The sequence below is a fragment of the Chlamydotis macqueenii genome, chromosome 5, assembly GCF_036417535.1.
Source record: "Chlamydotis macqueenii isolate bChlMac1 chromosome 5, bChlMac1.mat, whole genome shotgun sequence".
NCBI classification, from domain to species: domain Eukaryota; kingdom Metazoa; phylum Chordata; class Aves; order Otidiformes; family Otididae; genus Chlamydotis; species Chlamydotis macqueenii.
Genome location: NC_141560.1, coordinates 61584960 through 61790942, shown reverse-complemented (window position 1 = coordinate 61790942; position 205983 = coordinate 61584960). Strand labels below are relative to the sequence as shown.

General features: G+C 40.8%; 2 protein-coding genes across 5 annotated transcripts; both read right to left on the bottom strand.

Moving 5' to 3' along the window:
- Positions 1–16706: 16706 nt before the first annotated feature.
- On the bottom strand, positions 16707–83470 carry PARVA (parvin alpha). Of its 2 annotated transcripts, none has more exons than XM_086749029.1 (13): positions 83233–83470; positions 41434–41523; positions 41264–41334; positions 40269–40371; positions 38237–38377; positions 35999–36114; positions 30596–30654; positions 29898–29917; positions 28473–28534; positions 27738–27806; positions 26044–26145; positions 25198–25270; positions 16707–21779 (listed from the first exon to the last, which is right to left on the bottom strand). In XM_086749029.1, exons 1-13 carry the CDS (start codon positions 83366–83368, stop codon positions 21703–21705), a joined length of 1119 nt encoding a protein of 372 aa, XP_086605155.1. In that variant the 5' UTR covers positions 83369–83470; the 3' UTR covers positions 16707–21702. The 2 variants fall into 2 exon arrangements, with proteins under 2 accessions (XP_086605155.1, XP_086605156.1); XM_086749030.1 differs by lacking the exon at positions 83233–83470 and adding an exon at positions 72089–72171.
- Positions 83471–93523: 10053 nt separating this feature from the next.
- On the bottom strand, positions 93524–204411 carry MICAL2 (microtubule associated monooxygenase, calponin and LIM domain containing 2). 3 transcript variants are annotated; one of them, XM_086749090.1, is made up of 36 exons: positions 204148–204411; positions 181516–181723; positions 180740–180856; positions 179494–179595; positions 177495–177650; positions 176430–176530; positions 174634–174891; positions 173715–173830; positions 172406–172532; positions 172116–172206; positions 171873–172020; positions 169480–169679; positions 168854–168966; positions 164461–164532; positions 163754–163903; positions 162495–162596; positions 160755–160967; positions 160440–160541; positions 159677–159808; positions 151346–151453; positions 150829–150909; positions 149257–149443; positions 148085–148173; positions 147648–147747; positions 133369–133372; positions 127573–127761; positions 124083–124240; positions 121036–121110; positions 116718–116815; positions 113153–114482; positions 105221–105315; positions 103225–103317; positions 100474–100567; positions 95553–95652; positions 94578–94651; positions 93524–93708 (listed from the first exon to the last, which is right to left on the bottom strand). In XM_086749090.1, exons 1-36 carry the CDS (start codon positions 204409–204411, stop codon positions 93524–93526), a joined length of 5832 nt encoding a protein of 1943 aa, XP_086605216.1. The 3 variants fall into 3 exon arrangements, with proteins under 3 accessions (XP_086605216.1, XP_086605215.1, XP_086605217.1); XM_086749089.1 differs by lacking the exon at positions 133369–133372 and having other exon boundaries at positions 127573–127765; positions 150814–150909; XM_086749091.1 differs by lacking the exons at positions 93524–93708; positions 94578–94651; positions 95553–95652; ... (7 more) ...; positions 127573–127761; positions 133369–133372 and having other exon boundaries at positions 147361–147747; positions 150814–150909; positions 160755–160973.
- Positions 204412–205983: the final 1572 nt, after the last annotated feature.

Genomic DNA, 205983 nt, shown 5'->3' with positions numbered 1-205983 from the left:
TGAGCAAGGAGCTCCTGGACCAACTGGAAGTAAAAAAGGAAGCCTATAGAGAGTGGAAGCGGGGACAGGTAGCCTGAAAGGACTACAAAGAGGCCGTGCGAGTGGCCAGGGATCAGGTGAGGAAGGCTAAAGCCCTGACGGAATTGAACCTGGCCAGGGATATAAAAAGCAACAAGAAGAGCTTTTATAGGTACGTAGGGGACAAAAGAAAGTCCAAGGAGAATGTAGGCCCCCTCCGGAAGGAAACTGGTGTCTGGTTACCCGGGACATGGAGAAGGCTGAGGTACTCAATGACTTTTTTGCCTCGGTCTTCACCGATAAGGGCTCTTGTCTCACCACTCAAGCTGTGGAAGGCACAAGCAGGGATGAAGAACTGCCCATTGTACTGGAAGAGCAGGTTCGGGATCATCTGAGGAACCTAAAGGTGCACAAGTCCATGGGACCTGATGAGATCCATCCGCAGGTCCTGAGGGAACTGGTGGATGAAGTTGCCAAGCCACTGGCCGTTGTATTTGAGAAGTCGTGGCGGTCTGGTGAGGTCCCTGATGACTGGAAGAGAGGGAACATAACCCCCATTTTTAAAAAGGGGAACAAGGAGGACCCAGGCAACTACAGGGCGGTCAGCCTCACCTCTGTGCCTGGCAAGGTCATGGAGCAGATTCTCCTGGGAACCATGCTAAGGCACATGGAGAGCAAGGAGGTGGTTGGTGACAGCCAACATGGCTTCACCAAGGGCACATCATGCCTGACCAATTTGGTGGCCTTCTATGATGGGGTGACAGCATCGGTGGACAAGGGACGAGCAACAAAGATCATCTACCTGGACTTGTGCAAAGCTTTTGACACTGTCCCACACAACATCCTTCTCTCTAAACTAGAGAGGCATGGGTTTGATGGACGGACCACTCGGTGGATAAGGAGTTGGCTGGATGGCCAACTAAGAGAGTGGTGGTCAACAGCTCAATGTCCAAGTGGAGACCGGTCACGAGTGGTGTCCCTCAGGGGTCCGTGTTGGGCCCGGCCCTGTTCAACATCTTTGTCGGCGACATGGACAGTGGGATAGAGTGCACCCTCAGCAAGTTTGCCAATGACACCAAACTGTGTGGTGCTGTCAACACGCTGGAAAGGAGGGATGCCATCCAGAGGGACCTGGACAGGCTGGAGAGTTGGGCCCGTGCCAACCTCATGAAGTTCAACCAGGCCAAGTGCAAGGTCCTGTACCTGGGTCGTGGCAATCCAAGGCACAAATACAAGCTGGACAGAGAATGGATCGAGAGCAGCCCTGAGGAGAAGGACTTGGGAGTGCTGGTGGACCACCAAATTGGTCAAGCAATGTTGGAGAAGCTCAACATGAGCAGGCAATGCGCCCTTGCGGCCCAGAAGGCCAACCGCATCCTGGGCTGCATCAAGAGAAGCGTGGCCAGCAGGTCGAGGGAGGTGATTCTCCCCCTCTACTCTGCCCTGGTGAGACCCCACCTGGAGAACTGTGTCCAGTTCTGGAGCGCCCAACATAAGAAGGACATGGACCAACTGGAGAAGGTCCAGAGGAGGGCCACGAAGATGATAAGAGGGCTGGAGCACCTCTCCTATGAAGACAGGCTGAGAGAGTTGGGGCTGTTCAGCCTGGATAAGAGGAGGCTTCCAGTCTTCCAGACTTCCAGAAGAGGCGGTCTTCCGGTACCTCAAGGGGGCCTACAAGAAAGATGGGGAGAGGCTGTTCAGTAGGGACTGTTGTGACAGGACAAGGGGTAATGGTTTTAAAATAGAGGGGGGTAGATTTAGATTGGATATTAGGAAAAAGTTTTTTACAATGTGAGTTGTAGAACACTGGAACAGGTTGCCCAGAAAGGTGGTGGATGCCTCATCCCTGGAAACATTCAAGGCCAGGCTGGATGAGGCTCTGAGCAACCTGATCTAGTTGGGGATGTCCCTGCTCCTTGCAGGGGGTTTGGACTAGATGACCTTTGAAGGTCCCTTCCAACTCTAACCATTCTATGATTGTATGATGTCTGTTTCATGTCCTTCCTTCTCCGTGCTATGGAGAGACATAGCCAGTCTTTGGTGGGAATTAATCAGCTAAATATACCTCCAAAAGTCTGTAAATCTCGTTTCTTTTCTTAAACTCAATAAATTTGTAGATACATTTAGTAAAAAACCAGAACATGCCTGAATCATGCAAACATTGAAAGCTTACTTCCATAGTTTGTTCAGCTATGACGTTTTAGTGATAGTCCCTGTTTTCTTCTATGTGTGGCACTATGTTTTCACTGTGTATTATGCCAGCAATACACTTGAAACAATTTCCAGTAAGACGGAGACAAGACAAAATCAAACCCAAGGATCTGAATCTATAATCCTCGCTAAATCAAAAGAAGGCTTGTTGTTGACATATATATATATATATAAAAAATAAGGACTCAGACCTTAAAATCCATTATATTGAGTTACATTTGCGATTTACGTGGGTCCAAGAATATAGCCTGGCCATTGCATTGCCTACAATTGATTTGCTGGAGTGTTTTTGTTGTCTGGTACATAGAAGTGTCAGGGTGTGGTGCAGCTTATTTTCTGCTTTATGACAGAGCATGAGACCAAATTGAAATTAACTTCCCAGCAAAGGGAGAAAGGGTTTTTTCTTGTCCCTCAGCACCACTGCCCACTGGATGAGCTCAGCTGGAATGGCCGCACTGCAAACAACCACCTCAGATATTTGGTTGAGCCATGAGGCCACAAAAGGTCTCCTGACTTCCTTGGAAAGCTGTAGCTGTAAGCATCTCTCTCTGGCTCTCTGGGCAACTGTGGATGTCAGAGCAATGCTCAAAGCTGAGAGAACACAGATCCAGCAAGAAGTGTTCATCCTTTTTGCTGAGAGAGAAAAGTATTCTAGAATAAAAACCCCCACACTTTGGAGCACATCTTCCACTCCACAGTTACTGAAGAAAGGAAGACTTCTTCCTTAGCCTAAGTGTCCAGTCATTAGGAACACACTGAAAAGTGACCTTTTTTTTTTTTGTATAGAACCGTATGCACCAATCTAGGTAATGCCAGGGTGACATGGTGGGAATTACCATTTCCTCATGCCCAGTCAGCATCTTTCACTTGCTGTCACAAGTCAATAGATTAAAAAAAACACCAAACCCCAAGAACAAAAAGAATCCAACAACATCATTCTTAAAACACAGCCAGAGCTTCCACTTAGACAAGAGCAGTTGGGCCTGTTCCAGCAGGTAATGAAATCTACTTCTCTGTGACAAAATGGGACCTGATCATATGATTTTATTATTTGTTTATTTTTATTATTTGTTCTCTTTCCTGAAGAAGTTATGTCCTTAAAACTGCTCTCTGAGCTTGGCAATATTAATAATATTGATTCTGCTTGGCAATATTTCAGGACTTTTGCAAAGACCCCTCAACTAGAGCTAGGCTGTAAAAAAATCACTTTTTTTTTTCAAAAATGTAGCAGAATGTGATGTATTGCTATGTCCATCAACTGTGAACATGACTTTTCATCAGCTACAGGGATTGATTTAACACAGCTGTAACCATGAGGCTTCTGAAAAGCACAATAGGACCTCTGGGACTATGCAAGCTTCCTTGACACTTTGAGAGAGGCACTCTATGTCCAGATTTCTTTCTTTAGGACTAAAACAACCACACCAGGCAAAAAAAGTCTGTGACAGCTTCAGAGCAATTGTGTTCCTGAGTAGAAGTGCTGGCTCAGGGAAGGCGAGAGTGGAAACCACAGAGAAGAAGGGGCCAGGAGTTACTCCCGTTCTTCAACAGCGCACAGCAGTGACAGCATCTGCAGAGCGAGCACAGGGTGGAGTGCTGGGCATAGATGCTTTACATATCCCACACACCCAGTGGAAGAGTCACTTCACCTTCATCTTGCTTCACCAGTATTTTGGAATAGCGTGGGTAAAGAAAGATTGAGCCTATGGGAGAGGTGGCTTTAGGGATATTTCTGGGCAGGCCTTCAAAGCCCATGTTTTAGCCATATTTCCACAGGTGTCTATGAAGACTGCAATGAATAGTCAGTTATCTTGATCCCAAGTGAAGAGAATAGAGCCCAGGGAGAAGGGACTCAGTTACAGATTCTTTTTAGAGCTAATGGTTTAGAGCTTACAGCTGTTTCATTCCTCACACCCTGGCAGCATATGTTCGGGAAACATATGACACCGAGGGCCTCTCTCCCTCGCCATCTCATGACAAGCCTGAAGAGATCAAGAGTCCATCAATCTGGAGTGGGAGTCAGTAACAGTGATTCAGAGAGAATCAGACCTGTCGTCTTCTCCGTTTAGGGCATAAGGCAAGGAAGTAAGGACAACACACAAAGCCAACAGTCAATCATGAGGTGACTCTTCTGCTTCTAGTGGGCACAGTAGCTACCCATCTGTAGTTTGCCTAGACCAACAAAGTTATTCTGAACAAAGTAACTCCACCATCTGTGCTAGTTCCAGGTCTGAAAGATTCCAATGCAGCGTTTACCTTTCCCAAAAATATCAGAGCTAGTTTGAAGAGGCTGCTATGTAAACACTTTGCAACATACCTGCACAGAACAAAAGAACATCCATCAGGGACAATATTAGAAACACCATGTCACAGGACTATCCCTGGAAGTGCCAGCATTGGTGGAAACATGCCATGTTTTGCTCTGTTTGGTTGCACACTCACCACAGATTATGTGAATGGCTCCGAGTTAACTGCTACGGGAGCACAAGTGAAAATATGTGATCTAAGTAAGAATAACAACATGGTGAACTGATGGTACAAAATAAAGTTACAACAGCAATTAAACACAGAAATCTATTTAGTAATGCAGGTTTGGTTATTAGTCTTGCTGGCTTAACATTTTGGCTAGGAGGCAGTTAGACTTCTGTATTTTGAATTTGATCTTGTTTTGTCATGGAATGAATTTGAAAGTTTTGTAGATGGCATCTATCAAAAAAACCTTCCAATCATCTGAAGCATATGATTAGCATAAGACAAGTGTTCTAAGGTGTTGTGCATTTGTGATCACATTAAAGATTTTCCTTAAATTAAGACACTTTAATACCCACACATTATTTATCTAGCCACAGAGAAGCAGGTCCTGTACGGTCAGGTAGACCACTCTGGGCTATTTAATAGAAAAACAGTTAATCTGCATCCCAGCAGACTGTCATGCTTTACAAAAAAAAAAGCAGTTCTACCATGGTGTATTCTGAATTACACACAGGGCTCAAATGTTCTCCACAGATGCAAACTCACCAGTAGCCTAATTCAGATATCTCATCTGTCTGAACATCTATTGCATTTCTTCAGATCTTTGGGTACGTTTAACAAAGTATTTTTTGCTCCCTCCTCTCATCCAACATCACCTGCTCTAGGATGGAATGCCCTCAGACGGCTTTGGTGCAGCTTTTACAGAGAAGTCCCATTTTGGATGCTGTTCTGATCACCACAGAAACAGTAGTCCTCTCCCTTCCTTAAATAGTAGTATGCATTCTGAATTTTCTAATGCAAAAGCTCTGAACCAAATCCATCCCTAATATAACTCAACAGAAGTCAATGAAATTACTCCAAGAATTGGTTTGTCTCTTGGTTTTGATACCAGGAAAGTGCTTCATCCAGCATAAAAGTAGAAACTTAGTACACACGTCAGTGCGTCAGACAGCCCCATCACCACAACACTGCATTTGCTTTTGAATGGCCTTATTATCCATATCTGTGTTACTTCTAAATCTGGGTATTGCATGTACTAGGCAAAGAAACAAAATTAGTTTTACTACATGAGACAGGGACTGCTGAGAGAGCCGAGTTTCAGCATATGTTAATAGTATGACTGTCCTCTTTTATAGAGATATTCAAACCTTTAATAAAATTTTCATTTAAAAATATTTCCTCTACTAAAGTGCATGTAACTACCATGTACCATTGCCATCTAGTGGAAAGGTAAGTAAGAACACAGGTTTCCTTCACTTTAGTGGCTATCCATGATGATCATTGATGACTATTTTCGCTAATTTGGAAAACCTCTAGAAGGCATACTGCAAAGTCCATACATCTCTCAACGCCTGTCCGGGTCTCAGGGAAATCGATATCTTCCTGTTTAATTTATCTTTTGATATGGTAAAAAGACATGTTTGATTGCTGTTAGCAATCTTACTGATAAATAGTTTTTCTTCTGAAACAGAGGAAACTTAGCTTGTTTCCTTATCTTTGATTAAATATAACATTCACTAACTTAATTGAAATACAGCATGTTAGTGGATTTGCATGGTTGATAAGGATGTATTTCAGAGACAACTGCTGTGAAAGGGGAGGTGGTGGTACAGCAGAAATAGAAATAATGCTACAGTAATGCAGCTTCTCCTTGGCTTGTCTAAAAGAGTGAAATAACACAGCTTTTTGTAATTAAAAGCATACGCAAGATTCAGGCAGGCTGGCAGATTAAGCATCAAATTAAGGAGCTTCCACACAGAAACTCTGGTCAGGCTAAAAGATTTATTTCTTGTAGCCATTTGTTTAATGAGTTTACATCTGCTGTAACATTCAAGGAAGTGAGTAGAGCTCAAGTGTTTGACAGCTGCTCTTAAAAAACCCGGGGAGGATGCTCTTTGCTCATCTTCCTCACAGACTTTAGATAAGGATGAAAAATGTTAGAGTTCCACTGGAAAGCCTCAAAGGCAAAATACATGATATCTAGTTTTACTAGATTCTTGATCATTTACAGTTCACCCTAAAACTCCCACACATTTGTTTCTTAATGTCCCTCATGCTCCGTTAAACCTCACTGCAGCAATGTTCCCATAGGAATGTGGCCACTTGCCAGATTCTCTCATGAACATTTCATTAATCTTCTTGGCTCTCATACAAACTACAAAACATTATTTGTTAGCAATTTAACTGTTTTGCTCCCAAATGTGCCAGAAATGTGATCTTTGCTATGCTTCCATTCAAGAAAACATAAGGATAATTATATAGTAAATGAAATGAGGTTTGTTTTTTTTTTATGTTTAGCAAGATACAGTGCCAAGAAAGGTAAACTGATTATATCTTGTTTCTGGAATTAATTCTCATGCTCTTCTAAACACCCAAATAATTCTCAAATGTTAAGATCTAACTTATACTTAGCAAAATACATCTTTAGATACAGTTTTAATACAGTACATTACACAATTATCTCTGACTTCTTTAGCAATTCAGACCATACCAAATAATCTATCTTAACAGAAAATGCTGGCTATTTCTGTTTTCTGGAAGTCTGGCCTGACCCATGTGCAATGATGTTGAGAAAAGACTATCCCTGGCTTTGCAATAAATATGAAGAGTCTGTTAGCATGCAAAGCTTTGAAAACACACTACTTGCTAGAAAGGAGGAAAGTGATCTAGAGAAAAACAACTTTATCCTTTGTAGAGCAGGGAGGACTTCATTCTAGATATATAGATACACAACTTTTATTTCATAAAATGGGAAGGTTCAGAGGGGTATTAGTGGATAAAGCTCTCCTCAGATGCATAGAAGCAGATTTTATCACTCAATTTCATCTGGGCTTAAAAAACCAACAGTATCACATAGACAAACATGCAGATGCAACTCAGCTTCCTGTGAGAAGTGTAACCTTTGCATTTTCTAACTTTGCAGTATCGCAAGTAATAACCTTCATATGTGCCCACTCCATGGAGGTTTTTTTTTTTGTAACTAATCTATAAGATGTTCAGTTAATTCCTCAAATTCCATTTTTCACTTTGCAACAATGCAACTGTTTTCAACAATCTGCTTCCATGGCACTGGATGCAAAGTGGTATGCCTTTGCAACTGAGGGGTGAAATGAAGAGTAAAGAAGGAATAAAGACTGCAGCCATTTAAAAGGACAGGATCAGAGAATTAAAGGTTGAGGAATGAACAATAGCACATTTAGAGGTCTTCCTGTTTGCTCTTCTGACTTCTGTAAGTGCACGCAAGAAACCAAAACATTTGGGATGTATCTAAACTCAGGCACTTTGAGCTTTTCCCAGTACTGTTCTGGCTTACATTGTTCTGCAATGTAATGGACAGAGACATGCAGCCATACGCTTTGTATTGTGCAGTCACTAAATTGCAGTCTGTGTGAAAAGACACGTATTTAAGCAGTCATCAATGAAGCAATGGCCACAGGCTGTTTGCTGGGTCAGAATTTGAATTTTTTTCTCAGAATAATCCTTAGTGGAGAAGAAAAAGATCTTGCAAATTATGTTGCAGAATGTGCTGGATTGTAGCAAAAAGTGATCGATACATGCTCTTTCAATCCTGCCTTTTAAAATTACAGCATGGGGATGAGTGGGGAAGTGTTAGGAGTGTGTCTGTAGAACATGAGAGGCTGATGATAGAAATAAGCAGCCCTATCAGTTGTTGCATGCAGCAAGATAAAGAAACCATTCAAAGCTTTTAGTGTTGCTTGGACAAAAGGAACAGGAATGACATAGTGCTTAAGACCAGTTGGAAAAAAAAAAAAAATAGGCTTTCGGCAAGACAATGGCGCGATCAGCTGCATGATTTTGATTGTTTGGATGTTGGGTTGATCACCTACCTTAACGGGGGAGAAGGGACACCTAGAAGATGAGGTAGGTCATAAGGTATGATTAAATGAAGGGAGGTTTGGGAGCTGGGCATTTTTGAAGGGCTAAAGCAGGTAGGAAAAATTTGGTAGAAAAGCTCATACAAAATTTCAGGAGAGTCAGTCGAGGAGGAAACAACCAATGGAGAGGGCAAGGCACCCAGGAAAGTATCTTTTGCTCTTAGATGGTGATGGGAGAGCTGATCCAGCTCCTTTAGCACTGGATCGAGAGTACTCATCTGCAGTGCTGCAAGGGTTAAAATCAGTCCAGAGACAAGCACACATGTAATTCACCATTTGGAATGAGCATTCCCAATTTAGCTTTCAACTGGTGGCAAAGCCTAGTCATAGCAGTGAGATGCCAAATATTAATTTAGGCAAAGCTATGCTGTTATATACTCTTGGAAGCTGTATGATTGGAAGTCAATAGAGTATAAATGACCTAATTTCTTATTTTTATTTCATAACTAAAAGCAACTCAAGGGAACCCTGAGCAGAGAGACTTGCTCAACCCACACTATAATTGGACTGGCTGATTGAACTAGCTGGTTGGCTAAAATTGTATTCTGATTAAATTGTAAGACCTTTTTTCCAAATGGCAAAGCCCTCCTCCCTGCAATTCCTGAGAGCCCCATCCAAGGATTACAGCGTAAAGTGAAAGAGAGTGCACAGTATCAGACAGCCTCTGTTGTTCCCCCCAGCAAGTTATAAATAAATATAGGATACTTACAGAGCTCTGTACTAGAGAAAGCCAAGATCAAGGCCAAGTGTCACAGTCCTCACTGAAAATAATTGCAGCATGCAACATAATCCTACATACTCTAGCAATATGTAGTCTAAATAGAAATGAACAGGATAGCACTGGATTGTGGGTGGCAGAGTTGTACCAGATCCTGGGAATTTTATGTTAATTAAGAAAAGCTGATTAATAGAGAACAGTAAGTTTTAATAAGCCAGTAATAAAAGAGAAATTGCATTCCAATAACAGGCGTGTCTTGATTTCCTGGAACAAATCTTCTGATTTTTAATAGAGGGAATTCACCTAGTGGAAAATTTTGCCTGACTTAAGACAGCAGAAGTTTTCTGTTGATGTTAGTCACTGTGGTTTAACTCCCTATCCCAGAGATCTGCCTGGATAACTGAACCATTGGGAAAGAGGTCTCTTAGAAACAGGAGAAGTTACGATCTTGATACCAAAATTACTGGATGAGATTTTGTCATACTAGAGGATCACAAGACTTCTGGGGTTAAACTGTTACGGTACATGCAAAAGACACAGCAACACAAGATAGTTCAGCTTATTTCCTGAAAGCGCTCCAAATGCAAGTTACAGGTCTGCTAGGAAAGAGACTACTAAAGGTGCTGGGACTGTGCCACCCCAGCAAGATCCATCCTCTGTCTCACATCAGGGTACAACTGCTTCTTCCTCCTTCTAGTAGTATAACTACACATAACCTCCTTATCCACCAAGTGAAGGAGAGCTGTGGATCTTCTCCGTTACTGAGCACAGATGGTAACAGGGACATCATAGAATCATAGAATGGTTAGGGTTGGAAGGGACCTTCAAAGGTCATCTAGTCCAAACCCCCTGCAAGAAGCAGGGACATCCCCAACTAGATCAGGTTGCTCAGAGCCTCATCCAACCTGGCCTTGAACGTTTCCAGGGATGGGGCTTCCACCAACTTTCTGGGCAACCTGTTCCAGTGTTCTATTACTCGCATTGTAAAAGATTTTTTCCTAATTTCCAATCTAAATCTACCCCCCTCTATTTTAAAACCATTACCCCTTGTCCTATCGCAACAGGCCCTACTAAACAGCCTCTCCCCATCTTTCTTGTAGGCCCCCTTGAGGTACTGGAAGACCGCTATCAGGTCTCCCCGGAGCCTTCTCTCCTCCAGGCTGAACAGCCCCAACTCTCTCAGCCTGTCCTCATAAGAGAGGTGCTCCAGCCCTTTTATCATCGTTGTGGCCCTCCTCTGGACCTTCTCCAACTGGTCCGTGTCCTTCTTGTGTTGGGGGCTCCAGAACTGGACACAGTACTCCAGGTGATTTTAAGTTCCTCAGATGATCCTGAACCTGCTCTTCGAGTACAATGGGCAGTTCTTCATCCTCGCAGTCCCTGCTTGCACCTTCTACAGCTTGGGTGGTGGGACAAGAACTCTTGTCGGTGAAGACTGAGGCAAAAAAGTCATTGAGTACCTCAGCCTTCTCCATGTCCTGGGTAACCAGGACACCGGTTTCCTTCCAGAGGGGGCCTACATTTTCCCTGGACTTTCTTTTGTCCCCTGCGTACCTATAGAAGCTCTTCTTGTTGCATTTTATATCCCTGGCCAGATTCAGTTCTGCCAGGGCTTTGGCCTTCCTCACCTGATCCCCGGCCACTCGCGCAGCCTCTTTGTAGTCCTCCCAGGCTACCTGTCCCCGCTTCCACCCTCTATAGGCTTCCTTCTTTACTTTCAGTTGGTCCAGGAGCTCCTTGCTCACCCACGCCGGCCTCCTGGCCTTTTTGCCCAACTTGTTCTTCGTCGGGATGCATCTCTGCTGAGCTTGGAGGTTTGATGCAGGTTTCCTCATACATATATCCCAAAAGGAGACAGAGCTGACTCAGAGAAAAACTTGACCATTAGTATCCTGTTTTCACATCATGCTCTGCATCCTTGTGGATCATATAATACTTTGTAGATTATATAAAGGAACTCTGTTCAATGGAAGGATATTACTGTAAGCACAAAACAGGAATCCGGACACTTTTGGTAATCAACCTCTAACAATGTGGGCATAGAAAATCTACTGTGGCTATGAAAAACAAGAAGCAAAGTCTAATTACAGCAATGGAATTTAAAAAATTAACACCCAAAACTTTTAACTGAGGAATATGCATGTTCCTGAAAAGCAGTGCAACTGTTCAAAATATCAGTAGATAAATCTGTCCCCTAAATCTGCTTCCGAACAACTTGGTAACTTTCCACAGTGTTGTAGCAAATTCATTGCCAGCCTATCTTTCTTACATGGAAGGACAACATCCCTCCAAGACAGAAAACCTCTATCTGGACATGGAGCTCTGGTTAAATGAAGCTGACTCTGCTACGTGCCTCTAATTTCTTTGCTTTGATGGAAGTCCTAATGTCACCACTTAAGCAACGAGAAGGTGAGTTAGGACTTTATCAGGACTAACTGGTGTCTGGCAGAGTTGAAGGCAGATCTTGATTAAGTGCTCTAAGCAACTGGAATTAAACTGTAGGACTGCAGAGACTCAGAAGTAGTCGTCCGCATAGAAGTTTTCATTTCAGAGCCCCTCAGACTAAGCCCCTTTTAAAACCTGGCCTTTTTCCTCCAGCTCTCCTCTTCATGCTACAAGTAAACTCATGGAACCTGCCAAAGTAGAAAACTAACTTATTAGTCACAGGACAGTTGGTGGCACACAGCATACTCCTGATTTATTTATCAGTCTAGGTTATTTTACGGCCAGCTGGCCCACCCTCATTGTGTTATATGAGCATGTTGCAAACTATAAAGTGCTCACACAAAGATACATTTCTCTCTCTTCCCCTCACCCTCTGCTTTTATTCAGAGCTTATTTCTTTACAGAGAGTGGTGCTGTGGGAAGGCTCCACCAAGTATCTGTATGCCTACTTCTCATCTGCAGTAAGAGTCCCTAAGGTGCCTTGAAGAAAGTTTAGTGTTAAGTAAGATTCAGGCCTTGATTTCTGCAAGGGTCAGACAGGGGTGGATTTGTTTTCCTGTTTTTGTTTTAATTCTTTTAAAATTGTGCAAATACAGTTAGTATTGCTTCCGTTTTGACAGGCTGCACTCAGTAGGAGCTCAGATTACCCTCTATGCAATTCGTATTCCAGGACTTTATTTGATTTTGGTATTGCTTTATCAAGAGAAGGCACAGTGACATAATTAGAAATACTGACAGGGATCCCAAACAATTAGATCTTTACATTTTATCTTTAAAAAGCAAGCAAGAAATAAAAGAAAAGCTCCCAGATAGCAAAATTATGAAAATCACAAGGGGAACTGTCATCTAAGACTGCACATCTAACAAAAATGCAACCACTACAAATATGTTTTCCACTTATCTGAATCCAGACTGGGACTAATTTCCCAATGTGTTAGAATTGTGCATTTCTTCTTTTGTTCTGTTATAGTTCACAAGGTAAACAAACAAACAAAATTAATTACAATACCTTAACAGTCTGTCAAATAAAGCAGTTCTGTTTCTTACTTTTTAAGCTAGTGCCTTCAGGGGAATCTTATTTTTGTAGCATTATCTCATAAAAATACACAAGGAACTTTAGCGCAAACTATAAAAATGTATTGTAGACTTCAGCTAATCTAGTATCTTTCATTTGTAAGGAGGATTTGGGTGGAAGCCAAGTTAATTAAAACCAGAACAGAAATGTGTTCTATTCATGAGTCATATACCTCTGATTCACAATACAGTCTGTGCAGCTAATGGGTTAATTTGTCCCAAAACCACAGAAAAAACGAAGCTAGAGGTTATGACACTGTTTGAACTGAGTGCTGGTTTCAAACAGTAGATATACAAGGGTTTCATGCAATTAAGAATACAGATCTGCTCTAATGATGTCCTTCCTGTCTATTCAAGTGCCATTACAAACAGTTCAGAAAGATCTGGAGGTACAGAAGGCTTAGAAATCCAGGACTGACACCTTCAATACTCTATTATTGTAACAATATGCATATGAAAATGTTTAAGCTACTATCACATAGAGGAAAGTCTCAATCACACACATGTAACTTGCAATGCTGGCAACTTCCTCCTAGCCAATGGTCCTGCAGCACTTGAGGGGAAAAATTCCTCCCCAGGCAACGTAGCAAACCCACACACTTACCTGCCTCTTTACCACAAGAAGTGTAGCAATCTTTTAAGCTAACAGCCTTTGTAAATCATCTGGTCCCTTTTCCCCTAAGGAATGGCATTCCACACGAGCCTCACTGGTAACTTTCTAGTTCCTTGTTTTACACCACAACTTAAAAGACTCTGAGGAACCTGGCTCCTAATCCATACCTATCATGGTCTTCTGTTTAAAGTTAGAGAAGTTCACTTACAGCTTTCTTCCTCCCTCATTCCTGCAAGACTGTGAGCCTTTTAAGACAAGGACTGTATGACAGCATGCATTCATGGAACTGCTAGTGCAACAAACCCTGTAGACACGGATATAAAGAAAATAGCAACAATAAGCACACTTGAGTTATATCTGCCTAAAACATAGTGCCAAGGTTGCAAGCAGACAGCAGCATTCTGCCACTCTGCAGTTGATTTAGTTATCTGATCTCTAAGGGCCTCACAAGAGAAGACATAAATTATCCTGGTTTTTCAGCCCTCATGCAGGTGAAACTCTTAATGAATACGAGAGTGGACAAGAAGCATGTATCTTTTATGAGCTAATTTACAAAGCAGCTATAAGGGATCCTTTGAGGAAAGCAGGCCTTAAAAGTAATGGCTTTGTAGGTGTAATTATATAGGATTGTCCTAGGATGCGAAGACAATAAAACGCAGGCCTCAGTGTAAATGTGACTGAGGCTTCCCACGGTGATACGAATATTTATCCATTTTTAGGTAAAACAGACTCAAAGAAACCACAAGGACTTTTCTCACTTTTTTAAAGTGAATTCAGTATTTTGCTGAATTGAGGCTACAGTCCTCACCATCTTGCAAGTTTCAGACTGCACACAGGAATATATATATTCCCCTCTTACCTAAGTATTGCCAACCCCTCCCAAAAAAAACCCTCAAAAAAAAAAAACCAACCAAAAACAGAGAGGAAAATTATATTAAAAAAAAAGAACAACCAGAAAGTTCTGGTCACAGCGATTTCTCCCCGCCCCCCTGCATGTAATTTAATAGACCTCATCTGTTCATCTAATATAACAGTTATAAATTTGGCATGTGATCCAATGGACTAATCATTCAGAGACATGACTAACATGACTACAGTCAGCACCATTCATTCCTCCCAGCATCAAAAGCCCTCAGCAGTGGATGGGGCTGATTAGTCACGGCTGAAGACTTTGGAGCCTCAACATGCTAGTTCAGTATTAATTTTCACCTAACTGGAACAGTGCAAACATCCAGGAGAGGGAGGAATAGTTAAAGCATGTTTTCAGGCTTATTTCCAGTAAAATTAAACGGAGCCAAACAGGAAACAGTCTTTGCAGTCTGCCACAACACGGAGATCTCAGAAGAGAAGCAGAAGACGCTTTTCCGGTTTTCTGTCCCTAGCCCATTTGAGGGGCATGGCCCCAGGCAGGTTTTCTGCTCTTCACACCGAATATATAGGCACCAAGATTGCAATCCTGGAAAATCTGTTTAAGCAACAGCTCCCCCTGAAGCCATCTAAATTTCACCCTTGATGTTAAATTGAAAAATCCTTAGCATCTTATGCCTGCACATATTTGAAGCTGACCCAGTCTCAACTGGACTGAGTAGCTCTAGTTTTAACCTGGCTGGGATACAAAAATGAGATGTAGCACTCAATCCAGTACTTGTGCTTGGAGATGGCTAAAGAAAGCAAAACTGGCTTTACAGACAAAATGCAGTTGCGTCTGTCATTTTCCTAAAACACAGCCTGTAGATGATGTGGTGCTCACCTTCCCATCTGAGCTCACCTAATGGCTAGAGAACAGACAGGACATGGGTGATGAAACTATTATTTGCTTTGCCTGAGGAAATGCAAACCTAACTCAGGCTGCAGGCTGTGTGGGGTAGGAATACCTTCCGTTGGGGCTGTTTTGACAACAGAGTCCTGCAAACGAGGAGTGAGAGTGACCAAATCTCAGCAGGAACTTTGCATTGAAATGGAGATTATGCTAGTCCTGGTTCCTCTTCCAAATCTATTTTGGTATTTTAGCACCCTTTGATTGACTAAAATAAAGAAGCAGGACTTACAGGAGGCCCAGAAGACAGGTTCTTCCCCCAAATCCTTTTCCACCTTTCCAACAACCTAACCAGCAGTTATGCTCCCTCTTCTGTTTTCTTTCTCTCTCCATCAGTTAATGTGGAATTGCTTTATGCACAAAGCTGCAACTTCAGTTTATGAGTTGACAGTGTCCCTCCAACACCACTAAAAAAAAGTGCATCGCTTTAAATTCGTATGGCAGGTTACAGCACTCTTCTAAGAAGGAGGAGAAATAACTCCCACAGGTGCAGAAGGTTATTAAACCCAGATCTTTTACTTTCAGAGTGAATTGCAATGAAGAAGTTGAGGTAGCAAGACCATAACCTTTTTGTCATACTGCAAAGTTTGAAGAAAAGCAAGTCTACTTGCTCTTCAGGACAAAATCTGTAAAATTCAGGACAAAATCCCTAAGTGCATACGGTGGGGCTTAAGATTGTGGATCCTAAGCAGACAGAGACTTCTTTCCAGCCCTGAGTAATAGGCTAGGATTGAAGAATGGCATTAAAACTCACCCTGTCCTTCGTGTTTGCTGTTGATTAGGCAGCTCTGCTTGGTGGTTTCAGCTTCACAAGCAGACCTAAAGATCGAACACCTGCTTATGGATTCATTCCAGTAATTCAGTGGCTAAAAATGTTGATCTGTAGCACTTTAGATGCCTATATTTTTGACTGGTTTCAAGTTGTGCATCGAAGCCCCTGCATTAAAAGGTCACAACAAAAATAAGTTTATAAAAAAAATAGATCTCAAAATCTTCCCAAATGCAGTTATTTTCTGAAATGGACAGTTTGATTTTCAATCATTTTAACGTTTCACTACAATTTTGTTAAATTTCAAATTTACAAAATTACTCTGCAGAAAATTGCATTATACCCAGCTGCAATATCACCACTGAAGTGTTCAGTGTAGTAATATGGAATCAAAGGTATACTTTGCTATTTTGAGTCAAACACAGCATTTTCCTGACCTGCTGCTGTTAATCCTTTCAAGCATATATCTAACACGACTGTTTCTGCCAACCCACTTTCAGCTGCCACCAGCCCCCACAGAAAATAGTAATAAACACCGAGTACACCCACAAAGACATAACTGAGAATGGGCTAGATGCATAGAGAGGTCTGGAAGCTCCAACAACAGAAACCATACAGCCTTCCAAATATTTTGCCATGTATATCATACTTTGACCCAACAACATACAGTGTTGATTTTCAGGTGCAAATTTTATTGTGGATCATAACAAAGGTTTCAGAAAAAGCACAAGAAAAAGTCAGCAATAGAGTGTCTCTTACTTAGAGTACATAAAGTATATTCTGTGAAAGCTACTAACTCTGCAGTTGAAGGCCATGCAGCTTAATTGAAACTAACCATTATTTTTAGATACACACATTAAGAAGCACATTTTGCAAATATTATTTTTTCTCAATTAGTTCTATATGGAAATTGAAAACCAAATATTTCAATGACACTAACGCTGCTGCAGAGTATGTGGTATTAAACTGTTAGAAAATAAAATCTCATTGCAAAAAGAAACAATCACACTGAAAATATTGCCAAAATACATAAAATTAGCCCTAGTAAGTGTTAAATGATGCAAAAACTCTTTGGAAAATCTGAGGATTTTCCAAATGGATGCTGAGGTATGCATAATTTTGGAATTTTGGTGCTGCTATCTCAATTTCTCATGTGATACATCAAAACAAAATATCTCATTTTAATTATAACTTTCTACAAAGAATTTCTTCAGCCTTTAATTGTACTTTAACTGTAAAGAGAAAACTCACATTAATTTTTTTATCGTAAAATGACAAAAATCTGTTAGGTAACAGTGTAGAAAATCTTTTAAGAGGTCTTCAAGGCACTGTTCTCTCTTTGGGTGCTCAGCATATACAGGCTATTCATGAAGGCTGTTTTGATAAGAAGACAGGAATAACAAGAACTAGACCTAAAGCTAGTAACTAGTAAAGTAAATATCATATATATATCTTTCTTTAATGAAATAAAACCTATTACTTTTAAAAGCCATTCTGCTTTACAACACTGTGGCTCACAGTGAAAGGTGTCTGCTAAATTAATCTGAGACATTAATTTAAAAATGCACTTTAAGAAAGTAAGTATGAACAAGAGTCAACAAAGCAGCGTTTACCTCAATCAATATAGTCTGCCTGAAAGTAAACCCTTCCCAAATACTGTAACCCTCTGTAAAACAGAAAGCACTAAATGCTCTGTTGATTTAATGCCACTGGTTTACACGGAGATATGCCCATCAGCAACCCAGTCCACAGTCAATCAAAGTACATTAGGATCTTATCCAGCACTCGCTGGCCCGCTTGAATTCCTGAACTACCTAGCTGCAAGGGCTGCTGCCCACCTATGACAGCAAGGCATCTAGTGTCTAAGAAATATAAAGAACTAAATATTCTGCAGTCAGCTCATTTAATAAGAAACTTGGTGTGTCTGTACTCTATCGGAAATATAGAGCAATCCAATTCTGGATGTATGCGTGTCTCTCAGGTAAAATTATGCAAAGATTCCTTCAATCTCTTTTTTCTAGGGCCTGTTTTGATGGCAACTAAATGCCAGTTAGCTGGGAAAGAAATCTGAAAGGAGTTGACCTCAAGATATCGGTATTTTAGATAATTACTTTGGCAACATCTTTTTGACATACTACTAAAAATCTGTAGTTCCTCTTTGAAAAAAGTAACAGTTTTGTGTTGAAAGAGTATGCCAGGATCCATTAACAGGGAAAGGATGCCTATCTCCAACCATAAAACAAATCTGGACACCATATTGCTGGATGCAAGGGATGGACTGGAAGTCAGAGAAGCACAGAAAACTCTGCTCTTTCGGCAGTTTCATAATGCCCCAGCAGCAGAAACATTTACTGTCTGTTTGTTACTCAAGGCAGGCTAATAATCTGTGAGGTTTTGGGGGACTCAGGTACCTGTGGGCCTTCACGTGAAAGAGCATAACAGACGAACACATTGGCCTGGTGGATAAGATCCAAATATCACCATGAGATCTTAAGGCAGTGGCTTGGATTCATAGCACTTGGTTTTAGAAACTTAGCCAAAGCGCTGAGATAGCAGCCTCAAGACCAGAGGCTCCCTCTGGGACCAGCAGAGAAACTGGCCTCTCCAGGTGACTGCTCATATCTTACACGGGCTAAATCCATTGATTTGGATCTATTTAATAATTTGAAGTAATTATAAATAAACCCAGGATTGACTTAAACAACTTCTATCTTAATATAAACAGTGAAGAAAATTCTGCATTCAGCTGCACATCAATATACACGGCTGTATATCAAGAACAAAAGCATCGTAGGTGTCAGCAGAATTAGGCCCAGCAGTTAGGCCCAGCTAACTTAACATTTCACTACCCTGAAGGAAGGTGCTGGCCTACACTGATCGCTGAAGAGCAAACTGTCTACAGTAGTATTATATATTTCTATAATATTCTATATCAAAGCAATAAATATTAGATATAATCTGTATATTAGATTTCATAGTTATCTGATAGCTATTTAAATCTACACTGTCAAAAATATAATCAGTGACCCACTCCTACATGGCAGCATATACTGTTTGTGTGAATGTGCTAGAACTATCACATGGGTCTGTATTTACATAGGATACTCTTGTTTATATAGCCAATTTTAATTTAGATAAATTCTTACCATAGGATAGACAATTGCGTAAAGGTTGGATATTGTTTAAACATTTCTATGGTTTTGCATAGTTGCATTTCAGCATGAGGATTTCACCAGTCTATCTCAGTTTCATGTTTTTTAAGGATGGAAAATGGAGTCTGACAGACTTCAAAATCTCCAATAATGTTATACCAATATAGCAGAGGAATACTTATTTTCAAGTCCAGTCAAAAACCACTTTCACCGTTCCTGAACTTTTTCCTTTACATATAAATCTCCTCTTTAAAGAAAGTGCACTCCTGAAAACGAGGACAATCAAAACATTTTGGCATTGCTGAGATGTAGAAGAGTATTTCAGCTGAGCATGATCTGCAGAAAAACCACCATACATTTTTTAATTAACAATTACAGTTACTACAATTTAGGTGTGCAAATTAAAACCTTAACATGTGAAACGTTAAAATAAGCTGAAATTGCTGCTGATATATATATAAGTTCTGTCTCAGTTTGCTCGAAAAATGCTTTGTTAATTCCTATAATTTAGCTTCTCAAATATTAAAGATATAATGAAAACATGTTTCCTTTCACTGAGGTCAAAATGTCCAGTTATTTACCTGTGTTAAAGGCAAATAATTGTTACTTTCGGCACCTCTAATTTCAGAAACTCAGTTAAAAATATAGAGGTACAAAAATATTATAATAAAGATATTTAGAATGCTGATAATACTCAGATAACAATTTCTGAGTTCAGAGAACATCCAGGTATTGTCCTTTGAATTAAATATTGACTTGCCTTTGCAAAAGTTGATATTTACTTCTCAGAATAATTTCTGTGCCCCCCCCCCAGCAGAAGTCAGTATCATCTTGTTATTAAACATCAGTTAGAGTTCATCAAAGACAGAGCTGGTTGTCTTCCCTTTATGCTAATGTTGCACTGGAAAACTTTACATTAAAAAAAAAGCCTTGGAAAATTGAAAAATATGTAATGCTTTATACACTGACTGTTCTTGCCAGCACTCATTTCTTCAGATGAACAGACTCAAGAGCTGACAGATTGCATTCCCTTTCACCTATACCAGTTCTGCCATAATTGGATGACTATTAACGTCTCCTTCCTGCACTAAGGAGTCCGAAGATTTCTAAACAGTCATCCAGAAATTTCTGCCTAAGGATTTTTTTCCTTACTGTGTAACCCAGGATCCCAAGAATCTGTGGTTGCATTGAAACACTTCTTTTAGAAAGGTATCTAATACTAACATCAAGAATTCTAGAAAATTATTAATTTACTCTTCAACTTATGCTAGTGCAGTTTTTGATGACTAATACTCGTGTCAGACAGTTTCTATCAGCTTCTTTATGGAAACTTAGCTGGTGCTTGACACCAAGTCCAAGGGAAGAATCAACTCCCATTTCTCTTTTGTGTCTTTGTTAAAGCTAAAACCAAACAGGTAATAGCTTATGATTGGTTATGATTAGAAAAAGAAATACTCTTTATAGCCACATAAAATGACCAAAGAACCTTACACTGTAATGGAGTCTTTGCAGATGGGAGCAGTTTTGACCTAAAACCAGTGCTTTTGTATCTGAAAGGCTACAGGAATGTTTCTGGAAAATAAATCTTATTTTTTCTGTTGGACATCATGCAGCAAAATACATTCATCATAAAGTCAACCAAAGGGATAGATTCTAAATGCTATTTAGCAATAAATCTATACTTGCAACCTGGTAATCCTGTGTTTAAACTACTAAAAGAAAAACAAGCCATTCTTTTACTTTCTAGTACTACAAATAGTACTGCAAATATTATAGGGAAACTATGTTATACAGGTGCATTTTCCTGAAATGTGTACTTTGCAAAAAAGATCTCTTCTTTGAACAAAACCAAGTGACAAGTTGTAAAGTGTGCTTATGCGGAATGCTCAATAACACTTAATTTACAGCAGAGTATCACCTTATAATAAGCCTGAAGGAATAAGTAGCCACTTCAGTTTGTACCCATAAAATTCAAGCCTAACAGCACTGGAAATATAAATTAATCAGGTTAAATGCTCGAGAAAGTATCTTCTTTTTATCTGTGAACAAGAGTATTTAGCTGTTTCTCTCCATGCATATTTTTCATAATTCGAATGCAACCATCTTATCATGGATAGAAAATCTCCACATTAGAAAAGATATGTAAAAAATATTAAAATAGATACTCAGTGCTGAATCTTCCTATGATTGGCTTCAAAGACTGATTTGAATTAAAGTTACTAGATCTTTTTTTTCATTCTTGCTTCACCTACTATAAAACAGTGAAGATAGTCATAACTGAGACATCGGTTCTCCCAGAATATACCCAAATACCTTCCTCCAAAATTTTTTCTTCATAATTTATGTTAGTTTAAAATCTACTATGAAAATAGTAGTGCAAGAATAATCAATTAAAAATTCTTCAGATGAATGGTTTAGTTCCTTTCAGGATAAAGATGCAGAGGAATAACGACGAAAAATACGCTAGTTATGATGCCTTCTTTGTTAACACTCCTTGACGTCCCAAATCAATTCTTCACTCCACATTCCGGTATTTGGTAAACAAATTGTACAGTACTCTCAGTGTAGACTTCAAGTCACAATTTACAATATCTAGGAAAAAAAGACAAGGGAAAAAATACATTAGCAACTTCATTAGCTCAAAACATTTTCAGAAAAAGTGCCTATTCTTTACTCCCCTTCCTTGGTCTGATCCATATCCATGAACATTCAAATCACAAAGATAGTAAGAAAGAGTAGAAATATAAATAAAGCATGGTTTTTAAACTGGCAACTCAAAAATTGTTATTTCAACCACTTTTAGTTAGGGATACAAATGGTTAATGGTGCTGATGTAGAAATGCAGCCAAGGCTCAGATGCCCAAAAGATAAATTTTGCCTAGGATTACATATATTTATACGACTGAATCTTCAGTCAGTTGTGGCTGAAAACTAATGATTTTTAAAAAAATCATCAGGCTGGAACCAATGGAACTCCTCCCTTAGGTAAGAATTGCAGGACTTGTCCCATTCTGGGCTGCAACATCCTTTATTAGGCCTAATTTCAGCAAGGTAGTTAGAGGCAAGTTTAAATTTTCTAAAGAATCTAAAGAAGCCAGGTATACAAGTGCCCCTCAAAGACACTTCTGAAAATGCTTTGAATTAGCTGATGTACATGGCTGAATCAGTCCTTAGAAACTCAAAATCTGAAGTGAAGGATTTATATGAAAGAAAAAGCTAATGAATACCTGCTGTTTCCAAGAGAAGTTGTTGAGAAAGTCAGTAATATTTCACAAGAAATCTATAAAACAAACTGACAAGTACTACTGCTGCAGTCTACACTAGTAGGAACATTGAGTCTCAAATAGGGACTTAGAATTGCCTTCAGAAATAACAGAACAGAATAGAATGGAACAGAATAGAATTAGAATTGTCCTTTCTGCCAACTGTATAGGAACTCAATCTCCCAACTTTAGTTCTTGGAGTTGGCCATGAAGGGATAAAGCAGATGGTGTGAATACTCCCATTATCTTCAAAACCTCCAAGTAAGCCTAGTAAATTGTGTATGTAATCATCAGATAGTTACGCCATTACATTGATCTACACTGATCAAGGGGTTATACTCTGAAGAACGAATTAAATCAAACCTACATGCAGTGTCCCAGAGTACGCAAACTTTGAAGGGCTAAAGATGTTAGCTACATGGCAAACTGACATCCACAGACAAAGAGTGAAAACACTCAAACCTTGATTTTATGCTGAGCCTATGCATGGTCATGAAATCATGGTCACATGGGTTTGTGGCTCTTAATAGATCTGATCAAAAATGCTTGGTATAAAACGAAGAGAAAATGCCAAAAGCTACAAGAACAGCACATTGCTCCCACAACATCATGTTATACTCTGCAATACTGTTCATGTATAACTCAGGAAGTTTCCTCTTTCAGGCCAGCAGCAAGCTGCATAACACCTTTCTTTCCTAATACAGAATTTCAGATGAATAAAGAGATAAATTTGACAGGGCTTTGCGAAGTTGCCAGAAGACTCCACCACCACAACAGAACTCCACAGAAAGGTCCAAACTAAAGAGAAGCAGCCTACTAAGGAAAGATGAGTTATTTCCATTGCTACATGTGTTTGACCAAAATGTATAACATTTTATGAGTTGCAATTTACAAAAAGAGAAATTAGAGTCTGGATTTGATGTACACATTTCAAGAAGTAATCTGAAAAATCTGAAACTGCAAATGAATTTGTTATAGACTCAGTAGATTAATGTTCCTGCAATTTTTGAAGTAAAGAGTCATGGAAAGCTTTTTAATACCTTTTCAATTATATTGCAAATAACCCAAATAAACTGTTGACCCCATAAAAATAATTGGTTTTCATACTCATTTATTTAACTGCATTCTTTTTTCCACTAAATATGTTTTTCATATTCTAAAGCACTTTTCAGCATATTTTTTCCTCAAGAACCTCAAAGAAACAGTGTAGGAATTTAAAAAGTATTTAGTATACACATTTAGGGTAAGATCCTTTTCAATACTCTTTTGCTCACTGGAAATTTTAAGTACGGGCATTGTGCCCAATGTAACAACACATAAAACAGATGTGTTTTTCCATTCACATTGGGCAGGAAGTTTCATATTAAGCATTTCAATAATTGCACAAGAAATGTCTTATATATGCTGAAATATTCTTATGGCTTGATTTATACTGGAAAAATTAGCTGTCCCCTAGAGCAATAAATACCTGAAAAATTTAATGCCATAAGAATTTTAAACCTCCATGGGGAGTAAGGGATCACAGATACTCTCTGTTTTACTTGGATCCCTAGATTTCACTACTTTCCCCTTCTCTCTTTGACTATTTCAAACATAAAAGTTTGTGATACAGTCACCATTGGTTTAGTTAAGCATGATTGTGGATAAGAGTTCAAGCAATCAAAAGAAGTGAAAAAATAGGGTGGGTAAGTCCAGATTAAATAGGCAGCACAAGCTCAATCCTAAAACATATTTTTTGTGTGTCTGTGTATGTCTGCTGGTGTTACAGACTGGAAGTTGGGAGGGATGTAAAATTAACAGAATGGAGCAGAACTCGATCTAGTGATGTGTGCCTGAATCTCCAGAGAGTCCTTACTATTAGAAGTAAAACTCTGAGCATTAGCTTATATCAACTCCTCAGAGAATGACAATCCAACATTACAGCAGGACAAGACTGTGTGCACCATAGAATGTGAATCTGCAATGGGTCTTGAAAACACAGATATATTGATTATTATGGTAGATAACCAGCAGAAACCCAGCTACCACCCCTGTTGAGAAGAGTGGAGCAGAAGCTGCATGCCCAGCTGCATGGTAAGAAGGGGTAACTTCTCATGGGAGAGAACCACAAAAGTACTCTATAACATGGTGAATCAAGGGCCCTATATCCAGCCTGAAGAGTTGGAGTTAAACTCTGTATTGATATGAGTGAGGAGTAGAATCTTGGTCCTGCTAAAATCAGCAGCAAAACCTTCATCTTCCCTGAAGACACATGTTACTTTCAGTGTACAGCTATTAATCTAATTTAAATACGCATTATTAGGTCCTGTATTCAAAAACAGTTACGCAAATATTTGAAATTCTTCTTCCACAACATCTACCTCTGCTGTGAAAATCTTGTACATTAAACTGGAATACTTGAGTTTTAGTATGGACATGTGGGATGGTAGAAAATGGAGCAACTCATATCTGCAAGTGACACCATTCACAATTGTATTTTTCTTTCAGTGAATATCTAAGTATTACTGCATATGTTTGGTCATGCAAATCTTACCCTAGCCAATCAAGAACGGAAGCCTTGCAACATTTGAAAAAGCATATCGATCAGCCATTTAAAGTACAGAGTTACATGAGTACTTCAAAATGTATCTTGCCTTTCTCTCTTGGATTAACGTTTTAACCTTCGTTTATCTATACCATAATTCTATGAGATAAGATCTGGATTCAATGCAAACTCTTAAGAAGGTACAAAAAAGTAGAATAGATACCTTCTGGTCTTGGCTTTGGTTTTTCCAATCCACCGTCTTGCATTAGCTCAAACGCAAAGGATACATTGAGGACCTAGTAATATAATAAAGGTAGTTATTATTGTGAACTATATACAGTATAGTATAAATGGTCAAAACAAGATGTATTTAAAAATGCAGACCTAGATGCTTGGAAGGAAAAAGTAGTCAGGGCTCCATATATCAATGGAAGATCTGGTCAATGGAATACAGACAATCCATTGTTTTCGTTTTTCTGGGTGGTAATGGTGGTTTCAGAAATATAAAATTAATTGAAAAATAACATAGGAAATAAAATTACCCACAGAAAAATTACTTCCAAGTAAGAATAGCCCACCGCCCACAAGTTTAAAAATTGTCTTGAATAGACAGCTAAATTGTCTGGATACCAATAGACACTGGGGTAATGGTTGGTCTTAAAATGACGCATAGTATATATATGACTTCATGCTTCCAAAAAACATGAAACCTTTCAATATTAAATTCTTGGATTTTGGACACAAAAAATCAAATCCATCATCCACAGATGTGTATAATTCTGTATACACTTAATTAACAGTAAGTGCAGTTCAATGACAGCATCACACAACAGCTGCCAAAATCAGTTACTACTTACTAAACACCCCATCATTAACGTAATTTTCCCTTTTATTCCAGATAAGCATCAATACTGAGATCTTAAAAATGCTTGAAAGTGGTTACCAGTACAGTCATCTCTTGATTTCAGCTATTTACATCAAGCTTATGCGGAAAAGTTTGTGTCATCTTTGTACTACTAGACATGTTTTATGTTTATTTGTTTTTAAAAGAAAAACGAAATGTAATTACCTTTTGTTCAAAACTATCAGGAGTCAAGAAAAAGCTGTGCAGAGGAACAAAATAGCCTTCTAGGAGACCCATTAGCAGTACTAAGTACACACCATCTGCAAACTGTAAAAAAGACATTTCTCGGTACATTTTCTGAAGAATAACTCATTGCTTTGCTTAATGAACAAGATATATATTGTCTATGTAGAACTGTCAACAAACTACTAATACAAATATTTTAAATTGTGACTAAAAGATCTCATCTCACTTCTTTGATTCCTTTTATTTAGTTAGTGTGTTCTGTTATGTCTTCCCCAAAACTGACCTAATGGCAAAATATACATGCAGAATAAAGTTCCTGGAAAGAGAGGTGCTCAGTGGCTTTCATCTATGCTTTTGCTTTCTATTCTACTAGTTTTGGGGAATCAGAACAGCCATCTTTCAAGCTCTCAAATGGCGTGCAGTCCCTGAACAGAGAAAAGCAGAATCAAGGTGCAATCTCATGTCATACTGAATTTCAGTATATTGGAGGAAATAAGGGAACAAAGAAATATTTTGTCCATGTTCTGCAAGTTTGAGTCAATCTAATTTTAAGTGTATGCAATTACAGATGGAAGGTATCTAATTGCTATGGTATATGTTCATTTACATCTAAAAAAAATAGCAATATCCATAAGATTTTGTTAAAGGCCTCTTACTTCTACCCCTGTGGCATCAGGTCTATTAGCAGACTGAGATATCCTCACAATCAAAGCGAGTTATCTTAAGCAACCCATCACCTTCCTGAGGTAGATAATTTTCTTTCAGCTGCCAGATATACAATCTCTCATCTTAGGGGGAATACTGTTTTGGATAAATGCTTAAGGGATTTCTAGGCACACTTGAATAATACACTTTTTCCAAAAGTAAATGATGCAACAAGCAGACATAGGGAACACCCTTCTGAAAGTCCTTACACATTAATCTCCATCTAAATCTTAATTTTACCTTTGAAAAATCTCTATCAGATTGACAGATAAGACATAAAATAAAGCCTGTCCTGAAGACACCCGTTTGGTTTTTTTTGATAGTGTGGATACCATCCTTCCTGCCTGACCTTGTAATTTTCTTATGATAACTGCTGCAATTGTTCACACAGGGAGGTATTAATACAGTTTCTGTCCAGCCAATTTAGCAGCTGAAAACAAGAAAGAAGATCATCTACCACATAATTTCTGTGGTGCAATCAAGACTGCAGCCCAACTGTACAGCTGCCTATACACTTGAGTAGCCTTACTCTCAAGAACGTATTTCACTGAACAGAATAATTGTAATCCCATGTGATTGCGTGCTTGTGTAAAGGTAGGCAGGAAACAACTGTTCAGCTTGATGTTGGATCAAACGGAGCAGAGAGAGTTCTTTCCTGACCAAAACAAGCACAGATTCTGCTTACAGCATTTGGCAGCGTCCAAGAGGTAGCATCTGTTAATCAATTTTTCTGCTAACGGAAGTACAAAACTGTTTTCGAGAAATTCAGCTGCCCTTATGATTTCTCTGCTTAATTGATGATGATTTTCTTCATACAAACATATTCAGAATTGAAGGGCTTCCCGCTGAAATAACATCTTAGACCTCAATCAATAATAATTCCATGAAATTTCTGGATAAAGCAGGGAGCATAGTGCATAACATAGTGTAACTATCCCTCTCCTTTAAGAAAGGCTGTAAAACCCTACCTGGGTCTCCAGTTCAGTGACCTCCAAATTCAATTTATTCAGATGCTTGTTCACAAAGGTAATGAGAGTCTGAAACACGAAAACAGTGTAGTGAAGGCCTATTCAGTAGGACAGTAGTTCAACACATGCAGTTATGAACTCCACTCAGAAGAGAATCTGCATGACTGAAGAGACTGCAACACAATTTAAGTTTTAAAACTCAAATGTGACATTAAAAAACCTTTTTTTTTTCCCAGAATGAAGAACAGAAATAAAATGAACATGATGTATATAAATAAAATACACTGTTAAAACATAATAATTCTTTAAAAAAACCCTTGCAGCAGACTATAGAGAAGTGGGTAACTGGACTGCATTCAAATCTGACAGCAGCCAAAATACTCTAGGTCAAACCCCTGGCAGCTGTAAACTGGATACCTCTTTGGCATCAGTACACTCAATCTACCAGTTGGGTTCTACTCAACATACGCTTTGTGAGAACTTCTTTTTAATGGAAGCTTTGATAACTACATGTTCTGTGTTCCAAAGTTAAGTTCATGCTGCTAAATATGAATAAAAAGTAACACTATAATAATGAATTTGTATATTTGTTTAAGCAGAAAACGTAATCGTATTTAATGTATACAAACTATATCAATTATATATTATACACATACACGCTCACTACATATGTATGGATACACACGAGCATGCACATGCACACATTATGTATTTTAAAAATAAAAACCTTCCAACCTTTTTCACTACATTGAGCTTGTCTGGAGCATGGTCAAATAAAGTATCAAATGCGTCTCTTTCTGAAAAACATTCAGAGATGTGAATATACTGAGCAGCAGTCATCTAAATGCAGAATAAACACTTACTGAGGCATATACTCATTTAAGACAACACAGTCCGCAAAAGGTTTCAATACAGTCTCTTCATATTCCAAGTAGCATGTATTTTGCATACCACTCTCTTGCTACAAGCTGCTAGTAACTTATTGTCTATTATTTACAAAAGGCATAGTTTTCAAGCAGGATTTGGATTATCTAATAACTCTGTTTCTCAAAAATGAACAAAAAATGGTATCTTTATGCATAAAACCTTAAACAGACAGATACCATGAGCTAAGTAACCAAACCATTTTGTGCAGTAGAACCTAAGTTTACATTGAGAGTCACTACATCTACAGAGGATTTTCCCCATGGGCCACTGAGCGCATTGTGGTGCGCTATATTATTAACCACCTCAAGCAAGCTTATGATTACGGAACTGCAACACAATCCTTTGTATAGATGGGTTTGGGTCATTCTGATATGCAATTTAGGACATTATCAGCAGGACAGGCAACCTAGGGTAGCATGACTGGAGTGCTACTGTAGTCACCTTCTGAAGAAAACAGAAAAAAAATACATATAAAAAGGCACCAGAGCCTTTTCTGAGCAATTTCTATTTCGACAATCACCTGAATGACAGCGAACAACTCCACAAAAAGCTACATTCATATTCCTCAATAAAAAAATGCTAGAGTAGATCCAAAGGCGTTTGTAAAAGGCAGACTTTATACAATGTAAGACTGCTCAGGGATATCACAGGGAAAAGAGGTCATGCCTGTAGCCTTTTAAATTGGCTGTAAGGCAGTCATTGAAATAATACAAGAAGCAAATGCCAAATTCTTGGTGAGATTCCACCTAAGCTCCTCAGACGAGTGTTTTCTGTTGGCCAGGCATTTGGCCAATCTCAATACTAGCAGTAAGACATACTAAGCACAAGAACTTGCATGGTGTTTAGGCCTGCTGAATAATGACTCAAAATCACTGATGTGTAAGTGGGTAATGTATGCAAGAATGCCAACAAGTTCACCAGCTGGCTTATGATAAGACATCATTTAATATTATGCTGGGAACTTAAGACTATTAATATATTACAGTAATGTTCTGCAGGTTAAACCACAAAGCACCTGCAAATTAACATGTGCTGAAAAGCAATGAAGGGTCAGACTGATTTTAATGCTTTTTTCCCTTTGTTAACTGCCACAATAGCCTGTGGTACATAAACTTATACATTTGCCAGGGCAACTTGAAATCCTCGACCTCCCTGATCAAAGTGACCACCCATTGCAGAGCTAATGCATACTTTATCTGCCTCAAGAAGAATATAATAATCAAATGAACTTACCATGCCTTCCTGACAAGGCCCTATGAAAAACAAACAAAGAAACAAACAAAAAAGAACAAAACACTGTTATATATAAATTCACTTGCAGGCATCGTGTTGCAAAAGAAACCAGAATATGTGGCCAGATCTTCAGCCTGGTAAAAACTGGAGTAGATCCATGGAATTAAGAAAACCTTCATCAAGTTACTTGAACTGACAATCTGGATTACACTGGAGTCCATCAGTATAATATCTCCTGGCTTCACTGAAGTCTCACTAGAGGCCAGATCTCAGATTTCCTACTATCAACCAAATCAACACACCTTGCCTAAGTAAAGAAGGCTTTATCAAATAAATACCAACACAAAAGAATGGGACACATGTTTCTCATTTGTTGGAAGGACTTTTGAATAAAATAATATGAAATATAATAAATACAGAAATAAATTAATAGTAGATAAATATAAAATTTTGTCTATCTTCACTCTTTTATCCTGGTCTCCTGCTTGTAGTTCGCCAGCTCTGTATTTCCTCATGCCCTTTTTATTTTTAGATGTATTGTTTGCAACTCTTGAAAAGGCTAAAATACAGTCACTGGCTGATGCATCATCTTCCCTGGAACCCCAATACCGAAATCTAAATATCAGCAAATGTTTGAATTTCTGAGATGCATCTGTGTTCAATTACTGAACTGCTGGCAAAAAGTGGTGTTGACATACTCAGTGTTACCAGTTATTTCCTCTTGGATTTGTCGAGACTGGAGGATTCCTTCTCGTTTCTGGAAAAAATAAAAAAGTGACATTTTTCTCAGTGAAGTTTAATGCTTGGGGTACGGTAAAAATTTATTTGTGACCCACAAATATCATTAGATAAGAAACCTGAAAAAGAAGAACTTTTAAAAACAAACTTACAGTAATATTTTATTTCAGCTTGCAAGTGTTTCAGAAAACTCTTTTCTACATTAACAAGAAACTTGAAACTCCACCTGTAGAAGAAAGTATTTCTTTTTCTTTCTCCATTGTTCTTAATTAACTTTTCTTTTAAAGGCCCCAATTCAGCAAGGCATTTGAAACACCTAAGCACATATGTAAGTATTTTAGTAGAGGTATGTCTAGGTGAGCTGAATTAAACCTTGTATTTCAATGAATAGCTTGGCAGACGGTGCCCATGCTTCTCTTTTGTAAAAATCTTGTTCCCAGGCTATCTGTTCTTTCTGCCCTGTTCATATAATTTCTTTTTTTGCCTCAGTGTTTTCCTTTTCTGACTTCTTTCCACACAAAGAACTCTATTTGCTTGTGATGGAAAACCAAAATGGAGGATAATCCATTCATAGCCTGCTCCATACCCTAGTCATCTTGCTGTTAACATATGCATTGACTCCAATGTTCTTCAAATGCGAGAAGCCCTTCATACACGGTGGTGAGTGGCCTCCATCTAGAATCTGTACACAAAATGGCAGAAGCCGACTCAAATGGTTGCTATTTGAGTCAGTTGGAAATGGAGTTTAAAAATTTCTTTCCAGGATGCTGATCACAGTCATCTGTGGTGGTGTAAACACCGCACATATGTTTTGCCTTTCTTTGTGTTCTCTCTGCTAATGCTATTCACTAGAATTAGCACAATTTTGCAATATAGAAAGAAAAGTCAGGCAAATGCTGACGACTGCATGTAAAGTCTAGACATTAGGCAATTATTCATGATTCTTCACTCTCTGTCATACAAGGAAATGAGAAAAATAAATTTATGCTGGTCCTAGACTTGCCTTCTACGTGGACAAGAGAAAAGGAGAATAACCTTTTGGAAAAGTCCTTCATGGCATGTGAACTGGGGCTGCTGCTCTTCCCTGTCTTGGAGAAGATAGCACATTCCTAACTGAGGCAGTCCTTGGTGTATGATGTGCTGAAGATTTAGCCAGGCTTGAGTCTACTACTTCTATACTGCATTACTAAAATATGTTACTTACTTTCTGCAAGAAAGCCACACATGGCACACTCTCGGTCACTCCAGACTGGCACTTGGAGTAAACTGAACTGTACTTTTAGCTAGATGATAGTTTCAGGGGTTTTCTGTTATGTTTTTTAAAGCCCTGTTACTAAACATCTTGCATGTGATTAAAAATGCATTTAAGGAGGACCTCTGAACACTAAAAAGACAGAGTAGAGTCCAGTATGATACATGCTGAAAGAGGGGGCACAGAACAACTGCTAGCACATCTTCTGTCACATACCTTGAAAGGGCTATCTTCATTTCCACCTTGTGCAGACAGCAATAAGTACTTGCAAGAAGTTACAATCTAATTAATGCTAGCTCTAGTTAGAATTTCACTCTGGGATTTTCATTTATTTTTCCCTTTGCTGCAGGGTGAAGGGGAACCTTTATTTCCTCCCGACAATGACTCTAACACGCCAATGACGCCTTCTGGAGCAAAAGCCCTATCACTCTTGTCTCCTAAAGGAGCTGAGCATCATAGCAACGGCAACTGTACTTCTCGGTGCCCAGTTCAGTGGCAGAAGAAAAAGGCTTCTAATACTCCACTGTCCCTCTGCAAACATGTAAAAATAGCCTAAAACATACCCCAGTACCGATATAAAACATATTTCCCTTTGTAAAAAATTGCAGTTAATACAAACAGGAATTCTGCACCTTATTCCTATCGTTTAGTTTTGTGCCTGGCATCTCATTACTAATATTAATGGAATTTCCACACTGCCCAAATATGACACGCATTCACTGGACACTTATTTGACCAGCACCTGCCAAGACAGACTTTCTTATGCTTTTGATTTGTAAAGAGTGGTGAAAAAGTCCCAATGGCAACAATCAGAATGGACCTCAGAAACACTAGTCTAAGCACCTTCTCTGTGAAGGTTGCTTCCCATACATCTTTTGCACTTTAAAAATGTTCCACATCAAAATTGACATGAAGTTTCTCTGTTCCTAAAAAAAACCAAAATTCCTAAAAATAGAAAGAAGTGCTACTGAGGACTGAAAAACTGTCGAGCAATGTTCCTTAAATACAACACTGGCTATAACTGAAATAACAAATAATAAAAATTAACATCTACTGTTTGAAAGTCACTAAGAAATGAGGCATGAAATAAGATTCTCCATTACAAAGAAAAGCTGGACACCAGTGACCACGGAAGACTTTATTTGTATAGGCTTGGCATTTTCTTCCCTCACAGCTGAAAGCCTCCACCTAAGGCCATGAAAGATCTTCCTAATCACGCATAATTTTAAATTGGTGACTAACCTTGAAACAAAAAAATACACCTGAAATTTGGGTCATATGGCTGGAAATAGAAAGGGTCTCTTCCTCATCTGTCTTTATGAGGGCCAACTGTTTAATTTCCCATACAGAGTCCCACTCTGAAAACCTTCCCACAATTTGAATTGGTTTTGCCTACGTATTGTTGCTATCAATTTGATCTGGAGGATCATGTTTTACAATTGCCCCACCAAAATGAAATGCAGAACTATGCTAGAGCTTGAAAGAACAGATACATTTGTCACAAATTCAAAAAAAAAAAAAAAAAAAAAAAAGACTTACTGGGAACCTGGAGGCAATGCTGCTGAGAAACATTTCAGACCTTCCCAGGCAGTGGGACCAATGATCTCAGATGAAGCTTGTGATGTACACTTCATTCCAATCTCACTAATTTCCTAGCTTTGCTTAACAGTAGTTTATGGCCCCAAGAATTGCTGTCCAAGTGCTCAGAATATGTTGAAGCCATTCTGGCTGCTCTGCCAAAGCATTCTTATACTCTCTGACTTATATCTCTTGCACATAAACAATCAATCATTTAATCATTTGTGGATGGCATAAATGATTCATTTTTTAAAAGAGGCAAAATGATGACAAGATCCACCTCTCCACAAAAGCTCTCATTTCAGTAGAAATGATCAAACAAAGCCTGGGCTTTGTTCAAAGTTATTCATTCCATTAGTATGGAAGGAAAAGAAAATAATATAACAAAATAGCTACAAAAGGTTCAACTATCACATTTTTTTTCACCAAATCAGCTTATAACCTAGATTTCATATTACTCTCATTGCTAATAGCTTTTGTACAAAACAGCCAAAGGAAAGAAGCTTTCATAAGAACTGTGCTGACTACCTGTTGGGCATTAGCACGCTTCTTGTTTCAGAAATATCTTTGTTTCTATTTCAATGAACTACACCCAGCCAAGACAGCAACCTTCACATTTTATCTGTTTCTAAATCTAACAAAATAATGAAATGAATTAAGGTAGTCTTCCTTAAAGACTTCATAACAGTACTTTGTTCTTTTATTTCCATCTCTCTACTATTCCTTTTATCAAACTGTATAGAGCAGAATTTAAACCAAGAACCACATAGTCTGTTAAGCTTCCCTAGGCATGACCTTACTTTTACAGAATGTATGAGGGTTTAGAACATGACGCGTGCAAGTTTGAGCACTAAATTAGGCTTCAGAATCTGCTAACTGTTGATTAAAACTTTCATTGAGTTCAAAGAGTATGTGATGAATTACATAGGACCAATACCACAGGACATGAAAGACAGATTTAAGAAATAAAAATAAAAAACCCACCCACCATAAAATAAAAATAAAAAAATCTCAAACACAATTACAGTAAGAATACTGGCCCCCACCCTCTGTTAATCAGCATAGCCCTGGAGTTCCACTGATTGGCTTTCACCAAGGACTGGGTCTGCAGGATGAAATCTTCTCCAGCATTACTTGGATTTTATTCTGGCGCAACTGCTTTCTCTGCAATTCACTGGCGCCTGAGCTACAGCTGTGTAGCTGAGAGGCAAAGCAGTGGGCCAGATTCTCCCACTACTTACTGTTTTTAAATTGGTTTATCTGTACTGACTTCAGTGGATTTGCTGTTGAACTACATTAGCCTGTTAAACAAGAGGACAATTAATGTCCATTGATTCCAACAGGAAGTTTGTCTGGACATACGGAGTGACAGCAGAATGCAAGATCTGGTTCTTTATTTTAGGATCGTGTTCTTTTTCTTGTTTAGTTTCTCATCCCAAAGATGCCCTGACCACTGTACTCCCGATTTCTTAAGCTGGTTTTGGTATAACTTTGAGACAAACCAGTGTAATTAATATATTTCTAACAGACAAAGGAATGCGCTTGAAAATGATGTTCCTCTGAAGCCTTAGACACCTAAGTGCAGATTTGCTCTTTTCATCATCTGTAGAAAAACCCATGAACCAGAATCTGAGAGTCAATGAGTCATTATCAGGCGTCAGTGATACACCTACCAGAGACTCTCCTTCAGATTTCTCCCCAAATTACAAAATTTGTCTGATTTGAATGCTGGAAAAAGGAGTGGTTACTTTCTCAGATCTATCCCACAGATTTTCAGTCACATAAAACTTGAGCAATAGCTCTTTGCACCAGATACTTCAGGGTAACATCAGTTAAAATACATAAAGACAGTTACAGTGTGAAAAATAAAGGCAAAGTTAATTGGAGAGAAAGAAAAGCAGATTAAATGGGAAGAGGCCAAATAAGATAGAGCAAGCACAAGTCCAACTGAAAGAAAAGCAATTAACAGAATAACATGAAGAGTTTGAATGGAAGAGGCTCTTATAAGGAGACTGACACAAAAGGTTTAGTTGATGGCGGTTTTTTTGCACGCTTATGACAAAGCCAATACTGTAATCAGACTAAATTAGCATGCACAAGGCTGAAAAAGAATATGTAGTCACCTAACATGAATTTGAATGTAATAAACAGTGACAATTCATCATTCAGTGCCAAGAATGATTTGAATCTCTACACAAGTGAGAAGCCCATCAAAAATGGGAAAAATAATAATTCTAGAGATCATATTGGGTGATAAACACATTCCAACAATAATAATGCTTCATATATTTTTAATGTCAGAGTCTGGCCACTTCACAATCAAAATAAGATATTCTAAGCCACAGCTCAATCTGGGAAAACATTTCTGCCTTTTTCTGGTTGAAGCATTGTCAGCAGGGAAGACACACGCGTGTTTCTTGTCAGCCAGAGACACACGCATGCCCACCCAAACAGAAACTCCAGATGTATTTTTTCAAGAAACCCCTCAGTCAATTTCAAAACACTACCAAGAGCCATTTAACACCTCTCTTACCTGCACAACAACAACCTGAATGGACACATGATCTGGAAGTCTGATTGGTGCTCGAAAATACTGTGATAATGCAACCAGAAGATGAAGTATTGCTACCAGACTTTTAGCATGAACAGCTGAAATAGATATTAAAAGCACAAGTTAAAAACTGCAAAGTAACTACGGCACATATTTTTACTTTTTAGGATGTAAGGATTATGGGACTCTTTTCCTTGTGCCACCTGGAGCCAGGGGGCACTTTTAAAGCACCTCACCTTTACTGGTCTCCTCCTGCTCAACAGGTCATGCGAATGCAGCCTAGCCAGTAATACGTGTTAGCACCAAAGCGTTACTTTTTGCAGCATGTCTGGATGCCATAGGCTTGTGTAGATGGAAATCTAGAGCTAATCCAAAAGCCAGATTTCACGTATGGCAGTTTAAGTGCTGTCTTTGCATTCTCCTTGCCTTTCCTTTATTCCCTTTATTTCAATAAGGATTTATGGACTATCAGAAAGATATTTTTGTACTCGTAACATGCACTTATTCATTTTTAAGTGTCACAATGTCTGCAGGATGATAAACGAGCCTATTTTGGCAGAAGCCTTAAGCAATAACTTACTAAACTCAATGACTCAAACATTCCTCATGAAGTTGTTATAGTTCTTGTTATTGAAGCTTTTTCACAGCAGGTTTCATATGGGTAGTTAACACTAACATGACTTGCAAGATATCAAAAGCCATACTGTAGGAAATCCTTAGTCAAATATCAAACCATTGGCAGGAAAGTGAATAATTTCTAATTCTTATTATTGCCTTTCTTGTTCTATTTTGTTTTTGCATTTATAGTCTTTCCCAGCATAGTATTCCTGAATTGTCTTTGATAGCTACAGCACAGTGCACTTACACTGTTTGTAGTTGAACTAACCAGTAACTACTACCTTACTTCACTGGTAAAGTAGGATCAGATTCACTAAAATATCCTTCATTATCTTCCAATGCAAGTCTCAATTATGCTGTGGAGATGCCCATTCATATAAAATGCAGCACCGCTGTCAAATTTTGCTGGGGTGCCAGTGGTCACAGATGAGGTGCTTTAGCAGAACACTAAAAAGTCATCTGTCTGCCTAGCACTGGTGTGTGCTACAGCTGGCTCCAGCTGCTGCTGTCTATCTCTACTTCAGCTCTAAAACACATGTAAAACATTAAATTAAAACTAGAAGTTAATTTGTCAGGCCACTCAAAACACCCTGCCTCCAGCTGCATAACAGAATAGAAAAAAACCTAAGGGGAGTTTGAAGAGAGATGGGGACAGAAAACTCAGTGGGACCACACAAAGTGGTCAGAGATGCCTAATGATCACTCCCTCCCTTGAGATACTTAGAATCATAGAATAGTTAGGGTTGGAAGGGACCTTTAAAGGTCATCTAGTCCAACCCCCCTGCAAGGAGCAGGGACATCTTCAACTAGATCAGGTTGCTCAGAGCCCCATCCAACCTGTCCTCTCTATCTCTCACTAATTTCTTGTGAATGGACTGGGATACAAAACAGTTCAGTTCATGACAGGTATAGGAGACAGGGAAACTGCTATATACTGGTCAAGGTATTCACCAGTGTGAAACGATTCTGGATACCAAACTTAAAACAGATTAAGAGGCCTAATGTTCTAAAACTGATGATAAGGATGATAATCGGCTTTCATATGTGATGTGGTAACACGTGATAACATACACACTAAATTGCCTTGTGTTGGGCCACTGATGGAATTTCTACTAAGTATTTCTATATTCATTTTTAATACAATAAAACAGGAAGAGTGCAGTCCTAATCTTGATTAGAGTTTTGTAATCAAAATCAGTAGTTCAGATTTAGCCTTAATCGATCAGAGATATTATTCATATCTATGTTGCAGATTTTACACAGAGTCCTAGGACCTAACTCTCCCTTTATCTACTACATTTATGCAGCTACTTCCCCGTTTCAACAAACCAATTTACTAAGAGAAAACTTAAGCTGGTATGCATATGAACTTAAGAACAGAAATACCATACTTTGACAGACTCTGAAAAGACAGTTTATTTACATTGAAGATGGAGCACCAGTAAGAGTGCACCACATCTGGAAGTGGCCTGCAGAGCAAGTCCTACCAGAAACACCAGGTTTCAGCCTTCCCTTATCATTGGATATTTCAGAACTCCAGATAGCAGCTATAAACTCTTGGCTGTCAACAAATAAGAACAGCATAGAAAACACACAACTTACAGTCAACGTTCCATTTAATGCTTCTTGGAGGGAGTTTAAGGGTTTCGTTGATCTTTTCGAGCACTGTCTGTAGCTTCTGTTTCTGAGCAATTTCAGACTGAGTAACTTCAGCAACATTCAGCTTCTCACTTTCAAGTTTCTCTGAAGTGATAATAGAAGAAAAAACAGTAGAAAAATCATTGTCAACTCCATGAAGAACACAAAGACATTCCATGCACCCAGATGTACATTCAAGAGATATTAGACTTCCTAATTTTAAAATTATCTGGTTTTCCTTCCAGAGCCACTTTCCCCCACACTTCTGAGCTGCTAAAGATACAGTTCACATTTTCCCTTTTTTTACACATTGCCAAGTGGAAAGCCAAATATTAATGAAAACCACACTACTGGCTAACAAATATTTGCTGCAACTCCCTTTAGGGAACGCCAGACTTGAAGGTAAGGCCCATTACTTCTATTGCTACTGGGTAAAGAGCATTCTGTGCACAAGTGGCTTGTATAGCAGAGCATCAAACCTAGGAAACAGCTACCAACTTTAAGAAGATTTGTTTCAACAGTCTCAGCCTCCTGGCTTCTCCCTCAGACTCAGGAGATTTTAAGATTTTACTTGTCCCATTTCTTATAAAAGTGAAGTGACACCATATTCATAGAAATAGAAATTTATTTCTCTTAATCACCATATTCATAGAATAGAAATTTATTTCTATTTCTGCATCAAAATTTGCAGTAGATTTTAAAATATGAATTGGTTTGTTAATAATTAGTATAGATGGCTATGTATATACATACACAGCTTAGAGTTTACCATTAAATAGTAAGCAAAGAAAATTTAGCAGTAAAAGCTGATAAGAACACCAGAAACAAAATGCATGGCCATCTATCAATTTGCTTCTATGAAATAATACCTTATTAAGAGGTATCTTATTTGGCAAAAGCTGATCTTGTTCTCATCAAAGCCAACTGAGTAACTTCCCAAAGAGAGAGAGCCTGATCTACCAGCCTATGAATTGTGCCTAAGGGACTGCCATCTCCATGGGTTTGCTTCTGCCTCCACAGAAATCAGTCTGTGCATATTCTCACAACAAGATCAAAGTCTTTAGTTAGCACAGACCTGATCCACAAGGAATTAAGTGTAATAGAAAAGATTCCACTGAAATCAATAACAGCTGGATCAGTACACTAATATTTAGAGTCAGGCTGTATCTGATATGCAGTTTTTGGGTTTCGGGGTGAAGTCACTGAAGGTCTATGCATGAGAATCAAATTGCTCAGTCTGGGGCATATCCAGTCCATCACAATATACTCAATAGCTTAACCATTCATAGAAGGGAATAGTCTGTGCAGTCTTTATTAGAATTGCTCATATGATGTTTCAAGATTAATTTAAGATACTGAAAATAAATTTACTGGACACTTTATGAGCTGTAATAACTAAGAAAATGGCTTCCAAGCCAACAGTTAAAAAAGCACATGCCAGCTCTGCATTAGCAGTTTCTTTTCTCTATCTGTTTCTCAGCTGAAGCTCAGTTTGTGGTCCACTGGGTAACATTACCTCAGTAACATTAAAAGCCAGACATCAAATCAGAAAGAAATTCCAACTTTCCAGAGGAACTTAGCGATGTGAATAAACTATAGTATGGAACCAGCAGAGATTAAAAACATCCACCGTTGTACTGAAAATACCCTTGCCTTCAAACTTAACTTTCCACTTGTAGCACAGTTAAGTTTGTACAGCACATATGCAGATAATAAATTTAATTGGAGTGAACACTGTTGCCAAGACAAGAACCCTTCCTCTCTAGCACCCCAGGTACGCTTTATGGTGTTCTCATCAACTACAGAGCACCACACATTGCACTGTAGCTATAAGGATGGTGTGTATAGCCTATTGCTCAAGGGTCTCATAATACAATGCTATTTTTATATCACTTAGTGGCATAAGTGTAAGATGATACCAAGGCTCCTAAGTAGGAACAAGTGATCCACTTACTGAAAAAGTGCCCCAACAGCATGCACATATATTTTTTCTTACCAAATAATTTCTGCAATACTTGTCCATCATACAGGTCTTCAGCCAAGTCTTTCACAATAATCCTTTCTCCTACCAACACATCATTAATCCAGTCAATTAATACCTATATGGGAAACACAAATTTGGCAGTATTATACACTATTCATTTGCAATTTAAAACACATGTCATTCTGTACAATTATGAAAATATTTCACAGAAAGAACGCTGCAATGTCTCAAAATACAATCAGGCCGAAATACCATCAGAAGAAAACAGGAAGGACTTAGGAAGGACTCTTCTAAGGTGGCTGTGTCAATGCACCACAAGATCTAGACAAATATGAGACTGATGCAGTGCCTTCTGAAGTGAAACTGTAAAAACCCTCATTGTAAAAAAAAAATTCCTTATATCAAGCAGATTCAGACTTGATATAAGGAAAAATTTTTTTACAATGAGGGTGGTGGAACAGGTTGCCCAGAGAGGTGATGGCCCCATCCCTGGAAAGATTCAAGGCCAGGTTGGATGGGGCTCTGAGCAACCTGATCTGGTTGGAGATGTCCCTGCGTCTTGCAGGGGGGTTGGAGTAGATGACCTTTAAAGGTCCCTTCCAAGCCAAACTATTCTATGATTCTATGAAATCTGTCCTTTGCTTTCAGTAGTATTTTAACATGTTATTGTGAAGCAAAAAGTGTCGAAGTTGATTCTAATGAAGCTTCCTGATAAAGTTCTAACCCCAAGAATCACAAAGACTACGAGGGAAGTCAATATGATCTTAGATTGCGGGTGAAATAGGACTAAGAATCTGGACTTAAGATTTTAATCCAAATTCTTAAAGCCTCTCTGTGTCACATCTACATTGCAACAAATGACTTGCCCATTTCACTTGGATGTACGTAACATGTGATTTTATTTAATTAATATCTAAACAGTGCTTTGAAGTTTTCAAATGAAAGAGGCAGAGATAGCACTAAAAACAGTTTCACTTTCCTGAAAGTGTTTACATGCTTTCAATTACCTTCATTAGTTCTTGTAATTTTGGGTCATTTCTTGAATTTGGATCAACCATTGTTCGGACTTCATTTTCCTCTGGAAGGTTAAGAAGAAAGATATTAGAAACTGTTACAGGCATGACACTTTATTTTATATCAAGCTTTTATGTTGAGATGTAAAATTGTTGTGAATTACCTAGCATAGTGTCCTCAGGGTCTAGTTCGAATGGAATTGGACTGAGAGGTAAGTTAATGGCATTTATTCCTTCTTCCTGTAATTCGGATACTAGGAAATAAAAAAGAAGACCTTGGTCAAATTTCAATTCAATTTTACTTACTATAAGTAGCATTAATTGTCTTAATTTCTTTATAAGAACATGACTCTATTAAATAAGCCACTAGGTGTAATTACAGCAATAAAATATAGCTAACAAAAATGGGAGACCCAGCCAACAAACCTTTACTTGTATGTGAGTAGATTTTTCGTGGATAATGGTGCTGGAATCAATGCAATTTCCGCAAATCTCTTCCAGGACAAGGCTCATTGTCCTCAAATTTTAAAAGGCTCACTTGCATTTTAATGGTCCTGACATTTTAACACTAATGAATTTTAGCTGAGGGAAATGATTATTGCTTTCAGCTATGTCGCCCTGGCTCTGGAGATGCTTCAAGTTTAGCTACTTGAGAAGAGCTGGGTCTGGCTAGATATCCACACAGGAGCTGCCAGACTGATAAACTATTTAGGACTGAAGGTGCAGTCGCAGCACACAGCTACCTCCGCTGTTTAGGTCAGAGACCAGCTAAAGCAGACTGTGGGATGCTTCTGGCCTGTGTTCTTGGCCTTTCTTTAGCAGAAACCATGGCAGCAAGAAACAGGTGTAAGATGATGAATCCTTAAAAATACTGCCTTAGTGTGGAGTCCAGACATAGGATGGAGAAAGAACTTGGACACAGGAATGGGGATGTAATCCAAGATTCCACAGTTTGGAGATGCCCACAGTTGTCAGGAAATATGGATGAGTTCTTATGCAGCCAAAGTATCCTAATGCTGCAAAAAAACCGCAATGTTCTTGTAATGCATGCTCTGAGAACATAGAAACAGAAAGATCCAGAGAAGAAGGGTAAAAGCAGTCATGCCACTAGTTCTGTGCTGTACAGGTTCTGTGCCTGGTACAGTTCAGAGCAACTTCATTCATTTCTCCAGGTGACCCAAACTTTAATAGGTTGCAAAGACAACACCCTCCCTTCACTGCCCAAACATAGCTCCGTAACAGAAGAGAATAAATACAAAGAAGCCAATACACTAATGCGACCGCTATGGAAGAACACCTAGCACTGTGGTGTGGAGGGTACTCTGGTGATCAGACAAGTTTGTATCTTGCTTTGTAGCAGAACTGGTTCTTCGTACAACTGTTCCAGTCACAGTTTAAACTTAAATAACTTAATTCAACCATCCTACATGTGTCCTAAAGATTCAGGTAGCTGTATACACCTTCTGACATGAACTAAAATATATGATTTATGTGCAGATGCAGATTCACCATCTAACATTTCAGATTTACTACCTGAAGCTTTCCTCAGTTTATTTTGAAAATTACATTAACTATTTAGGTTTTGAGAAAACAGAAAAGTAGGAAGTGACAGTAGAGATCTTGTGTTTTGCTCCTGTCCCTGTTACTGCCTCGTAAGTTGGCTTTTGGAAAACCTTTCTGCCTTAAATTCCTGTGAGTAATAAGTACAGCTAAGTTTCACATCAACACTGTGATAATTAGTCAGTTGATGTGATAAGAGTACTTAAAACTTTCCAAGTATTTTCTACAATTTGTGAAATGTTTTGTGCTTTGCCAGATGAAATGTCTGTGCACGTTTCAAGACTCTGTGTAGCTATATTCAGGCATTTATGTAAGATTCATAGCAATAATGACTGCTAGAATACTTATTACTTTTAATTGTACAAAAACAACTTTAAAAAATCCACTACCTTAAATACTGAAACCCTAACTTCATTCCATACACTCACTCTGCTTGTTTATCTGTAAAATACAAATACTGAGCAGCTCTAAAGAATCATAAAATACTGTTGACAATAATTGTTCCCTCGATTGTTGTATATCCTCTAAAACTGATGGCTGAGAGCAATGGACCAAATTAATCCCTGATGTAACTCCATTGAGTTCTGAGGAGTTATAGCAAGGATGAATTTGGTCTAGCATGTACACTCTCAGGAACTGTTTACACTTAATGGCAATTTTTTTGAACTGCTAGCGCTTCTTAGAGAAAATAACTGTTGGTTTTACTAACTTCTTTTTTTTTTTTTTTTTTTGGTTCAAAATGGTTATGGGCATAAAAATGTCAGTGGATAGAAAACTTCCATGTGGAGGTCCTTCTGTTCTGAAATGTTTTGTTCATGAAGGACTTCTGCATAAAGGTTCCTAGGCAGAAAACTTTTTTTTTTTCACATCAGTCCCAAGAGGGAGCATAGTAAATAAAATCTGTTCAAGCCAACTTGCTCCACTGAGCTCTCCTATTATGAAGGGCTGGATGCTCTGCTTGGGCAAGACACGCTAGAGGAAGCACTGAGCTCATTTTCCTAGTAAAGGACAGCAGGGAAAGCTTTTGGCTCCTCTCTCCAAGGAGCAACCCACTGCTAGAGCTTGCTGACAGCTCTCCAGGGAGACCAAGTGGACCTTTCAAGGCTGAATGTTTTGTAAGGCATTCTTTACAAGGCCCACTGAACCTCCCCATATCTGTCCTCCAGCGTGCACAACTATTACATTCTACTTTTAATAACATGTCCTTCATCATCTTCATTATCAGAGTTTCTGAAAATAAGAGAAAGCAAACAAAATCCCCATCCCTGGAAACATTCAAGGCCAGGTTGGATGAGCAACCCGATTTAGTCAAAGATGTCCCTGCTCCTTGCAGGAGGGTTGGACTAGATGACCTTTAAAGGTCCCTTCCAACCCAAACCATTCTATGTTTCTATTATTCTAAAAAACTGCCATAGCTTTGCATGGAAAGGGAACATAAAATACAAATAAAATAATAATAAATATACATGAGAAACTAATATGTTGATCTGTTCTAGAATGCATTGCAAGTGTTGTATTTATTGTACAGCAGGGGCTATATCTTGTTTTGCTGTATGCAGGTATACAGAAGCGGTGGTCTTGTTCCCCCAGGCAGCTCACCCGAATCACATACATTTCTCACCCCTCCCCAAGCTATATGTAGAACCTACCCAACACACCTTCAGATGATCCAAATATCCCAGATGGATTGAGTTTGCCAGAGAAGACAGCTCCTCCTCAGCCACTGCATCCTGCAGTGCACAACCCATGCGCAAGGTTGATATTATTCCTGTAATAAAGACTCATCCTGCCCTCCTGTCCCCTCAAGCAGAAAATATAATGGAGAAACCTTGAGCCTGATAGTATCTTTTTAATTTATTTCCCAATACTGAAAAGATTTAACTACACATTAATAATACTACTAAAAGGAACAGGTAAGTTAACAGGCATTATATCAAGTTGTATGTGAAGGGAAAGAAAATGTATTATGTAGTATAGCCTCACTTTTTTCCATCAAATTTCCTCACTTTTTTCCATCAGAAAGCCTCACTTTTTTCCATCAGAATTTCCATCAAATAAGTTCCATGACAAATCATTGTTATACACTTAGGTGTTTACAGAGGAACCATAAAAATGTGATTGAGGTTAAGAGTTCGCATACCACAGTTTCAGCAGAGGAATCCATTTTTCAGCTGCTTTTCATTAATTTGTTTTAATTAATTTTCATGAAAATAACTCCAGCAATTTAGTATTTTAATAAAAACAAAGCACACAGGTATGGAACAATTTTTGCAGCAGCTGAAGTTAAAATAAAATAATCTAATTTCTTGAAACACTGTGAGGAATGACTTGGAGCATCAATAAGACCTCCACTCTGAGTCTTACAGTGCAAAGAGCCAAGAAGGGAGGAGGGACATAGCTGCAGTAGTTCATCTATACCACACCAGTTGCCAGGAGCTAGACCAGTGCATGGGGACCTGTGGGAGTTCCTCTGAAGGGCAGCATCCACAGAGTTGTCTGCTTGACATCAGGCACGCTTGGCCACTGGACAACCCCAGCAACTAGTACCTTTCTGTTCTCACTTTCTGCCGTGGTCCAGATAGGGCCCAATGGGTCAGCTACCATGGGGCTTGTTCTCGTTGTGCTTATCTTGGTATGATTAGGAACTTTATCCTTTTGGATGCAAGAGGAAAATCCAGTCCTTCATAGTTTTTTTTACAGTCACCATGCTGAGTGGAACTGGAGGTTGAATGTACTTTTAAAGCAAGACCATTAAAAGCAACAGTTACACACGGGCGAGACAAATCTCTGGACTGGCAATATGAAAGTCCTAGTTTTAATTCTGGATAAGGAACGGACACTTCTGCTCAGACTTCTGATCCAGCTCCACATGCCAGATTCGTTATGATGTAATCAAGTGCAACTCCACTTCTATCAGCTGTCAACAGACTTCCTCCCACCATGCCAGCACCAAATTTGGCCCCAGAGCTGGGGAGCCCACAAGCTTGTATCAACAGCAACTACAGCAGCTATTTTAAGCTTGACAGAGTTCTTACTGTTTCAGATGCTCTAGGATTACAAGGTCATAAACCTGTGGTATCAAATCCACGCAAGTGCTCTGAGCCAGACTCTGCCCTTTGATGCGAGCATCCAACTGCCATTGAAACCGCTGGACTCCAAGCACATCTGAAAGTGGGAGTACTGCCCATGGTTTAAATGGGCTTAATTCCTCTAGTACATGCAGCCTGTTGCTCCACATTGTATTTATTAGGCAGTTTCATTTGGGTTTTTGACTTGTTTATTTTGTGTGCTGAAGGCTTCTTGCTGCCCTGCTTAGTATTCAGGGTTTAATGTTATTCTGATTTGAATAAAACACATCTTATTATTTAACTGAGCTCAGACATGCCACATCACCCAATGCACTCTCTGTGGTTTAGACATATTTTAACATATCTATTCCAAGAATCATAAAATAAATACAGCAAGATGCAGTGTTAAATGGTCTCTCCTCTGAGTGCTTACAGCCATGTCTTTTCATATAATTGATTCCATACTTACAAAACTAAAATTACTCAAGTGCTACAACACTAACGGATTGATTCTGAAAGTTTGTGATTAACCAGAACCGAACCCTAATGTTGGAGGAGCACTGTGACACAATGCTTCCAACCTCAATCTTTCAAAACCAGGAGATTTAGATATATGCATATACACCTACATAAATACATACATAAACACTTCTGCAGTTCTTTAACTGCCTTTCTTTCTTTAATGTAAGGGGTTTCCATTCAGGGTCTTCTCTGCCATCTTTAAGGTTGCAAATACTTTGGTTTGGGTTGTTGGGGTTTTTTTTTTTTTTGTGGAAGCTGAGTTTTGTTGACATTCACACGAGTCCAGGGTTTAAGCTTTCTATAAAAAGTCAAAGGACAAACTACCCGATATTGTAAACTACTATGGTAGACAGTAGCTTTACGTGCTGTATCTCTATCTTAAACTACTCTTCCCAGGAACAAGCACAACTTGGAAGGCTAGCTGCAGACATCATACATCGTACTGCTGGAGTAACATCCGATATTTGTATCTATACCCCCATTCAAACATGCATACTTACACTACGTATGTTCATGTATGAAGCCAGAAATTACAGCCAGTTTAGAAAAATGCTGATTTTCAACAATAAATGTTTTTACTGGTCTTGTATAACACAGAGACAGTCACTCAATTACAGTTGAGCCAAATTTAGATGAATGGTTTTCAGTTTCATATTCTCTTTACTGGGTGCAAATTTCTGATAAATGCTCATGACCGTGATGGCTTGTTTTTGCAACCTCTTGTGCACATGAGCAGCTTTACTTCTTCTACTAACTTGATAGTCTGCAATGCAGACTTAAGCGTATATGACTGTATCTGCACAGATTTCAGTGGGTTTACGCTGATTTATACCAGCTTACTGGCTCGCTGTGATTTTTATTCCCTCTCATATACTCTAGTTTTATAACCTGATATCATTCCAGTGAAGCAATTCTGAATTTGTACTGGCAAATGTGAAAAGAGATTCAAACTACCCAAGACGGTCAAAGAACTGCAGAAAAAACAGCAAAAACATTTTCAAAAAGTCCTAGTTTAAGTTTTTACAGACTGATACTATTTAGTAAAGCAAACTTACGCAATTGTCTCTGGGCCATCCATCCAGAATGTTATTTTCTAATGCTTGTGTGTGTGTGTGTATCTTATAAGTCCACAAAGGGAAAAGAAAATATTAACCTAAAATGGTACTGCCTAATTTTCCTGAATACATAATTCATCCAATATGGATTCTAGCAGCTCAACTTTAACTCCAAAACAAAAGAAATCCACACAAAAGACAATAAATCTGCATTACACATGGTACTAAAATGATCCAATGGATTTATAGATGTTTACAAGTTTGCAGAGTGTGACACAGTGTCCACCAGAAATTCGATATTCACAGCACAAAACATCATAAACATATGTCTGCAACTACAAAGGGGTCTTTTTATGCGGGGATCATTGTTAAAATTGTCTTCAGAACATAAACCTTAAGTTGTAAATGCTACTCCCCATTTATTCTCCAAGACATAACAAATGAGGAAAGAAAAGCAGAGATATGTTTGTAATTGAAAATGTTTCTCAGGAAATGATCTGTACAGGAACATCATTCTCATTCCATTAACTGCTGACTCCAAGCCAACCATTTGTAAAAGTAAATAAATATGCAAACTGGCTGACAACAATGTGCCTGCCTTTAATGTTACTGCATTAGTATCCACTCTCCAAAAAAGAATCTATTTTCTTTTCTCATTTCTCCATTAAATCAAACATGGCATACACACAAAAAGAATGGGAGAAATGCTGTTCACAAAAAAGAATGGGAGAAATGCTATAATTTAACTTGTGTGTATGCAATACAAATTAAATGCTCATTGCCTTGAACTTTCTTTGAAGTCCAAAGCTACTCTGAAGTACCTCAGTGACTAGCTTGCTGTTCTTTTCTGTTTTGCAATTAGCAGGGGAAAAAAACTCTCCAGAGACTGACAGATCTCTAGTCTGAGCAGGTAATAAACAACAACGAAACAGGGAGCAAACTCAATCCTTTTGAAGAGTACATGTGATTTTCTTTGCAATACCACAAGTAGCTTCATTAAGCTTTACATGCTTTCACATTTCCTTTGGGATGAAGGTTCTTTCTCTGAATTTTCCTGCAGTTTCTAAGAGGTAACAAGTGGTGCAGCATCAAGCTAACAGAGATACCAGAAATTCAGTTGATTCCTTCAACACATCCTCTCAACGCGTCTTCTAAAATACATAAGCAGTATCTGCAGATGTTTTGAGAAGCCTGTCACCCTATAGGAGTGTTTAAAATATTACTTGAAAAAACTCAAGAGACAGCATTGGGAACAAATACAGAGAGGAGTTAAAATTACACTGATTTTTTTTTCTCACACTGAAGAACAAACCATGCATGTAAGAAATGCTCTGACTGTTCCAAGTCCTTATCAAAATGTGCTGCGCTCAATCTGATTCCAGCCTGAAAACTCCTCAAACAGCCTCAGATATGTTGATAGGGTCTTTGTGCAAAAGATACCTATAGGTTCTTAGCTGCTCTGCACATGGTATTCCTAAACGCAAAATATCTTATTGAAACAAATCCTTTGACAGTTAAGATTTCCAATTTTTATGAGGTATTTATTGAGATTTCAGAACTGATTTATTGAGATATCTCAGAACTATGTGGACTGCTTAGAGCTATATGGAGTCAGAAAAGAGAGCATTTTTATCCTCCTCACTGATTTTTCCACATTTCTCGAGTTATAACAAATCAGCAGGAAGCAACATCCAGAACACAGTCAGGTAGACGTCTTGGTGTAGTCCTAACCCACAGCAAGTGGAGGAAATTGTTCATCCTATATGCTTACCAGCTTGCTGCAACATTTTTTTTCCAAATATCGTGGAGTGAAGTTGATTTTATACGATTGACTTGCCTTGTTCTCTGAATCACCAATCAGCTAATAGTAGCTATTCCAACATCAACAAGAGGCGTTCATGCCGAAAAGACAAAACCAAAGATCTGTTCCAAGAAGTCTTTCCCAGCTCAACAAGTTCCAGCTATTCCTAAGAGAAAACCCAAAAATAGCTCTGAGGAATGTGAGGGCACACTAGTAGCAAGCTGAGGATTTCCTGAATTTCTCTCTCTTTTCTTCTGGTGTATATAAGCTTTGTTTTTGAAGGAGAAAAAATTAAGTGTCAGACCCACTGCATCTCAATAACCTAAGTGACTATTTCTTCTTGCAAAAATTAGAAAAATTACTATATTTACTGGAAAGTTAAAAGTTCCTTTTCAAGGACTGCAAATTGGTTTACATATCACAGACAGCCACTATTTTCAAACTGTAGCTCCTAGAGCTACTTATGTTTTAATGTAAACATCTGTTCATCTTCAAGGAATGACTTTCTGACAAAAGATCAAAAGATTTGTAGTAAGTGACCAAGTATTTCTACATCTCAGAGGAAAAACCAGGACCAAAACCACCTTAATATCCTCTGAGACCTCCTCATGCTTCAAGATCTTTTTTTGATATCAAAGTCAATCAAGACAAAGTTTGAGAGTGACACCAAGGCTGGACAAGTAGCAAACACAAGAAAGATGGGATAAGAGTGACCCCAAGAAATTAAAATAAAAATGGATACAAATATGCCCTTGTATTACTTATTTGCATAACTGGTAGCTTGCAGTCCATGCTTTGCTACCTTCTACATCAATCCTTAGCATCTAAGCACGGTTCTCAGATTCAGTACAGCAAAACAGAATTGACTTGCAACATCTAATTCTTTTTTTTTCCCTTCACTTTAAAGATTTTCAGTTTCTTGCTACCTCAAATATTTGTGCCCAACAGACAGATGGCTTCTAAAAGTCTCTGCAGTGTGTTCTACGGAACTGAAGTTTCTTGTCAAGGACAGAATCAGGACGTAATTTGGGAACTGAGATCTAAAGACAGGCCTTCAATACAGAAAAACTAGGCTGTGGCTTTGGCTGGATCAACAGAAACCCAGATACATTCTTAAAGAAAACGGGCTGGATTTGGTGAAAGGCAGAAAAATGAAACGTTAAAAAGGCAGAAATTTATCTTCCAGTGTACTGAAGAGTAAACTGCCCTTAGGGGTTCTCTTGACCAATGTGGAGGTTAGCATGCATTTGACAGCAGAAAAACTTCAGGCTTGGATTTGTTACAGAAAGAACTATAGGAAAGGTAAACTTGTTTCCCCATCCTTATTTCATATGAGTGTACATCATAAACATGCACATCTGATGTCTGGAAGCCCTCCTTTTCTTATCCAGCCCTACAGCATGAAGAGCCATTCCAGGGACAGAGAGGAATATATTAGGGCTGTGGCAATCCCTGACTAGAGGGAGGACTTCAGTCAGCTGGCATAAATCACAGTGTGGCATGATCAATGTGGCTGTGTTTTTTTCCTAAAACACATTTACACAAAAGTGTAAGATGATGATGCAAGACAGGACTTTGGTAGCACAAACTGGAAACTACGTTTGGCTTAGGAAAGCACAGTTAGTTCTCAATTTGCACAGGAAATAAATCAATACTTTCCAGTCTAGGTTCTCAAATCCCTTAATCAGAATTAATTAGTTCAACATCCCACCAAAAGAAGAAAATAGCATTATCCCCATTCTGCAGCACAGAAAGTGATGCACTTCTAGATTAAGGGATACATTTACATGTTTCCTTTCTGGAGACACAAATTGCGCTTGTAAAATGGAAGCTAGGCGCTTAAAAATATAGACTTAAAAACCTACAATGTTACACTTAGCCTGACATAGAATGGACAGGAATACCCGTACCTCTTGTTTCCCAAACCTATATGACACCAAAGAGAACACCCTTCTTTTCATATACCCAGTAGTCACGATTTTCACCCAGCCCTGTGCCTTGCCCTTCACAGACACTGCCTGGTACCCTCCTGTGCATTCCTCATCTTGCTCATTTCCTTATAAAACTCCAACAGCTGCTCCCACTTCCAAATACTCCACCTTCTCAAAAAAAAAAAAATCTTACTGAGCTGTTCATCTGATTATGGTGTTCACATGTTTCTTATCAGGAAACAAGGTGTAAGCAATGTAAGCACCAGCACTGTAAGGGTAAACCAACAGCCCTGAACTGCACATGCATGGCAATCATCTTCTCCAAGAGATCTCAAACAAGCTGTAAGTTCAGAGCAGCCCTTGCTACCACCTGTCAAGAGCTGTCAGACAAGGGAAACACCTCTGTGTAAACTCTTACCTGTTAAATGTCTTTCATGGGCTGCTGTCATTACCAATGTACCAATTTCAGCATGCAAAATGTTCACAGCAGTAGCTGTGGCTGTATTTCCTACTTCACAGGTGAACACACCAAATAATTTCAATTCAATGATCCAAGTAAATAACCTGAAATGGGTTTTACTTCTTAGCACTAACACATTCAGAGTTTCCCAGAAATAATACACAGTCTTCAGTTGTTGATGTCCTAAATGAGTTTGCGTTAATATTCCTACTAGTGTTTAGTACTACAAAATTCCATTTTAATAAGCATGAATATTAAAACTTATCTTCTGCATGACACACAACTCATTTGAAAAATGCTACCTCAAGCATGCATTTGACTACAAATGACAACTTTCCCTGACTGGAAATTTAGCTGATAAAAATCACTGTTTTCACACTGGATCCAGTATTACTTAAAGACTGAATCTGTACCAAAACGAAGTTAATAGAAACACATACTCTTGTGAAATGCCATGAGGATGAAACAGCTAATTCTATCTCACTCATATTGCAGAAATATTTTCATGGAATAGCATTCAAAATTAACAAACTACTGCATTTTCTTCCTCTTTTACCCAGGAAAAACGAAGTCTGACAAGGGTAAGAAGAAAATAAACACCCATTATCATCTTCAAAATATTACAAAATGGAATAACCGGCATTACAAAAACATAATGTCAGAAAACAATATTCTGAAAGTATTACAGAAACAAAGATGAAAAATAACTGAATGAGCTGGTCCAGTCTCCTACCTTTAGGGCAAAAAGCTCCACAGCCCATCATAGGGTCGCTGGGCCACCCTCATAGTGCATCACAGGGAGGACTGCTGTTTTTGAAGGTGTTAGAAGCCCCTTGCTCTGCAGGCCCCTTTGCTGCTGCTCTTCAGAGAAGCTGTATTAGCTTTAGTGTCTGTTTTCCAACAGAACCGTCCAAGCACATCACAACTCTCAGCTCAGAGCATCGCTTCAGAACAAGTGACTGCCTGCCTATATAATTTAATATGATGCCACATGAGACTCATAGACCATCTGCAAAAGAAACTAAATCTGCTTTTTGCAGCTCAGTAAGTTGCATTCTGAATGCTAGGATGCAGATCTGACTGTGTGCTTTTGTTATCAGTCATATAACTGAACAAGGCACTCAAATGGCAAGTGTAAAGCATGTTTTTACCAACGGCAGTCCGCTTCTGCTGTAGGTAACTTGTACCTTTTCCCCTTCCAGCTGAATAAAGTCAAAATTCCACTCAAAGCATAGGAAATGTCTAGGCACAGACATGGCAATAATGTAAGTTAAATTTCCTTTTTTTTTTAATGAAACAAAGGCCAGTCAACAAGAGCTACAGAATCCTTGAACCCTGCTGCCAGAACTGAGATGCACACATGCTATTACCAAATTCAGGTCCTGACCACTATACTCCTTTCTCTATAAATAGTTCCCTACTGAAATAATTAGCAAAACTCACATGGAAGAAGGATTAAGCTCTAAAACAGGCAAACGCATATATAAAGCTAAAAAGTAGAGGAAAGGAGAGGTATGAGCCGTCAAAAGAAACAAACTACTGGTAAGAAATGAACTAGTTTTGTGGGCTATAGGTCCTTCCAAAGAAGGACAGTAATGAAAAGATAATCTAAAGCAATTACTTACTTGGGCTAAAAAATTGTTATGAAGTTTTCTACAGACTAAAACTTTTCCGAAGCTGTAAAATGTCTAAGTGTATGTTTCAACTTGGAGCAGGTTGAGGGAAGTGACACATCCCTGGCTCATTTCTAAGTCATGGAAAGTGGTTACCTTTCTAGTTTCCAACTAAACTTCATTTAAAACATCAGTGCCAAAAGGCAAGTATGGAGAACTGAGAGGTATTTATTGTTTAGGGTTACTCAGCTGTGCCACACAACGTTCCTCCCCCCGGTTTTGTATCAGATGTGATTCCTTGCAGAAAAAAAACCACAGAGCTCTCATCAATGTTCTGAAACTGCATTCTTCATCAGTTCTAGAGACTCGCCGATACACATCGGTCTACAGCTACTGGGTCACTCCTAAAAGCAACTTTCCACCACCAATAGTCCTGTTTCATGCTGTACTCACAAGTAGTAATGGGGCTCCTTACTCTGACTCCTCGAGTCCCATTGCTTTCTGGCACTGGAAAACCAGATTGCTGAACCGTTGAATAACAGCATTCAAATACAGGGCAATACCGAGCTTGCGGTTCTTTACCAAGCTTTCCTTTTCTTAATTTCTGAATAGAATCCTAAGTGTTCCAGATACTTTATTACAGCAATCCCATTTGGGAGGTAAGTACAGCTAAAGGAAAACTACGCTCCACTTGAAACATCACGCAGGCTGCTGAAGACGATCACACGTTAAGAAAATTCCCAAAGTCTGAAGCCACAGCAACCTGCATCATCAATTCAACCTATTTTATAAGTAATTTTTTTTATATCTATTTATCTATTTTGCATGCACAAAAAGAGTAAATGAAAGCTGGGTTTTTTACAATGAGTTTTTCTACATACAGTAGCAGCCAAAAGATCATGTCCAGGTAAACTGTTCTAATAGCTGCAGTTACAGTAGAGTAAGAAAGCTGCAAATTAGCTAAAGCAGAGCTGCTTTCTCAAAGGGGTAACATGGCAAGAAGTAACAATAGCAGGTTTGAAGTGCATAGCTTGGGGACTGAACGGAGGAATTTCTAATCACACTCTCTAATCCATTTTCACTTGCCACAAACATAAAGACAAGCAGGACTTAATTTCTAATTCCTATAATCTAACAAACACAACATCACCATCATTCAAGAAGCCTATGCACTTCCCCCTTCCCTTAGCAGAGATCACTGCAGAGAAAAAACAGCATATTGGTAAGATGCTTTGGGCCTAGAGTTTCCCAAACTGTTCCTAAGGGTTCACTTCCAACCCCGCAATTTTCAGCTTTGTAAAAACAGAAGTATAGCCAAGGAGGACTAAAGTCTTTTTCAAGTGGTTTTGGCCATCAATACAGGAAACAATTCAAGGGCAACATGACACTGATAGCTTAATTTGTGAAAATGGATAAATACCATATCTGCCACATAGCACATTAACCCATGTAACAAATAAATACAGAAATAGCACGGCAATACTTGGTTAAAAGGTTTTGGTTCACAGAGGAGGAAATTTAATTAAAGCATGTAATGTCAATTACTGTCATTTGTAATTTTATTTTGCTTCTCTAGAAACAATACAGATGCAGCATTCTAAAGTTACCTGGATGTTTGATGCACATGGGATAAAATTATCTAGGTTGAGAAAATCCAGATAGTAGTAGGGAAAAAAAATTGCATTTTTACTTAACCTCATTCATGGATCTTCTTCAAAGTGTTGTTTATATGAGGACTGACATGCATCCAATTTAAATATATAAGCCAACAAGCCAGACCCGAAACAAGTCTTTTATGATTAAAAAACTGTGTTAAGTCATCAGAAAGGTTGGGAAGGGAGCAACAGCCTAATTCTCAGCTACTGCAAATGGGCACAGCCTTACTAAAGCCACCAGAAGAGCATTGATTGATATCAGAAGAGAATCTGGCTTACTGTTTATACTGATTGATTTCAGTTGGAAAATTACAGGACCAGGTCCTTAACACTTCTATTTCCTTCATTTTGCTGTGTGCAAAAGTGACAGAGACCTAGGCACCATGTAGAGGACTCCAAGTATCTTACCACCACTGTGATAAACATTGCGAAATCTTGTCAGTCCTTCTCCTTTACCACACGTAATGAACTACAGCATCAGCATCCCTTCCCTTCCTGCTTTCACACAAACTGCTTTTCAGCACTAGAGCTCAGTGCTGCACAGAAGCATCCTATCCATATTGTATCCTGTAGAAGTCAGGAAATAATATCAGAAATTGATTAATTAAGCCTACCATCAATGAAAGACATGTCAGATACATTTCTACCTTGCAAACCATGATCTGAGCTACCACTAGAATCAGCAGGAGAAAATCTGCTGCAAAGACCTCGGAGCCATTTTCCTTTAAGTACGACCACTTCTAAACATGGCAAGCATCCTGCCTTTGAAAAATCAGGCTTTCCTCAATAGTGTAATGCTACAGTAAAATGGTGATTAGAATTATAGGAAAGAGCTAACAAAAGAAAGACAAAACCAATCAGATGCTTTCTTATGTCTCTAAATGATACACATAAATCGTGCCTATCAGGTTGCCGTAGGCTATTTCAGGAGTATGCAGAACACAAAATGATGCAGATTCATTACAAAAAGTCTAAATCTAATCTACTTTAATTTAAAATGCCAGGAATCATGTAAATGGAAGATGAGAAGACAGAACTCATGTTATACATAAGCAGAAATGAGTCATACAAACTGGGAGTCACATAAAGTGCTCAGTTACCAAGAAATTACAGGTCAGATCTCCGGCAGTGCCAAAGTCTACTGGTGTATAACTGCAGTGAGGAAAGAGGTGTCTCCAAACTGCCTTTGTGCCTTCCCCTGTCCTCAGGGAGGACATGAGGCTGACATCTGGGATTTCAGGAGTGGCTTTGAGGGTATAAGTGACACTTAACCTCCCCTCTCCATTCACCAGGGCTAAAATCCAGAAGCGAAGAATTCCAAAACAACTGTGTAATGCAAAGGGAGGAGGCAGATACCAGAGTTATATTTTCAGAGGTGCAAATTATCAAACTGTGTCCTTCCCAAATAACACAGGTGAATGTTGACGAATGTCATTCAAAAGCAGCAATTCCAACTAGACCTAGGTGGCAAATGAAAAAAATAGACTGTTGACAAAAATAAAATACCATTGTCATGACACAGTTCACCTATAATATAACTGACAAATGACTAAAAATACTTTGACAAGATCCCGAGGGATTACAGCTCCCCTAGTATGTTACTACTATTTGTAGCGCATCTTGCGAGGTCCAAGAGTTACTAAACACAGGCAGGCCCATTACCTTTCTCCCTAAGCACAGAGGAGAAAGAGAATTATGATGTAGCTATAAATATACAGACTTTTTAATGCCTTATAACATAAACAAAATCTTTAATACAACCGTACATGCACATAAAATCAGATCATTTGGAACACTGAATAGTACACCCTCTCACTCCTAACAAGCAGATCTCATTCCCTGACATTAAATCCAGACACACTCAGGTCTAAAACTTTCACCTGGAGTCAGGCTTGTTGACTTGTTATGTGCCGACATTTTAAATTGAATGGAGGAATTACTCTCCCCTCATTTTCTAAGTTATGCTGGATTGAAATCTAAACATCAGCAGTGCTACTGAAAATATAGAAACAACCTCAAAGTCAGAAGAATCTCAGCAGCATAAAACTAGTATGCAGATCAGACCTAAATCATAATTCCTGCTGTTTTATCTTGTGGGACAAAAATATTACTCAGCAAGAATAAAGGCAGCATAATTTGTTACCAAACAGCTTTCTCAGTGTTATTACATTGTTTCTCCAGTGAAAAACTACAGTGTACTGATTTACAAAGACGTCCAAAATTGGCTCAAAGTTTGTGCTAGAGTGAGGGGGAAAATCCCTTGATTTATAGACCTGTGCATTAACAAGCCCCGCTTTCTTGTTACTCTCTCTCTGCCTTCCATTTAGTTTTCACATTACTTGAGTTGGATTTCCTTTAGGCCAGGTCCTATTCACTAAACTGAATTAATATACCAATTCCATCTTGAGATCTCCTTTTCTAGAATCCTGCCAAGCTGGCAATACGGTTCCTGAGAGACTACTTTCCCTGACACGCAGTAAGCTATTTATTGACCACTGTTCCCATGCAGTTTTGCACCTAAGCAGTGAACTGGATAGCAGTTCCATATGTTGGAGCTGTTACACTTCTCTGGAAAATTGTATTACTTTGGGTAAACAAAAAGCTAAGAGCAGCAGGAAAAATGTCATAAAAATGCAGCCGAATTTGTTTCATCCTGCCTCCATCAGCAAATTTGGTCTATGACCTCTGCATATGAGTCATGCAAGTGCTTTAAAACTTGCAGTGATTTATATTTTCAGGATAGGAAGTTCAAAGCTTATATTTCTATTCCCCAACCACACATTATTTTCCTCCATACACAATTTCTTGATAATTATCTATTATCTAAACTAAAATATATAGGCATCTTTTTTTTCTACTTTGTGGTGTGTATTAACCAAAATCATTCATCTCAATAACCAGTCTCTGTGTTCTTGGCAGAGTATAGCTGATGTGTAGGTTATTCCTGGAACCATACTAGGCTGATGCTCTCATCATAGTTTTAGTCATGGAAACAGGCTTCTACCAAGACAGGCATTGTTTGTGGAAAAGGAAATTCCCAGCATATCTGTTAGAAACAAGAAGTAGTACGGTACATGACTTTAAAAATAAAAGTATCTAATATTTACATAGTGCTGTTCATTAGAAGACCGTAGTCTGTTCTACAAATCAAGTAATGCTTGTTAGAGCTTAGGGCTCATGTCCCACTGAGGAAGCACTCCCTCTGTTCACAGTCCCTCTGCAGCACAGCTTTGTTACCCAAATCCTACGTTTATAAGCAGATGAAAAGTAACAACTCAAAATACCACACAGGCACCAGAAAAATAGAGGTCTTCTCACCCATCACATGTACACAGACTATTTCTGATTCCACATTCAGTAACCTAACCTTCAATTAGTTTTTCAGATAAAATCATTAGTATACATGCTACTGTTTCGCTTCTTGCTGCTGATCAGAACCAGTGACTAACTCCCACTGAGACCAAACTAAACCAAATTATTTCTGGACTTCTGTAGGCTGCTACAGAATTGCATGAAAGCTTCAGAGAAGTGGACAGACTACTTCCAAGAGTTTGCAGTACTTCCATTATGTGGGCACACTCTGGAATGGTGAGATAAAAGGTATGTCTAGAACTCACTGTGTAAACCTGGTACTTACTCTACATCTTTGAGATACGATTTTAATCCCAGAAATGGTTGTGCTAGGGTTTAAGGCACGTGGTTTGTTTAAGGAGCCCTCTGATGGTCAATATCTGGGTGACCTAACACTGCCCTGTGTGTCTTACAGGGCTCTACCTGAATTCATGATCTGCTCTGAAGAGAGCTAGCAGAAGAGGCTACTTTTCAGCTTCTCTAAACATCATTAGTTGGGTTTTTGAGTCCACAAACCTGTGTTTTCTATGGCCTATTTGACATGTATCACAACACTTGAAATATTACTAGGAAGGTCTCACTGACATGAAAGAGACCGCTTGTTTCCTTTGTGATGCAGGCCTATAAGAATGAGAGTAGAGATCTAGATACGGATACATTGACTTTACCCTCTAGGGACCAAGTTAGGAATTACTATATTTGTTAGCTGCAACTGATTAAGCACTCTTTGCCTTCTTTCTGCAAAATTCAACAAATAATCCCTCATTGTGTCTTGCACATCAGTCTTGATTGTATTGTGTGGCACTGTTTTTCTTCCTGTATGCTCTCTTCAACTGGTCCTGCTCAGATAATGAGAATTTTTCCATCTTATTCTCTAGAGTACTACAGTATCAATGGTTCTGCTTGATCTAATTGGCAATTTCTGGGATCTTGCGAATCATGTGTTGGCAGCTTAATCTAGATGGAAATCTGTGTTAATCCTTGGAAAGCCTTGCTTTAAAACTATTTTCTGAAACATTCGGACTTTAATTGATCTTAGTATTTCTTTCTAATCTGAATGAGTTAAAATGCAGGTGAGGCTCCCTTGCTGAATGATCAGCTCAAGCACAGAACCTGACAGATCTGGATCAGTTTTAGAAGACTGCTGCAAAATGTTACATCTGTGAACAAGTTAATCCTAGTTTTTCTGTTAGGTGTCCAGATATAATCAAGGACCTGAAAGCTTCTGTTTTTCTACAAATGTTTCCATTTTCATTAGCACTACAGGGCACGTCAGGCAAATCCTGCACTTTGGTTACTTGTGCAGCCCTATTGCAATTAAGTTAACAAGTCTGTTGTAGCAGCCAGGAGGGTGTCCAAACCCTCTTCCATATTGGGGGTTGCTCTGCAGTGTTCACAGGAATAAGAAAGCAAAACCTTCATTTGTCACTGAGGTAAGCATCTATCAACTGTCGGCATAAACGAAGGTCAACACACCTCTGCTGTTTAAGAACTACAGTGGCACTTTAAGCCTCATGGTACCACTTTGATGCAGATAATGGTCATTATCACTGTTTCATGGATAAGAAAACAGACTAAAAAAGAGAATTTCTGTGCAGCCTCAGAACAGAACTAGGATTAGCACTCAAGGGTTGCTGGTTGCCAGACACAGGCTTAGTCCACTTCAGCAGCAGTCCCCCACCCTGTCTAAGTTTCAGCAACTTGCCACAGCATCACTTTCCTCTCACTTCATCCTGATTCAAGCTGGTCACCTCCTGAACACTTCTGTCACCTTGTTGATCCCCCTCTGCAAAGCCCTTGTTTGTTGTCCCCTTTCCACTCTCCCACTCTGGTGCTGCTGCTGGCACTTCCTCCCCACCTGCGCTTTCAAGGCTTCCCCCTTCTCCACTCTACAACTGCAGGCACAGAGTCAGAGCTGGTATGCCCAATAGATCTTGTTTTCCAGATCCTGCAGGGAGCAGGACCAGAAGTTAAACCATGAAAAACAGTGCCCCATGCTGCCAATCCAATTTATCATATTTATTTTGAATGCAAGTATTAAAAATATGAAAAGGACTATGAACTCTCTAACCCCACTTAGTGGCACCTTGAATTGACTGAATTTTGCCTTACACATCCATTTCCAGTCTTAACTGCTGATTTTACATTACATCCTAGATTGCATAGTTCTCAGCATGATATCCAACCTTCTGTAATTCCTGTAAAACATTTTTCCTGACAATATTTTTAAGTCTTTAAAAATACTAGAAAGAGAATCTGATAATCTATGCTTCTAGAAACAAATGCTGTCAGAATGAAGTTTAAAGTACCGCACGGGCAAAAGAAAATATTTCCTGGATCAGTCAAGGCTTAGTGTAATAAAGATGTTACCTTTAACACTCAAAGGAATCTGCCATCTTGTTAAAGAGTACCAGCCTGCTAACCCATGTTGAGGAACAAACAGGAGATTTTCAGTTTCTGGGTCCTCACACAGTAAACCTGTTGGTTTCTAATTACACCTCTCTTTGCTTTGCCAGGGCAAGGGGAAAAGGGCAGGCGAGAGGCTATGCTCCACCACAGTAGCACCTGCATGCAAATACAACGATGCAAGCTTAGGGGCTCCGAAGGGAACCACTTGCCGTAAGTAAATGCAGTTTGACAGCAGCTCCTAATAAGAGGAAGGAAATGAGGGAGAGAAAGAAAAGTGACAGGAGACAAAAGGACTTTATAAAACAGGGCTTTATTGCTTTCATTTGTAGCATTTTCTTTGTTCTGTTTAAGCACTGTGCCTTCCAATTCCAGATAATGCACAAAAGAGATACCTGTCTAAGAAACTTTATTTCAATCTGGAACTGTCTTGCAAGATGCTTCACAAACTCAGCAGTCCATTATTAGGAGTAACAATGAGCTACGTCTAATTAATTTGGCACAGCCTTTGCTTCTGATACCAATCAAATCAATATTAATGGGGAGTTTGTCCTGTCTCATTACAGCACAAAATGGGTACCAATCTTCTCATGAAGATTTTTGGACCATAAACTGTGTTTGAGGTCAATGTAGTTGGCTTCTTCCCACTCCCCTTTTTTCAACCAGGATGGAAAAAAATATATCATTATGTGCTATTTATTACCTGAATAAAAATCTACATTCAGGCTGCCTACACCGAGAGACTGAAACCAGTTCAATATGAAGAAATCTCAGTCTAAGAAAATAAAGATTTTAGTAGCTCACAGAGCTCAAATTAAACACTTAAATAGGTAACACTAGATATTTCTCATGCTGCCTCACATTTCTCTATTTATTTTTATCTGCAGGATCAGGCGTGTTAGAGAGGGAGGCCTGGTAAGAATTGCCTCAGCCATCATTCTTGGTTACTTACATCTGTGGTCAATTTTCCACACTTTCTTCCATAAAAGGTAAACGAGGCACTGTACTTGCAACAGGATAATCTAAACAACATGAACAATGTTACTGTTAAAGACCATCTGGCTCATCAAGCACAGCTCCAGACTTTTAACTCCTTGAATAAAGTGTGGAACCCTGCAGTGTATTTTTTTTTAATCGAAAATTCATTTTTTAAATGGTAAAGCTAGAGCTCCTGGAGACACAAAGGATTCAGACTGCAAGGAAATGAATCTTCTGTTTTTATCCCTCTCGTATCTAACACATGCCACAATCCAGCCTAGAGACAAACACTTAGACGTCACAATTTTCCACAAAAAATGTCCCCTAAAATTTTCTGCATGAAGCCTCTGTGCGTAACTGCTATGTGCGGGGTCACCGTTTTGGAAGGGAGACAAAAGGGTTAAGTATTTCGTAATTCACTTCAACTTAATGGCCTGATCCTGCCACTTTTTAAAAGGTAATAAAAGTCAAAGAAGGGTCACCAGGAATTAGAAGAAAAAATGGGAGGGAGAGGTAAGGTTGAACGCAACCAAAGAAGGCTTTTGTTAATTGTATGCACAATTTCTTATCTGTTAGATAAACTAAGAAGTGGCTGGTCTCTGGGAGGAAAAAGTTAAAGCAACGTAGGAACAAAATAACCTGGAAGAGGGCAAGCCGGTAGAGAACACAGAGCGACCCAGAAGTCCAAAGAGCAGAGGAAGCACTGGAGCTGGCCGTGCTCTGTGCACCAGAAGTCAGGTCACAGCTCCGTGCCTCAGTTTCCCCACTCACCAGGGAGTCACAGCCCTCAGAGGGCACTGACAGGATTCACTCCAGTGCTGCGACGTGCTCTGAAACACACAGCAGCAGCATGCCCCACGCCTTGAAGCAAAACAGCTCCACAGACACACAGGAGTTAAATTCTTATGCATTTAAAAGGCTATGGACTTCAAACCCCACTTGTTTTCGAACTGAACAGATAGAATGAACAGATAGAATGAAATGTTGTCACCAGTCTTTGTTCAGGCTTCTCTCTGCTCTAACTCTCTGATTACCGTGCACTGAGTGGGTTAAACAGCTCTGCAGCCCCATAAGTGCTGGCTATAACAGAGGGCAGGGTTTTGGTCCTCAATAATTTTTTTTCCTCCAAAGACATTTTAATGGCATTATGAAAAAAACAAAACAAAACAAAACCAAAACAACCAACTAGTTTGTTGAAATGCTTTAATGCTTTTTATTGAATTTCTAAAAATACTTTTGGAAGGCAAAGCAAAGAAAATGAATTAGAGCATAGCTGGAGTTTTTCTTTTTGGGTAAACACAAAAATTAATTTTCATATTCACTGGTTCCTTGCTTTAAATTCTGCATCTTGCTTTAACCAGAAACATCACCCTATCTGGTTTCTAGGTAAAGTGCACACATGACTGAACCTTACCCTACAGCAACTTCTTCCAGCCACTCCCAGAAACATGTGCCCACAACCCTTATTCAAATCTACTCTAATTTGGTTCTAATTTTCATTGAAGCTATTCTATCATAAGGAGACTGCAATACATACTGACATACATATGCTAAATTCTTAGCTTACAAAATCTTTTTAAAATGTAAGCAGGGCTTTTTTAATTTTTACAGAAACTGTATTTAATATATGCTTATGACTCATCACTTAAAAAAAAAAGCAGCATTACAGTAAGCAAGAAAGGTCAGGCAGTTTTATGATTAATGGGGTCAAAGTTAGAATTCATATTTAAAACTTTGGTTGCTCACACCAAAACAATTAACCCTATCTACTGAGAACCAACTACACACCAGCAAAAAAAACCCAAACCAAAACAAAAAACACTAACATAAAATTTCAGAAAGAAGCAATATTATATCACAAAACATTTATTTTGATGTGTGTTCCTCTTGTTCAAAAAAAAAAAAAGAAAAAAAAAGAAAAAATTTCTTCAATTTATCAAGAAATTTTCTGGCTGTAATTTTTCCAAAACAAATCTCTCTTTTAAGAGAGAGTTAAAGTACAATGTGTAAACCAGATATGCTCTAGTGGCTATTTTATTGCAAAAGCATCCTGTTCTCTGGTATACCAACTTAAAGCCCCTTTCCTCATACCAAAGCTAGTATTAGAATTTGGAAAAGGAAAACAGAAATCATTTGATCAATGAGTCTCTTGCCGAAATGGTAACATCAGTTAATGATAACATCAGGTACAAAAGTGTCTGGCAACTATATTGTAACTCTGAGAAAAATAATTCTTATTTTAAATTTATTTTTTGGCTAACTTGACTGAGGACTCCTGATAGTAAGCATCAAACGCACCGTAAGCCACTACTGGATTTTAATTAAGAGCATTCCACAAGAATAATACTAACACGTGCTGAGTGATAAGCGTATATGCGCTAACACCGTTTTGTAAAGCCTTAAATTACACGCTTCAGTGCATTAGATTTAAATCCTAGAAGATATTGGCACCCTTTGCTGGGATTACAAATTTTCAATTAAACCTAGAACTAAATTACTGGATTTCAAACCATTTCTTAAAGCCACACCTGTCTGCTAAGCCTTTCACCACATTCACACTTAATAACCCTTAACATTTTTCATCCAGAAAGCTCAAATGGTCTTTCAAATTGAATCCTCATCACCGCTCCATTTCACATATCTGGAAACTGAGGCACACAATAATTAAATATCCAGCCTAACACAGGAACAGAACCCGTGCCATGGCCACCGCTTTTGAAAGGAGTGATGGCACTTTGTTCCCAAACTCACTGTTCATTCTCACTCCTACATGATTATCACTTCTTGCACAAGCATTCACATGGCCTTATGATAAATTACATCAGGAAAGAGCTTCAGATTAAAACTAATCAACCAGTCAACAAAAAAGGTTAGTTTTAACCTATGTCAGGTGTCAATCTCATTCATTCCACAGCCACACAAACACCTGAAATGGCTCAAGGGAGGCAATACCCCAGAGGTTATGATCATCTTTCAGTCTGCTTCTAAGACTAAGGGAACTGCAGCATAATGCTGGAACTTTCTAAAATCCTGCACATGAAATCATCACATTCAGGACCACGTGATCATTCAGCAGAGAAGGTGAAGAGGGAACGTGCACTCAAAAAACAACATTCCAGAAAATACAATCAACATTAAGCAATGGGTCTTCAGAAAGCTCATGGTAAAACTGAAGCACACTGAAGGTACCAAAAACTTCACATGGTCAGAGGCCAAATGGGAAAATTCACTGAAGAATACATTTGGAGAGAGGTTTAGTAAATGTACATAAAAAGAGTTGCCAATGACAAATAGTTGGAGGCTGGCAAAGCATTCTGAAAAGCCATCATACGTGTCTCATACTCGTCTACAGCTGTACATCTCTGGCCAGTAAGTCCTGAGATAGTTAGACCTTTGCTTCGCTGTTTTTATGTTAACCAGTAGATATAAGAGAGATAGTTGCTATTTATAAAAAAAATGCTTATTAAGTGAAATATTAAATTAACAACAACAATAAAAATCTAACATTCCTATTTAGATTATAAACATTAGAAAAGTGCCAGACAATTATACCCACTGGTGCAAAACAGCTTTTCTTTCAAGACCTGAAATGGTAAGATTTCTCTGGAGCCTTTAGATGGTCTTCTCCAGTGAAACACTCAGAGGAAATACCTACCTTCTAGAGGCAAAATAATAGAAATTGCACCCTGTAAATTAATACAGCTGAGTCTGTAATCATTATTTAGGAGGCATGCTCTAGGTGGGCACATTTCAGGTTGGGATCTTCAGAGCCAAATAGTAGACCTGGGAACAGAATGTTACATTGAGCCAGCACAGCAAAATTCTCTAGTTAGTCTCGAAAATCTCAGTGATGGTTACACCTAACTGACGAAAAAAGAAAGAAGGGGAAAAAAAAAAAAAAAGAAAACTAAAAACATATATTCTTTCCTCCTGATGCAGGACTATTCTCTATTTGAAAAAGTGGTTAATTGCTCTTCTAAATAATATTACGCTTACTCAGACTAAATCTCACCAAGAAACATTCGGCCAACTTCATATGACTTTCATATGGCAACATACTAAAATTTTCTTTTCATGCCCATACTCTGGCCAAGCCACAGCTGAAGAGCTGCATGGATGCTGTGCATGGTCAAAAAGCAGTGGAGACACAGAGGAGAGCTTTGCACATGCACTTCACACCTGAAGTACTGTGCCCAGTTCTGGGCTCTCCTGTGCAAGAGAAATATGGAGCTACTGGAAAGAATCCAGTAAAGGGCCACAAAGATAATTAATGGCCTAGAGCATCTCTCTTGAGGAGAGACTGAGAGAGCTGGTACCCTTTAGCCTAGAGAAGGGAAGGCTCAGGGGAAACTCATCAATGTGCACAAATATCTAAAGCAAGGCTATAAAAAAGGCGGAGCTAGACTCTTTCAGTGGTACCCAGTGACAGGACCAGAGATAATGGGCACAAACCAAAACACAGGAGATTCTGTCTAAACATCACGAAAAAAAATTTTACTGTGAGAGTGACCAAGCACTGGCATAGATTTCCAGAGAGGTTATAGAGTCTCCATCCTTGGAGATATTCAAAAGCCTAGGTGGCCCTACTTGAGCAGAGGGATTGGACCAGATGACCTCCAGAGGTCCCTTCCAACCTCAGCCGTTCTATAATTCTGTGACTCCAGGCATACAGTGATCTTTGTAGCTCAGCAAGGACATGGTCATGAGCGACTGCAAACGGATGGAGACACATCACCTACCTCCCATCACACTGTCTGTATAAACCCAGAGTCCCTAGGCTTTGGTACATACAGTGATTCTCCAACTCAGAAATGCTCAGAAGGTTCAATTATTGATACAAACTGGAGAAGAGGACTTCTACTGCAAGAGCAAAGAACTGAGTAAAGAATCCACTAGGACATGAATGCCCTGAACTGCTCCTTACACACACAGGCATCAAGTAAATAACTCACATTAAGGAAATCTAAGCCATGTGCATATACAGGAGTATCTCATTCTTTTCTTGGATTCCTACAAAGACTTAGATTAATTTAGTACCCTGGTAAAAAGCAGCATTGCACAAATATACTCTGCACATAGGATCTGTTATCAAGTAAAACTACTAAGAATTATTTTGTCTTTTCTCTTATCTGATGTTTGATGTATTTCAATAAGTATATTGAAATCCTTGTACGCACTAGGAAGTAAATGATCTGTGTCCTTTGAAAAGAAAGTGTGAAGCTAACATATATTGCTTCTGAATAAAGAAAGTATCATTTCCTTTTCTGGAGACATTACAAAAGTGGGTGGTTGTTTTCTGTAGACGAAATCCCTGCAACTGCACATTCTAGCCCATACTCTGTAGTAACTGCCTTGAAGCAAAAATAAAAACACTTGGGTTGCTGCCTCTTCTGCAAAGGTTTCAATGACAGTAACAACAATGTATGTGAACACTTTTAAAGCCTGATGAACTAAAAGACAAGGAGGATTCTGCTAAACATAGAATCCTCTACAGTGCCTGGATGAAACAACTGAAGAAAACCGCTGCAGCTGATTGTACTGTCTCTAGGTCTTGGCATTCATTATTTAAGTTCAGTGGAAACTGTTCAGCCTTGAAGTAGACTGACTCATGCACTTTAACTTCCAATTTCCTGCAAACGATCCATTAGTTCTTGGCAAGTTTCATACCGCACAGTACTTCCATGAAAAGGGCACCTCCCAAACTCTTCCAATTTCAACAGTGTGTTTCGTAACGGAGTTTAACGAAAGTAGAATTTGTACTCATGCCCTTACAAAACTGAATGTGATCCATACCTGAAGGTGTCCAACACACTTACCAAAGTGTGTATGAATGACTTTGTTCCTAAATGTTCTCTTCAAATGTACTTGTTGGGACAAATCCTACTGGGCTATACTATGCTCTCCATATGAGGCAGTAGGCATTTATCTGAGAACAGAAGCAGTGTTTAGATGTGCAACATAAAGCTTTATCTGACAAGGAAAGTTAAAAAAAAAAAAAAAAAAAAAAAGTATTTTCATATGACCTACACTTCTCCCAAAAGTGCATTACCTACTCCTATACTTCTCTGGGTTTATAAGGGCTGAAGTGAGCCACTTGACAAGTAAATGCTAATTCCTCATTTGCCACTGCAATTGGTTTTAAGCTTACCATTCCTTTCAAATATTTTGTCACCAAGTGGTATCTGAAAAATGTCAGTAACTCAAAATGGAAAATAACTGTGGTATCTACAACATCACCATTTGGTAACAGCAGATAAATGTGGTCTCATAAATGGTGACTAATAAAATTATTTTTCTTCCATCCCCAGGATACAATTATTTAAAAATGAAAAAAAAAGACTCAAGTATCAACATACATATATGTGAATATAGCTTTCAAAGTACTTGGTAGGGTTCCAAATCCCTATGTGCTCCAGTTCAGCCAACAGAGTACAAAATCCTTCCCCTCTAAAATTAATTTCTGCTTTGGTTTTTTTTTTTTTAATTTGTGCACCTTAGAGTGTAGGGCTGGAGTCTTGTGTTTATCTACATTCTAAGAATGCTACAGTAAACAGCAGCACAGATTTCCTCACCTCAGCATATCAAATCTCAATCCACAGAACGCAATTATGATCAGGTTGCAGAGTTTTTATGTTCATTCAGTTCCCTAGTCCTCTCTCCTGGGACTGTCAGCAAGCACAGATTATTAACTGAGACCTGTAAGATACTCTACTCTTCATACGAACTGACCCAATCTCATCCAAATAATTTTACGTAAGAGATACGACCGCCAAGTGGTACGGGATTTTTGGCCACTTTGGGAAAGTTTAGACGCAACAAACTAGGCAAGATGGTCTAGTAGCAAAAAAACTTTCACAAAATAGAAGCAAGCTCCAGAATGTTTTAAAAGGCTTGTTTTTAAGTGTTTAAAAACACATTGCGTTAGACTAACAAGGAATTAGACATTGCACAACTTAAGTAGCTATTTAGGCACCTAGATCTGGTATGTATTTGGGTGTCTAAAAGACACCTCAGGTCTACAGGTGCATGCATCTCATCTGGTAAAGTCCACCAGATATCTAATTCCCTATTGCTGTTCATGAACATAGGCATAAACCTCATTCAAAAAGCAGGTGCTTATTTCCCAGCATTCTTTCCCAAGCTAGACTTTGCACAAGTATTTCCCCTGTAAATAAGATATGCAGAGATGGCAGACCAAAGTTACAGTAATTATTACCTACTGCAGAGGGTTACCTTACCTTCTGCACAAGCAATGTGGTATTTTGATGTTTCACGGCAACGCTAAATTTGCCTTATTTTCTTGGTATGTAAATTATCATTCTCCACTTCAGAAAGAATTCTACTACCTTGCTGAAACCACTAGGAAGTATCCACAAAGACTGGTTAAATGCTCAAACAATTGGCACAAACCTAACTCCTTTCTTTCTTTGTTTTTTTTTAATGGATTCTAATTTCCTCATTTTAAGAAATGTGTAATTTCTTACAGCTATGCTTAAGGTTCAATCTGACAGATCTGCTTCACTCTTTCTACTACATTTTCAAGCCTTAACATAGTACGTGTCTGATTTAGTCCTTAAGCTCTGCACACTCTGACTTGTTCCATGTATGCACCTCTTTGAGCACATGAATGGTTTCTTGACTTGTCTACTTGACTTGTCTTCTTGCACACTTATTGTTAAGCGAGGAATTAAGTGGTTTGTCAGACTGATCCCAAGTGCTTAGCATCTGAACAGCATGAATTTTTACTCGGTTGAGTAAGAAAACCTTTCCCAGCGCTTCATCTCTCCATGCTAACTGCCTACATATGGCCCTACTTTCCTGACAAATAAAATTTACAGACATTCTTATCTCTCCGGGATTTATTACTGAAACTGGAGACCAATGGTTTGAATTAGGCAACCAACTGAAGCAGAGCTGGTATACTGGTCATCTAGGGGTTAAGCTACTTCGTTAGTGCCCTTGATGTTTCTTGCCTCAGCCACTATGCAGCCACTCTTTAATTCTGAAAAGAACACTGACCTTTAATCTGTGGTATTAGTTCCTTTGACAAAATGGAAGATTATGCCTTTTTCCCACAAGCCTTCATGCAAAGCTTAGCCAGCTTCCATCTGGTTTGGCTAATTAAATGTAACTTAACATTAAGTTAAGAGCCAGCTCCAGCCCACAGACCTTCTATTCTGCAACTGCAGATTTATTAATTGGCCAAACTATTCGAGTATTTAATTCCAATTTTTGATTACTTCTATTTTCTTCACTCTCTCATGAAAACAGGGAAATGTTTTTGAAGACATATTTGCATAATTTCAGCTCAGAAACACAAAACATTAAGAAATGCTAAAAAGATTCTGAGCAGCCATAAAATTGTCAGGTTTTTTTTCTTCTGTATTTGACATGTTAATAAAGTACCATCATAACAGTGTGAAGGATCTGCCTATTATGCACAAGATCTGGAATCACTGGAGCTGCACACTTTTAAGCTGGCTGTGACCCACAATCTGGCCCTATATGTACTAAAACTAGAGCCAGTTGTTGTATTCCTTATTCAGTCAAAACTTTCTTTGACTTTAATGGGCATTCTGTCTGGATGAAGAAAAAGGGATTAGATCTAATATGGGGAGTTACTAATTGTAATCATGCTGACAGGTAACTTTTGATAAAACTCATTTGTAAAACTGAAAATACAGAGACTCTAAGACAAAATGGTGCTTTGCACTATTTTATTTTTAATATTAACACTACATAGGTCTTGTATCTAATCTGTTTTGCTGTATTTAACATTAGATGTTAGAGAGGAAAATTATAAGCGTCAAAACTTAAAATAAATAATATAGCAAAGTTAGATTTACAAATTTGTTTTAACACCTGACATTACTTTGAGAAAGACTGTTAGGAAGTAAAACAGCTTAAACCTCTTAAAATTCTCCTTCTTCAGGAGAAGCAAAGCAAGAGAGGCAAAGATCACATTAAGAAATTATATTTCTTCATATATTTATCTAATATAATGTCTGCTGCAATGGTATGTGAAGCAAATTAAAAAATGTAAAACTCAGAAAAATTCTGCCTAGTTCACGCAAACAAACAAAAAAAAACCAAAATAAACACTAGGTGAGTTGTTGTTAAAAACAAACAAAAAAAAAAAAACAAACCCAGTTAAAAGTTCAGTTTCATGTAAAAATCTAAACCCTATCAAGACATGTAACAGTTAAAAAAGATAACAAAAACTGTGAATGGCACAAAGCGCTGCTATCTAATGGAGGGAGACTAAACAGTGAAATTAGGAGATCACTGCTCGCTTCCACTTCTTAGCCTGCAGAAGATCACGAGTAAATCAACTCAATTCACCTTTTTCTGCCTCAGTTGCCCCAAGCAGATGGCAAGGCTAAAACAAATATTTCTCCTTTTCTGTCCTCACTCAAAAATTATCAGGCATTTAGAAACACTCAGATGAAGATGTTCTGTGTAAGGGCAGACTATTAGCAGAAATAGAAGTGGACAAGTAATTCACTTCTAAGAGACTCTGAAAACAAAAACGCTGATGTTACAGAGTGCACGACTGACAACAGACAAAAAGCATTTTTTTATTAACTTTGGTTATAATATGAGATTTTCTTATCCACTTATTCTGTTCTCTCTTCTACCCATTAAATTTTAATGATCTGCTTGCTCTATCCTGAACCTCTGAATCTCTGTTTTATCCTCTGCCTAGCTTACTTTATATTTCTGCTCTTACTGTACAAACCAACTCTGGTTTCTCCGTAGCTCAGCCTGTGAAGGCTGTTCCGCACATCGAGCTGTTACTTTTTACTCTGACAAAAGCAACCTAGCTCAGAACATCTGATAAAATCCACTGGGGTAACTCCTTCAAAAATGACAAAATGCAATCTAAATTAACTACTCCTACTCTAAGACTAGACAGAGTTTTCTTCCAAAGACCCATTAAGATTCAGTTCATATTCAAAATACCAGACCTGCAATACAGGGAAATGCTGGGCTTCATTCTGACACACTTCTATCTGATGCCTGTGAACTAATTCCTGGCACCTACTCCGCTCACGCCAGCTTTCCTCGTGAACTGGAGCCACCTTGTGCCCTATGGAGCACCTACACCCTGCTGTCCGTTCAGGCAAATTTTTATTTACAAAGTATACTGGCATTCTGCATATGAGACAACAACTCCTAAAAAAATACTTATTCGGATTCTATATAAATTGTTTCATTTGTAAGTAACTGTTTCAAGTAAGTTAAATCTGAACAAAATAATAAAGATGCAAATCAACTGGATCCTGATTGTTTTTTTTCCAATCCAACCCACCACTGCAACGACTTCTTAGGAAGTATGCAGGACACTAAGTCACTTTGAACACTCGTGATATAATGAGGAACACCACCACTATTTTCCAGTTTATTATCTGTTCTTACCTATAATTGAGAATTGTAACAAAGCACTGACAAGAATCTGAGACCACGCGCTGCTTTGCTGCATGTTTTACTTTGCAGTAAAACAGTAAAGTCTCTTCCTCTACAGCAATGAATTTGAGTGCACAGCATACAGCCTTAAAATGTTTACAAGTGCTATGGTTCAGATTTGGCCTCTAGCCATAAAATCCAGCTTTGAAACATCCCCAAAATTAAAGAGCTGACATTTTTTTTGTCTCGTTACAAAACAGGGATCCACAGGCATCAAATAGATCTGGACATATTTCCAAAGGCTACTGCAGCAAATTCTGACTCAGGGCCAAATCCTCCATATCCATGTTCTTTCATTCTAACAGGATCAATATAAAATGTGTTGAGGGTATGAGAGTACTGAACCAATATGTACTTCCTTTCCTTCTCAAAGGAAGGTCAATTTTCTTTATTCCAAGTGGGGAGGACAGATGTGATCACACCTTCTAGTAAAATTCATACACATCATTTAAACACAGGAGGCTTGACATTTCTTCTTAAGCCCCAAGGCACAGGCCACAAAAAAATAAACACAAAACCCCAAACCCTTAACTATATAGTTACATTTACCATTCTTCTTCTTCTTCATGCACTCTGACGACAAGTTAGACATATCATCTTTTGAATCCAGTACTGCAATATATTATACTGCGTTTACTCTGAGCACTCTGACATTATCATTATCTTCTTTTGTGCCTGACAGCAACTGCAGCTCCTGTAATGCCATTATTGTAATTAAGAACAATCTGAACCATTGACAGCATTGCCTCGTTTGCTCTAGAATCCCCTGTGCATTAGTGTTCTTCTAAACCAATATTTCACTATTAATAGTTTGCTGCTTTAGAATGGCCTACGGTTAAACGAAAAAAAAATTATTAGGCCTCAGCCTAACTCGATGGCTGAAGAAGAAACTTGTTAAGAAAAAAGAAACGAAAGGCTGTACACTGACAAACTGTTATGCTTTTCTTTACACACATCGAAAATGAATTCACACCCTGCCAACCTATTCAGGCCGTTACCCAGGTGAGGAAGCTTATTTTGGCTTGCTTCAAAAGGACCACCTGTACTGATACAAAAGAAAGCATCTCTCTCTTCTGCCACTAAATGTACCCAAAGTACTTCTCTGTCTAAACTCTCCCTTTCATTAATCCAGCTCACAGTTGGATAAGTAGGGCACAGCAATTTAGATATTCTTGTCTAGGAAATTCTGACCTTAACATCCACCCTTGCTGCACACGTACTCCCTAGCCTGCCTGCACCCCTGTCCATCTGTTTGCAAAATATGATGTCTGTTTGTTTGCTGAGCCAGGAAGGTGGTCCATGATAGCCCTATGATTGCTTAACACCCAAGTCTTAGACTGTCTGTAATTCCAGGGAAACAATCAATCGTGAGCTAAAGAAGTACAGGTACAAGAAGTGGCAGGGTAGCACTGACGCAATAACGTGCGCCTCTTCGAAGCTAGGGCCAGAAAGTCTATGGTCAGGCCAGGAGAACCAACTTACATTTTTCCTCTGCAGTGAATGAGAAGCTGGAGTACTAAGTCCCAACATAAAAGAAACCAGCAGTCACTATCTGCACACTATCTGAAAAGGGCTATACTGAAGTCTGCCTATCGAATATCACTGGTAACATGAAGCTTTATATATATTTTTAATAGACATGAACACAGTAAAGCACTATTAAGAAAATGACCAAAGAAACATGGCTAGCAGAAAAAGCTGGTATCTCCAAAGGATAATATAGAAAAACACATACGAAAAAAAATTATTTTGCAACTTCATTTCTCCATCCTGTTTCTAGCAGTTAACTTCACCTGAATTGTTTGCTTGTGCATTGCTGCAGCCACCAAAGCCAAGAGGCCAGCTCCAATCAGAGCACTCAAAAGTTATCTTACTGCTTGCAAAGGCAGGCAAAAGAGATTCAAGTACTACATGAGACTTCAGTACAAATACCGAAGTGGTGGTGACAGATTTTTCTTCTTGTGAACACACATTCCATTAAAAAATTATGAACCTCATACTAAATAAACATTCAGGAAACTATAATATTTAGACTACGTTTAGGATTTTTGATGCTTTCAAAGCTTTTGCAGCATGAGATTGTATTTTCATGTCTGGGAAATCTCTACTAGTTCGGAAATGAACAGCTGCTCCTTACTCTACCACACCCTTCAGTCTCCGCTCAGAGCTTTTGAAGGGGAGCAGTGGTCACTGACAATTGTTGCACCCCATCTCCTACCACTCTGACTAAAGTTCCTTTTTCCAAGTGGAATTTCATAGGTTTCACTATGAGTAAAGTTTAATCGCACCCAAGATTCAAGAGAAGCAAAATGGACTTAACCGAGACTACAACTACCAACAATGAATCACAGAAATACATACACCAGGTGTTTTCTTTTGCAAAAATAATTACCTAAGAAAAACAAGATGAGTAAGATACTGTCAACCATGGTACATTATGTGGTGCTTAACACAAACATCAGTAAGAAGTCAGGAAGACCAGTGCAAAGACTAAAAGAAAAGCAGTATTTCTAACTCATAACCAGTGTGCTTTCTTTAATTTTGTATTAAATCCACATATATGATAAGAATGTTTTACAGCACCACATGCAATTATTTCACAGACACTATTACAGAACTAAAAGGAAAGCAGAACATCTGGGAAACTGTACAGCCTTGCTACTTAACCCTGCAATTCCTTAATATTTTGAGTAAGATCATCACTGGTTGAACACTGGCACAGTCTAGAACCAGGTGCAGTATTTGGGTAAACAGATGGTGGCTAATCTTCCTAATACAGCTCTGCCAATACAACTCGCTCTTGACCAGTTACATCTCTGTTTTTCTTTTTTTTTTCTGGCCCTTGGTTTTCTCTGGCGTGAGCACAGGTTGTTAAGGGGCAGTTGCACGGCTAAAGATTCACATAAGGCTGCTGATTTGATTTTGATTTTGGTCCAAGATATCTTTTGTTTGTATTTCAGTCTGGTTACCAAAGTGAATTAACTCACTGGCGCACTCACTGCACACATATACACCCAATCCCAAGAGGGTCAACGGTATTCTAACCAAGTAATGTTATCTATTAATAAGTATTAGGAGACCAAATAGAAAACGGACAATGACACACAGAAAGTGCAAGGCTACTGAGTACCCTCCAAGCTCAAAGAAGCACAGGAACTACTACGAGCTGGAGAAGGCACAAGGAATACACAGAGAGTAAGCTAAGACTTCAGCCCCACCCAGCCCTGCACTTGGAAGAGCTGCAAGTGAAAATGTGAAGTACGGCAAAATATCCTGGCTTACAGCTCATCCTCTCACACAAAATGGCATCACGCTGCTTCCAGGACAGCACTGACTGCACCTAGTGCAGTGTTAACTGTCCTTTCAAGAGTCATCTCTTTCTGGTTTTGGCTGCAGTGTAGCTAAGAAAATAGCCTATTACTAGGGATACAAGTCAACAGCACTGACAGAAAAGCAACAATACTTCAGGTACACCTCCACCACTGTACTGTGCCCCTACAACTGCTGATTTCACCTTCAGCAGCATCAGCATTTTCCTAAAAAAGACTGAAGAACTCTAAGGATTAAGTTAATAGGAAGCACTTGACCTCAGATACAGTGAAGTAACAAAAGAACTGGACTGTCCTTATCTTAATCTCAGTGAGAAAGGCAGAGAGCCCAGTACTAAACTATTCAGTCTGCAGGGAGGGCATGGTTTACTGGTTGTGGAAGCATTAAACAGAGAAAATAAAAACTAGGATATATACCAGAGATTCTGCTGAAGGGAGATCCACAGAAGCACAGACCTGTACTTACAGGAAGCTGCCTTTAAGCTGAGGGGTTTCAGAAGAAGTAGAACCTCACAAGTAGTAATCAAATCCAGTGAGAACTTTTCTCTTGGTCAGAGTCTTGGTCTTCTCTTACCTTCAGGGTAGATTCCTTAAATGCTAAGAGAAACATTGGAGTTCTAAAATTACAGATTCTCTTGACAGCACACTCACTTTACTGAGGATGAAAAAGAGAACTTCATATTTACTCTCTTCTACAGCTTCACTTGGTTATATCCAGCTTCACATTGAAGACTGGATGCACGTTTTTGAGTCTGATCTCAGGGACAGCATATTTTAAATCTGGTGATGTACAGAAAAAATTACCATTGAAAGAAGGGTACATCAGCCTAAGCTGGTGTGTAGCTGTTTTTTTCTTCATTCCATGGCTCTGCCTTGTAATTTGGAAGCAATGGAGGCTCTTCAACTACTTGTTTAATGCTGATTTTACTTCACTACTTTAATGTTTTTTACCTTTCACCTAGACAATTGGTATGCCTCTAGGCAACTCCAGCAGATACTGAGAAGAACTGACTGTGTATGTTGTCACCATACCTCCATTACACCTGACCAGTCAGAGATACAAGCTTGATGGACCAAACCAGTCCACCTTCCCTCAGTTGAGATTCTGAACCATCACACATCTGAGTCTTTAGATGATCTCCAGAGGTCTCTTCCAATTTTAACTATTCAGTAATTCTGCAAACCAAGCATGTCAGTCTCTGTGACAGCACAGTCCAGCTTGTGGCCACCCCTCCTTCCCCACAGACAGGCAACAGCTGCTGTATCAACAGGCACTGCCAAACCACCAAGCACCCTCATCCACATCTGCTCACAGCACCCTAAGGAGCTCAGCAGTGACCACTGCAACCAAGGCAGCACAAGGAGAGGGGAGGAGCAGCTGCTGCTGAAGAAAGGAGAATGAGGGATGGACACAGCCTTATGGGCAGACATTCTCCATCCTCCCGCCCTCCAGCTCTGTCCCTCCTCCTAGCAGAGTGGCACCTCTGAGAGCAGCTGCTTTCTGCAGCCAGACCCCTTTCTCTGCTTCTCTACTCCTCTTCACCACCTCCCTTCCTTTAACCCATTCCATGCCTGTTTAGTTTTACCCTGTATCAAACCTATAGGCTCAGACAACACAGTAACTGCTCAAATAGGAAAAACACAGGAAATAAAAGGTATACTTCTTTAGCAGCTAACTTGCCCATATAATCTAAGGCTGCTTTTGGAAGCCAAATGCAACGGCAGAGATCAGTGGCTCCATGCCCACATGCAGGTAATCAGAGAACAACAGAATTAAGAGTTCTGTTGGGTCAGAACAGCAAATCAAAGTCCAGGGTCCTGGCCCCTGGCAGAAATGCATTCTCAGCAACATAAACAGGGAAAGGGAAACCTAACATAATTTTTTCCCTTAGTATAAGCTTCCTAACAGCTGTGGATTTCATGGTAGGTATTTAACGATTTCTGAATCTGAAATGTCTATGACGGCCTACATGATTTGCATATGGGCAACTGCAGACGTGGTTTTTTTTTCCCCATCTAAAATCCATCAGATGCATTTTTAGCCCCTTCTCCCTTTTTTTTAAAAAAAAAAAACAAAACCAAAACCAAAATCTTCTGGCATCCAAACCATCCTATAGTTTCAGAACTTAATTATGCACAGAGTGAAAAAAATAAATTCTGTGTAACTGTAACTTCAGTTAGTTCAAAAGCAACTGGATGGACTTAACAATTGGGGGTGCTCCTCTAGGAATAGGCAGGAAAGCCGGGCTCTGTGTCCTCTTCATACACATCCCCTACTGCATGCACGGGTCCTCCTGCCTCCAGTGAGACATCACCACGGGCTCCTTTGCCGCCTCTCTGGCGGAGAAGAGGTTGGCAGTGCTGTGTTTTGTGACAATCTCAACGCTGTCAGCGCATTTTACGTATCCTGTGTTTTGCATACCTATATGATCTAATCCCTTTGCGTATGTTTACACATGCTAGGAGACACTCACATAAAGCAGGCATTGATATGCTCAGCTCTACGACGATAGGATACCTCTGGATATCCACTCAATAACCTGACTGGCCATCTGGGACTCACATATTCCTACACATTTGATTGCTGTAGATGAAACACATGGAACAAGTATAATTGGACTGGGCCCTACAGGAATATTTGGTTAAAACAACTTTATTAGAATAAGTTGGGTATTATCTGTGACTTCTGAGATTCAGAAATGCACTCACAGGTAATATTTTCCTATCTTTCTCTGAACCAACAAGAGCCAAAGCCTATTGAAAAAAAAATGTCCCTTGAAACTAAAACCAAAGAGAAAATGCATTAGATAAAATTCCCAATGAGATCACAACTCCTAGAAAAAACGGAAATGACAGAAATAATGTCAAAATGCAGATTACGGGAGGAAAAAGGCCACAAAAATACGCAAGATATACAGATGAAGAGCTCTGTGTTGCAAATTACTGCATGCAGGGGCTCTTCGCACTGCTTGTGAAAGCACAGTGCCTAACGATCTAGTGGAAGACGTCCCTGCTCCTTGAAGGGGGGGGTTGGACTAGATTACCTTTGAAGGTCCCTTCCAACCCTAACCATTCTATGATTCTGTGATTCTAACATAACAGAATATGGCCCTCGATTTAGCCACATATAAACAATAATAGATGCTCAACAGTGTCTTACGGATAACAGCAAACAGTGCTGACTAACTTCTGTTCATTGCAGAAAGCAGCACTTGTGGAAAGGGGAGGCAGAAGCAGGAAGGCAAGAAAGGCAGACCCAAAAGCTATCAAATACTACAGAAGTGACTCTTTCAGCCACACAAACCCAGCGCAGCATGGCTTGACAGATGACAAACAGCTTCATGCATGTCGGAGCTGTCATTTACATACATGCCGGAGAGTTGCATCTGGAGGGCTATTGCCATTACAGCATAAGCAACAGTTGAGTGTCTATGCTGACAGAAGTGTTTCAGAGGCAATTATCTTTCTTTCTACTGAGCAAACCCTTAAACGGTCAGAGGAGAGAGGCCTCCCTAGACATCCCCTGACAATTTGGATTCAAAGGATGGAAACAAAAACACAATCTTCTCCTCCCAAGTAGTTTCTCTTCCTTTCATACACTGTAGATGTGCTTAGAAGGCTCATAGCAATGAAATGATAACAAACAAAGCAGGTGAGTCTTCCCCTCTATTTTTCTTCTAGCTTTCCACGTTCCTTCCACTTAACAGAAGTACTTTATCTATTTAACAGAACTTGCTCCAAGGCAATAATTATTTCAATGGTGGTACTAACAGGTTTTGTCCAGCATCAGCAACGCAGCTGTCTATGATGCGCCTGTGGCAACACACCAGGGACACAGGAATATGTTACACAGTATATAGCAGAAAGATTCTAAGCACATTTCAGTTGCTACGCACCAAGGCTGGAGGTAAAGTGCATTATGTCAGACAACAAAAACAGCTGTTCAGCTATTCTGATGGCACAAGGCGGCCTAGGGTCAACATACTGACATGCTGCAGCAAAAGACAGAAATTCAAAAGTACTGATATAAGAGTGATGATAAAGCCTTCCCCATGCCATTTCCTCTTCACAGAAAACACTATAAACACTATATGCCATCTTCAAAGCATCAGTATGAGATTAGGATTCAATGGCCCATTTTCATCATGTGGATTACGTATTAGCAAATACGATGGCAGGATGCATATCAGTTCTTCTTTCAGCTTCAGCTGCATTTTAAATACAGCATCAAGTGAGAGCAGTAGAAAAGAAAAAAACTCTTTAAATAATCGGCATCACTCTTCACCACAATGTCACTTCAAATCCTAATGGATTTTTATTTGGTGAAACATTTTGGCACTGGCTCTATTGTTGCAATATAGGAAAATATCATTTTGACAATGATCAAAATGCCTGTTGATAGTATAAATACAAAAACTATATACGTATAATCATATATCATCTACAACAGTTAACTACATATAAACACAGTACTAAAATGTCATTAGTGTACTCCCTACAAGAGATAAAACATTCTTGTGTTATTTAAAAACACTAATTCTTAGCCCTTGTGGTAAAATACCAAATTAAATAATTAAGTTTCTGTTCTCTCTGTAACAGCAGAACTCATACTAACTGAAAGACAGGGAAATTTTCAGTTGCCCCTTATTTATCATAAGCGCATCAAGTCCCACCGACTTTCTTGATCTACTGCTAAGCTGTAACACCCAGGTATGCTCCTGAGTTCTGGATTCCAGTTGTGCACCTTGAGTATGGTCTGGCTTAACACAAACAGAGGGGTGTGCAGCAGAGGAACAAAACAGAGATGTGTGCAGCAGCCCCTTGGTAGCCCCTGAGGAGGCTGGACAAAAAGTCATAGCAGCTCTAGGCAGGTCTATAACCCAGCTGATCAGGAGACTGAGACAACAGAGGCATCTTCTGCATAGCCTACATTCATCTAAAGAAGAATACTTCTTCTACTGCTCATACATTAAAAATAATAATAAATTGGAATAACCAGAATTGTTGCCTCATGAAGAAATATGGACATAGGCAAAATCCAGAACATGGATTTACTCTACTGGAATACCAAAACCACAAAGCACAAGATTAAGTACGTAAAAGGGGAAATTAATACCCTATACAGAAAAAAACACAGCATTACTTCTAAAGAGTTACTAATAGTTCATCGTATTTAGGGACCTGACATGATTAGAGATTAGCATTCACAACAAAATAGGATAGATATCAGACTATTAAAGCAGATTATAGACTAATGTTCTACAAAAAATAAGAAGAAAGAGTAATAGTGCCATCTAAGAGTACTTCATTCTAGCTTGCAAAAGCTGAAGGTCTACGTGTGGCCAGGAGAAATTTTTTTTCTTTTTTTTAAATGTCAATGACTTATACATGAACATTTTCTAAAACATTATGTGCATTAAGAGTTGAATAACCATGAACACTCCCCATAACCAAGACCAGTCTCTATAGGAAACCTGCCACTGGATAGGTGGATTAAAGCAGGAAAAAAAAATAATCAAAGAACAGTCTAGATGAATAAGCAATCTGACCTCCTATATGAAGTCCCTAGCTAGACTTCAAATACATCTGGAGCCCTACAAACAGTGGCAGCACAACTTAAGATGGAACCCATCTGTGTCACAGCCTGCAAGAAACAAGGTGACTCATTAATAGTTTGCAAACCTGTATTTATTTCTAGTGGAGGAAAGATTAGGAAGTGTGACGAGGACAGGCTGGACAAGTAAGCATTTACCAGCTTTGAAGCCATCTGAATCTGCTAAAAACAAACAAAAAAGGAACAGAGCATATTATTAATCTCATCTCTATATATACTTCCACTAAAGAAATGTGACAAATAAATGTAGAAGATGAATGTTAAAGTGAATTTAACAAAATACTTTTTCTTCCATCACCAAATAACAAACTCCTCACAAAGCCAAAAAAAATTATCCAAACCACTGGTCTTTTTAAATAGACTTTAGAAAATTGGGAAACACAAATGACAACACTAATGCTGTTCCAAAATGTCAACAGGGAAATATCAACATGATCAGATAATGAAGTAGCAGGTGCAGGTTTTAGTCAATAGATTTAATATAGAACAGAGAATTAATGAGAATAAATATGATTTCACAAAATACATCTTTTTGTAAGATTACAAGATGTGAACAAAAATAACTGCTGCCTCTAGCAGTCTGCTGGAGGTTTGTGACTTAACAATATCTATCACTGACGAAAATAGCATTGTTTAATAATAATATCAGACATACTAAATCTACTACAAATAGGCTAAATTACAGATCTCTAAACGTACCTACCATGTTGCTCATCACAGAAAATTGTCGCTAGTTCAACGCTGCTAACATTCATTAATACCCTAACAGAATAATACAACAAGTTGGGTAACTAATAACATTTGCCATTATTTACTATTTCATCAACTTCCAGGCCATCTGCAAGGCCCAGAAAAAGCCAAATAATGGGAGCACAGTCACATAATATACATTTTAATTGAACAGCAAGACCATGCATCTCAGAAAGATGATGTGATAGTAACAGAATGAGAGGCTGTCCTTGCCGAAGTTGTATCATCCTTGTCCACAGCACTGATGCTACTCTGAAATACTGTGCCTGGTTTCATTACCTATGTATACATGAGAGGCAAGGGTCTGCTGTGCATAATACCCTTCTTTGCATTTGCAAGCAACGAACATTGCTTGACAATCTGTTTGCAAGCAACTGTTACTTTGGCTCTACTTGCATTGTATTTAAATTAACATCAGCTGTGAAAATGATGGGTGAGTGAGGTTAAATTCCAATTCTCTGTCTCATGGGATTTTAAATAGGCAAATTCAGTAGGGGGTGGATATTAATTCACACGTATGGACAAAGAACCAGACTGTTTACACACTCGGGCGTTCTTCAAAGGTTCACTGTCGTGAGGCAAAGGTTTTTTGCTCAGTACTAGAATAATCAAGTTAAGTTGTAAGCCTCTGAAGAACGATTACTATTAGAAACATTAAATCAGTTGCACACACTACACTGGTTTCTCAGAGTCATGTGTACTGACCAAACTGTACACCAACATAAAGCAGCACATTGCGAGTTAAAGAGGATCCGAGCATCAAGTTTTCGGGTTTTTGCACCACAAGCTAAAAGGCCAGGTACCCCCCGACGGGGGCCGTGCAGCGTCCGCAGCCCGGCCGAGCCGCAGGCCCTCCCCGCGGCGCAGAGCTGCGCGCTGCTGGGGCCGGCAGGCCTGGCGGGCCCGCAGGCCGCGGCCGCGCTTCGCCCACCGCGGGGAAACGCTCCCCTCCTCCAGCCCGGGCACCCCAGCCCGTCCTGCCCTGCCCCTCTCTGCTCCCCCGTCCCGCGGTACGAGCTCGGCGCTGCCCCCCACACCGGAGCACCGCTCAGGCGGCCCGAGCTCCGCAGTTCTCCCCGGCCGCAGCGCACAGCCCGCCCGGCCACAGGGGACCGGGAGCAGCGGCCAGGCGGGGGGTGAGGCGTCTCCCGGCCGGCGCCCCGCGTCTCCCCGCCACGGCGCGCTGGCACCACGAAAATGCGCCGCGGCCCCCGCGAAGCCGTGGGGACGAGGCACCGTGCTCCTCCCTCACTGCTCGCCTGCCCACCCCACACCGTACGTCCGTCCCCAGTCAGCCCCTTCCTCCCGCTCCCCAGAGCCTTTTCCTCTCCCCCTGTATCCTCCCCCCCCCCCCCCCGATTTTAAGGTAACTCCCAGGAAACGTGCAAACCAGTAATTTTTACCTTCTTTGGCTTTTTTTCGCCTCGCCAGCGTGCCGCCGAGCTTGCCCAGGAAGGAGTCATCTTTCTTTCTGGACTGGGGAGATTTAGGGGTGGGGGACTTGGGGGAAGAAGGGGACTTCTGGGGGGAGGTTGCCATAATGGCCCAGCCGCCGCGCGGGGATGGAGGAGACGGGTCCGAGGCCCCGATGCCGTGGGAGGCTGCTCCCGGCTCTGAACGGAAGCGGAATTATTTCAAGCATTTGAAGCAGCTCCTGCTCCGCTCTCCCGGCTCTCCAGCTCCTTCCCTCCCTCCCGCCCGCCCTCCCGGCGTCCGTCGGGGAGGGCCCGCTCTCCTCGCACGGCGCCCGCCGCGGGTCCCCTCCTCAGCCCAACGGCCACCCCATGTCTACCTACTCTGCCCAACGGGCACCCAGCACCCCCCTCTTACAGCTCAACGGCCCTCTCCTCAGCCCAACGGCCACCCTTTTCCTGCCCCCCTCAGGGGGCTCAGCCATGGGCCGAGGGGCCTCTCGTTACCTGCCCGCGGGGGCGGGTCCCTCAGGCCCGGGAAAAGGGCGTTTCACACAGGGAAGGAGAAAGCCCAGGATCAAGAGCTGGACAAGACCTGGAGATGGGCTGCAGCCCCAGGGTGGTGTGAACGCCACACTGCCCTCCCAGCTGAAGGACCTACACGTTTTCGGGTGGCCGGCTGTACAATGAGGCACAGGACAGTGCCTCACCCTTGGTCTTTCCACCTTTGCTGCCCTGCAGCAGAGCTGGTCACTAACTTGGACTGGTTGATCAAACGCACTGACGTAGGTGATCACACACACAAGAACACTAGTTAACACGAGTGCCAAAAGTGAAACGCAGCTATAGAGAAACAGGACCAGAGCTCAGAGAGCTCAATTCATCCATAACTATTCATAAGCAAAGGTTCTGGAAGGATGGAGGGGTCGCAGATGCAGCCTGATGTTTCTACGCTCTGTAGTCAACACTGATAGAAAAGAACTAATGCAGTAATAAAGTGTTGCTGAATAGTTTTGTGCAAGTTAAAGTTCAACCTTACTACATATATTTCAGCCTAGAGCACATTTTGCAAAGCAGTGCTTCTGCCTGTAGGTTTTGGCTACATCTGTGGCATCAGCATACCCACTTCTACCAAAGAAGCCAACTGTTGTAGTCAGACCGTTACAAAAGTCACTGGGAAAGAAAGGTGACAGAGCACGATGGATTGCCTATACCAATCCTGCTTTGATTTGCAGATGAGTAGCTGTAGAGAGAAGTATCTTTAAAACTGGTAATTTGCTGTGACTGGTTCAGGAGGCACCCAGGACTGGAATAGCATTAATGTCATCTGGATGCACTACTTTCACTTACCACTTAATCACTCGATTAACAATTCAGGCAAAAAGCCACACACACTTCATGCAAATATCTAGCTATCCATTATGGGTAATAAGTGAAATGAAATTACCATGAGGATATTTCTAAATCGGCTAATAATTGTTGTGTTTTTACAAGCCGGTAACATTGGTTAGCTGATGAGGGGTAGATATCAATGCCTATTTGTTGCGTGCAGTTAGTACATGCCCTGGAGAAAAACTTTATTCATCCATACCGCCATCAGTTAAACACAGGAAGGTGCCCAGGCTGTTAGCACAATCTCTCCTTTCCCTGCGTTTGCTCTCTGGCTTGTAGCACCAATTGTGTCTCCGGAACAGTCTGAATTTCACACGTTATCATCTTTTTACAGAAGTGCTACTCGCACAGTGTTTGGATTAGGAGATGAACAGTTTTGAATAGTTTTAAAGAACATGATGGAAGACTATTTCAAAAGAAGGAGAAATAAACACCTCAAGCCCTTTCTTATATACATGTAAATTTGTGGCATTTACAAACAGAGCCATGACCCAACTAAATCTCCGTTTGGACCAAAATAACTATACATAGCTATCAATATAGGATTTTGGTGAGCACAGCGGAAGGGACAACATTTTGGCAAGCACAAGTGTGTTTGCCTTTGTACCACTACATTTGTGTTAAAGAAAGAAAACAAGCCAGATACCTCACTAACAGTAACGGCTGCTGGGTTGGGCAGTACGGGAAAGTCAGAATTCAACATGCGTTTGCCAAGTCTTGTATGAAATAACTGAAAGACTCAGCATCTTTCTTTCCTATTTCACTACACTCAGCATATGTAAATTAATGACAAATGCAATATTACGTATTTCATAGCCTCATGACCTATGGGTGTTTCACATCACAAGGAGAAAATTAATTTTAAATGAAACTTAATGTGTTTACAATCAACCAACTTTATCAGATCTGGAAACACAAATACTGTGTGCTTTAAGTAATAATGCTAAAATAACAGGCAGACATGTTTACTGAGATTTTTTAGTGGGTTTCTTTCAGAATTTATTTGTTGTTCTTTGGGTATAACATTGTTGCAAGGTTTTTTCACTTACGATGTTCCTCTTTGAGGATAGTTAAAACTGGATCCTAAATTTAGAACTACAAATGCTACTTTTTTTTTTCTTTTGATCTGGGAATATGTATGGGCATATGACCTTAAATTGATATTGCATTCAGCACAAAAGGCCTTGTAGATATACTGAAGGTCTAAGTTATAGCAGATATAGGAATGTTGATTTTAAAAGCCTACCTCCTATTTATACAGTATTTTAACCATAAACGAAAGCTGCATACAAATTCATTAGGAATTTTTGTTTGGCTAGATTTTTGCTCTGCTTTATATTTGATAATTGACTACTTTCACAATCATGCTCCGTGATCCCACACACAGGACACAGTAGTCAGCAGGCTGCCGTTCAGGCTGGCCCCACTGCATCTGGCATATAAAAATCTGGAGCAGACCACAAGAGCTCTCACCGTACTCCCTGTCAGTGCCTTGTTCTTACAGATGAGCCAGCCAGTAGCTCAAATTAATTGTATCCTGATCACATATATACTTTTGCCAGGCAATAAAGAAGGCTAAGTCCACATACTCAAGTAATTCTTGTTCACCTGCATATCTGTCCATGCACACTTGGTTTTTATTTATTTTACTACAGGACTCAGAACGATCATGAACAGAGTCTTACTTCCGGAGTGAGGCGGAAGAGATGGGGTATGTACTGTACTCGCCATGGGCTAGGCTAGTAAGAGAGCACTGCGGCAGCCAAGCTGGTTAAGGCCATGCAATAAATATTAATTTGTCATGGAGTTTTCTCCTAACGTTTTTCTCATAGGTTTTTCTCTGCTCTAACCTTTTGACCATTTGGTTATTTAAAGAGCGGAAGCGGAATTTTCAAAAACATTTTATCAACCTACTGCTATTGCTGTGATTGCTTACAGTAACAGCCTTCACTGACTTTAGGAAGAATGGAACTAGACCAAAGTCTACCCTCTTTATTTTCCTAAGTACTTGCAGTCAGCCTTCTACTGACCTGCCGGTTCTGTGCGGTTGACTGCTGAATGTGCCTGCCCCACCCTGAGTAATAGTTAAGAGCACATTAAAAGAGCTTGCTTAGAAAAGAAGGCATTTTCATAGACGTTACTTTGCAGATGTTTAACATCTATTTCTTGACTGGGCTTTTCCCTAAGAGTGCCCTAAAATACCTGGAGATAACAGTGCTGGCAGGACCAGGAGCTCCCACATGTGTCCATGAGCAAGAAACGCCAGGCACCTGTTCCATCAGGTGAGGTAAGGCCATGGCAGATGCTGGCACCTCAGGAGACTGGGAAGCACGAGCTGCCTCCAGCCTTGTCCTGCAGGAAAGTGTTTTTTAATTTCACCAGGAACCTCCACTCCTCTTCACGTGGCTGTGGGCAGTAGCCACCTCTGCACACTGCTAGGAGAGGCAGTGCAGGGAGCAGATCAAATACGTGGCTGGCATTTGTACATCCACATCTCTTATTCCGTACCCATACAAGAAAGTTTATACATCTCAAAGGGCTTTGCCGCACATGATTCAGAATAATAAGAAGGAATAATAAGGAATATTAACAAGGGCTTCTATAAGTATGTCAGCTGGAAAAGAAAGGTCAAGGAAAGTATACCCCCCTGATGAGCAAGACTGGTGAACTGGTAACAGCAGATGAGGAGAAGGCTGAGGTACTCAACAACTTTTTTCATCTCAGTCTTCACTAGTAACCCATCTTCCCACACCCCTCAAGTGGGTGGACAGCAAGATGGGGACTGAGGGAGCAAAGTCCTTCCCACTGTAAGAGGATATAAGGTTCATGACCACCTTAGGAACATGAATATACATAAGTCTATGGGACCTCATGAGATGCATCCTAGAGTCCTGAGTAAACTGGCTGATGTAGCTGCCAAGACACTCTCCGTGATATTTGAAAAGTCATGGCAGTCAGGTGAAGTCCCTGCTGACTGGTAAAAGGGAAACATTGCACTCACTTTTAAGAAGGGAAACAGGAGGATCCTGGGAACTGCCCACCTGTCAGCCTCACCCCTGTGCCTGGGAAGATCATGGAACAGATCCTCCTAGAAGCTATGCTGAGGCACAAGGACGACAGGGAGGTGATTTGAGACAGCCAGTGTGGCTTCACCAAGGGCAAGTCCTGCCTGACCAACCTAGTGGCCTTCTATGATGGAGTGACTGCATCAGTGGACAAGGAAAGAGCTATGGATGTCATCTGTCTGGATTTCTGTGGGGCCTTTGATGTGGTCCCCAACAACATCCTTCTGTTTTAACTGGTGAAATATGGATTTGATGGGAGGCCTCTTTGGATGATGAGGAATTGGTTGGATGGTCACATCCAGAGGGTAGTGGTCAATGGTTCAACATCCAGATGGAGGTCGGTGAAAAGTGGTGTCCCTCAAGGGTCCATACTGGGACTGTGGGACCAGTACTGTTTAGTATCTTCATCAATGGCATAGACAGTGGGATTGAGTACACCCTGAGCAAGTTTGCAGATGACACCAAGCGGAGTTCTGCGGTTGACACGCCTGAGGGACGCGACGCCATCCAGAGAGACTTTGACAAGCTTGAGAAGTGGGCCCATATGAACCTCATGAGATTCAATAAGACCAAGTGCAAGGTCTTGTACCTGGGTCAGGGCAACCCCCAGTATCAATACAGCCTGGGGGATGAAGGGATTGGGTGCAACCCTGCTGAGAAAGACTTGGGAGTACTGGTGGATGAAAAGCCAGCAATGTGCACTCCCAGCCCAGAAGGCCAATCATATCCTGGGCTGCATCAAAAGAAGCATGGCCAGCAGGTCGAGGGAAGTGATTCTTCCCCTCTACTCTACTCTCATGAGACCCCACCTGGAGTACTGCATCTGGCCACCAATATAAAAAGGATGCGGACCTGTTGAAGATGGTCTAGAGGAGGGCCACAAAGATGATCAGAGGGCTGGAGCCCCACTACGAAGAAAGGCTGAAAGAGTTGGGTCTGTTCAGCCTGGAGAAGAGGAGTCTTCGGGGAGACCTTATAGTGGTCTTTCAGTACCTAAAGAGGGCCTACAGGCCCAGTATTAGCTGATCATACCAATGTGGCTACGTTATAACAGCAGAAAGCATCAGTATCCGGGGTAGAAGGGCTCTAAATTTTTGGTGCTACCATCACCGAAAACTTGCACTTGAGGATAAATTTGTTTCCAGCTCACAAATTGAACTTAAGATTGAGCATATGCTTATATTTTCATTTAAAACAGAGCTATTCTTTCTACTGAACTTGTAACTTCTTTGGGATAAGAATCTTCTCTTTAAATAAACAATATAACAAATAATAAATTAACATGGTTTCATAAAAGTATCAGAGTGTTTCCAACCAGATTCTTAAAAAGGACAATGTATTGTCCTGAAGTATTTGCCAGGATCTATATACATGCTAATACGGCAAACCCATCATGCTAAACTATGCAAAAACTGTCTGGTCCGTGCGAAAACCAGCAGGGACTGCTTTAGATCTTAACAGCGGCAAAGTCTTAAAAGATGTGCAGAATCTCCAATCTGCTAAGCCACATCCTGTTACTTGCTCAAGCAGAAAAGAAAACAGAGTATAACATTCTGGAAAGAGACTGCTAAACTAAAGTTAAATTCTTAGTTGAAATCACACATGCATTAGGATAAAAAGCAGAGGTTTCAAGGCACAAGACCTCTAGGTTTGTTGCCTGTGCCCAGACAAACCTGGCCAGATAACTTAAAAATCAGTGAGGCAAATGGATTGATCTTGAGCTAAATAATGGCTTACAAAAATCCTTTTCCTGAACTTCTTGTCCAACTGAATTTCTTTAGACCTCTGATCTTTCAAAAAGGGGATAAGGCAGGGGCAGGGGAGGGGGGATGTTGTGAATAGGATGGGAGGCTCCGTAAATTTCTATGGTGGCATTTCTACCCACATGCTGCTCCTGGGCCAACCAAGCTGTTGACCAGCTGGCTGAGAAGTCAATATGGCTGCAAGGTTTTGAACATGGATAAAAGTTTGATCTATTACTTCCAATAAACACAGCAGGCAGGTAATTCCTGTGCAGTCCTGAGAACTTACATGTGGTGTTATCAGAGGAGTCATCACCATGCCCATCTGCCTCTGAGGCACACAAGATGGAAAGGAAAAGACAGGACATGACAGTAGAAGAAAAACCTCTGTTCGAATAGGCTAAAAATTACCTTGACCTCCGAAGAGTAGCTGCTCTCCATCTGTCCTCTGAAGAGCAGAGAACTATCTGTCAGTTCAGATTCACTGAGCAGGAGACAACGGTGCAGGCACTAACATAAGCCCAAATCTTGCTTATCCACTTCTCTCATCTCGAGCAGCATGTTGTCTTGCTCTGCAAGGTTCTGCCACTGTTACAAAGCAACAAAATGAGATGATCTAATAGAATTAAAGTTCGTGGAATTTGCAAACTGGCAATTAAGGTTTTGATCACCAATTCTCTGTGGTCCATGCAGTGACACTTTTCCTTAAAGTCTTCAAGGAGCTGTTACAGTTTGTATGTCATGCCTGAGGAAATTAGGTAGTGAATTCCTATGTAAGAATGTGAGGAAGCTATTGATCTCACAGTTTGCAAATTCTTGTAGAGGTTGAGTTGAATGCCCTATAACTTCAGGGTGTTGTTATTCCTAAACTATAAAATTAATTTGAACTGCAAGACAGTGTGATTTACTTACCAGTATATGAATTAAGAAACTGATAATTTCTGACCTATGGATCTTTCCTAGACATGCATTATTACATTGTAGATATTGGTGGAGAGAAATTACTATGGAAATGATTCAGGGACTTCAGAGAGTGAGATACAATTTTATTTTTTTTCAAATAGAAAATTGCTCACATCTAGTCCATTTAAACATAGTCAATACATTCCAGCACATCACATAGCCAACAATGACAGCGCCAAGGACTTAAAAATGAACAAATCTATTATAAGTCAATTTACAGAAAAGATTGAGCAGCAAGAGGATTCATAACCAAACCAATGTTTAAATACATTTCTAATACAAGCCAATCATATTAAATTGACCTGTGAACAGTACACATAGCTTCTCTTTTATCCCCCCCTCCTTCTCTACTCTCATGATATATGAAGACCTGTTTTAAATTACTTAAGAGTTTCTTATTTTTCTAAATCATCTGCACAGTTCATGTTTGGATCTAATCTTGTAAGGTACTTAACATCAGGCAGAGCACCAGCAGCCTGATGATTTTTTCCCCCCAAGAGCGGACAGACAGGAGATTTGCAGTTTTGGGTCGAGCATGTGTTACAATCACATGGCATCCAGAAAAGTATCTTTTTGGCAAAGAATATTTTTCAGGTCCATAAAATGCTGATGGCCCTCAGCTTCTATTGACTGTAATACTCTCAAGAACTCAAATCTTTGGAGCTAAAAGCACCCTTTTGCATTTGGTTTTATAGCTGAACAGGTATCTGCTGTAAACTGAAATCTCAGGGCTTACAAACAATTCAGAGCATCCTGAACCTGATTGCAGTGCATCCACCTCCCCTGGGCAAGCAGGCCAGATTTTGGTAGAGGAGAGCAATCTCCTCCTCAGGACTAGGGGCATCGTGTTTCTCTGAGGCTGCCCTTCCTCTTCCTCTTTGTATGGCAGCAACACTAAGATAAATGGACTTTTTAGATTGTAAAAGTGAGGTGAAAAAACCCAGTCTTTGACGGACATAACCGGAGATTTCTGTGCTGAATTCCTCTCCTGTACAAAGCACTAAGAAGTTTGCTTTAAGACTTTTAAAAAATACCTTGAAAGCATTATGACTCTATTCTCTACAGAAAACTGTGATAGATGTTGTAGGCAGTCTTGTTCTACAGGATTACATGAGGCTTCTGGGAACAGTGATAAAATCCAGAAATTTTCTCCACAAAACTGGAAATACCAGCAGATCTCAACAGAGAAAATTAAAATATTTATTGCTGCCCTGCCTGCTTGTCCTTTGTGGCAATCTTAAGTCATAGAGTTAGTTTAAAAATCAATGTCTGCAATCCATCTCCATAAAAATGTAATCTGAAGATCAGGTATGCTTAGCCTATGAATGACAGGAAAAAAAAAAGTCTCATGGTAATTTTGGAACAAAGATTCTGCTACGTCTTTCCACTGTGATGAAAGACAAATTATATTGTTAAAGCCCTACGTGCTGTGTTTTAAAGGTACTCCTTCCAGTTACGGTAACTGAGAATGCTGTTTAAAAATCTCAATTAATATTTTATTACTAATTATTTACCAAATTGATAAAGCTATCTATTCTATTACACAGAGCTTTACCTATACATAGCTGTTAGAAATACACATTTATCATTCAAAAATCAGACACACTTATCCTCTTTAAGCAGTCTAATAAATAAATATAAATACATAAATATTACAGAACAATAGTATATTCCTTGCACCAACAGAGGTGTATTATTTATCTGCAGTCAACAGCAAAATCTTGCTTTTATATTTAGAAAGGGGTATTTTAAATTTTTTACAATAAAGCAAAAAATTTAAAATATTTCATAAATTATTGTGACAGGATCCAGTGTGTCTGTTACCCTGCAAGTACTTACCAAGAGGCTTTTTAGTTTAAAGCTTTTGTAACAGGAGTGCCTCTAGCTTTGGCTGTACCATAGGCAACTGCTGCAAATTAGCACCATTCTTCTCAGAGCATGAGGTAAAATGATATTCAAAAAGAAACAGTCTTTCAGTTGCTCCTTGTTTTTTCAGTTTGAAAATGTCGTGCATCATACATACTGTTGGGAATACTACCAATCTTAAATTGCAGAATTATCTCAGATTTAAGAAAGTACTTAAATTACACTGAATACTAGTGAGAATTTCTGCACATCTGCTTCGCCAATATCTACAGATGCATGTACAAAAAAAGACAGGAGATAGTTCCTTTAAGCAAAAAAATATGCACATATTTTCTTGAGCAGCAAGATAAATGTATGCATTTTCTAGCAAATACTGACATTACAAACTGAACATTTTTTGCAAGTCTTTTGAGGAATTATTCTCAGGGAGATCTTTAACTGCTACACCATTCATCACATCCTATGACACTACTTGTGATATGTTTTATCAAGCAATTGTAAAGTAGTTACTCTGGATTACTATTTTTAAATTATCATTTAGCATATTTTAGAGAAGACCTTAACCTATGACATAAAAAGATTTTTTGAGCAAGTAACAGTCTTAAGGGTAGGTACCCTTGTGATAAATCCCTTACCATTTTACAAAATTTAGGGATTTAATATTGCTTTAACTTCTTGTTCAAAAATACACAGTGCACTATAACTTACAAATACCTGGAAAATTAATTTCTGACATTGCATTTACAGTAGTTTTAATGAGTGTTTATATGTAGTTATTAGTCAAATGACCCTTCCTCCACCAGAAATAAAAACTAATCTTATTTTTATATGAGATGCTTGCTTTCTGACCTTTGAATAGTTGGAAGTGCCAAAATATTAACAAAACCACATGCAGATTCAAACAGATGGAAGCAATGCCATCTGAAAAATACTAAGTGATGTTTCTCAGGAACTCTGTTCTCAGCATTAAAATAAAATTCCAAGAAAACAACAGAGCTCTGATTCCCCTTTCACAGGCCCTGATGGCCTTCAGACAGGTAAATTCAGTCCCATTCTGTATTCTGCTGTATCCTTTAAGTTGATAGTGAAATGACTCACTCCAGTATGAGCAAAAGAGCTGCTTAAGAGCTTTTGATAACAAAATGACGTTTCCCAAATAAACTGATAATAAATTTGAATTCCTTCATTTTTCAGAAGACTGTATGTCCATGATTACAAATATTGCTGAAATAATGTTTATTTGCATGTGGCTGTTTAAATCCTGCTTAGCTGATAGCCTCTAGATAATATAAAGCTTTCAAAGTGCTGGTCTTCTGCTTTTTCTTTCACTCTCTGCTCCTCCAAGGTAGACACAAGTTTGTCCCTTTCTTCAATCACTTTCATCATCTCAGTAAAAATTTCATCCTCCTCATTCAGATCCATCTCATCTTTAAGGCTGTCTGAAAGATCACAAAACAAGAGGTTAAAATCCAGATCACTCTTGTTACGCTTTGCATTTTAACTGTTGCTGTACATGTTGACTTAATATTTATAGTCAATGACAAATGAAGTCAATAGCAGTTAATATTTTTTCACGTTATAGTTCAGGGGAAATTCCTCCTGCTTTTGGGGCACTTAAGGTTGACCATTAAAGCTCCTAATGTCTAGAGTAGATCTTTTAGCAAAATTTAGACTGGAAGGAGTAGGAAGAGCACTACTTGTTTATAAAAACATTTAAGCTTGAGTTTAAATTTAGTTTACATAAGGTAAAAAGCCCAACCATGAAATGTAGTACCTGTAAGAAAAGTATTGAAAATGAAATGTATTGAAAACTTACAATCCACATTACTTAGAACACAACTATTTTGTGTATTTTGGGGTATTCAGCGCTATGTAACCTCCCTTCTCCCTGCATTCCTCCTCCCCATGCTCTCTTTTCTAATAACAAATGAAAGGACAAGCCCAAACTGTAATCTCAAGTACCTAAAAGCAGTTCCAAAATACTGCAGTAACCAGTAATGGTACAGTTAACAAAAGCAGATAACCTCTTTTGTGTTTAGGTGGTTGACAAAATTACTTTCCTTTGCTGCCCATCATCACATGTTAGCTGGATGTTGCTGCAATTAGTGGAATCATACATGTGAAACCGGATGGGTTAGCTTAGCTGCCTTCACTAGAAGTCAGATGAGAAGATCTTACAAGTTGCATTTTGCTGTGAGCTGCACTCACAGAAGAGCACAGGAGGAAGAGCCTCAGCCACTCTGGTCCCTTTTGGAGCAAGCAGGGACTCTATGGGCATGGCTGGAGCATACTCTCCCTTTCAACTTACCATCAATAGCCATTTTCTCTCTCAGCTTTTGTTCCAACCTGCTTTGGTGGTCTTCCAATTCTAGCTCTTGGGCTCTAGGTACAATAAAAGATACAAGATAAAAGGTACATGAAAGAATAAGCATGTGAACACATCCAGACAACATTTTCTGTCCTGCAGTGATAAAAGCAGCCTGCTTTGCCTTTTTAGCTCTCCTTTGCAGACAGTATGAGCAGGAAGCATTGCTACCACAACACCCAAGGACAATCAAAGGGGAAAGAAGAGGTTTGGCCCCTGACAGCATCAGCACAGCTGGAGAGAAATTGGGGTGCATCTGGAGCTAGTGGCTGGGCTGCAGGTCCACACACAGGGCGGGGGGCTGACTGAGCGATATAGAAATGATAAATGGCAGTGAAATCCAGGGGTGAGTAACAACTGCTGCAGCTCTCATTACCTTCCCACATTGCCCAAAAACAGTGGAGAAAATAGCTGAGTTACCTCCACCTACCTGCTGAGTGTGTTTCCAAGGAGGCAAAGTGAGCAAGCTATAGCCAATATTGTTTCCATCAACCACAAATAGTGGCATCTCAGATTGTTTTTATTTGCTTGGCGTATCTGCTTGTTTCATCACTCTAGTGAATTCCTAGATCTTTTCTCCTATGTCCAATAAAACCTGAGATAAACTTCCAAGACTATTTTTCTTCCACAGGAGAACGTGTCCCAGTGTTCATTAGACTCACATTATATAAAGGCATCTATATGCTATACTGGTTTAGAGTATTGTTTAGTATTGAAATAATTGAACCACTGTGAGAGGGAGGATAAGGAGGGCTCAAGTGGAAATCTGTGTTCAAAACAGAACTGGGCTGTAGCTGCTCTGGGTAGGTTTACTTCACAACAGTTTCAAACTGCAGCACGCAGCAAGGTGTTCAGGTGTAATGTAAGCACACTTTTCCCCTCTCCCCTCCCCATCCTTAGTCTAATGTTTGTTCTTACATAATCAGGAGCTCCGACTCATAACGCATTAATTTATTCTTCTCCAGGACCAGCTCAAACCATTCATGCAGCATCTGAGTTTCATCCTTTGTGCCTGAATCTGTTTAAAATAGGAAAGTTAAGTAGGCATTAGTGGCTTACCTTCTAATACTCTCACCACTTAAGTTCACTTTAAACAGTCCTCATTTGTAAGCCTAGATGAGTCCAAATGTAAATTATTTTTATTTTGCTTATGTAACTCACATCAGTAAGGTCTGTGTATAACATTCTTGTCTATATTTGGTTGAACGTTGTAATTTTTTGCACTTAAAGATGTATTAGATTTATAAACACTTGTGTTTTGGAAGTTAAGTTTTTTCTTTCAAATAGCCATACAGACTTTATTTTTTTTTAATGGGTACTTTTTCTTTCTTTTAGTTCTGCCTTTGATAACATAGTTTCTCTGTTGATGCTGGACGCCAGAGTTGAACTCTGTATAAATGGATATCCCATTAACACAATGAGACTTCACGATGTACATGCTGGCAAGTATCAACTTCATCCCTGCTTCCAGTGGGCATCAGATGCACAATCATGTGTGTGCCTCAGCACACAGTAGTTACACTCCACATGATGCTGCTGCCCAGACCAGGGACAAAGCAAAAGGAGGTGCCATCAGCAGGGAGAGAAACACAGCGCTCTTCTCCTCAGTCGTTATGTCACACTGCTAGACAACCAAGCATAAAATCCCCATAAGCCAGCCTGGCTATTTTCTGTGGATGGAGACTTACAATATTTCTCCTGCTTTAAGAGGACTGCACCTTTATTTCAGATGACTGACCGTGCTGAAATTTAAACGCAAAGGTCTCAGGTTCAAGCTCCAGAGATGACAGTTACAAGGGTATCATTAAACTAGGTTACCAAATGGAGAGATAGCCAGAGCCCTGGACAGCTCAGCAGCATTTCAGATGCTGTTCTGTTTTCATTTTGAAATATGCTTTGTCCTTGGCCCCAGGAATTACCCTCTTGCCTCTACTGCTTCAGCTGTCCCTCACTTTAACGACAAAGTGGATTTGACTTCATCAAAGAACAGCAGTTTACAGCCTGTCTCCTGCGGGCAGTAATGATCTCACCCAGTGCAGCCCTTTAGCAATCTTCCTGAGCAGGAGGGAAACTGTTGGGTGTTTGGGATCACCAGCCCATTTGCGTGCCCTCATCAGGCACTGTCATTCCAGAGAGCCCTAGTCACCTCCTGCCAGCGTTGGAGGAATTACAATGGGCCCCCACACTGAGGACAGGAGTCACACTGACTTGGATGCAGTTCTGTTTTTGCTCATCAGGATTTGACCCCAATCTGAAGTTACCATGAAATGGGAAGATAAAGCAGCAAGAGAGAGGGCAAAGAAATCTTGGCCCAATTTCTGCCCAATTCCATTAAAACTTGGCAGTAATGGATGGGCTTCTGTGGGATCTTCCAGGTCAGCAAGCAATGATTAAAAAAAAAAAAAAAAAAAAAAGTATTCTCAGAGTGACTGCTGGAGCAGTTCTCACTGGGACATATCAATGGTAACTTCTCACAGATTCAATGCAGGGATGCAGTGTTTGTATTCAGAGCTGCAGGTCTTCGTATGCCACCATCAGAAGTTAATATGGAAATTCAATTTATCTTGCTGTCAGTAAAAACATTGCAATTGCAGGTATGCATATGTCCTGCACACACACAGAGGGTTTATTCTCTGTTTGCTGTTTTCTTGATTAGGCAGAAATACTTCTTTTTAACATTTCTTCTTTACACTTTAAAATATCTCTAATAAAATACTGTGTATCGGAGGTTGATTGAGGTAAGCAGAGTAACACACTTAGCAAAAATGCCACTCATTTTAGCAAAATCCTCAGTACAAGCTGAAATAAAAATAGCCCTTGTTTTTCCTCCTTTTCCATCCCACAGAATGTCCCCCCTCCGAGTGTCCCCAGGGGGCATTTTTTTCCCTGCGATTTTCAAATGTTTGTTCATAATAATGTTAATAGTTATTTAAGTCTGATGGAGTGCTTTATGCCTTCCAAGGGCAGAACAAGCCAATGAAGTCTTTTGCATAATACAGTACAACAGATCTTTTTCAAGGTTAGAGGGAAAACAATTTGTGAGTTTGTTTTGTGAGCCACACTGGCTTTTTCTGACAGCATTGCTAAAGCAAAACTTTCCTCGTGGTCTCCTTTAACTTGGATCCTGTTTGAAAGTCAGATATTGTTCTAGTTACATCACAGCTATTTCTATATTCTTCACTTTTCAGGGAATGACAGGCTGCAGAGAAGCATTTACTGATCACTGTTCTCAAAACCTCAACCTTTTGTTCTCCAGAGTGATGCTATGCTGTCCCTCCATACAGCAGTCACACCGTAAAGGGGGATCGGCCAGTTTGCTCCTTTTTAGGAACAGCTAAACTTCATGTTCCTTATTCCTACAGCTTTTCAACAGATCTCTTTTGACTCTTGAAAGTACTGAGAAGCCTTGGATATGCTCCTTATGAAACAAAAAACTAGCTGCAATATGTGCAGATATTTGTTCACCTTCCAAAAACATGGAGAGATTTCTCAACGTTCTCTCAACACAGATGTTCTTCTTTACCATCATTCTTCGTTATTGGTTTAGTCAGCTGATTGGTTATGCTAATTTCAGTGGAAAACATGTTTCAAGATTTTTATTTCTGTATTTTCTTGTAGGCAGAAGATCTCCATAAGCCTCCACAAATGTCAGTGGAAAAGAAAGTGATGGTACATCAGTGATTTATTATTTGGTATTTCAAACCAAAGGTAATAACAAGCATGAAATATTATTCATAGGATTAATATTATTCCTTTTTTTTTAATGCATGAATTGTTGTCGCTACAATTAGAAGATCATCAAAGCCTCATTTTGCTCATCAGTCTTCATGGCAGTTGTTTCACACCCACGCATGTTCTATTCTAATTCAGTTGAGGAGCTAATGAATAACTCCTCCTAACAAAGGGGCCATTCATCCCAGACTTACAGAATTATTAGAGGAGAGTTGCGTAAATGTCACGGAAGACTAGTGTTTGCAGGCCTGTCTCTAAATTTGGTTATTCACAACCTTTGCAGCTCAATATTATTGCTGAACTGTGATCGTTTTCTAATTACCTTAATAATACCTATTAAATCACTTGAATTGCATAAGTGCAGACCTGCTTAAATACAACTTAACCTAATAAACACTGGTCATTCATTAAACAATAATGCTTATTATTTTTAAGAAGGTTGAACAGAATATTAAACTCACCAATTCTTGCATCATTACATGTACATTACTAAAAGCAACAAAGCACTCACATTTTGTTTGGGAAACTTATGGCTTTGTGCTTTTGCACTAGAAGAGTTATTGAAACACGGTAACATCCTATGTTTCAGTATCTGCCCTATTTGTAACTGACCACCTACACACAAACAATCAAGAGGGAGAAAAAAAAAATTAGTACTTTCACCTTAATGAGGCCAATCCAATTACTAAGGATGGGGAGAGAATGAGACGCATCAATCTCTTGGCAGACAGCCTTCTTCAGGAAACGTGATTGTCAAAACAACAAAAACATGAGGTGGCTCTAAGCCGTTTATCCTGGTATTTGGTGTCTGTCCTAAGAGCTCTAATCCCTCTATGTTTTTGACATATCCAAAAAACAACCACCCTTAAACAACTCAGCAGTAAAGAAAAAAACCTAGCACTCCAAATCCTTAGAGTCATTTAGCAGACTTTCTCACAGGCAGTAAGGTGGGTGCCATTTGATAAAAGGTTATGTTTTCATTTAAAGAAAAAAAGATGCCAGCCTTTTAAATAACATTTGAAATAGGTTGGCACTATCAATTATAGTAAATTAGTTAATAAATGTAAAAGGCTGGGCAAACGCTCTTTTGCTGAGCTGATTAGTTCAGTGTTAGAATAGGGGCGGTAAATGCTAAGAAATATGGCCTTTAAAAAGCCAGCATGTAGAGACTGTGCTGGGTTGCCTAGCTTAAGACAACAACATGATCACACGTGCCAAAACATATACAGGTTTTCGGCACTGTGCAACAGCCTGTCATGAAAAAAATGAGATTCAGCCTTCTAAAACAGAGGTAAATAGAGACACATTTGCAATTGGGCTGTTGGTTCCCCAGAAGCCTCTCAGCATGGAAACACAGCCCCCTCTGAAGTTGCTTACATGCGTGGTTCACACTCCCATCCCCAATTTGAGCCTGGCAGGAGCCCCTAGATGTCCCACCCCTCTGCAAGAGGTCTCCTCAGCTTCACTCCATGAGCACTGGGAAGCACTGGTGAGGCTGGGCTGGTGGAAGGATGTCACAGTCCTGGCTGCTTGGGGCTGTTTGTTCAGATGAGTGAAAACCTTGCCTTTGACTGAGGCCAGGATGACATCCCTGTTATCTCCTACCCATTGAGGGAAAGGCTGCGCCGTTCAGATCTGTGTGCCTGTGTGCTGCTGTTGCTATAGCAGGGCCACTGGCTCTAATCATATTAATGGCATTTCACACTCCGGTAGAAGTCATTAAGGACTCTGTTACTAGGCACGGGCTGCTGCTGGCTTGGTAACTGAGATACAGCTCCTGGAAACCTCACTGGTTCCCTCCAGAAAATGAAATTAAGCTCAGGATGGGATTTTAAAAAAACAGAGGGAAAAATGTAGATTCAAGTTCAATAGCAAGGCAAATAATTCCACATCTGTAATAGCTAACAGAAATTGATAGCATTCAGTGTAAAGATGCTTGCAGTAACAGAGTTTGAGGAAAAGGGTAAACAATGATTTTTGTCCTTCCAGTTACTCTTGCATTTCAGATTTTGTATGGAACTGTATTTCCATGACAGTCATTAAAAACTCTCTGCTTTTAAAAAGGTTAAAGAACCATTACCAAACAAACAAACACTGCTTTATTTACCCGATTCTCCTCTCAGTTCTCTCTCCAGTTCAACACCAAAAGTCTCCAGAGCTCTTTGTCTTTCCTCCAATTCTTCTAGTTGGCGCTGGACTGCCTGCAAAATTGTAATGATATAAAAGCTACAGACATAACTTAAAAATTCAGAGACAAAAGATGATCTCAGTGGTTAGAGAAACAGCTTAAAAAGGTCTTGGAGTACTCATGGGATTTGCAAACTCATTGAGCGTATCAGGCGCCTAAGCAATTTAATAATTCCATTAGGTATCTATCTACATTTTAGTGTGGGTAAGTATTGTAGGTACTAAAAGAACTTCAGTTTTTCTGAACTTTAGCTCTCCTATTGTAAAACAGAGATAGTAACATTTGTGTGTCACAAGGTGTGTAAAGTCAATGCCCTACACATTCAGAGGCACATATTCTGAGATGCTACATGAATAAAGCTCATATAAATATCAAAGGTTTACAGCTAGAAAGTTTGCTAGCTATCTTGTTGGTCATTGGGTTCTGTTGTTTGTTTGGCTTTTATATTTCACAAGCTTTTGACACAGGGAGGAAATGGTCTAGTATCTAAGATGTGCCAATTCAGTGGCACTTCAGGTAGGACTTCTGCTTTCACTGGTCCCATCCCAGGGGTTGTGGCAATCCCAAGAACAAATACAGGCTGGGCAGAGAAAGGAACGAGAGCAGTCCTGAGGAGAAGGACTTGGGAGCGATGGTGGTGGATGAGAAGCTCAACATAAGCCAGGAATGTGCCCTTGCGGCCCAGAAGGCCAACCACATCCTGGGCTGCATCAAGAGAAAATTGGCCAGCAGGTCAAGGGAGGTGATTCTGCCCCTCTACTCTGCTCTGGCGATACCCTACACCTGCAGTACTGCGTCCAGCTCTGGAGCCCTAGTATAAGAAGGATGTGGACGTGTTGGAGAGGGTCCAGAGAAGGGCCACAAAGATGATGAGAGGGCTGGAGCACCTCTCCTATGAGGACAGGCTGAGAGCTGGGGCTGTTCAGCCTGGAGAAGAGAAGGCTCCAGGGAGACCTGATAGCGGTCTTCCAGTACCTCAAGGGGGCCTACAAGAAAGATGGGGAGAGGCTGTTCAGTAGGGCCTGTTGTGATAGGATGAGGAGTTTTAAACTAGAAGGAGGTAGATTTAGACTAGATACACAGAAGAGATTTTTTACGCTGAGGGTGGTAGAACACTGGAACAGGTAGCCCAGAGAGGTGGTGGATGCCCCATCCCTGGAAACATTCAAGGCCAGGTTGGATGAGGCTCTGAGCAATCTGATCTGGTTGGAGGTGTCCCTCCTCCTTGCAGGGAGGGACAAACCAACCCAAACTATTCTAGGATTCTATCTGCTTTTAAATAAGATTTTCAGAGGTCCCATGTAGCTAATAGGCATGAAACACCTTAAAAGTTGAATTGTTAAAGAGAGATGCTCAGCAGTTCCCATTTCAGGCTGTGTTAGAGCATACCAGGCCAAGACCTCAGGAACAGCCTAACAAACATGAAAGATGGTTCAAAAAGTTTGGACTCAACTATTTCCCCAAAGCAGTAAAATAGGAGAAGGCACGTATGCATTTAATTTTGCCTTGAGCAAATTCACAATTCTCAGATAAAAACTTAAAACAGTTGCTCTTATTTTGGATTAAATAAGATACTATTCTTCTTTCCCATGGGTTTTAATCTGTCTTGAATTTTATAGTAACAGCTAGATATTAGCATTTCTAAAATCCTCTGTCTGGTTCAAACACAAAATTTCTCTCCTTCTCAGTCATACATTTTGCAGAAGCAGTGATGTCTACAAAAAAGGAGATTTCACATCTGAAAACCAACTTAATAGTTTTCTTTATTTAATTTAGCATTGGTACAGAAGTAGCAAGTGGATGCTCCCTCCAAAAGTATCCACCTGCTGTAGTAATACAACAGAAGATGATGGACAACTCTGCTTTTGAAAAGCCTGCTCTCCACACTACCATATCTTGATTAACATTACAACCTGAATTAATGACATTAAATCTAGCTCAGGTTTCTCTGCCCTATGCTATGGTACGGACACACGCGAAAAGTGCTAATGGCCACATAAGCCGTTAAGGTTTTTATATATGTATATGCGTATAGGTATATATGTGTGATAAGTGAAATAGATAAACCTGAAAACTTTGACACCTGAGAGAACACAGTCCGAGATCAAGTCATGCAGAAGTGCATTCCCAAATATTTGAACTATAATTGGAAATAATAAAACATTAGCAGAGTCCAGAGCTTTTCCAGCATTTTCCAAAGAGCAGGGCCTGTATAAAGGGAAGTGACTTTGCATCATTAAGAAAGAAAAATGTTCACTTACAGCAGAGAGAACAAAGCCCATTGCTGTATTTTCGTACTCTCCTGTAGTACATGGGGATAACAGCTGAGTTTCTTACATTCTCAGCAGCTGATGATATTTCACCTTTCTATCTTTTTCTCTCTTGTTCAGTGTATTCTTCTCTTATTGCCAGTCACTATCTCTCTTGTTCTTTACACACAATTACAAAATTAAGACAGCCTCCTAGGGCACACATGGACTTGTCACATATAGAGATGCAAGGCCCTCCACATACATCTTCCTGTTCCTGATGTTTTGGGTGGATTTCAACACAGAACTCAGTGAACCACAGTGAGGAGTGAGGGGAGGTGCAGAGCCTGCACTGGGTACCCTCCCATCCTCACTAGTCACCTTGGGACACAAACAGGTCATCTGCAAGCTATGTTTTCACCTGTGCTTTGTGAAGCCTCTTCAGCTCCTCTTGTTTAATCAATTGCTTTGTCTCCTTCTCCAGCTTCCTTCTCCTTCTGAGAGTCCTTTTTGCCTACAAAAGAGGTGGGGTGGGGTGGGGGGAAAGGCAATCAAAGTGTAAGTATGCCATTACAGGTTTCTACCAGCCTTTCCCAGAATCACAGAACTGCTGAGCTTGGGAGGGACCTCTGGAGATTGTCTAACCCGACTCCCCTGCCGAAAGCAAGGTGAGATACTTCAGGCTGCTTCAGGCAATCTAACTGAAATGAAAATATTAATGTAGCAATACTTTCATGCATTTGCCTACATTGACTTTTGAAGCATTACAAGCTCTTATTGCAACCTGAAGTGAGTGTGAACTGTCTCTGTCAATAAAAAATGTCTGCACCACAAAGTTAACCATCACAGGACACTACCTGAAGCCCTACAAAACCTTCCTCAATGCTGTTTCTCTACTGCATTACAGTAGAGAGGTTTTTTGCCTTTCCCTGGGGCACCTGTTTCTGTGCCAGGAAAATTGGGCAGCATGTGGGAGGACTGGCCTGCACTTGCTCCATCTAGCCCTTGACCCAAGCTATCTGGAAGTGCTTCAAGGCTGTGGTTTTCCTGTTTTGGAGGAGACAGAATGTATCACCACCATAGATAAGACAATTTAAAAAATGATACAATTTTTCCCACCATGTTTTGCCAGAGAAAAACGGTAGTACTGGTGAAATAGCAGCTAGAGCTGGCATGAAAAGAGGAGCTGTGAGGCAGCCGAGAGAAACAAGCTGAGGAGGGAGGGCACATCAAAACTGAGTCACTGCTAATGCCTGTGTGTGACAGCTGCTCATTTACCCCAGTTCTGGCAGCTGCCCCGGCAGCACTGCCATCCCACCACCTGGTCCTCCCTGGCCCTGTGGCTACCTGACCTGTTGGAAGTTTCTCTGATCCAGTTTTCTCCTACATCTCCCTTCTTTTCTCTATTTTGTTTAAACTTTATTTAATTCACCATAGCATTATCTCACTATAGATTGTCTTTCCTGTAACAGGAAAGATGAATGATGGATTCTGACATCTCAGCGCATCCTGACGCAGGCACTGGCAGGACGTGCCCCGACACGCTGCTATGCTTCTGCCTCGCGGCACTTCAGTTCCTCTGGAGCTGTGCAACTGGGTTTCCATTCAAAGTCCCACTTAGCTTTCAGCTTGGCTATTTTTGAGTGTACTGAGCAGCCTCTTGCTTTGCTTTCCTTTTTTTCCCCTCAAAGGCTACCTCATACTATTAATTCCACTTACTGATATTCCCTCCACAGGAAAGAGGTAAACACATTTCTCATGACCTATGCAGGCAATAAAAGCTCTGTTTCTTCAAATAGGGGCTGGGTATCAAGACTTCACTCATGGTTTAACCCTGCCACTGCCACTAGCCACAGGAATGGACTTAGGGCTTGGAGATCCCAGTGTGCAGCTGGCCCTTTTGGCATATATAGGGTGTGACTTCGTGGCTCACGCAGCCATGCTGAGTAGAATAAACACAACGTTTTCCATGCAACCTGCCTGTAGCGCCTCTCAAATGAATTTGTATTTCCCCTGTAGCGCCTCTCAAATGAATTTGTATTTCCCCAAGGGAAATTTGCATCTGTTTGGTTTAATTTTTTCAATAGTTTCCTTGTTGGGCTACAGATTAAGGCCACTTAAGAATGCAGCTTCAAAGTGGTTTCAGTGAAACATGTCTGTTTGTCAAATTAAGACCTCCTCTGTCAACACTGGTGTATCCTGGGGGAATTAAAGATCCAAAGAGGAAAAAGAAATTTTGATGTTCATCTGTCTGAAAGAGTTTTAATGTATTTTCTCTCCATAACAAAAACTCCACTGATAAAATGTTCCAGTCCCCACTTTGAGAAATTGCTGTGTGTTTTAGATCAAAATCATATGCTGAATCTTAAATGCAATCCAACAGAGGAAATATCTTTCTGTTTCCAAGTCAAGGTTACCTTGTGTGTTAATGAAGGCTTGGATTCAAATTCATCATCAGAGGAAGAAGTAGAATACTCTGTAGCTTGCCTTCTGACAGGTAGGTGTTCATATCCTAAAATGCAGGAACAAAATAGTCAGTGAAGAAAAAAACACTGTTCTTTAACTTACATACACACTTTGCACCTGCCCTGAGTTCTAATCAGCAGCATCTAGAGCAATTTGGAAATTCAGCTGATGGCATTAATTAAATTTTTGATCCCTGTCAAAAACTCTGTCTGGGTATTTTAAATTTTTTTTTCAGGTATTAATACAAATAAATTAATTCCTTGAGCACTCTGCATGTAGCATGCTGTTGTGAATGCGCTCAACATTCATTAAAATGTATATCTGAAGTTAGCCATATTACCCAAATGATTGTATAAGGCTCACTATACAGTGTAATTGAATGCAAAAAGTCTGAGCCAGCTCTTAAACAAATTACCCTTATGTGGCTTGTAGCATCTGGCACCCATTTTTACTACATGACATCTGCTCAGTGTAAAATAGTTGGCGTCAGAATGTCTGGTCATATGAAAAAATCACAAATGTAATCAGAAGCAAATGGACTAAGAGAACAAGGCTTTATCACACAGCCTCCTGCAACATAAATATTTCATTAATTATGTCTAAACAAACGTCACTTATTTTTCTGCTTTAGGAATATTATCACATCATTGAACTGTTGATTAAAATGCCATAATAAGTCAGGAAAATCCATACATCACAACAATGCACTCCATAAGGAAAACTCAAAGGCTGCCTTTGGAAGAAGTATGCTTTCAGAATTATAAATTAAATTACATTTAATTGCAGCAATTTTATCATGCCTGTTTGTCCAGTATCTTGTTTCAACCGGGTGTAAATATTTGAATTTCTTCTTAATTTATCTAATTCATAGCTTCATTCTTTTTATTTCAGAAAATAAAACTGCTTTTGGAACATCTGTGTCTATGCTTCAACCTGCTACAGAGTTAATGATTAACAGCTGGGCAACATCTTGGAAATGTACATTATTTAAAGCTAACAGTGCCATTTTTCTTTGTATCTGTAAGGTAACAGTTGGCTTTCTATGTGCAAGCTGTATTCAGATTTAAATCACTTCCTATTCTCCCAGTATAAATGTTTCTTCTTTGACTTGTCCTGGATTCCCAGTCCTGAAGTAGGACTTCTGTCTCAAGCCTTAATTTAAAATCAGGATCCAAGAAACATGTTCATCCCAGGCAGTAAAGCAATGAAAGCAAATCCAAGTAATTTGAGGCAGAAGTTCTGATTTTTACCAGCGGTCTCAATTTTAGAAGCACCCTTTTAGCAGGACGGGTCCTTGGGCAGCAGGAGGAACAATGACAGAAATGCCAGGTGGGTCTCCAGCCTCGCAAACGATTCCCCTACTTCAGAATTACCCAGGCTGGAACCCCACACCTCCCACCTCCCGGCACTTGGAGGAGGGGGACAGCTTTTGCTGACCTGCTAGGGACTCTCTGATGGCTCCTGATTGCTGGGTCACACCGATGCCATGCACTGCCCCATGCAGACAAGAGTGGAAGTCCAGCCCCTAGCAGTGACAGCCAGCCGTAAAGCCCTTCCTAGTGCACAAGACGGAGGAAGGTATGGGGGGTGTCACCGTCACTATTTATTTTCAGGAGTAAACTAGCCTATCTTCCTTTACCCTGTGCAACAAAAAGTTTGCAGTAACTTCCCTGTGGTCATGCTGCTGGCGAAATCAAATTCCATACTATGCAATGGCAAACCCTATAGCCCAGCAGGGCTGGAAACACAAGCGATTACACGCTCCCTTTATTCTCTCAGCTGTGGGAATAAGTGACTGCTTCCCCGTGTCCTCCTCTTTGGGTGATATCAATAATTTAAAAATTGTTACAAGGTCTAGAGGAAAAGCAACCTGCTGTAACACCAGGGCACCTGTCTCCTCCTCAGGGGTGTGACTCGGGGGCTGTTTGCCTTTCTGGGACAGACAGAGGGTCAATGGCTTCCCCAAGGTCTTCCAAGGGCCATCTCATGAGCAACAGGACACCGATGTGCATGCACAGAACAGATTTATAACATCCACAATGCCTATCTGCTATGGAGAGCCGGGTATTTGCACCTTTCTCTGCACAGAAAAGCCATTTAGATGGCTCAGAGGCAGCTCAGCCTTTCAAGAGATGCTGGATCCAAAGCTCTGTGAGACAACAGCCACCCAACTGCGATCAGCAACACCCTTCACTGTCTCCACCCAAGAAGCCTACAGGACGAAGGACTGCATGAAACCGTTCAGTGATGAGGCATCTGATGGATCTACCTGTGCGCGTTGACAGTTACAGTGTCTGTCACATTTATTGCACATACATTTCACAGTGCTGATATTCTCTCCTAATATAATGTGGATAATTGGAGCATGGGCTGCTCCAAGGAGGTGCCTTGGAGCACACAGCAAAAAGTGACAGAACTGGTATGAGAATATAGGGTTTTGGCTCCCATATTGTTGGTCCTGCTACATTTCAGGGACATAGAGACAGTGGGACAGTGCATTTCTGTCAAGACTAAAAGGGCAGTCACTCAGTGCTCCGCTCAACTATTTCTCTTTGGCTTTTTCCTCATGGGAGAGATCGGAAACATGGTCTAAAAATGTACCCCAGATCCAAATTTCAGCTTCAAGACAACTATAACAAGCATAGTAAGAAATGACCTCACAGAATGAACTTACTTTATGCAGAGCTAGAAAAGAATACCACAAGTTTTTAACTTTGAAAAAAAAAACAAAAAAACACCAAACTAGCATCTATATGTTCTACTATAGATGACTGAGCATTAATGTTTCCCATCTCCAAAGGAGTGGGATAGGCAGAATTTGGCTGCCAGCTGTGAGGATTTGGTCAAGGAGTTCAGACATAAAAATGTTTGACTTTGGGACTTTCACGCTTACCAGATCATTTAAATCTGAATCTTAGAACTGCAGTAGTAAAGTTAGATAATAATAATTTGCCTATTTCAAATATGTCAAGTCTTAAAGCTTTTTCTACAGAAAAGATCTCAAAAACATACCTTTTTTTCCCCACAAATATTAACTTAACTCTTCTAGACTTGGGCTTTCCCTATCTGGCCATCTCATTCCTTCAACATTGGAGTGGTTTATTACTTATTTCTTAAGTACTCTAGTGTGTCCCTATTTTCCAAATTAACATATGTTATACTAGAACTTTTCCTCCCCAGTTAACACAACTTTGGATCACTAAGAACAGTCAACCATAGTTCTTAATTATAAAGGGGAAAAGAACAAATATTTCCAAAATCTTTATTAATCTATTCTTGATTTCTACCTCACAGTAGCTACTAGGAGTTTGGCCAAGAGGCCTTTCCAGCATACCTGATTTACAGCTGTCACATCACAGGAAACTGAGCATTAATTATTATTAATTGTTATTGAATCTGACAGTGTCACAGAACACACTTCGAAGTACAAAATTGGAGAAAACCTCCAATTCTTGATGCGAGGACTTAGTATCCTCATGTGTATGTCAGAAGAGATAAGAAAAAATACATCCATAAAATTAAAATTCCTTCCTATGGCCAGTTTGTTACAGCTTGGGAATCCAAGGGTGGATCTCAAAGACACTTGTTGTTTTGTCCTAAGCATGCTGCCATTGAATGCCATTAGTGGTAAAACCCTCACTGATTCAGAGAGATCAACTGGATCGAAGTCCAGTGCTTTTGAGAACACTTCCCTTAATGTATAAATCTAAGGCACTGGTTTTCCTAGGAAACTAGAGGTCCTCTGAACAACGATGGAGGTGTCATATGAAGAGGTTCAGAAGGTGGTACCTTCTGTGACATGGGAGCACTGATGATTGTCCTGGGAATTTATAGGGAAAACCACTACTGCTGTCACGCAGCATTTCACAGCTCACCTCCCTTCCTGGGGTGTTTTTGTGTCAGAGTAATGACTGCAGTCTAAATACACAGAAAGTCTTGGAGCAGGAACTGTTTTTATAACATAATGTTGTATTAATCTGTTGTCTTCTTCCGTAAGTGTCCAAGATTGCATATTTTTATAAGGTTGTTGGAGTTAATCATGACCATTTTAAGTTCTTCAATGTTTTACAAAAGAGAGGGGCAAAGCTACACATATCTCATGGGGCACTGGTGTCCCAAACCAGATGGGAATTGGCAGGAGGTAGGAGATTAAAAGAAAGACCAGTAGAAATCAAGAGTGGGCTTGGCTATTTGGCTTCACATCTCTGATTCTCCACAGATTCCTCATGTGGTCTTAGGCATGTAATTTAATCTTGTAGTGCCTCAGTTCCCCTTCTAAAATATGAAATCACCGAGATAGCTATGCCCTAGCTGACAAGAATACTGCAAACACACAGATTTTTGGTGCTGCAAAGATGAAGTAATGGGAACCATGTATGAATCTGAAATATTTGTAAGCAATCCCTTTTCAATCTAAAAGTGCACAAAACTAGCAAAGTGAGTTCATAACATGTCTAATTTTCTCATCAGCTGAATTGGTTGTTTTGCTTAACGAAATGAGCCATTTAAACAACACACAGTCACAAACTGAGTTTAACCACTCTCATCTCATCTAAGGGATGATTCTAGGAATGTTTTCACCTGATTGCTGTTCTGTCAGGGACAGAGATAGTCCTTCCACTTCTTCATTGCTACCAAGAAGCAAAACTGGAGTCACAAACATCTACCATTAACCAACCACCTTTGTGGGCTGGTCTTCAGAAGGTCTGTCTGTAAGTCAAAAGTAACCTAAACCTTGGATCCACTTCTGCATCTCATTACAAACCCTGCTGACTGCAAGTCTCTCATATAACCTGGCTTAGCATTCTTTTTACTGTTGTTTTTCTGTACTATTAATGATTTTTAGTATCTATCATTAACTGGGCACTTTGGCATTTTTTTTTTTAATTTCAAAAGGGCAACTAGGCTTAGGAGAGAACAGCTAACCATTTGGTTGATCAATTTCATTGATCAAATTTGGGTTTTTTTTTTTTTTTTAACTGCAGGTTGGAATTCAAAAGACAAAAGCCTCAAATACATTTTTACAGTAGATTAAAAAACATGGAATTGCACCTAGAAACTCCAGTGTGGCTATTTGGGGACATGTGTACATTACACAGCAAACTTAAATTGGTTCTTAAAAAAATAAAATCCTATCTCTCACTGAAATCAGTGCCTGAACCCACGTGACTTCAGTAAGATTTGTCTAGGTCCCACCCAAGTAGTCTGTGCAGCCGGGTCTCTGCATAGTCCAAGATTTCCAAGTGGCTCTGAGGAATAGCTGTTATGAAACAGAAATAAAGTGTTAGCCAGAAAGCCTTTAGACGAGGTTTGGATATCAGAAGCTGAGATGACCCATTTGGAAGGTGTAACTACAGGCCTAAGTTTGAGCGACAGGCAATCTGCTGCTGAGTAATTAAGATCTCTGCTTCCTCATGCTGAGCTTCAGCTGGTGGCTGAACACTTGGCAGGAGATGACAGAAGGACAGAATATAGTTTTCGTTTGGACAGACGCCTGGGTCTGAAATGCAGAAGTCATCAGCCTAGGAAAGACATCTGGACGCATATTTGCAGATTAAGTAACGAAGGTAAGATGTAGGAAAAGATGAACAACCTAACATAGAAGTAGATGTGTAGGATGAGACTGAAGGTCCTTCCAGCAAAGGATCTCTAAAGGAACGCTATAGGCACCAGACAGTCATATCTGATTCCTCCCCCTTAACACTTGTCCAGACTCCAAGCATTTTTCAGTTCAGGAGCTGTCTAAATTGGAAGTGGTTTCTAAGCATTTGGTTAATTCTCCGTGGATTTCTCTTCAATGAGCTTGCCCAGCCTCATCTCAAGCCCATGGACTTTTATCACCCACCTCATTCTTTGGCTCCCCAAGCCTACAGTCCATTAAGGAAGAAAACACCAGCATCATGTAAGACCAACCATACTTGCACAGAACAAATCTGTCTGGCCTCAAACAGGATCAAAGAGCCCTACTGCAAGGAGCTAAGAGTAGTACAAGAAAAAGACTCATTAAATTGGTTTCTGCAAGGTGCTGGGAGCATTTTTTTTTCTTTAAAGAAGAGAAATTTTCTGACATTCATGGTAAATTTCAAGAGAGAAAAATAATGACATGTAATGTGGGCTAAAGCTTGTCATCAGTTCATGACTGAAGTTTGCCAAGCCTCGGTCTTAGACAAGTGCCAAAATGAGACAGAAATGCCCTTTTAGAAAGCCAAGCAGGACCTGGCTCTTTACCAGTCTGAGTAACTTCAAGTTCAGGGAGCTGCAAAGTTGAAATGTTGAAGGTGACAGATTACTGGGCAAATGGCTGTATTTTTTCCTCTGAACAGACTTTGCAATGCCTATATTCAGTAATTATAACCAATAATTCCTCTTTTGCCTTGCACAACGGAGGAATGCAACACATAGTACATCATCATGTTTTTCAAAATATTTAAAGTATAGCATTATTTAAATCTAACAAGAACTTTTCCCAATTTAGTAGGAATATAACATACTAATTATTGTAATGCATCTAGTTATGAGCAGGTCAGCTTGGCTTAGTTGATGGGTGATGACTAGGTTCAGACTCAGAAAAAGCCTCCCATTTGAGACTATAGTGTGCCAAGTGTGAACACTAGCAACTCCCTGTGGCTTCAGTGCAGTCCCTAGCATCCTCTGGCTCAAGGGGGATGCCTGGCTTTGTGAGTTGTAAAATAAAGGATGCTCCAAGAATCTGATACAAAAGTTCAGGAATGAGAGTGGGAGTTACTCTATCAATTTCCATGAGCATCAGATCAAGTCTCATATGTACTGTATATCTTCCTCACAGTATGCAGAAAGCAGAAAGGATACCAGAAGGATCTGGTAGCTCACTGGGAACATTTCAGTGACTTCACATTTTACATATAGATTGTTATTTTAATGCTGCAGTGCAGCAGCAATTTTGGGGTTACAGTTTGAATTGCAATTTAATAATGTAAGAAACAAATGGGTAAGCCAATAAAATTCAGTAAGTTATTTAGTCTGTTGATAACTGTGATCTTCTGCAGTGGGCTAGTGGAAAGATGGATCACGGAGAAGGACAGGTGAGTGCAGATCTCATGCCTCATATTTTATACCTGAAACTGTGCTGCACTTAATTCCTTCTGAGCCTACACTCAGATTGCTCAGATTGCTCCTTGTCTGACATCAATATTTCTTAGACTCATCTGCAGTTTTAATATTAACCTTGTTCTTGCAAGCAAACACGAAAATTGATGCCTTTTAATCATTGCCCAAATTGACTCACAAATAGCTCACAGCAGGTCAATAAGGTGCTATCTCCCCTCAAATAAAACAACGAGGGGATATTAATGATACCACAAAGCTCCCAAAAATACTTCTACAGTTTGGTCGCTACAACAGCAGACAGAGCTGAAGAGACACCTGCTGAGGGAGCACAAACACAAAGCAAAGCTTCTTGCTCTTGCAACCGTATTGCTTCAGTCTCTGAGCTCCTATACTGCACCAGAGTTTTCAGTGCTCATCCTTCTGCTTGCCCCCTGCACTCTCCCTTCCACAACACACAATGTCACAGCAGCAACCGCTCTGCACAGCATCCCACTCTGCCTTGCCGCTCCTTCCACCTCACCTCAGTTCCCGGCCAAAACACGTTTGAACAGCAGTGAGCAGCAGACCAAACCGAGGGCCAGCGTGCTGCGCTCTGCTTGCAAATCCACTCTGCTCCTTTAAGCCAGAAGCAACTCTTAAACCTTAAACAAAGAACATATTTACTAAGTCTTCCTGCGTAGAGAGTAACTCTAAATAAAACATAGCATACAACAGATATGTGTTTGCATGATCACACACAGGTCTTTTAAATCTTAAGTGCTATTATTGAAAATAAATAATTCCACTCAGGTGCTCACCTGTGGAAGGATAACGTAGCCTGTCTTCTGGAGAATGGTCCTTCATGAAAGGCAGAGATGACCTGAAGGAATTACCTTCTCTGTCACGAACTTTACTTCTCAGTCTATCAAAGAGTGACCCAAGACTACCCTTTTGTGCAGAGTCACCCAGATTGTCCCTGGAGGCATTCTTGGGCTCTGGAGATGAAAGAAGGAGGTACTTTTCCTTACAGACAAACAGGTCATCCACGGGAGCCCCTGGAGCAGTCTCTTTAAAGGTAAACTTTTCTAGAAGTCCTGGGACATCCTCCATCCTAGTGCAAGATGATTTCTGAGGTACATGGGTTGTCTTGCAAGGCCTGGTGTGAGGACTGTAGACTGGGAAGGATGCCTCCTCATTGTAACCCCTTGGAGAGCTCTCTTCAGAGCTGAGGGAAAAATTAGATGGATTTGAGAGAGGGCTTCTATTTCCTAAATATTCTCCCATCCTCTCCCCTACTTTACGGTCCTGTGGCTGAGTGTTATTTGCTCTATTATTGTTACTGTTCCTTTGGCTTAGGGAATAGCCAGGAGCACTGGGAAAGCTGAAGAAAGCTTGTTCTGAAGAGGCTTTGACTTTACTGTCTGAGTCCCGCTTTAGTCCTTCTGGAGACGAGGTTAGAGGCTCCAAAATGGACCTTTTGATAGCACTGGCTATGAGCCTCAGTGGTGATTTTGGCCGGTCAGCCACATGCTCCCTGGCAGCTGTGCCTGGAGTCCTCAGAGCACCTTTTGTGTCAACTGACAAAGCTGGTGGAGCATCATCTGCAAATGAGAGAGACACAGGAAAACCAGATAGTTTGAACACATCTTTTCTCCAGTCAGCACCCTTCTCCTCTGAAGTCCCCAGCACTCCTTTGTTTCGGTACCCTGGGCTGGTACCATTTGAATCATATGACACAGGTTGCTGTGGACTACAAAGCCTCTTTTTTGCTTCCTTCAATTCTTGCTCAAGCTTTTCTTTCTCTTTGCCATCTTTCTCTTTCAAATCCAGAGATGACAGCACTTTTGTCTTCCTGAAAATGTCTTCTGGTTCAGAGGTATATTTCTGGTTTTTTTCCTTCCAGCCCTGGGCTGTGTATGTCCCAATGTCACCATCTATACCTTCAGGCTCAGAAAAATCAACAGCCAGTGTCCCATTCCCAGGAGAGGTCCGTGGAAAATTTCTGATGCTGCGCTGAAAAGGACAATGGGGCACATAGTGACGGATGTCTTCAGATGTCTCTCTGGCTTTTTCTTTTCTTTGAAATACTGGGCTGTAGGGTTTGAAATGTCCTCTTGTAACTTCTGGTGGTTTCTTGTAAGAAGCTAACTGTGAAGTGCATGAAAAAAAATATTATTTTGGGGGTAGAAAAATATAGTTTAATGTATCTTTTACTTCATGTAATATTTTATTCAATTTCAATCTTAATGTAATACTAATAAACATAATGTTTACTTTATATACAGATATATACACACATATATATGTAGATTATAATACAATAAGAAGAAAAGCTCTTCTCCCTAAAGGGCTAATATTTCTCTACGAGTGGAGATCTAATACTACTGGAAATTTTAATAGTCTAAAAATAATGTTATTCATGCTAAGAATCTGCCATATTTTTATGAATTGCCTTTAATATTTTCCTTAGAAAGAAACAGTCCTATCTACAGGAAAATCAACAAAAGCAGATCTGCTCTATTCTCCCGTGTGCATTCCGGTTGCATCACCTTAGAGTTTCCAGCAAACACAAGGGGCCATAATCCATCCTCTCCAACTGCTTTTATAATATTGCATGTTTACATATGCAGGTAGGAATGAAGTGACCCAGAAAAGATTGTAAAACACAAGGTGGTACTTTTAAACAACCCAGTTAGTTCTCTCTTATAATTATTTTTTCTTTGGTGAAGTTTTAAATTAATTGTTCTAGCTACCAAAATGTGCTGGCAACAGTAACAAGGATAAATGTCCACATCATATAGCCAGCAGACCAAAACTCAAGGGCTTTTTTTTCCTTCTTAAAAAGGAGGCATTTTATCCTCAATTCTATATGAAAACGGATGGTGAGAAGATTAAATTCCTGTTTCCACTTATGTGCCAGATTCCCAAATTTGCACGGGTGAAGCCGTTAATGTGTTGAGCTTCTCGACACAGAAGCATCAGAAGCATCCCAGAAGCATCAGAAGTAAGGCATTAATGATTACTTCCCATTTCACAGTTGCATTTGATGACTAAAATTAATATTAGCTAGGATCTCAGATTAAAAAAACATGAGAAACACCAATAAACAAATAAACACCCTCTTAATCCTCTTTCTTTAGAGTAAGAAAAGTGCCTCCAAGCACTGTATATAGAGTGGGAGCTGCATGGAGTCACCTCTCCTCGAGCACAGCGTGGCCAGGCAGCATTGAGAAGCTCTGCTCCCCTGGGATGTTCCCTTCCTAGCCCTATTGTCCTCAACCGGATTTCAACTACAACTGTGGACATGGAAGACAAATTTTTTTTCTAACGCGGGCCTGAGGTCAGTTTTAATCATGTTTAACCCAAGGGTGAGGACAACGGGCTAGGACATGGAGGACATGGGCTGGTCCCTGTTCCGCCCTCCTCTGAGTCCGGGGGACATGCTGCCCTTTGCTAAGGACAGTCGGTCACGATTCCTGCTGCAGCACCACACTTACAGCAGGCCCACCCTTCCTCAGCCTTAAAAAAAAAAAAAAAACAAAAAAAACTCAAACTAAAAAGGCAGAAAATACAAAGGAAATCCTGATGGAAGCTGAAGATGCTTCTGAGCTGTGGGAGGTGTGGAGCCAAGGGTCTGCTGCAAATTAAGAAAAGAAGTCTTCTGGCCACTGGATGCAAGGGCTAAAAGTTAGACACGTTCACACCTATATCGAAGGGCAGTAATGGCCTGAAATCCCCCAGTCTCCTATGCCAGGTTTCCTAAGGCCAGCACTATGTGAGCCCTTACTTCAGCTCCCAGATTGGCTCTCCAAGGCTGGTGCTGGCATTTGCTTTTCTCCCAGTGATGCACTGTGATCAAGTGGCATTTAAGTCACTCGGATGTGATAACCTCTCACCTCACTGCTGCTGGCACCTGGCCCAACATGCCACACCTTTCTATCCAGCCCTAGAACCACAGAGGCAGACCAAAAACCAGCTCGGGAGCACCGGGGGACAGAGACTTCTGGGGTTTCCTCTCCTTTGGGCAGAAATTGTGGCACAGAAGAAGTCCCAGGGGCAGCTAAACCCCATGCTGTGAGGGAAGGGCATGGTGGTGGTGTCTACATGTTGGCTGACGCAATGGGTCAGTACCTAACTCTCAGTACAATCAAGGCCTGAGACCCACAGAAAGCAAGTGCCACTTAGCCGCATGATTTGGGAATGGTTGCATCAATCAGAACATCCAAGTCTCTTCCCTACGCACAGGCATAACTCCAACTTCAGTGATTGCTGTGAGGACAAAAACAATTTGAAAGAGCAGAGGATGCTCAGACAGCCTGCTGAGAGCAAACATGCCCCAGCAGTACTTACACTTGGTTTGCTCTGTATAATTCTCCTTCGTACCTGTGTTTGTGAGTGATCCTCTCCGGGATCACTTTGACAGCTGCCCGAGCTGTCCTTCCAGCGTAGCCCAGGTTTCTTGTTAGACAGTAGAGGGAAACCTGCCACAGACACAAATTTTACCATCCTATTTGTATTGCTTTTGTCTTAAATAAAGTTTGCAATTAAAGAATGAGAGTAGAAAGTTAAACAGTCATCTGGATACAGTTGTACCTGAAGAGCTGACCTACAGTAATGAAGTTTATGGCCTCACTCACATGTGTGTGCACCCTGTGCCAAACACATGTTGACATTTTCAGCAGTGGACCTGAACTGCTTCCAATTTTTGGCTGGGTAGAGTGAAGCAGCTTTTGAGTTCCAGGAAACTTTCTGGAAAATCAGTCCTCTTTAGAGGGCTTTCAGGCTCAAAAGTGAGGCAGTCAAAATAACCAGTGACTTTTGAAGCTTTGGATAGTGTGAAGAAATGAAGAAAATGGATGACTTCTGTCTGTCAGGGTGGGAAAGAAATGAGAAATGCAACCACCTGCAGGCAGTAAGGACAGAAATCATCCTGCGGTCTCCCAAGCCACAGGCAGCGTGCCGGGGGCTGTCCAAGGATCAGGCAAGGTAACAAATTGCTAAAGGGCTTGAACCAAAACTAGGACAGACAGACTTAGACCTGCTGGAAACAAAAGCAGGGAGGTAACTTGCACCTGCAGGGAGCCAGGAGAGCTCTCTAATGTTTGTGCCTGTGGGAATTTTACATAGTAAATAATCTTTGGACAGAAGAAAAGTATCCCAGAGCCAAGGTATTACCATGTCAAGCTTTAACATGATAACTATATTTATAGCCGAATTATTAACTCCCAAACGCAATTACTAGTTCTGAAACCCAGGAAGGTCCAAAGCAAACTTTGGTTCTTCCACCTAGGGATTAAAAGCTGCATAAGGACAAAAGCAACACACCAGGGAAAAGACAGTTCCTGCACAGGGACCTCAGAAAAGGCAAGCCAGGGAGAGAGGTCAACTTTCCTTTCCTCTCTATGTCTCACCTGTGTGTTCCCAGTCATGATGCAATTTGTTACATTCAGTCAAGAACAGAGGGAAATGATGCACTGGAGTTCCTTAAGGAACTCCCATAGGGACCAGCAACAAGGGACTGAACTGAGACAAATCCAGTCACCTAGTTAAAGCGATCTTGCTTTCTGTATTTTTGTGCAATGAGTTTTCAAGGGAGGGGAAAAAAAACCAAGAAAAACCATACTTCAAATTATTTCAGACACATTGAGAAAGTCAAGTGATGGTCCTCTAAGAAAGCAGCATCAAACTCAAGCTATTCCATCTTCATTTTCACAGCCTATCCCCGCTCTGCCCTGATTCTCCATCCCCAGTACAAACACTCCTTCTTTCCCACCCACACATGGTATATTCTGTCTAGAAAGTTGACCATGGGAAAAGATGAGAATCCAGAATGAGGATGAAAACCCACTGTTACCTGTTGAAGTGAGCTGGTGGAGGTTTAGCCTGATCCAGTAAAGCCCTTTGCCTCCTGGCACGGGCAAACATCATGCCTCAGCACACTGAGGGGAAACACAACCACTGCAGCAGCAACAGCTGTAACACCAATGAGGGCTTAAAACCCACAGCCCAGGGGTCTGCAGGTTAAAAGCCTGTGCCCATGGTGAGAACTGCTTCCCTCTACAGCTCTTGTGGGTGTGCATTAGCTTACAAGGACAGGGCCTGCACATGCGAGAACATCGCTTCACACAAAGCCACAGCTTGCTGTGTTTCGCAGAGATAACGGACATATTCCCACCAAGATGCCAAACCCTTATTTGCAGCTCCACATTCAGAACGGGATTTTTAAAAAAGTTCCCTAGGGCGCTATCGCAATCTGCTTGGCTCAAAAGCTACTCAAGTTGACCAAGATAAATTAAGAGTGCAGTGTTCCCTGTGGTCATGCAACGAGGATTAAAGATTTTGAAAGGTAATATCCTGCTCTGAGCCTTTCAGCCAATATAACCATGACACTGATCTCCTTTCCTTGGCCGCGTACCTTGTGCTGCTTATGAAACATTTGTGTTTTGGGAAATAAGTCTGAAAAGGAGACAGATTTTTCTTTCGTGTGACTGATGATCTTATGAATTCTTGTAACCAAATATTAAGTGGATTAAATATAGAAACTAAGACTTACAGTGTTCCTCCAGAGAGTAAGAACCGCCTTTATTCTGTTCCCAGTATAGGCTGAACATGCTTTACACCTCGTTTGAACAGCATACTTGAGGTTCAAACAAATTCACTTCCTTCTCAAAGGCTTTTAGCTCCCTCTAGAGCCCTTCGGAGGCACAAGGAAGATTTTAATAAAATGATGGGAAAATTAATTGGCAAACGATTAAGTAATGCACTTGCTGGGAAAATGAGTTGAAATTAAGTGACCACTGGTCTTCTCTTCTTTCCTGTCTTATAGTCTTTCTTTTTTTCCCCTCAGACATAGAATAAGCGTAATTTTTGTTTGATCTTGTAAAAACTGAGATCAAGGCAACATTTTAAATCCAAGCCTTTGGTGAAGCCAACACTTGACTATAAGCCAATCCTCAAACGCTGTGCAGTGCTCAGAGACAGCCTGAGCCTGACACAGGCGTCATGAGACTGAGGGTACCCTGCTCTGCCTCCTCGTCCCAGGCCTGGGACAGCTTTCCCTCAGGTGGGACATACTGTCCAGATGCTCCAGAGAGGCCTTGCAGGCATGGCAAGTCTCCTGTGCCTTGGAGGTGCAGTGAATCCCGGGGAACGCGGCCCCATCGTGTCCCATCTATCACAGCTGCCTCTCTGGGGATAGCCCGTCCCAGGGGATGGTTTGCTGAAGTCAAGCTTGGTGGGAGCATCCTCTCAGGACCATGAAATAGCCCCATGCATTTCTACTGAGATTTACTGAGTTATCCCAGATGTGTCGCACCGGAGGCCTCTAAAGGACCACAGGGTCGGTAGTGACACTGCTCACATGTGCCTGCAGGCATCTGACTTGGAGGCGAGCCTGGTACCAGCAAGGAGAGGTGCAGCTTATCTCATTTATTGAGTTACAAAAATTCATCCCACAGTGGGTACTTGCCAATAATCTTGAGGCTTTTTTGTGCATCCAAACTGAGCAAGCCGAGACGCCTCTGCTTGAATGCTGGTCTCAAAACACACACAGGGATCCTTCTTGTTTTGGGAGTAGAACATTAACTTCTCTGAAGGCAACTGGGACTCTGAACAACAGCAGAAATCCCCCTCATTCCAGAGGGCAGCTGAGGACAGGGTTAAATATTGGCTGTCACCACCATTCCCCAAAACCTGCTGTCTCCATGCCCAGAAACTGTGGCACTTGGTCACATGCACAAATCCCTTCTTTCCACTGCTGTACATTCATGTTTTATACTTAAGTCTGTCAACAACCCAGGTCTAAAGATACGACTGCGTTTCTAACCAAGTTTTGAGAGGGTTTGCGATGCTGGTAAGCTCACCCAGCTCCCATACTGGTGTGATCAGTCTTGGCGGGTACCTGCCAGTCCTTAGTGGGGACTGAGCAGGCACAGGGTGCACTTGCAGAGGGGCTGTGCCAAGGTGGGTGGGTGACCCTGTTAAGAGGATCAGAGGTATCACCAGGGCTGTTTTGGGACTGAAGCCCAGGAGGATTGCTTAGACACAGCCCCAGCTGCGAGGAGTGACTGCTCTGTGTTTCAGGAGTGAATCAAGCACAAACCTGATCACTGTTGAAATCACAGCATTCCTGTGCAATTACCACAGGCAGAGAGCGGTCAGCACAAACCAAGTGAAACTAGTAATGCTCATTTTCACCAGCTCACCTCTTGGGATCGTTGTTAGTACTCTCTCTTTTTCAGTAAGCCAGAAACATCACCCGGAATTTTTTTTTTTTTTTCCAGAAAAAAAAAAGAAAAAAGGTGATAGAGCACCTGTAGATGGGCGTAAATAGGCACCTCGAGAGCATTTCTAATAAGTGATACTCAAAATGTCGGACCCAGTGCTGCACCAAATCAAAAGCAATCAGTGCAGGCAGGGCTAGAGACAGAATACGCAGCTCTGGGATAGGGGTGCATTTTCTCAGCTGGAGAATTAGAGTGGACAGTCTAATGAGTGTAATAACATAGGGAATAGTCACACAGAAAGGGAAAATTTGATCTCTTGAGTACAAGAAAATGGAAAAGAAATATTTGGTGCATTTTGGATCTCTATTTTCTCATCTACAAAACTTTTAAAGGAAAGGAGAGAGAGACATTTAAGAGTTAGGAAAACAGGAGACAGCACAAATAGAACATACGATCGCTTCTTGGGCTTTACTCACTTGTTTGGAGTTTTCTCCTCCAATTCTGATACTTATTTAATGCCGTGGAGTGAAAACTGTTGGCTCTCTGTAGTGCTGGACAGAAACAGAGAAGACACACGGTCAGCTAATGTAGCAAAACCCAGAGAGTGAAAATAGAAAGTGCGGGAAAAGAAAGGGGAGAAAAAAGAAAAAAGCCCCAAGCAAGCGGTGGGGGTTTGGTTTCCCAACCGGTCTCTCCGCGGCCGGGAGGGGGCAGCGCGCACCGGCCGCCGGCCCCAGCTGCGGGGCGGCGCGGGGATGGATGCGCGGGGGAAGAGCTCCCCTAATCCTCGCTTATCCCCAAACGGCACGGGTTCTTCTCTCGGTGAAGCCGGCAGGAGCAGTAAGGCAGGCAGATGGGCGAGGGGACAGACTGAAGGGGTAAAAACAGGGATGGTACAATGCAGCTGAGTGAGGACGCAGAGCCGAGAGAGCTCATGAGGGTCTAGATAACCTGGTGGCATGGTGGGGAGGAAGGTGATGGTGGGGAAGAAGGTGACATGAGCAACCAGGGGTGGGGAAAGCATGAAATTGGGGAGGAAAAAAAGAATAAAATCCTCCAGTGACTGCACGAGGTCAGACGCTGCTGGGCATTTTTGGGGGTTTGCTGCAGTCTTCTTTTTGCCCTAAACAAGGGTTTTGTTATTCAAGAGTCAACTTAAATCACTGTATGAAATCCCCTCTTTTCTGCTTGGATTAAAAATGCATAAATGGATGTGGGGGTGGTGGGGGGTGGGAAGAAATGAATGCTGGTGGCCTTTTCAGCAAAATAATTTTTCAGCTCTTCTGTCACTAAAGCACAGGCTGGAGGAAGGCACCTTGTACAAAAAAAGAACAAGTTAATTCCTCACAACAGTCCCTTCAGAGTTACCCAAAACCCAAGGCAAGGCATTTGGGCTGAAGACAAATCAAAGGACCTCAATATTTTAGCACCACGTAGACCTCTCGTGTAAAAATCTGCCTGGAATTCCCAGAATATCACAGTGTTTAATAGAGCCATGTATTTTAAATATGCAATTAAGTCAAAACACCATACTAAAATCCAGGAACTTTACCCATTTGTGAGAGACTTTGGAAACTCACCCCCATCCAGACACGGATGAGTTCTGAAATAATAACTGGTTTCAACATAGCCTTTTCCACACAGAGGAGAGTGATAAAATCAAGTGCATTAACAAACCCCAAACCCCATCAAATCTCCTGGGGTTTAGCCATGAGCTGTCAGTGTATGAGAGGACCTGAGAACATGGACACAAATGACCGCTGCACGTAAAGCTAAAGGCAGAAAGCTTTTTGGGAGAACCCTTGGTTTCCCTGGGTGCGTCCACACACCCTGCCCAGACAGCTGTTCCCTCGCTCCATCCGCACATTGTATCGGCACAAACACTCCAGCCCAAAAGTGAGGGGCAGCATTAGCCCTGGTCTGTGCCCGTAGCAGTACCCCTGGGAGATGGATCGGTATTGGCACCCTGCGTCCGTGGCCCACAAAGCACAGCTGTGATGGGTGATGCCGGTGCACAAGTTCATAGGGATACAAAACCTGGCACGCTGGGTTTCCCATGGTTTCTGCCCATGATTTCATATAATCCATTACGTCCTTTGCTTACTAACCACCCCCTTTGGACACTGCATTTTTCCAGACAGGCAGAAACATCCCACTCGTCACAAGCTCAAGCTGACCTGCCAGTGGTCCCAGCCAGCAGTATCACCATGCTTCCTCTCCAGCACAAGCCAAGGCCGGTGGTTTCCAATGCATGAATGGAAAGGTCTTGCGCACTTTGCCTGAATCCCATAGCAGCCCACACACATAATCTAAAAGGGCTGCTTTTGGCTTTCCTTGTTAGGAATTCAGAAGAAAGAATATCAGTTTCTTGTGAGAAGTGAGAACATGCAGCAGTCTCCATCTGGAAATCCAGAGTTTTTCTTCTCTGCTGCAAGTGGCAGGGAGGAGCTGCCTCAACACGCTGCAGCTCTGCTGCCAGCTCCCGAGGCATGAGCAGCCATGCATCCCCACAAAGCTCTTCTGAGAGGAGAAACCCAATGGAGTGTGAGCCCAGCAAAGGTCTGGAGATGCTTTCTGAAGGAGAAGATCCACCACAGCTTCAAAACATCACCACATATTCCTAAAACATGGCAGCCTCCACTTCCCACAAAGGCCCAGTGTAAAAAATTTTTCCCTTGTATCCAGTCTAAAACTACCTCCTTCTACTTTAAAACTCCTCATCCTATCACAACAGATCCTGCTGAAGAGTTTCTCCCTGTCCTTCCTGTAGGCCCCCTTGAGGTAGTGGAAGACTGGAAGGTCTCCCTGGAGACTTCTCCAAGCTCAACAGCCCCAACTCTCCTAGCCTGTCCTCATAGGAGAGGTGCTCCAGCCCTCTCATCATCTTCATGGCCCTCCTCTGGACCGTCTCCAACAGGTCCGTGTCCTTCTTAAGTTGGGGCTCCAGAACTGGCCGCAGTACTGCAGGTGGGGTCTCATGAGAGTGGAGTAGAGGGGCAGAATCACCTCCCTCGACCTGCTGGCCAATTTTCTCTTGATACAGCCTAGGATGCAGTTGGCTTTCTGGGCTGCAAGGGAGCATTGCTGGCTCACGTTCAGCTTCTTGTCCACCATCACTCCCAAGTCCTTCTCCTCAGGACTGCTCTCGATCCTTTCTCTGCCCAGCCTGTATTTGTTCTTGGGATTGCCCCAAACCCTGGGATGGGACCAGTGAATGCTTTCTTTGACAATAGAGCAGATATCGCACAAGCTGCAAATAACATTCAAATTATTTACTAGTCAAAAAACATTTATCCCACCCCTGCAAGCTAAGCATGAGGCACAACTACTCCAGGTTACTCTGCATCACAGAAATGCTGTTTCTGCCAAAAGGCAGAACGTCCTCCCAAAGAAGACACTGTTAATGGGTAGAACCTGGCCACATCGTAGGCAACAGCTTCCACTTTGAAACCTTCCCCCACAAACCTGACTTCAAGCCTCAGGAGAGGCTGCTGGAGCATCCCTAGGTTGGGATGCTGCTTACCATCAGCAACTTTGGATGTTTTGGGGCTATCCTCTGGTGTCACAGGGCTCCCAACGAGTGATGGCCACCTCCGGATGGTGCTTGGGCAGGCAGGGGGCCCCAGCGAGGTCCGTCCTTCGCTCACCTCTGAGTTTGACAAATCAGACTCCAGCTCAGAGCTACAGGGGAAAAGCGCAAGATGGAAAGAAAGTGGAACATGTCAGAAGACACATGGCATGGAGGTATCCATTCCCATTCAGTGCAACAAGCACCAGCATCAGCCCTGATGGCAGTGTGGGCTGCAGAGAAGTAGATGTTTTGCAGCCAGAGACAACGTCCTCATTTTGCTTTTTTGATTGTCATTATTACAAGACTGTAATTTGCTGTAGGTGCTACATAGCTGAGATATCCCTATTCCCATTGGACTTCTGCTGCCCAGATTCACACCCACAAACAGTTATGCAGCTGGAATCAAACTGCCACTGGGAGAGACTTGGGGTGAAACACCACACAGCTCGGTTAGCAGGGACAGGCCCTTCTACCTGCAAGGCCGGACCAAGATGAAGAAAGGGAAACAGTATTTGCAATGCCATAATTGGCCTAGAAGCAAGGCATGACGGTCAAAACTCTACACTTTTCACCTTTTTCCCCCCAGATTTTTGGATATAAGAGGCATGCTGTAGGGAACATGCAGGAGGTCAAGTCCAGGGCAGCCCACTCCGACTGCGAGACAGGCTTTACCCATTAATTAAACGTGGTTATTGCTGAATCTCACCACATTGCCCATTTGGGACCTGGAACCAGCTCCCTTCTCAGCAGTGGCTGCCGAGTGCCCATCTCCTTGCAAGCAGTGGGGAAGGTGCAGCCCCCTCCTGCAAGGCGTGCCAGGCATCTCACAGAGGCGCGGGGAGGGTTTTGGACCACAGCAAGGGACTGTGCTTAGTCCTTACCCCACTTCTGGGGGCTGCAACTGAAGAGGAGGAGGGAGTTGGGAGGAGAGGGGTGAGGCCTGGCAAACAGGCTGGAGAAAGTTGTAAGCGTTAGCCTACAGTGGAGAAAACTGAGCGAAGCTACATGAGCAGCCTTCAAACATGCGAGAGGGGTCTATAGGAAATAAGGAAACAAACTCCTCATTCCTTGGAGCCACTGGGACAGCCCATGTAACAGCCAGTGCAGGGAGGCACCTGAGCTGATCACAGAGGCAGATTTTGGCATCCCTTTCCTAAAATGTAATTAAAAATATGCCACACAAACACATGTGAATGGCGCACACGCCGTGACCTTGCCTCTAGGCAGGAGAACAACTGTTTGTGGTGCTTATTAGTCCTTTTTTCAATAATCATGGGATTTCTTTCATCTCTAAAAGCTAGACTGTAGGGAACAGGCACTTTCAGGCCTTCTGATGTGACCACATTCCCACCACCACAAATAAGCGTGCCAGCATCCCACTCAGCCTATTTTTAATGCAGACAATACTGCTAACCTAATTCATAGATTTATTGTGATGATGAATAGCTCTACCTTAAAAAAAACAGGAGCTTACACCGCGAGTAGTCCTGTTGGCATGACAGGAGAAAGCTGGTTTGTGTTTATACAGCACTGCCTTGCAGACAGTAAAGACTTACTGTAACAGCCCAAGGCACAGCAGGGACAGGAGGAAGAAGAGCTAAAGGGAAGGCTGCAGACCCTGTAAAGCCAGGATAATGCCATACAGGTAGCGCCTGCCAGTCCTGCACCCCTGCTTTGCCCAGGCCAGACCAGCAGTGCAGGGAGGCCAGGGCCAGCACCTCAGCGAGGACAGGAGCACAGCTCCAGGTGCATTGCTCTCTCGGTAGGCTGAGTCAGAATGGCCTTAAATTTCACTAACACATACTTTGTAGGTGTCTTTCAAGCTGTGTCAAGCATACAGAGAGACATAGAAAAATATAAATATAATGGAGACTTTGATAGTTTTGATCCTGCATGGATGGAGAGATATCACACTGAGACTGGGCAGAGCGCCACACAAAAGAAAAAGAGAAAGACCTGCCAATAACATTGATTGATATATTTCTGTTTTGAAGAGCAAAATGTTTATTTTCCTTGGCTGGTAAGGAGGTAAGCGCTATAGTACGAGGCTTCTCCTCCGATCTCTGCTTGATAGGCGGTCACTATTCACATACCTAAAGCCTGAACTACAAAGTTGTGTCACCAAGTTAGACATCTTCCCTATCCCACCGAGTGCCCCACAGCCAGCTCAGCAGTGCCATTTGTAACTTGCTGTTTCTCTCATCCCCCCTTTTTAGGCAGGGGCTGGCCTGCCAGAGCAGTGCAAGACAACAAGTGCCTGAGCTGCCATGGCAGTGGGAGGCTGACCTCGGAGCTGCTGGCACCAGCCATGCTGGTGACAGATGTGGCATCGCTCCTCGTGCCACGTCCTGCTGGCAGGGAACCAGGGGCCTTGTTGCCCAGCCGCGAGAAAGGGAGCTGATCCCTCAAATCAGAGGGATTAGTCAAGTCTCATCATTGCCCACGCGCCGCAGGGGTGCCACGAGCCGGAGAGTATTAGCGAGGGATACAAGCACACGCTCTGCAAAGAGGGTCTGTCAAACAGGTAGGAAACCCTTCCCCGAGCTCTCCACCCCAGAGAGGTTCATCCTTCCCCAGAGGAACACCCAAACCCATGCAGCAGAGCACAAACACTTTAAAACCACTGCAGGGAAGAGCAGAAAGTCACATTTCTAAAAGCAGCTCTCTACAAGCTATACGCAACACCAGGAATGGGTGTTTAAAGGACGTCAAGAATATGAATGAGCTTCCTTAACAGAGCAACAGCTCCGTGTTTGCAACAGTTGGCTTTATGCTTGGGGGGGGATTCTCCCTTTTGTTCCTTTTTTTTTCCCTCCTCCTTTTCTTTTTTAGTTCTCAGTAAGGAAAACTGGTTTATGTGGGAGATACCAATCTAATATTTAGACTGTATGAACTCCCACAGAATCCTGCCCAGAAAGCCAAAATATTCTAATTTGCATGCTGAAATTTGGCTTCCTCTGACAGCTCCCCAAGGATCATCAAATTTCAGATTTCTTCGGCGTGGGCAGGCCCTCAAATGCCCCGAGAGAGGCCCAGGATGCAGAGCTGCAGGATGATGCCCAAAGTGGGAGCTGACCACACTACAGGATGCACCTTTGGCCACAACACACCCACTGCCCTAATTCCTGAACCGACATTTTTGGGTACATAAAGAGCTGAACCTGAGCAGATCAGGGCAATATTTTTCTCTCTGATTTAGGCTCCTGTGTGGGATGTGAATGTTTGAAGATTTCCTGCAAAGTGAGTCATGTGTCTGGGGGATTTATGGCTGCAGTAAAGAACAATTGTTATTCTGAGTGGTTTGTCTTGTCTTTTTTTTTTTTCCCCTCCCCAGTTGTACGTACATTCAGTGCTATATTTTGTTATATTCTTCCTTAGTGTTCCAGAGAAAACCAAGCTGCTCTTGTGGGTTTTTTACAGGCTTATTTCTATTTTAAAGTACCTGCTTGCATCACTGGTGACCATGACTCGGATAGCGAGAAGGTTGTGTTCAGTCATCTCCTCCTCGGGGATGACCCTCACGGTGGCCCACTCGGGGGAAGGGGGTGAGAACCAGCTCTCCAAGTCATGACGGTCAGGGATGCTCTTTGCCTTCTTCAGGGAGGTGGGCTCGTCTTCCGTGGGCAGGCAGCTGTCTGGGAAAGCACAAAGGTGATAGCAGGGCATTAGGGGAGGAGGGAGTCTGCTGGGAAGAACTCACTCCCTTGTTCAGGTGGTCCTTGGCCACCACAGGAGTTGCCATGTGGGGCCCCATGCTGTCCCCATGAGCGAGTTGCATTCACCAACAGCCCAGCCCAGCCAGGGCATCCCTCCAACACAGTACAGCCCTGCCAGGATTTGTCAGCTTGGATGCAAGGAAAAGGAAACTCCAGGGGCAGCCTCAGCTTTTACAGCTGCACGTCTTCCCTCTGCTCGGTGGGATGGCCATCAGGCTGGGTGCCTGGTGGCAGAGGTAACAAAGACACATGCCAGCCACACAAGTAGGGGTTGATAGTCTCTTTTCAGGCTGTACGTGTGCATGTGGCAGGAGGCAGATGGATCAATCTTGCTTAGGTGGCTAAAACTTCAGTCTCTCATTGCAAGGATAGGTCAATTTAGGACAGTGGGAGTGAGCAAAGTAAACACAGGCTCTTCAGGTTATTTTTGAGTGTGTACAGACACTGATTTGGGAAAGAAGCAGCATCACAGCAGTTAAACAGCACCATCCCTGAACTTTGCATTCAGGCAGAAGGAACAAAGCCAAGTTTCCCTTGCTCACCCCAGGTGATACAGACAGAGCCAAAGACAGGAGATTATCTCTCCCTGTGAAATCCCTGATTTCTGAGCAACCTCATCTACCCACAACCTCCTGCACAAGCAAACAAAAACGTATCAGCTGCGCAAGTTCTCCCAGGGCTTGGTGCAGAAGGGACAAATGACAAGCTCCAGGAGAGCAGCTTTGCTCGGTTCACCTCCCATGTGCAGTGCTTTCGCCACATTTAATTCAACACTGTGCTTCTAATCTACACCTGTACAAGTAGAAAGAAATCAGACCTGGGACATGGCTTGTTTTCTCATCTGTTAGAGCAAGCTATCTAGTAAGCATCAATCAAACTCCTCTTTAACATGCAGCTCCTTCATATATTTGCAGGACTGCACTCACCCCTGCCCTCCACTTTGCAAAGGTTTTTAATTGGAATGCCCAGCGTTTGCATGGTTTGAACACCAAAAACAAACACACCCAGAGCAAGAGTGCTACAAGCAGATCCTTGTGCCAGATGCACCAGGAGGATTATATATGTTACAGAGCCGGAGCGCTAGCCCACAGGACCTCCAGAGCAGCAATTCCCTGCCCGCAGTCCCTGGACCATCGCACACAACCGTTTACTCAGACCCGAGAGGCAGCAGTCTCTGGATGCTGTGGCTCGTGGGAGTTGATACGGCAGATGTTGTGGGTGCGCATCCCACACTGCGCCGAGCTCTAACCCCATCTCGGATCCCTTGGTCCATCCATCCCTGTCCCCTCCCTCTGGTACCATTTCTGTGCAGCTGTGAAGCAAGGTCCTCAAAACAAGCTGTCACAACAGAGGTACCCCTTTATTTTGCGTGATTCAGATAGCTCCCAGCCTCCCCCAGAAAGAGAAAACTAGTGTTCTGAGCTTCTGCACCTCTCCCAGTTATTGTTTGTGCTCACCCCCTTTCTATGTTTACAAATAGCCACCACTGCGGAAAGCCCAGCTGCTGGTGGCAGGGGTGACTGCTCTACAGGTACAGCTCTTGTTCTGGCCAGGTGAAGCTCTCTTTCTTGTGCTCACAGACTGAGTAACATGGCTCTGCAATCTTTTTTTTTTTTTAGTAGTTTTACCAATTATGCTTTTCCCAAGCTTCACAGAGTATTGCACTTTTCAAAAGGCTACGGTGAGCTCTGGTTTTTCACGCTTCACAAAAGCCAGTGTATTTTCTTGGCTTGAAAACTCCTCAAGACTTCACTGCTCACAAAGAATTGTTTTGTGTGGGTTTTTTTTAAATTTATTTTTCTACTTCTATGCACAAGAAGCCAAGGAGGAAGGAGGAGCGGCTCGCAACGAGCAAGAGGCTCCCACGTGAAAACACGTGCTCTGGCTCTATGTCCAGCTCACTAGCAACACAGCAACCAGGTGTTCCCCAACTGCAGGGATTTAATTTCCTTTGGGAGATGAAGCAAATTCGCCCATCTCCAGTTTTTATATCTGACTTCTACTTTGGCCCAGCCCGGCTGCCCATTCCAATGCCACTCATGCGCAGTGCACAGTGAGCCCGGCGGCATTTGGGCAGCAGTGTGGGAGTCCATGAGTCAGCAAGGCACTGCTGCCCTTCCTTGCACAGGGCATGAAACCCTCCTAGGAATGATCTCCTCTCCCCTAGAGCTGGGCTGCACCACAACGCGCCATTTCTACTCTTCAGAAGCAAAATAGAAAGCAGTACTGTAAGCCAGTTCGTAAAATAGAACTCCTTCAATGCAACTTTCTCCTTAAAAGATGCTACATTTTATATGAAAATCAGAGCAAGCAAAACCCCACAAAAGTTCTGCCCATGCTGGCAATAAGCACTGCCCAAGATCACTGCAAGCAGCTGTTGAATAAAGTCAGTTTTGTCATTTGCTTGCACACTCGGTACATATTCCCTCCCCACGCCGCACATTAATGCCTTTCCCGCCATGCTAACAGGAAAGAGGAGAAAACATGTTTATGACTAACAGACACACAGCTGGATAGCATCGAAACTCAGTCAGACAGACTACCTGAACCGATTCCCAGTGTGGTGCCTGAATGTGAACAGATTTCAAGTCAACAAGTCCCTCTGCAATAGCCTATTACTCTTCCAGTTTTTAAATAATTACAGACATGACAGAGCTGGTGAAGGACCTCAGCATGTCATCCAGGCCACTGGATGACAATGAGGGATAGCACCATCACCTCTCTCTGAAGAATTACACTTCTGTGCTTGCTTGCTTTTTTTTTTTTTTTCTTTCCCCAGGGTATCTTGGCTTCTTGAATTCCAGACCTAGAAGTCGGCCCTCCCAGGAATAAGTTAGACAGCCAAGCCCTTTTTGAGCAAGGTAAGTTTGCATTCGCAGGGCTAATAATCAGGTTTAAGATCAGCATCCTGCATTTAGCATCCACCCTGATTTAGTGAAAGATGTTCCTGCCCATGGCAGGCAGGTTGGCCTAGATGATCGTTAAGGATCCCTTAAAGGTCCCATCCAACTCAAACCACTCTAAGATTAGCAAGCAAACCCACTGCCTACTAATGCATTTAAGCAATATTTATATTGTGGAATATAAAGTTAAATAAACTACGTTGCACTCAACTCCAGGAAAGCAGAAATAAACTGGACTGCCTTGGAGTTTCAGTGCATGGGACACCCATGTGTGCACTTTAACTCAAACACCGGGTTATAAGTTCTGCAGGACATTCGGAAAGTTTCAAGTTAGTACCACTGTTTCTCATTGCAGGGCTGCACCTTGGGTGACAAGCTGGAACAAAAGGCAAAGATGTCACAGATGCCCACATGTCAGGGTTTTTTGTAGGCTCTGATGATGTTACAGAATTTGACTGGGACCCAGCCCTTGCCACAGTGTTGGACCATGGCATGGTGAAACGCAGCCCAGCAGAGCACTTTGGGCTCCCGCAAGAGAGTGATTTCGATCCCAGAGAACAAGAGGGATGCGAACAGAGAGTAAGGGCAAGCTGCTGCTGGATTCGTATAAACACCGTGGAGGAAGAGTGTGGCCAAGTCATACAGAAGCCTGGAGGCTCCGCAGGCCTGGAGTCCACCTGGCAATTATTACCTGCCCTTCCACAGCGATGCAAACAAATCCAGTCAGCTATTGGCTGCAAGATTCCACCACTGGTCGTCACTGCTGTTAATTTTAAAGGAGTATCAAAAAGGAGAAATATGAAAATAATCTGATCTGAACAAAAAAAAAAATTAAAAAGAAAGCTGGCACTTCTTTAAAGCTCCTATTTTGCACAAAAAGATAAGAAGGGCTGCGTGAACTAATTTCTCCTGAAGCAGCTCAAAGGTTGAGTACTCACACAAAGGTGAGGCATGCATTTATGCTCCTGAACAAACCCAAGGCTAAATAACAAGCAGCCCTCCTACCTCTCTGCTCCAGCTGGGAGCCTCACAGCTCCCTGTGCATCCTGGAGGGCCACCCATCCCTGCAGCACTGGCAGTCAGGTCCTCAGTGAAACATCAGCACAGCAACGCTGAGTGGAAGGACACTGATTTTTTGGAAATCTCACTCCAAGGTGGAAACCAGGCTCTAAACCTCAGTGCTCTGATTCCTGTCACACTGTATGTCGAGAGCTAAGTGCATTGAGCTGGCACCTCTGGTGACATTGCAATTAACTCTGGTCACACACTGAGCTGGCTGATAAACTGGCCCTTTTGGAAGAGGCAGACAGAGCCCTGCTGGAGGCCGAGCTATGCTCAGGGAGGGGATGAGTCAGAGTTGTTTGGCACCTCTGGGCACATGCAGCAGCCCCCCTTGCTCTCTGGGCAAAAATCAAGCTTTTGCAGAAGGATTGAGGCTGACATTGAGCTCCTAAATCCAAGGCGGCAATTCCCACATAAGCCCCGAGATACCCAATTTTGCTAGCGCTTAAGTCCTTTGATAAGCCTGTGCCTGGCTGTACTTACCACATTATCCTACTTCTGCACTAGAAGACACAAAAATGGGCTTATTGTCATTCCCAAAGTGGAAGGGGCACACAGGTGGACCAAGCCACTTGTCTGGGATTACCCAGGCAGCCGGGATGCTGCAGGCTCCTTCGTGGCCAGCTGGCCCTCTCACTCTGCATCAGGTTTCCTCTCCAAGACAGATTTTCTAATAGAAGCTAAAAGATTGAGTCAGAGGAACTGAACTTTGTAAGATAAACACATACAATCTAGAGAGGCATCCGGCCTGCGGGACAGAAAAGGGCACAGCCTCGTTTCCTGCTGATGCAAACTGGTGCCGTGCCACTGACCTCTGTTATCAGAGGAGAACCCAGGCGTCAGGAAACAGTCACTTGAAATAGCATTCACGTAAGATCTTACTTCATTTCCGTCATGCTCATTTCAGGTTTCCTACTGTCATGCTAAAGACCTCCAGCAGTGAATACGCCTACTCTGCAGTCACAGTTTGGACTGGAGTCCCTACTAATCCTTTGCCAAAACGTTCAAATAATTTACCCGGGGGGGCATGGACAAGCCACGCAGCAGGAAGGCGTTAATCTTAGATCTGGTCACCTGACTGTGACCTGTCATGCAAGCATGACAGCAGCACGCACCACAAGTATCTCGCAGCACGCTGCTGGCTTGTTAAAGTGGAAAAGTCCTAGCAACAACTGACTTGCATTTTCTAGATGCTAAAGTTTCCTAAGCTAATTGGTATGAGTAAGCCAGGGAGCTAACATGCTAATTTCCAAATCCTCCGTGTCCTTTGGCACTTTCCTGTGCACGTCTGAAGGGGAGCAAGCAGGCAGGGCAGCCCTCCCGGCTCTGCTCAGAAAGGAGCAGCAGGTCTTTGCAGACTGCGCAACCCAGTGTTTACCCTGTCTGTTTTACAGACTACACTCACACAACTGTAACTTGCTGTCTGAAGGTCTGGTGAGATCAAGAGAAGTTGTCATCTATTCCTTAAGTTGTTGTTAACCTTCTCCTTATGTTCGAGGAGGTTTCTGATGATGTTTCCTCCTCATCCATCACACAGCTTGTCAAAGCAATGAGAACCAGCCTCACGCTTCCTCTTCCTAAACCACGCGACAGCACCGTCCGTCCCAGATTGAGAGCAGAGCGTGGCTCGGTTGAAGCACGCCAGCCGGCGGCTGCACTTCGCAGCCAAGCAGGAGGGGTGAGGCTGTTCTCCCTCTTGCCAACCCAAGGGCACTGAACAAAGGATGAAGGGCACGCTGCACCACAGCGTGGGGTGGGCAACTGGCCTTTGGGCAATGCACTGCCTGCCCAGGCAAAGCGAGTTTATTTGCTTTAGCACCAGACTGCAGCCTACCAGGACAAAAGGGTTGGATTTTTTAAAGAAAAATCTGAGTTTCTGCTCAGGTGTTTTGAGTTCAGTTCCTTGGCAACATACTTTCCTGAACAAAAGAAACAAGTTAGAGAAATTTTCCAAAGGATCTAGAAATGTAAATTCTACTGAATTAGGGAAACCCTCTATCTTAACCTCTCTATCCTCTGCTGTCCTTATTCACAACAGCAATACTAATGCTCCCTCTTTTCCCTGCTTTGCCACGGTGGCAGCACAAAGTGCAACTCGAGGCTTTAGGAAGTCGTCCCTTATGCAAAGTTACAGCTAGAAAAAACAATGCATAGATCTAAGGCCTTTTAATATAGAAAAAAAATTTTGCAGTGCATCTTACAATGCAGAGCAATGCTCAAAACACTGATGCATTCATGTCAGCAGTCAGCTCTGTTCAGAGAACAGCCCCAGGGCAGAGACGGCTGATCTGGGTGTCCTGGGGCAGCAGCATTTCCACATACAATCTCCACCATCCATCTCTTCAGTGCAATCATCCCTCCTCAGCCTGAGCTCTCCTGATCAGAGCTCTTGATTGACTTGCATTGAGAACAAATAACATGGCTTTAGGTTTTTGGGGAGTTGGGGTTTTTTATGCAAGCAGTGGAGCTTAGCTGCCTTCAGTTATTTAAACAGCAGCAATACAGTCAGTGATTTCAACTGAACAATCCTGTATTCATGTGGCCCTCCCACTCAAACATGATGAAAAATGTGGATAAACAATTTCTCCTTTGTATTTCAAAACCCACCTCATCCTCCTCACACAGGGAGAGAAACAACTGTTTTCCTTAGAGGGAGAGGATTTAGCTAAACCGCATGTTAACTGAGAAGTATCCCTAAAGCTTGAACTGCAGGGCTCGCATTGGGGTTGGTGCTCACCCCAAGGTCAGGGCTGCTCAGAACTGACTCCAACAGATGGGCTTGGCCAAACAGCCCCTGCAGACCCCACAGACAGATGCAAATCTCTCTCCAGTAAAACACACTTTTGTTCTCCGTTAAGTGCCATGCCAAGTTTTCTCAATTCAATATTCTCCCACTCACCAAGAGCGCCAGCTTACCCTTGCATTTGAGAGACAGCAAATTTTGTGCAATCAGTGTCTCAAATGAGTCAGAGATGCAGCCAGTGAGGGACAAAGACATTACAAGGTCTCTGCAGTGCTGAAAGGGTTTAGAAACTTGGAGGTGTATGATTAAGGAGTATAAATCATCAGGTTTTCCCCATAGGACCAATAATCCAAACATCATGATCATTTCCTCACTAAAGGTAAATTAGCAAGAACATTTGGACAGCAAGACCATCTTCGGCCAGTTAGTGATTTCTAGGTGGACTTGCAGGACCAGCAGACCCGGCAGAGACCATGGCTGAGCAGATTGAACTACTCATAGAAGTCTGAATCAAGGAGCAGAGGAAGCAACAAAGCGACCCAAGCCTTTGGGATGACATGGCAAGGTCCTGCGCCAGACTGCCAGTCTGCACCAAGAGCCTCAGCCCTTCAAAATCCTTTATCCTCACCCTTCAAAAGCCCTTCAAAATCAGGGGAGGACAGCTTGAGCAAAGATGGTCCCATCTCAGTTCTACTGCCGAGCGGGGGTGGTACCTCGGCAGGGGCCTGTTTCAAGCTGATTATCAAATCGGAGAAACAAACTGTAGTTTGCTTGTGGCTCAGTAAAGCAGCAGCCTCTAACTAGGAATATAATGATGGGTTTTGGAGGTCCCTGTACATACAAATCCAACAGCAGCCCTCCTGCAGGAATTCTGAAGAGACCTTTCCCTTCCTCTCTCTGGAGACACTCTCCTTGGCTGAGCCCTGAAGAAAGCACACAAGCTCAAGGCAGCTTCATACTAGCAAAAAAGCATACAAATTCAGTGTGAGGGTTCTGCTCACTGAAAGATTTTCTCAGTGTGATCTCCTCAATGACAGTCTTGTAAAATTCACATTCTTACAGAAAAACACCCCGTGATGATCCAATCCACCATAACTTAAGAAGCATTTTTACCTCTTTTTTTTTTTTTTTTTAAATTACTTTTTGCGACAGCATCCTCAGTGGTCTGGATGCATTTCAGCATCTAACAATGCTTTCAAGCAGCACTGCTGTCCTGCAAATGCTCCATGCCCAGAGGGAATGGCCAAGGAGAGAGCGTGGTGGTGAGACCATGTGTGCAGTGTTGAGACCTAGCTCCGCAGCGGGGACAGCCCCACAAGTCATCCCAGAGCCCAGAACCAAGGATGAAGAAATCTCTCAGCATGCAAGATCAGGGACTCAGGGATTTCAAGTGTTTTTGTGAAAACCTTGGTTTGCCTTCCGCCCTCAGGAATGAGGGCAAAGCTGACAGCCAAGCGCAGCAGTGGAGAGGTCTTTCTTGTCTGTAATATGCTGCATATTACAGACATGATCTACGCGAATATCCTCAAAGCTTGCAATTAGGTTTGCTAGTAATTTTCTCCTGGAGTGATTTTAAGGCAGTTTGTACCCATGGAAATATAGGGCAGGTCTCCCCGACAGCCTCCAGGCACCTGTGCCAGTTTTGTTCAACCAAACAGGAGCAGCACAGCTGCATGCGCCCATCGGCCTCGTGCTGGAAGAGAGCAAATCTCTCCCGGCATCACAGGGTGTCACTGCCAGGCCCTGCGGGGACCCAGGGAGGGTTTGCACGGGGCACAGAGCTGCACAGACCCAAATCCAGGACTGACACTGTCTCACTGTCTCAGCACCACTGCTGAGTGACGGTGGCCAGGCCATGCCAGCTCTACTAGACCACTCTGCCAAAAAGCTCAAATCTCAGAGCTGCTCACTGCCCCTCCGTAACTAACAAACTGCTAAATGCAGCCTGCTAGCAGGCAAGCTCCCTCTGCTACCACAAAAGAGATAAATGCATCATCACATCCCTCCTCCTGGTCCCAGAGGCTTTGTCAACACATCAGCCCGATTTAACGAGGGAAGGGTGCTGAGTTACACGCTGGTGTCTCACGCACACCATGCCAATTCAGGGCTACACAAAGGAGCACCGAAACCTATTTCCATGTCAGGCCATGCTAGTGGTGCAATTGCAATGGGTTTTGCTTAGGTGATGAAACACCACAGTCCCGTGATGGTCCCTGGCGTGGATCCCCTCCAGAAGCAGCGTGCTGCCATATATGTGACAAAGGAGAGGCCCTTTCCAAAGGGGCTTAGTGTCTACCCACCCAGGGCTTCGCAGACGGCTCTTGGCACCTTCTGTGATTACCATTTTTAAGGTGCTGATCGCTCCAGTATCTGAGTGCCCCCACCGATCAAGCCAGGGCCAACGAACCGACATAAGCAGGAGATGCTATTCATACTGGTGAGTCTCATTTGACAAGGCAGCCTGACTTTCTGTTTGGGCTGCTGCTCCTGAGTCGCCTGCCAAGCCAGCGTCAGGCAAATCACACTACTGTGACCTGACAAGGAGATGACAAGGGCTCAGGAACCAGCCAAATTTGGGCAGAGCCAAGCTCCCGCTGAGGGCAGCTGGGCCAGGTCAGCCGTTTCCCCCCCATCGCGCCTGGGACAGGCAGAGCATGCGCTGCCCACAACAGCACAAAGCCTGCACCCTGCCAAACGGCATCCTCCTCCCCATTGGGAGTGCTGGGCCAACTGCCTCGGACACCAACCGGCTCAGGGCAGCTGCGTTTTATCAGCTTTGCTCGGGAGCGGCGGCTCTGTGCATGCCTCTGTCTGTCCTGGACAAAAATGGTCAAAGATGCTCCACTGAAAAATCCCCAACCAAGCCAGCTGCAGCAGCCTCCCCATCCAGTTAACACTGCTGTGCCAGAAGCAGCCAGTAACGTTTATGCTTATCCTCCCTCCTCCTCTTTAGTTGGTTTCAAGTCATGAGAGGGGAATTAATTTTTAAGCAAGGTACAATGAGAGCTCACACAGTATTTCTTGGCGAAGGCAAGGCAGACCAAACAGGAGCCCCACACAGGCAGAAAGGACTGAGCCTTGCCGAGCTAGCCAACGTATGAAAACTTAAACTAATACAAACACAGAGAACATCCTTGAAGACAGATGAAAAACAGAGCCAGAAAACAACACATTTTAGAACTATAATCAACCTTTCTGCTTTGAGCCACAACAGAGCCAGCGCACTGATGGTCAGGAAGAAAGTTTCTGCAGGGAGGCTGGTCCAGAAAATGGCCCCGGAGCACCCTGATCTGTCCGGCTTGGGGGTCCCCCCCACCAAACACAAGGTCTGGTGGCCGACTGGGAGGAGACCCCCTGGGACATCAGAGGGGGTAAGAAATTGTTCACACCTGCTGCTGGCAGTGAAAGGAGACCCTGCCACAACTGCCCTGCCCCAAGGACAGGCAGCTCAAGAAAAGCAGGCAAGAAATGACCAATTTCTTACAGCTCTGCCCATGTTGCATATCTGTCTGCGGGCCTTGATCAGGGAGCAGGGAGGAAGAAGGAGACATACTGGAATCAGGTGTCGCAATCTGCATTTGGGATGCGATATTTTGGCACCTCTGACACATCATGTTTTTGTGACTCCCTGACAGTTGAGAAGCAGGAGCAGTACTTACCCACAGCTGCCCCAGCCATTCAGGGCTGGCAAAGGGCTTCCAGGTCCTCAGGTGAAAAGCACCACTGAAATCCCAAGTGCTGCTCTTACCAGAGTGGTGCTAGTGCCGGGGCATCCAGCTCACCTGCCCCGCTGTGCAACTGGCCCAACGCAACCCAGCACTCTTCCATACAGACCCCAGCCTAACTTGCATCCTGCCTTTCTGGCTGGCAATCCTCAGGCTCTTAGCCTGCCATTAAACTGTGTCACCCCGTAACTCATTCACAGGATGAGTGGACTCTGCCTGGCCTTGTACAGAGCTGCTGACTACAGCAATGACAGGAGCGAACAATTTTAAAGTGTAGTTACTCATAGACGTAGGCAGCTCTGATGGTGAAAGCAAACACCAGTTGGCATCAAAACCTGATGTTAAGAAACTCAGTCAGCAGACCACTTATTGATGATTGGTAGCACACCCAGCACACTTTACTGCCTCTCTGACTTCTTCCTGTATAATAAATCAAAATAAAAATTAATGAGTCCTGCTTATAGCAGTGCTTTAAGAAAGCTGTGGCAGAAGGAAGGTGTCTTTATACCAGTGCTGTGGAAGCACAGCTGAAACAAAGCCAGCCAGCACGGGGACAAGATACATAGCAGAAAGCGCTCGCCAGGGAAGCACAGCCCACATGGGATGGTGGATGAGAGGGGATGGGAGAACGACACATCTGCAGCTTGGTTAGACCTTGGTCTTCCTGCAATACAGGGGTTACCAGCCCACACTGGAGCGAAACCCGAGGTCAAGTCTGTTATAGCTTCAGCTGTGCTCTGTGGCCTGAGCTTCAAAACATGCAAGGCTGCATGGGAGGATCACCTGTGTTTGAGTTTGAAATGGAAGACATCCCCCGTTAAGATATTTCAGAGAGCTGCCTTAGGAAGCTATAGGGCTTCTAGCAGCTTTCCCAAACTGATGTGCTCCCCAGACTTTGAGTTTTCGTCACACTTGAGAAACTGCCAAGCAGATCTCTGTTCCTGAAAAAGGACTCTTTTTATGGAGTATCTTTTATATAAAAGATATCTTTTTATATATATCTTTTTATATAAAAGATATGATGCCTGACATTTCATGGAGTTCAGTTCTTGCCACATTTTTCCTCATGCTTGCTTCATATGCCTACAGAAGTCATTTCCATGTTAGGGTGGCTAACAAACAGCAAAGAATAGAGGCAACCAGCCGTCCCATTTCCATGGGTTGGCACATCACTCCCTGCAGCAGTGGGGCCAGATCGCCTGCCACTGGCGCCTACAAATGCTTCACTGCTGCCTCTTCTCCACCCATGGCCAAGTGATGGGCTCCTCCACGGCCCCCTCCTGCTGCCCCCACGCCAGCAACCTGCCTTCTCCCACTCCCTCATGGGCCCACACCAGCATCTACACAAGTTCTTCAGCAGCAAAACACTTTTTCAAAGTATCCATTACTTACTTGATAAACAGACACTTCTGAATTCAGGCACAAAATACAACCAAGGAATTTCAAGTTGGCAGAGCAAGAGAGAGCCCAAAGCACGTAACTTTTGAATGCATCCAGGACAGTGGACATTAACAGTTTAATACAAACTAAGCAAAAATTAATAGAGATAAAGGAAAAAGCAACTCCCTGAGAACCTACTAGATATACTGAATGTATATCTTTATGGAAAATTGCTTCTCAAACAACTGCTATAACAACACACTATAATTTTAGAGTAAATATATATGCTATCAGAGCAATCTGTATTAGTCTGGTATATTAATGCATGTAGTAATTGCAAATTCAGAGTGCAAGAACAGCAGCTTCAGCCTCTAGAGCGATCAGTATCTGTCAAAATAATATTTCTTGTACACAGTCCAAAAACCTTAAAACAAAGATATGAATGAATACCTGCAGAATAAATGCTGAAAGAGCAAATTCAAGATTATAGCAACATGCAAATTTCTTTGTAATTTCACATTAAAAAAAAAACCATATTAGAAATTCCTTCCATTTCAAACAAGTTTGGAGCCTACCACCTGATGAGATGAGATCAAAGCCTCCCTTCTTTTTATGTTAACGCAGCTCATGAAGAAAAGGAAAGAGATTTGGGGAAATATTTACATGACTGATATGTATACTCGTATTAATACATAGTGTCTTCTGATCTTTAGCAACATGATCTTTCACGCAAAAAAAAAAAAAAAGTCATCACAAACATGTCATACCTTAGAAAACATAAATGTTAATGCAGAACTCAGTGCATTTCTGAACTCATTGTTTTGATTGGAATGTGAGGAATGAGTGAGCCAGAAATTAATTAAAGCCAATTATAGTAACTAATTGCCATAATGTTGTGGGAATATGCAGACTGTAGCTCTTGCTTGAGGTTGGAATACATAGAGAAGCAACTTTCACTGGCATTTTATAGCTGTAGTAGTCTAGAAGAAACCAAGAGGAATAGAAATTACTCTTCTTAGCATAGTTACTGAAAGGCTGAGGTTTAAATTTGAGCAATTCTAAGAAGTTTTGTCTGTACTCTATTTTGTTAAATCAGGTATGCTTAAAAACCACAAGATCTTTTTCATTATAAAGCATTAACATAATTATAATAAAAGAAAGTTACCTTTACAGAATCCCAGCATGTTTGCTTTTCATTAACAGACATCTAGGCAGGTAATGCTGCCTTGCTTTGCGAATGACAGATTACCCTAGCGTTTCAAAACAAGCACATCGGTGTACCTGTTTCCAATCTCAATGGCCCTCGTGGCAACGCACAAGTTCAGAACCCATTTGACCCTGTATAAAGAGGAGGAAAGATACAGCGACTCCTGAGCCTGCCAGATACAGCAAACATCACCTCTGCACCTCCAGTGCTAAAGTGGCATCTATAACATCACGTAGCTTTCAAATCTTAGAAAGCATTAACTATGTAAAGAGGCATTAGGGCCATCTGCTCCCATTTTTGGAAGGCACCCCGTTCAGCCTGAGACCAGAGTAGCAGCCCGTTTGCCTTTCAAACGGGCACCGCTGCCGGTTCCAGCTACGCAAAGGGACAAAGCATTACTGCTTTGGGGTGCATTTACAGCAGTGTGTGCTTGCTGGAGCCTGGGAGCACCGCAGCTTTTGGAGAGAGCTCAACGTCAAGAGCGGCAGGAGGATTCAGGCCTCCTACTCACAGGGAGGTCTGCTCACGTGGCCAGAGTAGACAGAAGTCCCAAACTAGGCTTGTTAAATTTGCACAGAACTTAACCCACTACTCTTTCTCCAGCAGCATTACTGGGAGCAAAACAAGGAATATTTCGTTTTATTGTGTAATGATTTTGACTAAGCGAGAAAACTAACAAACTTGCTCCTCTCACATTGCTCATTTTGTCTGTTTTATTTATTTTCCATACACTGTGTCCTGCCTTGCCTGCTAGTGTTCCTGGACTGTTTACTGCGAGGTATATCCCTCCAGTGATGGGATTTGCTTGTGATTTGACTTTTTTGGGCCTTCTGCACCACCACAAGAAACACAATTACAACAAACCCAGACTCTAACATTACGCCAATTCCAAGCTATTGTACTGGTATTTTAGCAGGAATAAGTGAAAATTTATGAGACCAGCATGAACATCTGATGCCTCTCAAAGCTCCCCAGTGCCAAACAAATCATCACCTTTTGCAGACACAAAAACCTCTTCTGATGTTTCCATGCCACTGCCTAAAATGATCAAGTAAGGACAGCAGAAATGAGTCTGCTCTGAAATTGTAAATTGTGCACAGAGTAAATTCAGCTTTACTTGAATTGCTTTGCCCATTGCCATTCAGGAAGTGCCAAGTATTGTCTTAAATGGTATTTGTTGCCCTGTGTTTTCATTACGCAAATCATCTCCCCCTCAGACAGCAAACTTTCTACTGTGCATGGTAGCTTTTCATTGGCAGGGAAGATGGAACAGTTCACTGGGAATAACGCTTGTTGGTATTTAGCAATGTTGTCTTCAGCAACACTTTCAAAAAATAAATTTCTGTCATTCAAACAACTCTAGTGTGGCTCAGTTTGAATTAATTTTAAAAAACATATATCACACAATCTTTCCATTAAATAATTGGGACTATTCTTTCTGGGATTTTTTTTTCTTGAAATACAAAGGAAAAGATTATAGCTTAAGAACTGCAGAGCAAGCAAATGAAAGAAAATGAAGTGGCAAAGACTTAGGAAAGCTCTTTTGTAGAACTTGCTGTTTAAGAAGAACCACAACACCAGCTTTAAAAACAAAAATTAAAAAAAAATGCAGTGACAGAGCAAAGGAAAGCAAAATAAATAGACAGATAAATAAACAAACCAAGGCCATGGTTAACAGATAATAGGTCACCATTAGCCACAGCTTCCAGGGGTCCACAGAAGATACAGGGAGCTTGCAAATAGCACTGCGGAGCCTGTAGCAAAGGCAAAGCTTTACCCACAGTTATTACCTTATTTTCCTGTACACAATGTAAGATCCCAAACACATTAACTTAGCATGACCTTTAGGACATTTGTTAATACATAAAATAAAAACATAAGGAAAAGCAACAGAAGTCTAAGAGAAGAGGAGAAGTGCTGTTTGTGTATGCAATACAAGCAACCCCCATGCTCACCAACTCCAATTTATGATTCCCAGGAAGGATAAATCCCAACACCAGGCACTTCCTGATCTGAAGCAGATGGGATAACTTGTGAAGGACCCCAATGTAAATCCCTTTCAAAAGGGACACACATGTGATTGTGCCACCACAGGGAAACAATCTGGCCTTTGAGTGAGGCCACACCACAGGTAACACAACAGCATCCACGAGAAGAGGAATTTGCAAAATGAGTGTGAAGTCACTATTAAGTCCTCAGGAAATGTTTTTAAAAGGAAAAGATGAAACAAGGAGACTTATAAAGAACTACATTTATTTTTGTTTACAGCAGATATAATAAATAAAGCTAAAACAATTTTCACTGTGTGCAAAATACAGAATTTCCATGTGAAAATTTAAATACAGCATTAAAAACTATTTAATAAAAATATTCAGTTAGGATTATAAAGTAAAGTGAAGACAGAAGACTTAGAAGAAGGACAGAATCCTGTCTGGCCAGGAAGAGCTAGGAGGACTCTGCGACAGAGGGTAAAAACACAGCAATGGGAAGTGGTTTGAAATGGCAGACCTTTACGTCACGACTTTCATCTCAAAGCATGCTGAGCTTTGTAACAAAACACTGTAGCCCTGAAATACATAGGAATTCATGTCCTAACCATTTGTGCAGGAAGTTACGCTTAAAATACAGAGACATTTCTGTGTGGGCACAGCGTGGGGACTTTCAAAGCCATCAAGACATTTTAGGACACCCACACAAACAAATACTATTGCTTAGTCATGCAAACATATCAGCAAGATAAAAAGTGTGGACAGGTCAGAAAGATAAGAAGTGTGGGGCTCTGTCCCTGTACCCCTTCCCCATTCCTGGCAGAGGCATGTGAAACGGGGCAAGCGGCAGACGATGTTTGGCCCCTCCCGAAAATGGCTGCTTACATCAGTTCCCGAAGGCCCTTCCCTTGGAAAGGGATTCTCAGCAGGGAAGGCTGGGTCATGACCATGTCAAACAAAACCCTTAGAACACTTGCTTGTCAGACTGAGACCTTAGTTCTTGTTTGGATTCCTTTCCCCTTCTAGATTACCAATATGTGATTACACATACTGGAACTTATGTAAAAAATACATACGAAATAATCACACAAATCTGTCATGGAAAGTAGTGGCAATGTCTCATGCAGCAAGACAAATCCATTAATCAGAGTGGCAAATGGAGCCTAGTTAATTAGTTCGCAAAACAATTCAAACCAAAACACTCTGGTTATATAAACTCGGCATTTTGATATTACAGACTAAAATCAGCATGCACATCTATTGCTGTTAGGCCTGCCTACTACGTTACTTGGGGTGGAAGGCTTGAATTTGCATCACTTTGGCTACTTTTTCAACAGAATCCTTTTATAATGTACTTCTCCAGTATGACAGCAAAGTGCTAAGAAAGCACCACAGTGCTCAAATGTTGCTTGCTCATTGCGTATTTGAGCCCAATGGAAATAGGTACTCACACTAACCAGGAGAATCGGTTGGCTCATCTTGTCCTGACTTATTTAAAATCTTTGAAACGAATAAGGCTTTAACCAATTCTTTCAAGAAACAGTTTACTTGCCTAGCTTACTTTAAAGGCACAAGGAAGTGTACATGCACAGACATAAAAACATTCTCTACAGAGCACGCAGACGTTACCTTTTATAGAACCACGAACTCAGCAACAGGTTAAGTGATCATGCCAAAGCTCACATCCATTAATATACCAGACACACGGTTTGCTCCAAAAGTGTTTAAACAAATGTGCAATGAAATGCTGTCAAAGAACAGTGTTAGTCACACAATTTTGGAACTCGCAAGCAGAAAAAAAAAAAATCACCTGAGAGCAGAAAGGCTTCAGCCAGTGAGCGGGTGCAGCACTGGAATGATGAATTGTACTAAAAGCAATGAGGGAGATTGACAGAGAAGACAGCAGGAAAAAAGAAAACCAGAACTTAATTTGGTTATATAGGAAAGCATCAGAAAGATTACGTAGGCATAAAGAAGAACTGGACAAAATGAAACTGCCTTTTTTCATTAAATCATGAACAAGGACAAATAGGTATGAATCTTACTAGCAGAATATTAAGATGAAGATACAAAAAAAAATAAAAAAAAAAAAAGAAGTCTACCAATTAGATTGATACCAACAAAAAAGTGGAATATGCAGTGTAATTAAGATTCCTCAGGAAAATGTTTTCATTACGCAAGTTCCTGAATTCTGTTGTGGGAATGTAGGGATTTAATTCCCCATTATATAGATCTACATAAAGCCAATACCATATTTTAAAATTATTTTATTTTATTTTTAAACTTTCTACTAGTAAGATTAATTTGCTTTAAATTCATTGGATATCAGAGATTGTCAAGTTTCTTACTATATCTCCATTTTCTCTATGTTTACCATTATGCTCACTCTGCTGAAAAGCAGAAAGTTTCCTGTAGTAAACAGCAGGAGAAAATTTCAGGAAAAAAAAAATGTTCCTAAAGACTGTGCTGTTGACAAATTGAAATAAAAAGTGATGGCAAGCCAAATTTTAAAACTTTAGCATTTAGCAGTTTGCTGTGTTGCAGAAGTAACATGGTAAATTGCACTGCAGATTTTTTCTGTTTTAGGGTGAAACAATTACTATCATTAGCAAATACTTTAAAAATATACAGTGTTTCAAAGCATTTTTAAAAAAACGCTGTAAGAGGTACAGATACATTTCTTTACATATATACAGATGCCCACCATGTTGTTATATTTGTTGCTGTGTCCAGTCAATATTCTACCAAAGTTTTGCTGAATACATGCTTGAGCATTAACAGCAATTTATTTCAAATGAATGCTACCTTATACCTAAATACTTTTCTTCAAGCACTTTTTCAAGTTCTGTGCATGTACTTAACAATTTTTTCCCAAAATACATAAGCACTCTAAAACGTGAATCCTCGTAGTTGAAAGAAAGTCAAACTATTTAAAAGAAAAATCCAGTTTGTCATTTATTTTAAACAGAAAACACATTTCTTTTTAATACTTAAGAAACAGAACAATTCAAGTCATCTTTTCCGATATTACCTTAGAAAAAAAAAAATTAGAAAAACTGCCAGTCCATTAGCAGCACAGTCATTTATAAGACCACTGGAAGGTGATCCTCAACTTTGGTATTAACTGAATGCGACATCATTTCCTATTATTTAAGCCACATTCTTTTGGCTGGAAATAAATGCTACAGATGCTTTTAATTTTAGCCTATATATATTACCATGTTTATGTATTTACCTGTTTCCTGGTTAACTTCTGAATTTAAACATTTAAGTATTTGAGAGGCAGGGAGCATGCTTACCTCATTGGCTAACTAGGCTGAAAGTAAATCAGAATTTGGGATGTCAGTGTCTCCTTGCTGTTAAGTAGCTTATTTAACCAGTCCTGACACCTTCAGATTAAGGTAGACATTGTTGACAGACATCTGAAAGAAATTTACTTAACGGCTGCTCCAGATAATAGAATTTCACCTTTCTGCCATAAGCTTCATACGTTGAAATGAATGAAATACTCAACTAAGAAGTGTTCTCATAAGAATGCGTTTGTAGGTTTTTGTTGTCTGTTCTAAACTTGTATTTTTAAAAAATTCCAAAAGACAATAGGAGCAGTGCCTACTCAGAGGCACAACAGCAGTGATTTCAGTTACAGATGAGTGCTCCATAAATTGATATTCCTTGAATCAGCCACCTAATAAGGAAGCCTCGACTTGAGGAATAAGTCAGGTCTAATTACACTACCAGTTCCTTTTTGACTCACAGTTTCAATTAGGCCTTCAGTCAACTAAGATTTGCTCTTCAAATTTATTTCAAAACTTCAAATAAATTAAGAGTACAGATTATACCCACTATCAACAAAGGGTATCTATCACATGTAAGAAATGTAAAAGGCATGACTAAGAGCAATGTGAATGAAGTACATTATCATTTTTTTTTTAAAACATATTCAAGCAAGTTATGAACCTCATAACCCAGAGCAAAGATGAAAGCAAAGAAAAAAAAAAAAAAAAGAAGAAAAAAAGAAAAGGTATGCGCCATATTCAGGTTTCAAAACCCAGTCATTTGTCATAAATATTCCCCAAACATCTGAAAGAACACACATTCTTTCTTGGTCTAACAAAAAAAAAAAAAAAAAAAAAAGGTGGGGAGCAGGGACAGGGAGAAGAATGGTTTCAAAATGTACCACCCCTCCAATGGTCTGATCACAGGACAGAATAGGGCTGTTGGGGAGAGGGGAAAATCTACAAAATATCCTTCATCTGTCTCCACATTCTGGAAATGTGTCTGGACACTACCCTTCATGCTTTAACATACAGTACATTTTATACTGAAAATTTTGATTGCATCTCATTTATATCAGAAGGAATCCGCCGTTCTTTTAAGTCACACACGAAATCGTGTGAAAAGTAAAAAAAAAAAAAAACACAACCAAGCAAAAAACCTCAAGAAAATAGTGAGGCTGTTCATTTTGAAAATCTGAAAGGCACAACTGAGCAAGACACGCAGAAGAATTTAAACCCTATAGAATTTTTTCACCCAGTCAAGCACATTTTCAAGTGATAGCTCTGCTTCCCGGTACATATGAGTAAGTACCTCTAGAAGAGCACAGAGGAATGGCACACCAAGGCTCAAGAGTTCATACAAGTAGGTATAGTTATATGCATTGTCCCTGAAATGAAGATTGGTAGCGTGCAGAAAACCATGCATCCAGTTAGACAGGCGTCTGGGAATGTCAAGCAGATCCCTTGTCACCCGAAGGGGCCAGCTTAGCGTGCCCCTAAAGAAGGAAGTCAGGATACCTGGGGACCTGTCCTCTGGACTGCTAGCAGTAGACAAAGCGCTTTCTGTGGTGGTCTCTGTGGGTTTGGGTTCCTCTTTCTTCCATGCTTCTGTTGCCTCCTTATATAAAACATTAAAAAAAAGTTAAATATACTTCTAAAAAAATGGAAAGTCGAGTTTCTGTTACTGTTTTCAAGTTTTTATATATATATTTTAAATTTCCAATTGCTTTAAGTTCAACCTTACTTTGTACAGGAAAAGTTAATTTCCACTGAGAAACAGACTATAAATATGGCAAATTCACAGAACCAGGAGGTTATATTTTAGTATAGATTTTACTACTTCTGGACAGCAGGTAGAAAACACCTCTCCCACACACACATAAACAAGTACTTCATCCTGTTCCAGATAAAGCTGCCCCAACATTTCCTGCATTAGTAACATAATCAACATGTACCTTTCCCTGGAGCTGTAATGTTGCTCTTCTCTTTCTGTGTTTAGTACTGATTTTGCAGTGCGTAAAATGAGGTTTACAGTAAAATTTACCTACAAAAGAAAAAATAAATTATATTATCTTTTATCTATATATATATGGACTGAAAATTGACTGTTGCATCTATAAAAAGATGAAATAAGGATAATTAGTGATTGGACAGCAAAAGGAACAGGAAACTTGCCACTGATGCTGAATAGCTCACAGCTCTAAAAGGGTTTCTTTTACAGTACACAGATCTACACATTTGTTAAATAAGGCAAAGTCATTTATCTACAACACAGGTTTAGGATTAATAAATAGCAAAAACCCAAGATTCTATAAACACCAAGTCACAAACCAACACAAGACATCAAGCAGCAAAAAGTCAAATAATCAGTTCAAAAAAGTCTTTGCAGAAGATTCTCTGGACTGCAAAAGAACCACCTTTGGCCTTGAGTCTTTAATCCTTTTGTAGAAGATCAGGTAAATACTCTGATGTATTCAAATCATTTGGAAGTGGCAAGGTTTCAGTTTAATAATTTCCTTCTAAACTAAAAAAAAAAAAAATTACAAAAAAAAATAAAAGAAAAAAGGCAAAAAATAACTCCCCATCCCCAAGCCCCAGACTGTAGTTAGGACTGAGGGTCCAAGATCTGAAACTCCCATTCTGCAGCAGAGTGGAATAAACTACACTGCTGCTTGGCCAGTACTACTGCTTTCAACCCCTGAGCCATAACATCTTGAAAGAAATAACCTATATTCTCCCCATCCGTGTAAATTTGCCACTATCATGGCTTATCCTTAAAGATCATGTTCTTTAATGGCCAGCTATAAATGAGAGATGAGAATAATTCTGTACTGTTGGAGAAAAATCACCTTTTTTGCTTTGACCTGTGACTGGACAAACTGCATTTTCATCACTCAACGTATTTTCCACTCATGATTTCTTCATTTAAAGCTCAAGTCTGTCATAATTGGATTCTTTTGAAAGACTAGAACCACAAGTACAAGGACTCAAAGATCAGCATGGATGCAAACAACATACTTGGCAGACCTCCCTCTGACCAAGCTACTCAGCCAGGTCTTTTTCCCTAGTTCCATTGAAAGCATCAATACTCATACACTAAAATATTCTTAAATAGCTCCTATATTACCTTCTTCAACATCAAAGGCATAAATTCCTAAACGGAGTGTTGTAGAACATATTTCACACTTGAAGCACTCCCTGTGAAAGAAGTGGCCTTCTGCACTCAACCGCTCCATAACATATACCCGTTTTTTGCAGAAATAACAAATGTCACTGCCCCCAATAGACTGAGGAAATTCTTTTCGCAGAGATCCCTGTTAAAAGATAAAAATAGAAATGCACATAAAATCATTGCTCTACACTCGGATATAAATTCTTATCAAGTGGGCAGCTGCTTTAGCTGCTTTAAGTTTTACACAGCACTCTCCACATACAATTAAAACAAGCAGTCAGCTTTTTATTACTCGTTTGTTGCAATTCTGTAAGTTTATGCAGCAATTCATAAATCAGACATCACAAGGACTTTAAGTGGTGAGTTTTCAGCTGGACTTGCACCCAGCTTCCCTCTGGGAGGTCGCCGACATTTTGTGTTTACTCAGGTAGAAGAGCAGCATCAGCCCCAAGTGCTCATTCACGACCCTGCACCACGCTGGCTCGGGCACTCACGTCTCATGACTGCGGGCATCGGTGTTTCTCAGAAGAGGGCAAAGACAGAACTTGCCAGCCTCGAACAACAGGTATTTGGAGCTAAGAAAACAGACACCCTGAAGTCTCAGTTAATACACACTCTGGAGAAAAATGCAGGCTCATGCTTTAAGGTCCAGGAAAAAAAAAAAACAAAACTTGGACATCTTTGACACTGGTGTCTGAACTACCATTTACATCAGCTGCAGTCATGCTTCCCCTCTCAGCCGTGTTCCTCCTAAGACCACAGCCCATTCTGGGGCTTGGTTTGTTTTAAAAATCAAACTCATTCCTACCGTGGACATTTGGAATATTTTTAACTCTTTGGACTTCAAAATATGATTCATATTAACAACTTGAAACTATTTTAAAAGTTTTTGTTCAATTTGTATATCTCTGGATATACATGCAAAAGGTACAGAAAAATAAATTGTAAATGGATTAGATGCCACTGGGCTTCCTTTTTCTTCTTAGAGGCAGGTATGAGGCTGTTACTTTGCATTATTGCATTCTGCTTAGATATAGGTCAGTACAGACGAGCATCCTGTCTCTGCCACAGTCGCCAACATCTCCTCTTCCCCCTGCCACCGTGTGAAGGGTACCATGCACAGGACAGAGCAGGCACAGGCTTGGCAGAGTCCAGGCACATACAGACAGCAGCATACAGTCCACACAACTAATCTTTAATTTGCCAGCAAAAGAAAGCCTTGGAACTATTTTTTAATGTTAAGTGCAAGTCACAGTTGTCATTGTCACAAGTCACACTCTTGTGCTTAAAAGTTGAGAATCCTATTCCTAATCAGCCATTAGTAATCCATTTTGCTCTGACGGATAATTTCAGAGTATGAACTACATGAAACTTTCCAAATGAACAATCAGGCAAGTGGAAAAGTACACAAATACGATGTTAATAGAACAGGTCAGAGAGTTACAACGAAGTGGAAGCAATTGGAGCTTAGTGCTGGCTAATAAGTGTCATCACCACAACACAACACCTTACTTCGCTTCCCAATACCTGACAGCTCTCAGCAGTGGAAGCAGGAGATGGAGATTGAGGAATGGGGCAAGAACTTGTAGCTCTGTCCAGAGACTGCTTCTGAATTCAACATAGAACACTGTCAGAGTTTAAAAACAGCTCTCTTCAAAATGAGCACGGTGATTCAGCATTTGTGTGTTAAAAATAACCGCATAAACATTTATCGTACAAAACTTTCTTTAGAAACCACCCTGGTTAATAATTGTCTTCTGTTACTAATTGTACCAGTAATTACATTTAATAAAAGTCTCCTGAAGTTTTAATTCATACAAACAAGTAATAAAAATATAAATAGAAAACATGGTGAGCAACATTTCCAGCATATCCACACATCAGCAGATTTTGCCAATATGCACTGGATTCCTTAATAAGTGTCAGACTAAGACCTTTCGTAACAGTTAAGGTGCTCCGCAACCAGGGCCTTAAGTCATGATGACGTTCTGGAGACACTACTCTTATAAGTCAAGTTATTATTTCTTTGTGGGTTTAGCCTTACCAGTTCAAGGGGGGGAAGCTGTGGCTTGGGTCTGTGATCATTCACATACAGATTGACAAGAACTTCAGCCACAGCTCCAATTGCACGTGAGACCTTTCCTACAGTCATCTAACCGGAAAAGGGGAGAAGATGAAGAGTAGAAGGAAGAGTTTTAGTTATTCTTGAAAAATAATTTAATGAGAAAAGGACAAGAATGATTTGAAAACATGCAAAAAATGATCAAGAGAGGCTAGGAGAAAAAGCAGAGGCAAAGTCCAGCAGAGCACAAGCATGTTCATGCACAATCTCTGTGGTCCAGCTGGTGGCTATAAAAGGCTTCCATACAGCCTACACGCTTCTCCCTGCAGACGATGGAGAAATAGCTGCTGAGAGCAAACAGTGCTCCCACAGCACAAGACCTCCCGCTGTGTCCATGAAAAGGCTGAACTGGGAGCTACTGCCCGGCTTTCAGGGTTGGACAACTCTGATACCCCTATCGTTCACTTTCACTTCTTAGGACTTTGTTGTTGTGCTTCACAACTGAGTTAGGACTAAACTTCACGTTAATGGACCACAAACTGTGGCATTGTGGGAAACATTCTATGAAAATGTACTAGAAGTCCCACACAGAAATGTTTTGATTCTCCCTCTGACTCATCTTAATGCCAGGGAAAATAGAGAACTATGCTCATGAAAAGAAGACATCTCCTTTCATCTACTTCATCACGCTATTGCAGCCACAAATGTTAGGCTATTTCTAACCAAATTTATCAAATAGACAGGCCTGCAAGGAGACTGCAGGTCCTCAGGCTGTGGCTCCAAAGCACCATAGCAGAACCCTGACTGCATGGTCCAGGCTTCCTTGCCAAAACACACGCCTCAGACTGGAAAAGAAGAAAGGTGCGTGTGCATGTGTGTGAGTGGCAGGCAGGTAGGTAGGCAGGTACTCTAGTTCTCTGTTCCTGGAAAAAAGCCTATGAAGACTTTGTAGATTTACAGCAGTATTTTCTACCCTAAACCAGATTCCCTGTAGTGGTTTTGATTTTAGTTTTATAGTCAATAGAAAATCCCATAACCTCCTGGTGGCAGAGGCAGCAAGGGCCATCCTGGCATGGCCAGGGATCTGATACTTTGCTTCTGAAGCCTTCTGAGGATCTTACGCTCCATCTGCCACCCACAGAGTCCAAATGTGAAGTCTTTCACTTCTCAGTGAAATTATTTTTCTACTGCCACCACACCAAGTCTCACTACAAGAAAGGTTTTAAAATATCAGAAAGTTACCATGAAGAAAGGAGAAAAATATAAATGCAATGGTATTCATGATACTTCAAAATAATTGTAAAGCATTTTCTATCAAGTTTAAAAGCAACTATAACGCATTGTGGGCGTGTTTTCAAAAATTATGATGAATAAAAATATTCTTGCTAATTAAAAAAAAAAATTAATTTCAGGAACTTGGGAACATGTCCAGTCCCTTACAGCTCCGCTTATCTTTTGAGATTTATCCCATAATTAACTTAATATCCAGATGGATACAAAATATGTATGTTAAGATGACAAAGGCCATTCAAGGGACAAACTTCTACAGTGTTTGGTTTTATTTAATATAAAGAGACTTTTAAATATTATTCAATATCTGTGTAGCTTGTGCGCTAATAACAGTAAACTGTTAATTACATACCACAATGCTGTCCTAGCTGGTACATTAAATTATAAACCAATATGAGAAGTGAGATTACTTTCTACTACAGGAAAACTACATTCCATTGTACTGTTTAAGATGACAGAAGACAATTTCCTTCCCCAAATTCTGCACCTCTGAATATGCTGAGCAACTCTTAGGCCATGTACTACTTATTACCCATGAGCTCCTAGGTCAAAGCAAGCATTCAAAGTCAGTTGAAGCAGAAAGTTTGCCTTAAACTAGTCAAACGCTGGAGCAATCAGTTAACAATACGGGTCCGATTAAAGCACAAGTAGTTGAATTTCAGGAGTTTTTGAATTTTTTCCTTGAGCCTGAACTACACCTTGCTATTCATCAGATTAGTTGATTTCTGTTCTCCACCCATTGGAGCAATCTGTGTCAACATGAAAGCAGTCAAAACAAGAAAACTGCATGCTTACACACACTTCAAAAATGTTATTAAAAGGAAATGTTGTTGTAACAAATGTGAAATCACATTCCATGCAAAAGCAAATGGGATTTCAATTTAACCTAGGGACCAAAAGGTTGCTGACTGCTCTGGTCTCCTAATCAACAACCACCAACACAAACATTGCTGCTACTCACCAGCGAGAGAGCAGGAAGCAAGTGGACTTGAGGACTGATTAGATCTAATTTAGAGAACTTGTTTAATAAGGACATATTACTGGGAAAGTTCTCTACCAGTTGTCCTTACGGAGCCAGATCCGCCAGTAGTCAAGAGAAGATCAACTTGCTACAGCCTTGGTACTGCACCTTTCAAATGCTGTTCAGTCCCAAAATCAAAGTACCAGGGTAGGATGCAAATCCACCGGGGCAGCCCCATGGGCACCCACCACCAGCAGAAACCCGCAGAGAATGGGAGGGACAGGGTGCGCAAGAGCAGTGCTGCCCTGCAAGGCTCCTGACTTCTGCCCCTGTACACAGCACAATTGCTGAACAACCCCCTGTGTCTTCTCTAAACCTGCTTATGGACAAGGACTTCAATAACATCCTTTCCCATTTAATAGTGTAAATGTAAAAAATTCCAATTGCAGGAGAGAGGGTCGGACCCCAACTCTACACACGTTCCTTTAGAGAACCTGTCAACTCTTATACAGCTTATAGCTTTGGTCAACAGCACACAGATCTCTGCCACCTGATGCTGATTGTGTGTATACTGAGTTTCTGGGGTACTCAACAGATTTTATATTTTGCTCATGCATTTACTACCCTTGAAGCTACTGGTGTACATGAAGTCCCACACACCCGTGCAATTCCATAGTGCGCTATCAATATGTAACAGGCTACTACTCAGAATTCAGGAAGGCTTTCTTTTGTTGGAAATTAGTCTTAAAGAGTTACCTTACATGGTGAATTTCAGGAAACAACCAAGAAAACCCTTAAAAATCCCCTAAGCATTTGTGATTTACTAAGACTATTGACCTGTCAATGACATGTTGCCAAAGCTCTTCAGCAGGTTGATCAGGGTGGCTATTAATGTGGGAAGAGAAAGCTGCCCTCTGTATTTCCCTGTGCTATTATTTATAACACCATACTCAACCAACAAGCAAGCCTTTAGTAGCATTGTTTTGTAAAACAAAGGATATATGCTCTCTGCCTCCAAAAGCATACAATGCTTCCCTTTTGTTGTTTCATATCCTCAATTATTTACTTGGTCTTATTTTGATTTGAAGGCGATTTGTTTATTTTTGGTACCACCTGCTACACATATTTTACCTCTGAGATAAACAACATTTGAGTAATAAGTTACTGTGTGTAGGAAACACCCAAGCCCTGCTTGCTGCTGGTAATTAAGAGTCCTGTCACTGAAAGGAAGTAGTTGGTTCAAACTCTGCAGGCAGCAAAACCTAGGGATTGCAACATCTTCAGAGTTCTTATGACGTATTGTGTGGATTCACTCATGCAAAGTTCAGATGAACATAGTTTTCTGAAGTCAATCCAACTTTAAACAGAAAACAAGAACAACCAAAGCCCAGCCTGTAATATAATATTTGTTAATTCATAATTCTACCTATGAGGATTTCGACAGCTGATTAAAGCTAAAAGGTAGTTTTGATTATTACTGGAAACTTTCATAGAACTTCACACAGAAGTTAACTTGTAATGACTGTGTGTCTTTAAAAGGAAACAATATGCTTCTAAAGCTTTTCTTTCAAGTGCTCCTTTCAGAACTGGGGCTTAATAACAGGCTTCTGTAATAAGACAGTAGGATTTCTCAGTCACCATTTTCAATAAATATGCCACCATAACGAATACTGTTTTGATGAAAATTCAACAGGTGTAAAGAATCGTCATGTCTGACAACAATCTCAGTATTCACTTGAAATTAAAATGACAGTACTAACTATTTAACGAACGGGAAGGTGTTGATATTTATAGGTAATATCTCATGAAGTCTTACAAAACTCAAAAGACTTCTGTTATCTTCTGTTGTTCTGGTGGGGAAAAGCAGAAACACTGAGAGCAATATGACAGAGCTCTTTTTGCTGGCTTACCAATCCTGAAGCCTTTTTTTCATTTTTCATACTAAAGTCTAGACTTACCTAGTGATACATCTCAGAACAGAGACCAGAAACACAAATTCTGAGTCCTATAACCCCACCCTCAAGATAACACAAACACAGGCAGTTACCAGCACATATTCACAGCAAACAGGTCCAAACATATTGTTAAATTATCATGCACAGTACTTGAAAATGTGCACTGCGCACCTGAAATATTATGAAATTTTATTTATATAGTGCTGCACATTTAGCCAGTATGATAAAATTTTCACATTCTGAAAAGTGTGCAGTCTTAAAAGATAAAATACAGGGACAACAATGTAATCATGAAGGGCATGGACAGATTGCTTGCTATGAAATCAAGGCAACAGCAGGTGTTTCCTGAAGATTAAGTACTCTTACAGTAAGAATAGCAGTAAGAAATCTGCTTCTTGGAAAATTTTTGCTTGAGAAATAACAAAAGGTAAGCCAAAACATGGCCTATGTAACTTGAAGAGGAACAGAACTTAAATAGCCAAAGCTAAAGTAACAGGGGTGCCACAGGACTGAATCGACCTCACAGCACGTGAACAGCATGGAGAACAAGTCTTGCACATCCATTAACACTTCACCAGCACATGACCAACACAAGTAACTGTCCTGGACACAGGTCCAAAGGTCTACTGAGTCCATCCCCTGTCCTCAGGGCAGGAATCACTTTACTAGTGTAAAGTGTGTGCACATGGGCATAACCTGCTCCAAAAGGCGTCCGTGCTACAGACCGCAGGCCTCCCCCAGCACCCTGCTCCTTACCACTCAAGGGTCCCCTATGCCCATCACCAAGCTGGACTTGAATCTCCATTTCCACGGTGACTATCCATCACCCCTTGCTGTGCCGACAGTGGACGTGGAGGACAGGCACACTTCCCTTCTCTACGGCAGCCTTGTGCAGACACCACAGCTAACCGACCCTGTCCAACCCCTCCACTTTCTCTTAGTTAGCCCCGTAGCAAGGACAGCACCAACATCACTTGTACTTATTGGCAACCCTGGAAAGGAAACTCAAGGGCTTTTTTGCCTTTTTTTTTTTTTTCCCTCCTAAATCTACTTACTACCTTTCCCATTGAAATACCTACAGTAATCAATCATCACTTGGGGTTCATTTGGATCAGTTGCCTCAAAGGGGAGGAAAGTAAATGTTTGCCTGTTCATTATTAGACCTACTATTTAAAAAATCTCAAATATGCTGTGCCAAATGCACATTAGACATATATAATGCATACAATGTTCAAGAGGACCTGAGCCTGTATAACCCTATTGAGCAGTATACTAGGCATCAAGATGTTCATGCATGCAGATCTGCCAAAGAATACATGTAGTCCTACCTAACCAGCCAAAAATTGACCAAATGAGATGAAGGTATATTTACTGTACTGGTGACAGAACAAGATTTTCTTGCCTCAGCTGTGCTGCATTCTGCCATTACCTCTGTAGAAAGCATTTTCAATTACAGTAAACTCAACCTGAGTGAAATCATAGAATCATAGAATGGTTAGGGTTGGAAGGGACCTTCAAAGGTCATCTAGTCCAACCCCCCTGCAAGGAGCAGGGACATCCCTGACTAGGTCAGGTTGCTCAGAGCCTCATCCAGCCTGGCCTTGAACGTTTCCAGGGATGGGGCCTCCACAACCTTTCTGGGCAACCTGTTCCAGTGTTCTATAACTCGCATCGTAAAACATTTTTTCCTAATTTCTAATCTAAATCTACCCCCCTCTATTTTAAAACCATTACCCCTCGTCCTATTGCAACAGGCCCTACTAAACAGCCTTTCCCCATCTTTCTTGTAGGCCCCCTTGAGGTACTGGAAGACCGCTATCAGGTCTCCCCGGAGCCTCCTCTTCTCCAGGCTGAACAGCCCCAACTCCCTCAGCCTGTCCTCATAAGAGAGGTGCTCCAGCCCTTTTATCATCTTCGTGGCCCTCCTCTGGACCTTCTCCAACTGGTCCATGTCCTTCTTATGTTCGGGGTTCCAGAACTGGACACAGTACTCCAGGTGGGGTCTCACCAGGGCAGAGTAGAGGGGGAGAATCACCTCCCTTGACCTGCTGGCCACGCTCCTCTTGATGCAGCCCAGCATGCGGTTGGCCTTCTGGGCTGCAAGGGCACATTGCCTGCTCATGTTAAGCTTCTCATCCACCAGCACTCCCAAGTCCTTCTCCTCAGGGCTGCTCTCAATCCATTCTCTGCCCAGCCTGTATTTGTGCCTGGGATTGCCATGACCCAGGTGCAGGACCTTGCACTTGGCCTGGTTGAACTTCATGAGGTTGGCACGGGCCCACCTCTCCAGCCTGTCAAGGATGGAGTCACAATAAACTATTGCTACACTATTTAAATACAATGGCAAACTAATAAAAGGCTGTGTGTGCACTTTAAACAAAATGCAGTTGAATTAAAACATCCAAAAATGATTGCTCAGGCCAAATGTTCTCTATGAAAAAAAAATTAAAATCCCAGTAAAATTATTCCTCACAGAATTTCCATATTATTAAGAGCCTAGTTCTTATATTCTAAAGGGTTGTTTACATTGGGTTTTGGTTTTTTTTTTTTTTTTAGCTCTCTTCACACTGTCACAATAGCTCTCCAAATCAAATGAGCAACAAGCTCATTTGATATTTTGGAAACTATTACTTAGCTTAAAACCCATCACATACTATACCTCCTAGGTCATAAAAAGTAAGAGGTAAATCCAGGAAAAGGAATTATTTTGAAGCTGAAGGGAATTAGGGGTAAGGCACCTGCTGGGCTTGCAGTGTCCTTGAAGGGCTGTGTAGCCTGTATTTTCCCGGGCAATGAGAGGAAGGGAGTCTTTTCAACACAGCTCCAGCCCAACTGAGGAACGAGCCTTTGCAAGCTGCAAGTCAGCTCACTATCTACCTGCTCAGTTACTGCTGAGGCTGTGAGCCTGATTTCCAACCAGCATCAGCATTATGGTACAAAATAACTGAAGAAAATCTAGACCAATTCCACTAAATGATCCTACTGAACTGTCCACTAGATGGAAATTACTTTCAGCCATGGCTTACCTGAAGTTGGGCAATACTCATGAGTATTTCATACGACAACTACTGTTATTTAAATACAACAAAAGCAGGCAGAATGCTTTGCTGCTCCTCACAGTAAATGGAGACTGTACCCAATTCTGCTGAATAGCACTTCTTTTCCTGTGTCAGGAAGCAGAGCTGCCAGCTCCAGCAGCACCTGCATTGGGTCACTGCAGTTTTCTTCAATACTTCTAAAAAAAAAAAGGATGTTTCCACCTTTATTTGCGCACCAACCCTATTCAATACTGCGGTGTTCCCAGGCTGCTGCTACATAATCTGTGGGTGAAGGAAACGGAACCTGGGTCTTTACTTGCCCTGAAAAGTTGAAAACGTCAAACTTCCTTCAATCAAAATCATTCTAAAACAAGAGGAGTTAGAAGCCAGTGTCATTTTATCTTCCAGAGACAAAAGCACAGCCTATAACATCAGCCTAAGTAGTAAGAGTTGAGTATCTCTGACTGAAGTGTTACCTAATTGCTTTCCTTCAGAATATGCATGTTTCCTCTCTGTAAAGTTTGCTGTTACAAAGAAACTGTATTCCAGCAATTAATGTGCATTGAAGTATAAATAAGTAAACAAACACAACAACAAGAAAATCTGTCTGTATCGACAACCGCTCATACCATTCTAAGACATGTCCTGTAGTTAAAATAACAGTTACTGTGCAGGTTCTTCCCTGCAGTCCAGATAAAGAAACATAAATGCCATCCAAGAACAACTAACCGATCCCATAACATCCAGTTAGCTACACAATGTGAAACGCTCTCTCTGCGAGGCACGTCTGTGGTATTATCCAACACCACAGTGTTTAAAATAAGCAGCAATGCAAGACTTACAGAATTGAAGCAAAAATTTTGTGAACGGTTTGCTCTGTTCTTTAGCTTTATACCTGAACTATTTTTAATTATTACTTTCCTCTTACAAACATGCAGAATTAATGACATTGAACAAAGTAAAGTTTAATTCAAAGGTGAAATACAACATATACAACAGATCTGCTGGCAGCACCCAGTAGCATTAGTGCAACTTTGGATTTTACAGGAAAAATCTGTTAATAGAGTACCTGTCTAGGAGGAATAGCAGGGGAAGCTGAACCGACAGATGATGGAGAAGAGACAGCAGCTGAATCATGAGGTGGAGGGCAAGAGGGAGTTGGGGGCTGAGACTGGGATAAGCCTTTAGTAGGTAGCTTATTCTGTGTAAAGCAGAAACAGGAGAGTTATTTAAGAGACAGTGACATTAGCACAGGTTAAGAGAATAATTTCAGTCATGCATTTAAAAAAAAAAAAAAAAAAGAAAAAAGAACAATAATAACTACAATTCTGCTCTGTTCTCTTCTTCTGCACAGTGAGGAGCCATAAAAATCATCATGGCAAAACCTTCATGTCAAATGGTATTATTGTACTCATTTTTCTTATTAAAAATATTTACAGTGGGCAATAAGGAAAGGTAATGCTGGGAGAAAGCAAAATGAAACAAGAAAAGCCAGATTTCACTAAGAGCTACTGCTCACCAGTTCATTAGAAACTGTGAGCTACCAGAGTATACTTAAGCACAAGACATGGCCTATTTTAACAAATTTATCTCATGCTAAAGTATTCTGACTAGCTTTATGATTTAGATTGTGTTTTACCTCAATTAAATTATGCAATAATATTTAAACAAAGCTTTTTACCAGTTTCAGTGGAATCCAAATTACTATTCAGATCCACCTCAGGTTGAAAGGAAAGTTAAAAATGAAACCACTGCAATTTTTTTTTTTCCATGATGAATTCCTATACGTCTTTTGACTCAGCACTTCTTCAGATGCAAAACCTAATATTCACCTTTGGAAACTCCATGTATCCAAACATTGAGGCAAGATGTGCTGCTTTCTCTTTAATGTTCTTTTTATGGAATTCCCTATTTGCTATGGTCTGAGCTCTTTTCTGTAGTAAGAGCCAGGGAAGGAAAGTCAAGAAAAGAAAGAAAAGAGAGAGATTTCAGTTAATGTCACATATATCATCAGAATACAGCAAGATTGCAGAAAGACTTTTAATGGTCTTAATATAACCTAAAGTCAACAAAGCCAAAGGGAAAATACAGTATACAAATTAACATATGCAGTTAAGAGACAGAAAGGAAAATAAATTGCTTGTCACCTGTTTCATTTTTTCCTCCAGGTGCTGAAGACGCTCAAGCACTCCAGAAAGTACAAATGCAGCAGAACAGGCAGATGCGAGATTTTCAGAGGTTCCTGACAGACTGGGCTGGGTATCTGTTTTTTGTACAGTCATTGCTCTCCTGGCCATACGATCAGAACCATTTAAAGACTGTTTGGGTTCCCTGACCTCGTGTTCACTCCTAGCTACCACCTGAAACTGGGAAACACTTGAAGTGAAAAAAATCTCCTTTCTGCACTACCATGCAGTATATGCAGCTTTTAAGGATGCTTCTGAAAGCGCAGCAGTCATGCACATAACAAGAAATAGTGTTCTCACATCACTCTTTGCACGCTGCCTACTGCACCTCAGATGGTTGTATCCACGCACTAAAATAAGCCAGTCCTACTTAATTTATGCAGGTCTGTAGACCCTATAGGTTTGTCTCAGGTTTTTTTTGCAAATAACCCCAGATAGCATCAGCGCAGAATAACATGACACTACATGTCCTTCTAGGGTTTTTAGCAAAGCTTTTGGTTTTTTTTTTTGGATTTTTTTTTTTTTTTTCAGAATCATACCTACCTGAAAATAAACTTACAATCAAATCATAAGAATATCAATAGTAGTTCTTGGCATAATTCTAGATCTAGTCTGACCCAAGTCAAGCTTTAATGTATTTCAGGCATTTTCTGAGGAGTTCAGAATAGGTCTCAGAGTCTGAATTTTCCTATGAAGTAGCTTTTGAAGTAAGCAAAACATCTGAAACAGTTCAGCTTTATCAAATTCATTCTTAAAAATTACCAAGTGGTCTTATCATGACAGTTCTCTACTGTCTATTTCTTATCTGTCTAATTCAAATAAATAAGCAAACTTTCCAAATTCCTCAGAATTAAAATTAAAAAAACCTAATGCCAATCAACTTGCAGTGTGCTCCTGATGTTTCAGGATAGCACACCTGCCTTTAAAACAACAATTCTCAACCAGTTTATGAATCTGCATTTTTCATCAAGCGGATCGGCAGATTTCCACATGCAATGCAGATCTCATTTCACTGCAGACTCCTCTTGAAATGCTACTATGGGATATTTACTTCCATTTAGAACTGTAACGTAAAGTGAATATCATTACTGTTTAATATGAGATTGCTTTCACTGGAAGTACTAAGAGAAAAATTAGACAGTGTATTAAAAAAATTTGCCCCATGTATATGATGCTGCAAAAGAGCTTCCAGCAGAAATTCTTACCACAAGTTCTACTTAAAGGAATAAAAAACCTGGCCATCAATATCAGCTTTTCAGTGCTCAAGCTTTTACCTTAGACACTTTTGCCAGGTTTCTCGAGGCAGAAAACTACCTTTGCCTTACCATTGCATCAGCCCAAAGCATCAAGTACATGCACAGATAAATTTTCAGGTACTGCTGTAGTTTTCTCACAAGTTAAATGTAGCTATGTAATGATATTTATACAATTTGGAGTCTGGATGTGATAAAAATTGAAATCAACACCTACGTTTTTAGGGTTTGTTCCACACAGTTACTAATTCTTTCAAATAGTTTTCTCATGTGGTCAAGTAGGTGTAAAATAGCCTTAAAATTTAATGTGGTTTCCACAATTCTCAGCTAAATACATCTATTAACTCTGCAGATTACATCCAAGTATTGTTTGATACATTCTGTAATTACACAATAGCATTGAGTTCCCAGCAGTGTGCTTGCAGGTGTTACCCAGATGAGTTCCTACCTGCCTTTTTGGTTGAGATGGAAGACTTGGATCCTTAGGTTTAGCAAAGCGAGGATTAACAGGAGGGTCAGAAGAGAGCAGGGCTGGTCTATCTATTAGCTCCTTGTAAAGCATTTTTAAAGACAGAGTGGAAATAAAAAAGGAAGACAGCAAATAGGATTCAAAGATCTTTTGAGGCAGAAAGAAATAAAAGCTGCATTTAAAGACACATTACTATGGAGCTTAACAACACATTTTGCAGACTTTTGTTACCTATCCATTTTATTAACCCCTTCTATCATTAAAGAAATACTTAAAATTCAGCACATTCAGTATTCTTTAAGAGAGGTAATGATTAAAAGGTGACACATCACAGCTTCCTTCAACAGAGACCAGCAAATCTCTGCACAGGTATCACACACAGAAAGCTCAAGGCACTGACAAATAGCCAGGCAGAGTGCAAACAACAGTGGTTCAAGCACTGAGAAAGTCACCTGACCGTCTATAAAGCCCACACTTCTGGAGGACTTAAATATGTAAATAAACAAATTCATACAAACATAGAGAATTAAGAAAGCCACCAACTTTGGCAGAACCTCAACACCTTGCTCATCTTTCCTTCAGATCTCTTAGGTGACAGATCCAAACTCAGCTAACTCAAACCATCTCACTAGTTATGGTCTGATTTTGAGCTTATCATCCCTACCTTGACAGCATGGGATTATTTTTAAAACAACTGTAGTCACACTAACAACAAACCATGAAAACACTGTGGAACGTACAAATATATTCCATTATGCCCACTTTAGGAATGAAAACGAGAGCTGGACACGTCTTGCAAAAGATTAGGTTCCCTTCTTACGCTTTCTAAATTTTCCACAAATACAGATTTCCACTGGATATGTAGTATCCTTTATTAACAGAATACAGAAAAAAAAAAAGTCCTTCTGTAATATTGTATGAAGCCAGCTTAGACTTCCACAGAAAGTAAAAATTCTACAGACTTTCTTACAAGATATTTTGCGATATTGCACTTCAACTACACTTTGTTAATATAATAGATATTAATACATTATATTAATAAGCATTGATCAATCTATATTAGTCATATTTGTTCACTATTGAGAGGAATACCTTTAATTTACATAAAGTATAAAAAAAAGACAACCCACTTCAAACATGTAGCATTCTTTTTTTTTCATTGGAAATCTGCATCACATTCACAAGGAGGGACTACAGTTTAATTTCAGAGATTACCTTTATGTTCATCTATGACCTACCTGCCTCCGTAAAATTGTATTTGGAGCATTCTCTTCAAACTTTGCCAACAGTTGTGTTGCCATTGACTTAACTTTATTCTGGTTCATTCCTTCTCTACCATCACTCGGTTCTTTCCCAGCATTTGTCCCTTGGCTTGAAAAGCCCGAAGCCTGCAAGGAAACAACAAACTATGTTTTTCTCGAGTTTACAGAGAGAGAGAGAAAGAGGGAGATAACAACATCCCTACCAGCAAAGGAGGAAAGCAAATACAGTCTACAGTATATTAAAAATGACACTGTCTAGCATGCAAAAGTCACCAAAAGAATATTTTCTTTGGTGTCACAGCACAGCAAAACGGAACATGAATCAGTGCTGGTGATGATAAAGAAGAGTCACAAAGGTAACTAATCTGAGAGGGGCTAGGAACAAAGCTGCAATGCAAACTCTCCAAACAAAAATTTATTTAAATAACTGAGTTGGGAAATGGAAAAAATACCCAATACCTTAAATGTTCTTGGGTCAAAATGAAAAACTTCCTATGAAATTATTTAAATAAATTTAGCTCTTCTTTAGTGCACACCACAGTAAATTCAAGGTTTTAACAGGAGAAGCTTTTTGTTCTCGCCAAGCACAAGAAGCCAAGCCCTGGCCCCCCAGCTCTGACTGCTTCCTCAGCTCTTCTGCTCATGAAGGAGCTGGACATGTGCGGACACTACTGAACACCAACCTCCTCAAAGACACCAAAAAGACCTTTTCGACGTCTTTTGTTAGTCTCATTTTCTTCGGTTTTCCCTTCAACCTGAAACAGCAGAGCCAGAACAAGTTGTATGGATTACTGCAGCAGTTACCAGATTTACCCAAGCAGTTCCTCCCAGGACATTAACTTTCATAACCAGGAAAGTGTGGCCTAGCCTCTGTTAAATAAGGTAAACATAGGTGAGCAGTGCCAGCGTGCAGGAGTTCTCACTGCACTGGCGCACCTCATTAGGCTCCCCAGCTCTGCAGGATCGTTCTTTGTGTGAGGAACCTGATGGCCCTCGTAGCAGTTATCCGATATGAAAAAGCTGCCCTGTAATCCTTGACTGGCAGCTCCCGCTGGACACTGATGGCTGAAAATACATGCTCATACACTTCACTGAACACAGGCCCTACAGTATTGATGTTTACCTTTTCCTTTTTCAGTACTAAAGGGTTTATAATTCACAAAGCTCTAGCACATCCCTGAAGAAAAAGGCATTACAGCACCAGTTATTCTGTGAATTTTAATCTAGACTACACTGGTTTCCATACAAATGCAAAATCAAAAAAACCTCACTCTTTCCCTATAGCCTTCACGTCTCAACCTAGATATCTGCATGCAGATCCTGTGTTCTTAGCGCAGACTTGTCTCCTTTTTTGAAACAATTATTGTCTGCCTTAAATGTCTGTCTCCCGTGTAAGGCTCATCTCCCTGACTACGGCTTTAGATTACAGTACTTAAGCAACCAAATTGCGTATTCCATGCTCAAGCTATGCATCTGTTTTATTATTTTACTGAATTAGAGATTACACAATAAATAAATAATATTTCATGCTCAGTCTGCACAAACTTGCAAAACAGTCAATGCTTAAAAATTTGTATCAGTTCTTACTAAATTCAGTCGTGAAGCTTTGGTACAACAGAGATTTTTTTTATCTGATGTCATGTTAGGTTATATTTTATGAAAAATAAACCACACTCCTCTTATTTGCATTAGCCCGTGCTGTAACTTAGTGACTGCTCAGCCAACTTAAGGAAAAAAAAGAATAAAGAGAAAGATCAAAGAATACAGGTTTCCTTTTTACATGTACACTGTTTATAATAAATCATTACACAGGGAATAGAAGTAATCCCAAACAGCTTCTGGTCAAACACCAAAAGGATCAGATGACAATATTTTGATTACTTTGAATGCTTTGGTACATTGTCTTTCAAGCACTAGCTCTCAGTAACCTAGCTTTACACTAGCTGTAATCATTAGTCTACCAAAGAAGACTGAACAACATAACAGCACAAGATATTCTGCATAATAATCCATACCACATAAAAGCAGAATTTGCCTAAGTGAACGAAGCAAACAAGATGTTGCCTTTCAAAAATCTTACATAAAAGACTTTCATTAACATATTTACAAAGAAGTGAAAGACAAAGCAATTTAATTGCCTAGCAAAACTCCAAGAAAAAGGATTGTGCCCTTTATTGTGTAAACACCTCCATTCATTTATTAGTCTGGAGCACAGGAAATCTCAGTTCCTCTCCAGCCAGGCTGACACTCGTAGGAGAATGGAAAACATGATCCAGCCCAGCAGATGCTGCCAGAACAACTATCGCCACACCAGCTCCAGGCCCCCGCTTCCAGGTCTCTCACAACCTGCGTCCAGATAAGGATCCCTCTTTCAGCCAAATAAACGGACAAACTAGATGCTATGGAAAGTTTCGTAAGCGACACTGTTACCCTGGCTGGTTTTTTATTACATGGTATGCAAGTGCTCTCCTGCACCCATACCTGGGTAATGCTCAGCATCACTTTTTGCAGGGGAAAGAACTATAAAACTGAAGCCACAGCCAAACTCTTAACTCAAGCAGTTGCTTTCCAAGGAGCTTCATTTCCCAGCTACCATCATACGGTTACAGCACTCGCAAATCTCTGCCCTAACCCGAGTACTGTGTTTCTTGCTAAGTTCCATGCCCCATCCATGACAAGGCTGCAAAGCCTCATACAAAATAAGGTCTTGATAGTCCCGCTCCCCAGGTTGATTTGGAAAAATATCGCTTCCACTTCTCATTTCAAACAAGCCCCTGTAGTGTGAAACCAAAGGGGCCTGTCAAGCAAATCATCTCATGCTTTCATGTAGTGCCAAGAAACGTACCTCCTGTTATGACAGAAGGCTTATTTAATGACGGGAGGTTAGTCAAAGGGCTCTACAGCTTAGTAATGGAAAGCTCTCCCACTACTAAAACTCTATTTACTTCTGCAAATAACTCATGCAAAAACAAGAACATTGTGGTCATGAAAAAGGTTTTTCTTCCAAAGAAGTCACTCACAAGAAAAAGCAATGTTTATTCTGCCTGTTTGGTTTCTCATTACTTGGTTATCTGGGAAACATGTCACTTGGTTTCGTGTATATGTGGGTGACAGGGAAAAGTTGTTTCCTAACAAAGATATATGAGGTTACTGGGCAATTGACTGTCCACAGGTTTTGAAAATGTGTTTGTGCATGGAAAATATTCAAGACTTAAGTCAGTCTAGAAAATATTTGGAAATTCTGGAACAATTCTTCAGGTAAAAAAAAAAAATATTAAAAAAAAAAAATCACATTTCTGCCAAAACTGAAAAGACAAGATAACAGGAATTTTTAAAAGCAATCTACCAAAATACTGGGAAATGTAGTACATACTGGTACACCCAAACTTTTACAAAGGACACTGAATTCCAAAAGAAGTAGAAAATTCGTACTTTTGCAGGCAAAACTTAGAGCTTCTGCATAGGTGTAAATGAAACAATATAGTTAAGCATTAAGGAGGTCTGTTTAAAAAAAATTAAAAAGAAAAGGAAAAAAAAACAAACCACAAAGGCAGAACTTGAGAACCATCATAGCTGATATGTAGTTTCTGGCTAGCCCAGAAAACTCAAAACCTGAAACAGTTTCACATTAAGCTGCATTTCAGAAAATGCAGGAGTTAAAATTCATTTTGGTGGAGGAGTACATGCTGCTTATTTAATTTGTGCTGGCTAATCTGCAACAGTTGGACTTGAGACACTGCTGCCTCTGAGCCAGGCTGGGCAGACACTCTCCATTTAAATTGAAGTTAAAATGAAGGTAGGCTTGGCTCTAAAAGCAAAGTCCCTCCTCAAGGTCTCCTTTCAGAAGAGGACCAAGTTAATGAACAGGCAGAAGGTGAAACAGTTTATTACTGAATAATTTCATCAGAGTAACTCTTAAATTAAATGATATGAAGCTTTTGAAGTTTTAATCCATTCAGAAACACACAGACAATACTCTCACTACACACAGTCCGATGTCAGACGGTATTAAGTCATGTCTCCATACCCCTTCCAGGCCCTGGAGTCTTTAATTGAAACATGTACAGGCATGGATGTGTTTTATATAGGGACATAAACAGGGCATGTCAATAAGTTTTCATTAATAAGTAACCAAGAGAGAAAAGTATATGGGTATGAACTAAGAGATCATTATCTCAGAGTCATCTTAGTCAGCCTGCCCACTGTTTGTCACCGTCACAGGCTTTATACATCTATAAGGGTTTGAAAGCTTCCCTCTAGAATCTTGACAGCATCCACAAACTGTTCAAATCACTGCTTTAGTTAAAAAAACAGTACCCCCACCCAATCAATATTCATTCTAGCATATCAGTGATTATCTGAACTGATATATGTTATAGGTGTACCTTTCACTCTAGGAATACAGAGCTACAGTACTATTTTTGTTAAAGGCAGAAATAGCCCAGAAAAATTCCTGACTTTCCTGTCTCAAAAAATCAAACCAATCAAAAAATCATAAAACCAAAGCCCCCGGCATAAATATAAAAATTAGCATCTAGCATTGCACAAAATTGCCTAAAAACAGTTTTTGAGAAATTTCCAAAAATAAAACATAAAAGACAATACAGGTAAACAGAGTCAAGATCGAAAATATTTTAAGTTGAAAACCGTAACTTATAAACACTCCAAATAAAACATCCTCCTCCCCTCACTTTTACCTACACTGAAGACTGCCATAGACAATGGATATGAATTCTTCTCAAGTACACACAAATTCTCACTGTGATTAAAAATTTTGCATTTACAGAGAACACTTAACTGGGACTATTATTAATGCTTCAGCAATTCGACATCAACAATGCTTCAGTTTTATCATTACAAACATCAAAATGATTGAGTGTGCATGTGCGTGTTAGCTTTGTTTACTCTGAAATCTTATTTTGCTTTTTTACTATGCTCAAAAAATCTTCTCCTACAGGTCTTTTAATAGTAGGATATATATATATATATATATATATACGCTTATTTCTGAGTCAGATGGTTTCTTTTAATCTTTTTTAAAAACACTTATAGGGCAAGTCTTCCTTCACAGCTTACCTTTGGTACTCGTTTTCTTGGTAAAGTTAAATTGATGTAATTATTAAAGATGAAGTTCGATGATTTTGCTGAACAAAGATCATTATTTTCTCCATTTTGTTTGTCGCCAGCATCTGTTCAAAAAATGACTGCTTAGGATATTTTTTTAGATTTCTTTTTTAAATACTTTGACTAAGCCTGAACTTTCCAGCTGAGTGCTAGTAGTAATTATATAAAAGAAACCCAGGCAAACAAACGTAAATACATACAATGTAGGGTGAGTTTTTTTTAAAAAGGAAGAGAAATACCCCAGAATGGACATGCCATATGCACTCATCCTTACCAGAGAATCACTCTAACAACCTGATACATGAACTTCATGATGTCAAGCTACAGTTATTCAGCTGCTCCTGTTCTCTGAAACCACTGAGGACCCAGAAAACCCTGGCCTTCAATCAAGTTTTTCCTTTCCTTTCCTTTTTTTAAGCACAAGGTAACTACTGCAGACAGAAGCAGGCACGCTTGCATGCCAGAATGACTCAGCTGGGAAAGGTCTCTTGGCTCAAGAGCAGCTTGTAAGCAGCCTGGATTAAGTGCTTCTGTCCCCTAAACTTGCAAGAATTGGGAGCAGCTTGGGTTCGGCTTACCTACTGCCCGCAGAGGCGTGCCCCTGAACAGTTCGTAAAACTTGGAGAGGTACATGACCATGCTGAGCTTGTCGGGCTCCCCGGCCGACCCCACCTCCTTCCCCGTGGTCACAGGGGGGATCCCAAACTCCTGTTCAGCAACATCGAACGCTAGCTGGTTGTTTTTGACGCCGTCCTCTTCATTCAGAGCATCAAAGTCACTGTGGGGACAACACACTGTCATCAGCGGCACTTTGTTCTCTGCTCCTCTTGGAAACAACACAGCGCTCCCTTGCCCATCGGAGAGGTGCAGAACAGCACCATGAAAGAGGGCACAGGCATTTCACTGGGTCAAAGCTACAGAGTGTACACAATACCAAAGGTAAAAGTCTCGTACATACCCCTTTATTACAAATCCTGGCTTTGCCAGAAATGTAATTTAAAAGCTATTTCACTGAACTGAATTCTGATGTAGTCCCATGAAAGAGGATTTTCTTATTCATCAAGAAATGCAATTCCTCCTCAGAAGTGGTAAGAAACCTTTTCCTCTCCAAATACAGCTGTGGTACTACAGATTTCACCTGTTAGCATTTGACTTTTTAGTTTTGAGTGGTTCTATTAACCAAAGCTAGGAGAAGTAAATTTAGGCTAGCATTTTATGAAACAAACCTGTTTTATGTGTGCACACACACATGCACAGGCACTACCTCTCTTTTTAAGGTGTTACATGCACAGTTAGAATGAGGACCACCTGTCCATGTCATAACCGGATTTAGCAGTGCACTAAATAAGTACATTACACATCTGGAGCTGCATTATCCATTCTCTAATCCATTTTCTATGAGACCTATTCTAAGACTCTGATCCCTTGAACAGCTTCCAAAATTCATGATTAAAATAAACACGTGAATAAATGACAAAGCCCCAGGCAGGGTAGCTTCTTTCTCCTCATAAGGAATGCGAGTTTTTGAACCCCCAAAGAATTTCTCCCTCTCCCCCTCACCCACACAGCCTATTTCTGGAGCCGGGGGGCTGCAGGCAGCTCTCTGCCCCAGCCCTGTCTGCGGCCCACAGGCAGCCGCCTCTCTGGCCTGCCTGGCTTTTATCCAGCCAAGTCCTTCAGCAGTCCCATTTAATACAAAAAGCCAACAAGATCCGAACACAATGTTAATTAAACAGCAGGAGGTCTGCTAGCTGGGGAAGACAAATCTATTGGCTTTCTAGAGAGAGCAGTGCTTAAGAGACATGCTATCCACAGACAGCAAAGATTACTTTGGTTTCTAAACCCTCTCTCCCTGCTTTATAGCCACAAAACCGTCCATAATTCCCTTTTTTTTTTTAAACTAACCCAAGGCAAAAAAATATCTTATTCTTACAATGTTAGCTCTTCTGCTGGCAAAGCTGTACAAACAAGCACCCTGGGTATCGCTCCTATTTTTTTTCTACTTATCACACCTCATAAAATAGCTCAATCATTTCTTTCATTTATCCACAATAAAGGGAGGCTGACAATAATTTATCCATGACTCCTAAGGCTGTGTAGGAAGGCAAGAGAATGCATCTGCTGCATTCTGGAGACTGGTGAGAGGACAGAAGAGTCACCCCACCACAGACTGCATGAGGCAAGTCCAGTAACCCAGCATCAGCAATTGCCGTTTTCTGACACTTGTCACACACTGACCTTCTCGTATCTAACCGAGGAACCCTACAAAATATACACACGTAGGAAATCAGGTCTTGCAGGGTTAGGACCCCAGAAACACTGTTCAACAGGGAATGCTGGTTTACATTCAATCCCTAAAGCAGTTACTTTTCAAAGGTCAGCCCTTGTTGCATGACTCACGCGCAAAGGCACTGTGCTCTTCTAGACTTGCGCAAAACCATCAAATCCTGTGCACTTCTATAGCTCAACATTTCCTTACAGGACTGTCACAGCAACCACCACAACACACTGAGGGCAGCCCATTTAAGGCTCACCCAGGTATTTCTGCAACTCATGAGAGTGTCATTATGGCTGTGGTTTTAAACATACATTAAAAACCTGTCTCCAGGGACCCTGCAATGCAACTCTCACATTCTCCAAACACTGCAATTTCTGTTTTAAATAGCCATGTAACTCCCACAAACACGACCACAAGTCATAAGGTTCAAAGCCTTCCTAGCTCTTTGAAAGCATATATATTTCATTTTAAACAGCATGCAAGAACATACAGGAAAAAAAAAAAAACCCAAAGCAAAACTAACCCCGCCCTCTCCATCTCCCAAAACCTGGCAATGGTATGCACCTCCTTGCAAAAATCAGCAATAGAAGGGGACTGTAGACTACCAGTGTTGTTCTGGTTGGTCTTACACTATGCTTTGGAAACAATGCCTGATACATCCTACACTCAACAGGATCTACAAATGTCACTTACATGAGGTCAGGTCTGAAGCGATGGATAATTGCACACAATGCAAGGCCACTTTTCCAGGAGGTAGTCAAGTCTGTGATATTAACGTTACGGTACCCTTCTGTCTGTTTCTGACACCAGGTCAAAAGCTTGTTAGGTCGGATATCTGACTCTGTGGTTACAGTAGAGAGGAAATGTTTCAATCAGTTTTTGTATGCTCAGAAGGCTCCAAATATTAAGCCACAGCAAACATGAGATGTTACATACCATGTCTCGAGAGATTCACTGATCTTCTAATGGAGCTTACTCTTTCAAGAGGACATTGTTGTAACTCATTGGTAACATATAATTGTCTCACCTATAGGTAAACATGATTAGCAGCATAGTGTTAGAATTCTTCTGGGGGGGTGGGGGATTTTCTTTCTAGGTTAACTTTGTCAAGAACTGGATCTAAATTAAGGAGTCTCCTGAATATTTTGTTTATGTACTACTTGTGGCCCTATTTCTTCTGGACAAAAAACTAACTGATTTCACAAGCAAGCCTTTTAAGCACTGACCTGATGAGGTCGAACACAGCTTGAGTTCAAGTTCGGGTATCTTGTTCCTGGGTCAATGGTATACTGGTCAAAGTTCTTGTTAATATTTTCAGGAGTAGTCTGAGGCAGGAGTCGATAAATGCTCTCTCTTATAGAGAAAAAAAGATGCCAGAGATATTTATTAAAATAAATATTATATAAAGAGTATTTTATTTTTTAATATTTATTATATAAAGAGTATTTTATTTTTTTGTAATTGCCTGCACCTTATTTTGATTCTGCCATGACAAGTGTTATAGACTAAATGCATAATGCCTCCATCCCATTTCTTATCCCCACTCAGCAGGAGAAGGATGCCAGACAGAAAAAGGACAACAAAAAGACAGACTCTTAGAACTTATGCTCATATTTTCCTGAGGCAGGAAGCAAGACAAAGGAGGAGAAAAAAAAAAAAAAATGCAGGAGGTTACATCATTCAGGCATCTGGTTTTACTTTAACCTCCACCCAAGGAGTAACTTCTTTACCACATAACAGCATTAAATCCCGTCATTCTGCAATTCCTGTAACCACCACAGCCTTTCTTATTATGCTGTTCAATTTTCCATTTGGGACTATGCTGTGTTTGAGTCATCCCACAGGCTTCTATCTTAAAACTTCTCAAAGCACTGCACTCAGTAATGCGTTACCACAACCATGACCATTTCTGTTGTGTATCTGCCCTGGGCAGCTGTAGCAGAGCAGGGCAGTTGCCATCAGGAGCAAAGTCAGCAATTTCAACCATCAGATCACGGCAACACCAGGATTGCTGGTGTACAGATTTTTTGCTCTGGTCAGAAGACATTATATAGAGAAGCTTATCACGCAGCATTACAGCAATTCTCCTTTGCCACACATTTATCAGTCTAAATAAAGAGGGTATCAGGGTACACTAAGCTAAAATGCAGAGTTAAAGTCACAGATACCAACTATGAAAACTGTTAGTGTTAAGGTATTTATTTAGATTTGTTTCAGGAATATTTTTTTAAAATTAAATAAAACAGGTGCTGAGATGGTTGGAGGGTTAGTCTTTTGAGACAAGGTAGCTTTGATTTATTTCCCTAAGGATCACACATAATTCTAGTCATTAGTGACTTGAGTCAGTGATTTAAACCCACGTCATGCATACTGCTGGATCTCAGTATGCAGAAGCTTACAGAGCAACGACCCACTGCAATTGTAAATTGTTCAGTAATCTGAAGAAATGGATAATTTCTGAATTCCAGTGCTTCTATGAATACTGCAGCTCTTTAAAACACTGGAAACAACGGAGAAGACAAAAGCAGCACTCACCGCTCAGCAAGGATTTCTAAAGGGGGTTTTCCTTGAGCCCAGCTCCGCACCATCCAAGCAGTATCAAAAGCAGCTAAGAAGCCTCTTGCACAGCCAGTACCCATTGGCCAGAAGGGCTGTAAGAAGTATTTACATTTTAATTCCTTGTATTACTTAAGTTCTTATTACAAAAGTAACTTGCAACATGGATTTGGACTCTAAGGTTTCATACTGTCTTAGAAAAGTAGCCCAGAAAGAACTGAAACACAACATGGCCAACTCTTGTAGTTTTTAGAAGTTTCTCTTCTCCAAGTCTTGGGTAATGAAAAAGACTGCTTGCACTTTTTCTTTTTTTTTTTGAGTTTTATGTTTAAAAACAAATTTCTTAACCTCAAAAGGTAAAGGCTGAGGGGAAAAAAAAAAAAAGACTCAATATTGAAGAATTAGTCAAGGGAAAAAAAGGCGCCTTTCTTCTCACCTCCTAATTTTGCTTTGGACTGATCTTTTCAAACACTTCAGGTTGTCAGCATGAGTTAAAAAATATTAGTTGCAACATACACTTTTCACTTCAGAAAGAGAACACATCAAGGCAAAGAGGCTGCAATAAACATTTGGACCGAGTTTTTCTCTGTGATGGAAGTCAGGAAAATTATGCCACACACCCAAGCTGAGGACACACAGCTTGGTTTTCAGACAGAAATACAACTCGCATAAAGCAAAACAGGACCTCAGTCAGGGACTGCCAGCCAAGCACTAGTTATGACGTAAACCATGGCATAAAAAAAGAAAAAGGGAACAAAAAAAAAAAATCTATTCTGAAGAAGGTACCATTGTTTCAGGACATGTAAGAGAAGATGGCTTGTTTTGGAGGGTATATTGAATGGCTGGATTGAGGCAGGGGAGGGAAGGAAGATGACTTGGAAGACATTCCAAGACATACCTCAAGCAAACTATCTCCAACAAGCGCCACCAGGAGCTGATGTCTGTGTCTCTCTCTCACTAGTGCGGCATTTTCAGACGCATACATGGAAGTAAAGTCAAACATGGCTACATCTGGTTGCCCATAGTGATTAATTGCAAAATCCAAGGAAGGCAGCTGGTAGTTAGTTGCAAAGTCAGCAGCTTCTCTGGCATAGGACAGCAAATTGTTCTGGTTCACATTTTCCCCACAGAGGAGCAACTCAGTATCGATACAGTCCTGCAAAGAGAGAAGCACGGTAGGATTAGATATTCCACCTATCCTCTCTGGATCAGAGAGGATCAGTCTCATAGCATCAGAGTGGCAACCACACATCTCACAGCATAAAGAACCAAGGGAGATTTGCCATCTCCTCCAAAAAGTTAATACACCAACAGAGGTTACTGTACCGCCCCAAAAAGGAACTCTCTACGCCAACACTGAATAAGGAGCTTTATTTGCAACAGAAGATTGTAGTGCCTCCCAGTTCCTCGGCTATGTGTTATTTTTTTCATAACATTAATTGCTTCCCATCAAAAGATGTTATCATCATCACTGCAACACTTTTTGTGCATGTGTGCACCCCCACATCTGAAACCACAAGTGAGGAGAAATATCGACGTACTGATGACATAACATGCCGGTCTTGGCCTGAAGGTTTGACTTAGCATCTCAGTAACAACACATTCAAACTCGGATCGTAGAAGCTTTTCTGCAGTTCTGTTTTGGGCTGGGTTTTTTTTTGGCCAGTGTGGCGAAGAACCTTGCCTTTACAGGTCATCCTACTTAAAGCCAGTGATTATTAATAAGGCAGTTTCTATTTACAGCTTAATCATGGATGAGACCCCTAATCGCAGGGATGATACCACAGAACCGCTATTAGCCCAGTTGTTTTAGACAGATTGGGTTATTTTTTTTTCCACTCAGACTGGAGCAGGTCAGGGAAGTGGCTCTGACAGGCCACAGCTGCTGCTCCTCTTCTCCAAACCCCCCACACCAGCCCTCTGAGCCCCTGTCCTCAAAAATGGCAGAGAATCATGGCACTGAGCTAAGTGGTCACATCAGAAAGCCAAGAAGTCTTCTGATAGCTCCCTACAAGTACTTCCTTTGGGAAATTATACTCTGCTGTTTTGGCACTGTTTTACTTTGCGAGAAAAATTGACCTCTCTTGGGTTTCCAGGAAGATAAATTTAAATGCTGCCAAAACACTTTGTAGCAACAAAAGAAAACAAACTCTCACATGTTACAGAAGAAAAAGGGGAAAAAAAAAAAAATAAAAAAAATTAAAAAGCCTCGTATTTTCAAGTACCTCTGAAAGTTCAGGCCATCGTGTTTATAGTCTTCTTCTATCATGTTTCACCCCCTTTACAGAATTTGCAATTTAGCCTGGGGTAGGCTTTAACACTCCCTTATTTGCCTGATAAAACTGAACGTAGCTGTGCTGAGTTCACCTTTAAATAAATGAGGTTTTTATTTTCTGGTGTGGTGATCACACCATGTATTTCCAAGGTGAGTCAAGATCCTCTTTCAGCCAGTTTCAGAACTGACAAATTTAGGAAGTACTGTTTTCAGTTCTCTACAGAAACTTGGTGCTGACTGGAGGGAAAAAGCAAACAAACAAAAAAGTCAGAGTAAGGTCTAAGTGATCTGAGCTTAAATGAAAAGATCGAGTAAGTCTATAAAAACAGTCTGTAACATGTAACAACGTTTATGCAGATGTTCACACTTATTCTGCGTCAAGAAAACAAAATAGGGTTTTAGGCAGCATTTTTACCTACATTAATAATAACTCCTTTGTCCAGAAGACTCTGCTTTTTTGCTGTCATCACAAAATAATGAGTGCTGTCTTTATAGTAAACAATATTCTCCAGGTCAATTCCTGAAAAGAGATAATACATTTCTTATGAAGTACAGTGCATTGCATCATTTACTAACAACATGTGATCGATCCTCAGGGGTGTGTTTCCTTCTTGGGATAGAACCACTTTCCCAGCTGGGATGAAGCATTAACAGACAAAATGCTACAAAATAAAACAAGAGAGGAGATCAGCCTTACCTACAAGAGTCTGTCTCAGCACAATTTAAAGTTGTTTAGCATCCTTTTGAGGAACAGCCAATTAACCACAACCTTAACAACCGTCTGAGATAGACAAGCTGAGACAAGGGATCAAAGTGCTTTTTAGGTTGCTCGGGCTCTGGCATTTGGTCTACCCAGGAGTTTTGGTGGTGGTAATAATAATAATAATAATAATAATAATAATAATAAAAAATCATCATCAGCTGTAAAACACGAATGGAATTGCTTGTACTGACAGTGGATGCAATTATTTTGAAACTCCTTTTCACACAGATATATTTCACAGTTTATATTTTAAGTATTTATGGCAGATTCCTCTCTAGTGCTTTTCAGCTTATCAGATCTACACATCAAAAAGTAAGAATAAACTCCTCCCAGAAGGACAAAGCCTTGTTCACAGGGTTGAAGATGGTCAGGATGTGAATGGATACAAACAAAACAAACCATGTCTTAAGGGAAATCTCTGGGCACTGAAAATGATCTTCTAAATTTGTTAAACATAGCAGACATTTTTACAGTTGAGAAAAATTTAAACATTAAAATAAGCTCTGATGTGGCAACGCCCAAGCTAAAAAAAAACCCCATCGTACCACAAATGGAAACCTCCATCTGCAAGATTCTGACATCAATAACATTTTATCACTTGGGTTTTTTAATACAATATATTTAAACTGATGTTAATAGGAATATGAGGGTCACCTGGCAGATAAAGAGTTCCTCTACTGCCTCTTGTATTAGGTTGTGGAAAAAATGAGGATGCACTCACCTGTTTCCTCTTTAAGGTCCTGGAAGAACTTCTGATTGAAGATGAAAGCAACACCACTAATTTCTTCTACCTTGGCTTCTGCAGTTGTATTTCTGTTTATAAAATTGGCAGTGATAGCTATAGCTAGCTTCCCACGAAACTCCTTCCTCCTAAAACCTGGTAAGCAAAGAAGAGAATTAAAAACACCGGGAACTTCACATTGGACTTTCAGGGAGTGTCAGCTCAAGGCAGCTCAGTCTTTTTCCTATGTCTAGTCCTACACTTTGTCAAACAACAAGTCATCAGCGTATTCCATCATTCTTCCAAAACTCCCTTGAATGCAAAGAGGCTTCCCTCCCCAGTCCCAGCTGCAACACTGGAGCTGTACTGCATTCAAGATGAAGTCTCATTTAAAAAAAAAAAAATTAAGTCTGGAGGGGAAGTATGGGAAAAAGTTGAACAAGGGAAGAAGCTAAGGACAAATTATTACTAAAGAAAAACAGACTGGAAACAGAGCAGATCAAATTTAATGGAGGGAAATATTTTTAACATGCTAAATAGCAAATAAGATTTTCATTACACAGGGGGTAAACAGCTTACGAAAAAACACGCAAGAGATCAGCAGTCAAAAGCAGCAGAGAAAGATCTGAAAAATAGAAACCTCTATAACACAACACCAGCTAAGGAGGTTTTTCAAAGATATTAGTGGTTGAAAAATATTCAGTGGCTTAACTGTTATATTTCCAAGGTGAGACTGACTGCAAAGTTACGTGCTCTCTCGCTCCGTCCTAGCTTCCTCTTTTCACAACAAAGAGCCTGCTAAACCACACTCCTGAAATCACACATGGAAGTTTTTCCCTCTATATAGTCCCCTCATCTGGAAGTAAATTCTGAATTGGGACAGAGTGTCCTTAGAATATTTTAAGACAATTGAAGATGACTTTTCAGAGAATGCATGTATTTTCTAAGAAGAAATAAATCAGCTATGAATTTTTGTCTCTGTGCTTCTTGATGTGCTCCCATTATTTCATCGACTAAATTTCATATCACAATACCAGCTTCCATATGTAAACAATCTTCAGTGCACTAAATATTCCCTTAGATCCTGGTACTACGATAACCCTTAACTTCTCCATAGAGTCTGCAGCTGCAGTAAGAATAATTCCGTTTTACTGATACTTGACTACTTAAACAGTCTTTTATGGAGGATAGCTAGACAATAGTGTGGGGAATTTTATAACAGAGCATTATAAAGAATTAACTCTAAGCATATTGTGGTTGCCAGATATAAGAATAAGCAGACAAACTATGAAGCTAATAAAAAAGGAAATAGTATACTTAGTGAACTGAAACTGACCTGGATATAATTAAAGCTACAATAGGGAATATATAATTAAGTAACAGGTTTGTTCATGTGATAAAGGAGCAGCTTAGCTAATGTCTTGCTAAGACAGACAGCTCGGGTGGTCTGAATTCTCAGCAGTGACTCAAGTTCGTGAAGCATTTCTCCCCTCCTCCTCCCACCCTTAGAGTTATTGATCATCTTTTGGTATATTTTCCAAAAGTAACTGCTTCTGAAATTAATGACCGCTATAAAAGAATGATACTGCTGATGCCTTCATTAAATACCTGGCAATCACATTTTAGTCATTCGTTCAAATATATAGTGCAAATTTACAGCACAATAACAAAGACTATGCCATTCCTGACATGTACCTTGTTAGCCTCTTTCAAGTTAAATCATCACATTACTTAATCTTAAAGCAAGCCCAATGGCATCATGATGCATTTTGTAGGCAATGCAGATACACAGTGCTGAGAATCAGTAATGACATTAGAAGTCCTTATTTTGAGCTACAACTTAACAACAAAAGCAGAAGATACCATGTAGAAAATAGTTTCCACACAGGCTTCAGTGGGTTGAAAAGGCAGCCTGTTGCTTTGTGTCCTCCTCTGACTTTCACACCTTCCAAAATACCCTAAAGATCATCAATAAGGCTAAAAGCACACATTCACTTGCCTTCTAATGTGTTCCTGCGGCCATCCGCACCAATAATAACATCAAATTCATACTCTGACAAAGGGTGATCCATAGGGAGAAATTCAGCCCTCCAACCTATTTCTAAAAACACAAAGAATAATATTTATTAATTCTTTAGTAATACAATGGAGAAGTGCTTTCAGAGTCTGAACAATGGGCATTAAGATAAATGGTCCATTTCTCATTCAAACAGAGCTGAATTCTGCCTTGGTCTGAGGGAGGGAAGTTCTGCTGCAGTCAAAGCTACGTTCAGGCTGTATTAGCAAGATACCAAGCTCAAACCAACAATAAATAAATAAATAAATAAAAATAATAATAATAAAAAACCCCACCTTTATTTGGATCGCCTAATGCGCTAAACATCCTCTCAGACCAATATCACAAGAATATGCTTAAGCACTTAATTCTCACAGAAATAGCCCCATAGTGACCTTATCAGGAGAGTACACATATGTAGTTACAGCAAGGAAAAGTTGGATTTTAAAAGAAAAAACAGCATTTCATCATTGACACTTTTACTTGTCTTCTAAACAGAAATTAAATGGAAGCATACTCACATAGCTAAATTTAATCTCTGTATTAACACAAAGCTCGTTATGTGAAAATGTCCATATTTAAAACAATGTATTTATTCTCCTGTCATTATATGACCATTTAAAAAGAGATAGCATAGTATTTTAATTAAAATAAATTTTAAAAATATTCTATTGCTACTACACGCTATAATACTAATCTTAAAAAAAAAAAAAACAACAAAAACAACAAACACCCAGAAAAACAGAATGAGGAATCTCTCTCTTTTGTTTAAAAATCTTGCATAAGACGGCTGATAAGACTCAGTGTGCCAGTGGGAGTTATATCAAATGTGAAAGCAAAATGAGGCCCAGAGCGCTTAATCCATCCTCAATATTTATATAAGCAATCAAAAACTGTTTTTGCAAGAAGATACCCAAAAGCCACACTAGGCTCCCTGCAAAGCCTCAAACACATGCCAGAAAGCATAGTGCAAAACCTCAACTTCTCAGATTGGGTTGAATTGTCAGTGCTCTGCCACAATGATACTTATCGCCAATATGACTGCATGTACCAAGCCCAGCTTAATAAGAAGGGCAAAAGATTCCCATTTTTTTTTAAACAGAATTCAACTACCTTGAGTGATTTCACATGTAAGGCCTGACATAAAAAGAAGTTACTGTGTACAGAACCATATTATGATAAACAATACTTTGGTTTTCCTGATCTTCAGGAGGTTCCAGGACTTTCACGAATTCCAGATTCACATGGATTTCAACTCCTAGTATAAGTGCAACTTTGAAGAGGATAAGTTGAAGTTGTCGAATACCTGCAGAGAGCAAGTAACAAAGGCATATTTAAAATGTAAGTAAGCAGAGCTGCTACCAGCATGCCACCCAACTGATATTCATTGTTAACACAAACATGCAGCATCACACTGTGATGAACGCAAATATAGCAACCACCACAGGATGTTGTTCTCTTCCGTCTCATTTTCCTCTTGCAGCACAATCTTGTAGGTAATAAAATTAATTTCACTGAGTTTCTTAGAATAATTTTCTTAGAGTTTTCTTTCTTAATGATATTTAAAGGATCTGCTTACCAATATATTGAGCACTTCAGGACAGAAAAATTTGCAGCATATTTCCCAGTAAAATATCCCAATTTTGCTTATTTTCTCGTTAGATTAAGGGTTGTGTCTACCTTCAACATACTAGAATAAGTATCAATATTCTTCATACTTTGTAATAAAAAAAAAAAACAATCATTTAACAAATCCAGACTAATTTTATTAGTCAGTAATATTGCTACCTCATTTGCTCAATTGTCATTTTGCTTAAATGAGACCATTTTTTTCCTTTGTGTGCGTACATGCACTTGTACATCTTTAAAGCAGACAAGCTTTCTGCCAAATCAAGAAAGTCTCCATTAACGTTCTGACCTCAGTACACCTCTTACCTGAACAGTACCATGCTTTCAGATACTTACTGATGTGATCGATAGATCCTGCACAGAATTTTCCATAAAATTTCTTTGCTCCCAGTCCCCGAAGGTCATGGATTGTAAATGGCCAGAGATGCAACACATTGTTTCTTGAAAAAGTATCCCGCTTTTCCACAACAACGACTTTGGCTCCCAGGAAGGCAAGTTCTATGGCAGTCCGCAAGCCACATGGGCCGCCTCCAATAATTAAACACTAGCAGAGAAAAGGAGGAGTCTTGTATTACAGACTTTGGTTTCAAAACCAATACATGGTTTTGTATTGATTTCCACGTGGTTTCTAACTTACGCTATTGGTACAACTTGATATTCAACTGGACTTATGCTACTGAGAGTGTATTAAGTCATCTATTTAAATCAATAAACATTCAAATTTTGTTTGCATGTGGTGTTCAGTCAATTCATACAAGAGGATAAACTGTGCTTCATGCAGACATAAAAGCATCTGATAAAAGGTCTATCAGAAGAAACAGCAAAAAGCCAAACACTTTTGATCATCTGTTTGCATATATGAGCTCACTCACATGTAGTGTTTCAGAAGTGGTGGCAGTAAACAGCTACATAAAAGGGAGGGGAAAGGAAGAAAGTGGTCTTGGTTCAGGCTGTTTTTCTTTTAAAGAGGAAATTGGTGTACATTTGCTGTGCTTGTTAGACAAATTTATGATAAGCCAGTAATCTTACAGTATTATTTACTCTCTCTTTCAAGTGAGGGCGTATCCTGAACACAACAGCCTAGTTCACCTACTGCAGTCAGCAGACTTCTCCTGCTTCACCAGAGCTGGGGAACATGGCCTGCCCTATTCCATTTCATGCAGTTGTCAACATACTCACCTTCAGGAAGCTCGTATTTTAGGAGCTTAAATCCAAGTTTGGGCATCCTCAGAAGAACTGCTTCAGAAATGATAACAGAGAATTCTCACCCAAGTTTTATCTGACAGCTGTAAGTTTTCACAGACTAACAAGCAAAGGGTTTCCAGAAAACAAACTAATTAAAACTCAAACATATCTAATGCTTACATTTTCATGACTGATTAGAAACAGTCTTATAGCTGGACAATGTTGTTGTTCCACACACCCCCGCAAGCCCCCTCCCAACCCACACAGACTTCACAAAACCTATGCCACCCGTTCAAGCACGGGGCTCAGGCAGGGAGGGACAAGGTGGGCCTGAACGGAGGGGAGAGCTCTGGCTGCGAGGCTGAGCTGTGCCGCGTTGGAAATCCAAACCCATTATCTCACACGGCAGACATGCTCCTGTGCGTCCCGCACACATAGCCAGACAGTGATTACAGCTTCAAAGCAAGCATGGACTGTATCTGGAGGCTTGTTGGATACAAGTCTGGTTCCCATTACATTTCAATTTCATAAAATAGAGTAATTTATTTATTTTGGTTTGTTCGTCATTTGTTTTCAAATTTCACAACTTAAGCAAAAGTTATCTAGGACTGACTTTTGTCCAATCCAATCGTAAAAGTGCAACTTTAAAAAAAAAAAAAAAAAAAAAAAAATCGAATAAATAATTCAAATTCCCATTGAAAGAAGAGCTCCTGTGAGGTGCTTTTGCTTTGCTTAAGGGAAATGTTTTGTTAACTAGAGATATTAAATAAGTTAAAGTTAGGTTGTTGCATTAGCCACTTGGCTTTCTTCCTCTGAAAAGAACATATTTAATTCCTAATTTCACAAGAACACTCCTTACTGCATGCTAAATATTAAGAAAACATCAATGGATGTAATTATATAAAGGAAGAAAATGGAGTGCAGATGTTATCCTGACTGAAGAGGCTCACTGGTGGAGTCTGGGTCAGCTCTTTTCCGCACATGCTTGTTGTGATTAACACGGGAATCTGAGCTTTGACAAGTTAGTGAATGCCTTCACAGCTACACAGTTTTCCAGTGACGTTTATCAAGCAGTTAGAAAGATTTTACAAATAAAGACCATACATGGTTTGATAAGGTACGGTTGTTTTTCTGGCTAACAAACTGTATTATATATAAATAAGTGCAACTTTTTAAAAAAGCAGTCTTTTGAGATTTAGTCATAGCAGATCCTGCCAAGTAATAAAACCCACACAGAAAACAGTTAGCTCCTCCCGATGCTTTGCAACTCAATATGTTAAAGTTTTAAGGAGGATTCTGCCCTCTCCCCTCCTCCTATCACCACTGACAAAATATCTTCCTAATTGCCTAGAGACACTGTGAAAAATGGTTGTATATTTGCTATCATCCATGGTTACCTTCCATAAACGTATTTATCTGTGTCTCAGGACTATTTGTTCTTTGAGGAGGCTTCCTGCTGGTGTAGAGCTTACTCTTGCACTTTGTCACCTTTTTTGAAACTTCTGGGGTCAAAATCAGCACAAAACTCTTGCAAAGGTAATTTCTACTGTGTTTATGTTCCTACCTTTACTAAGTAAGGAAAGAGACTGTACGAGTGTCCAGTCACACCCCTCCCCAGCTCTCTGCTTGCAAACAAAGTCACAGGAGAAAGCACCTTGTAGCCAGCCTAGAACAAACCTTAAATGGCTTCTAATTTTCACCTCCTGTTACCCCAGTCTCCCGGCTCATCAGGGAAATTAATTTCTTGCAGTTTAACACAGATCAGACAACTGACATCACATAAGGGAGTCTCAGACAATCAATCCTGAAATCCAAACAGAGTTGGACAACTGCCAACAGTTCCTTGACATCCACACTGCCATCCACAGCTCAACTGCCTTTTAACGGTGCCAGACCCTCTCCTAAAAAGGTAGAGGGTAACTTGACTTTTCAAAGCATCTTCCGCAAATTAATCAAAGTAGCAGTTGCTGAAAAGGACTGACAAAAAGCTTTAGCATATTTCTTGTTCAGGCTGGAAACGAAGGGAGAAAGACTTGTACAGGTTACAGGGAAGCTTATCCAAGAATAAGATCACAACTAGGCTGCTGTGACCTGCCTGAAGAATCAGTATCACACTGGATGTTATATCATGTTTTACTACCACGAGTATACCACGGTAGTGCAAGATAAGAATGCAGAAAACATTTTTCTCAGTGAAAACTTCATTGTATAAAGGGCTAATCTTCCACCTGCAAATGTATATAAATATTTCCTGTCAAATGAGAAGCTTCATTACATTTAATATACTCCCCAAGAACCGCACCTGGGTTACAAAAAGACAGGAGCAGGCAAAAGTCCAGAACGAATAAATGAGGAGGGAGGAAATACAGTTATGCCAATTTTCCTCCTTTATCCTTCATGAAAATAATTTATCTTTGCACATATTGCATCCAAAGATCTTATAAATGCTTAAAATATGGAGTAAATGTCCTCTAGAAGAGGACATGCACACACTGAGAACGGGAGTCACAACAAGGACTCTGACCTGGCTGTTCTCCGGCCCTCACCACAGCCCGGCACTGCACCGAGGAATTCCCCAGCCAAGCGAGGAAAATCCGGGCACCGGCAACACCCTGCACGCACCCAGAGAGCGGCTGGCCCCGCACGGGCATTCCTGAACTCTATCAGGACCAGGTAAAGTTAAGTACGTTGAATCTCCAGCACCAAACTCCAACTACGCAGTAACTGGCCACACTGAACAGATTGCCCATTAGCACTAACTCCTACAAGTCATGGTCACCATGAGTACTTTTCAGGAAAATTTAATGTGAGCTAAAAATTCAGCTACTCTTCTTGCAAATATCCTGGATATGAATGACACTAATTACAGTAAATGTGACAATGAAAATTTTACACTTACAATATAAATTAACACAAGTAAATGGACATGCTGGTTTGAGTTAAACTTCTGTGAAAGCATTTTTAGAATACCATTCCCATTTAGAATATTTATTTAGAATAAATTCCCATTGAAGAGGACCTAGGCAAGTTTACAGGCCAGTAATAGCTGCCTAGTGAAAAACTAAGGACTATTTCAGTTTAAAATTATAAATATTAAGTAAAGCATAGAAATTTTTGTATTTCAAAATAAAACACCAATGATAGTCCATGCATATTTTATAAAAGTTGACTACTTAAGCTGCTGAGTACATACTATGCTTCTACAGTACTGTTAAAAAGTACTGTACTTTTCCCTAAAAGATAATTATTTGTTTCTGTATAAATCTTGTCCCACAGTATAACCAGGCACACTCCACTCATTGCATTATTTATCTTCAAACTGAAATAGAGCAGCAAGTTCATGTTTTTTTTTTCCAGTACAATTAAAAGATACCAGAACGTTTCACTTGTCATAATAGAAACACACTCAGCATTTGATAAGTCTCATAAGCCTAATGCGACTTATCCAAGGGCAATCTGACTGTAAGAGATGCTACTTTCTCTCTATTAGTACGTTTAATAATGGCAGTGCCTTGAAAATTTCCAGGAAAATCTTTCTACACTGAATAAGAGCACTTAGCATTGAGATAAATGGCAGCACAAGTTACTTCTCCAAAAGCAGAATGACTTTTGTGCCAGGCACAGGTTTTCTATATGATCTCCTGTATATAATATATAAATATATAACTTATAAAATAGGAGGGGAGGAAAGGTATAGAGGGATACAAAGTAGGTGTCTCTTTCAACCCCTCCCGTCCCCCACTATTAAATCTGCAGCCTGTGAATCCAGGCACCCATTCTGGAAAAAACATATGCAGTTTAACAGCTGAGAATTTGTAGAACGCTTCCATTGGTTTTCACCCAGTAAAGTAAGCTTACAGAAACAACTGAGGTTTTGAGAGAAGGAAGGGAGAGCACAAGAATTTGCTTAATAAGAATTTGTTTAACAAAAAAAAAATTCCACTCTGCAATGACCTAGTCACAAACATCTCATTCAATTTAATAATTTAAAGGCAGAATCTACTCATTTACCTTGAAAAATATTTAAAAAAATTAGTGCTCAGCATTTACATGCTCACAGTCAAGGAAAGGAATCTATCAGTTGGTGGCAGCATGTGGGTAGGAGACGCAGCCAAATAGGATCTCTTTGCACGGTTAAGAATAATGGGACAAATCCCATCATAGCTCAATGCACTGTTACCATCCAACCCTAAATCCCTCACTCCTCTCCAAGATACCCATTAAATTAGCCCTGGAAAATAAAAGAGTGTTCAATTATGATCCACTCCCCATATGTTCTTGGGATGAAGACAGAAGCTACAATCACTCCAGGAATTTGAGATTTTCTCATTTCAGTTGCTTTGGAGGTGAAAAAGAGGAGATGATTTTAGACTGCAGCTCAACAGCAACTGGATAGGCACAGAGACATCCTTTGTTGTCCTAAGGCATGCCAAGTCAGAAGCACCACTTTCTACTCTTCAGTGGAAATGCATACATATACTAGTGAAAAACAGTGAAAACCACGCGCCAAAACTATTTAACTTCCTTTAGCTTATATGTAACATTTATCCAAATCACCAATTGAAAAATCAAAACCTATAGCAATGCATCATGTTGCTAGAAACAGCACCATTTGCACTGGGCCTCAGGTGCATTCATTTCCACAGTCACCACATCTAGGACTTCCCATCATCCCTGGTCTTCCTGCAACATCCAAAGCGACAGCGAGGCACAAAGGATTAATTTGACTGATTCCACAGGATTACATCCTAGATGGATTTTGGCAAATGTTTATTTGCGATAGAGCTAAATATGATGCAACACAAGATAGGCACAAAATGTAATGAAACAACACATTTTCTGGATCAGCAATGACTGTTTCCCTGGAAAGGCTCCAAAGAGAAACAGCTGCATAAGCAGCTAAAGCTGACAGCTACCAGAAGCTGCAGTGAGAAGCTCTCCCCACCACAACGTTTTTTACTTCATCCCCTTTACTAGACATGAAAATGCTTCTGGCAAAAATAGGACTGCTCAGTAGGACATTCCTGACTTACTGACTTACAGTTCATCTTGCATTTGTAGTCTCAGATTTTATCACATGAATTCATTGACAGCCACCGGATACAGCAGTGCAGTCAAGCGTAACACCGAATAGCCAATATAGTTTTTAAAGTTTGAAATATTACAGTTGAAGTCACTGAAAGATAAAATTCTATATGCCACTTCAAAAAAAAACGTTAAAAGCGTCAAGAGCTAAAGCTTTATTTAATAAGAAAAAGGGCTAAGCTCAGAATAGGCATGACGCATTTTGTCAACCTAAGATACAAGTCTAATCTTGCTACAGTGCTGGTCTACCAAAGCATTTCAATATATGGTGGCTCCCCTGAACTCAACAACCCTATTCAGGTACTCACTGCCTCTCTAGATGAAGACCCCCGTACAAAGCGCGTGTCATTTCCTTTTCCACAAACCAGCCCAGCCACTGGCACCAACGAGGGATGTGTCGCTCTAAAATAGCTCGGTTACCAGACACATTAGATCTACACGACTACAGCGCTCTCTTCACAGTAACACACCCTACACTGCATGAGATGCTTGCATTCGTTGCCTGACTAGTTAAATGCTGCCATACCTATAGAATTGGTTTTACCAAAAGGCAATAGAGAGTGACCCTCTCATGAGCAGTGATGATACTGTAGTAAATGACAGTGATTTGAAAGGTCTCCATTCAACTTCATACCTATATATAAAAGGGACACTGCCGACCTAAAACAAGAATTCTTTTCTTCATTTCTAGAAGGAAGCCAGATACTGAAACTTATACCCCAAATTTCTGTGGTTAACAAACCCATACTACGTGGAAATATTAAAAGAAAAAAAAAAAAAAAACCAAAAAAGAAAAAAACCTAATTCCTCCAAAGGAAGGGGGACGAGAAGGTATAGGAGCTAATTAAACTTGCCCTACAAAAATTAAGTAATCTTTAAAAGTATATTTTCCTCTTATACTATGCTTTCTGAGCTCCTTATAAAGTTAGTAAGGTTAAAAATGTTTTATTTGTCAAAAATAATATTCAGTTAAATGTATTTTAATAAGAGGTCCTAAATCTCCAAAGGCTTATGTGAGTACTACTTCAATGTACTACAGATAGTTCCAAGATCTACCTTGGAATACTATTAAGACTAGCTGGATCTTGCTGAACAGACATTTTTGGAGAGTGAACACGACATAAATACCTCTGTTGGGGAAGTTTAAAAGCACGCAGCCCTAATTACCACCAACCACAGCAACAAAACCCAGTCCTGGTGCAGGAAGCGCAACAGGACAAATCCATTTCTCCTTTCAATCCCACCAACATTTTACCCTTTGCACCCCCAGCTGAGCACCTCAGAAATACGCAGTTTTGTCATCTCCTGACAAAAGCACCCATATCAGCAATCGGCAAAAATGAAGAAATTGCTATTTTTTCTTCTTAAAAGACTGTAATAAGGATTTGAGGCTACCTAATCCAGGCTGATTCTGGAGAGAGCTCTTTCCCCAGCACTGTGCCCCGCAGTTGCTGCACTCGCAGCTGGACACGGCACAATCCAGGGATCAGGGGATCTATCTTTATTGCCCTCTTGTTTTATTGGGTCAAAATGCCAGAAGTGAAACATTAGTACATTTATTGCATTCATTTGGCTCATCTTTACTGGGATTTTTTTCTCTTTTTTGGAAGATAAGCTTCTGCATGGAAAAAAACACATGCTTTCATTTTTCCTGGATGAATCTGGACACACTTGTCCATCCATCCTCTCTGTCTCTCAGATATATGTACTAATATTAGATTTGCATATAAAAACCTTCCATAGTTTGAAATTAAAACAATGGTATGAAAGACATCTGAAACTTATCGTCTGCTATGCAATACATTAAAGAAAGGCTGTATGCTTTCAATGTGCTAGAAGGTCAGGAGTTCCTTCATTGACGCATCAAAGATGTCAGGATTTTGTTATTTGGAGCTTTTCTGAAGAGCTCTCTCACATGACATGGGTCGTATTTAAATATGTTGACGTGATCTCAGAGCTTTTATAACAATTCACAAAAAAATAAATTTTTTAAAAGTGCAATTGGTAGACGTAATACAGAAAAGTACCTCCAGAAACTTCCAGTTCCCCTGCCTCACAGTTACAGTTATCTGAAGAAAACCTGCACATCATCTTAGAAGAAATGTTACGCTATTTTTAATAAACAGATTATGCACCAGAAATCAGGCAAGTGCTTTAATCCAAAAATCTCCTCAAATAAAACACAAAATAAACTCTGTAACATCTTCGTTTCAGCTTATTTGCTGTTTTCTTACCTGTCTTTCATTGTAATCAAAACAAGGGGAAGAAAAATACCACACCCAAAGCCCAGAAGAGATTGGTTTCTTTTCATTTTTTTTGGCCAGTTGCTTAAACAATCAAAATGAAAACAAGATAAACCTTGCAGAAAGAATGTTGCCTGACTATCTCTGTCATTAACATGGCTGGCAGCATTTAAGTACCTTGGTGTTTTTTTTTTTTTGGTTTTGTTTTTGTAGGATTATGCCTGCCATACTGAGATACTGCTTTAAGGCTATCCTTAAAAACTTAGCAAAACTAAACAAAACCGTGAAACAAAACAATTCATCCAGAAACAGAGAAGTGGTGAACAGAGATGAAGAAACACAGGGCCCATGAGCCTCCTCGGAGCACAGCAGACTAAGCAGAGACCAAGCCCCAAGTGCTGGGAGCCTTGCGAGTAGTGACACTCATGACATTGTGACTGCAAGAAAATAATATAATCCTCTACGTCGTTTCAGGGTAAGGGGCTGACCTTAAGGAGCGGACTTGTCTACAGACCTAGAAAGGATTTCTCATGTTGATGGCATCCAAAGTATGCAGGTAAGTTGGTCAGCAACTATGGCATCACTACAGGAAGAAGTTGGTAATATGCTTAAAAAAAATAGGAAAAAAAAAGAAAATAGCACTGTTGCTACAACCTGGTCTATCTATGGAGATGAAATACTCCACTGAACTTAAAACTTTTAAATAAATAACAACAATTACAACAATCTAATAAATCAGCTAAGCTTCCGCTTAGAAACTACCTTTTTTAAGTAAGTGATGAGTCAAGTTATTTCAAGGTCATGTTACAGAATGTTTTAAAATATGTTCTAAAATATATTTTTATATTAGGAGAATTATTAACCAACACCCAATTAAGACCTGGCTTTTAGAAGCCAGTACTGGATAAATGACCTCAAATAGGAGCAGCCATCAGCTCTGAGTCAGAATCCAGATTTTTAAATTATTATGTATTTATTTTCAAAGAGTTGAATCATTTAATCCCATCATTTCTAACCTTCCTAAGCAGAATGACTGTACAGTATTGTACAACAGCTATAGCTGAGCTCAAAAACCAAAGCTGTACAAGAAGGTAGCAATTCTGAGCTCCTGGGGTCTATTTTCTTCCAGCTTATCACACAATCTTCAAAGCTAATGTTTTCCAGTGCTAGCATTCACAGCCTCTTAACTAGGAAAGCCAAATACAGCTCCAAGTAACATGATTTTTTTCCAGTTTATTTAACTGGTCACTTGTACATACCGGTCTACCATAAGCAGACAATGCTTTTAACTTTTTAAATTTGTCTTTATGCTTTGGAAACACCAGGAATTGACCAACCAGCACCTCTTAGCAATATGGCATCTGATAGCGTCAAGCAAGATGGACTTGAACAGTTCAAACAATTAGAATTAGAAAAATGTATTTTTAGTGTAACATTTTTTAGGAAGGTTTCTGATAACAGAGAAAGTTAACAGCACTCATACAGAATCAACAAACTAGGCTGCTGGCAGCATACCGCACAGAGAAAATTAGATTTCAGCACCTCTAGTTCTTATTTTCAAAACCTTTTTGGCTGAAAATAAAGAAAATACATAAAAGGCCTTATTACTGAAGGAAAGAGTCTTGAAAAAGAAAAGTAAATATTAAAAAGGTGAAAAAAATATGAAAAGTAGCATGCTTCGAAGAGAGAGGTAGAGAGTTGAAGACACAAAATTTGGCAGCAATTTGTCATCACAAGGTGTAATAGTCTGTTTTACACCAACATCCGACAGGACAGAAGGGAGATAAACATACATGGAAGATCAGTGTTTATTTACACGGCCACGTATCAGTGACTCTGTTTTCCCATTCCGACCTTGGGTGAAATTCAGAGGCACCTGCCTGAACAACACCGGCTGCACTTGTTCTGCCACTCTCAGGGCTGCACCTGGGCTGGCAGACAGTGGACTTCCTACCCCCCGTGCCTACAGCCAAGCAGGAGACTGAGCCGGCCAGCCCAGCCCTGGCAGCGAGCAGGCCCAGCAGCAGCCTCACTGGTCACAACAGCCACCACCGGTCAGGAAAAGCTTCCTACCATACGCAATTATCTCCTACCTCGCTAAAAAAAAACCAAACAAACAAGAGAAAAAGGAAAATAAAAATAAATCGAGAGAAATGGCTCTGTGGCTCTGCCTTCCAGTGAGCGCTTGCTGATCAGCATGACTTGTTATTAATGACCCGGGTGCGTAGTCCTGGGCAGGAAGCTCACGACCATCGCTTGCGATGTTTTCTAATCTGAGTTGCAATTTACCCTGGGGCAGTTGTTTTATCTGAATTGTAAATCCGGTGAGGATGACAGAGTACAGGCAGGATGGGGAGGTGGACACCAGTAACAGAGAGGAGTATTTGCTGTCACATGGGTCCTTGTAAAGCTGCTCTTGTAACTCATTCAAAGGAGCAGTGGAAGTAAGCAAAACAAGACTAATTCCAAGCTTGGCATAACCACATGGTTCCTTCTAAGTTAGCGTCTTAGTCAAATGAACAATCCCAAGACTAATGCAAGACAAGCAAGGCAGTATCTCTTGGCTGGTTTCTTAAGCAGAAGCAGGCACAACCTTGGGAAATACAAGCTGTTCATCAGGGCTGAAACAGAAGCAGCAAATCATAGAATGGTTAGAGTTGCAAGGGACCTTCAAAGGTCATTTAGTCCAACCCCCCTGCAAGGAGCAAGGACATCCCCGACTAGATCGGGTTGCTCAGAGCCTCATCCAGCCTGGCCTTGAACGTTTCCAGGAATGGGGCATCAACCACCTCTCTGGGCAACCTGTTCCAGTGTTCTACAACTCGCATTGTAAAAAATTTTTTCCTAATTTCCAATCTAAATCTACCCCCCACTATTTTAAAACCATTACCCCTCGTCCTATCACGACAGGCCCTACTGAACAGTCTCTCCCCATCTTTCTTGTAGGCCCCCTTGAGGTACTGTGGAAGGCTGCTATAAGGTATCCCTGGAGCCTCCTCTTCTCCAGGCTGAACAGCCCCAACTCTCTCAGCCTGTCCTCATAGGAAAGGTGCTCCAGCCCTTTTATCATCTTTGTGGCCCTCCTCTGGACCTTCTCCAGCTGGTCCATGTCCTTCTTATATTGGGGGCTCCAGAACTGGACACAGTACTCCAGGTGGGGTCTCACCAGGGCAGAGTAGAGGGGGAGAATCACCTCCCTCGACCTGCTGGCCACACTCCTCTTGATGCAGCCCAGGATGCGGTTGGCCTTCTGGGCCGCAAGGGCGCATTGCCTGCTCATGTTGAGCTTCTCGTCCACCAGCACTCCCAGGTCCTTCTCCCCAGGGCTGGTCTTGATCCATTCTCCACCCAGCCTGTATTTGTGCCTGGGATTGCCATGACCCAGGTGCAGGACCTTGCACTTGGCCTGGTTGAACTTCATGAGGTTGGCATGGGCCCACCTCTCCAGCCTGTCAAGGCAAAACAAACTTTGAAAAACTAATCAGAATTTGATCTAGCAGTGTTAGACAAACTGTTAGAGAGAAGGTGAAATAAATAACAGATCTGATTGTGCTCCAAGTAACTATGTAGTGTTCCTCTTTGGGTCTTCCCTAACATAGGGTAGGTAAAGGCATTTAAGCCTCTTCTACACGTCACATTCTCTAAAGCTCTGACCATTCTTCCTGCTCTGGACTTGCTCTAGATTATCTGCCCCTTGCCTGTAACACAGGCTCCAAACGGGGCAAAATATTTCAGCTGGGGTTTCACCTGCACGACCTAGATGGGGAAGGAAACCACCCCGGTCCCTGACACACAGCAGGCCTCCTCAGACAGGCTCCCAGGATCAGCTCCCGTTTGGTCAGCACTACACCCTGCAGACTTGGGCTTGGTGTGTAGTCTGTTATAAGGAGCAGATTATTTTCTGCAGCAAGTTCCCAGTTTTCACTGGGTGTTGCACTCCTTTGTAAGACAGGTCATAATTTTCTAGTAGCTTTTAGAAATTTTATCCTCTTGATCTCAGATAATTTCTTCAAATTTCAAGATTAAAAAAAAAATTCTAATCCTGCATTCCAAAGCAGTTACAGCTCATTCCAGTTTGCTTACGTCTGCACCTTCTCAATCCAGCACCCAAATTTTTAATAAGTATGAGAAGTACCAGTCTACAACACTAATCACTGAAATCCCACTTCATGCATTTCCCCAGTCTGGCAGCAAACCATTGCTAGGACCACTCTAAGTACAGTTCTCTAGCTGCCCATGTGACATAATTTAACGTAAACCATATTCACAAGTTTGCTCATTAAAGCAAGGGCTCTATAAGGGACAAGTCAGAATTCCAACTTCTGCTTCCCTCAGATGTGGGCCAAGCTCTTCGTAAAGGAGGAAGATACCTGTATCTGGCTGTAGCATTCACAATCAATGCAAGATGTCACCACTATCCACTTCATCCCTCATCTCCCAGGTGGTTAGTATAACAGGCCCACAGCTCTCATGTATTTCCAATTTAAAACTTCTGTAGATGTAAAGGATAGCTCTTCTGTTAGCTGGAACGATGTAACGCTTGTCCTTTCTGCCATTATCCAGGACCCAGAATAAAACCAAGGCCCATCCGAGTGCCTGTCAGACTCTCACAGTTCTGGAAGATCTGAAGCAAAATGCGGTCAGCTGCCAGGACAATGGCTCTCCAGTGAGAATGGTTTTTCACCACAGAAATACGTAGTTCTCCCCCCACGCTAGGTTTGTTCCAAAATACAGCTTAAACTCACCTAAACAGTCCCAACCTAAGGGAGAGGTTAAAAGACTGAAGAATTACAAAACTATAACAAGGTCACATTATGGTATAAACTCGGATTATTTTTCAATAAGCACTTTTCATCAGATATACAGGTTAAGATACAAATATCCTAGACATCTGAAATGGCAAACAGGTGTCTACATTAGTTCGCAGAAAACTGGCTGTTTGCAGAGACAAACAGATTTTGTGCATAAATGTCGACATTAGGGAATGTAGGAATTTTAAGAACTGACAGATGCAAAGTGATCTACTTTTAAAGGCTGCAGCAGACAAAGTAAGGCAAGTTAACCCAATTTAAAGGGCATTAAAGGGAAATTTCTACTTTGCAATGAAAACAGATCCCAGGTAAACTTTTTTTTTGACCACAACTCCTTATACAGAGTCTCTTAGAACTGTGGTATTTTACATTCTACAGAAAGTGTATTAAAAGTGATCTGCACAAATGCCTAAACCAGAAAATAACATAGAATTAGATTTGTCGGCAAAAAGAGGAAAGCGAGCAACCACATCCCCAAAACCCCAGTTCTCAGGGTAGACATGGGAACCTCCGGAAGGACCTGAACTGTAGGAGACAGGAAATTGCCTTATTGTCTGAAATCTGTTTTTTAGCAGCCAAGAGTTTAATCACTTCTTGGTAGCAAAAGTTATGTATTTCCTCACTTATCAGTACACAAACATTACCAGAGTGAAGTTGGAAATGTAGCTAACAACAAACCCATAACAACCACATCTGGCACTGTCAGGGTCTCTCTGAAGCCAGGAGAAAGTCCTGACCTGAGCAAAGTATCGTCACAGGCTGTGTGCCGGGGGCCAGGCAAGAGCACCCTGTCTGGTGGATGGACACCCAGCCTGGCTGCTTCACACAGTCCAACCCAAAAGTACTACAAAGCCACAGTGACAGCAACATGCCCTGCCATAACCTTTTGTTTCATTCAAACTTCATTAAGCCACTTGTGGTGACAATAGAAGCGTTTTGTGTGAAAGTAACTGGGTGCCACTCCCTGTGGGAATCTATAAAATATCTAGGAAACCAGGTCAGGGTGGGACAGTTCCCGCTTACTTCCAAAGCCATTAAGTAAGGGACAGAGAAACAACACAGTGCTGTTAGAGTACAGGGATATAAAAAGCAACAAGAAAAGTTTCTACAGGTACGTAGGGGACAAAAGAAAGTCCAGGGAAAATGTAGGCTCCCTCCGGAAGGAAACCAGTGTCCTGGTTACCCAGGACATGGAGAAGGCTGAGGTACTCAATGACTTTTTTGCCTCAGTCTTCAAGGGCTCTTGGCTCACCACCCAAGCTGTGGAAAGCACAAGCAGGGACTGCAAGGATGAAGAACCCCCCACTGTAGCAGAAGAGTAGGTTCAGGAACATCTGAGGAACTTAAAGGTGCACAAGTCCATGGGACCTGATGAGATCCATCCACGGGTCCTGAGGGAACTGGCAGATGAAGTTGCCAAGCCACTGGCCATTGTATTTGAGAAGTTGTGGCAGTCTGGTGAGGTCCCCAATGACTGGAAGAGAGGGAACATAACCCCCATTTTTAAAAAGGGGAATAAGGAAGACTCGGGTAACTACAGCCTCACCTCTGTGCCTGGCAAGGTCATGGAGCAGATTCTCCTGGAAACCATGCTAAGGCACATGGAGAGCAAGGAGGTGGTTGGTGACAGCCAACATGGCTTCACCAAGGGCAGATCGTGCCTGACCAATGTGGTGGCCTTCTATGACAGGTGACAGCATCGGTGGACAAGGGATGAGCAACGGATATCATCTACCTGGACTTATACAAAGCTTTTGACACTGTCCCGCACAACATCCTTCTCTCTAAACTAGAGAGACATGGGTTTGATGGACGGACCACTCGGTGGATAAGGAGTTGGCTGGATGGCCGCACTCAAAGAGTGGTGGTCAACGGTTCAATGTCCAGGCGGAGACCGATCACAAGTGGCATCTCTCAGGGGTCCATGTTGGGCCCGGCCCTGTTCAACAGCTTTGTCGGCAACACGGACAGTGGGATAGCGTGCACCCTCAGCAAGTTTGCCGATGACACCAAGCTGTGCGGTGCTGTCGACAGGCTAGAAGGGAGGGATGCCATCCAGAGGGACCTTGACAGGCTGGAGAGGTGGGCCCGTGCCAACCTCATGAAGTTCAACCAGGCCAAGTGCAAGGTCCTGCACCTGGGTCATGGCAATCCCAGGCACAAATACAGGCTGGGTGGAGAATGGATCAAGACCAGCCCTGGGGAGAAGGACTTGGGAGTGCTGGTGGATGAGAAGCTCAACATGAGCAGACAATGCGCCCTTGCGGCCCAGAAGGCCAACCGCATCCTGGGCTGCATCAAGAGGAGCGTGGCCAGCAGGTCGAGGGAGGTGATTCTCTCCCTCTACTCTGCCCTGGTGAGACCCCACCTGGAGTACTGTGTCCAGTTCTGGAACCCCCAACATAAGAAGGACATGGACCAGTTGGAGAAGGTCCAGAGGAGGGCCACAAAGATGATAAAAGGGCTGGAGCACCTTTCCTATGAAGACAGGCTGAGAGAGTTGGGGCTGTTCAGCCTGGAGAAGAGGAGGCTCCAGGGAGAGCAGCCTCCCAGTACCTCAAGGGGGCCTACAAGAAAGATGGGGAGAGACTGTTCAGTAGGGCCTGTCGTGATAGGACGAGGGGTAATGGTTTTAAAATAGAGGGGGATAGATTTAGATTGGATATTAGGAAAAAGTTTTTTTACAATGCGAGTTGTAGAACACTGGAACAGGTTGCCCAGAGAGGTGGTTGATGCCCCATTCCTGGAAACGTTCAAGGCCAGGCTGGATGAGGCTCTGAGCAACCCGATCTAGTCGGGGATGTCCTTGCTCCTTGCAGGGGGGTTGGACTAGATGACCTTTGAAGGTCCCTTGCAACTCTAACCATTCTACGATTCTGTAATTCTATGTAAAGCTACTGTTATCTTGCAAGCCAAAAATTTTAAAATTCCCAAATGCCCGAAAAAGTCTTATTTAGGCTGTCTGATTACGTTACTTTGGCTGGACTTCATTGCTTTTCAGGACTGATAAATGTGAAAAATCGTGTGTTTGTGGAAATGTCTGCAGGATAATAAAAATAAAGTGATTTCATTACCAAATCACATGCCAAATATTTGCCTTTGCTGATGTAATTTGGCCCAATCTCAGTTTAAAACACTGCTCAAAGAGTCAAGTATTTTGTTTTGTTTTCAAAGAACTCTGTCTGCTGTCTGTCCTGTCATCACCCAGGCTTCTCCCTATCGTCTCTCTAAAAATTCTTAGAGAAACAAATGCATAGAAAATATTCAACAACTGTGGTTTCACTGCATGTTCATAGGTGATTTGCTGCTTCTCCCCTGGTCTCAAACAAATCTTTCTTACCGCTCATTCCCACTAGTCCCATATCTTCTACTACTTTGAAAGAACTCTGTAAAAAGTTACTTATTAAAATTATTTAAAATAAATTTACAATGGAAATCCAGTGCAAGGCTTTAGATGCCCTGTCCTAAAAGGCAAAAGCAAAGCATAGATACCAAAATAAACAGCTTGTCTCTCAAATGTACCAAGCACACGTAGGTGCCATTTAAAAAGTCAGTAGAATACGTAGTTCTTAATACCCCCAGTACCTCAATAGGTTCTGGATTCTGCTATCCAAGCACTGTGTGTTTGAATTAAAAACAACAAAAATACAGCTGAATGTCTTCTTGTGAAAAGTCACCACCTTTCATTCACTAAGCTTCCTATGGTAGTCAACTTCTAGTTTCAAGTTTTATGACCTTCACAGGAATGCATTTATATTATAATAAGAGAATTAGCAATGCTATCCAAGATAAGTTTGGTGTGTTCATCGTAAAACCTTATTATCAGGTTTGGAAATCTCCCCATCTCAATGATTATTTTGAAGAGATTAGTATGTCTAGCAAAAGGGACATGCCATCTGGATATTCGCTCTTTATAAAATAAACAGGTTAAAGTTTTCATTATATTAAGGATATTTTTGAGTTGGAGCACAATCGGCATTCCCTTCTTTCATCTTACAATTCAATTATTCTCTTCCAAAAAAATATTTGTCTCAATATTTGACACAATCAATCATGACACTTGAACACACAAACTCACCGGCTTTTGTACCAGTATACACAGCACAGGAGAAATCTGGCTGAAAATCCAAGTTGTCTCTGAAGGATCAACAAATGCCAACACTTCAGGAGGAAATTCAGTCACAATGCCAGCAGGCTTATACATGCTGGATGATTTGCTTAATTAAGAGACAAGAATTTGTTTAGTGCTACAGAGGAAGGTGGAGGTCCCTTCCAACCCTAACCATTCTATGATTCTATGATCCAGAAGCTAACCTGCCTCATTTACTGTGCAGGGCAGGACTGCAGATTAGGATGTTTGTAAACAACTGAGGACTGGTAGGAAGCCCAATTTCTGCCTAATAACAAGGAGAGAGACCTGGTTTCCACTCCTCATCCTGCTGATTACCCTGTGGCTATGTAACATGGCAGCACCCAGCATGGCCCAGGTGTACCTCTCCCATTCTCAGCTCTGTGGGAAGGAGAGCACCAGTTGAAGCAGGCTTACAAACTCCCAAAGCATTCATTTGACAGTCTTTGGAAACAGCAACAATATGAAAAGGAGCAGAAAGGTTTTGACAGATGAAGACCATTTCATTTTATCATTCGTGGGTACACCAGCACGGTTAGCACAGGGAGATGAGGCTCAGCGCCAGTGCTGAGTCAGTCACAAAGCCTTCAGCATCCATCTCCATTTCTGACCCAGGGCTCCTCCGCAGCTGACTCACACCCTGGCCCCCAACTCTCCTCCAGCCACATGGTCTCCGAAACACTGCCTCGGCTAAAGCGTCACCTCAGCAGAGGAGCCCGTGGAGCCCTCGCAACAGCAGAGATGCCAATGTCACCGAGTCTGGGTAGGACTGACAGCATATGATGCTACCAAAAAGAGCCACTGTGGTTTTTATGTAAGCTATAGTCATTAAAAAAAAAAAAAAAAAAAAAAAAAAGAAAAATTTAGAGTCATTCTCTTGCAATAAGTTTCCCAACAGGATTTTTTTGAAGGGAAACTAATCTACTATAAAACAAGTTTTGAAAGGCCAAATCCAGGAACAAGGAAAACTAGAGGAACCAATAGAGATCGAGCTCAAGATCCTTTAAATTTATATGATTCTCTATACACATATACCTAGAAATGCACATATCTATGTATTTATACACACAGCACTCAAAACTTCTAACTTAATGTTATTTACTTGCTTTACACTAATGTTGTCCAGTTCGGCCTTGAAATCACAGCTCAGACTGTACAAGTCCTGCCCAGGAACAGTGCCCAAGGTGGGGTCTATAACAGAGACAGTCCTCAGAAGACCAAAACTGTGCACAGGAATTTGCCACTGCGCTCCCCAAAATGCACACCACCATCTAAAACTTGGTATATCCAGAGGGAAATGGTGGAGTCTAGCAAGGCAGCCAATAATTACACACTAGCACTTTGAACAAAGTTTCTTAGTTCTCCTCAAGTGTAAGCATATGTTTTGAAAAAACAGCATACACATTTGAAGGGGAAGACAACACCACATTTGCATGCTTTAGAGAATCAACACCTCCCTTCAGAGTAAGTCGGGGATGTTTTTGTGCACAGCAAGCTCTGCTCTCCCCAAGCATGAATCTACAGTCATGGCAGAGCCAGAATTTCAGGCGCACAGCATGAGCCAGGTTCTACCCTCTGATACATATGCACATACATATCTCAAACATCAGTGGGAGCCTCATTTATATGTGCATGCACATATTTGTATTATCTACACAGGTAAACTGCCAGTAAATCAAGTGCAAGTAAAGAATCTACTCCAAACAGACAGGTTCAAATAAATGGTTAGAGGACACTCACATATGTCTTTAAAAGGCTATTCTTTTAAAGGCTACTCTGCAACTAGCTGGGTGAATTCTTGTTCATCATTGTAATATGTTTTGCATGTTCAAAAATTTAGAGAGACATTCCAACTGCTAGCATGGTGAACAACATATGTTAAACCTTTAATCTTCTTCAATTGTCTAGCTATGCCTCATGCCATGAAGAAACAAATAATCATTACAGGTTCTGAGCATGCTAGCCTGCATTGATTAGTAAAAGATGAAAGTGAGAGAGAAACTTTGCTAGGGTAATAAATTTGTGCTCTTTCTCCAGACATATTTACAAAAATCACAGTATGATTTCTCAAGTTTTGCCTACTTAGGACGAACTTCTGTTTCTCTCCAGTACTGGTGAACTGTACAGATGGCAGCTCCAGAACCAGCAATTCTGAACAGTACTCATTCCCACTTTACAAGTTTGCGATGGAAGGAAGTATGTATTTCATACAGATTTAACATACATACAGGAGGACTCCTACAATTTCCAAACAAGTTCATTTCTGCCCCAATTTTGTACACGTCTTTCTACAGCACTTTGATTTTATTTTGGGGTGGGTTTTTTTTTTCTTTCTAAAAAGAATTAAAGGGAAAATAAAGTCCACAGTAAGGCAACTCTGAAATAGCAGTGGGTTTGAACTTCTTGAAAATTGTTCAACTAGTTTTATTCATTCACCTTAAAATTATGTCATTGTAGAAACCTTGAAAGCCATATTTGGGAAGGTTCTTCAAGAGCAGTTAAGACATAGGATTATTGTTATTTAGTTGGAGTGGAATGTTCTGTATGTATAAAACATGTATATTGTAATGAGTAACTTAAGTGTGGCTGAAGAGTTTATAAGCACAGAAATCAACAAGTTCAGCATTCAGCTCTTAAATATTGTGCAAAAAAATTTAACAGTTTTTGGGTGAGGCAGCAGATTCTCAATTTGTTAAAAAAAACTAAAAGACAAGACAATACCATGAGTAGTTTAGATCCTGATTGTATTTCATTTCCTTTATCTCCTCCAAAGACTGGGAAGATTGTAAGAAGCCAGACAGATTGCAAGGCCATATCTAAGAAGAACTGTGAGTTGCAGACTCAGCAGCTCATGGCCACAACCTCACATAAAGCCTTCAAGTCATATATTTTTTTAAATTATGCCTATTAGCAACCTTGGCTCAAAAAAAAACCAAAAACAACCACCAAACAAAACAAAAAAAAACCCCAAAAAACCACAAAAAAAAAAAAACCCACCAAAAAAAAAAAAAACCAAAAAAACCCCACTTAGCTCATTTTGTAATCCTGCTTTAACAAGCAAAATTTTTACTCCAGGCCGATCTACCTCAGCCAGTCCCCTGGCAACTCCACAGAGGCGAGCACTGGGCACCACTGTCAGGATTGAGCCTACTAACTCCTCTTCGCCTGCTTCACTACTAAAAATGGTAGCTGGCATAACATGCAAGACAGACTTAAAATCATCAGTTGCACCAAAGGAAAAATCATGGTATGTATATCGTAGCCTAATGTCCCTGCACTGGCATTTTGGCTGAACTGCCAGCATTTCTGAGAATTCCTTATCTGCAAGTGTGGCTATCAGAGTACACCACTGAAATGATCAGGGAGTCCGCAGGCTTCTCACAACATGTCTCCTCTCATTCATGTTGCACAGATAGGCTTTCACAGCAGACTGTGATTCACATGTGAGGAATGTTTGGTAGATATCCCCACAGAGCCCGCAGACTGTGGTTATTGCTTTCATTTGCAGTAATCTGAAGATTCGTGTTTCTCTCATTAAATCAATGATGACACAGTGAAGTGCAGGTCTGGGCATGGTCCAGGTTCATAATGAACATCTACAAGTATTTCACAGAATATCTATAGACACACTGTTCACACACAGACATTTTATATTCATTTGCAATTTGATCATATGTGCATCACAGATATGTCCATTAATTTCTGCAAATACTTACATCATGCCACTAGAAATAAATCTTTGTTTTCAAAGAGCACTAATACCATACTTTCAACACTGTGGGAGGTGTTGATTAGCCTCCTGCTTGGCAACCTTGTAAAGCATTACACAGGCTGTATTTTATTATTTCCATGAGTCTTCTCACCATATATAAAAATCACTTTGCTTGAGAACTTTGCAGAATCAGACCTTGGCTTTGTAATTTCACACTTGAGAGAAAGACTTCATTTTTGTATTTCACGTGGGTCTTAGAACTTTTTTTTTGTGTTGCAAATACTTCCTGAAACTAACCATGGAAATCTGGACCCGGGGCTGTATGTGTAGGTGAGGTGCATGTGGAATATGTCCTTATAATTTGTTAATCATCAGACACATTCCCATTCCTTCCCTTCCCTGTCTGTTTTCGTCACAAAGATGCTCAAAGACATATGTTCAAAGCCTTTTAAAAAGAACAAAAGGGAGGAAGCAAGCACAGGTCAAAAAAGGGAAATGAAGGAGAAAAGGAAAGAAAAAAAAAACAGAGGCTGCCAGGAAAACAGCACAAATAGCTGTAAAGGCACTCTTCATTTTCTAAAGCAAACAGTAGTAAGGACATTTATTAGTTCAGAAAAAGTTAATAATCATTCATATTTAAAATGAATAAATAAAAACAGAGGCCTCTATATGTACTGAAGGTAAGATGGTATTATTCTCCCTGGTGCTTTTGAGAAGTTTCAATGCAATGATGCAAACATGAATAGAGACTTCCAACACTGCCTATCTACTGAGTCCATAAAATAATATTTCAGTGACAGTTTTAATTAGAAAATCCTCTACAGTTTGGTGTTTAGGTACCCCCTAGTGTGCCTTTCCTCTCTGCTCTACCTCTATACAGCCAAATAGCTTCTTAAAGCTTACCCTTCTTGGAGCAACTTGTAGCTGTCACTTGGCAGTAAATAAGAAAATTGCTCTGAAGGAAAGCTATTAAAAATATTCTGTAATAACTAGATGAAACAAGTTGTATGAACTAGAGTATTTTGTAGTTTTGTCAACAAAATTTATACCAATGCTCAGTGGTTCTCTCTATCAAAATACAGTATTGCACGCTCTGCTGAAAATCATTTCCTCTCTTCCACAACAAAACAGATCATCTCCTTCAGTAACTACCACATAGCAATTATCCACATTCTGCTTGCGAAAAAGCAGTTACAGGAAAGTATTTAAATCCATAAATAGTGCAGATATCCTTTTGCTGTTGTTTAGCAACTAGAGTCAACACTAGGTGACAGAGACAGATCCCCTGACCTCCAAGCAACACTTTCCAGAGAACCATTTAGGAACTGCTGTTGAAACACATTTGGCCAGCCCTGGTCTCTTACAGTATGCACCAAGCAGCAAACCGAGGAGCCTGCTGAATATGCTATATGATTTGCACCTTGCAAAGTCCTCTTTTATAAAGTAAGTAGTTCTTGTAAGCTTGGAATGAATTAAACCTACTGCCTCATGAGCTTACATCTTAAGCCTGATTGACACTAATGTCTAAAGAGGGCAGAAAACTTTTCTGTCATTGAGGCAGATTGTAAAGCAGGGGGCTTTTAGAATCACTCTTACGTGTTTTGTGTTTCCACAAAACTTGCAGAACAAAAATACCTGAAAAATTGTTAAAATCAGTTGGTATTAGCCATAGTTTCAAAAAGTATATTAAAGGGAGAGTTAAACGAATGGACACATTGCATGTGATGGTAGAAACCTTGCTTCTGCAGAAAAACAAGTTTAAAAGATTCTAAGCTATGAAATCCAAACCTGAACTCCACTTACCTTAGTGTTCATACAAGATTTTCCACGTTTATACTCTTTGTGACTTGCTCTTTTATCAAGCTTATTCCACAAAGCTTTGGCCTTCCATGTGGTCACTCTTGACTTCAGTTTGGTGTAAAAGTTTCTGTTGTCTAAAGGATCTAATTCAAGTTGGCGAGTGAGAATATTGAAGGCCTGAATGGTACCTTTGCATGTTGATGCTTGTACAAAGTTTTCAAATATCTGGCCAGCTTGACTGTATTTTTCATCATCGTTTTCCCCCATATTCTGAGAGAGATGTTTGAAAATGATTAAGCTGGAGCTCTCGTGCTGGGGTACAGGTGATCAACACTACCAAGTACTTCCAAGCATGTTATTCCTAGAAAAAACAAAACGCAAGTCACTTTAAAGCAGGTTCTGTCTCATGAAATTAAACCCACAAACTGCATATCCATTATGAACATAAAAACACAGCATATGGCAACTGGACAACCAGGTACAAAAAGTCAATAGTGGCCAAGATAAGTGTCACAAACAAACAACGTACTTGTGCTGTCATGACATGCATACAAAGACTGTTATAAAAACCCTACGAACTCAAGTCTATTGCTTCAAAAACAAACAGCTTCACTGAGAGCCTGAGGACTTCTACTTCTCGTTCAGTGATAAGTGCTAGATAACAGACGAAGAAAACCCAAATGTCCAGATGCTTTTCCCAAGCAGAATTCATGTTACAGAAAGTACATCTCTGGCAATGTTTTGGTCTTAAGAATTCTTAGAAACCTAGAGCCAAAAGTCAACACTAGTTGAAGGAACTTTCTACCGTTGCACAAGCTATGGCCAGGAGTGCAGCTAAGCCAAAGCAATTCAGAATTGGCACAATCACTTGCCACCAGCAAACGCACAGAACAGGCTAAGCAGAAACAGTATCACAAGTTACACCAGAACTGAAGAAACAGAAAATAAGTAAGCACAGAGAGCTCCCTTTTTTCTAACTCCCTCGCCAAAAGAGAGGGGGTTTGGTGCTCCAGTGCATAGAAGGGAATTTTATCTCCACTTTTACACATGTTAAATGCTAAAGTTATGTGTTTGGAGTCTTACCTTGTCATATGCTGGTGATATAGAGTAATGCTGTTTGGCCCACTAAGCCCCATTGGCTTTTCCTAGTAACATGATCACTGTCAAACTGCGTCTGATATTCCAGATAAATACTCTTACATTCTGTAAGAGCAAGGCTATACTAAATTCATGTAAAATTTAAAGAACTAAAATACTTTCATTGCGGCACTCCCTTATCCTTCTTTAACTCTGCTCTCAGTCTCTAATAGGGAACGTCTTAGAGTCAGCCAAGGTCCACAGAAAATATCCAAGTGGCTTTGTCATTTTCCAAGAAAAATTGTTACATGTTATGGATAAACTTGTCCTCAGAAGAGGGTCTACCTGGACTGCAGTCCAGAGACTTAAGTCATGGGGGGTTTTTTTGGTTTTTTTTTTTTTTTTGTTTTGTTTTGTTTTTGCTATTAAAGAATTATCTACCAGTCCAAGACACCAAAAACTAAATCAATGCTTGCCTAACCTCCCACATAATTAGTTATTTTGCTTGGAACATCATCTGTTGGTCGATAGTTTTAGAATAAACTGTTAGAAAGGCCTTTGAAGTTATGCTTTTTAATTTAACACTTTTCACAAACTATTCATTCTTTGCTTGCATTTCCTTCAAAGAAGAAAAGATAAAACATAACCAGTGTATTTAAGTAAAGGAGAGACCTACCATGTCTATCTTGCAATTCTCTAATACAGAAAAATATTATGCAACTTATTAAAGAGATCCCATGGGGAGATATAAGGAAGCATTTC

What these genes read in the sequence shown, in the direction of transcription:
- PARVA (XM_086749029.1), bottom strand. Translation starts at nt 83,368, where the DNA reads ATGGCAACCTCCCCCCAGAAGTCCCCTTCTTCCCCCAAGTCCCCCACC. An exon ending in GGCCTTGTCAGGAAGGCATG is followed by an intron (nt 28,535 to 29,897) that starts GTAAGTTCATTT and finishes AATGTTTTTCAG; the next exon opens with AAAGAGACGCATTTGATACT. An exon ending in TCACTGAACTGGAGACCCAG is followed by an intron (nt 26,146 to 27,737) that starts GTAGGGTTTTAC and finishes TCTTTTTTACAG; the next exon opens with TTTGCAGATGGTGTGTACTT.
- MICAL2 (XM_086749089.1), bottom strand. Translation starts at nt 204,411, where the DNA reads ATGGGGGAAAACGATGATGAAAAATACAGTCAAGCTGGCCAGATATTT. An exon ending in AACATCCAAAGTTGCTGATG is followed by an intron (nt 121,111 to 124,082) that starts GTAAGCAGCATC and finishes GTTTCTGTCCAG; the next exon opens with CACTACAGAGAGCCAACAGT. An exon ending in GAGTCGGAGCTCCTGATTAT is followed by an intron (nt 94,652 to 95,552) that starts GTAAGAACAAAC and finishes TATTGTACCTAG; the next exon opens with AGCCCAAGAGCTAGAATTGG.